General features: G+C 38.5%; 16 protein-coding genes, 1 long non-coding RNA gene and 1 other non-coding gene across 44 annotated transcripts; 9 read left to right on the forward strand and 9 right to left on the reverse strand.

Annotated features, from left to right (window-relative positions):
• Positions 1-33,786: 33,786 nt before the first annotated feature.
• LOC105249930 lies at positions 33,787-38,048 on the reverse strand. Its single transcript, XR_889083.3, has 3 exons — positions 37,214-38,048; positions 36,847-37,106; positions 33,787-36,759 (listed from the first exon to the last, which is right to left on the reverse strand). It is a non-coding gene; the product is annotated as an uncharacterized LOC105249930 (long non-coding RNA).
• An 855-nt stretch (positions 38,049-38,903) lies between these two features.
• Positions 38,904-40,500, reverse strand: LOC105249931 (protein l(2)37Cc). Its single transcript, XM_011255731.3, has 4 exons — positions 40,333-40,500; positions 39,857-39,964; positions 39,355-39,776; positions 38,904-39,241 (listed from the first exon to the last, which is right to left on the reverse strand). The coding sequence occupies exons 2-4, from the start codon at positions 39,945-39,947 to the stop codon at positions 38,933-38,935; spliced, it is 822 nt and encodes a 273-aa protein (XP_011254033.1). The 5' UTR covers positions 39,948-39,964; positions 40,333-40,500; the 3' UTR covers positions 38,904-38,932.
• Positions 40,501-40,816: 316 nt separating this feature from the next.
• Trnan-guu lies at positions 40,817-40,890 on the reverse strand. The gene has a single exon. It is a non-coding gene; the product is annotated as a tRNA-Asn (tRNA).
• A 355-nt stretch (positions 40,891-41,245) lies between these two features.
• Positions 41,246-49,055, reverse strand: LOC105249932. Its single transcript, XM_011255732.3, has 16 exons — positions 48,957-49,055; positions 48,537-48,575; positions 47,553-47,851; positions 47,317-47,457; positions 47,076-47,249; positions 46,844-46,986; positions 46,386-46,763; positions 45,565-45,893; positions 44,881-45,500; positions 43,843-44,735; positions 43,436-43,565; positions 43,157-43,366; positions 42,711-43,064; positions 42,051-42,378; positions 41,633-41,924; positions 41,246-41,552 (listed from the first exon to the last, which is right to left on the reverse strand). Exons 1-16 carry the CDS (start codon positions 48,970-48,972, stop codon positions 41,366-41,368), a joined length of 4,533 nt encoding a protein of 1,510 aa, XP_011254034.1. The 5' UTR covers positions 48,973-49,055; the 3' UTR covers positions 41,246-41,365.
• Positions 49,056-51,062: 2,007 nt separating this feature from the next.
• LOC105249933 (inosine triphosphate pyrophosphatase) lies at positions 51,063-52,732 on the reverse strand. 2 transcript variants are annotated; one of them, XM_011255734.3, is made up of 2 exons: positions 52,486-52,629; positions 51,063-51,713 (listed from the first exon to the last, which is right to left on the reverse strand). In XM_011255734.3, the coding sequence occupies exon 2, from the start codon at positions 51,710-51,712 to the stop codon at positions 51,146-51,148; it is 567 nt and encodes a 188-aa protein (XP_011254036.1). In that variant the 5' UTR covers position 51,713; positions 52,486-52,629; the 3' UTR covers positions 51,063-51,145. The 2 variants fall into 2 exon arrangements, with proteins under 2 accessions (XP_011254036.1, XP_011254035.1); XM_011255733.3 differs by lacking the exon at positions 52,486-52,629 and adding an exon at positions 52,636-52,732 and having other exon boundaries at positions 51,068-51,713.
• Positions 52,733-52,979: 247 nt separating this feature from the next.
• On the forward strand, positions 52,980-54,887 carry LOC105249934 (26S proteasome non-ATPase regulatory subunit 7). Its single transcript, XM_011255735.3, has 5 exons — positions 52,980-53,235; positions 53,372-53,464; positions 53,555-53,733; positions 53,822-54,025; positions 54,279-54,887. The coding sequence occupies exons 1-5, from the start codon at positions 53,025-53,027 to the stop codon at positions 54,588-54,590; spliced, it is 999 nt and encodes a 332-aa protein (XP_011254037.1). The 5' UTR covers positions 52,980-53,024; the 3' UTR covers positions 54,591-54,887.
• A 418-nt stretch (positions 54,888-55,305) lies between these two features.
• LOC105249935 (protein artichoke) lies at positions 55,306-68,648 on the reverse strand. 3 transcript variants are annotated; one of them, XM_025408260.1, is made up of 14 exons: positions 68,504-68,648; positions 68,145-68,435; positions 67,008-67,188; positions 65,327-65,845; positions 63,175-63,381; positions 61,906-63,076; positions 61,027-61,733; positions 59,984-60,308; positions 59,488-59,754; positions 58,947-59,100; positions 58,561-58,773; positions 57,469-58,240; positions 56,382-56,749; positions 55,306-56,064 (listed from the first exon to the last, which is right to left on the reverse strand). In XM_025408260.1, exons 5-14 carry the CDS (start codon positions 63,336-63,338, stop codon positions 55,565-55,567), a joined length of 4,641 nt encoding a protein of 1,546 aa, XP_025264045.1. In that variant the 5' UTR covers positions 63,339-63,381; positions 65,327-65,845; positions 67,008-67,188; positions 68,145-68,435; positions 68,504-68,648; the 3' UTR covers positions 55,306-55,564. The 3 variants fall into 3 exon arrangements, with proteins under 3 accessions (XP_025264045.1, XP_019882701.2, XP_025264044.1); XM_020027142.2 differs by having other exon boundaries at positions 57,469-58,255; XM_025408259.1 differs by lacking the exons at positions 65,327-65,845; positions 67,008-67,188; positions 68,145-68,435; positions 68,504-68,648 and adding an exon at positions 63,721-64,151 and having other exon boundaries at positions 57,469-58,255.
• LOC109609910 (L-threonine 3-dehydrogenase, mitochondrial) lies at positions 67,281-70,379 on the forward strand. The gene is made up of 5 exons (XM_020027143.2): positions 67,281-67,521; positions 67,759-68,022; positions 68,517-68,777; positions 69,840-70,106; positions 70,180-70,379. Exons 1-5 carry the CDS (start codon positions 67,365-67,367, stop codon positions 70,338-70,340), a joined length of 1,110 nt encoding a protein of 369 aa, XP_019882702.1. The 5' UTR covers positions 67,281-67,364; the 3' UTR covers positions 70,341-70,379.
• Positions 70,380-70,612: 233 nt separating this feature from the next.
• Positions 70,613-72,966, reverse strand: LOC105249936 (DNA primase large subunit). Its single transcript, XM_011255738.3, has 7 exons — positions 72,710-72,966; positions 72,290-72,627; positions 71,988-72,215; positions 71,769-71,906; positions 71,304-71,682; positions 71,061-71,228; positions 70,613-70,990 (listed from the first exon to the last, which is right to left on the reverse strand). Exons 1-7 carry the CDS (start codon positions 72,861-72,863, stop codon positions 70,680-70,682), a joined length of 1,716 nt encoding a protein of 571 aa, XP_011254040.2. The 5' UTR covers positions 72,864-72,966; the 3' UTR covers positions 70,613-70,679.
• Positions 72,967-73,325: 359 nt separating this feature from the next.
• Positions 73,326-84,395, forward strand: LOC105249938 (neurexin-4). 5 transcript variants are annotated; one of them, XM_011255741.2, is made up of 12 exons: positions 73,326-73,692; positions 74,290-74,385; positions 76,578-76,774; positions 78,855-78,996; positions 79,073-79,443; positions 79,528-79,866; positions 79,953-80,427; positions 80,504-80,833; positions 80,910-81,215; positions 81,342-81,968; positions 82,050-82,934; positions 83,910-84,395. In XM_011255741.2, exons 1-11 carry the CDS (start codon positions 73,635-73,637, stop codon positions 82,901-82,903), a joined length of 3,795 nt encoding a protein of 1,264 aa, XP_011254043.1. In that variant the 5' UTR covers positions 73,326-73,634; the 3' UTR covers positions 82,904-82,934; positions 83,910-84,395. The 5 variants fall into 5 exon arrangements, with proteins under 5 accessions (XP_011254043.1, XP_011254044.1, XP_011254045.1 ...); XM_011255742.3 differs by lacking the exon at positions 83,910-84,395 and adding an exon at positions 83,063-83,244; XM_011255743.3 differs by lacking the exons at positions 76,578-76,774; positions 83,910-84,395 and adding an exon at positions 77,327-77,523 and having other exon boundaries at positions 82,050-83,189.
• LOC109609909 (L-aminoadipate-semialdehyde dehydrogenase-phosphopantetheinyl transferase) lies at positions 74,290-75,929 on the forward strand. Its single transcript, XM_020027140.2, has 2 exons — positions 74,290-74,385; positions 74,874-75,929. Exon 2 carries the CDS (start codon positions 75,029-75,031, stop codon positions 75,896-75,898), a length of 870 nt encoding a protein of 289 aa, XP_019882699.1. The 5' UTR covers positions 74,290-74,385; positions 74,874-75,028; the 3' UTR covers positions 75,899-75,929.
• An 842-nt stretch (positions 84,396-85,237) lies between the features above and the next one.
• LOC105249939 (protein trachealess) lies at positions 85,238-159,730 on the reverse strand. 13 transcript variants are annotated; one of them, XM_011255744.3, is made up of 14 exons: positions 158,942-159,730; positions 142,771-142,803; positions 133,951-133,998; positions 129,398-129,427; positions 96,997-97,235; positions 94,059-94,135; positions 93,030-93,119; positions 91,864-92,056; positions 91,637-91,758; positions 91,309-91,502; positions 90,367-90,473; positions 88,564-88,711; positions 88,362-88,486; positions 85,238-88,261 (listed from the first exon to the last, which is right to left on the reverse strand). In XM_011255744.3, the coding sequence occupies exons 1-14, from the start codon at positions 159,235-159,237 to the stop codon at positions 86,901-86,903; spliced, it is 3,063 nt and encodes a 1,020-aa protein (XP_011254046.1). In that variant the 5' UTR covers positions 159,238-159,730; the 3' UTR covers positions 85,238-86,900. The 13 variants fall into 13 exon arrangements, with proteins under 13 accessions (XP_011254046.1, XP_025264060.1, XP_025264059.1 ...); XM_025408275.1 differs by lacking the exon at positions 133,951-133,998; XM_025408274.1 differs by lacking the exon at positions 129,398-129,427.
• Positions 159,731-166,890: 7,160 nt separating this feature from the next.
• LOC105249940 lies at positions 166,891-203,944 on the reverse strand. 2 transcript variants are annotated; one of them, XM_025408318.1, is made up of 21 exons: positions 203,840-203,944; positions 202,714-202,840; positions 202,393-202,522; positions 202,138-202,302; positions 201,842-202,043; positions 201,633-201,757; positions 191,066-191,290; positions 189,627-189,893; positions 187,891-188,216; positions 187,126-187,669; positions 186,508-186,914; positions 186,245-186,371; positions 185,627-186,088; positions 185,376-185,546; positions 184,553-184,687; positions 183,639-183,744; positions 179,596-179,774; positions 175,779-175,942; positions 173,848-174,049; positions 169,488-169,867; positions 166,891-167,448 (listed from the first exon to the last, which is right to left on the reverse strand). In XM_025408318.1, exons 2-21 carry the CDS (start codon positions 202,818-202,820, stop codon positions 167,136-167,138), a joined length of 4,737 nt encoding a protein of 1,578 aa, XP_025264103.1. In that variant the 5' UTR covers positions 202,821-202,840; positions 203,840-203,944; the 3' UTR covers positions 166,891-167,135. The 2 variants fall into 2 exon arrangements, with proteins under 2 accessions (XP_025264103.1, XP_025264102.1); XM_025408317.1 differs by having other exon boundaries at positions 203,371-203,912.
• A 206-nt stretch (positions 203,945-204,150) lies between these two features.
• On the forward strand, positions 204,151-208,812 carry LOC105249941 (conserved oligomeric Golgi complex subunit 1). Of its 2 annotated transcripts, none has more exons than XM_011255755.3 (10): positions 204,151-204,431; positions 204,653-204,820; positions 204,908-205,190; positions 205,267-205,468; positions 205,530-205,946; positions 206,262-207,168; positions 207,246-207,525; positions 207,622-207,828; positions 208,302-208,463; positions 208,655-208,812. In XM_011255755.3, the coding sequence occupies exons 1-9, from the start codon at positions 204,295-204,297 to the stop codon at positions 208,419-208,421; spliced, it is 2,721 nt and encodes a 906-aa protein (XP_011254057.1). In that variant the 5' UTR covers positions 204,151-204,294; the 3' UTR covers positions 208,422-208,463; positions 208,655-208,812. The 2 variants fall into 2 exon arrangements, with proteins under 2 accessions (XP_011254057.1, XP_011254058.1); XM_011255756.3 differs by lacking the exon at positions 208,655-208,812 and adding an exon at positions 207,924-207,972 and having other exon boundaries at positions 208,302-208,385.
• A 373-nt stretch (positions 208,813-209,185) lies between these two features.
• LOC105249943 (ras-related protein Rab-32) lies at positions 209,186-223,197 on the forward strand. 4 transcript variants are annotated; one of them, XM_011255757.3, is made up of 6 exons: positions 217,899-218,701; positions 218,985-219,368; positions 219,794-220,356; positions 221,571-221,799; positions 222,100-222,425; positions 222,823-223,197. In XM_011255757.3, exons 1-6 carry the CDS (start codon positions 218,341-218,343, stop codon positions 222,934-222,936), a joined length of 1,977 nt encoding a protein of 658 aa, XP_011254059.1. In that variant the 5' UTR covers positions 217,899-218,340; the 3' UTR covers positions 222,937-223,197. The 4 variants fall into 4 exon arrangements, with proteins under 4 accessions (XP_011254061.1, XP_025264086.1, XP_011254060.1 ...); XM_025408301.1 differs by lacking the exons at positions 217,899-218,701; positions 218,985-219,368 and adding an exon at positions 209,295-209,360 and having other exon boundaries at positions 222,823-223,191; XM_011255759.3 differs by lacking the exons at positions 217,899-218,701; positions 218,985-219,368; positions 219,794-220,356 and adding an exon at positions 209,186-209,360 and having other exon boundaries at positions 222,823-223,186.
• A 2,268-nt stretch (positions 223,198-225,465) lies between these two features.
• Positions 225,466-228,344, forward strand: LOC105249944 (protein scarlet). Its single transcript, XM_025408293.1, has 11 exons — positions 225,466-225,682; positions 225,809-225,857; positions 225,934-226,114; positions 226,325-226,523; positions 226,588-226,780; positions 226,857-227,042; positions 227,134-227,236; positions 227,332-227,553; positions 227,634-227,875; positions 227,958-228,058; positions 228,141-228,344. The coding sequence occupies exons 1-11, from the start codon at positions 225,517-225,519 to the stop codon at positions 228,320-228,322; spliced, it is 1,824 nt and encodes a 607-aa protein (XP_025264078.1). The 5' UTR covers positions 225,466-225,516; the 3' UTR covers positions 228,323-228,344.
• Positions 228,345-229,786: 1,442 nt separating this feature from the next.
• Positions 229,787-231,126, forward strand: LOC105249945. 3 transcript variants are annotated; one of them, XM_020027146.2, is made up of 4 exons: positions 229,787-230,163; positions 230,253-230,460; positions 230,552-230,752; positions 230,825-231,126. In XM_020027146.2, the coding sequence occupies exons 1-4, from the start codon at positions 229,876-229,878 to the stop codon at positions 231,115-231,117; spliced, it is 990 nt and encodes a 329-aa protein (XP_019882705.1). In that variant the 5' UTR covers positions 229,787-229,875; the 3' UTR covers positions 231,118-231,126. The 3 variants fall into 3 exon arrangements, with proteins under 3 accessions (XP_019882705.1, XP_019882706.1, XP_019882704.1); XM_020027147.2 differs by having other exon boundaries at positions 230,831-231,126; XM_020027145.2 differs by having other exon boundaries at positions 230,552-231,126.
• Positions 231,127-231,210: 84 nt separating this feature from the next.
• Positions 231,211-232,407, forward strand: LOC109609911 (ATPase inhibitor mai-2, mitochondrial-like). The gene is made up of 3 exons (XM_020027148.2): positions 231,211-231,393; positions 231,757-231,889; positions 231,973-232,407. The coding sequence occupies exons 1-3, from the start codon at positions 231,347-231,349 to the stop codon at positions 232,105-232,107; spliced, it is 315 nt and encodes a 104-aa protein (XP_019882707.1). The 5' UTR covers positions 231,211-231,346; the 3' UTR covers positions 232,108-232,407.
• The last annotated feature ends 249 nt before the right edge of the window (positions 232,408-232,656 follow it).

Consider the following 232,656-nt stretch of genomic DNA (forward strand, 5'->3'; position numbering starts at 1 on the left):
CGAGTACGTCAAAGATTATTTTTCTCAGGTGTTCGGATTACGTGACTCCCGACGCGAATGTTCGCATTTTCATTTTAATGATGAGGACGATGGCGTATTTCATACACGTCATACGATATGGCATGCGGTCGGCATGCGGTTTAATTAACATTGACGTGTCAATTTAATTGGCTGCGGTTATATCGGATATATTTCGAAACTATCTCCTTATAAACTGATGTAACATGCGTTCAAACAAACATACGCGTATTGTTAGATTAGTGAAAAAAGGGTGGAGAGAAAACGTAAGAGAAATGGAACGAGGTGAACGTGGCCCCGCCGCGATTCGGCCCGTCAATCAGCCCCCTCTCCCTTGCCAAATTACTGTCAAACGCAATTAGAATTGACGTGGAAGGCCAGAGCTAAATCAAAATCGCGAGGTAAACCCCTCGATAACGATTTCAACCCCGTAGGCTATGCTCAGTCGCAATTTTCTCCCGCCGCTAATTAATATACCTCGTATCGTACGTCAATTCGACAGTCTCTTCCCTTCCCTCTCTTCCCTTTTCCACCCTTCGTTCTCAAGTTGATCCGTCCTGATGTATACGACGAAAAAGAGGAGGCTATATTTTTCGGAAGTATTTCGATGCGAGAGCGAATCGATATTCCCGGACATATTTAATGGAGATGAACGCAAATTAGATGTTAAATCATTAATTGGAAAAAAGACGCAATAAAAAAAAACTAGATACACGTCACTCAGACAATAACCTTTTCAGGTGTTAGTAATTTGTTGGATTCCTTCTCTTCCTCCCCACATTAAAGTAAATATATGGAGAGCTCACGTGGGGAAATCTTTATATAATATCTCTTAATCCCTCTAATAAAAATATAATTTTAAAAAATTTATTGTCTTTCGACAAATTCATGTAAATGTATATTTACAGCGATGAGAAAATAATACTCGCAAATTTTCGCTTCCTATTTTTCTTTATTTATTCCGCTTTTCACTCGCAAGAGCTCGCCGGGGAAGAAATTGAAGTTTCGCGAAGGTAAATATCTCGCCGGATTCGTGCCAGAATCTATTATTATTTTTTCCTCTTTTCTCGCTTGCCCCCTCCCCCCTTTTTCCGCCGAAGGAGACGATCCTCTTTAGAGAAAGTAGAATGATATATATTAAAGAGATGCTTTTTGGCAATAAACAATCGGGCAACGAGGGTCGGAGGCAGTTAGATAGGGCATTAGGGTGAATTATTCTGGCCACCCAGCGTAAAAAGACCGATGAATCACGGGAGTAACGGGGTTTTTACTCTTCCGATGATGTTGTATCTTGTTCTACGACCTCTTAAACTCGACGATTTCATCCCACCTCTAAAAACTAATACGCTCGTTCCTACCTCTTATCTGCTTGGTCAATAAATATGCTCCGCGTCTCCCCATAATATTTAACAGGTCTTATCCTTAAGTAAAACAAAATAAAGCGAAGATATTAAAATCCATTGCATATATATTTTTTACGAAACGAAAATAAATATCTATTAGATTGTTGAGTGAAAAAATGAACTGTAGCGATGTACAATCCTTGATTGAAGAGGCGTCCATCTCTTTATTCGACTACAATATTAATAAATTGAAAAATTTCAGGATCTTTTAATTTCTAAGAATTAGAATCTCGGAGCATGCTTTAAATGCGCCATCATTCTCAACGCGACAGCTGCGATTGCAACGATTGCGACCATGTCAAATACGTGCGCGGGAACGTTCATGTAAGCGTACTCGACACACACACATACACACACACGCACACACTCGCTTTCTAGTACCGTATTACCCAGGGTCGGGACTTTTTCATTACGGTAAGAGCCGATTGCATTTTTTTACGTCTCCCAACGACGGGGGTGTCCAATCTGGAGAATCGCGTGGAAGGAGGGCCATCTAATCACGTGTTCCTGGCAATCGTGTCCTGCTCGTCGATCCTCGTTGCCCCTGCTCCTCGAGCTCACTCCTTTCATCCCCCCATCCGCGTCATCCTCATCCTTGGACACAATCCTCTTCTAGGGAGAAAGAAGAGCCTTTTATTCGATGGCCGTAGGGCGACCAGGACGCGGTCTCTCTTTTCCTCTCTCCCTCTTTCTATCTATCTTCACGTGATCTCCTTTTTTTCCTTTTTTTTGCACCACACAGACCGCCCTTTCACCATCCGGGGACGCCTCTTCAATCGGGCTTAGCCGCCCGGCGTAATTAAGCTGCGATTGAAAATTAATCATCGTGGATCGATTTCGTGCGTCGGCGTCGCTTGCAACTCCTCTTCGCGGAAGGAACGATAAAAAGGAGCCTCCTCCTCTCATTCCGGGATATCGGGATGAGCGCCGGGATGAAGGTGAAGGTCCTTTGATCTCGCGGGGCATTTCTCCCTCTGTCCCCATCTCCGCGTAACGCGCAAACTCCTTGCACCAATTATCTCACGCCCGCGAGGATCATTATTTTTGTCGTGTTCCATCGACGGCTGATTCACCTTTCTTCCCCGCGTAAGAGAATTTGCGCTCGTGATCCTGAACGTATCGAAATGTATACGCGACGTGCTCGTACAAAAATAGTCAAGAAGAATTGTTGCGGCAAATTTTTTTTATTTTTCTCACACTTTATAGAATCTTAATAGTTAATGATACGCACACGCGTCTCTTACTTTTATTTCTATAATTTTTTACCAGTCTTTGTAAGAGAATTGACGTGTTTATCGAGCTCGTATCTATATTTGGCCCCAGTTCGTTACCGATTATGGTAAGCCCATGGGGATGGGATTTCAATCAAGAATAGATTGTCATCTTCTGTGTCATCAACGTAATAAGTAGGTCGCGGGGAGATTTTTCGTATCATTATACCGTCGTCCCATTTGCCTGATTTATTTACCCGGCGAGTCTAAAAAAGGAAGTTTAATATACTCGCCGTCCTCGCTCATTTACCTATCCCATATCCGCGAGTAATCGGTCGAATTCGTCTATCCGGAGGAAAAGAGCGGCTGACGACGGAAAGAATTAAAGACTCGTCCTTGTCGGCAGTCCTTTTTTCAGCAGCCCTGGGCTCTCGAACCGATCTCGGGGAGCTCAGACGGTCGAGCGAGCCTCGGTCTTCTCTCTTCTTCCTCATCCTCGCGAAATCCCAATAATCCGCGATGAGACACAGATTGAGTTCATGGACGGTGGAAAAAAGCGTACAGAGAACGAGGGGTGGAGGAAAGATAGAAAGAAAGCTACGCGACGGGAGAAGAAAATTGGAATCCTTCCAGAACGGAGGATGATAAAATTGCGGATGGTCAGGTGTTACCGTAATCCGGATTGAGACGAGCAGCGACCGAGCGCATCTTCCAACTGTAGCGATATATATGTATGTACATGTACTTTACCTAGGTTCTTGTAGCATTTTCTTTCTCCTTCTCCTTTTCTTTCTCTCTTTCGTCTCCAATACTCGACTCGGTTTCAATTTCAGAAAAACAATCGCATTTTTTGTCGGAAAAGTTAAACCTATTAAATTTGACGTTATTTCAAAATTTTACATTCGTGTAAAATTAACGTCATCTCGGGTTTTTAAAACGTTGAGTTTTAATATACGTTCGCATTTCTCGCTGAAAATGAATAAGAATAATAAAAAAAGATAAAAAAAATATGCAAAATGTAAGAGAACAAAAATATGCAATCAAGAAGATTTATATAAAAGAGAATACAGAGTGTGTCACATTTTCCCTGCATTATCTTTATTAATTCAAAGTATCATCGCGGTTGTACGTGCAACTTTAATGGCGAACATATAGATGGACGGTTGCATCGCGGTCTTTGACAAAGTCCACGGAGGGAACTGATCCGTGTAGACCGATTTAAAAAACACGACCGACCGCTAACGGCCCGCGATTATTTTAATTCAGCCAGATAGGGCGAGAGTCGGCACTCGTAATTTGTTTCGAGATCGTATCTTCAAAGTGGGCTCTCGGCAAGGGAGAAAGACGGAGAGAGAGAGAGACAAGGATTATTCTCTCTCTTCGACGTGTACACGACGAGGAATAGGATGTCCTGGGCGTGGGTCGTGAACGCCCGGGAGAGAAGCCCGCATAGAGATCGCCGGCAGAGAAGGACGAAAGGGAGGAGCCCTAAGACCGTCTCAATCTGTCCACTCCTCGTAATCACCGGCGAAACGACCCGGATTGGCGGCTATCCTCTTGTCTACCTCGATGTCCCTCGATTTCTCCTTCTTATCCTAACGCGAATCTGACAGAGTTCTCATAATTAAGATAAAAAGTATGTAATTTGTAAAATATAAAAAACTGTCATTCTTAAAATTCCTTATATAACTTGAAGACAAACTTTCCAGGAAGAGCAGTCCACATTTCTGGGATATCCGGAACAATCTACCATTCTCGATCGCCTCTCCCTCTCGAGTATAAGCCTGCCTGAATCGCATGACGTCCCATTGCTGTACGAGTGATTCTTCTGAAGAATGTTTTCGCGCGTTTTATTCGCGACCGCCGCCGCGACCAGGATCGAGAGAGAGAGAGAGAGAGGAGGACGGGGCGAGGTCAGATCCACCACACGCACGGATTCCCGCGTATCGTATATCGCACGTATCGCTTCGAAGGATCGGTGTAAGCCGGTAGCGCGGCCTGTGTTCCCTCTCCGGTGCGGATGCAGCAGCAGCCGCAGCCACACTCGATGCGCACAATTAATATCGGGCCGTATCTCCGATCTCTCATTATTACCTGGCGTCTGCCGATGTGCGCGCGGGTGTAGTTCTCGCAGGAAACGGGCGTACGTGCGTGTACGCGCGCGTATTGGTACCGGCTACCGTACACCCCGGGACACCAGAGTCGGCCATGCATCACCCTAACGAGCCGGGCATCGCGTGCCGATCTGTATTAAGGATTTATAATCCTCCGGACGCCGAGGGACTCCTAATGTCCCTCGAGCGAGCGAGAGATATTTGCCTATACGCCCGCGATCGCGGCGGATACGGGGGCGGATGGGGAGGCAGCCGCGTCTCCCGTGCTCCTCTCCTCTCTCGGGAACAGGTGGGCACACCCACGACGAATTTTTCTCACGTACGCCTGCCTGAATCGCATTCGGACGTAAATCGTTGGGTAAAACGGTATTTCGAGCCAGTATTAGTGACTCGCATATTTTAAACACTTATACAGCGTTTAATTATATTTTAATGATGATTCCAAAATCTCAGATTTTATTTCAATATTAGTTTCAGCACTTTTCTCTAATCGAGAAGATTTTCATTAAAATGACGAAAGTATTATGTGGTTGATCTTAATCATACCAAGCGCCGAATTTTACATGAAATATTTCATATAGAGAGATATAAGATAACGTTATCAAATAAGATGTCTAGAAGAAATATTAAGTATAATACATTTATCCTTTTTTTAAACATTTTACTTGATAACTCTACTTGATACGATGAAATACTTTATTAATGTATACAAATGCGACGTTCACAAAATATTATACCGTATCTAGATCGTCGTCCGAGGAACGCAATTCCATCTCCCTTCTCCCGGAAAGCCCAGCTACGTGCGTAGCTCCCCAAAGACACGAGCGGCATTCCGGGGCTAAGCACATATTAATTAGGCGGCGTGCCGGGCAGGAAGGCATAACTCCTTCGGGGATGGTTCGAGGCCGTTGCACGACGTTGGTCGTGCCGCGGTTTCCGAGTGTCGTGTTACCCGGACCCCCTCCTTCCCCCTGCGCGCGGGTCCGTAAGACCCGCGGGTGGCCCCTAGTCCCGCTGTACGCCGTCCGGGATCTAAGGCCCGGTACGTGGGCTCTCGCCGTGGAAGAAACCGGGCACGACGCTACCGTCGCATTAATAACACTGGTAGCCACTCATATGTTAAACGTCCACCCTGTTATGCCGCCGCCGCACAGTGGCGGTCGCACCGAGACAGAGACGGAGACAGAGAGAGAGAGAGAGGATACGAACCTACGTACAGTCGGGTGCATTACAAGGTGTCCTTACATTCAAGGATCAAATTTCGCTAAAATATTTATATAGTGTTGTTCCCCCTTTCCGTACGGTTTAATGTTTACTCGCGCAAAGAAATCGCCATCTCTCCCGGTGTCGTCAAGCGCATGTCCTCGTGAACGCGGATGTACCGGATGCACCATTACTGAAACTCGATTGTACAGCTCCGGCTCTGCGGTTCCCGCGCTTGCAATGCAGATCAGGCACGTTTACCTCCGGCCCGCTCTTCCGGTGGCGCATCGTTTACGCTAACGTTGAGGAATATCGGTCCAAGTGACAGAGGAATCGAATCGCGCAAATTTACGCTACGTCAAATTATTAAAAAGCATTTTTAAGATTATTCTTAGAGATTTTCTCCGTATATATTAACTCTGCTACTTTAAAATCTTTTTATTGCAGTTTGCAGACATGTAATTTACTGAAATATTCCTGTTACAGATATCAGTGCCTAGATCAAGGCCTCAAAAAGTTTTTCAAGATCTCGTATTATTGAATGAAAATTAGAATATGTTATGCTTTTACGAAAGAAAAATGGTAATTGTCATTATTGCAGCTTATGTATAAGATTGCATGCGATTATCGTTACTCGGCATCGTTAATTATCATTATCGCACCTGCAGCAAGTGCACAGGCATTTAAATAATTCATGCCGCTCGCTTAAAAGCATTTAAGTGCGCTGTTCTCTTTGCAGATCAGTATGCATAAATAAGAGAAAATTTCTAGAAATACGAGGATTTAGATTCGACTGCGTCCGCCTTTATAAATCATACATGCGCATGTATAAGTTATGATTTGTGAATTTCCTTATTAAACCTAAGCAATTATATGATGTAATTATAAAATAAAATTTCAGGAAAATAGATGTTTATATCGAAACAGAAATAACTTTCGCAATAATCCTTCACACAATTACATGCCTTTTATCTCAATAATTACCTTAATCATTAATAAAAACAAATAATGATATAAAAATGGCAAGAGATATCTTTGAATAATCATTTAATTAATCGGTAGCGGTCTCAAAATTATGGTCTTCCCTGAAAAGACGGGGCGTGTTCGGAGATCTTACCGTCTCCTTGGATCCTGGAACATAAATAACAGAAGAAGACGGAACCGCGGTGGGGTTTCTCGCGCACCCCAGGGGGAGCCTCCAAAATCCAGAGTGCTCTATTGTCGATTAATTATCGTGAATGCCTCCGTGAAACTTCAACTTTTGATCCCCTATCTCGTCGCTGGCGATTTGTCATTACACTTTCTCGAGGTTTATTTTTGGAACACTCAAAGTTGTAGACAAAATATTTTATCCCAACAAAAAGAAACTAGTATGTATCCCGAAATTATGATAAAAGGAACATTCTCTTCGGTAGCTTGGAGATATGATTAAGCAAGTTTGCGGATTATTATGAAAATATTGCGATATTTTCCGAGAAATCGAGTCACGTGGGTAGGCAACTTTGATATTTAAATTTCGATATAGCGATAAAAAGCGGGAGCCACAGAATGATATTTATCGCGCGCGACTCCGATGACTTTATCATATAAACGTGACACAGAAAGGAGTTCCGAGAATTGCCGGAAGTATCGTCCCAATATATCGATAACTCCGAGATGCGTTCTCCGCCGCTGAATGCGGAACGGAAGTCGGGAAATTTATGTTTGGAATTCGTTTACATGTATATGGATCTGGTGTGTCGGGCCGCCTGCAACAGCAGGTAAGGTGGAAAGAAAGGGCGAAAAGAAAGGAGAAACGAGAGACAGAAAGAGAGAGAAAGAGGCGAACGTGGTGGGAGGCGAAACCATCTCGGGATGATATGAAACGATTTTCCCCGTGGTCGAGGAGACGGTGCTATCAGAAATTGAAACGCCAGGAAGGGAATCGTAAACATAAAATGATACAGAATAATATAATATTCTTCGTCGTTTTATCGCTATTTCATTGAAGAATAGTGCGATTTATCGTCGACAATGTATATACGTAATTACGTTATAAAACTTGCTTATTTAATATCCTTCCCCCTCATTTTCGAAGTAATTAAATTACTGTTGTCGGAGTTATTAACGCAAACAATAATTTTCAAATTCTTTTACCGTTTAATGAATAAATTGATTAATTGTACAAGTATTTTGATTATAGATACTTTGTTCATGCTTTACATATATATTATACAGTTAGATATAAAATATATTTAAAAAATTGAGTATTCGTATGTACGATCGATGAACTGTGGAATACCGAGAGCATTTTATAAATTCTCGAGTATGCATTGAAGCTGATCAAAGATGCTTTCTATGACTCTCAGCATTCAGTAGATAATCGTCTAATCGCTCAATTGAACATTGATAAGAATCTTCATAGACTGCGAGGATAGAGAACATTTCGCCATCATTAGGGTTCATCAATAATTCAGCATTTAGGTCTAATGATAAAAATCGTGTTCCGTTATCATCGTCCCCGTCGATTGAGTCAAAGCTTTCCAGCGCTTTCGGAATGCGACGACCACCCCTACGAAGGATAGATTCCGCGTGTTAACGTCGTGTAATGCCACGCGCTTTGATTAAACGACGTGTATATGATAGGAAAACAACATTCCTATTAACATCGAGCCGTTCATTAACATTTACACGTCGCGTGTAAGCGTATCCCCGAGAAACGAGCATGACCCAGCATGCACGCGCGTGTCTTTCGCGCGTTTCGCTCGGCGGAGGTGGCGATAATTGCTTAATTGACGGCGGTCGCCGATAAGCATCGCCGCGTGGCTACGAGATGGTAAGTGTAATATCTTCGTGAGTCTCTTGGCTAGCGGTATGTTGGTATCTCCGGTGAGACAGTCGCGAAGAGAAAGACGAAGAGGCGAGGAAGGAGGAGAGAGAGCGAGAAGACGGGAGATATCGGAGGACTACGATATGTAAAAGCGTATGAAGGTGAGATAGAGATGGATGGAGCTACGGAGAAAGAGACGAAGGAACCTCGTCTCGTATCGATGGCCCCGAAGAGACGAGGTGTGTACGTGGTGTCGGCTGACGTGTCTTTTCTCCTGGCGAACAAGGCCTCGTTGTAGAAAGGTGTCGGGGCAGCGCGAGCAAAGAGCCTCGAGAGAGATCCGCTCCTTCCCCCGTCCCCTCCCCGTCACCTCCCTTCCTTCCCGAATGCCTCTTCTCCTCCCTCGCCCCGATCGTTCCTCTCATCCGTCTTTGTCTACCTCTCGCACGTTGGCGCGAGGAGATATTAGAGATGCGAGATAGCTTTATTAAAGGTGAGAAGAGATGCCAGCGCGCGAGAGACACCACCGAGTCGGTCGCTTTGATCACACGAATTATCGTGACTCCTCGGACGCGACCCGCTCGTCTCTATCCCTCTGTGTTTCTCCTTGTCTCTTTCTTCCTTTCTCGAGTCTCTCGCTTTCGAGAGTTCATATGACACCCTCTCGTGAGCGATCAACGCGAGGAAAGTATGCGCGTTCGGATCGAGCGACTCACTTTGTGTGCTGGATTGTATCTACACAAACTCCGACATTGTACATCATTAGAATTACAATTCCCGAATAAGCATTTAAATTAATAGATGCCGTTCAATTATGTTTAAATATGTTCTTCTTTCTAGTATTTAAATAACGTTTTAATGATCAAACTTCAGCAATGAGGAAAACAGGATTGAACAGTCCATGATACTTTTTCTCAATATGCATACTCTATGATATTAGATTAAGGAAAAAAATATAAAATATAAGAGAAGATATAATAAAGAGGGAAGATGTATATAATTAGCTCTTTCGTTCATCCGTTGCTTGTAGCAATCTTGCAAGCGAATATAATTCTATATTCTAATTTTATAGATACGGCTGACAGTCTAAATCTGTATCTAGACTCTTGGAGACCACTGAAAACGATTACCCGTAATAGCGATGACGTGCGGACAATACGTTCGTAGACATAAATACCACGATCCGATCTTTGGACACGCCTCCGATTAAATTAGGAACGCTCCGCGTAGCAAAAAAACGGTTTAAGGTGTTTAGACGCTCTGATGGACATCGGTTGAGGACATCGCCGGCGAAGTATAAGGAATCAAAAGAATATCTTATAGCCTTGTAACGCGCATCGCACGAGCCAAGGATATAAAGAGAGTAGATTTATAGAGTAGATCATGCATACGAGGTGTCAGAAAGTTATGGCTATTATGTATTCTGACAAAATTATCCCGACGATCTTCGAAATTGTGTAAGGACTTTAAATAATGTTCAGTATCATAAATAATAATATATGAGATAAAAGAGAGAGAGGGAGAAATATAAGCAAAGCTAAAAATACAATATCGAATAGAGCTAATCAAATGAAAAGAGGCGAAATAGAGAGGATCTTCTCTCGCCTGTATCGATCTCCATGCGGCATGGAATCGCGAGGATTCCGAGAAGTTGCGTCCGCTGCGTCCGGTTTGCCTCGGAGATGATGTTCGAGATATTAGAGTCCTTAGGAGGTTCGGCCTCTCCTTCGATCGCGCCGTCTCACTTTTGCTGGATCTCGCTCGCGCTATCTTTTTCTTCGTCTTCTTCGGGCCAGCGATGCCGATCGTTTCGTGGCTCGAATCGTGCCGTCTCGCCTCTCGCGGGATCTGACAGCCGGCACGTCATTACATGATGACTCGGCAATCGTACAACACCCGGGGAGAACGGAAGGGCGGTGACGGGGGATGATCCCGTGGGGATCGGCAAAGAAGAAGAGAAATGTAGAAGTGGGTAAAAAGTACACTCGGATTCAGGATTCCGCGGTACTTCTCCAAAATCTCCAAGAAATCCCCGCGTTGCTTCTTCTTGCTTGCGAGAGTGACTTCGATAAACGAGAGAAACTCGAGATCATATCGTATAGTTAAAGAATTAAAAGATTGGCAAAGAAAGCTGAGAAATTTATTTCGATATATTAAATTAGTCTCGAGAACCCCAAATTTATCAAGATTACAAGATTGGTCGTAAATAATTTCAATTGCCGTTTCTTTAAAAATTATTTGTAAAATACGCAATGATTTTGTTCGTTTTTGACAGAATTGTAGGCAGCGGTGTATTTGTGTTAGATATAAATAGCTTTACGCTTGCTCAACGCATGCTAGACTGCCAGATAAAATCGAGATGGATTTGATCGCACTATCCTGACCGTTAAGAAACCAGCAATTTCCGAATTAGAGCCAGTCACGATACAGTTATAGTTGAGGTTGAACGGTTCGGCCCATGCCAGAGACACGTACAGTCCTCGTTAATAATCGTCAACACATCTCCAGATGGCATTTTATAACGTAATTTTTCTCTCTTGTGACTAAAAAAAAAACGTAGAGAATTATTAATAAATCTTTCCGTAGATGCTTCGTATCAAAAAAGCGAGAAAATCCACGTTATAGCGATTTATTTATCAAAATAATGATTTTCGAGATCGCCGCTGAGACGTTTACGAAAGATACTGTATTTGATTGTACCGTCGAGTCATCGGCTACCTGGTGCGAAGAACTTTGCGATCACGAGGCGCGAAATCCGAGGACTAAGCCAATCGAAACGTTTCATTAAACGGAACTGACTGGAAAGACGAAAAGCGGAGAGATACTCGCCGTCCGGCTTGTAATCAAACGCTTCGAGTACAGTATACACTGGGAATTCATCTCCTTTGTGTGAGTACATAGTTTGATCAGTTTGAAAAGTCGATACTTCCCTAGTGAAGATTAAATGGAGAACGTCACTTCTCTCTCCTGCCGTATCTTTAATATTTATTATTTCAATACGATTTAATATTTATTATATTTTTAATATTTATTATTTCGAACGTGAATATTTAAAAAAAAAATTTCACGAAAATTTATATGGATTTTAAGAAAATATATATGGAAATAAACGAAGGATTCAGATTCTCATTCATACATATATATTCGTGTCTTTAAAAGCTAATTCTTCAAATACTGATTGCTTATTACGCGAAATCTATTTGAAAGCCGTATTTATCCCATAAAAATGATATCGAGAGGGGATTCTTTGGGATCATCTTAATTTATGCGCCTCGGGCAATCTGCTCTTTCTTCCGGCATTAACGGCCGTCCATCACTGGATTTCCCTGGCGCTGCGTTTTTATTAGAAAAGTAATCGGGAGTTACTCGCGAAAGTAAATCGATGTTCGAAGTTCAGCCGCTCTCATCCTTTAAGGGCAGAGGCGCCGAAAGGTCCCGCTGTTCGCGCAAGTTCGCGAACGATAACGAAAAGCGCTGAGATCCGTTAATCGGAGAAATTTGCTAAAAATAAAGAGCGGTGTCGCGCAACTTTCGAGATAAGACGCGCGTTTCCGTAAATTAATCACCGGCCCGACGTACGCTTTGGCGGACATTAATCGTCGTCCCCCTGCCTCCCCCTTCTTTAGCTTGCTCCCCCCCCCCTCACAGTCTCTCTTTTCATAATTCTCTCTCCTAGCGAGCTGGTCCTCCGCACGTCGCTCTTATAATTAACGATTTAAGATCCCGCGAATGAAGCGGCTGTGAATAAAGTGTCCGGATAAATCCATCAAAGTCAACGGTTCGATAAAACGCGGGACGCAAATTAGATACAATTGCGTGTCGCAATCGAAAACGGCAAGAGGCATATAAGCATTCTCCGCGAGCCAAATCGCGATCCCTCTAGGATTCAATTATGAGGAATTCAGCCGAGAGAAAGAGACTCAGAGTGATGTGAGAAAATAAAATGGCGACGCGGGAGAATCGAGGTTGCCAGAGCGAGAGAGAAAGAGATACGAAAAACGAAAGATAAGCAGAGAAAGAAATAGCGAGAGAGAGAGAGAGAGAGAAGAGAGAATGGACGGAAAGTAGCTGCGAGAGCACGAGTTGCAAGGATGGGTGCGGGGGAGGAAAAGGAGAGGAGGGAGCGCATCCACACCCCGGAGGTTCGTATTTTCCCTCTTTCCGCGAGGACTACTAATTAATTACTGTGATTAATCAGAAAAGTTCGTAATTAGAAAGTTTCTTCGCGAAATTAAAATGGCGGGGAGTGACGGAGCGAGTCGGCGAGAGCGGTGGCCTCGTCTAGAGCCTCTCCTCCTCCGGGCCCGGAACATCAGCAGCAGCATCCGCCGCTTATATACATACCCTCATTTCCTCGCTTTTTCTGCCCTCGAGGGGAGGGTGGTTACGCGGCTCCGCCAAGACCAACATCGACTCGCGAGAGTTTCCGATAAACTCATTAATTAAGGTGGATCGCCTCGTAAGAAGAAAGAAGAGGGGGAGGGGGAGTGGAACACGGCGCGTTGGGACCACTCGCAATGGCACTCTCTCGATTTGCTCTCGGCATTTAGCTGCTCTGCATTTCTTCCTCTTCGACAATATACAGCGGTAGCGATCTGCGCTCGACTCGAGGGACTTCTCTCCGATTGGCCCCGATTGACAACTAATTTATTCATTACACAACAATTATAATAGTCTCATACTGCACGAAAGAATCGTAATAATCTTTGATATTTATTATTGAATTTAATGTGCAAGATAAATTAAAATATCTCTCAAATTTTGCAATCCTAAAATGACACGAAAATAACATGAGACCTGTCATGATGTGCGGCAAGTTTTTTATGTAAAAAAATTATAAGTAAAAATAGCTTCGAGATATATGCGTGCGGAACGCATACAGTCGGCGAAAGGACGATTAATGGATTTCTTAGTACGTTATGCAAATAAAAAAAGACAGTTTCACGCGCGTATTATGCGTCGCACAATAGGTTTCAGTAATAATATAAGATTTTCTCGTCTCTTTCTCGTATCTCATTAAACACTCGACGTACGCGCACCGACCGCTCGCTCTTTATTCGCCTATTTGTTTGCTCACGTGTGAAAGGATGGTTAAACAGAAGCGTTCGCGCGACACGCGAGCGTCTCCGCTCCGGTCATTGCTTTCGCGCCGGAGAATTCGGCGGTTAGATGGTCACGCGATTTACAGCCTGTGGCTATCCAATTGGAATTGCTTAGGAAATCGAGTTCGGTTTCATTTGAAATTTTCAAAGCTACGGCGGAATCCGACTCGCACAAGTCTGGCAACTGACTGCGAAATAAAATCTGTACTCCTTGGCATGTCGAAGGCGGATCATCTTTTCATCATATTCTGACATTCGGTAAAATCGATAAACGAAACAAGAACGAAAATTGAAACTTGGAGAAAATTTCAAAGAAAAGAGACAAATTTAAGAAAGAGGAATTTTTTAAAATATATATCCTTTTCCTCCTATAATTTGATAAAAATTGTATCTCTCTAATCGGAAACGCGTATCAATTGATGTAAAAATGAAGGCAAAGATGAGAGAAAAACACACGTGATTATAAAAGTTTTCAGGCAATTATCAACATCTTCTCTGTAATTATTTTTACGAATAAATTCAAAGTTCGGAATGCACGAAAGAGAGGAAATGCAAATTCGGCTTGTCAGCGAGCAACAGGCCGGTTGGCTACCTCCGATAGCTGCTATCATTGCGACCAGTCGGGTTCACTCTTTCCTCCCGAATCCTTACTTTTCTGGGATTTCCATAGTGTATTGTACGCATGCGCTAAATAACTCCAATCGCTAATGAGTTAACAGCACCTAAATATTAAACGAGAAAGCAGAAATATGAAATATCCACTTGATCTATAAAATTACTTAATTTATAAAATTAAGAAATCTCATTCTCTACACAATTTTATACCTCATAAATATAACTAAAATTAGAGAAATTATAGACACACACACATATACAAATTACATCTCTATTTCAGCTTACATACATTTCCTCAGTCTTAGATTATTTCGAGATCGTTGAATTTTAATTATGCAAGATTATGAAGAGTAAAAATATATATTCATTCGCGTGCGGACCGTTTTCATCGTCAGTCGACCGTACGAAATCGATCTCTCCATTAGCTCCTTCGCCCGATGGAGAAAACAATTGGCGCGACTCCTACCGCAAGGATCATTTTTTAACTTGATCTCTGCGGCAAAGGGGCGGCAATGAAATCACGTCGCACCCTAAAGGGGCACGGTACTACCGGGGGTCGTCTCTCTATCCGCCCTTCGTCGACGTCACCCTTCTGACCGCAGATTGAAATTCTTAAGCCTCTCCTCGAATCGAGGGTCGAGAGATCGCCGAATCGAAATTTCGTTATCACACTGCCAGAGATTATTTATCATTCTAGGATTCGCGAATATTGCGACGGTTTGCCTTTCTTCTTGCGAATTCCTCCAGAAAGAGACAAATGATTTCCACAATCGTGATTAAAGAAGGATCAAACCATAATAATAATGTCTAAAAATATATGGAAGTTTAAGAATTATACGTTGAGATGTACACCGATCCGATTCGTATCGCCGACACATAGCGGAAAACATTTCTTCAGCTTCAAGTAACTGATTTACACAAAATATATAGTCACGTAAGCAGACTTAGAGAGAAAGAGATGGTCAGAGGTCGATGCATTGGACAACCTACGCGCAACGCTGCGCAATGCATGTATGTGTGCTGCCTTCCTTTCCTTTCTTCCGTCTTCTTTCTCGTCGAGGCCATTGTTACTTTTATTCGCGGTATACTGTCGCACGAATGATTTGCGAAGCCGGTGGCGCGTTTTAATTTTGGGATATTGGTAGCGTTAAGCCCACGAGGACGGATGGTATTTTCCGTCGTTGTACAGTTCACGTACAGGGTGTGCCTTAAATAATCTTTTCCGCTTCGCCTTTCAAATATTAAACCCTCGTTGATCGCGTAATAATGTCAAGCAACGCATAATAACGACGACTTTATTAGATATTTTATTTTTGATTTATTTGCACGTGGACATGAGAGAAAGATAAATTGAAAAATATATTTTTTTATATATTTGTTTATATCTAATCTGATGCAATATAGATAAAATTGTACATTTCGTACGAAATTTTCATTTTTCCTGTTTTCGTTGTTGTCGTCCTTAAATTTTGTACATCACTCGCGGGCGAAAATTTCGAACACCCTATGCACAGATTATGGTGGATCGTAGTTCGCGAACGTATCTACTACCCCTCGCGCACGATGAGATTTCATTCGAGGCTCGGGCAGAGATCTTTTAATTTGAAGCCAAATTCCTCTCGAGGATGAAACGCGGGGAGCCACCGGAGTGGTCGTATTGCAAGGAGGGTGGCACGTTTGGTAGTTGTTTGCTACCCTCCAACGCCAGCATCACGCAGTATACCTCCCCGCTGCCCGTTCTTACCCGTCGTCGGATTCTAAAACACCCCTGTTTACGTGGGAGGGGAGCTCTTTCCTCCCGTGCAGCTGCTCTCGATCTGGTCCACTTCAAGTGTGACCTCGGGATAAAATCGAATTATGTGCGGTTTAACTTGCGCGAATAATGTTAACGGGGATAAAACGACCACGTTAAAGGAACTTCTGCGCGTTTTCTCGCGTCTTTCGCATTTTATTCGGCGACTCCGAAAACCTGCAGCGCGACGTTTCTTTAACGAGCCATCCGTACGCTCAGTAAAAAGAGATATGGAATGTTGGGTCCGGGGAAAAATTCCAGGGGATACTTATTAAACCACTTCGTTAAACCTCACGGCGACGATCGGGCAAAGTTACACGCGTTGCACGCGCGTGCGTATCCGCGAGTCATTAGCGACTATTATGCCTACTATTCGGAAATATAAAATGCCGCAGTGAAATTTTATCTCGAATAAGCGCGACCGTCTCGCCTAAATAAGTATCGATAAATGTCGCGGTAAAATAGAAAGTAAAACCCCCTTCGACCGCATTCCACAAGACCCGCTGGCGCGTAAAGAAAAATATGGGACGGCGAAGGGAGAGACGAGAGGGTTCTCATAGGTGGCCCCGTAGCCCTCACACTTTACGAAGAGATCGCCTACGACTTCGCAAACTCGCGTGCAGGTGGGTCGAACCACCCATAATATATCGCGAAGAGAGCCTAAATTTAAATATAATGAAGTGTAATGCGTATTTTAGTTTGCGGAAAAACGTTACTCTCTTCACTCTTGAAAGGGAAATCTTCGATTGCATAATCGTCCGAATTACGCAACAAATATACAAAACAAAATGTCAAATAAAAATATAATATATTTGCTGATTAAAACGTTTCTAGTCTTGCGGAAAATAAGACGAGAAATGTACAGTTTTATGAGGAAAATAAAACAATGCGTTGAATCTCGAAATATTTCTTTCCCTAACGAGAAAAAAAAAACATTTTTATTGATAAAATTAAATTAAATTTTTCGCAACCGACTGCGAAAAAGTTTTCTTTTTTTTCGAGATTTGTTGGAGGTCTTTTGCCTAATCATCAAAGTGAAATTTATCGGGCAATATCGTAAGATAATTCACGCCTCACGATAAAATGAAAAAGGATAGCGAAGTATCTTAATTATTTTCCTGCTTAAATAATCGGTAACGCCTCCTTCGAAATATTCCAAAATCAAACGAATCGGTTGCAGCAATTTATTTAAAACATTTTACAAATTAGTCTGTCTTAAAGTTTTTTAATCGGAAAGATTTTCGATCTTAAAATATTTCGAAAGTCCTGCGATTAATCCAAAATTCAATGAATATGCATTTACAGTTGCAACACCTCAAGCACTTTCAGTTTATAAAAATAAACTTTTCTCTTTTCTCCCCTCGCGTTTCGAGTTTATAATTATTTTCGTCAAAGTAATTAGAATATTAATAGCGTCTAAAGAAAACACATTACATGGCAAAATATTAACAATTCAAAATTACGACAATTAATATATGTAAAAATAGTATTTGCGATATAGTTAATATTGAGATTTCATGTATGGTACTATATTATAATTTTCCTCGTATCTTTATTTGCTTAAGTAAATGTAAATCTATCCTATAATGTGTAGAGCTCCTACTCGGAGATTAATCTCACATAAGGAATCAAATGCAAAGTCTCGATCGCATCGGCAAGTGCAGCGCGCTCATGGTGCTTTCGGTATATCCCATACACAGCCCGAGTGGCGTATGGTGAGCATTAAATTTTCTCCCCGCGCGCTAACCAGAATGCATAAGTAAGAAGCTTGTGGATCTCTCGCCCACGCGCCGCCCACCTAAACACATTGAGAAGTCAAACATCGTTTTCTAACGTTACGGGTGTTAAACCGCGGCGTTAAGTGGTCCGTCAATTGGTACCGGATACCGAAGGGCACTTATAGTCTTCCTTCCAAGCAGCAAATAGCGTGTATTTTCGAGTAGTTCGTGCCGTGACGTTACGTTATGCAGTGATAAGCAAAACGGAGTGACACTGACATTAGTTTTCAAACTTCCATGTTTCGCAATTCTTAGATGCGAGAATCACTGAATTAATAAGTCCAAAGATTAATGAAATATAAATCTATGATAAAATATATAGATTGTATAAATTTAATGAAATATAAATTACATTAGATTTCAAATTTACATGTTTCACAATTTTTAGATTCGAGAATCACTGAATTGATATAAATCAAGAGGTTAACGAAATATAAAAATCTATAATAAAATATAATAGATTATAATGAGATATAAATTTAATTAAAGATTAATATTAATCTATAATAAGATGAAACATAAATTGAGAGATTAATAAAATGTGAATTTATTTTTTATACACAGTTAATAAGAAAATACTGATAAATTGTTATTTATATTCGTTGAATAATCATGATTGTAAGAAAATGTATTGCTCTGTCATTATTTATGATTATTAATTCCCATTTGTTTATCAATCCTACGACAAAGGAGGCATCGAATCGAGATGCAACGAAATGAGTGCACGTTTTATCTCTTCCGGACGATTATTTGGAATTGATTTGCTGGGCGAGAGCAATATCGTAAATCCTAATGGAAATGCAAAGATTAATTAAGAATCCCATTCTGTTTTGTCCTCACGCGTGGGCGTCCGCACGCGTGAAGCTCCATCGTCCCCGGGGAAGATCATCGGCTCGTCATTTTCTCTGTCACTGTCTCCCCCTCTCTATTCTCTCATTTTCTATCCCATCTTTATCGCATCGACTCGTTTAGGGCGAGGACATGGAGTCTCTTAAACTAGTCAGGTCCCATAAACCGGCGATGATGAGAAACACGAGATGACGTTTAAATTGATCGAAATTGACTCACAAAGCGGCGCAAAGTTGTATGTTGATTAATCGTAATTGTGATGTTAATAGAAATTTTACGTATATGTAATAATTTATTTATTTAATTTTAATAAGTCGTTTGTATATTAAAAAATTATTTTTTATCATTTCTAGAATATCGAATTAAAATTTGGTGCAAGTCCGCTGAAAACTGAATGAGAAACAAAACTTTGCTAAGAGAGGCTGATTCGCGTAACAAGATTTCTTATCACTATTATCATCACTATTCGTCGCGCATAAAGATATTGAATCCGAGTAAGAAATAAAACGATTTTTTATCATAATGATTAATTCACGATTGTGTGCAGTCGGCAAGTTGTGCCCTGACACTCGAAGTCCCGATGTCGGAGGGTGGTGTCCTAGCGAGATATCGCGATTCGCCACGTAATGAACGGTAACAAGGGGGACGTGACGCGCGCGGTTGGTTACGTGCGTGTGCGTGAACATCGGGCGACACGCGCTTCTCCTCGCCGAAGGAAGCCGGAGGGTGGAGGCGGCTAACGGCGCACAATGCGTGTCTCCTGGGAGACGCTTATCTGAAATTACAACGTTACATCCCAGGCAACCCCCCTGGACCAGCTGCTGGAAATCCGTGCCACCGCCGCCTCCTATCCGCCTCTGTGGGACGGGATTGCGCGTAAAGTTGCGTGCAAAAAGGGAAACACGTCTATATCCGCGTGAAAAATCGTCCGAGTGGATACGTGCCGCTTTAAGTCCAGAGATACCCCCCCGTGTCGGAAGAGACATATCCGTATTTTGGACAAAAGAGAGATCAAATCTCTGTATGTTTTAATTTTAACAGAATCATTAAATTAAAAAACATTAAATCAGAAAAGCGTATCGCATTGCAAAAACAGATACATAATGTTTAGATAGAAATATTATTAATACAGTGATAAAAATTGAGAAAAGAAAATTTTATTTAAAAATAGAGACATGTTATATATACGTTATTTCTCTCTTTATTATCGCTTGTAATTCTATCCGATCGCAAAATGCTTCTTTGGCTAAAACAAATTTCTTCGTCGACTTGGTTCGATCGAGACTTTATTCGGTGTAAAAGCGGCGAGCCTCGCCTCGCGCTTCGGTTATACTTCGATAGTACACGTCCTATACTTCTGTACCGAAATGAACGATCGAAGTCGCGCGGTCGAAGAACGGCGAAGTTACCTCGCGGAAATTGAATTCGCGTTTTTGACGCAGCGTACCGCGTCGAAAATGCGCCGTTTCTTGACGTTTCTGTGACACCGTTTCATAAATTCTCTAGCCGCGACACTTCATCGACTCGTGAAGTGGCACGATCCTCGCAAATTACATTCGCTTCTCGTCTGCGCGAAACTCATTAAACAAGTCCTCTCTTTCCCTCCCCCTCTTCCCTTCTCTCTCTCTCTCTCTCTCTTTTTCCCTCTATTCGTCGTGTATGCGCATTGAAACGTCCTGAATAGCGACAGTCAGCGGCCGCACCATCGTCTTCGAGTCGGGATCCTTCTCGCGCATTTTTCCGCATAATTTGTCACCGGATGCACCGACGCTCAAGTCTGGTGCCCGCCCACTTGGTCTCTTGGAGAATAACGTGGTGGGATGAAAAAAATGGTACGTTTTAAAAAGGTACTTTTCTTCCATAATTATATATATTTTATTCTATTATTAACGAAAGAATATATATATATTTATACCGATAATTATTAAATATATTGAATATCGCATTCCTTGTGTAACTGTGATATATCTATCGTTGATTGTGATTTTATCACAAGTTTCTCTTGTGATAAAATAGAGGATAAGTGATAATCAATGTGATTTTATCACAAGTTTCTCTGTAATCTGGTTGGCCCCGACCTGCGGTCACTCTCGCTATCCTCTATCTTTTCCCGCGAACAGTCATTATGCAAATGAGTTTGCAGTTGATCGAGGAGAGAGTCTCCTTCGCATAGACGCGAAATCGACGTCTCGTGCGCAAGGGGGTAAAAGTCGACGATGAGAGAGGGAAGGGACGGATTTCGTCCGCGTGCGAGAAGGGTTATTTATATTCAGACCGATTTCCAATTATCGGAGGTACGAACGACCGAGAATCGCGGCGGCACCGACAGGAAAGGAGGACCTGCAGAAGGGGGTTAGGAGGCATCCGTGCGTGATCGGGATTCATCTTTGGGCTCGCATGTCTTGTCGCAGTTTACTGTCTCTCCCCGTTCCTTTTTCGCGCCTCTCTCGTCCGGTAGCACGATTTCTTCTCCGCTTCGTCACGCGGTTTTCCCTCCCCCTGCCTCGTCCCGTGGTTCACGTGGTATGGAAACATCACGTCCCCCACGAATATTTTGTGTAAAAATGTGCATGAGGACGCGCCGTCACGTGTGAAGCGTCGGATCCACCTCGATGCCCGGAGGCTCTTCGTGTCGTCTGATTGCGTCTCGTACGCGTCACCGTCTCAAGTCAATTTGGCGATGCCGAATTTAACCGGGAATATATAATTTTTACTGCACTTTTCTCAAATGGGTGCATTAAAGTGTGCATCGCAATCCGATGTCTGGAATTTCTGTGTTATAATATATACGAGATATATGGAGGCTGCGATGCTGAGTTTATCTAAAAGTCGAAATTCAGGAAGAAAGTTCTTCTAGATATATCTCGTCTCTTTTTTTTCCGTTTTTCAAGCAAGTTTGAAAGTATGTACGAAACTTTGCACTTTTATATCTCCTTTCTTCATTTACATATACGACTGTTTATCATTTGAATTTCGTCGAAATTAAATGTGCCGTTTGCGATCGTTGATACATAACGCGTTGCTCGCGGTTCTCGCTTTTCAATCTTCCTCCGAGTTAAGCAGTTTTCGTGGATAAATGAAGCGCGACCCTTGTAAACCTAACACGCCCGCTGTTGCACGGTACGCGGTTTCATACATCGATCGTTTTTATGAAAAGACCACGGTGTTATTGTGCCCCACTCCCTTCCTCTCCTCTTTTTTAATAGGAAACTTTACGTCGTGCGCACGGAAGGGAGATAGGACGGTGAAAGGGGTAAACGATGCTTGCAAGAAAAACGCGACAAAGGGTGGGCGGCTGGTAGCAGGGAAAAGAAAGAAGGAAAGAGAAAGAGAGAGAGAGAGGAAGAAAGAATACAAGCGTTGAAGAACGGCGGAGAAAGCGAAGATTCTCTCTCTCGATTAATGAGCGTGTTTGTTGTTAATTGCTGCCGCCATTAGGTTGGCATCTCCACCCCCGGCCGCCCTCTCTCGATCCTCCCTCCGCTCTATCCATCCCTCGTGCGCCCTGCTTCTTTTCGTCTCCCGCGGCGTGTATATGTATATATGCGCGCGCACACACATACATACATATATACGCGAAATTATGCCGCGGTTCCAAATCTACCCAGCCAGCCGATCCTTCAGCGACTCCTCGAAAGCAGAGCGTGCATGTTAATGATCGCCCGCCGCGGCCTTTATCTTTTCCACCTCATTTGCGCGCCGAGTGGGCACGGGAGCTGCAACGACGACGGGGGAGGCGGCATGTAAAAGGGAGTTTACGAAGAGCGAGGAAGAGACTCCCCCGGCCTTTCTTTACGAAATATTTTGTCTTTCTCGCTATCCCGCGAAATACATACTGCGAATTGCGCGTCTGTGTATTTGCCCGCGAAACGAAGGAGGAAAATGGAGAGAAAGAGAGAAGGGTAAAAGAGAAGGGAAAATGTAAGGGAAGAAAAAAGCGAAGAGTGCGCTTCTAAAGGAGAGAGAGACGAGTCTCGTTTTTCGTGTATTTTCGGCTTCTATCCACCTTCTCTGCATCCGAGCATCTTCAGCGTTGCGTTCACCGAAAAGCAACTCCAACTCGCAAAACTTGCTCCAGGTAGGGCGCACTGAATGTGTCTCTCTGATCTTTAGACGCTATGCACGCGAGGAAGTCGCGTGAGATTTCGACGAATGTATATCGGAAGTTATTTAGGATATATCGATCGATTTCCCTGGATTTTTTTTTACGCAGAAATCTAAAATTTAAAATATGTTCGAAATGTGAGAAAAGAAAAACTCGAATTTTCCCTAATCATGTTGTTGCGAATGTTTAGTCTAGACGATCGTTCATTATCTTTCCCCTAAATGCAAGAGCGGCGCTTCTTGCGAGGGCATAAAAGCCAAAGTTGGGACGTATATCATACGTTGGTCCACGTCCTTTCGCGAATTATTAAAAGCTAAAGGGTTTAATTTATAAGAACTTTACAAAATGCGAGAGGGAATCTTATTAAGAGAGACGCATCTCGAATATATATCATTTTTGCATGTGCACACGGTAAAAGATGCAATAAAACTCTCTTTTTATTCGTACCAGTTACTAATTTTTTCCATTCTCCGAAAGTTAATACATCATTCGAGATATAATTTCGAGAAAAATATCATAATATTGTTTCGTTTAAATAAACCTCGGTATACATACATGTCGCGCGAGTGGACCCTCGGTATATACGTTGTCATCCCGGCACACTTGGTCCAGGAAAAGTCTCGGACGGGTAGGTAGGTAGATAGGTAGCGCCGGTGGGTTCCCGGCCGTCGGGTAAGTATCAGTAAATAATCGCGTTGGACGTTACATTACCCGGCGGAATTTATGATTGGGGCCCGTCCGGTCACGTTTGCCGGAGGGCTTCTCCTCGAAGACGGTCCGGAAGAGCAAAAAGAGCGACGGAACGCGCGACGTAGACCGAAACAGGAACGAGAGAAAGCGAGATGGAGCGATGAAGAAAAAAAAAAGTGAAACTGCGTAAAGGGATGTGTCCTGCACAAGGAGGCTTTTAAACGCTTCGCGAACCAATTTGCCACGGCGTGTCCGCGGGGCGATAAATATTAGGCGAATTCGAGGTAGACCGCTCGTCTATCTCCTCTTAGGATCCTTAAGATCGATACGTGTGACACGATATATGTGAAAATACATTTTGGAGCTTTCGATAGGATTTATAATGAATTTATGATTCATTACATCGTCGCGATCGATGCTGTTTTCTTTAAAAGTAAGTGAGTAAAAGTAAAAGATTAAATTTTTATTACAAATCATTATTTTCATGTCACGTAATATAATATCTTGCATCACATAATAAATAATAATTATTAAATAAAAATTATTAATTTGATTACTTTGAGCTTGTAATAAGAATATATATAAACGATAAAAGAATGAAAAAAACGAGGTAAAGAGAATAATGGAGAATAATAGAACAAAAAGATTGAGAAAAGAGAAAGAGAAAGAAATTCTCGTATATATGGGGGCTCTTAAATGCCTCGCGAACCAATTTGCCACGGCGTGTCTACGAGGTGATAAATACCAGATGGATTCGGATATAAACGCCAGCTTGTACGAGCGCACATTGATACGAGGGCACAAGAGGATCGGTCCTTAACGAGTATCGCCGTCGCGTTCGAAGGACGGGGAAGTAGAAAAGAACGATGTTGAAATCTCATGTGTGAGTGTGGAACCGGTTGCTATTTTAATATTCGTCGATACTTTCGATCGATCAAAATCTCGTTGTTTCGTTTTCATCTCAACAGAGTGTATGTTTCATGTTATTACGCGCACTTATTCATTCGATCGATGTTTAACCGATTTTACCCGCTAATTATTCTTGTATATATATATATATATATAAATTTAAAAAACGGTCCGATTATTCGATTAAATATCACGATATTCGATTATATTGAAAAATTAATTGCACAAACGAGGTGGCACATGTTATGAAAACACATAAAAGCTTTCATGAAATCCTGTAACGCTCCTGTAATCTCTTCACGAAAATACATGTACATACATTTAAAACGTTAGGGAGATAAAAACTGTTTGTGATTGCATTTCGTAATTTTGTTGCTATTTTTTTTTATTCAATTATTTTTTTACCTTTCAATAGAGCATTTTATCGTACAGAGGAAAGCGTATTGCAGGCATGAGGAACAGGTTGTTCGTACGTGTGTAATGCGGTATTAAAATAATCGAGGGCTCGAGGGGCCGTCGATAATAAGGCGGTAATGCGCGAATAAAGCGCACTCGCGGGTGCCCCTTTGCGGCGAACGGCAAAGCGTTTAACGGCACGGATCAGGGTCCGCCGGGGTCTCCGGGGGATTAATTTAATACCTGAGTAAAATCAATCAGCGGGAATTGATGTTGGCCTGGGCGAGTGGGTGCCCGACGACGACCTGCAACCGCCCGACCGGCCGGCCCGAGGGGTGGCGGGGGGAGGAGAGGGGGGGGGGAAACAGCGAGGGGAGGCCGTATTTGCTTTTGCGACGTGGCGGGGCCCCGTAATCAGTGTAAATCAGGGGACGCGTAAATCACACCCGGCGCGGTAACAGCCTCTCTAACGGGTGGTGTAACCCGTACGCGAAAGAATGGACGGTGTTTGGCATGGTGCATTTGCGTTTCCGTTCCTTCGACCCGTGTGCGAGCGTCTCGCGTCACATGAGATCCGAAGAGGTCCAATTAATCATGTTCAATCGCGAATCGCGAATTTATTCGGATAAATTAAGATCATTGAAATCAAAACAAACTCTTACATCGGTTATATTTTTATCAATAATTTTAATATAGTCGATTGAAGAGTATAATGTATATAAGCTACATAATGTACATTATGTAAGCTACATTTTCTCTCACAAACTAATAAAAGGGAGTAGTTAAAAAATAAATCTTGGTATGCTTCCTCGCGAATATTTGAGTACGGTTGAAGGAAATAAACAATCGCACGTATATATCCTCGAACACCCCGTATAAAGTAATTTAATAAGAGTCCTCAAAGACGTGTCTCTCATCCGCACTCTGTGTGGTCGCTGGCACCGCCTTCATCGAGTACCAACCCCCGTACAGGTGGAGAAAAGGAAAGGCGAAAAGCAAAAGAAGAGATTCGCCGATCCGGCACCTAATAATCATATACACGATTGAATTATTAATATTCGGATAATTATATACCGTTTCTCAACGACCGTCCGCGGAAAGTGACTCCAAGAAGGAGTCGGCTTAAAATTCCCTAAGAGGAGTATTTCTTCGCGAGCTATTTTGCAGCAAACATAATATTACTCGGCTATTCTACAATATTAAAATTTAATTGTGCACTTTATAATTTTCATATCTGAGGTACGATCTATGTATGTGTTGAGGAAATGAATGAAAGCTCTTGTTTACCACGCTGAAAACTATTAAACTCGTTCCATGTGTAATTCCTCCCATTCCTTTACCTTATTGTCACCGGAATAATACGTGCCATCGAATTTACAATAAGCACGAGGACATTACAATAAACCATAATAGCACGGTAGCCTTAATTCGATATTCAAGATAAGATTACGCAAAGTACATCGTGTTGGCGTCTCGTTCGTGAGATTTACGCGTATGTAAGAGACATGCGATTCATGTGGCACACGCGTGAACTTGCTAGGGAAGCTATCGATCGAAAATCCATAAATCATCGCCAAGAAGAGGCGTTTACGCGCAAACAAATTAATTGAAAAGGCAAGTCCTGCCTCTCTTCCGTTATCTTCGTCCTGCGTTCGAGAGAGCTTCGTGGAATGCAAAGATAATGGGACACGAATAAGGTATTATTTAACGAGTGGGGATTAATTCGACACAAATCTTGTTGCGAAATTATTATATGATTATTATATAATATATTATTATATAATATATTATACAATAATGATAGATGTAATAATAACTATGGAAAACTATCTTAGATGATTTAAAATAAAACATTATTAAATTTATAGAACATATCGCATATGGCTCATTTAATTCCTTTTATTATGTAACATAATCTGACGGAAAAAAAATATATATATAAAACTTAAAGGGATATCTAATGTTTATTACATCGACATCCTGAAGAATACAGCCTGAAGAAAATGGAAAAGCGATCGAATAGCAAGACAGAAATTTTTGATTAACGCTACCCTGATCCCTCATCTCTTATTCCCGTTCTTACCCCATTATCCGTAAAAATGCCGCTCGCGTATCATGTCAGGGATAACGGCTAGCGGCAGTAGACGTAGAGATGAAAACGGACGCGTTAGAGAAGCGGCAGAGACGGTAAGATGCGGCGAGCAAAGCCGAGTGAAGACCTCAGCCGAGGGATGACCTCCGACCTCCGTGGATGCCGACCGCGTATATAATGCTTCATTGTAATTACAATAAAGGTTATCTCGGATTTCAAGACTCGACCATTCAGTCATTCGCGTTATTGAGATGGTAAGTGAGAGGAGAGCGAGAGCTACGGATGGACAGCGCGCGAGCGAGAGGGGACTGGTGAGGGGTTGAGGAGGTAGGGGAAGGGGAGGCCGGGTTAGCTGAGCACGGGCTCACGTCCGGGCTCTCTCGACGAATATATATGTATATATATATATATGTTATACCTAGACAAGCGGTCCAGAAATCATGTGGGCGCGATAAGGTATCGGGATATTGAGTATCCGATTGATCTGGAAGCTGAAGAAGATGGACACCTTGATATCGGAGCTCTCCCGCGGGGAAAAGGAGAGAGAGAGGCGGCGTAGAAGGATCTTGGATGAGCGAAATGATGTTCCTTTCTTTCATGGCTTGTCAAAAGGGATGAATTTTGCATTTAGGATCATCATTTAGACCTCGAGATTCGAACAATCTATCTTCTACGCTCAATCATATGGAATTATTAATGTTACTATTATCGCATATCTTAATTATTCTAGTTACTTCTGATTTATTTCTGTGAAAATTAAGGCTGTCGTTCGAAATACAAAGAAATTCTTTTTCCTCTAGTTTCATAATTTATTCTCAATTAGCCAAGTTTTATCGCAAATAATACAAATTTCTTTACTGTTACTCGCCGATTTCAGAAAACTTGGATCAAATTCGGGACAGATTCTCCTCTCTATCCGTCCTATCCGCAAGACGAACGGTTAAACCTCGACGGCTACGAAAGTTCGCACGCGAGAGGAGACGAGAGCTTCTCGAATCGGAGCAAAAAGAATCCCGAGCGGATGCAAAATCGAACGCTGGCGCGGCATCAGGCGTACGAATTACCGAAAAATTACACGCCAGTCAATTTTATCGTCGGCAGCGACGAGGACGAAGGAAGCGGGAAGAGGTACGGGCGAAAATTTACATCGAAAGATTTAGCCGAGGTTTCTCCTCTCCCCCTCGGCCTCTCTCACCCTTCCTCTTGATGCGGTCGCAGGCCCGCTGTCCCGAATAGCGTGACACTCAAAGAGCGGCGCGCCACCGAAATTATTCCGGACAATCATCATTACATACAGAGAGGCCCCAGAGAGGCGCAATCTTCTACTCAATATCGTCAGCGGGACGCGACGGTTGCAAGCAGGAGAGACGGAAGATCGCTACGAGAAGAGAAAAAGAAGCGAGAGACAGAGAGGGAGGGAGGGGTCGTGTAAAATTCTCGAGCCGTTTCGTTAAAACATGGGAATCACAAGGGGTCTACGATACGAATACATGCTGCGTCACGGTCGATGAATACCGGTACCGAGCCGAAGTGAGAATCGGCCTGCGCGTACTGATAATAGTGACATATAGCTTGGAATAAATTTTAATTTCAAAGGAGGCAAAACTAAATATCTCGAGAGTAAATCTCTTCATACGATCCAAGAGAATATCAAGTAGGATCGAGATTCTATCCCACAAACTTCCTCAACTTCTTCCGAGTTGTTGGCTACTCTCGCAATTAAGCATCGATCGGCTGATTGATTAGCGTCATTATTTTTGCGGATGTATTCTTCGCAGATTAAGCCCCGCATATTTACAGCAACAGTAGCAACGTTCGCGTTACAACACAACAATACACACGCGTGCATGCGTCGAACGCGCATCCCGAAGATGCAGCGGTGCGATATTATCGTCGAGGAGTGGCCGTATCGCGTTTCATCCCTGGCATCATCTTTATGTATGCGGCCACGGGCCACGCGCGAAGGCCTGCGATAGGCGACATGTTCGTCGGACATGACTTATTGCTTACAAGCGCCACTGTAAATCTCATCGTTACTTTTACGCCGCCGGCCGTGAGACGCGCGAGCGGGGGCGAATGCTGCCTTCACGGATATCAAGGGGTTGCGTCTCTCAAGTGTGCTAATCGACGCGAGATTTATATTTGAACAGAGTATGCGTATTTGCGTTTTACATGCAAAATTTCTGTAGTTTATGATTTTTTTTTACATTTTTCTGAAACTCTAGACACGATCTCTAATCAAATTTTATTAATTGCGAAATATTTACATCAATAGATCGTTAAAGTTGTCTAATTATCATTAATGTTCGATCCAGCTAAACTTGTCAAAATTAATTAAAAGTGAATTAGAATCAATTTTATATCATTAAATTATATGAAAATGGCATCTAATCATGTTAATGATTCATTTATCGTATCTCGTATTTCATCTTCATTTATTATTTTACATAAAACTATGGTAATCTCTTATTATTTTATATAAAACACTGACATTTATAAATATTATAATTTCTTTTAAGAATATCGGGACAAAAACGCAAAGCGTATTTTTTGAGAAAATACGCGGAAGTGGTGCATCATTAAAGGGTAACTCCCTTGCGTCACGGATTTTGGCGAAAGTTCTGTTCAAATTATGTGGAAAATTACAGGTTCAACTTCCGCCGGTAGCGGAAACGATCGAAACCCGGTTCTCAAGCATTAAACTATAATGATTGACAAGTGTAATGCGTGACTTAAATTGGAGTCGATTCTTCGCTTTTCGTGGGTGTACATGAATAGTGGTAAATTTGATTGAATTAGAAGGATTCCGAGGACTCGCGACAGAGATATATATATATATATTTCAAATTGACCTATTATTTAACACATATATACACATGCGATGAAACCTTTCATTTCGAAATATCCTGAAGAATATCCTGAAGAATATCCTCCCTTTCTGTTCGAAAAAATAATATCGTCCACATTCTTTAAGCATAATTTTATGTATAAGTTTCGTAACATGCAGTTTTCTCATTAATATAAAGTATCTCTCGCGCGCGCAAAATGTTACGAGTCTCGCAAAAATAATTTATTTAAAGTAAATTGTTGTTAAATATATTTAAATATTTTAGATTATTCAGCGTTATTTTCGCGATTAACGTGATTCTATCAGATTAGAGGATAATTTTGCAAATTACTCGTTCTTTGCGTCGGGTATCTTTACCTACGCCTGCGATTTCCCGGGGAAAGAAGAGGAAACGCCCGGGCGCCGCGCGATCATTTATCGTCGTATTATCTGCGTGTATATGTGCCCGGCGCTTTTTCCTTTCTAATGAAGATTTATTACGTTATCTCTTCCCCGGCGCTTTTATTTGACGTTGCCGGTTAATCTTGCCGGTATCGTTACGCGGCGGTAAAAAGTGAGCTACGGCAAAATCGTGGATTACGCTCCGCACAAAAACATTGTTAAGGCCGGAAGGGAGGGGGTCGGCGCAGCGGATTGTTCTTCGTTTAAGTTCTCAGGTCGAAGTAGCCGGGCGTCTCGTTTCACCCGTCGCGAGAAATTTAACAACCGTCATGCAAAGCGAAGGCACCAAGTGTGGTAACGCGATAATCGGTTCCCTTTATCCCCAGTCATCCAATATTAAAGTAACAAAACACACCGTTCGCTGATTGTTCGCTGATCCAATATAAATCAATAATGAATGATCGTCACAATAGTTGCTAATATTCCACCATTATACAATAAGCACTTAGCCAAGAAAAATGCTCACGATTAATTTTAATCGAGATTAAGAAATCGTTTCCGCGATAATGATGCAATGTCCAGAGAAATGTTTTTTAATATCGCAAAAAAGTGAGGAAAGAGGGAAGATGTGAAGGAGACGCGAAAATTAATTCCACCCCAAGAGCGGCAATTTTCTCCCCGCGCACCCGTCCTTCCTGCGGATCCCGCATCCGCGGGAATTCATCCTCTCGTGCGAGAGTCACCGTCCGTCAAAATCCACGACAGATAGCCCCACAGAGTCCTGAGAGAAAAAGAAATGGGGAAAAAGAGCTTGGTGAGAGAAGAGGAAAGGACGCGATGCGCGGTCGCGTGACGGAAGCGTCGCACACGCGTATTTTGCATCTTGCACACGCGTGCATGCACGTATGTGTATGTTGCATGTACACGGGTCAGACTAAAAGACGGGGATGGCAGAGGACCCCCTTATTTCGCAAAAATAACCGCGGGTCTTATGATACTAGGCAACGGCTAGAGAATAAATTGGCCATGTCTTTCAAAACAAAATGCTTTTACAAGAGATATATATTATATATGAATTATATATATTTAAACGCGGAAATGACAGGCCGCTGACAGGTCAGACTTGTATGATTCGAAAGGAAAAATAATAGTAACAAGGACAAAATTTGAATCACATGCAATTCCTTTTCTGACAGTGAAACTTTAAAAGCTGCACAAACTGTTTTTGCATCTTATCACGTATATGTAGATATGCACATACTATGTATGCGTTTCTCCATTGAACAGTTGCGATTATTAATTTAGAAACCAACATGTACACGTACAAGAAAAAAACCGCGTATACATTTTCTAAGATTTTCTACTAAGATTTAGCTCTATTTTTCGCAGATGCTGATGAAGCGGCTGATTCACCGCCTCGTAGATTGCTTCATCGAATGCGAGATCGCGCAATGGATTCGATTTTGGCAGCACATGATGATGGTGACGGCCACAATGTAACGCAACGTAACGCGCAACCCGCGCATACACACCACGGCAGCATCTGAGGATGTAGCAATTACGTTCGCCGAGCTCCTTGCCGCAGACGGACGGATGGACGGACGGACCGCAGCCACGAAACGCCCCTCGCGTTACACATATGTTGCCTCTACCGGTCTCCTTCCACATCGGCGATGATCCTCCGACAGGCGATGTGTCCCTCCGGCCTGCGCGACTTCTCCCTCTCACGAATTAACGTCCGTACGAAGACAGCACGGAAGAGCGGCTCCTGTGGGAACCGAGCTGCCCCGCTTTTGTCGTCCTCCGCGACCGCCGATCTTGGAAGCCGCTGGTTGATCACCGGAGGTCACGGCGAACGCCATTTACCTGTCGTCGTGTTCGTCAAGAGGTCGTCGCCGAGACGATTACCGAGACCACCGTGGAAACGGCGGTACCAAATCGAATAATAAAATCCAATGAACGTATTGATAAGCAATCGGAGACGATCGCTAAAGCTCGGAGAATATAAAAATATAAATTAAATTGGATAACATATATCTTTCGTCATTTAATTTATATTTAGAACATTTAGCTAATTTTCATGTAAATTCCTTTTAAATCCTTTTTAAAATATAATTGTGGAAAAAGACCGAGATAAGGGCAAGTTTTGCAGATTCGCGATGATCAACCTCGGAGGAATTATAATCGACCTCAAATGCAAAATCATTTCCTGTCTGAGCAGAGTCGCGTGACATGTCGAAAAGGTGGTCGAAGGCGCAAAAGAAACGAGTCCGCTTCGTACGAGGGAGAAAAGGAAAAAAAAAGGGCATTCCGGCGAACGGGTTATCATGCAGGAGATAAAATGTCGCGCATGCTTCATGAAACACCAGTAAGAAACTCGACCGTTAGCCGAACATCGCGTAAAATGTGTCGATCGTTCTTGTCACGCGAGTACCGTACGTTGTGCGTGTCGTATGCATCGCGAGCGCACATATTACGCACGAAATCTGCAAATTTCCTTATAAATATTTTCTTTATTTTTAAATATAACATAATATAAATATATTTTTAAATATAACTATATTATTTTTAAATATAATTTATAACTTTCTTAGAAAATTAATTTAAAATCATGAAAATGAGAGAAAAAAGAAAAAAATTATATATATTTTTGCAATGATATCGTAGTTTCATCTGATTTTTTCAACAATTTTTTCAAAAATTAAAATCTCGTGATAGAAATAATATAATATTGATTATAAAAAAAAATATATATATATATATATATATATATATATATATATATATAATATTTTAGATAATACATTTTAATATACTTATGCCTTTTTTCCTGTATATTGAATAAATTGTATATTAAAATCATGAGGGATATAATCATAAAGTAGCGATTTATTAAAAACCCTTGATATTTTTATTTCAGTAAATTTTCCCGAGTTTCCGAGCAGTTAACAATTTAGTATCAGAATGATGACTCTGTACGGATTATTGTTCTAGTTTCGAATATACACATCTGACTCGCGCTGCGAGATGATCGCCAACTAACGGTGACATCCAGTGTCATCACCTGACCCTGCATATGCCGCAGCCGTGAACCTTTCTTCTTTATACATTGTCGACAATGGAAATTCGCGATCGTCTCTCATACGGGTCCGCACGCGATGACCTCGGTACTTCCTGAGGATACTCGCGAGGAGGGAGCTTCCTAACGGGAGCGCCATCCTACTTTCCGGCCACAAATTTCCATCTAACTTTAACGATGTACAATTTATATAACCACGAAATAGGATATGTATAAAGAATATTTCACAAATTTTATATTACCAGATAAAACAAAGATAATACATTCGATAAAATATCTATAAAAAATTAGAGAAATAAAATTAAAGAAAAAGCTTTAAAGAAGAGAAAATTAAATCTCGTTATTAATTTTTATTGATTGATATGATTTCTCTTTTCTTTCCTTCTTTCTCTCTCTATGTACATATATTATAGAATTATCAGTTGTTTTCTTAGATCTTCTACTACACCCCATCTTAGAATACGTCGGATCATCTAACAAGATGCATTCCCATCTAATTTGTTCTACCGAGAATCATCGTTCACCGATCTGACGAGAGTCTCGTAAATTTGAGGGACACTAATTCAGTACGCGAGGACTGGTACAAAGGGAATATTCCTTTTGCAGCTCTACCCCCCTCGTCCTAAATTTCGGATACATCCCCAGGGGTTATGTTCGCGTGCGTACCGGCGTGTCAGCGAGATTACAGGGCCTGTGCTCGAGACTTACCTCGATCTAAATCAATCGAACTCAGAGAGAAACGTCATCCCTTTCGATTCTCATCTGTATACTCTCCTTCTCGTCTCGTTAAATCGATGATGAATGACAAAACAATATGTAACTAGTTTTCTTTCGAAATACCCACAATATTTGATTCTAATGATCGTTTTGATGTTAACTAAGTACATACTACCGTACATTGAGTGACTATCTTCGTGGACAAAACAAGGCAACGAAGAAAAATCTATTGGAAGAAAGATCTGTCTGAAATGAGAAGGAGAATCGATCACTTTGCACTGGAAAATTTAAAGGATTTTTTGCTCGAGCATATATATTTCATAAAAGAAAGGAGAAGATTATAAGGATCAAAACTTCTCGCGATTTTTCGCGATATTCAAGATCGTACTGCTTCATAACTCTTCGAGGTCTACAAGTTTTTAAAGCCGGTCCATTCTTATATCTATTCGCTAAAGACAAGAGATGCAACGCGGCGAGATGCACTTATTGAAAATTATTCCTCGCGTGCAAAGTTTCGAATGAAGACAGGAAGGGGAGAGGAAGGGGAAGAAAAAGGAAAAATCTGACTAGGCAGTCTTCTCAAAATTACGACTGCAGGAGGCGAACGGCATTTGCTTTGACGGGTTAAAACACTTTAGAGGGTAATATCTTCACACTCCGGCCATCCGGTGTTTATAACGAAGATTGCCTCAACAGGGGCCTCGCCTCGGGCTGAGGCAAAAGAAATTTTCGGCCCGGGGGAGAATTTTTACACAAGAGTATCTAGAAAAGGCGTACATTTTCTCTGTCTTTCTCTCTCTCTCTCTCTCTCTTTCTTTCCGTTTAATTTTGAATTATTGCGTGCAACTGAACCACTAATGAATAGATGTATTATACGTTTCAATTTAGCAATAACAATTTTTACTATCCTTGACAAATCTAGAGATGCTTGTAGAGAAGGTATTAAATTATTCTACAAAATTTTCAACTTAAAAACATGTCAATCATCGAAATTGGCCAACTTTAGTCATTCGACATAATGATTGTGAACGCAAAATTAAAATGATGATTAAAAACATGTAATTTAAAGGATATCACTTGATCGAAGGTACACGTTCGTCGCTTATCTGATTCTAATTATCTACTCGAGTCTACTCATTATTAACGATAACGATATTTTCCTTTTGCTGCGCTCACCTTTCATCATGGAGCAATTAGCTGTCCGTCGAAACTCGCGCACGTAATTATTAAATATCTGCGAACGTTGATTACTCGAGAATGACAAACGGAGTAGTAATCATACGCACGACTGGTCGGCGGAATAAAGAGAGCTCCGGAGTTCCGAAACACACGGGCGGTGGTCAGTGCGCGTATTTAAAATCGCGATTCATTCAATTTCGTCGTCGACGGACAATAATATAGCAAACAGCGGCACATGAGAGCTCCGCACATGGGTGCTCCGCGAACAGCATCAAGACAAAAAGATTGTTCGTGCCTTAGGCGCAACGCGTGGCACAGGGCGCTTTTCGTTCGCATATATATGTATATATATTTTCCGCCTTAATTAACGAGACCTTCTGTCCGTTTATCTCGCGCTCGTGGTCAGTTCAAAGCGGCCGTTATTACGCTGACTCGTCGTGCGTGAGCGACTTGTCGGCGACTTTCCTCTAAGCGGAGTAACGCGATAAAACGGAATGGTCGAGAGGAAGAGAGAGATGTTAATTACGATTACGAGCTCTCTTATGGCGATAGAGAGAAGGTTGCGCCGTCACGGCGAACCTAATCGATGGAAAATTTTATAGATCGCGTCATTAATATCGATGATTTAGCTCTCTCCTTCTTTCTTTCTCTCTCTCTCTCTCTCTTTCTCTCTCTCCCTTTCCCTAATAAAACTAGTCGTGTCCGATAATGTACATACGCAATAGAGCTTTCTTGCGAGGCTTGAAGTTGTAGACGATTACATTTCGCATTTATACACATTCATAATGAGAATCAATTTCTTTTAATAATGAAATCTGAATGCGATTTTAGATCTAATTGATTCCATAGATCGGGGAATTAATTTCGCGAAATTTTAATTGGTTTCTTCTCTAATCGGTCTATTTCTTTCTTTTTTTTTAATATATAGAACGTAAAATGGTGTATATGAGTGAATAGGATAAAACCTCACCTTTCTGGATTCAGGATCTATGGAAGTTGGAGGGAGGAGCGGAGCCTTAGGCGGTTTGTTTCTGAGGAAGGCCATCGGCATATGCAGCTCGCGTGCATCGACACGACCATAGGATCCGAGTAACAGGTGCAGATGCGGCGGAGGAAGCCTGATCGTTAGCCCGACATCGCCCGCGGTGCATGTGTGCCTATTATGATTTCTTTCGTAATTAGTCTGTCTCTCTCTCTCTCTCTCTCTCTCTTTCTTTCTCTCACTCTTTTCGCATCGTGTTTTTGGGCGTACCTAACATTTGTTTCGTTGCATGGCATGTTCCGTGCATGGTCCCGCCGTAACATGTGCTACCACGTCGTCCTGTAGCTGTCAATGGGTTCTTCGACTTAGCGAGTGGCGGTTGACGATGGCTGCGTCTTATACCTCGAAATGACTCCGTTGGGGTGAGAATATATCGTATGGATAAATTTATGCGAAAGGCAGATTTAATTTCCATTCAGCGTTTGTTCTAAAAATTAAAAAAAAATCATGCGTTAATCAATTAGTATCATCGTACATGATCACCTTGTCTAATTGTTATCATTTATCTAATCACCTTTTAAATTATTTTTTACAACATTTAGATCTCTTGTAGATTTGGCTACAATCTTTCTTTCAAAACATCCTATTCCGAACATCGTATTCTGATTATTTTATCGGCATCCTGAATTTGATCCATCTTGAATAACGCGTCTTCATAACTAGGTGACATCAAGCGTTTCATCCCGAAGTCCCGAAGTGAGTGATCGATCGAGAAACAGATCGATGAAAAATGGATACTCCAAAATGAACTGGATAGTTCTCGATCGCATCTGCCTACACACACACACACACACACACATATATATAGATATGTAAATGCATAGCATGTGTGTGTGTGTATATACACACACACACATGTAAATATGAAGTCAAATGTATACCTGTATGTATACGCAGGAGAAAGCGTCTTGGCGAGGGATTTCGCGGAGGGTTGGCTGTTTGCGCCTCTCGACAAATAAGGGGAAGTCGTTATCCCGTGGATGGGAGGAGTAATTAACTGCTTCTACGTCCTTTCTGTCCGCTCCACCTCCCTCCCTCAGCATCCTCCCTTTCCGGCTTCGGCTTCTACTCCAAGGAACAGACTTAAGGAGGCCCGCTTAGGCTTTCACGGGGTCGTGTCTTCATTATTCACGCTAATCTGCTTTCGCCCGGTACTGCTGCCACCGCGAACCCTCCTTGATGCTTCCTCTCTACGTCTCTTTCTCACTTGCCTCTCTCTCTCAGTTCATAGTATACTTTGTGGAAATTATATTATATTATTATCATGCGCGACACAACACACATACAACCGTGAAGCAAACGGCACTTTGCGACAATACGTATTCAATATAATCGGGTGAAGCAATATCTCTCAATCATTTTGATTAGACATACCAATTTCTTTTTTTATAATTTTAACTATTAACAAAACGCAATTTTAATTTTATTACGAGTATATAACAAATGAGTACCTTTTTTCTCAAAAGAGATTGAAAAATATCTAGAATACATGATGTTATAAAAAGAATAAGTTTGGCTCGCCGATTAATTGCCCTTGTAGGTAGGTATGTAATAAATCTGTCGGGGTCAATACCGGTAACCGAAACACATATAAGTACAACCGACATCGTCGTGTATACTTTACGTTCTTATAGTGGACCACCATGGGTAAAGGCATCCCGCGGTGGCCGCCAAATTATGATGAATTGTTTTCTCTATTAACAGCTTGTGCCGACAGAGGCGAGACGCAAGCACCCCAACCGAGATAATCTTCCACCAATTTCGACTTCCTGATTGATCATGGCGATTCATTGGATGGCTCATCCGAACGAATCGTCCGGAACAAACGAGCCGCATCATCTTTCCGTCCGAAGATTTTTGTTATCGATTTAAAAAGCGTATATCGACACTTTCTGAGTTTGCGACTTAGAAGTTAAATTCGCATTTTTTAAATTCCAATACAGATTGAATGAAAGAATAAATTATGATTACTCACATGTTTCGTATTTTAAAAAAGAAACCAATATTTAAATCAGTAACTAGAAACTTTGTTATACAAGAACAATGATTTATACGAGTGAATAAGTTTATATTGCATCTTGACACATGTGAGCATTACATTATATATTTTTACTTCTTGATTTATTCAATTAATCTGGGCGAGAAATAATCTTATAAGACTCTTTTTATACATGTAATATAAAAGCATTATTGTATTGTTCGTGTTGCATTGTATATACCATATTATTATTAATTGTAGAAATAAATGTAATAGAAAATACTATTAAGAATAATATTTTATGGAAGACTATTTCTCTTAAATATACAATGTCCAAGATATTCCTTTGAATTTTTTGGACATTCTTCAGTAAAAATTAAAAAAAACAAATATTATAACATAAAAACATAACATTGGAGTCCCCATAATTGTACACAAGAGGATTAAGGACATATAAATCTACAAATCTATATCGTCAAAACATAAATATTATGAAATACTATATATTCCTGCTATGCATTTTTATGGAAGTTTTCAATATATATATACTTTTCCTTTTTACATTCTATTACAGCATCAAATCTCTTATGATGTAAATGCACAATTCATGTACCAATTTATTTTACTGTGATAAATTGAGCAGCACATTTAGACCTGTTGGCAAATATGACACTTGACGAGATTTGGACATATTGAAGGCAATATCTTCCGCTGCTTCAATTCTTCTAAGTTCAACCAGACCATCTCCAGCCTCGGCCAGAGATTTTGCTAATAAGCTTGCAGCCTGTGCATCACCCTCAGCACTAATAACAGCTGCCTTTTTCTGTTGTTCAGCCTTTTCTACCAAGAAACGAGCCTTCTCTGCGTCCTGTTGCGCCACTTGCTTCAATTCTACTGCCTGGGTAAACTCTTTACCGAATGTTAAATGTGTCTGAAAGATTTTCAAGGCGAATGAAAATTTGTACATTAAGTGCGAAAAAAAAATACATCTTTTTATAATAATATAAGCACGTATATATAATTGACAAAAGCAAATATACTTACAATGGAAATATCATCCAGGATAAGGCCAAATTGTGAAGCTCTGTCTGTTAAATCATCGCTAACTTTTTGAGACACGAGTTCTCTTTGCGTAATTAATTCACCAGCATCAAATTGTGCGACAACAGCTTTTAATACTTCTGTGGTAATAGATGGCAATACTCTCTCATCATAATCCACACCAAGGATTGTATATATCTTAGGCAAAGAGTCTGGTACTGGTCTGAAGAGAATACGAAGAGTGATATTTACATTCTGCAGATCCTTGCTTCCAGTAATGACTGGAACATTCCTTGGTCGTGAACGGATGTCGAAAATAATCGGCTTTTGTACCCAAGGAATAAAAAAGTGTGTTCCTTCTCCTATCACAGCATTTTTTATACCAGCAAATCTATCAAATATAACTGCACGATGGCCACCATCAACTGAAAAAGAAATTAATACATTAATTTAAAAAAATAATTCTGCTGAGTATTTCACATGAAATAGAAGATATCAAATGTACCATTGTATAGCGCAGAGTTGACGACACCACCTGCCAGAGCTATGCCTAGACCCAACTGACCCAATCGATTAAAAAATTGTATTGTTGTCATGTTTAAGTATACGCTATCTGCAAAACATCAAACAATATATGGATCACATAATATGGATGATGAAATTTGATATATTAACTAGTTAATTTCAAGCGGTTCTAACCTAAAATTTTGAGAAAAGTATATTTGAAATACGCGCACTTAATTGCTCACACGAAAGTAAACAAAAGATAATAGAATAATAAATATATTTTATATCTTAATTATATATGTCCACACATTCAAAGAATTATATATTATCGCATTTCCTAAATGGAGTGGAGCATCGACCGGCTAGACTGATCACGTCGATTCAATATCTCAACGTCCGTCTCTCTTATATCATTAAAATTAAATTAAACTCGACAATAATTGCTTATAAATATATAGAATAGAGCATTCTTACGTAATAAATCGTGACTTTAGGGTTGGAATAATCAATTTTCTTCTCGTGTGGCGTTCGTGAGTTGATAGGAGAAAATGGCCGCTGGCCGCCGGCTGCGATATTAGCGCCACAGTCTGGTGAGTGTATGTACTTGGCAGGCTTCCGCGAATTTTAAATCACACGATTATACCTACAAATGCGAAAAAAATTATAAATATTTCTATATTTCGATAAATACACATATCATAATTTTTTACGATTATTATTTTAATGTAAGTTATACAAAAGTTGAATGAAAACTTTGTAAAATATTAACGTTTTGTAAGATTTTAATTATCATCATTTAGTACTAATTATAATATATAACTACTTATTTTAATGCTAATTATGATTATATACTACTAAAATTATAGACTCGTTTAGAATACATTATTTTAGTTTTATGTATATGTAAATTTATTTAAAAATGAAAAAAATAATATTAATATAAGAATATAAAAAAAAACGCCCCCGGGTGGGCTCGAACCACCAACCTTTCGGTTAACAGCCGAACGCGCTAGCCGATTGCGCCACGGAGGCGACTTGCTATACTTTCCTATTGTAAACCACATATGTGAAATATAAGAAAAAATATTAATTTTTGTAGTTATATAATTATTAATTATCGACAGTGACAATTATTATTTTAATACTTAGTAATAAATGTCATAAAGTATCACCAATGTGGAAAAATATATGAATGAATAGAATTCTTTATATAATTGATAAATGTAAACATATTGAAGATAGATATATTATTGAAGAGATAAGAGATTGATAATATTTTGAAAAATATACAAGAATACTTATAAAAATGAAAAAATGATGAAAAGATGTCCTTTCTTTTGACGTTCTTATATATTTCGCTAGATCGAAGGAAAAGCTATTACACAGATAAACGAAAAATAAAAGTTTATTGTTTCTTCTGTTTCTATTTCTATCTACTACTATCATCCTACTATTTAACTTTTAATGATAAAAGAATATAACGTAGATATGAACGTTATATTATGAATTACAGATGTGGGACAGTGTAAATGTTGGAAAGTGTCCTTTTATGTATGTCCATGTTTCCGCACAGGCCAGTCACACGATGTTGCAAAGAAGTATCCTGCATCAGAGTCACGCTGTTGGGAGTCCACATCATCATTATTGGTACCTGTTGAGATTGGACCACCAGATGTTCGTTGTTCTCGGTGAGTCTACGAAAGAAAATATACTCATTGCAATTGTTTTCAATCTGAGTACAGTGATCGAGCGATCGATCATTCATTGTACTTACTTGATTGCGTAAGACCTCAGCTCGTCCTTCGGCACCACAACACCTTTCTCATGTTGTTCGACCACGTTACCGTCGACAGTAACGACGATATGATTTTCGTTCGGCACGATGTTCATCTCGTGACCGGCAATATATATTTTGACGGCTAACGCGTTATCTTGCACAGCTTTTACGAAAATGGCATACGTCTGGTCGATGTAGTCGCCGGATACAAGAGTCCATTTATCAGACGTCACGAATGGAATCACGTCCTTTCCGGTGATTAAAATTTTAGGATAGATGGTGCAAATTTCTGCAAGAGAAAAACGCTCGACAATAACGTGAAAGTTTTCGAATGATCTATATATACAATCATGTTTAAATATATAAGTAGTAAAAGTGTTAATCGCGCATTGAGCGGAATTCAGCGATGATTTACCGGATTGGCCTTTCATCATTTTGTACAATGATGCTGTGGAGAAACGAGTATTGTCCATGATGACGTCCAGCCATCCTGGCTGCGATACTGGCTTGTTCACAGTCATACCCTCAAATAATTGTTGATGTAAAGGAACTTGAACGTATTCGTATCCACTGACCGGAGTAACGATGGTTGCATTAATATCGTTATGATCGGAGGAGAACTCAATCACGACCTTCGCATTACCGCTCTCAGTACGATTTGTGATGTATTTCACATATGGCCAATACAACACACGGATGGAGTCTTCGATCAGAGCGAGTTGCGAGAGCACAGATACAGGTACCTGAAGATACATTTATTTTCTCATTTCATAAGAGAAATTCATTTTCTCTCTATTTGTTATATATCTGGATTATACACATATACTATTTACTTCTGTTTATAATATAGACAAAATTATGCTTATATTTTTTCCATAAGTAAAGTAAATTAAACAATGTCCAAACGTGGCTAAGAAATTTCTAAAAGATAATAAATAAGTTGAGTAATTTTAAAATATTTGCGCTTCTTACGTATTATTAGATTTTGAAATAATTTCATTATTAATTTCATTATTAATTTGATTATTAAAAGAAATGTATATATGTGTGTTACATGTATATTCTTTCTTCTTACCTTCTTGTATGACGTGTTGACGGTGTATTTCTTCATGGTCGTGTATTGTAAGGTTTCGCGAATGCAATTCATAGTTTTAGGAATATGGCCTTGTGAAGTCTGGAATTGCGGATTTTGAATATCCTTAATACAAAAGCCATGTACGCTGTCGTGTTTCATCTGCTTCTTTTGTTCCTCTGTCATTTCACCCTTAACGGTCATCACGATTAACATTTCGTCACGGACGCATTTATCGTCATCCGTAAATCCTGCAGTAATGGTCATTTTCGTGTTGGTTTCTTCTTTTGTGATGATATCGAGTTTCAAAGGATCTGTCTTAGTAATCGGATAGCTCTTCTGGGCGTCTAAGCAGATCTAAAAATAAAAAGTAATCATATAATTTCTAATCAATAAATTATTTAAATTTGTTAGATCTCTTATTTATTATTTGTAGTTTAATTAATTACCTTCAATTTCTTTTCTCCTGGCGTGTCTCTCGTCATTTGAATCTTGACGTTGTTAATTGTGTGTCCTTGAGACATGTCAATGTTTATGTTCATGTCCCATGTGCGGATTCCCATGGCATTGATAGTACCGCGTACATTAATCTTTTTGTTACTGATAGTATGTATATGCTGATCAACATCATCTACGAAGACTCTTAGAGTCATATCGATCTAGAGAACAAGATAAGAGAATAAGAAATTATTTTCTTTCTTCATAGAATGAGATTTCTGATTACTCACTTGCGACATAGGATAAAGGACACTCGGTTCCATCTTCATGATCTTTCCGCAATTACTCGCTGCCGGTGAGATGTAGTCGTTAAACGCTTTTTGATGGATGCCCATGATGTATTGAACAATTTTCGAATTCCTAACAAATAAATTATATTATTATACAATTTCTTTTCATTAAAAAATTTTTCTGACAATTAAAAAATTATATTTTAATCCAATTTTGTTCTTATTATTTTCTTCTATTCTAATATAAATAGAAAAGAAGATTTGATAGATTGATCGACATTGATACAACTGATGTACAGGTGGAATATAATATAATATAATATAATATTTTATAATATAATTTAATATAATATAATATAATATAATATAATATAATATAATATAATATTTTAGCGTGATATATTTACCAAGTATTCTTATGTTCCGGAGACATCGCACGATGCCATTCTTGAACGTTGATTGCGGGGGTAATCTTGTTCTCGCAATCAAAGACTGACATGCTATACTTGAGACCTATATCTTTGGAATCCACAGCGACGTGATGACTCATTTTCTCGCCAGTGCGTACGACCGTATGATGATGACAGGTAGCGCAGCAAGTCTTAAGAATGTCTTGCTCGTCTTCAGTGATGGTAACCAGATTTTTCGCGTGATATCGTATACCAGTGTACGACAATTTGGTAACCGGTAGTCTCGGCATAGTGATTTTGAGACTCTTCATCTCGTGATTGTAACTGAAGTTCATCTCTATGGGCAAGGCGACGTCCTGAACGATAGCGCGACGAATCGAGTGCCAAACGTCGGCGATGGGATTATAGATCGACATGGCGTATTCGCCATGCCTCCAGATGCGAGTGTCGATCTCGGCCTTCATATTGACAGATAGCTTGCTGATTTCGTTATAAATATTATTGAATTTGAGCGAAAATAAGTAAGGCATCTTAGTGGTGAAAACTCCCTGCAGACCCATATCGATGGGTACTTGCATCTCGTAGAAGGTGTCATATTTGATCTCCTGAAAATTGCCGACCATTATTTGTTTCAACTGGGATATATCGGTGAACATATTCCTGAAGGTATTCTGACCGTAGTGATTGGCGGAAATAACGTGACCGTTGAGCGTGATACAGATATCGATTTGAACAGGTTTCCGTATTTGTTTCTTTACTGGTATGTTATGCTTGGCGCGGATAAAGATTTCCTCTACGTGTTTGTCACTGAAATTTTCCACTGTGCTTCCCATTAATTCTTCTTTGATTATCTTTATGATCTCATCTAGACCATAAGCATTCCAGTAGATCTAAGATAGAGAGAATTAAATAATAAAAATATTTTTAATATATATAAAATTGATATAAAGACTCAAAACATTTTTCCTTCATTTTTGACGGTTACAAGGCAAAATTAATGTTTTATAAATTTTACTCATATTAAATTTTACTTACACCGAATTTCTCGACAGATCTACGAGCGACCGACACGCGATGTTCCATATATCCAGCGTGCGGCAAACCAGTTAATTCATCGAGAACCCAAGCAGTGTTTAAAGATTCACCATGTTCGTACACAGGATCTGTATAGTCAACAAAATGTTTAGACGAAAGTTCAATGGTTTCCGGTCTGATTTTTGTATAGCGCAAGACTTTCCTGGCCATTTCACGAACTGGTCCGAGGCAAGGATCCACGGAATTAGCGAGGCCTTTCAGAGTAGTATAATGATAATTGTACAGATGATTATTCTGTTCGTGGACCATAAACCAATAGATATTCATAAGTCGTTGCATGTTTGGCATCTGGCTCATCAAGATGTCATAAGTAACGATTCTGACAGGCAGTGGTTGAGTGACGTCAACAAGAATAGGCCAGAGCAGGTTGTGAGTATACTCGACTTTATCGGCGATTGCTTTTTTGATGGCCCAGATTGCCTGAACGCGAATATGATGCGGATTCTCGGATACCATAATTTCACCGCGAATAATCGGTTCTAAAAGTTTTTCGATATTGCCTACTTGAACGTTCTTCATCGCCATCAGATACACCATTTTCATCTCGTATGATTGATCGTCTAAAATATTTATAAAAAGGGAATTACGAGATTATACAATTTATAAAATTAATATAATACTTACTCTTAACATGATCAAGAAAACGATTAAGATATCTCTCGAGAAGAGGATTGGCGATTTCGCTTTGCTGATGCATGAATGTTTTACGAATCAAGATCGAGAAGCAAAGAATGCTGGCTTTCTTGACGTTGGATGACACGATATTGTCTAATTTCAACAGCTCTTCCATTTCCAAAAGCAATCTCTCGGATGGTATTTTAACATGCATTGACAATTTTGCTAACATTGCGACGGCGATCGCATCGGTCACTTTGTGTTTGCGGATGACATTTCGCGTGAAGTAGCAGGCGGCGGATGTGCCCACAGTTGGAATCATTCGCAAGAAGATATTTCTTTAAAATTACGATATTAATTATAATACGTTTTTTATTACATTATATATTTATTATAATATATTATATTATATTATATATTATATTATATTATATATTTATTATAATATATTATATAATATTTATTTTTATTATATTATATAAATTATATTATATAAAATGTTACAAATAACATTTCTTCACTGAGAATAATGAGAGAAATGTCCGATGAAAAGGTAATGAACGGATATTATACCGATCACTTTAATCGGATATCTGATCGGAAAATTCCAAATTTTTCACTTTCCGATCAGATATTCGATGGATCAATATTTTCTGATTGGATATTTGATCGGTTTCTTGTTTTTTCGATTAAAGTGATCGGTATAATATCCGTTCGTTACCTTTTCACCGGTTTTTTTTTCTCAGTGTTTACAAGAAATTATTAATTCTTAGCACTTCTAATTTTAATTGATTTTATTATAGCATGAAGAATGACCGTATGCTACTTACTTCATCGTGACTTCTTTCGGTGTTTTTGCATCTTGAATAGTATTGTAAACTTGTTCCAGTGAACCCAGATCCATGTAACTCATGGTATACTGTAGTCTGTTTATTGTTTGTCCATGCTTCCATTCGGGTTCTTCGGCTTCCAGATGATTCTCCTCAAGATAATCAGCGGCCTCGACTAACATTTTCTTAAGTTTGGGGATGAGCACGTCCAATTTGACAATATGTCGACCATGAGTGAGATCTTCGGCGGCATGGAGAGCATAATTTCCTACAGGTTTATTGAAGGTGATGTCGCGAATCATAGGCACATTTTGGAAATTCGTGGTCGACATAGGTGTTTCCATCGTTGGCACCACGGAATGCAAATCTAGAGTAATACTGAAGAAATAAATAAGATTAATATAGCACAATTATTTTTGTGATTAGTATAGCGCGTACAATAATTATCGTATAATTACTTAGTTAAGAGATAATGAGCTTGAGATAGAGCGTTGAAAGGAACATAATTGATGACTGAATGGGCAACCATATGTTTGATGAGAATGTCATTGTTTTGCTGTTCGATCTGGAAAACTCTTCTAGCGGCGGTGGTCATATCATCCTGAAAGGGAAAAATATTAATTATGATTAAGCAAAACTTAAATAAACATTTAATAAATAAAAATAATTCTCAAAAGATAAAAAAATTACCATAGATTCGACGTGACATTTTTCGCATTCAACGTGATCAAAGACACGCTGAACAAAGTGACTGCAGTTTCTCGGGTCGTGCAGTTTTGTGACTACAAAATTGTTAATTTCCGGATTTGCTGAGTTCGCCGAATGAACATCGTAGGCGACTTGGCAGGTACCGTGGATGGTGTTCTAGTGGTAACAACCAAAGAGAACATTAAACCGATTTCGCAGGATGTTCCCATCAGTCGTTACCTACCTCATGCGTGACGAAATTGTGCGGCTGCATCGGGGTTTGCAGTTGGATATGCGTTAAATCCAGTTGCAGCATCGAGGCAATACCCTGCTTAATGTTCTTCGACCAACAGCTCTCGCTTTCCAGTATTTTAATGCCTTGAAACTGAAACCAGAGTATGAAATCATTTAATAGTTTCGGCACAAACGATATAAAATACTTTTCTATTAGAATGTCGCCTTGATAATCTGGACGTTTACTTTGCCATGATCGTCATAGACAATCACGAACGGTTCTTGGATTTGCAGCGTGGCTTCTTCGAGCTCGTGAACCACCTGGACCGGTTCATCATTTATGACCATACCGTTGTGCACGCCATATTTTACATTGTTTAATTTAACATAGTAGGCATTGTTCAAAGTTGGATCACTGATGTCTTTCTTTATATGAAGTTGTCCGACGAGAACGAACTGGGAAGCATAATGCGCTGGTTCGATAATCCCAGTTTTTACATTGGCATGATAATTGTAGATTACAGTTTTCTGAGCAGGAAAGTGCACTAAAATATAATGAAATTTTATCAATGTTGACGTATAAGTCTATGTTTATATTTTTGTATAATATACGATACTCCGGTTTATAATAAAAGTTATTTATTAATTAAAACAAAATACATTTTATCAATTATTCGTAATAATTTGTAATATTTACAATTTAGAAAGAAATATTTCGAATTAATCTTGCACTTAATAGATCATTTTAAAACGTGTATTAAATACAATTACTTATATAACAATCATAAAAAATCGAAATCTACGAAATAGATAATTACAAAGTAGTAATTAGAAAAAAATATGTGGAAATGATTGAGTTTTCCTAAAAAAAAAGATATCAATATTTCCAACCATGTTATTCACAAGTTTCTGAATTAAATTGTTTCGCGAGAAAAAAATATCACAATGCATGACGATAAGATAAATTCATTTTGGATGATGTTGTCGAATTATCTTGCCGGAAAAAGTTTCTTATGCGCAATAAATTAATAATTTTTGTTTAATTAAATATTAACTCTCTTTAGAGAGTTTCTTTAGAAAATTACATGTAGAAATCGAGTATATTTTTTAAGAAATAAAGTAATATAATATTAGTATTTATTAAATGTAAAAAAAAAATTAGTAAGAAATTCATTTATTTATAAGCATCTTATTTCTAAAATATTTATAAAATTAAAATATAAAACTCACCTGGCACTGCACATGCCGCCGTTAGGCACAGCAGCAATACTGTAAGCAAAATTTATATAATATAAATTTATATAATATATATAGTACTATGTATTCTTTTCAAAGAAACGTATTCTCTTAAAGAATTGTAAAATTTCTATTTGCAACATTTTCACTAATTAATTATATTATGTATTTGAGTTCTTTTCCTCAATTCTTTCTTCACGAAATGCAAAGCTCGCAAAATTCACGAAATGGACATCTTTTCGTTTCTTTATCACCGAGAGATACACGCGTATATGTAAATTTTTTAAAAGAATATCGTTATCAATGTCGCGAGAGAAAAGAAGAGAAGACGAATTTCGGATTGGAACGCATCTCTCTCGCAATAAACGATAAACACGAGGATACTTTTCACGTCCTTCGGGGCGAGAGACTTACCGGTAAAGGCATTCATCGTAGTGTGGCCCCTCTTGCGAAACTGCTAGCGTACGCGCGATTCCTCCGCTTTTAAAGACGCGAAGTTTTGCAATTGCCGGTAAAATGCAGAAGCGCACCGATAACCCGGCAACGAGAACGTATTATGCGTACATATGGAGAAAAAGAGAGAAAGAAAAAGGATCATGCCGGTGTAATCAAGGAGATAACCCTTTCGGGCATCGGGCTCTACAGTTGTATATATAAATATTAAAAGATGTTTAATTACGCGCGTTTATGTCAAGAATAATTCGAGTATCGACCACAAGCGTCCGATTGGGATCGATTCCGTCATCGTCTTCCTCAAGTAGATGGAAAATTTATTGTTGATTTTTTTTTTCTCTCGAGAATTAATTATCCAACGATCTTATCTCGATTTGTATGTACGTAATCACCTGTGATTCATATGCAATGAGAAGGAATGATCGTACGCTTCCTCGGTCGGATTTGCTACTACGATTCGAACGATCGGTATATTTTGACTATCATAAGATAATCGTGTAAATACATAAGCTGATCGCGACTACAGAGAGCAATCTTTCGTTAAAAGAAATCGACCTCGCGAAAATAACGAGATATGGATAGCCGAGATGAAAGTGCACAAGAGATTGCAGCCGCTCGGTAGAAATATTTGTTTTTTTTTTCCTTCACATTTGTTGACTTCAAGGCGCGACTCGCTATTAAAGAGTATCATCGCGATTTTACGTAAGATACGCGATATTATTGTCTCTTGTTGGCGTGAAAAAAACAGAAGACAGAGAGGACTAAATTTAGCGTTAAAAAACAATTTACTCATGTTTCTTCGTTTTAATTATCACACGTATCGTCCAATATTTTTTTCAATGCATACTACAGCGAAGCAATTCAATAGCAATTCAATTTAATGAAAAATACATGGCAAAAAAAAAAGAGGATAACTTTGTCAAAGTTATCCTCTTTTTTTTTTGCCATGTATTTTTCATTAAATGATAATGGGATCGTGAGTAATTATGTTCGACAAATTAAACGATTTTTCCATTAATTGAGTAAATTAAATAATTATCATACGATTTGATATATAAAGTGAAGAAAACAAACTACGATTGATTGCGTGTTTACCAGTACTTCTATATGACAACCGAAGTACATTTATCTGCTCGTTTCATTGTGTTATGTATAATATATATTATGTTTATTAATGTGTGAGTCTCGCAACATTGCTGTTCATTTTATTAGACAAATATAACATTTATTAATTTTAATTTAAATATAACATTGTTACATTTTCCTTCATAAAGGCTTCTTAAATTTAAGACTACATTTTTACTTTTCATGCATTCATCTCAAAACTATTTACATATGGCGTGTAAATGGTAATAATTGCGTTATTTATAAATAAATAAAGCAATTAAATAGCGACAATATTTCGTCATCTTTGTACACGCGATAGTTTTAATTATAAGTATTTGTGTACGACGACTTGTGTATCGGTTCATATGATTAACAATATCTTTCTTCGGATGATTACAATATACGTACATATATATATATATATATATATATATATATATATATATATATATATATATATATATACAATACATAGTTATGATTTCATATTTCAATTTGTTGCGTCACATAAAATTTTCAATATGAAAGTCGTCAAATAAGTACATCGCGTGATTTATAAATGACAATTAGATTTTGAGACGCATGGTATCTCATGATAGTTTCAATGTTACCAGCAGGTCATTCCATATGTTTCCGGTGTGATCCGACAACTATCATGGTAATAAGAAATTGTTTTTGGCAAGAAAAATCATCTTTGATAAATGTATATCGAACATTAACATTACAGGTCAGAGCAAGTTATAAAATAAAGACAAAACAACTTACTCTGGTAGAATTAAGATAATTTATAATAAACACTATTTTCTCAATCAAGGTCAATTATCTTGATTATACTGTACCAAATAAATCTTATAAGACGTGAAAATATGTCTTTATAATTAATTTTATAATTATTCCAAGATTGTAACAAAGTAAGGAAAAAATTGTTATTTTCTTATAGAATTATAATAAGTACATTTTCACTACACAGAAGAAACTTGAAAATGAAACGATAATAATCATATGAGAGAAATGGTAATTTGATTATATAAAATCAATAAAAATTAAATTATATTGTTTATAAGAAAATCTTTAAATATCTCCAGCGCCTTATAGCGATGAGAAATTTGATTCTTGACATCGCTTGGTAATTCCGCGTAGGTCTGATCATAGCCTCGTGGTTGAAAGCAGGGATCCCAGCCGAATTCTCGAGGACCTCGTGGACTTACGATGGTACCCTGAGTTCGACCTTGAAATATAAAGACTCTGGCGTCAGTTCCAGAACAATAGGCAAACGTGCAAACCGCTTCTGCGGATTTGTCTTCCCATCCGTCTAACATTTTGTAGAGACCCTCGGGACCGAGTCTTTCGAGGAACCATTTGATGTAAGGTCCTGGAAGACCCTTCATCGCATTAAAGCAGAGAGACGTGTCCTCGATGATTGCTGGACCATTTAACATTTGCGCTGCGGTTTGACATTTCTTTCGACATACCTCATTTATCTCGCCCTGATATTCGGGTAGATAAAGGTTCATGTTCGTTATTCGCTGAGAATACTTCTGTCCTAAAATAGCAGTGAATTCCTCCAGTTTCTTTGGGTTGCTTGTCACAAATACTACAGGTTTTGACATCCTATAACAATTTGGGTACTGTATAGTGTATTATCTCAATGAAAAATTTTTTATCAATGTTACATTATTGAAAAAGTCTAATTTCTAATCTCTTATTTTGCTGACATAATTATACATCACTTTATGTCAAAATTAATAATTATGATCTATCTTTTATAACAACCTAATCCAAATATAATATTTTAGAAATTCTTTGGTCAATGTTACAAAAAAAGTCTATTTGATTAACTCTCAGTTTGCTGATATAAGTGTCACATCACTTTAGATCAAAATTAATAAAATATAATTAGAATTATGATTTATTTTTTTACAAAATGTAAAGCTAATTAATATGAAAGAGCAGAAAAATTTATTCCACTATATCTTGTAAATTATTAAATATTTCCAATGTATTAAATATTCTTGAATGATTGGATTATACATAATTACATTGTTATATACACTTTACGCGCGTATTCATTACAGTTTATTTGTAGATATCTTTATTGTTTATATCTTTCCAATTTCGCGCGCTTTTTATATTCTTCATGATGTTGATATCATGTGCATAAAAGCCAGTTCTACAATGACACACGCAAAACGCAAGCCGCAACGCAAATATGACACATTTCCGATCGTAGATCCACGTAGAAAATGCAGATTCGTAAAAAGATGATCAATTTTATTTTTTTGACGTAGCGTTGTCCGCGACAACTAATCAGACTGAAAGAGTTGTTTTTAGAATCAACAATCTGTGCGTCTTGCGGTTGCGTCCATTATAGAATCGACCTTACCTTGTCTAGTCGAATTATACTGTAGGATTTGACTTGTCGAATCTTTTTATTGATATGAATTAATTACAAGAGAATAGAATGTAAACACGTGTTCCAAACAAATAACTACTTTTGGTAGCTGTATTTCGATACATGACAGAAATGTATTACCTCGTTAATTGAAATATTCTTCGCTAAAACTTGTCGTGACTCCTAATGTGTCGGCAATGCTGACAACGTGTTACTTTCTCGTTCACGCTTTTCAACGTTATTTAAGGCTTACCAACGTTATTTAAATAAAAGACGAGGACTACGGTCGGGGAGACGCTCTGGATGTTTTGAAGCGTTTGCTTAACCAATCAGGTAAAAAAATCTTTATTCCTCTTGTCCTGATTGGTCAATCAAACGCTTCAAAGCATCCAGAGCGTCTCTTCGACCGCAGCCGATGACATGTTTTTTCCTTCAGCCATACATGGCGCTTTTAGTGGAACTTGATAGTACAAACCTACAAACATGCCGCTCTTGTCATCCTCGAATGATAGCGGCTGGTTGATGATTTCATGGTGTGTGCATCGTTTTTAGAGTTGCTCCTAAAAATGCCGAGTCAAGAGGTTGCAACAACTAAAGTTGTGGTTCACCCGCTGGTATTATTAAGCGTGGTGGATCATTTTAATCGTATGGGAAAAATTGGAAATCAAAAGAGAGTAGTTGGTGTACTTTTAGGCTGCTGGAGGGCCAAAGGAATCTTAGACGTATCAAACAGTTTTGCAGGTTAGGGTTGTCACTAATAATCTACAATGTTATATGTACAATAAGATAATCATTTTTTATGTAAAAATGTGTGAAAGATTGGATCGCAAATATTTTTAAAGTTAACAGTATTAACAAATAAATTTTCGTGTTGCAGTTCCTTTTGATGAGGATGACAAAGATAAAAGTGTATGGTTTCTTGATCATGATTATCTAGAAAATATGTATGGAATGTTCAAGAAAGTCAATGGTAAATAATTATGAATAAATTGCAAGTCCTGTGAAAGTTATACAGAATAAGATTTTTTTTTATTACAATTCCATATTTGTTGATGTTTAGCTCGTGAGAAGGTAGTAGGCTGGTACCACACTGGACCTAAGCTACATCAAAATGATGTTGCCATTAATGAATTAATAAGAAGATACTGTGCCAATTCAGTCTTGGTAATTATTGATGCGAAGCCAAAGGATCTCGGACTTCCTACGGAAGCATATCAAGCAGTTGAGGAAGTACACGATGTATGTTTATATATATATATATATATATGTATATTTTTTTTCTAGTTATATATTTTAAAAAGATACGTAACAAAAACCCTGTACACAGGATGGTTCCCCTACTTCTAAAACTTTTGAGCACATCCCAAGTGAAATTGGAGCTGAAGAAGCAGAAGAGGTAGGAGTGGAACATTTATTGCGAGATATTAAAGATACCACAGTTGGTACACTCAGTCAAAGAATCACAAATCAGTTACTTGGCTTGAAAGGTCTTCACGAACAAATTCGGGAAATTAGAGATTATTTGCTTCAGGTATGTGTATATATATATATATATATATATATATATATATATATATATATAGAGAGAGAGAGAGAGAGAGAGAGAGAGAAAGAGAAAGAAAGAGAGATCTTTATTTCCTTCTTGGGTCCCAAATCATTTCCCAAAGTACTGTGGGCGATTTTCTGAACACCTTGTATATTGATCTATAATAGAAAATAATTCAATTAATTATTAATTAATTAGTTAATTATCTGATGTATCCGAAAATAAATTGTTTTTATAGGTTGGCAGTGGAAAATTACCTATAAACCATCAAATTGTTTACCAGCTTCAAGATATCTTCAATTTATTACCAGATATGACTCAAAGTAGCTTTGTTGATTCGTTATATGTAAAGACAAATGATCAAATGTTAGTTGTATATCTGGCAGCTCTGGTTAGGTCTATAGTGGCATTACACAATTTGATCAACAATAAATTGACTAATCGTGATGCTGAGAAAAAAGAAACAGATGGAAAGAAGGATACAAAAAAGGAAGAGAAAAAAGAAGAGGAGAAAAAAGGAGAGGAAAAAACGAAAGCTAAAAATCAGTGATTGAAGCATTGTTCAGTTGCAACATTGAAACTGTTAAAGTTGAGGACGATTATCGATTCTGTGTGTAATAAATAATAAGCAAGTCTGTTTACAATTTGTACAGAATTACATCTCACTTATAAATAATGATGGCAATTTAAATATGTATTATGGCATATTGGGATTTCTAAACTACTCTGGCATAATTCTGTGAGCTACTAAGATATTAGGCACAAAGAAGAATAGAAAACTTAACACTTCCAATTTTGAATGTAATAAATAGTAAATATACCGAAAAATTTAGGATTTAGACATTTTTTTACAGAATATCATTTTAACCATTATATTTTCAATATTTTAATTTATAAACAATAATATTTTGTAAAAAACGAAGCAATTTTCCAAATTAATTACAGGGCAATTTTTTCATCCATTCATTAATTCTAATCATTAGATTCAAATATAATTAATATTAAAGAAGTATTCTTTTAAATTGTCACAGATATGTCTGAGACAATTTAAAGTTTTAGTTAGTAATATTCATGATAAATATAATTAACATATTTCTTAGGAAATGCATAAGTCCCATTAAAAAAGAGAAGAGAATTACATTTTTAATAAAATTATTATTTGCTTAGATTGCTTTATTAATTTATCATAGAAATATATGCTTTATATCTTACTAAAATATATATATATATATATATATATATATATATATATATATATATATAAACGCAAATACACCTATGAGCGTGATCTTTGTACATATAATGGTTCTCGAACAAAATATATATAGATATACATATGTAGTTCAATTGTATACATCGCACATATTCTTACAATATGCTTATGTATGATTTATGATCTGAAAAACACTCGCGCATATTCGTCAAGAGATATTACAATGTATGTTATCTTTTATGAATTCTCTTTAATTTGTTTATTGATAAAAATCATCTATAAATTTCTCTCTACGAATTCCAAATCTCTTTCTAAATTAAGATTCTAAAAGCGAGCAAAAATAAACATGGATACACATCGATTTTCGCGGTATTGCTATAAGCTATACCTATATAAGGTTCCAAATATGTATCATTATAATGTTGGAAGTACCAGCTGAGAGGACTATCGTCTATCACTTTGGCCTTTTCATCAATGACGAACGCTTCGTTTTGAATTTCAGTTGTCGTGTGGTCGACGACCTCGGCGCTTCTCTGAGCAGCAATCGATTTCTGTCTCTCCCGCAATTGTTCGGCATTATGACTAAGATACGGCGAAGCGACCTTGGTTATCGTAGATCTACCGAGTGGACGCAAGTTTCCTACAGGCCCTGAAGACGGTAGTTGTCCTCCCGGGATTAAAAGTGCAGATAAAGCGGACGTGCCTCGGGTAGTCATAGTTGTGGTTTCTCTCGGGCGCGGATTCGATATGGAGAATAACGTCGTGGATAAAGAGAAATGCGGTGCATCTGTTTTTGCCACTTGCGGATTGTCTGCAATAAGGCAAAAGATATTTATTTATTAAAATTCTTTCTTTTTTTCATTCTCGCGATATAATATCCATCGATCGCAAAGTTTTATAAGAATTTAGTGTCGATCTTTTATCAAAATAAATTTTTTTTATGGATTCTTGCCATAGATTTTTTGTTAATTAGGATTAAAAGATCAATAGCAAGATTGTTTCCTTCGTTTGCTAATTTAAAATAGATTTTATATTAGCAGATGATTACAGACTTATTTTCCAAACGATTTAATAATAAAGTGCTGATATTAAGTGTATCAAACATTTTAAATTATTTATTAAAATCACCAGATTCATCGTAAGAGTCAGTCGTAGTATCCAATCGAGTTGAATTCTTTTCATATTCGGATATCTCAATGTCCCAATCTTTCGTGCTATTTTCTTGCGATGGTATCACCTCCATTGCTGCTGTTACAACGTCTTTGATAATTGTTTTTCTCGTTTCGATTGTTATCGTTTTGGGTGTGGTCCAAATTATTCTACTGGCGATTTCCACTTGCGGTTTCTCGATAAATTTATCTTCTTCCGAATCTTCTTCTACCTTTAGACTCTCGTCGTCATAAATCTCAGTGGACACTGACGTTTCAAGAGTTTCCTGTGACGATTCCTCCACGATTATCGATGCACTACTTTTCGTTGCGTTGAATGCGTCAGAGCTAAACGAAGAAAATATTAACGTCCGAAAGGATTAGTCATAACATATGTCAGTTTAAACAATTTAAAATTCAATTTTTAAAATATCAAGATATATAAACGTATTTTTTAAACTAAATTATTAATGAGAGTTCATTTAAAAAATTGTGATTAAATGAACCAGAGAATTTGAAATATCTTTTTTTATCAAATTGTCTGTGTTCGTGAAACGAGCAAGGTGAAGAACGCAAATCCGAATAAAAGAAAAAGCAAGCACACAACTTTTTTTTAAACAATTTCGAAACTATAACAGCGTAAGCGCGATCGAAACTTACAAAAAAGTGCGCTCTATTTTTCTCTTGTTCTATTTTTATTGAGTATGCCCTTTGAGAAAGATCTAAAAATTGCCACAAACAATATGCAAAACAGCACAAAAAATATTATAATATTGGAAAATGATTTGATTGATTTTTTTGAAGAGTCTGAATCTTTTTCGAAAGGCACAATTAATTATTATTTGTTTTCGCGATCTGTCTGTTTTGAACAATAGTGTGATGGATTATTTTACGCGTGTTTAATGGATGACAATAGTTTGATGTATATTATTCATGCGACTAATTTTTTTAAATTATGACTTGCTTATCGCTTTGCGTGCGATACCTTGATCATGAACAGTTAGATTTTGCAAAAAAAATAATTTGAATATTGTAAAAAAAATAAGTAATTTGAATGATTTAATTACTTGATCTTATTGATGTCAGGCAAAATCTTGCGAGAATTGAAGTTACTCGAATCGGTTGATCGATTGAATGTTGGTACAGTGGATAACTCCTCTCGTTCCCGGAGATTCGTCCGAGGTTTCCCAGTCCTGGAAACAATCTTTTCCACCCTAGTGATAGTGCTGTTTGCGCTTTTCCGTGGACGCTCCTCCGACATCTGCATCGGCGTACTGCTTGCGTTCAATGACTTTGAGACATTCTCACGCTTCGTCTCGTGTTTCTCGTACATCAATCTAGGATCGGCAATCGGCACGAATCCACTCTGTGCACGCGGCAACGGCACGAAGCCACCTCTATGAATTTCTGGTTCTGTGGGCGGAAAAGATCTGTAACGTCCTCGGCTGGGCCTATTCGGTGTCATCGAGGACTCTTTCCTCTCGGCTTTTCTCTTTGAATTTCCCCATAAATCAAAACTCATGCTCGGCAGAGGTACACCAAAAAAAGTGAAGCCAGAGCTACTGGGTGACGGTGGCATCATGGGCTTCTTCTTCATTGATGACGTTTCATTCTTCTGAATCTGATGCTTCTGCGTTTGCAATGGTGGATGAATGATATTTACGGTCTGAGTAGGTACGCTGATGGTCTGAGTAGACACGCTGGATGGCGATGTGAATATGTTTGTGTCGTTTTCGTTATCCTGATTGTCCAGATATTCATACATCATGTAGTCAGTATCCTGGGAAACGGAAGGCTTCTGGGTCGAGTCCTTTAGATTCAGCCATAACGGTACTGTCTCTGTAACTCCAAATGCTACCAAGTTTCGATGTAATTTAATAAGTCGCAAAAGATGTGGTAAAATTATTTGCTATAAATTTGTAAATGATGATATCAGAATTAATTAATGATTAATTCTGATATCATCATTTAAATAGTTAAAGTGTATATCATAATTTAAAATAGTTTATATTATAATTCAGTGCATATCATAAAATAGTTAAAGTGTAATCACAAAAAAACATTGTGTAAAAATGCAACATAATTTTTAAATAATAGATAAATGTGATTTAATTTTTTTGAATCATTTTGCGATTAATCGTTTTTATTTCAGTTATTACCAGATGAAGAAACCGAAGGCGTTGCAACGTTAATCATTTCGGATTCGCATGCTGGATGGACCGGTTCAACGTATCTCTCCCGCTGACAATCTTGACGCGATAATCTCAATTCCCTAAAGAGAGAGCCGTCGGCGCATCTAGGACCCTCCGAGGAAGCTTGTTGGAGCCATCCTCGTAGCCAAAGCATGCCGCAAGAACAGGATAATGGATTTCCTTTCTCGGAAATAAGAAAAAGATGTAAATATAAAGATATAGGACAAAATATGCAAAAATATTAAGCGGTGCTTTTTGTCAACGAAAATCGCAAATTAATATATTTCAGTTTAAATAATTAATTTGATTAAATTCTTTTTTTATTTTTGTCGATTTAATTAATGTTGAATTACCGTCGATATCCAGGACAGCAATGTTCGATCTTAATCTCTTGAAAGCGTTTTCGGAAACCGCGGTCATCCGATTGCTTCGTAGGCTCAGCACTCGTAATCTCGGCATATCATCGAAAGGCGATCCGTGCACGGCACAAATCCGATTGTTGTCCATCTGCATACAGAAAGGAAAACGGCCTATGTAAAACGCGGTCTCGGCTATCTCCCCTAATTAACGATGCAAGTATACGAATAATTGCTCTGCCAGCAGAACGGCTCGTCTCGCACCATGGTTCACGCAGAAGTTTCACTCTCGACGAGAAAGTATTCTCTTTTATTAGCAAAGCGCTTCTCTTCGCCCATTTCATTTGTAATTTTTTTATACAGATTACTTCTCGCACAAAATAAATTTTTTCACAAATTGCGCAATCGTTTTATACACCCACAATCCGACACATGTATTTTAAAAGTACGATTTAAAAATTATAGAGCGCAATATATTATGATATATTTTATGTTGATGATATATTTAAAATTTAGAATGTAAAATTTTCTATTATACCTTTAATTCTACTAGCCATTCCATAGATGCCAGACTGTCGCTTGAAACTCTCGATAAACGATTGTAGCTGAGATCGAGGACTTCTAACGAACGTAGACTCTCCAAGCCAATGTACTCCAATCCCGGCAGATTATTATGACTTAGATTAAGGAATAGCAAGTGTGGCACGTTAATGAAGGCATTATTAGCGATTTCCTGAATCCAGTTTTCTTGTAATTCCGTACTTTGTAGTAACGGTAGTTCGGTGAAAGCGCCACTTGGGATAGACTAGAAAATTACGTGTTAGTTACCTCCTTATTTAACTATTTTCAATATTTTTTATATAAAAACTAGACAACATTTTATTTATATATTATGACTCACATGTATAAAGTCTTTTAAGCTTTTTAATCGTATCTAACAAAGTAAGTTATTCAAGGAGATAAAGTTTTATTTCATCAAATAAAAATTATCTTATTGTTAATTTCATTGAATGAGAAACTATACAATTTATTACCTGCAATCGATTCCTGCCGAGTCTGACAGCCTGTAGTTCCGGTAAGGCTCTGATGGCATTCCTTTCGATCACTCTGAGATCATTATCTTCGAGATCGATCAGAGACAGCCGTGGCAACCCGTCGAACGCACCCTCCCGCAATTCTCGTATATGATTTCTGACGAGTTTCAGCTCAAGTAAGGACGAAAGGCTGCTTAATATTTCCGGCGATAGAATGTTTAGTTTGTTAAAGCTCAAGTCGAGGACCCGAAGAACTGTTAAGCCGTGCAGCGATCCGGGTAACTCGGTCAAAGTATTGTGCGAGGCGTATAGTTCACGAAGGTCTCTGTAATTGATAACAGGTTTTGTAATTATCATTGTTATTTTGAATGCGGAATGAACATTAGACAATCTATTTTCTTTTGCAAAAAAATATTCAAAAATGTATAGATGATTAGAATATCTTTCCATTTTTCCTTTCAGCATTATTTGTTACAAATTTTGGCAAAAAAGATTTATTGTAAATTTATCGTAAATAAAATTTAATAAGTACATAGATTGTTATCAAAGTGCTATTTGTCCTATCCGTGTTTTAGATACATCTACATCTAAATTCAATTAAAGTATATTAGATTAAAGTATACTTTTGAAAAAACATGTTTCGATCCGATCAAATTAAACTTGATGAACGAGATTAAACAAAATTACGTATAAAAGTGAACCAAATTAGTCGACACGCCAGGCCGATGCTACACAACGACAAGAAAGAGATATTAGCGTGTGCACGAAGAACTTTCTAGGTACCAATTTAAGAGTGATGCAATCAAGTAACCACGAGTGAAACTGCTTTTCCACTAGAACACGAGGTAACAAAGGAGGGGAAAATTGCCTCCATTGTTAATATACTATTGCTATTGTCATTATATTAAATTTTAAAGATTAAAATAGAAATACAAATTGATATTTTTTTACGTAATATATATATATATATATATATATATATATATATATATATTTTATTATAAATTCTCCATATGAAGATTAAATACAATTAAAATTCTTACCTAGTATTGGCAAAGGTCGCGTGAGGAATTTGAGCGAGATTATTTCTGCTTAGATCAATCCTTTGTAATCTTGTATTCTCTTGAAATATATCCGGTCGTAGAACTTCCATTCGATTGCCTCGAAGATTTACGTCCATCAACGATTTCAAAGGGCGAAAACTTCGTCCATGCAATGTGCGCAGTTGATTATATTTCAAGTCCAGTTGCTCCAATCTCGAGAGTCCATCGAAAACGCCGTCGTCTATAATTCTTAGAGTATTATAGCCTAGACACAATTTTCTCAAGTTCGATAAGTCAACTAATGTGCCGGGCGAAATTGTCTCGATTCCATTCGCGCTTAAATCCAGTGATCGTAGGGCAGGTAGAGCTAGATCTTGAGAGGATATGGCTGGTAGAGTAACGATACGGTTCATGGGCATATGAAGGTGCTCGATGTCCTTCGGTAGACCAGGGACCACTTCCAGCATACGATTCCAGCCGACATCCAGCTCGTACAGATTCGTCAGATGTTGAAAAGTCAAGGGATGAAGAACAGACAGGGCATTTCTGGAGACGTTGATGTGTTCCAACGCCGGGGTGTTGAGAAAGGACTCAGGTTCGATGAGTCCGATGGCGTTACCACTAAGGTCTAGCCGTCTAAGATTCGGCAGATTATCGAACAAACGCGATTCTATGTGACGGAAATAGTTCTCCGATAGATCCAGACCCTAGAATCAGACACATAATTGAAAATAATAAAATATCAATAATACTTCGATCAAAGAGTGATTTCTAAGTGTTCAAATTTTATTTAAAATTATTTATAAAAAATCCAAATAATATGTGTATTCAACTTTTGGTTCCATTATTAATGTTTAGAGAATTCAATAAAATCTTTACTTTTAAAGCTGGCAGATTCCAGAAAGGAGCTTCCAGAAGATTCGACAAGGAATTATTTTTCAGTCTGAGCTCCCTGAGTGCTGGCATCGCCGCGAACGTTTCTCTCTGCAAAACTGCCAGCCTGTTATGATTGAGATGGAGTCTTTCCAAGGTGGGATGGCCTCTTAGAGCACCGAAGGGTATTTCCTCTAGCTGATTGTGACTGACGTCTAAAAATTTCAACCTTGGCAGAGCTTCGAGCACCGATCGTATTTCGGCCACGTGGCTAAGGTCATTGTTAATTAGCCACATCTCTTCTAATACGTTTCCTATTCGATGCGGAAAGAATTCCGGATGAATGCGATGGATTAAATTGTGATTCAGATCTACGGATTTGAGAGCCGGCATACGTTGAAAAGCCCCAGCGAATATCTCCGTAATACCGTTGCGCGACAGATAAATACGCGATAAGACTGGGAGGTCGACGAAGGAGCCCTCGCCGAGACGATTAATGCGATTTCGATCCAAACGTATCACTGACAACGATGGAAGATCCATGCATGCTCGACCGACTATACTTGCGTCGATTATTTCATTTCCGATTAACGATATCTCCCTGAGTTCCGGCAAATCGATCACAGCACGTGGATGAATCCAGTTAATCCCGGAATCAGTGATGTTGATCAATTCTAATCGAGGTAAACCGCGGAGGAGGCCAGCCTCCAGTTTCCTCAGGTTCGGACTGCCGAATACATGCAACTGCTCCAGATTGGGAACATCTTTAAAGTTCCTCGGGGCGAGTTCCACCAAGGCTGGGGAATTGATCTGCAGGTATCTCAACTTCGGCAAACCGGTGAACTTGGGCAATCGCCTCATCACGCGACTCTGCAACGTCACTGCTTCGAGACCCTGCAAATTCTCCAGGCTATCCACAGGCAGAGACCGTAGATCGGGCTCAACGATAAATAGTTCTAATAGGGAATCATGCAGACCGTCTAGCCAGCCGGACGACACCCTCTCGAGTCGATTATTCCGCAGCATGAGGCGTAAAACTCGCAAGGACGCGAACACCTTACCGGGTAGACTAGGTAAATTGTTGTTCTCCAAGATTAGTTCGTCCACTGGTTGGTCCATGTAGTGACTCACCGCCTTCAGACCTCCTAGCACTTTTGGTAACTCGCTATGGCTGCACCTGCACGCAAATTTATTGGTAAATTTATGGCATTTTGTTCAGCATATTGTCTCGATTTAATTCTTTCATCCGGCATTGATATTTTCTCATCGACTTGCCATATCTGAATCTCCATATCGCGCGTCGAGCATCGGCATGGCAATATCCTCTCCTGAGGTGGACATCCGTAATCGGAATCTAACTGGGCACCGACACCAATGGAACGAAGTGCCAGAAGCCAACCGACTATCAGAAGTCCACCGCCTTCCGACGACCTGACCATCGCGCATTTGGACCGTAGTCTACGAGCAACAGTTCCGCATTTTCTGGAACATGCGTTCGCACGCAAACGGATTACGAATTTGGAACAAAGTTGAAGAAATAGAATGAATGCTGAATGAATCAATCTATCGAACCATATGTTTAAAAAAAGTTAAAATAATTAAATCTTACATTTAAAACTTTATTCAATAATTATTTTTTTAATTAAGTAGGATGAAAATATATTCGAATTTTTTTCTAATTGCCTTCAATGCCAAAAGCGAGGTCGCTTTTATACACGTACTTTGCGCATCGAATATAATTTATTGCCAAAAGATCATTAGAAAAATAACAGGAACGCGCATCGTATTTCGACATGTGACACGCGATAAAAATAATTATACCGTTTTCTCGTCTACGAAGAAGTGACGAACTTGCCGAGTTAAATTAGAAATCTTGTTGGCGAGACGAAACGAAAACAACGACCGATGGTTGTTGGATTTTTAGGCGTTAAGAGCCCTTCATGAACGTCACGGTATGCCTCTGTATCCTGGGCGCGACGCCCCAGGTATCTGTATAACGCATGTACACAAGTCACGGTCGTAGACGACAAAATTGATGCCCCGTACCGTAAGCAAAGTTAAAGACCGCTAGGACAATCGTTGTCCGTAATAATTGCCGTCGCGCGAGCGCGTTCTTGATGTGTCTATAGTAACGATGAACGGAGAACCAGAGTACGATTTAAAAATTAAAAATTCGCACCTCGAAGAAAAAGAAAGTCAGGAAGATTATTGCGTGCTTCATAAACACGCAGCGCTTAATGAATTGTTGACGAAATAACATGTCAAATAAAATCTTATAAAATTATACAAAATTATATAAAAAGTAGCAGATTTTTTCTGCTTTCTCTGCTTTGTATATTAACGAATAGTATTTTGAGATATAATATTGAGATATAATATTTAGTATAATCACTATGTAAGGAAAACAAGAATAACGTGACAAAAGATTGCAACTTAGGGTGTGCGTAGAAAGGTAAAGACGTTCACTATGGAGATCTTGTCACGCGGAAACGCGAGGATTTCGTAATGCGTCGGTCTTTAAAAAGAAGTAAAACAATCGGACGGCCTGAAAAGTCATTCGTACGTGAACGTCGATACAGCGATGCATGATAAACAATTCGAGATTATGCATTGTTGCATCAATAGAAAGAGTGATCTCTGACAAATCTACTTCCGCATTTCGAGAGCCTCCGTGAGTATATTGATATCATCATTTAAGTTTCAGGCTCTATGTAATAAAATAAAAATTAATCATATACTAGTTCCAAAGATACTATTTTTCTCAAGATAGGCAGATATTTTGCATTATGAATGGAATTCCTGTTCGTAGAATAGAAAATCTGAATAGAAAGTTGGAATTCTAGCTAAATATTGAAAATCGCTCTCAATAATTCAATTGATATAAAAAACTTTTTTAATATATGATATGGAAAATACTTTTGTGTTGATAACAATGAAATTGCATTTAACAGATTTATGTATACTGGAGTTTACTTTAAAAAAGATTAATTTTCCCGTTCCAACATTATTATTATAAATCTAACTTGTGATCAAACAAGAAGGATACAATAGGATGTAATTTTAGTGAAAGTGATTCTCATTTCCTTGATATTTCGCCGTCACTGACCCTCGAATGTACATCTCATTTTCTGCTATGAATGATAATTTCGAGTCATTATGTAATTGCACGAGGAAGGTTGTACACTTTTATGAAGATGTATCTCAAGCGACCAGTGAATGCAATGTGCGGGTCGTTGACAGTATAAGAATCCTAATCAAATGATGGATCGCTAATTACGTTTTGTAAAAATTTACGTTTAATTATTTCTAAAATCTTTGATTAATATAGAATTTATTTCAAACAAATCTATCATCATAGTATCAAAATTAATTAAAAGTCAAATTTAATATAAAATGTTTTTGCTAAAAGATTCTACAAGATGTTTACCTTCTGTTCGCCAAACTAATGTCTTACTTCTGTAAAATTCTGAAGAATCCTATGTTTTTCTATTAGCAAGAACAAAATTCACGAAAAAAAGTAGTATTCCCACTTAATCTTCTTGATCTTCTATACAAATATTTTCTATTTCGAGGGGTGCGTAACCGACTTATTTTACCACTTCGTTTTTAACACTGTCTCCCGGTCACGAATGCGACTCTTCGTGATCTCGTTACGGGCACACACTAAATGTGCCGAAGAAGCTATTCGCAAAAGCGTGGTGGTCTACACAAACTTGAGGGGAGAAGATGACGATGGCGCGGGTGAAGGGACGCAAAGAGAATTGCGAAGCGCGTGTCCAGCTACCATGAAGACACGCTTCCAGGAAATTCTTCCCTTTCCCCACGAATCTCACCGATCGCCGAATGTAATTCGGCGTCGATGAAAAATCTCCTTCCTTTCATTTTCCTTTTCGTACACCTGATAAAGCAACGAGGATCGAACGCACCCCTGTTGAATAGAAGAAATCTGAAAAAAGGAAAAAATGTTCAACAATTGTACAGCCACCAATTAGTTATGCAACCTATCTTTTCTAAAAATACAATAAACTAATGATTTTAATGCATGTGTGTATATATAGACATATAATACTCATTAAACTAAAAATGGACTAGTAATATTAATATATTTATATTAACTAACATATGTTAATATCATTTATGTTATTAATATATTTATTTAAATGGCTACATCATATTACTTCATCTGCAAATAAAAATTTATAAGAACTTATTCTACATATCAAAAGGTGAGTAAGATATGTTACAAAAGTTCTTTATCAATCTTTAATCTTGATTTTCTTATAGCATTCACGCATGACTTCTTTATATGCTTTATATGCGTTTTGATGTGTAACAGTAATAACCGGTTTAGAATCGTATGAGAAAAAGATCGCTTCGTTATTGGTTTGTATTGCCAAACCTCTGTCCATTGCATAAACACAAATAAACGTCATAGGCAAGTAAATGACGTACATATATATAAATGATATTTTGAATTTAAATTTCAATTTGGTTGATAAGACTAGTACTTGACGACAGATATTTAGAGATCTGTGTCAATTTATCAAGACAACGCAATGAAATTCTCGTATTGTCAATGAAAATTGAGTATAAGTGAGGAAAGTAATGCGAGAAATATCATGATTTTTTTTTAAATTACATATTGAATTGTGTATTTAAGAGAAATGTATAGAGAAATTCATTGAATTATACATATTAAACTATGTTAAGAGAAATTTATAGAGAAATTCGTTTTTATTCCCATATAGCACAGATCCTGAATATTGTACTCAGTATATCACAAACGTAGATTGTGTATATCCCAATAATATTCGATATATGTACTATGATATTTTGAGAACGTATTTATTTTTTATATGAAGAATTTATTTTTTATTCTACGTATAGTTCAACTGTCTTCTATATTTATAAACAATTTATTAATGTAAAAATATGCTTAAGATATTCTAAAAATATACTCATAATATAAGAAATATTTTGAGTATATACTGGGTAAGTTTCTAAGGCAGACATAGGAACATCCTCCGTACGTTCTCAATTCATTAAATATAGCATTAAATATAGCATTAAATATAGCATTTAAAATACAGCAACACAAATATACATACCGATCACGCAGCATCCGTTCTAACTGGTTTTGAAAACAAGTTGTGATATAAGAAATATTGCTCAAGGCACCAGTTGTTTATCAACCACCAGCGAAGAAGTATTAAATTCCTCCTCTTTACTTTTCTTTTTCAATAAAATTACTCGTTCTTAATGTATAGTAGATTTACAATTTGCAATACTCTGAAATGAAATGTGAAATGACATTTTTTTTATGTATCTCTCTCATTTCTTAAAAAAAGATTTGTCGTGGAAAATAGTTTAAAATCATAAAAACTAGAATCAAATCAATATAAATATAATCAATATAATAGTATTGTGATCGCAAGATCTTTTGTGCTGCATTATTTTATAAAATAATGTTGTGTAAAAGTATCACTCGATTCTCGTATTGCTTCACGAAAAACATTTGCAAGAGCTTTCACATATCCGATAATCCTAGTTACAGTAAAAACGAACGCACCAAGTACGTTAATACAAATAATGCAATTAAATCACCGAAGATACTGATAACAGGTAAGCGTGATTAAATATAATATATTTGCTTTTGATGAATTATTCTATAATTTACATAATTCGACAAATTTGTACCTAATTGATGCTATGATTAAAAGATAAAACGCACGCAATTCCCTCTTTATAACTTGAGATCTTATCAAAAAGTGTTACACAAGGACAAATATTACACTTCATTCGCGTTTGTGATATAAGTGCAAAACTTGTCTTCGTCGAACGAATGCGATTTTTATTCAGGGGGCCTTGGACAATTAGGGACAGAGTGCGCAAAGGTACTTCGTCGGAATTATGGTAACGAGAATGTTATACTGTCGGATATTATTAAACCGACGGAGGAAAGTCTGGAGAACGGGCCCTTCATCTTTGCTGATATCCTCGACTTCAAGGGTCTACAGAAAATCGTCGTCGATTATAGGATCGACTGGCTCATCCACTTCAGCGCTCTACTTAGCGCTGTCGGTGAACAAAACGTACCATTAGCTGTCAGAGTCAATATCGAAGGTAAGAAAAGCTAAATAATCCACTTGTCTCTATTCTTCTAGATAGATAGAGAACAGAAGAATCAACAGTAAAATTTATTTGAAGTTTAACAGTACTTGGAATAAAAATAGTTTTTAACATACCAAAGCATAGAAATATGTGTCCTTCCTTGATATCTTATTATTTATAGGAAAATACTTTTTTGTACTTTTTTGCTTCACTTAATAGAAGGCGCAAGTTTTTCGCATGAGATGTTTAGCTTTCTGCGCACTGCGTCCAAGTGAAATGGAATGTTGTGTCGACGAGTGAATTTGTCATTATAATAATTCTAACGCACTCGCGAAGGGAAGAAAGTGTTCGGGAGAGAAAGTGGACAAGCAATTGTTGGAATGCGATAGATGATATCGCGTACTCTCTGTGATTCATAGATATATCTGAAAAAAAATCAAAACTATTTCACAATCGATATTAAATATTTTAAAGATCTATTATTTTTCCTCACCTGTGTGTGACAGGAATGCACAACGTTATCGAGTTAGCGAAACAATACAAGCTGAGGATTTTCATACCATCGACAATCGGTGCGTTCGGTCCAGATTCCCCCAGGAATCCGACTCCAAATATTACAGTGCAACGACCACGTACGATTTACGGTGTCAGCAAAGTCCACGCCGAGCTCCTAGGAGAATATTATCATCATCGATTTGGTCTCGATTTTCGGTGTCTTCGTTTCCCTGGTGTAATTAGTTGCGATCCACCTGGCGGTGGTACCACCGGTGAGGATACTCCTTATTAAGACATTTCACACGATTATCTCTAATGTATAAAGTTAAAAGATAGTTAATCATAAAGATTTTGTTAACTATGTTAACTAAATTATTTTTTAAATATAATTCAATCTAAAATTATCAAAGGCAATCTTAATAAAGGCGTAGCGTGAGTCGTATAGATGGATAATTGAATGAATAACATGCTTTTTATTTTGTCTCAACATTATTAATTACAATTTGTCTTATTAATATATAAATAATAATTTTTTATGCATCAAAAATTAAAGAAAATGAATAAAAATATCTTGTATAGCTTTTTTCCTTTTTCTCTCAGGCAATGTAATTACATGTTTGCATCTTTAAATATTGAGACGATGTTTTTCAACTAAAATTCGTTGTGCGATCCTTGCGTGTTCAAGTTTCCCGATTCGTAGCAAGATAATCGTGTTCATGCTTAAGGAACGCTTAATATCACATACAAGGTTGATAACTGAAAATTGATAGGAGTTTTTACCTTTTTTTGTGAAGAACTAGAGCATCAATCGTGATTAACTTAACTGCATAATGTTAAATTATGTGTATATATCATTTCTCAAGGACAATGCTATTCATAAATAATCGAGTCTGATATCTGCTTTGTGAAATCGTTTTTCCCGTTTTTCTTAATTTCCGATGCATAAAGAATCAGTATTCGCACATTAACATTGAGACAAGATGTGATAAAAACATGTTTTTACATAAATGCATAATTTATTCAATCATCCGTCTTTTTCCTGCAAATCGACAGAAAACAATCATCTCTCATGAACTGTTTTTCTAGAGAAACATTAACCGCGTAGACTGGAATAATAAGAAAAATAAAAATATAAATTCAGAAAGAGGGAGAGCAAAATAAATCATCAGAGCGGCTACAAGTTTTTTAAGAATAGCGACTTAAAATTTCGATATACCTCTGTTTCTTAAAAAATTTTACATTCCTTGTTTTATTCATTTTTCAACAGACAACGCATTTTAAATATTTCAATGCATGTAACAATAATCTTTTCTTCTCTTTTATATCTTTCACAGATTATGCTGTAGCGGTATTCCATGAAGGACTGTTGAACAAGAGGTATGAATGTTACTTGGAACCTCACACTAGATTACCGATGATGTACATTGAAGATTGTCTGTCGGCACTCTTTCAGTTTTTAAATACACCCAACGAATTACTCCGTAGACGAGTTTATAACGTCACAGCCATGAGCTTCACGCCCGAGGAACTGTTCAATGAAATTTTAAAATATATTCCAGATTTAAAAATTACTTATAAGCCAGATAAACGACAATATATCGGTACGTATGTAGCACACATGTATGAAGATATTAAAAATTAAAAATTTCATTATACTTTGATGTGTGATTTTAGCTGAAAATTGGCCACAGGTTTTCGATGATAGCGAAGCACGACATGATTGGGGTTGGCAGCATAAGTACGATCTAGAGAGGCTAGTGAAATCGATGGTGAAAGATGTTAGCAACAATTTTCTACCGAAACATCGTTTAAAAGAAGTCAATAGCTACGTATAATTGTATAAGACTTATATGTTATTTCTTTGAATTGTTGCACACGCTTTGCGAACTTTTGTATCACTCGGCTACTGAAATTTTGATCGAAAAAAATCAGTAATTAATGTCGTTAATTATCAAAAACATGCAAAACACGCACATTTGATGTGTATATCCTCATTACATGTATTGTAAGCACAATATTTATTATGAGGTCGAACAATTATTCATAAAAATATTAATAAATAGGATAAAAAATATATAGTTGGATAAATTCTGTAAAGTAAAACCAAAGAATATGCATAGCAATAAATTTATTCTGTATAATTATACAGAATAAATTTATAGAGCAGTTGTTTGCTAACTTTTTTGATCCATTAAATCTACATCCATAAAATCTGTAAAATCATCATCATTTAGCATTTCCGCAATATTTACTGGAGTCATTTTAGTCTTCTTTGAAGGCGTATAATTTGTTTTCTGAACTTTTCTTAAAGGTGTGTCGATTGTGTCTATATTTCTTGAAGGTGTACTGAATTTGTTGTTTCTCTTTGGTGTACCAGTGAAATCCGAATTTCTAGAAGGCGTAGAATATCTATCGCTTTTTCTTGAAGATAGGCCTCCAGGAGTTCCAATTGCATTTTGAGAGAATTTATCTTTATTGTCGAAATCTGTAAATAAAATGTTATGAGCATTTTTATCACTTTTAAATATATATATTATTTCTCCTAATTTTTTTACCTTTTCCATTACTATCATCTTCAGTTGAAATTGCACGACTTTCGGCAAAGTATGCGTTTGGATGTAGAAGTGGTTTGCTTGCTGGCTTGTTGTGGATAACTTCAAAATATTTGGCACATGCTAAATGATATTGTGCATCCTTGGCAAAGTCCAGTATTTCTGTCATATCTAAAATACATTAATGCAAGTTTTAAATATAAAAAGTTTTTACAATAGAAAGAAAATTAAGATTGTATCTCTTACTAGAGGCAAATACTCCATAACTAGTTAACTTTTGGCACAACGAATCGCGATCCATATGTCTGAAGGGACATCCATGATATTCTCCAGGTCCGACAGAGCTAGATATAATTTTCTGGCAGCCATACGGTGTATAATTTGTCTGTCTTCCTTCTTTACCATAGTAGTGCCTAATAGAGTATGCATATTTTTTGTCAAATGCAGACCCATCTGTTTTTTTCGAAAATGCATCTCTCCAGAAATGTAGAGCATCTTCTAAAGTCACACCTATACCTTTCAGGAATAACCCATATTGCATACGTCCTGAGTTCCTCAGATGGCTGTTGGTGCAAAGTGCTTCATGAAGTGTTCTCATACATAATGGATATGATGTTTTGGATAACTGAAAATTTTACAATATATATACATAAAAAATCAGATAAATTTAAAAAATAAAATTTCTAATTTGAATGCTGATCAGATTCATACATCATGTAGTTTATCAATGGGTGTAGTTGTGGTTGACCACACGACACGTGCCATTCCAGAGAAAGCTGAAGGAAGACCTGTTAAGTATCTGGTCAATCTTTCATCATCAGATATATTATCGTACAGCATCTTTGCATTCTGCAAAATATACAATACAAATTAATTGAATTTAATCTCTTTCTTTCAAATTAAATATATATAAAAATATAAATTTTATACCTCTAATCCTGCAATTAGATTCTCTCTGAAATAACAGATGAATACTGAACTTAAATCCATATGAGTGACATATGCCATCCCTGCTTTAAGATATATTTTACGTCCTCTGACTAAATCAATGACTTTTTCAAAAGGTACTTTATAAATATCCACGATATCTATGTTGGTAACCTTCCCAGATGATAAACTAAGTTCTTCTTTCATTTCCAGTTTTTCATTTTGCGAAATCTTAAGGAATATTAATCACTAAGTTAGAATATATTACATTGTAATCTTATAAGAAAGGCATTAATAAAACATACAGGTAAGCAATCCAAGTTACTAATATTCAATAAATATTCAATCCCCTTCTTTTCTAAGGAACTAAATCTTAACTTGAAGAATTCAACCTCCTGATTAATAAACCATTTAGATTGTTCTATATCGTGACAATATACAAGTCTCAAAATAAAATGCGATATGTGATCTTTCCTCCTGGTTTGTAAATGTTCTTCTGACTGTGGATTAGATCCATCAGCATACAGTAGATTTGCATAGTATTTCAGTCCATCAGATTTTAAAGAATCACATAGAGCTTTCTTGCGATCTTCCAATGTTTTTAGATCACTTCTACAATTTGTTGTCTCAACCAACCGTAATGCTATAACAAAGTTGACAATAATTTAATTTTATTATCTTAACATTTGCATTTGCAAAAGGATCCTAAGATATTAAAAAGTCACCTTTTAATCTGTCAAAGCCCAACTCTTGAAACTCTTCCAATGACATTTCACCCACTGGAGGCACATTGTACATTTGGATATCATGAGGATAATCATTTTCTCGACCATTCGTATCTATGATAGTTGTATGACGTTTGCGTGCCGTATAATCCATTTTAATCACAATTTATCATGCTTTGTATTAGATGCTACTAACAGAAACAATCCCAGAGAGAAATAGCAATTCCCGCCATTTCTAGTGATGTTAATTTAGCGCAACTCAACCATTATGTAACAATCGAACATGATTGGTTTCTACTTTCAGGTCCGACCAATCAGCGTTGAATTATATCGGAAGATCTAGTAATGTCCAACTGTTGAATCCGCTGAATGCGGCCAATGAGAGCTCGTTTTTAGGTAATGCCTTAAGGCCCGATTCCACAACTCGAATTGTGGAAGCGGGCCTAAAAGCGATACGCCCTCTGTCTGACTGGCATTGGCCGCATTCAGCGGACTCAACCGCTAAGTAGCAATCGAATATGATTGGTCTCTACTTTCAGGTCCGACCAATCAGCGTCGAGTTACATCGGAAAATCTAGGAATGTTGCCCAACTGTTGAGTCCGCTGAATGCGGCCATTGACTAGCATCACCGACTGATGCACGCGCTGACGCGCTGTTATCGTGCTCCGAAAATTTCGGAAGCGGATCGCCCTCGCATAGTGGAGTACAAATTTTCTCGACGTATAACCACAGTATAACTTTTCTCGACACACGCGTGTTGGTAATCGACGAGTGTAGAGGTGACGAAGAAATAAATAGAGAACGACTGGTGCGTGAGTGGCATCTTGGCATCTTGTCATTCTCGCCGAATCTACCGACGATCGAGACATCAATTGAGGATTTCCCGGAGAGTAGAGACGTTTCCTAGTGCAAGGCGATGGTACGATGACCGCTCTCAGGTGTCTCGTGTACGCGTTCGCCGTGGTGGCAACCTCATTCGCCTGTAAGTATGGTAGCGTGCATAACCGCTATAGTGCGACTTCCTGGCACAACCCACCCGACCCAGCCCATCTCGATGTAACATGGCGTGCGAGTGATGATGCATAACGCTATTACACACGCTAGATAGTCCTTTCGTAATATTTTGTGCGTCTATTGTTATTCTATTTTGTAATACAGACTATACATGTTGCAAACTTTTATAACTATTATTTTCTACTTTCTATTCATCTATTTGTTATTATAAAAAATCAGGCTCTGCATGCATTAACATATATTATGCAATATATGTTAATGCATGTAGAGTCAATGATTAATATACATATATTTGATTTGATAAAAAAAGCATATCTTTCATTATAAAGTTTAATTATGAAAATATCATATTTTATGTATTTTATTTTATTTCAGTAATAGTTTAGAATAATTTAAACAAGTGTGCAAATAACTTTATAATGTCTTTATATTTGTAGAATAATTTCAAAAATTTTATATTCTAATAGTATATATTTCACTAAGAAAAAATCTTTCTGTATAACAAGATAAACAAAGATTAACAAAATTCAACAAACATTTTAACAAAATTACAATTCTGTCTTAGATGACGACGAATGCTACATTCCTCTTTTGGATAGAGCTCAACTAACAGCAACTTCTTCCTTGCCCGAAAGAGGTCCAAAGAATGCCAGGCTAAATGGTAAGAAAAGACATTCGAGTATTTTAATTTCTATTCTCTTTTCATGCGTCATATTTAATTTAGACGTGAAATATTGTCCAATTGTTTATATATACATATATAGCATAGAATTATGCTACTAGTAGTAGTTTGTTGCTTGCTTTCTATATCTATGAAATCTATTGTTATCTACATTATGCACTATATATTTGCTTCTGTTTGCATTAATAATAGTTACAATGATTCTGCTAATACTATATGATATTTTCCAATAAATTCTGGTAAGAGTTAAAAACCTAATTACTGTCGATAGGCACTGCCTACCATGATAGTTAAGCTCAATTATGAGAATTAAGCAAGCTCATATGTGCCATCTATGACACATTGTTCAATCATTTTATACTCATCTTATCTTTATTACATATACTTTAAAGACAAATACTATAGATGATATAATCTCTTAGATTACAAGCAATAAACACAGTATAATAAATTTATATTTGCTTCAGGTGGATCCTAGCAAGTAGCCTGGAGAGTATCTCAAACGAGATACCTTGCAAAACATTGTTTTTATAATCAGAGATAATTTAAGAAAGTACCAATTGCAGTCATAAAATAGACAAAAAGTACATGGGATGTGCAAACTGTGATTAAATAATCGGTTATGCGTAATACCAATATTTTTAGAATGTCATCAGCTATTCGGTGGGCATTTAATTGGAAAGAGTGGAACCCGAGCGAGCGAGAGTTTGAATATGCAATTTCTTGTGTACAAAACGATGAAAAGACCAGATTAGGAAAATTCGTATTTCGTAAAGATGTTAGAGCTTCCCTTGTAGGTAGATTATTAATGAGAAAATTTGTGAATGAGTACACGGGTCTGCCATATGATAAAATTGTTTTCATTAGAGATGAAAACAACAAACCCATATTAAAAAATAAGTCTACTGTTGTAAGTTTCAATGTTTCTCATCAAGGATCTTATACGGTTTTAGCGGGCGAGATTAGAGATATAAGATTAGGTGTAGATGTTATGGCATTGGAATATACCGGAGGCAAAAGTATCTCCGAATTTTTTCGTATAATGAATAGCAATTTCTCATCAGCGGAGTGGCAAGAGATCAGAGGTTCTGCTTTAGAAAAATCTGAAACAGAACAAATATCTATGTTTTGTAGACATTGGGCATTAAAAGAGAGTTACGTTAAAGCACTTGGTATGGGGATTGTTGTTGATTTAAGGAATATTGACTTTCGAACAAATTCGGACTTAAGCGAAGATTCGATTACAACTGACACAGTCTTATATATTGATGGAATCAAACAAAATTGGTTGTTTGAAGAAACTTTACTCGATTCACAGCACTGTGTTGCCGTCGCGTTGCAGGAGAATGATAATTCATTACAATTACATAATACCTTGTTTGAAATAATAAATTTTGATAAACTTATAGCACATGCAGTTCCACTCTTTCCGTTAGATCCACAATACACGACTCAATATTTCGCTAAATCTGAAAAACCACAACTTTATTGATTATTCATAGAATAATTGAAATACTATATGAAGGATAATATTTCTTAATATATTAATATTAAAAGATGGATATATAATATATTTTGTATATTAGTTTAATCATATAAAATAATAAAGAGTTAAATAATATTTTTCTATCTTTTTACTTACCTTTTGATAAGTTTTGAACAACTTATATATTATTCTTTCTATATTTATATTGCAATAAAAGTTAAGTTGTAAAAAAAGTACATTAATGTATCTTTGTATGTATAAAATAATAAGAGCAAAAAAATCTGACTTGTGTCACATAGATTTAAAAATTATACAATTGTATTATAAGTATTTGTATTGTAGAATGTAATTGTGTTAATGAATTCTTTTGAATTATCTTGAATCCATCTTCTCTAAAATTATTATTTAGTATTTCTGTGCGAGAGAAATTATTATATGAATAAAAAATGAATAAACAATGAATAAAAAATTTTCTGCATCCTACTTTGTACTTTAAAAAGTTTGAATTTGCAGTAACAGTTCTAGTACAATCCAGTTTTTAGTACAATCATATAAATTGATCTCTGAATATAAAAGCAAAATACTTTTAATTCTAATTATTTGGCTATGTTCTGTCCCCCTATTTGTAAGCGCTCTCCCTTAAGTTTACTTTGAGTTGCATGCATGCACAAATGTTGTGGTGTAGGCGGAAACGCATGGACGGCTAGCAGCTCCGATTTCGGTCAGTATTTAATAATCGATCTGGGCCAAGTGATGAACATCACAGCCATAGCGACTCAGGGCAGATCGTTGCAGAATGAATATGTTATGGAATATCGTATTGGCTATGGCACCAACGGCCTCGATTATGTGGATTTCAAGGAAGAAGATGGCCACGCAAAGGTAAACTCGTTCTCGCTGTCGTGTTAATTTTTCTAATCTTCATTTTGCTTCTAATAAGGCATGGCATTATTAATTAATATGCGTGAAATTGCTAACAATGCAAGGCTCACTTATGCACGCTTATGTAAATAGGTATTGTAATAATCTATATATAGAATAAGTGTATGAGTTTTATATATATTTTACAAAACTTCATATCACAAATAAAAGATATATAATCAGGTTTGTTATCGGTAAGTATCTTGATGTGCTTTATATAGACTTATACCACAGAATACTTTGCACCAATTATTTTTTTCTTCTATCTCATTTCGATATTTATTTTTCTTAATATCACATGTAAATACATTCGAATGCAAAATGAGATATATTGAAAAGAATATTTTACAGTATAATTGAGTGCAAAAATTAAAGATATAGTTTTATAATTGAACAGATTAACTAGCACAAAATAAACTAAATTCATTGTCCTTTAACTATTCCTACATCCGTTTGCTTGCTTTGCTTCCTCCTTTCTTCTCTTACACATGGACATGGAGCTGGGCTTTACAGGAGATTCCACGTGGTCACCAGTACTTAGCAGTTACAATCAACATCTTACTATGGAGTTGGGGGACAGATATGAGATACGCAGCATTGCTACGCGAGGGCGGGCTCATACTAATGAATACGTGACAGAATACATTATCCAATATTCTGATGATGGTCAAGCTTGGGCCAGTTATGAAACCCAGGATGGTGAAGATGAGGTATTAACTTCACGGATCGAGTCTAAAATTTCTTCTATTTATATATATAGAGAAATATACTTTTTCAACATTTTTAAATTATATATGAGAAATATGTTATGCAAATATGCAAAATGTAATATGTATTAATATTTGTATATGTGTAGAGATATAAACTATATATATATATTTTTTGATAATATTATTAAATTGTAATATATAAGCTATCTCTTTTTACTTAGTATACTTAAAAATTTTCTTAGACAGATATAATGTACAATTTTTAAGCAAGTATACAAAAAATGTAATTTCTTCTCATTCTTCTATATACTCTAATAACAACGTATTATAAAATTTCTTAATTATTTCTCTTTTTGTAGAAATATTGTACAATATTGCATTAACGAAATGTTTTGCTGTATAAAAATCTTTCATGTTTTGAACGATACTGTTTGGAATCTTCTGTTTTAATCATTGCTATTGGGATTTGAAAATTTAGATATAGTTATAATGTTATTATGATAATCGAGAAGAATAATTCTTTAAAATTTTCGTTAAAATTTATAGATAAAATTTATAAATAAATTTATAAATCTATTTATAAATTTATAGGTAGATTTATAAATAGAACATTTCCTTTGCTTTTGTATCGTTAAAAGAGTCCTTTTGTTTTTCTAAAAATGGGAATATTAGAGAGAATGAATTTTGAACGTATATATTCAATGATAAAGTTATTAATAGTTTTAACATTCAAACAGAAAAATTATAGAAATTAAATTTATCAAATCTATTAAAAGAAATCAAAAAATGTTTTGCTTCTCGACAATTTTAATGATATTATATCTATAGCTTTTAGTATTATTATATATCCATTTTTACGTCTCTTATCACTAACAGTCTAGCTATACTAACATGTTTGTGCAATTAATATTAATTGGGAAGGGGAGGAAGAGATATTTATTGCATTCATTATTCAAGATTGAGGAGATAAGAATTATTCAATAATTATTATTTTGCTTGATGAATGTTTGTGCATGTAATATATAATCAAATAAAGAGGTCATCAAAGCAATTTGATTACTTCTTTAATATATAGGATTTTCAAACTGATCTAAAAATCAAATGGTATTCTTCAATAATGTAAATTTAAGAAATTAATCTTAACAGTTCTTTGTACAGAATTCCTCTTTAGTAGGACCTACTTTTAACTTATAGCATGTATTCAATTTAATAATATTCTGCATTATTGTCGCGGCATTAATTATTGATTGGCACTGAAATAAAACGGAAAATATCAATTTAGTAATAGTAAAGTAGCATCATTTAACATTTAAATTTCATTTTTTCTACAGATGTTTAAAGGTAATGTAGATGGAGACAGAATAAAACTTAATAAATTCGAGGTACCGATAATCGCACAGTGGATAAGAATAAATCCAACACGATGGCGGGACAGGATATCGCTGAGAGTTGAACTCTATGGATGCGACTATGGTATATGAAATAATAATAATCATATTTGTACTTGTTTTTTAAATATGCAATATATCTAAATTATCTGTTATTTCAGTATCTGATGTTGTCTCCTTTAATGGATCGTCTCTTGTACGGCTGGATTTATTAAGGGAGCCTGTCGAGACCGATAGACATTTTATGCGATTCCGTTTTAAAACAAATAATGCCGATGGTGTATTAATGTATTCTCGTGGTACGCAAGGTGATTATATAGCCTTGCAATTGCGGGACAATAGAATGTTGCTTAATATTGATCTCGGATCCGGTATTATGACGAGTCTATCGGTTGGCAGTCTTTTGGATGACAATATGTGGCATGATGTCTTAATTTCACGAAATAGGAAAAGTATTTCCTTCTCTGTTGATAGAGTACTAATCAAAGGTAGAATAAAAGGAGAATTTCATCGATTGGATTTAAACAGAGAAGTGATTAACTTTTTTAATAAATGTAAAATATTTCAAATATTTATATTAGGTGTACGTGGATTAAAACAAATGAATTTTTTTTAGCTTTACATTGGTGGTGTACCCAACAAGCAAGATGGTTTAGTGGTAAACCAGAATTTTACTGGTTGTATAGAAAATTTTTATTTAAACTCGACGAATATAATTCATGAGATGAAGGAAACGGAAATCGCAGATGAGAATCTGAGATACTATAGAATCAATACGCTCTATAGTTGTCCGGAACCTCCGGTGATACCTGTCACGTTTTTAACTCCTGGCTCTTTCGCTAGACTGAAGGGTTATGAAGGTATACCATCTCTGAACGTCTCTCTCGCGTTTCGAACTTACGAAGAGCGAGGAATAATTCTTTACCATCAGTTTACGACTCCGGGCCATGTTAAGGTTGTCTTCATCTTCATTAAAGCAAACCTAAAATCTAAAATAAAATTCTATTAGTAAATACAATTAAATTTATTTTTGTTGAATAGTTATACCTAGAAGAGGGTAAATTGAAGGTCGACATAAAGACAAGGGATAACCCAATTGCAACTCTAGATAACTTTTATGAAAAATTCAACGATGGAAAGTGGCACCAAATAATTTTGACAATTGCCAAAAATTCTCTCATCTTAAATGTCGATGGGCGGCCAATGAAAACTGAGCGTCTCCTCGATATGTTGACTGGATCATTTTATTTGATCGGCGGTATGATCGGCGCCGGGAGCAATCGTGGTTTCGTTGGTTGTATGAGGATGATAAGTGTCGATGGGAATTATAAATTACCGACCGACTGGAAGGAGGAAGAGTATTGCTGTAAGAACGAGATCGTCTTCGACACTTGTCAAATGGTAGATCGTTGTAATCCCAATCCTTGCAAGCACTCTGGTGTTTGTCGTCAAAATTCTGACGAATTCTTTTGCGATTGTGCTAATACTGGATATGCGGGTGCCGTTTGTCACACCTGTAAGTATTCGATCTGTTTCAATAATATGTAATGTAAGATATATTTCTTTAAAGTTAATATTACAATTCTACACAGCATTAAATCCCTTATCGTGCGAGGCATATAAGAATATGAATGCGGTAAATCAACGTGCAGAAATTAAAATTGATGTGGATGGGAGCGGACCTTTGAAACCATTTCCTGTCACTTGCGAATTCTTTACTAATGGCCGCGTAATGACAGTTTTACGTCACAGTAATGAATATTTAACTCCTGTCGATGGATTCGAGGAACCTGGCAGTTTTATACAGGATATTAATTACGATGCTGATCTCGACCAAATAGAAGCTTTATTAAACAGATCTATAAATTGCAGACAAAGAATAAATTATGCATGTAAACATTCCAAGCTATTTAATTCCCCAGGTATTTACATATTTAATTATCTCACGTGTTGTACTTTCATTTGTATTTGTATTAACTTTTGAAATTACATTTTCAGTTCCTCAAGGTATTCAGTTTAATCCGAACTCATGGTGGGTGAGTCGGAATAATCAAAAGATGGATTACTGGGGCGGTGCGTTGCCCGGATCGCGAAAATGCGAGTGTGGTATACTTGGGAACTGTGCGGATCCTACCAAGTGGTGTAACTGCGATGCTGGATTGGAAGGATGGTTGGAAGACGGTGGCGATATTACGGAGAAAGAATATCTTCCTGTCAAACAATTACGTTTTGGCGATACGGGTACACCACTTGACGAAAAAGAGGGTCGTTATACGTTAGGTCCGCTTATTTGTGAGGGTGACGGTAAGTTTACCAACTATTTTTTTCCATTTCACAATAGATATAGAGAATATCGATAAAATTCATTATTAAATTAATTTTTGATGGCATAAATAAAATATACATCATCGCTGTTATTTTACATTGCAGACTTATTTAAAAATGTAGTCACATTCCGCATTGTGGATGCTACTATCAATCTTCCGACATTTGATATTGGGCACAGTGGTGACATTTACTTCGAGTTCAAAACTACTGTCGAAGATGCTGTGATAATTCACAGTAGAGGACCTACTGATTACATTAAGGTTTCCATAAATACTGGAAACCAGATAAATTTTCAGTACGTGGCTGGCGGCGGGCCGCTTACTGTGAGTGTGCAAACGTCTTATAAGCTGGCGGATAATAGATGGCATTCCGTGTCGGTGGAAAGAAATCGTAAAGAAGCTCGAATTGTTATTGACGGAGCATTGAAGAACGAAGTACGAGAACCACCAGGTCCTGTGCGAGCGCTTCATCTCACCTCGGATCTCGTGGTGGGGGCCGCTGCCGATTACAGGGATGGATTCGTTGGTTGCATAAGAGCGCTGCTTCTCAATGGTCAATTGCAGGATTTAAGAAGTTATGCCCGGCGTGGATTATATGGCGTTACCGAAGGTTGTACGGGCAGATGCGAAAGTAGTCCTTGCCTCAATAATGGTACATGCCATGAAAAGTATGATGGATATTGGTGCGACTGTCGATGGACGGCATTTAAAGGACCCATCTGTGCAGACGGTAAGTATAGAAGATACTTGAATATAGAATGCGATCTATATTAAATCTATTAATTTTGGTTAATGCGCTGATTATTTTCAGAGATTGGTGTAAACATGCGACCGAGTTCGATGATAAAATATGACTTCATGGGCAGTTGGCGTTCCACTATCGCTGAGAACATACGCGTTGGTTTCACGACGACAAATCCAAAAGGATTTTTACTTGGTCTCTTCTCCAATATCTCGGGAGAGTATATGACTATAATGGTCTCAAATAGCGGACATTTACGCGTAGTATTTGACTTTGGTTTCGAGCGACAAGAAGTCATATTTCCGGACAAGCATTTCGGTTTAGGGCAGTATCACGACGTCCGGATCGGCCGGAAAAATTCAGGCGCGACTTTGATAATGCAAATTGACAATTACGAACCGAGAGAATTCGATTTTAATATAAAAAATTCCGCGGATGCACAATTTAACAATATCCAATACATGTATATCGGCAAGAACGAATCTATGCCGGAGGGATTCGCGGGTTGTTTATCGAGAGTCGAGTTTGATGATATATATCCGTTAAAACTACTCTTTCAAGAAAATGGACCCGACAATGTACGTTCGCTCGGTACTCCATTAACTGAAGACTTTTGTGGAGTCGAACCGATCACGCATCCGCCGGATATCGTCGAAACGCGACCACCACCACAAGTGGACGAAGAAAAAGTGAGAGCTGCGTACAACGAGACTGACACAGCCATTTTAGGGAGCGTAATAGCGGTTCTTCTAATTGCACTCGTGATTGTGATAATCCTCATAGGTAGATATCTGTCTAGGCATAAAGGTGAATACTTGACACAAGAGGACAAAGGTGCTGAGATAGCTTTAGATCCGGATTCAGCAGTTGTACATTCTACCACAGGCCATCAAGTTCAGAAGAAAAAAGAATGGTTCATCTGAAATGTGTTGAAATGTATCACACATTAAAAATGTAAGTATTGGAGAAAGGAGTACACATTAACTTAATCTAAAATATTATATATAAACATTTCTCAATAAGGATAATGTCTCTTTTGCTCCGTTCAATTATTATTTTTACATTTTATAATTTTGTATCAGAGACACACTCGATATGTGTATCATAACCAGAGACAGAAACCAAAAGAGAGCTGACCAATTAGAAAACTAAACGTTGGTGAATTCCATTATAAAATTCGTAATAGCTTTATTTTAATTATAATTTTGATAAATTGTATAATTAATATATTAATTATTAATATATTATTAATTGCAGTATTTGTATTTTACTCTCTTTGATATTTCTATTTTAAATAAATTGATAAAGAATTCGGCTCTATGTAATTAATAATACGATACTTAAGAAACGAGCGGATAAGAACCAAACGCGGATGGTAGTGCGTAAATTTCTTAAACATTAATTGTTCGCGAAAAATTTTTAACGTGCACAATAGGCATATATACAAATATTTTACTTGATGTATAAACCAAGATATGAATTCTCATTTTTGAGAATTCTATATCTATATAAAACCCTCTTTACCCTGAAGAGATGTAGACAAGAAAAATATCGGGGCGAAGTCGATGAATCGGGAAACGAACCTGAGTCTTTCGCTTGCCGGGCGACTGCTCTTACCACTGAGCAAATTTTTCGCGAACAATTAATGTTTAAGAATTTTACGCACTACCATCCGTGTTTGGCTCTTATTCGCTCGTTTTTATTTTAAATTTAGACCTATCTAAAGATTAGTTTTATATTTGATGCCCTTCTGTAAGACAGCAGAACTGTTTATCTCATAAAGGATTTAATGGAAAGCTAAAGAAAAATTTGCTGTTATCTTCCATAATTTTTGTAATAATTAAGATAATTTGTGTTATGCTACTTTGTATACTTTTAGATACAATAGAAAAAATAATTTAATATTAAAATTAAAATTAAATTTCACAGAATGGAAATTGAATTTTGGTCAACCAGGATTCTGTCTCATGCGGCGTTCATTCCATATTATTTCTTTATGCATTACTCGCAATTCTTCACAATGTAATATGACTGCCGAAATCTCATCAATTTCTGTTGTTAATTATCTTTTAAAGAATGAATATGGATAGGAAACGAATGTTTTTTCTTGCGTTATATGCCAATGAGAAAAAGAGAGAAATCAATTAACTCTATGATATATAATTTCACTGGAGTATGTATCTTACATGTTCCAATTTATATACATCTTTACGATCGGGCATAAAAGAGAGTTCTATGTAATATAAGTAAATTCTACATGTACAAAGCTATCTCTATTCTACAAAGATAGATTATTTACATTTATATATAAATATATATTTTGTTCTTTCTTTTTTTCTCATTCAACAATTTACAGTATTAGTTGTAATGTCTACCGTCCAAAGTGCGTTTAACACTTTTTTTTATTTTATTTTTTTCACTCGTTTATATGATTATATTTTACAGATGTTTACTTTTTTTATCAATAGATCTGCAAAAATTCATGTAATAATTTAATATTAATATAGCATTAAGGAGATAGTAATGTAATAGTTAAATAATAAAAACAAAAATAATAATAATAATATAATAATAGTAATTATATGCTAAGCATTGCTAATGTAATACACAATGAAAATGTATATAAGTCATTTTTATACAAAACAGCATACTCGTATTACTTTTTGCTATTAAAAATCGATATCTCTTGTACAACGACGCTAAACAGGCACGAAATCAACAAAGATGTATTCAACACACTTCTGTACGAACATATCGCAATATATATGATACTCAGGCTTAAAAAAAATAATCTCAATAATACAATATATCTTTTTTTTATACGAGAGTATAAAAGAAAATGAAATCGATTTAAATAAATCATCTGAAGTTTTGTATGTTCTTTGTGTTTTTTAAATATATTTTTAAATGCGCATTCAAGAAAATTTATAAATTTTATACAGAAATGAGAGAGATATCGATAATTTACTCTGAATGATTCTCAAACTGTATAAGAATATTCGGCTTTGATATTACTTACCGACATTGAACATTATTTATTAATTACTTACGCAAATTTATATCCGGATTCGTCTCGTCGCTGCTGCATCTAAATAGAATGTGAAACATATAATAAGTTTTTGTCATTTGTATGCTGTAAAAATTCTCGCGAATAATCTTACGAATATATTTTGTATGAAATTCTAAATTGGCGAAAGCCTATAGAATGAAAATTGAGTAAAATAATGATGGGCGAATGAACTTTTAGGCACGTAAGCTGTATTTACACGTGTACTTGTCAAAAACAACTGGTCGAAATGTTAAACATTAAAATACAATAACCTTCGTAAAAGAATTCGCTACCTCTAGAGCGCAATGTTGACTCATCTCGCGTTTACACGATACGTGTCTCTCGATATCTAACATTTTTGTCTAATCTATACCTAGAAAAAGTAATATAGTTAAGAGCAATCTCTCTATAAATATACATACAAATATCTCTTGTCCTTAATAAGTAAAGAATCTCAGTACGTATTTTAATAAAAAGTGTCTATTTTTAATATCACTCGTGTTCCAAATTGCTCTGTTGTGTGCTTCCAACATCATGATTATAACACAACTATATGTAAATATCGTGTTTTATTCTTTCACGTATGTGCCAGTCTTTCATCTGACTGATATTTGCCAGTTTTCTATCCCACGATCGATAAAACTGGATATAATTAAACTTGCGAGCCGTGCAATAATTCGTACAAAAAATCTCTAATATAAAGTTCGAAAAGTTGATCCGAAAAATCGTTGGTAACTTTTTCGTAAATTGTATAAAATTTAAAACAAGAAACGTATAACAACAAATTGTCTGGAGTAGATCAGTCGGACTTGGAATAAAAAATTTAAGTAACAAATTAAATATTCATTTAAGTAACAAATTAAATATTGATTTGAAAACAGTTCGCGCACATCGATAGAGATAGCGATTTCTCTCAAGTACATACATCGTGCTATTTCTCCAACACGCCTCATACTATACCGAGATAAATTTCGTCAATATTTTTTTTCACTGAATTGAATGAACTTTAGAGCGTGTAAGGATTTTGTACCGATTCACCTTCGATGAAGAGAATCATCCGCGCAAAGAAATATTACGATACAACATATTCCAAGCACCGCGCTCGAGCGGCGATTAATTGCGCTCGATTAATAATACCTAACGCGATGCGAAAAGACGAAGTTATTTTCTCGTTGTCTAACAATATACAGATTGTTCCATACATTTCAAATGACGAATATCTTTGAAAATATTGATAATATTAAAAATGTTTCAAACAAAAGTTGGGTGGAAATGATATGAAGATAAACTTTGTTTTTTTTCCTTTTTTTTAATGGAATCCCTTTTGTATTAATCATATATGTTTTTATATTTATTTGAAACATTTTTCGATATTATCAATAATTTTGACGATATTCGTGTGCATCATTTAAAATAGGACATTCTGTATATCATATATAATAAATCGCGAATCTTAGACATATTGCGATCTCCTTGAGCGTCGCGTTAAATCACTTCGAACACGCACGGTGAACACGCATGAGTTTCGGTTGGCTTCATGCTTTATATATGCAGATACCTCCGAGAGAAGTCAACATATATATAATAATTTATTCATTATATTACAATAAATCGTTCTACACATAATGGAGAAGAGAGCGATTGTTACAGCGCGGTCGACGCATCAGGACGCGCGGCGCAGAGTCGAGAGAGAGGATCGGCGAGAAATTGAACCTTCTCCCGGTCCCGAACGACGAAACGAGGATCGCTGGCCGACGATCGCGATAGCGACGAGATAGCGTATCACTGATATGCACTGAGGGAGAGGACTTTGGATTTAATTACAGTTGCTTAAGTACACGCGTTCCGCGTACAATCTACGAGTGGGGCCACTAGGACGCCGAGGTGTACCAGCCGTTTGTCGTCGATTTGTTGCCCGGATGGTAGATATGGAAGCCGGCGCTACCAGCCGGATGATGATAGAATTGTGGCTGCTCCGTCAGGCCCGCCGAGGCATACGCCGCTGCGGCATCTAAGGCACTCGGATGAACAGTGGCCGAGTACACTTGAGGTTTCAAAGGTAACGGCTGGGCTGGTTCGTATTGATGACGGAGAACTGGATCCGTATACGCTGACGAGTTCTCGTAGCTATTTATTACGTTCACGGAATGCAGCTGTTGTTGTTGTTGTTGCTGCTGCTGTTGCTGTTGCTGCTGCTGTTGTTGTTTGTCCCGTGGCGATACCGACGACGGCGGCGTCATCGCCGAATGATAGTCTACCGGGTAGCCAGCCGCAGTGGCGGACGTATACGACGAAACGAGACTGGTGAAAGCATCGGCACAGCTGGTACCGTTGGATCCTTTTTGATTGTGCGCGGCGAGCACGAATTGATGTTCACCGTACGTACTGGAGCCTTCGGAACCTGGCGGTGTGGGCAGCGGTCCGTTAGGAGCTGTCTCGCCAGGGTAATAGATACCAGTCGATGCGGGTGTCCGCGTACCGCTGCTTGACGTGATCCCGTGCACGTTGGCGCGTATCACGCTCTCCCGGTTGGCCGCGTAAAGCTGCCTGAGGAGCGCGGAGGCGGGTAAGGGCGCGGCCGCCGCCGCCGCCGCGGATTGCTGGGGACTCAGATGACCCAGATGATGATGCGCACCGATCCACTGTATCGTGCTACGTTGCTGTTGCTGCTTCAGCAATGCATCCGTACTAAAGTCCGTCGGTTGGTGATGGAGGGTTGCCGGGGAATTGGACTTGTTCAACGAACTACCTGGCAAATGCTTCGACATAGCCTGCTCCAAATCCTTGACCGAGGTTCCCGAGGTACTCTCGGCCCCGTTATCCATCCTGCCGCTATCGGTGCGACGGGATTTTGGGCTAGTCGAGCAGAGAGTCTGTTCAGTCGTCGAGATCGAGTGCGTGGACGTCGCGCTGGGGCTGAGGGTCCGAGTCGCTCTCTCGCTGTTCGACTCCTTAACCGCCGTCGCTTCCTCCTCGTCCTCCTCCTCCTCGTTAGAACTGCTGTCATCGTCCTGGATTTTCCGCTTATGACCGCGTAGTCTCACCACGAGTGTGCTAATATTCCCGACGGCCGTCTGCGATGACTCCTGCTGCTGCAACTGGGCTATATTGTCGTGATGCCGGCTACCACGCTTCTCGCTTTCCGACGCGTGGCTCTCCTCTCGCTCCTCGGGTGGCGACCGATGCGATTGCTCCTGATGCTGATTCGTAGGGCCGCCTCGACTACGACCCTCTGAAATCGAAAGTCGCAACGAATATCGCTTCAAGATGAGTACCGGGATGCACGATCGGTGAAATTGTAACTTTTCGCTAAGTCAAAGAATGTTTTGTACCTCCTCTGTCAGCGTCCGGCGATCCGTTCTCCGGATCATTTCCGGCTGTATCTTCCCTCTTGACGCCGGTGACGCCGTCCTCCAACTGACAGCAGTCCATAATTAAGTTTTCGTATTCTCGACCGCTACCGGAAAGACAGGTGTGATAAAATTTGACATTAAAACGAGTCCATCGTTTCTGACTGATTTATTTCTAACTCACCTTATGACATAATTGACGCAAATGATATTTTGCTCCTCGGCATTTTTCGAATTACACACAACGGTAGCGCAAGTCTGCAACCACGTGTATCCACCGCTCTTGTTCATCAGTCGATAGTAATGCGTTAGTACTTGTCCTTTATGGATCACTAAAATCAATCATAACTAAATGTTTTCTAAAGATTTCGCGATCTATCATACTGAAATATATTGATCAAAGAGACACGATATTGTGAAATACATAAATTTTCTTATTTGTCTAAGTTTTTTTTATATTCCTTCGAAAGTACCAGTGTCGAAGCTACCGTTTGTACGACGAGAAATAGTATTTTATAAGCATTTTGTGAATCGCGAATACTGATTAATTGTTCGTTTATATTCGGGGATATATGCTCGATTCCATTTCTGTATAATGCTCTTAAAAGTGTGCGGCGTCTATAGCTTTTATCTCGCAAGAGATAAATCGTTCGTTGTTAAGAAGATATTTTTCTTGTTTAGCTGATTGGGACACAAGATGATTATCCGTATAATTGTCTTTGACAATGCGCTCGTTTCTACCTCGAGAAATATCTTGTTGTTGTTCAAAGGATCGAAATGACAAAGTCATGTTGGAATACGTCGCGATATTTTTTTCATGAGAGAAATCTAATATTCCCGTATTTAAAAAATCTCACAACTGTCTCATTATCGTGAAGATTAGGAAGATGATATCAATTAACGAGACAGCGATATGTGACATGTGACAAAAATCACGCAGTAGTTATTACGCGAGATCGAATAATTAATGAGAAACATTATCCCCGCCTACGCAGCTAATAATCTCTGATTTGAAACGTTCAAATACAAACAGATACGTACTTACTAAATCTGCAAGCGGTCGCGCGCAGTCGAAAAGACCAACGTATTAATACTTTCGTGCTTTTCTCTCTTCCCGGACAGCTTTGACACCCATCGCGCTCTTTCATCGAAGTATTTTCCTAGAACAATAGGAGCAAGAAATTCTGCGGCAGATCTATCGACTTTGTTTGTTGAAAACGTATGTATGAATAACGCGGCTTTAGTTTCGTTAATCATTTTCCGGGTACAGATTGCGTAGGAAAAAAAAATAAAATTGAATTTATTCCGAGAGAAAACAGCTATTTTATTACGGTTATTTGAAACAATTTAATTTTTATTTGCTCAATTCATTTAGCGTCCCGACATTTTTACGTTTGTTATAGTCAAAGAGATTTCTCGATTTTTGCGCGACGGAATTTTAATTTACGTTCTCGATCCTTTGTGTATCTTTGTTACGATGCTTTGTCCGATTCTGTTGTTATTTCTTGCAAATTTTGCAGTTTATTTTGCAGCTATTCTTTCTTTCTTTTACATGTCTCTTGTTTAATCTTTATACTTTGCTTCATTTATTATTTATCGAATCCTTGTTCTTCCTTTCTTTCAAAATTTTCATTCGAGCGTACTATTTTAATTTTATTCAGATTAATTGGCTGTTAAGAGGCGCATCATCAAACGTGTTGGGGAAACCGGCGAAAAAGTTACGTTCAATGATCATTACAATATCAGATGATATAATAATTGGTACTCATTGGTGCACGCAATTATTATTTGAAGGGTGAATTATTCGGAATTCACGTACACACGCGCGTGGTGCGTTCTTTCGAACATTACACAGAAAACATTAGGGAGCGCGAATAAAGACCCCCTCGTGTGATTTTACGCGATCGTGCAAACGGTACTTAGCGACTTTATTACGAGCGAGATTGATAACGACGATATATAATTCATGACGATTACATATACTCACGATCTACGTGAGACCTTCGCAGACGATTCGCGTCCTCGCCGTGGCACAGCGCGTAGAGATTCTTCCCCGTTAATTCATCAGCCGTGTAGTCCAACAAATCGGAAACCCTGAGGACATGAATTGCAAATTCCTATTATAAAGCGACTTCGTTATTTATAATCTTATCTATTCTATTTTTCCTCTTTTTCCCTTTTTATACATAAGGAAAGAAAATGTGTAGAATGATATTTTAAATATTTGTTTAAAAAAAATAAGAGAGGAAAAGATTCGCATCGAGTATTTCGCATCTAGGGTTGCACAAGACTTAAGACAATATTCTTAAAAATATTGTATCGGTATTGAAAATGTTCGAAAATTTAAATTCTGTCTTGATATTAAGTGAATTTTCGCAGTAAAATTTCGTCTTGTATTGTATTTTATCTCGATTTTATTAATTTTTATCTAACACTGAACAATTGTTTAAAATAATATTTAACTCTTTATGATATATAACAATCTAAGATAATTAGTATTGTCATTATATTTATTAATATATTCATGTCATAATAAGAGAATCGTGTACCTCTATTGTATTTAAAGTTTGATATAATTATATAACATTATATACAATTTTATATCGTTTATTTTATTTATTATATTAATTACTTTTAAATTTATTAATATAAATGTGTTTATATCTGTTAAGTAAAATTTTTTAAACGTATAATAGTGATTTTTTCCATTTAATTTATAAATACATATAGATTTTAGTTTTTTTTAAAAAAAACCAATAATCTTGTCGATTTTAATCTTGATATTATCTTGTTAATTAATTAAAAATCTTATCTTGATCTTGTTTCGAATTTCGAGACAAGACAAGACAATATTATCAAAATTAGTCTTGATATCTCGCGCAACCCTATTCGCATCTATATCTAAATTACATGTAAGAACAATACTCACTTTGGTTCGCAGTGCGCTATCCGAAAGTCGAAATTGATTCGTGTGACAAACATGTCGGTCTCGAGGCGAATTTCGTGTACACTTGGCGGTGGAAGCGCAATGGCAAGCCCGATCATGCCCATCAAGGGTGGCGCGGACTTTCTCGTATGGCTAAATACAAACTGTGGCCTCAAACGACACAGCAACAATACAACCTGTATATATACGCGGGTATAAAAATATATTTTAGTAACTGCATATCGTCATATAAATGAAGCCGCTGAAATTAAGCATATGTGTGAAAACGATCGAATATTAGAATTATCACGCGCGAATATTTTGCACTCACCCGATAACCCGACGATTTGAAATGACATCCCCTCTTCGTCAGAGTGGATTTCATCCTGACGCAAAACGCTCGATCGTATCCCTTGTAGAGTCCGGTCGGCGTTAGCGCCATTACCGAGGCCACTGAGAATACAAAAGAGAATTGAACCTTCACTCGAAATAATCGCGAATATCTATTTGTATCGTGTGTTTACTGATAAAATGCGCGCATATGACGCGGAGAATTACCGTCGGGATTTGCGGTAGAGGACGAACCATGGTCTTCCGACGCGCCGCTACTCGGCGAGGCTAGACCCGAGTTCGATGAATGCGGTCCCGAGGTGTTCGTCGACGTCGCGAGTAACAGGCCAAGCTGCTCGGCGACCTCGGCGTGATCTTGCTGATGGACGTAATCGAAAACACTCGACCCCGTCATTTCTACCTGAAATTAAGCAACCGTCTTCTTCTCATCGTGATGGGATTTTTTTTTTCGATTTTTCGACACGATCGGGAATAAATGCTCCGTCGGAGACAAGATTACGTCGTGCCCCGGCCAGACAGCTCTTATAAATGTTTCGGCATCGCCCGAGACAGAGGGGGTACACGGGGGGTGCCTCTCGCGAAGAAGCGCGGGGAAGCCGACCGCGGCCGCGGCAGCCATGTTTGTGCCAACGTCGGCTTTCCGTCGGTTTTCCGAATCCCCGAAACACCCTATTGATTGCCCCACGAGCTTCGCAGGAACCCGAGAGCTAGTACACCGGTCACCTCCCGTACCACCTCGCTCGCTTTACCCCGCGCCGCTTCTACTCCCTTTCCTCCCCCCGTCTACCTTCTCGCTCGCGGCATTAGGAATGGCGAACACGCCGCCGTGCAGAGGCTACGTGAGCCGCATGCGACCACCTCTTCCACCCGCCGCCATCCACCCATCCCCTTTTCCCCGTCTATGTCATGCTCGTCGTCGTGCCAGCCAGTATGGCCGCCAACTCGTACAACCTTCTCCTCTTTTCCTCCCTTGACCTCTCCTCCTTATTCTTCTCTACAACGCTATCAACTTTTCCTCCTCCTCCTCCTCCTCCTCCTCTTTCGCTACCTCTGCCAGCATCGCTACCACCACCCGCCACCACCAACCAGCATCACCACTACTACGTTTCAACGTTTCAACCTCCTTCTCTTCCGTCAACTTTTTCCCTCTCCCCCTCCATATATACCTTTATACCTTTCTACTATCTCTGGCCTTCCGGCTGATGCTACACGTTGCATTCGTATACGCTGGCGCGCCCGCGTTGCTTTTTATTCGCTTTCGCTTTCTCGTTATCGTTATCACTTTTCTCCCACGCACCTCTAACCCGTGCGCGTCCACCCGTCTCTTCACCACCCGGCTTCATCGATATTTCGCTACAACGAGCCACGCTTACCTGTGAGAGCCCAAGATATATCGAAACGGTCTCGGATATGTACAGGAATCTGCCATCAGCAGCGACAGCCATCGCGAAGCCGTCCAGGGACTAGTGACAGAAAATATGAGACACTTGAGGAACTTCGGATCGAATATTCTCGGATACGAAAGCTTTTCGGATATTTATATAGTCTCCCGAATATCGATAATCTTACGTTTCCGAATTATCTTTTGTATATTTTTAATATATCTATGCATATTTATATTCGTATCCGATAAATATTTAATAATTTTGATTAAAAAATTTGATGGAGAAAAGATATACTTAGTTCTAACCTTTGACTTAAAAGTCTTAAATAAGAATTTATATCCATACAGTTTTATTGGAGATTACTCCCTTAAATTATATTAGAGATTTGATAATATCGCTTCAAATCATTTTTAAATAAATAGCTTTTTTAAAATTGAACGATTAATATTTGAAATATTTCTTATAATTGATATGCTTGTTGAAAACTATAGAAATATGATAAAAACTTGAATAAAAGTATTTTTAAATAGAAATGCAACAGATTTAAAAACACACGTAAAATATAACGTAATTGTCAACAAAAAAGATGCTATTCTATTACCACTATTCAGAGTATACAATTCATTAAAGAAACAAAAAATTGTGAACTTTAATAATTCTCGACAATCTAACTCAGCATATAAACGAGAATGCTGCGTCTTCTATTTACAAGATTTTCTGATATATAAACTAATTTTGTGGAAGAAAATTCACATCAGTTTTGATAAAGTACAATATTTAATTGTAGAGAAATAAAAGTATATCGATTTTAGAAAATCTTTATATCGGCCCTGATATCATTTTTCTACATTTCACATATATTTGCTCGATTGATTTGTACAATTTTGATTGGAGAATTTACAAAAAGCTCGCGACGTAATGATATTTAAAAATAATATATTATAATTTTAGAGAATATTTAATTCATGGAATGCATTATCATTTATTATCTGTGACATGACAAGAAAATGAGCTTACCTGTAATATGTGTGTACCTTGATGAATTTCGAAATGATCTATTGCTGCATTTGACGATGCTCTGACTCGATTAGCACCTGTGAATGAAAATGTTATTAATACACAACACAGGACGTCTAAGATATAGAGATACGAATAGTGTCTTTTTATCATTTTTAATTAAAATGTGAATGTCTCATAATAACGTTTCAGACTGTGTAGTAAAATTTGTATTTGGATATTTAAATTTGGATATTTAATCGATACAATTTGATTCGTCGACTATTATTTACGTCGCTCGGAGATCAGAAATTTCTTTGGACAAGTATCACGTGACGCAATGTTGGACAGTTACGACGAACTGGCATACGCTTATTCAGAAAGGTATCCTCGATTGATCAATGATACGTGACTCACACGCGATATATATGCCGCGCCGAATTCGACCCCTTTTGCGCCTTCTTTTCTCCCCTCGTTTAACAAACAAGACGCAGGCTACTTCTTACCGTAATAATAATCCTACGCTCCCCAGCTGCCCCGTAATGAAAGACTTAGAAGACTCGATCAAACTTGGCGCGCGAACCGCTTAATCTCGTAAGTCCATCGGGATGAGAGACGGAATGGCTCGACTCGTCGGACTGACCCTAGCAGTTCGGGTTTTCGGTCAACAAGGTAATGCCGATATTTTCTACCGTATATATAAGACCGGACTCTGGGTCTAATCTAACTGGATTTCGTCTCGACGAATGTCTTTGTTCTTCTAATCATAATATCCCTTTCGCCAACGCGTCTACGAATTCTCGCGTACTCAAGAGTCCAACATCTATTCTAGCAGTATGAAAAAAGTATTCTTAGGATTTTTTGAAAGAATATTAGAAGAATATTGATCTTTTAGCATCTTACACCTTTTTATCGATATTTAAACAGTACGTCAATATTTTTTAATCTTTTATCGAAGCGTTCCATCTTTCGGTCGAAGATGGATTTAGCACCTCGACCAACCCTCGCGTCCGTTGCTCCGCCATTTATCACAATATTTTGATAAATATAACTTGACCGCGCGTATTTGCTTTTAGGCAGTTAGAAAAATATCCGTACGCGCGATATTTCTGGACAAATATCACGTAATTGGCCCGTCGATCGATTATTCTAGCCGAATACTTCGCGAATCAACCGTTCTCGAAATCTCAAATCATTTTACTCAGTTAAGTCGAGAAGTCCTCGTACCGGGAGAGCTGGCCCTGACATGCGGCGCACTGAATAGAAGAGGGGCGGCACTGGATTTAGTTTGACGAGGAGTTGCGGCAGCGATGCGCGGCACCTAACTCAATTTCGTTAGTTTAGTTACATTGGCGGTTGGTAACGCGAGGCCTTGCGCGCGTATAGGGGTTGTCGTGATTAGATTTTCATGCGGATAGTGGCAGACGAGAGAGAGACGCATCTATACCTAAGCCTTTATACGTACCCGCGTACGTGCGGAACCTCTCTCTAACGTTTTTCGCGACCCTCCCGCACTGTAAATATTAACTCAACCAGCACCCCACCCTTGCGCACTCCGAAAATATGCGGCGGCTACGAGCGACTAAGGTTTCCCGACAATGCTGTCCTTACGATTTCTCTTCGTGGAGAAGGGATTTTTCTCCCATCGAGTAGACGGGTTGTATTTATTCTTCGCGATCTCCGATCAATAATAAAAGTCTGTTTCTCCTTCGAAAATCCACTTGACCCGTATATAAAGCTCGCGAAATACATAAAGCTACGATGGAGCGAACGTAACGGTATATCCACATTAATGAAGAAAAAGATTGCGAGAGAGCGACGAAGCGAAAGTGCACTAAAATAAGCCAGTAGCTCTACCCCCTTTTCGCTAAATGAAGCACGAAAATGAAAGAGGCCCGCGGCGATCTTATCGCTCGATGATTGCCGACAATTCTCTATTACTATGTATCTCTAGAAATCTCTCGCCGGCTGCATGGTCACTGGAATTATAAAGGATATCTGAAAGCTCGATCTATCGCCGACGAGCCTGCGTCTTCCTCAAGGAAGCGACTGTCCAATCTCTTCGATATAATCCTAACGTGTCCCCGATAATTTTCGTTTCGTGTTACAAAAAGTATTTTATATAGTTGCCAAAGACGCGATATAAAGACGAAAAATTCTTCTCGTCCGAGGCACATTGTTACAAATCGAATTATGTTACACAAGTGTCGCGAGGCAAAACGCATCGATTCTGTCTGACAATAAAAGAGACACGTGTCTATCAAGGAGACATCCGACAGGTCGGATATTCGCTGACTTTGACGCGATTATAACGCGGTTGCTTCCCTCATTTTTACCTTTACTCTATTATTTCTTCTCCAATTTATATATATTTAATTTGTGAAATATATTAAATTATTAATACCGGTATATATGTGGAAAATATCAAGTATACATGTATTACACGTGCGATGAAATATTGCATGACGATACATTTCGCGCGTGTCTGCCGCAATACCAATCTACTCCACTGCAGACGACGCGAGCGTAAAGGAATTATAACGCGGCTGACTTCCTCTCTTATTCTTATCCCTGGAGAGAAAGTTAGGTTCACGGAATATGGGTCCTGATCCCCCCTATTAACAGTCTGGATGACTCCCTCTTTCCGGAGGTTAAACGCTGATCCATCAAGAGACATCATCGGCAGATATATCTTCATTCGGCCGACTACTCGGATTACGTGTCTATCGTAATAAATTAAAACAAAATGTTTCGCTCGAAACATTTGCGATATTCTATCGCCCTTGACAGATGGACGACACAAGTAAGAGTAAGTGGAGAATCTCTCGCGTTATATTCGTTAATTATACATGTAAAATAAAAATAATTTGCAAGATAGGGATCAGAATCCATGATTTTCCCGTCGATAAATGAAGGAATGTGAGCGAGAGAGAATCGCGAGACTCGTGTTTTATCTTACCTTTGACAGATTTGCTGGGCGGTGGACCGTCGCGGGACCACGGCGGATCGCCGTGACTGGAGAAATCGCGGAGTTTGAGATACGAGATCGTTAGTCTTATTATGGAGGCTTTATCCAGCTGGGAGGTAATGGCCGCCGGTAGAGGAAGCATTTTCGCGAGCTCGTAGAACTCAAAGTTCTCTTTACCCCGTCGCGACCTCGCCGCGTCCCGGCTCTTCTCCTTGCGCAACTCCAAGATGCTGTAATTCAAACACACACGCACAGCGGTTACAGCGGCGAAACAATGCATTTCTTCGACGGATTACAAGTAAACGTTATTATACATGTGGATGGCAGTTTGCTTGAGAGTATACAGAGTAATCCCCAGAGAAATAATTCCGAATACAAACGAATATACTCGATCCTCGATTAGAATTGCGAGCACGAGAGCGTTACGAGCTCGGCTGTTTTTATTCGACTCGGGATTATCGGTTCAAGCGTTAACGGTTCGATAAATATCCCGACGCTTATGGATTCGGGGTGATAAGTTGGTCATAGAGAGAAAGACGGCGATCGGCCCGCAAATTCGTTCCATGCTTCCTGTGTGTGGCGCGTTCCTTTTAAGGGAGCCTTGCGCACGTGTCGTATCGCGACGTGTCTCTCTTAATGGCAAAGTTACATCGGGGGTGGGAGTTATTTCGCGCAAATGCGCGCAGCGTGCGATACATACGGCGGCGAAGCTGAAATTATGCGGTCGCGCAAATAGGTATAAAGGTGAAGAGGCGTGGCGATAGTGTGTGTATGTGTGTGTGTGTGTGTGTGTGTGTGTGTGTGCGTGGTGTGCTACCGGCATACATTATTCAAAAGCGCTATGAAGCCCGTGTTTACTGACAAGCCGGCGAATGTATCCGCGAGAGAACATCGACGTAACGTAACCACGCCCCAGTGGACCGGCCCTTCGGTACCGGTTTTACATTTAAAACTGTAAACCACCGGCCAATGAAACGGCGGATACGTTTGCACGAAATTTATGCGCACCTCTTGATAGCGCTTGGTCATTAACCTCTGGTACGAATCGTTTTTATCCGCCGCGCGAGTGAGTCGCGATAAACGCTTCTCCCCAGAATATACGTAAAGATTTTATTAGATTGCGATAAAAACATTTTTCCTTTTTCAATGTCATTCGTGTTTCGCGAATGCGAGATTCAAGATGCGTTTTGCTTCTCCCATCTCGAACGGCGATTAACTCTTTTTGTTCGAAAAATGTGGGCAACTGCGCGCGCGAAATCTGTCCCCAGGAAGGCATCAGGGTTAAGAGTTTAGCCCATTAACCAACTTCCGTCGTTCTCCGATGGGGACCGGGGGCTTGGCGGAAGCGTCTGTCGCGGTCTGGAGCCGAAATGATTCGAAACGCGATGGGATTTTTATTCGTTCGCTATTGCGCTTAACGACTGTAAAACACCGGTATACTTTCTCTACCTATCTACCCGAGTTTGTCTCTCCCTCGCGCGAGATATGCCAACACGATGGTAACCCATTGTGACCATTTTCGGCTGCGAACAGGGATCGGAAGTCGTAAAAACGGAAGAAAAGGGAGGAGAGAGAGCATCCCTCCCCTTGATAGTATAAGCTGCCACTGTGTCGGAATCTTGTTTCGGTATTTCACAGACATTCCGCGACACTCGATCCCTCTGTCCTCAGTAAAGTTTCGTTTACAGGCAGACTTTCGTCTTCGTCCCAAAGGGATAATGACAGATTCTTCCCTTGGCCACCTTCTCAACGAATGATAGACTATTGTATTCGAGTTTACATTTGAGTTTGTTTCTACTTTTGGTACCTCGATTACTTGTTTCGGCTATATGAAACACACATCACACTCTCAATATTAATATAATATATACTTGAGAGAAAAAAATATTATTTCTGATACAAAAATACCGCTGTCCGTCACGAAAGCGCTAGCCAAATCGACGAGACGATTAAAAGCCGTCTCTCCGATGATTGGCAAAGATAAAGAATACAAGGAGCGAAGGGGCAGTTTCCTTTGACCGAATCTATCCCCCAAGAGGAACGGAACTTGGAAAAGCTAGACCTAAGCGCACGGCCGCCCTCGTCCGTTCGGTCAGGTTCGCGTGGTGAAGCGTCTGCAGACGTGTGAAAATAAAATTACGCCCAACTTTCGGTCAAATTGGTTGGAATTGGGCGGCGGCGGCGGTGGCGGCGAGGGCTCGCGAGTCCCGAAAGTCCCGTGGGACCGGAGATAGTGGTCCCTTCCGACGCAACCATCGCCGGTATATCCTTGGCGATCCTCGAGAAAGGCGCGCCGCTAACGTAGCGTCCTTTCGCCTTCTCTCAAAGTGCTGCCCATCAATAATTCAGCAGAGAGCTATGACGAGCTCTCGCCCCCTCGGATATCCGCGACCCTCCGTTTCTTCCTTTTTCGCGGATTCGAATCGTCGAGTCGCCACTGCTCCAGAGATACGAGAGAAATGGCAGCTGCGCGTAATAATCGGCCAGATTACCGTGCGGATAACATCGTTTCCCTATGTCGATGGAATTCGTGACTATGGAAAACTCTCGCGAACTCGATACATACGCGCCAGATTTCTCAAATTATTTCTTTTTTATAATATATCTCTTTAATATTACACGTCTTCTCAAATCTTGTAAAAAATGTCCTGAAAATTCCGAGCAAGTTACCTTAAAAAATGTCTATAATATATTAATTTACTATATTTTTACTATGCAGTTAATAAAACAAAATAAAAAAAAATATATAAAACAAAATAAGAAAAGAAAATGAAACAAAATAAGAAAAACTAGTTAGTTTTTTCACAAGATTGAATATTTATTGGCTACCAAGATTGTGTCACTCGGCATAAAATTTTCATCTTTATCGTTATAAAAAAATTGCGCGATACGTAATCCCGTATACCCGGCAAAGTTCCCCGGTAACGACGGTGTCTCCGAATATGATTTCTCGACAAGAGCGACAAGGGAAGCGAGGACGGTATTGGCAACCGTAGAAATTATAATGCGCGTCGTAACGCGGGCTCATCGACTAATTCAATTAAACGATTCATTTGCCGGTCCCAAGCACCACCTGAGGGTACGTCCCGTTCCGTCTGTATTTCCGCGTCTGTGTGTCTTGCGTCTCCGTGTATGCGCGCGCGAGGAGGAGAGAACGTGAGTCGGAAAAGGACCTTCCAACCTACTCCCCGGAGAGCCGTAGCCTCGCGCAACAATACAATGCTCCTAATGTTACGGCTCCAGTTTCGACATAATTTTCTTTCGCGGCCCTGCCGAGGGTGGCTATCGGATGCCCGGGCTTTTGTAGCGTTTCGACGAAAAATGTCATTTCCGCTGACCGTCCGATAACGAGGAGCGAGGAATAAGTTTTACGCGAATCGCGCGCGGCGATTAGATTTCGAGACCGGCGTCTCGTAAACTTCTTGGACAAGGTAAGCGGAGGACTCTTTCACCAGCGATAGCGAACGCTTTATTTCGCAACCTTTCAAATTCACCCGATATATAGCCAGTTTCGAAGAAATCGCGCCGATGACGATAGAATCGGCGCGATTTCGCAAAAGCTGCTGAAAAAGTATTGCTATCGCTTGTCTTTCGCCGCTTATGTTTTTATTCGATGTCATGAATTATTCACGATACATCCCTCGCTTCTAGTGGACCATAGTCCGCGATTTCATTCATGATGCAACGCTTGAATCATGCCGAGTTTTATAAGCGAGTGCGAAGGAGATAATGTCGCGTGTGTAAATTCGCAGCGTGTTGCGCAATTACGAATACAAGGTTTAGAGAGGACACTTTGCCGTTTGAATGCAATAAAATGAAAAAAAGAAACAATTGCGTTTAAACAATATTTACAGTTTGTACCGCAATTTTCGAATTTTGCGCGCGAGTCTTTCGATATAAATATCATTTTATTGAGCGAGATTAATTTAATATTACAACATTTTTATATAAGTTACTCCGTGTGTATCCTTCGTATTCTAATATTCATCGACATACGATAGACAACGTGAGATACAAGTGAAGTGCTTTCCACAGAACAGGGCGGGATCTGAATGAAAGCGGATGAAACAAAAAAAACAAAAAAAAAGAATAACGCCGGGAGCACTATAAAGCATCCCGCTACATCCGCGGACGTAAATCACGACGCATGCATACATGCTTGCATACACATCTACAATAAAACCACGAGGAGGGAGGGAAAAGAAAGAGAGGGTAAAAAATGAAAAGAGTCGCGATGTGCGCGACAACGAAAGGACGAGGGGGAGAGGAAGGGAGGGAAAGAGAAGGAGACAGAAATTGAGGGAACGAGAGGGACGGAGACAGCGGGTAGATAGAGAGACGGAGGGAAGTTGGCTCCTGATGACGCGCAGATAAGGGAGGGCTTAAAGTCTACGTGATGAGCTTCCCGATGCGGAGGAGCGGAGGTCGAGCCTGAGAACTTTCGGTAAATGCACTTGTAAGAGCTGTTTCTTCTTTCCTTAACATTTTGGACGCGAACTCTCCCCAATATCAAGTCTGGGTTCACAGCGCGAATTGTGCGGTTTGGCTCTTCATGTTTGCACTGCACCTTTCTATTATATTAATATCCAGGTAAGATTCACCGAAGAGATCACTTTCTAATTATCATTACAATTGAAAGACTCGGAGAGATTGGAAAGAATATTATAACGCGTTTTTTACGAATATTTTAAATGTTATCGATGGAGATAAAATATATAGATGAATTAATTATGTATAAATAGAAATAATATCTATGTATTAATAATATTATTATATTCTTTAAGCAATAATTTCGTCAATCTAATAATACGATACTTAAACAATCACTAATATAAAATTATAAAAAGTTACAAGGAAAAAGAATCAATTTATTTCATCACATGATTGAAGAAAATTAAAAATAATATGCGAATTTAGAAAAATAATGCCAACGAGAATAAAAAATGTATATAGAAAAACTATATATGCCAATAATACCATAAATTTTTTTAAAGACATTTAATAATATTATGTAATAATTATATAATAATTAATTCATTGTGTAATAAAATTATGCAAAAAAATGCTACGTACAAAAAAAGAAGTTCAATCTATAAAAATAATATAACATGTATGATATCATAAGAGGATCGAATTGGCAGAGGCATGGACATCCACTGAAAAGTTAAGTAGTCAGCTAACAGAGAAAGCAAGGGGTTTCGAAAGGCCTCACGTCCGTGGCTCGCATCCGGATGCGCTTGGTGTCTTAACTTCCGGGAACGTGAGCCCATGGCGCGACACGGTCTCGTCGCCAAAGTCAGATACGAATCCGCGGTCACTGATCTCCGGGTCAAAGTTAATTATGATTTTTTGACGTTCTCACTATTATATTTTTCAATCTGAATAATTAATCGTTCGCGATATCACATTGTTGAGTAAAGCAAAATTGTTTACGAAATTTTATTATCGCACGGAACTCTTGTTGAAGAAAATTATGAAATTTCGCGTGTCCCATTGATTAATTAAACGTGCAATAAATTACAAAAATTCTAGCCAAAAATAAAAATAATAAAATAATTTTATCAAATATAAAAAAATAATAAAAATAATTTCATCAAATATAAAAAAAATGATAAAAAATACGCGAGGAGAGAAAATTTTTTCGCAAATAATTTTATCAAATATAAAAAAGTGATAAAAAATACGCGAGGAGAGAAAATTTTTTCGCAAGGATGCAACGTGCACGATTAAGGACCAAAGGACCAAGTCGAGTCGCATCAGCGCGATTGGTTCGTTACCGGTACGATGTCGGAAAATCAAAATAGAGGTATATTGGAAAGGAGATAAGGGCGACAAGCCAAAGGTAACATTTGACGGCTCCCCCGGTTGCCCCGTCAGCATCAGCGTTCCTCCGATATCGCATCGGGTTTACGGCCGCGGCGTGACGTACTCGTCTACCCCCATTGGTTTACCACCCTCGCGCCTTATACCTACCTACCTACCGCCACCCATCACCATTCCCATTATCCACTCACTGTGACAGAGCTCTCTTGGGACCGTACCCTGTACTACGGCCGGCCCTTCCATCCGATTTCGAAGGGCCGCGGAAATTCTCGATGTCAACCGCTCCTCGTACCTACGTAATTTGTCGAACGGGACATGATTACGTCAAGAGAGGCATAAATAATAAATGACGCACTGGGATTAAGAGTATCTCTTAAACGTTCTCGCGCGCGTTCTCGGGGGGTAGGTTGTAAAATTAAATCCCGCCATGTAAAGTGTTTCTTCAAATTATCTTTCAAATACACCTGGATCGTTGCTAGATATTTGCACGATCGATTTCGTCTCTCATCTCGAGACGTAGCTCTATTTTTACTCGTTCTTTAAGAAAGGTTTAGAATCAAAGAAAGATCAATGTGATCTCAATGTATATCAATTTTACCTTTCGAGCAGGTCGAAATTTATTTTTGGAGATCCAGGTGTGTCATTTTTGAGGATTACAACCACAATTTGAACAATAAGATTACCTTTCGTAATTACGTAAGAAAATAAAAGAGATTTATAGGAATCTAATGATCGATCGATAGATCCATACATGATGGTTTAATCTCGAGACGAGAATTGTCGCGCTGGATCGCCGGGTCGATCGCCGTCCAAGATGCAGCGACGTCGTTAACGATAAATATATAAGCGTACGTAATTAGAGAAATAAGTATAAGAGAAACAACATGCCCTGGCTCGAGGAGAGGACCCTGACTCTGTTTGTACGGGACACAGAGGTCCGCCGGTACGAACCAGGAGTGCGTGAACGCGGGGTTGATGTTGAGCGCCCCAGCGGCCCCCTGATGGGGTCCGCCGACACCGACACCGACACCGACCCCGACCGGGCTTTGACGTTGAAAGCCCCCGTAATCCATGGCCACCTGATACGGCAACATTTTCTTCAGACTCAGTGTCACTTATATTGGCACTTATCAAAAGACAAAAGTCTATCAATCGGCGCGCACTCTTCACCCGCGTGCCACGCGATACACAAACCGGCACTCGAATCGGCACCCGTGTACGGAAACCGAAACGACCATTCTCGTCATCGCCGTCGGCGTTGCTTCGAATCGCCCGCGACGCGTCAGTCAAATCCCGGAGGGGGTGTGGGTGCGTGATCGAGAGGGTGACGGAAGCGCGACGAGCTTCGAACCAACGACCGTCCCGGGCCGTTCGTGACCGTGCGAGCGACTAGATGGGACTGTACCGTCCACGAGACGTCGCCGGCGCACAGAGAGGACGCGGAGGAACGAAGGAGAGTTGGGAGAGTACGTGAATAACGGGAGCGTGCGCCGAATAACGGGCGGAGTTATCCCGCCCATGAAACGCCCTGCCCGACGAACGATACTGCTGGATACTGACTTCCTGGGGAGACGCGCATCCGCCCACCATCCTGTCTTATTTCGTCGACGTCGTCGTCGTCGTCGTCTTCGTCTTCGTCGTCCTCGTTGTCGTTGTCGTCGTCGTCGTCGTCGTCGTCGTCGTCATCTTTGGTTTCGTCGTCGTCGTCTTCGGTTTCGTCGTCGTCATCTTTGACTTTGTCGTCGTCGTCGCGATCGTGGTGTTTCACTTCGCTCCGAGAGCCGACGTTGTTCTCTCTCTTTCTCCCTCTCTTTCGTGCTATGCGACGCGATGCAACCTCGTTCCTCTTCATCGAGTATGCTCCGACAAGATTCCTCGTGCGATTTTCATTTCTGTACTTTTCCCCCCCGTCGAGACCATGATTGCTAATATATACATAGTATTATATTTACGTCGTTAATAACAGGTATGTTCGCAGTGATACATTATTTCTTAAATGTGTGTGTGTATATGTATGGATAAAAATAACTTTAATCTCTTCAGAGATAAATTTAAGTCGGAAAGAATTATTTCATCTATCTCTTCAATTTTTTCTTGAAAATATATTTATAGTTCAATATTAAATAAAATTAAAAAATTGAAGAATGTTTGAAATTTCCGAAAAATGCACTCATTGTGCGTTAAAATTTACTATTCATCAAAGGATTTTATACACATAATGTACACATATGTGTTGATATCCTTGAAGGGACTAAAAACTTATGTATAAACTAAGTGTGCGTGCGGCCAATATTATTCGCCATGATGTCGGTATTATCGAGAATGTCGAACAAGCCTTTCGTGCTTATGGAAGCCAAGAATTTTCAGTTTCTGATCGATGTATCAATTTGTTAGGTACATGTGATTCTGCGTAGCCTGTTTACTACAAAGAAATACTTAATATTTATCTTGTAATTGTACAAAACTCACAGACGAAATTAAAAATATCGTCGATTATTTAAAAACAATCTTTTATTTTTCCACATTTTTTAAAATTTAATTCTTGCAACGAAAAAAATTTCGAGCGATTAACACGCCGTCGAAATTTTCAAAGAGATTTGAGATTAAATTAACTTACGAGAGAACGCTAATATTAATGATAGAGAGGGTGTACCCGAGCAGTTAATTACGCGAACAAACTCCAAGAACAATCTCTGTAGTTCGATGCATCTATTGATCGCAGATACGGTCTCCCATATACGTGTAATCTTAACGCGAATCAGGTCTACAAGCTATTCCATGCCTAGGAATTAGTCTTAGCATCCTATCAAATAAATTTTCCGTCTTTATACCCAACTACGTTTGGTTATTTATTTGTTACTTAAATTCGGAATTATATTACCAAGTTACTTTGAATAATATTCGAATATCCAGATATTAAAATTCGAATATTTTGATCTTTGAAATAACTGATATATAATTGCATTTTATATTCTATATTATATATTTTTCATTAAAAGAAAGCACTTTGTAATTAATGAGCATTATGAAACATCCCCTGTGATTTTGAAGAGATTTATATATATATAAATTTTAATATATCATTGGATTTTATAATCACATTTATTGTGTGAGATGATAAGTAGAATCAGTTAATCAAAAATTCAATTTAATTTCACTTGGATAGTATTTTATGCGGTTTTTCAATATTCACGATTATTTAATTATAAAAAAGAAAAATAAATACGCGTTTTAAATCGAATAATCGAAATAACCGGCTAGCAGGAAAATACTTGACATACTAAATGAGATAATGGTATATCTTTTGTAATAATTTTTTACACATGATTTTAATGGTAAAACTACAAAATTAACGTAAAAAATGGTGAAACTTTCAAGTCATCTCCGGAGAGCTTTTCACCTCCCTCTTTAACGTTCTAGGATTAAAGCGACTCTAATTACGTATACGAGAGACACGCAGAGAAGGAGCTTTGAGGAGTACATTTTTTGCGCATTTTTTTGTAACGGAGATCGTTTATATGCGGTAAAAATGTAGGCGGTTGTTCGCATTTCTAGAGTCGGGCGACGAGAATCTAGCCTGCTACAAGACGATCGAAGCCTAGCACGGGAAACGACGCATCGGCATTGCTAGATACGCGACGAGCTCGCGCGCTGCGTGTATACTTAGCATGCATCCCCGATACGAAGGATTCCTTATTGTATCGTTGCACGTGAGCGTAATGCACAAATATGAACTTGGCTGCGGGCTCGTTTCTACCGAGAGAGCGCCTCGCGGTGATAACTCCGTTCTCATAATCATACATATGGATGTCCCGTGCTACTGGTTGTGCGTCTTTTCGATGACTAATATATTTATTGCAAATTATTTTTACATATATATACACGCGTCATGTTACCTTTTTCCCTAAACGCGAAATTAAACACAATATTTTTTAATTTCGTCTAATTTGTTTCGATTGACACTCGATTAATTAATATTCCGCGGAAAAACAATAGACGTATCACGAAGGTGCGTATATATCGAACGAGGAAGCGATTCCCTCGGATTACGTCAAACTATGGCTAGTTGGTTTTCTAAATATATCACAGCCAACGATCACGTTCGCGCAATCGTTATCGGATCGCGCAAACTCCAGGTACAGGTGGAGAGCTACATAGCTCTCTCCGTCGCATTAACTCGCTGGTTAATCGCCTGCTTCTTCAATCGGATAATATCGCCTCTATACGTATATAACGATCCGTATCTAACCCTTTTCCGGGACAATGTATCAGTGCGGACATAAACGTCGGCCGTCGGGTAAAGAAGGGCCCCATAAAAGCCACCCCGGCCCTCGCTAACCGCGGACGCGATAAGAGCTATCTCCATTCTCTAATTGAAAGTTAATTGGTCCACCGTTAGTTAGTCGTACGAAAACCCAGGCTCTTCCACTCCCGGGTTAGTCTACCGCTCTCGGCTCGGGGCGGCAATTTAGGAACGCTGTACCGACAATAATGAGACCCTATCTTATGGCGTTACCGCCGAACACTGCCACTGCTTCGGGTACACGTATTACCTACGGTGTTACGTGCGCGCCAAGTCCTCCCACGTGTCCGTAATAAACTGGTCCGGCGCCTCTCTCCGTGTCGTAATCGACAATTTCCGACAAACACGTACCCGAACGCACGTATATCTGCGACAGAAAGATTACGATCGAGGCCTTCCAAGAGCGAGGAGCGCCGCTTGCCGACTGCACGTACCCCTTGCAACTAGTTACGCGTGTTATGCTACTTATTGTTAGTTGTGGATACCGATTACTCGTAGATCGGAAGGATAATATCGCGACGTAAAGCGATATCGTTTTGGGATACATCGACAAGTGGGATAAATTCCAATTATATCATTGGAGACACAAGAAGGTGTAAAGATACAAAAATTAAAAGCTTGAAAAAAGATTCCCTTCTTCTCTCGATCGATGTCGATTTCGAATGGAGGAGAGAGAGAGATATCGAGCAGAAACGTCTCGGCATCGCGAAAAGGCAAGCATATTTGCCCACGGGGCACGAGATATCCATGGGGTACGAGGGTTAACGTACATAAGCGTATGCGGCTCCTGTAATTTTTCAAATTGCACCGCTGTCATTCAACCCTCCGACCTTCGGCGACTCACAAGCGGAAACGCATCGTTCTTTCTCCGTCTTTCTCTTCCTTTCTCCCGCCGCTGTCATCCCTCCCGTCTTTCCCCGACCCACCCTCTGTCCGCCTCCTCTCTCGCGCGCGTCTTCGCCTCTCGTGCCAAATTCTCCCTCCGCTTTCCACACGGCATAAGGGGAGCCTGGCTACTAACGAGAAACGAAGTTATTTGAGGGTGCTACAGAAAGGAGTCGGACAATCATAATAATCAAGTGCGATTCGCGTTTATTGTTGGCGATTATTGCTCGCCAACCCTCTTGGAAAAGCTCGCGCGCGCGACACGGTGGTAATAAATAATAACAACCGAATGAATCTTCGCACCGCGGCGCGAAATAAATAGAGTTAAAAAGTTCACTGATAGCGAGGACAGTTTCGCTCTCTGTCTCCCGCGAGATAAGTCCTCGTGAAATATTTCGTGACGGCTCTTCCGACCGCGCCGCTTCCGTCGCCTCGTAATGGCTGAGCTCATTTCACCATAGGTTTTCGCTTAATGAGAATATCGTTCTGTTTCTTCTTTCATAAATTCTCTCTTTACATATACCCGAAAGATCTTTGACAGAAATATGGATTCCGTACAATTCATAATAATCTTCAATATTAACGCAATTTGCGATATTTTGTCCACGTCAATTTTCAAACGACAAGATAACAAAGCAAAAATTTTTCACGCTCCGATCGTTTATCAAAATTACGCCACGTATCGAACATATTGAAATAAGAGAGGCGAGACATTAGCGTGTATAAAGACCATCCCCTTGTTCCGCGACTCATAATTGCGTCGGGGTTTCAATTACGTCTGTCGTCGAGAGAAAGAGAGAGAGAGAAAGATTAGCGAAACAAATTGCTTTCGCCGGCCCGGCACGCACATATTAGCGTAATTTTTTTAACATTAAAGGAAAAAAACTACTCCTCTCTTCGCCCCAGGACCTTCGAAAAAAAGCGCTCGTAGTTACGCCACCCTGGCACCCTCCCTGTCGCGCTACTTAATTATGCCTCGCCATCTTCGCTCGCAGGCCGGAGTAATCTCCTCGTTCGCCGCCGCTCCTTCCACGACGCGAGCTGCGTGCACATTCTTGTCGGGATATTACCTTTTTTTCTCCTCTTTTTTTGACACGACTCTGTCAGCTTACGATTCTGTCAGCTACTACGCGCATTTCGCCGACGCTAATGTGAGCGCTTTTCTAGCGCTACCCGAAATTATTTCGCGCACCCAATGTCTGAGGAATCGTCAAATGAAATGGAATTCGTCAAAGGCTGCATTTTCACGGAAAATCTGACCGACCGGCCGCAACTGGAGTTGATTAGATTCTATTTACTGGACGCGAGTTTAGTAGCCCGATCACCCTTCGCTTCCGCCTATTTCATTCCCCTTGTAGCAAATCAACCGGGGCCGCGATCCTACAGACCTTTCCTAGTCCGTCGTTAATTTAGAGGAAGGAGCGAACACGCCGTACATCGATCCAGCGATTCTTTCGCGAGAGTGCGATTTTTTGCACAAATAGTATAAGCGAGATATTTCTTAAAAGTTTACATCGAAAAAGGTCTGCCGAAAATTTATTTATCAACATTTACTATCGCGAGATGCGTTTTTTTAGTTTCACCGTCTTTTTTTGCGACGACGAATGACACGGAAAGCTTTCGATCGGTCTCGAGCGAGGAAAATAATCATGTTTCCGCCTCCTGCATTCTTGCGCACGCAGCGAGAGAGAACGCAGCAATTTTTGGACTTTCAAGCGTGCCGTGTCGTAGATTGACAAGCGGGGCAAGCGCGGACTAGCGGTAGAGAAAATGGGGATCGGGGGAAGGAAATAACAGGGTTCGGGACCCTATATCGGCGAGCGAGGCAATCACATCCCCCTTCAAGAACACACTGGCATTCACTGAACTTTAAAATCAAATAATGCCTATTAAAATAACAATACGCGCATCTCCGGCGAGAGCAGGTTAAACATTCTCTCGTTCAACGCTAACCCGCTCGCCTACGAATTACCATACGGGATCGGGTTACGACAATTACGTTAGATATCGTCGTCGCTATACATACCGATTCGAATTAAGAGGGGGAGAGAGGGCGTCTCTCTCTCTCTCTCTCTCTCTCTCTCTCTCTCTCTCTCTCTCTCTCTCCGCACACCCTCTAATATCTTAATCAAACCTCGAAGACGGTTTGTTTTCGCATATCCGTGATTTATATCCCTCGTACTTATCCAACGCGTATCGCTCTGATAACTTATTTCGTGAAACGATCCGTTAACGACCCGTTATAATGGCTGCGTGTAAATAGTCGCGCTTAAGACAAACCTCTCGCGAAGACTATTTTCCGAGATCCTCCACCTGTGCGAGTGAAACACGGAGATCGTTATCGCGAATTGTCGCCGCCCAAGATTGGATACAACGGAAACGGTGACAGGATCGTAACCCAAGATCGTTATCGCGTTGCGCGATGGTTATCGCGTCGTAATATATTACATAAATGGTGTTACAAAGCCGCTTGTATTTTTCAGCGCGACAAACACTACTTTGGCTATTATACATCGATCGCATTAAAAAAAAATTCAAAAGCAAATATATATTTCTCGTCTTTATCGCGTACATGTATGTCTATCGCGATTTTCCGTATTGATCGCATCGCGCGATCGACGTGTAACAACATGGTAGGTTTCGTCAGGGAGTGTTCAACCAGGGGTGTCGATATTTACGATAAAACTGCTCTTCGGAAAAATTCCCCCAAGACGAGGGAAATTGCACGCGATGATTTAGACGATTATTGGATAGTCGTTCGACGCGTCCGTCTATTAAATCAATCGTATCGATCAATTTGTATCATTTTATACTCTTGTCGATGCAGATAAGATCGCGTGATAAAATTACATTATGCTGCCGTGTGCGTACAAAAGTTGCAGAAATGATTTTAATCGCTCGGCGCGAATTTATCCCCTGTCTCGAAGTAAAAAACGGTAATGAAAAATTAATAAGCATTTTACATGCGATTATTAAGAAGAAATAAAATAACAATGAGAATGAAAGAGATTAATATTTACACATATGTACGGGCGAATCAAAGACAGCTGAATTCGTAACGGACGGTTATTTAGGTCGGAGGAGCAATTTCTTGGCCATTCGCGATTTCCATGCGGGACAAAAGGGGAGAGACGTCGCTCCCCGGGCTCGAGAGAGCTAAAGTTAGAAATGGAAAGGTGAGTTTCCAAGCGGCTATCAACCGCCGTGGCGCCAGTCATCTAACGACTCGCGCTGACAACCGGATGCGAGAGAGGAGAGGCCGATACTCGCCTCTCGCACCGAGCTCCCGCATCGGTCATTAGCATGCGACTCGCGGACGTACATATTTTGGGGAGTCCTCGCGAAGAATACCAATATTCCGCTTTGACATTCCAATAAAACGCGGTCGTTTTGTTTATGAGCTTGTACGCGATGCGTGCGTGAGCGTGCGCGCGCAGCCACGTCGTCCACGTCGTCACCGTCGAGGTGGTTACATCAAAACGCATGAATGGTATTGGAGATTGAAATGGGAACGAAGAGACAGGGAGTATACGACCGCACCCACACCAATCGGTGCCAGACTGCTGGAAATGCGTTAACGAACGTCGTGCCACCCTCTTTAGCCGCTTCTCATCGAGTACACGAGTAAAAGGGACCTCGTATTCTCTCTTCGGCGGCTCTCCTACTGCTCTCCTACCGCTAATTCTTTTCCCTAACTTTATCGTTTTTATTACGGTATTTTTTTTTCACGCCATTCGCCTCGCTTCTCGAAAGGTATCGCCGCAATTTAATCGTCTACACGTACATGATTTATCAAGCGCTGTCGCCAACATTTTACGTCTGTATCTCTTATGCGGAAAATAAATGGACAAGCTCGACAGGCGGCACGGTGGAGATAATTATTAAATTATTATTTTCGCGAGGGTGCACCCGAGTCATAACTAATGCAGCGTCGGAGCAAGATGGTAAGAGGGAAGGGAGAAGATACAGAATCAATTTTCCATATTCTTCCGCAAAGAAGCCTCAAGTGCCGGACGGCAAGATATACACGAAAGTCCAATCGTGGATATGTGCGCGAAAGAGAGGAAGAGAATTCGATCTCGAGAATCGAAATCTTTCCAATTCAACTTAATATCTCTCGAAAAGGATTTCGCATACGTCGCAATATTCCGCGAAACGAGCCCTTATGCAGACGCGTGTACGACTTCCGTCCGCGGTCTCGTTACTCGTACGATCCCGATGATGATCCCTAAGTGCTCCGTCGACCTTATCGTTGCGCGCGCGATTCGTCTCGTACGAGTTAAGGAAATCATCGTGCCGTGGAGGCAGAAGGAATGGCCGAGAGAAGATAAGTGGTGGAATGGATAGCGAAGGTGTCATCGATGCGCGCGCGTATTATGGCAATGATTGGTATGCCCGGCCGATCGATCTACGATCCCCGGTCCCCGCGACGATCGATCCACGATTCCCTCCTTCCCCCTTCTGTCGCTTCTTCTCCCCTTTCCCCCTTCGAGCGGGTTTCCCCGGCAGGATATCGAGAATTACCGGACACAATGGCATATACATGGTCTCGCATCGCGATCCGTTCTTCGCTCGCTCACATATACATATATCTGTGTATACATCGAGTATACGCGCATAATACACATTAGACTTGTTGGTATGTAGTTGAAAATTGCACCATTTCCTTGTTACGTCGCGCATCGGACCGTCCAGCCGCAAACCGCACGGTGGTGCTTTGTACTTTGCGGCCACCAACTCTGCTATATATTAAAATTATTGCTACCGCGCGCGGCGGAGTATCTTCGCTTTTATCAGGCCGGGCTTGTATCTCGTTGGGAAATCGCTGAAATGTGAATCGGAATAATATAGAAAATCTGAAATGTTACGGAAATTCAGAGAGCGTTACTGCGCGTCCTCCCCGGCCGGTGTGAGATGATGCGGAGATATATACGTTACTGACGTTTCGTTACGTTACGCCGCTTCTGTGGCGTGTGCAACCGACGTTTCATCTGATCCACGCGCCGGGACAGTGTCGTAAAATAGCTTAGCCGAGGCGATGCGACGATAGAGGAATCCGTTACAGCATCGAAGCTTTCCTTTTTTTCTTTCTTTTCCTTCATCTCTGCGCTGCCATCTCCTCATTTTTACGAGCGCGCAGGCACCCGTTTCGGAACAGAGTAACGGCGCGAGAGCAACGCGTCCGGTAATATATTATTATATCTCTATACCTGCGACTCCCACAAGTTCCTTACAACTCTGTTTAGGCGTCCGAGATCGGAACAGAGATCAGATTCTTCTCGAGGCAACAGTATCGGGGGTGTCGTAACGGTACTCTGTGTCACCCTGTTACGGATACGTATATGTATATGTGCGTGATGCCGGAATAACAATAAGCACTCTGAAATATAATGCACACGCGTGTATTAATTATGCAAAAAAAATCCAATGCTCTCAGCTGATTGCTCGTATTGTTTGAACTTTGACGATCCGTGATTCGCGACAAAAGTCGAAATAGGAAACGGTTTTGAAAAAAAGTTTTCTTCCGAAATGCCCGTCAGAATACTCGAATACATTAATCTGCACCTCAACATTGTAAACAGAAATCTGCGTTGAATTTGGTGTAATTTGTAAAATAAATTTTATTACATTTTTCTATATCGATTGTTATAAAGGTAATGTAAAATTAATATAAAATGTAAACTTTAAATGTATATGATACAAACAGTCACGTCGATGCGACACGGTTTCTACACGCGAGGCAATATGTACGCCGAGAGTAGTATATTTATCATGTAAGCGAGCAATTTAAGGAAGATCATTTTTCACAGGGTGCGACGACTTTGGATTCCGGGGTGTGTGACTCGGTAAGGGTGAATGGGGTGTTATTGGCCGGCGGGCGAACACCAGACGGACACCTCACCCTCGACCGGAGATCTTCGACCTGACTGATGATTTTTGCTTTCCAGTACCGTATCTTATCGATACACGCCACGTATATTCGCAATTCTCTCGTTCGATCATCCATCGTTTTTTATTATATTCACGATGCAACGCATGGATGCATCGATGATTTTCTAGCCTTATTTTTCAAGAGAAAATCAGGATAAATGTTTATTGCTTTACCGCACAATACGAGATACGACATCGTGGCAATCCTTTACGGCGGAGTAAACACGCATTACATTCGGACTTTGTACCGCGATCGAAACGCAATTTCGCTAATTAGTCCCATTCCGAGGAAGGCGCGGGGTACACGTCGATTGAGAGGGGAGAGGATTCTCCCGCGGGTATACAGATAAAAGAGCGTCGAGAAACGAAGCACGGAGAAGTAACGGCCTGTTAAAGATAAGGAAATGAGGTGTCGCACCCTGCGATCTCGGAAAGGCCGGAAGGGTCTTTTCTTCCGCGCCCGGTGTGTCGTACCGGAGCACCCCTTGGAGGATTTTCCTCCCTCGGTACGTTTCGGAGCTGGCTGTTGAGCTTCGAATACCTTTACGCTCGGACGCTCGGACCCGGTCAGCTGACCCTTCCTTCCTTCGATAAAATGCACCGTAATGCCGTCCACTTTTCATCGATCGAGCGCTCCGTCCCTTCCAGATGCGTGTCTCGTATTTTCGAGTGCGTTTCGGAAAAACGCGTCCGGCATATCTCGTGGAAAATAACGTCAGACAGAATATGCATTTCTTGTGCAGCAGAGAGAGTATATACTCTTGTTTAGCATTATCTGTAATAATATGTAGGATCCGCGCGCGATTTTGTCCTTCGACTGCGCTTATAAGTCAGCGCAAATTCGATGTTAGCCAGAGAATTCTTATCTTAATGTAGCAAATAACTGGAGGGAGCGAGGTAGATAACAGTACCTACCGATCTAATCTCGCGGCTGATTTAACTCGCTTCATAATTCTTCAACCTAATCTGAATCCGTATAAGCATTAGGTCTCCCTTATGGGCTTCATAAGCGCATCTCTCTCTCCCGTATTCAATTTAATATATTTCTGTTTCCTCTGCACTAGCCAGTCACTCCGGTTTCTATTGATATCAATAAAAAAATGTTTCGAAAATTATTCATTTTTTCTGCATTTTCTTTAAATGCTTGTCGTACTAGACATCCAAACTGAAATGCGAATGCATCCTGTCAACGCGAAATAGTCGAGCCATCTTTATTCGCGTATTAGCATTAAATGCATTTCACCAAAAATTTTTTTAAAAATAATTTTATTAGAAAAGTTGGGAAAAAACTTGTGTCCTAACTTGGAAATTTACAAGCAATTTACGAGTAATAACATTCCTGCTGTATCGGGTTGACAATATATGCATGACTGCAAAAAAATAAACTGTGGCCAATCCTACGACAGTTGGCGTTGACAGTCGATTCCGCGAGGTATCTTTGCGGTGTAACGAGGACTCTTGGCATATCCAATGATTTTTAGGGTGCGACACTGCGGGGGGATGCGCGAGCCCTTAAAACGTCTGACAAGTCGTGCGTCTGTCTACCCCGTCCCTAGTCCTCTTCCCCCTGGTGTCTCTTAAAATCGCGAGATTTTCAAAACAGATGCACCCTGCCGCCCCCGTGAAATAGCTTTTTAAACTCCTCGACCGATGTTACGCGTTATAAGAGAGTCGGGCGAACAACTCCCCATCTGCTCCCGAATATTCTGATCCTGGCAGTAACAGTCTTAAAGGGCCATTTCATATTTTCCGAGCGATATCCTTACTCTCGGGCGTTTCTCTCCACCACAGTCTCCTTGCTGTAAAGTAGCGAATATTTATGAGGAGCTTCTATAAATGACGCATACCTCTATACATTGGCCGTTATTTCATTCGCTATTGTTCACAAATATATGTGTATAATATATTATGCAATTAAAAGCCAATATTTTCCAATCTAGCAGTACGCTTTACAATTATTACAACAATTGTCGCCATTGTATTAAATTGTAGTTTAAATCTTTGAATTTTGTCCAGCAAAATACCTGTCATTTTTCGCTTTCACGCTGCGACTCTGTGCACCTGACAGATGGCAACCCGCGTAAACAAATTTTTTCTACGTGTAAATGAGAGAGAAGGCTATCCTCTTTATATTATGTAAATAAATTAATTCATTTTACTCACATTTGTACAACATGAGTTCACATATATTAATAATTATCATTATTATGTCGCGCGAATCGTATATAGAACATATTGTACGTACATGATAGGATATGTCATCTACAAATTGCTTACCATGTGTCTCGCTATATCATCAAGACATCGACCTCTAATACCGAGGACCCCAAATAAATATAGCACATATTACGCGTTAGGTATTAGACCCTAATGGGATTTACGCGAGTCTTAATCAGACGTTTCAGGCGCGATATAAGGGATACGTATTATGATATTTCTTTCTTCCCCCTTCTCTTTGCTCATACGCTCCTACTACTCCTCTATATGAAATAAAGAATAAAATTTGTTGAATGATCAAAATTGTCCTTTAAAATGTGCATGTTAAAATTATAGATATAAGAAATATACATGAATAAATTGATGTATCATAAAAAGTTAATGTTTTTAATTCCTTTTCTTATTTTAACCTTTTACGAAAAATTAATCATCAAATGTGGAAAAATACTTGTAATATAAATACACGTATAAACTTACTGTTTATCTACCCATTCTCTGTCTATAAATAATGCAAAATTGTTAGATATAATAAGATTCTTACGATATAATAAATGATGCTAATATTTAAAAATTCTATAATATTTAAAAATAAGTCCACTCTCTCTCTTTCTCTTTGTCCAATCTATAATCGTTTAAAAGACGTATATTTCGTTTCAATATGGTTTCTCTCCAATACACCATCTGTTCATCTGTCATGTCATATAAATGAAATCTGTTGTACCGACAAAGGAGAGAGCAAGCAAGTTACTAGTACAACTTACTGCTGTAGGAGGGCAGGCAAGACTGGAGAAGGATTTTGCCATGATCTTTTTCCCAGTTTATATCAAATTTATATCGAAAAGGAGAAAATTATAACTCAAATCTCTCGAATTAAAATTATGCTAAAATTTTACCAATTTCTCTCCCAATTAATTTGTATTCTCTCCGATGAAATCTTGCTTCTTTTAAAAAGAGATACTATATTTTAAATAATAATATAATTTATAGGAAAAAATAATATAAAATAGTTGCTTTACTAATTATGCTCGCAATTATTAATTTGATTACGCATAATCAAACTAGATGAGTAAAATTAATAACAATTCAATACCTCTCCTATTGCACGGTCACGAGATGCGATATCTTAAACGAATGATAACAAAGAGATTGAGATTCTCTAGGCTGTCGAAAATACTTTGTTGATGAAAAATGATCGTGAAAATAATCGGCCACTAATAGAGATGCCTTTACGACGCTTTATAACGCTCAATCTCGGAAACGGTTCGTGCTTTGGCACCGCGTGTCACGCAATTACACCCCAGCCTTTCGCGCGGTGGTGTCGCAGCGGGATATTCCGGACGATGAAAGGAGGGAACGTGTAATCACGCTAATTGAGTGTAGATAGGCCTCGTTGACGACTCCTTCATTACACCGCAAGAAGGGTCCTAACCGCACAATTACCCACTAAGTTCAGCGCTGTCATCTTTCTGTGCCGCGGCACCGAAGAGGCTCAACGTTTCCGATATCCGCGACAAGCATCGGAAGTGAGACCGCGAGCGACCGACCGATTCGGTCCGACGCTATTTTTCATCCAAGGGATATATATTTCCTACCGACAAGCCGTAGCCTCTCGTTCCTACTTTAATTAATTTTCCTCGAGAGCGAATCGTCAAAAAAAAAGAAATAATATTTTCGGCGATTATTCGTTCGTTGGAGTTGACTCGTCGTAAATTTCCCGCGCGACGCGACGTGAATCGCAAAATCGTCATTTATTAGAAAAATGGCACGACAAAAATGGTCCGATTCTCGAAGGCTTTCCTTATTAAGTTCACACTTTTCGTAAGGTTCCTCGCAGGGGCGGGCACCGCGCGGGAATACCAATGAGTTACCGGTATCCGCGGGATGTCAGTCCGCGAGATGGCAAACGAGAGGGTGTAGGGCACGGTCGATCCAGGCAAGGAGGGTGTTGTCGGAGCTTAAGAGTCGAATCGTGCCTTTGTACGGTACAAGCAGGCAGGGATGTTTCGGCATCCGCGTGTTCCCGCAGCGTGATTGATCACCGAGTCTATCGTCACTTTTGTCAATTTTCTCCTTTTCGGTCTCCATGAATCCTTGATGCTTCCAATTTCGCTTTCAACGAATATCGATGAATATATATACATTTCGTGTTTGACGAGAAAGGCTAATTGCGAGAGAGCGCTTCTTCGCACGTTTTCCGATATTTGTATCGAGGAAACTGTCGTCCGCCCGTGGCAATAGTTACAACTGGCGAGGGACATAAATTCTCCGACGCTTACTTTGGCGGGTACAGCGTTCGAAATTTGAGCGAAAACAGAAGTCGAGGAAATAGCGGCGATATGGAGGCAAGTAGGGAGAGAAGCAGCTGGCTCTGTCTTGTCGGAGGCATTAATCATCGAAGTATCTAAATGACGGGATTCCGATGTATTACCATATAAATGACATCATATTTCTGGTCAGGTTTCCCCAGTTTGTCGGGTCGCTCCGACGTGATGTATGGACGACGGCATATTGGCGGGGCCACCCACCCGCTACGTCACCCCTATCGGCTCGGACTCTTACGTTATCGTTCCGCCTATCGTCCTGGTTTCCTCGTTTGATTCCGTTCGCCAACGACGGTTAGTAGATCTCGGAGTCCTGTCGCAATTAACGAACCGATTTTATCCATAAAGTCTCTTCATGAGAAACGCGTCCCTCTCCTTCTCGCGTTTTGTCCCCGGCGCGCGGGCGAAATCGAAATTAGTTTTCGACTTGATGGCGATGCGCAATTATGCATCACAACCCTACATAGCGTACGCATGCACCGCAAACTGGCCCGGCCGAGCGCGCGCGGTCCGTCGGGTACATTTCAATTATTAGAGGGAATTACTACGAGCGTCCATCATCTTCTATACTTATTTTCTGCTCACGACCACCACGACCACCGCGGCACAAGACTAAACTCGGCTCTATGCTCACCATGGAGATGATCCTATGAGGTTATATGCGAGGTAGGCATCATCAGAGCGCATCATCAGAGCGGTGAGAAAATAGCCTTCAATTGTGATTACAGGGGCGGCTCGGGTTCGCCTCGGCTTCGCTCACTGACTGAATCCGTCCGTCCATCCGTCCGTTCGTTCGCTCGTCCATCCGTCTATCCATTCTTTCGTTTCGTACCTTTGCAGTTACGTTGCACGCATCCACGTGTGGGAAGATGCCGCGATTTAAGTAATACATCGCTCGATACGTCCCGCCTGCCGCCGACGTCTCGTCCCGAGATAAGACTCGCCTCGATAAATGAATAAATAATATTATAGAAAGAGCGCGTGCGTGGGAGTAGATTTGAAATTCCTCTTGCATATCAAAGAGAGAGAGCAATGTCGCGTGCTCCTCTCGAAAACACTCGGAACGAGTCGACGGAAAAAGGTGCGGAATAATACGGCAAGAAAGTTACAAGTATGACTAAGCAACAAGGTAAGGAAGATGTGACACGATGACTCCCATCGGAGTGATACCGTAATGAAGCTCCTACCGCGGTCCGTGCCTGGACCGCCGCCGTTCCCTCCGTCCCTAGGCGTACCGCATTACTAGATTAGACGGAGAGACCCTTAGTAAGTGCACTATTCCCTTAATCCCAACGATACTTCCGAAAGTGCGTCTTATATAATAAACAAAGGTGACTCCGTTCGAGGCCACCTACAACCGCGGTAACAAGTTGGCGTCTGCAACAATCTGACGCATCAGACATGTACATCTTGTATACAGAGCGTCTCGCGTCTGCAAATATGCCACAATCTGCTGATTTAAGGAAATATTTATACCCAGTATACGATTCGTTCCGCGAAGTAATTCGCGAGTAATCTTTCATGTATTATATAATCGAGCGTACATCATACGCATATGTAATCGCAAGACGCTTAGAAATTGTTGGCGAGGGTAACTTTTGCGCGGAGTTAAGTTTTCTCTAATGCCTCTTGTTCTCGCGGGCCTAATGCGCTGTTTAAGCCGAGGGATTTTAAGATAATACTCCGCGCTCGGATTTGCGCGAGCGACTTTCATAAGCTCTGGCGAGAACGCGCAACTTTGTCGCGTAAAAATATTACTTTCTCGAGATTCCCGCGTGCGCTTCGCCTTACGCGAGAGATTCGTTCCTTCGTCGGCAAATTTATTGTTTCCAAGCTAGTTGGGCAACATCTCGAAAATATCGTTTAAATCGTTAAAATATCATTTAAGCGTAAACCGAGGGTCGAAGCTTAAGAGCGGGTTAGTACGCGTCATCTCGTACGTCAAGAAGAGCTGATCAGCGGTTTGTATTTCGCTCGCACTTTTGCCGGGCTCGTTCGATCGAGTGAAAGGAGACGGACAGAAACACGCGCGGGTTAAATTAATTACAGGGGCGAGGGAAGGCGAGCAAAACGCGATCATAAACAAGTGGGATGACCGGCCGATCATTAGCTCCGATAATCTTGATAATAACGCGCGATGCACGTGCACGCTCTCGACGAGCGCGCTCTCTCGCAAATCCGTAGATTGCCCCCTTTTCAAACGTGATCGTTCGTAAACGCGGTAATGTGTTACGAGCGACCTGCACTAAGAATCGATACGTTGCAAATTAATAATGTTGAAAGTGATTCAAAGCTACGCTCGTTCTCGGCTTAAACGGAACCGTCGCGGCGAGTCGTCGTGATATCAATTCTCTTCCTAGGACTAGGAGAAAATTCGGCAGATAGGACGCGGATAAGAGCCGGGGATCCGGTTTGTTTGTGATGAAACGCAGCTCTTAACGACCCGGAGGTAACATACGGAGGTAACTCGAGACGGCGACGGATGGTATCGTCTCTGACATCTATGTCAGCGACTCGAGAACAACAGCTCGTTCAGGTTCTCCTCGTGTACCGGGTGACGAAACAAGATTCCGTCGGGTTACACGGGAGGACGCGAAATATCACAATCGTTTTATCGCCAAACTTTATCATTTTATTCGCGAAAACGCGCCCATGATTTTTGAGCCTTCAATGATACCACGAGACTTTTGCGTCGCAAACGTATACACGCCCCTCTAGATTCGCAATCGTCCTCGGAAGATTAATGTCCATTTGTGCGGATAACGTATATACGACGCAAACGTAAATATATTGAAAATTTCGTTATAAGACGCGGATCTAAAGAAGACGTACTAAAGTAATATGACGCGCGGAGATGTGGCAAGTTGGTACGCGTTATATGTAATAAAAGAATAAACTCGTTGTGTATATAAAGGATCATAAAGTTGCGGCTGGCTTATGCGTGCGAGTTTGTAACGTAGTTTCTTACCCTCCTTAAAACCTGGCGAATACGCAATATCGTTTCTATTTTAGTGTCAGCTTCATTTTGTATATTCGTCACTTCTAACGTAAGACGGGGATATTTTGCAAAGTTGCACATTTTCCTTGGACAAATCAAGCTCGGAGACAGCTAAACAAAGTAGGCGCAACGTAAATATACAATAGTTTCTTGCCGGCCAATTTTTCAAAAACGCCTTTAATTATTTTTTAAACGATTACGAGAAAGCAGCCGGCGCGTACGAGTAAAATTTTAATTACATCTCGTAGAAGAAAAAAGAATGCCTTTTATGTGCAAACTCGGCTCGACTCTCGCTACTCGCGAGAAGGGGGAACGCGCACGAGGTTCCCTCAGGGAGAAATAAAACGCACAAAATATGAGTGTGACAAAGGAACGAAGAAAAGAAACGATAAAAAGGCGAATCTACCGGCGTTCCGGCCGCGGTAATACTCGCTTTACTCGAGTACTCGAGAGAGCCTCGGACTGGTAATTTTCAAAAAGAGAAAAAAAAAGAAGGAGAAAAAGGAAAAAAGAAATCTCGTCGCGGTCGGGCATCTCGCTCGTCTCGTCAACGTCCAGTCCGCTGGCGAGAGACGCGCGAGAACCGCGAACGGAGAGACCGGTGCGGTTCTCCGGCTGTCTGTCATCGTTTCTCGGAAACGCGGCAGAAGTGTCTGTTCGTACCTTGAAAAATCTGCACGAGGACGACAACGGACGAAACCCGTTGCGCCTTTGCGGCTACCGTTTTCCGAGAATACTTTTAGTTACTTTTAGTTTTACTTGGCGCGCGCAGACGTCATCCCCAGGTCGGTCCGTCTTCGCGAGTTATTTTTCGGAGCGACGAACGTCGTCGGGGCACCACGATCTTACCTACTTGTCCGCGATCTCATTTTCCGCCGCGAAAGGCAAATCGCGGGCGAGAGAGGTAACAGACCGGAGACTTTTCGATCGAGTAAACAGATCGACCTCCGTCGAACGAACGCCGCTAAATCAACACCGGCCGGTTGATCCGACTTGTCGGAGCGTAGCCGGTCAATTATTTGCTCCGAGATTTATGAGTTTGCGCGAAGCCGACAGCGCGGGCTTCTTCGTACAGGCCGGCCTGTGGGATGATCGGCTTGACTTTCCTTCCTCTCCGAGATCGGCCGTCTGCGTCGAGTTCATTTATCTCGAACGGCGCGTCCAAGAATCACTTTTCGCGTTATTAATTGTACGTTCCCGTACAATTTCTCAATAACTCACGTACGTAATTACCTATTCCGAGTGTCAGCCGCGTTACCCTCCCGACCTTTTACTTGTGCACAAGCGGGAAGGATCGTCTTGATTCATCACGCGGTTTTCTCAGGCCCTCGACAGTCGAGAAAAAATGTATTTGCAACGAAAAATATAGGACAGACAATTTGTATTCCGGAGTTAAATCGTTCGCGCTTATAAAATATAATCTAATTTTTTTTAAATCATACATTTTTTATGCGAGAGAGAGAGAGAGAGAGAGAGAGAAACCAAATATACAAGTTGATAACTTTGAATATACCGCTTGCGCGCGTCAAGATCCGAGAAAAACGGGAGCCGAGGCTCGAATTATGAGGCAGGAAGTTTTTATAGTGTTTTTATGTCGTATATGCCAAGTTTCGGGGCATCTAAGTCTGCGTAAGGGAGAATGTATTCCCTTTACTTTCGTCCTATCCGCGACTTGAACAAATTAAAGCGTTGTGCCCCGGGTTGTTTTATGAGCATCTGCCGTATATATAATACAAGTCGTCGTGAATCTTTGATATAATAATATCCCCTAAATTTTGTAAATGTGCATGTATACATTAGAGCGAATATTTTTGATGGGTATTCGATCAACTCTGCGTCCAGATGAGCAAACGCTTCGTTCTTTGGTAATTATGACATGATTCTGCTGGAGGATCATTTGGGTTCCGAAATGGGATCTCCGAAGAGGCACGGGGAAGGGCTGGTACCCCGGTGCGCGATACGAGACCTTCGGGGCCGTAGTTTTAGGGGCGAGCCCGGTCGCTTATTGCTCCCCGAGTGGCCGCAAAACGAAGTTTGATCAAATTCTACTGCGCCGGCATAAAACTGACCAGCCGGCCAGCCGATACGTTGGATGTTATAGACTCGATAAATGATTCATCCACGTCTTACGGATACGACTTTGCGATATATACACACGAAATGCACCGATCTCCTCAAAGTCCGCTCGTCCGCAAGGCTGAATAACGCTCCAGCGAGGGACCAAGAAGGAAAGAAAGAGACAAGAGGAGAATGATCCTCCATAAGTGACACCGTAGCGGCTCTTTTACGACCGTATACGCCTTAAGTTAAGTCGGAAAGCTTCGAGACCAAAGATAATGCGCGAATGCTCGATAGTACAGTTCAATGTCCGCTTTATGCGCGTAAAATCTTTGCGTATTTATTCACTTTTGAAACATCCGCTTCCAAATTGAACGCCCACCAGGCTCACCCGCTACGTTGCTTGTATCGCGGTCCAGACGGCGACCTTGCTTGATGTACGACGTTCTTTTCAATAAAGCCAAACATCCATCAGACTTTGATGCGCGACTGGCTCTGGCCCGTCCATTATTCGCGGACAATCTTGCAGAAACAATTCCGCAAGATGTCCGGAATGCGACAACCTCCGTGGCCATTGGGATCCCGGGATTACCGAACTGACCATCTCCTTTGCATAATGACGCCTCGACCCTTCACCCCCACGGCCCTGCGGAGTCTCGTTCGTTCGCTCACCCCGAAAGCGCGCATCCCCCGCTCGCACACACACACCACACCACCTACGACCACCCGCGTTTCAAGAAGTGCAATAACAATAATATCTATATGTGATGGCTGACCGGCAGCTCGCACCGATATTTTCCGTCCGCGTTGCACGTGAATTTCATACATAAGAATGTCCGCTCAGCTACGCGGATCAACATTCAATTGTATCGAAATTACGGGGAGAGTTCTTCTCCTTCTGCGCGTCGCGTTTCAAAATCCAGACTGAATTTGATGCAAGCTTCGAGGTATCTTCAGCGCGATCCAAAGTTTTACCGGAAGCGCGGAATTTTTGAAATAATGAGAAAATGTAAAAGCGAATGACAAAATGACGTATCGTCCTCATACATGTATATATGTCTCTCGTTTTAGATTCTTTCTTGGAACGATGGAAATGTAAATGACGAATTATGCTCGGTTAGTTGACGTCCTTCGGAAATTATAGGCAGCGCCGCAACTTTACGCGATCTGTTATATTCTTTCCCCTAATTTAAATGTCAAAGAAACTTGTTTGATTATTTGCTATGCAAATGGAATTGTTTAAGATGAGACTGACTTAAACCGATGCGGTGGGATTGAGGGGTTAACGGCAAGGAAGCTCGGATAATTCGGACGCGATAATTGGATCAAGAAGTCGGATCGAGGAGCGATCTTCTCTTTCTCCTACGGGAATATTCCGCGGGGGACACCGACTCCGCTTTAATTATGCTTCTCGAATTTAGATCGCGCGCCTCTGATAATCGCGATCCGCAACAGTCTCCCGATATAACTCGCTATCTTGTAATTATTTTTTACTTATTTTGTCTCCCGCTCTTGCTTCATTCGCGTGTAATTATCGCGGGTAAAAAAAATGGGAAGAATCTCATATCTTTACTTTTGAAAATATTAATTGAAAAATTAGCGTAAATTAATAAATTTAATTTAAATTTGGTTTGCTGTCTGAAATATCGTAAACCGATAGGTATAATTGTAAGACTCGCTATCGATCATTTACGTTCTCTTGTCCCCATTGTTGAAACTCCGTTTGTCGCGAAGAAGAACTTCTCGAGGGTAAGTAGGTACGGGCGACAGTCACCCTTTCGACCGCTTTCTCGACTACCGTCATTTCTCTCACTCGAGAGCACTCGGCGCAATCTGCTGCGCGGAATTTGCATACATAAGCTATTAAGCAGCTCTTTTCATTTCCTCCCGTTTATGACAGTTTAGTTGGAATAATGTTTTACAAGATTGCCGCGCGAACAACGTTTCTCATAATGACATTTCTCTATTTGATTAATACTCCGACATCAACGTGTCATTCAACATTTTTACGTGAATCAAAATGAAATTTACATTTCGTAAAATCTCACACATTTGACTTGCGCGGAAAATATCAATCGAAATCCTTGAGCTAACATGAGACACACAAGCAGTATCGTGGCGATACAAAATATACGAATTCGCGTTAACCTGATATTTATTGATATTTTCAATAATTCAGTGATGTAACACTGTATTCTATAATTTACGGTCCGTTGCTTATGAATAACTGTTCCTCCTCCTGTAGCGCATATGTATCCCGACCCTAAGTAAGATTTATATCACCGTCGCTTGTTCCAGGATATATGTGTCTTTCTTTTTTTTCAAGAGAGAAACGAAAAGCGATAACTTTATAAAGTTATCTATCTTTGATTTTACTTTAATTCTCATAAACACATTCGCAAAATTTCGACCGTTCGAGTATCAAAAGTTAGCGCAAACGACAAATATTTCAAATTAATACATCAATAACGATTAATTGTAAAATTTAAAATGGAGATACAATATGTAATCGACTGGTAGAAAAAAAGATATAAATATTAGTCACGGACAATATATACAAATTATTGCGAATTAAAGAATCCTTTTCCTTTTATTGCAACATTTTTAATTATCGTGAAACGACTGGAAATTTTTTCCCTCTCTCTAAGACTATCACGTGCACATCGGCCGATTCTTTCCCTTTTATGAGCTGCGAAAAAAACGCAGGGTGCTAATTAAACGAAATGTTTGGAATGCCTGTGAGCACATTGGATCAGATAAAAGAGGGTTGTTTTCGCTCGAACACTTTTCTAGTTTTTTTTATCGAAATAGCATTCTTTTATTCAAAAGGCGAGAGACAAAAATATCATCTCTCTGCATATTTTTGATGAGTAAATACAGAACAAAAATGCAATCTCTCTCTCTCTCTTTCTCTTTCTCTCTTTCTATCGCAACTAAGACGTTTGAAAGCATCCACGACGCATCTCGTTCTCGCGTCTTAAATACGTAATTTAAACGGCGAGTTCTTTCTCTTCTTGTCGCACTATTCAAAAGCTCGAGAAAGCATTTCCATATATTTACAATTCTATAGTATACTTTTATACCGTCAAGACTCTCGAGAGTATCTACTATCATACTGACTATAATTACATCTGTGATGCCTTATTGCCGAGTAGTTGTTTGATATTTGAAGAAAAAAAATATAAAAGTGGTTATTTATTTTTTCTATTTCATTTTTTGCGCTCTTAACTCAGCGATGACAGATTTACATTCTCGCGATGATTAGTTTAATATGATGACAGATATAAACTAGCAAATTCGTTTCCGGTGATAAAAATTGCTAGGAAGAGATATATACCTTTGCCTATTGTTATGCTCGAGTTGTTCGGGGAACGCTTTCCAATTAAACCGGCGTAATATATGCATCGAGTTTGTATCTTGCGGTAAAAGGAGACGCTATAAGACACGATGGTCGAGGGTTTGATTCAAGATGAGACGTCAAATGTTGCCACTTCGAAGGGCGGGAAGAAAATTCTCGGTGTCAATTCTCAGAGCAATCTGCCGATGCAGATTAGGGATGCCGCCGGTCTTAGTTGATCCCGTATAAGATCCCGTCTCGCTTCCTCCCTCGCACGTCGGAATTAATTGGGGTGAATTGTCCTGCCGCGCCCATTAATATCACGAGTTTAATCCAGAGGTAAGAATCTTGCAACGGGCCAACTCTTCGCAGGCTTTATTTTCCTCGGTCGATTCACATAATTTCGCGATAAGTCTTTTTTACTCGATGAATATCAAATGACGGAAACACATTTTCTTTCGCGTTACACAAATTTCCCTCAACTTTTTAAAAATAATAGAAAAACAATGCGGAAAACATGTGTATATTAAAAGTATTCTCGCGTGCGAAAGCGTGCCACCATAAACGCCACGCAAACGTGTATCTATGAAAATGAGGCGCAAACTCAAAGGTCAATATCTGTCGCCTCTTCACCGCAACGTATCGCCTTTTCTATAACATCAAATTGCTCCAATGTCCTTAAAGTCGTTTTACCTTCGCCTCAATCGTTTCGCCAATTTTTTCCATTAGATATTCCGGAAGAAGGAAATCGAAACATCGACAACGAACGATTTAATTCTTCGATATCGATCGATTTCACGACGGATAGATTTAATTGTTATTTATTAGCCGCGAGAATTGCGACTGCGAAATTCAACGGACGCGTCAGCAAACAACGGCTATTTGGCACGGGATTCGGGAGATGGGGGTGGCTTGAAGGGGGGAGAAAAAGAGAAGGAGCGTGGAGGTTTTTTGTGGGGTGCGAGAGCCGTTATGGTCAGGATTACTGCGGCGGAGCTTGGGGTTCACTCCCTTTGACCGACACACTTAGAACAACAATAACTCACTAATCCACGCGGGCCTGCACTGCGAGCGCCGATGAAAAATGTAAAAATCCGAAAAACCACTGCTCCGTGACAGTTCAATACATTTTAAATGCGTTCCGGCGCATTTGCGGGATACGATAAGCGGGATCCGGGGCCACGCGAACGCCCCCCCAATATGTCGGTTATTTATCGTCAGATTTATGGAATAAATGAGTAGGAGAGCCCACACTTGTCGCATGGCAATCCTCAAATATAGTGTGTTCTCTCGTTTCTATTATTAAAGTTTCGCGGGATATACACGATTTGATGGAATCGCAAATTTCCAAGAAGGCGAACGTTTGCGCGGAGGAATCGGAGGGCGAAAGGTGTAAATTACATCACTGATGAAGAGAAACTAATATATAAATCACTCGGGAAAAAAAACCAATAATGCGCTCTACGAAGAGGCGCAGTGAATCGGACGAGAAAAAAATGCTCAAACGGGATAGATCGATGCGCCGAACGTTGATGAGAAAAGAAAAAAGAAAGGTAGGGGGGAGGGTTGGCGGAATGCCTTTATACGCCGCATCTCTATGGGATTCTTTCACGACACGGCGATTTAAAACGCCTTTTAAGACGGTCGTAGGGCGTCGGTGGAATTGTGCCGAGCTGAACCGAGCATTGAACTCTATATATATCGCTCGTACCCTCCTGACGCTCCATAAGTTGCATTCCTATTTTCTGTAATAAGGAAGCTCGCCGCGTCAATAAAACGCCATCGACCGTGTCGATCCGGGATGATTAAAAGGAGCGATATGTAAAGAAGTCAAACGTATCGACGGGAAAGAAAGAAAAAAAAGACGAGCAAAGTTCGCGACGAGTCCTCCTCGAGTCTCGAAGACGCGAATGATCCTCGACTCGCCCTTTCAGCTGCGCGATAAACGCTTCGAGTTTAAAGGCTCCACGCCAAAGGATCCACATAAGGCGAGAACGAGGCGCTCGGTAATCATACGGGAAACAAAAGCACACGGTCGGGCCCGGTATTGCATTTATAATGCAACGAGCGCTAGAGAGACCGCGCGTTCGACAGCCCGAAACTGCTGCTTTGCAATTCGGCGCCGCGCTCGGTATAGCTTTTACATAATCGCATGTGTTTCGTCACATTCGAATAACATTTATTCAATCATTTGCCCGCCACGGGAAAGTGTCGTTATTATAGGGCGCATACGCGATAATAACACGTATGTATTATGTATAACTGCGAAAGAATCGCGCGCGTCGATTACGCTTACATTTCGCGTTAGCGTTTTGCGTTTTCAAGCGACAGTTCCGTCTCGAAAGAGGACTTCGTACATGCGCGCGAGAATCTTCGCACGTAATCATTCGACTCCACTTATCGTCGAGCATCTTGCCTTCTTTTCGGCGTGAAACGGATTCTTTCACGTAAGAAATAAGACCAACCAACAACGAGAAAGAAAAGCGGCATGCATTTTGAGTAAAGAATTGAGAGCGTACCTTTCGAAAGCGTAGTGCCTCTCCTCAAATCTGTAACACATAAACAAGCTTCATCACTATACACCGTAGGTATCGTACAACTATACGCGGCGGAGAGGTCATTGGTTCCCGAACCCGTTGCATAAACTAGTTTCGACAAGCTCATCGGACGGGGAAGGGGTGAGGGGGGGGGCGGGGGAGGGCGACGAAGGCAGGACCGCGAGGATCATTTCGGACGGTAGACGGGCGATTCTTTTTTTGGCGCACGCGTAGGTAGTTATACCTATAAGTAGACATAATCATCACCATTGTAGGAGAGATAGGCGGACGGGTAAGGCTAATTTCCAAGACCCCGTATTATATAGTCCCCCGAATCAACTTTTCCATAGTATAATAAGCTATTTTATATGACGTGCGCGCTCGCAATTATATTGAGATTAGATAAGACAACCGCCGCGCGCTTACTTTGCGAGCGAGCTTCAGAATCATGTTTAAGGCGAAGGTTTCGCCCTTTCTCGTTTCCGACGAAATTCCGGGATACGCGACAACTCGGCCACATTCGGCCGAGAGTATATTCACGATGCTATTTATTTTTAAGCCGGGGGGGGGGGGGGTTCTTCCGACATTGAAGATCGAAGAGTCGGCTTTGCCAGCGTTTTTCCGATGCCGTTCGACGAAGCGACTACGCGGTCCGGAATGCGGAGCGCGATGCGATAAAAAGCGAATCGAATATCTACCGTTGGACCGAACCATTCGACTAATGAAAATACCTATTGTTACTCCCCCAGGTTTTGCGTTGTGAAATTTTTCGTCGCGCGGCATTTCGTCCCGCTCTCGTTACGCGAAAAAGTAACGATCGATTTCGGTGAATCGCGAATCATCAAAATAACTTTACAAGATGCGATAAATATGCGTACGCGATAAAAAAAAATGAAAAAAAAACTGTAAATCGATAAAGGATAAAAATTCAGAGAGATTTGGCGCGTATAAAGTTCCGACAGTCGGAAATGTGTTTTCGTCGCCTCGACAGCATCCCAGTCGGATGGGTTCAGCCGCTCGAGGTGGATAGGTGCTCCGACTAAGTGAATTGGACAGCGACGAAGGCGGCGAGTGAAGAGAGGCAGGCGGCGCGACAACGAAAAACAATCGAAATCGAGCAAACGTGAGCGCTGGTTCGAAATCCGCGCGGCGTCGCGCGGCGTCGCAAGTTCCTGATTCGCATTTAAGTTAGCCTCACGTCCCGCCGCTGCACGTGATCCAGCTGCTCGAGAGGAATCCCACGTATCCGTGACGTCGCTCCATCTCCACGACCGCGAGCAACCCGCATGCGAATACGCGAGTACCTCTGTGTCTAGCCGCTGCTGACTTATTAGGGATTCCGCGCGGGCAGCGCGCAGAAATTTCGACGTTGCGGCACAGGCGCCACGTGTACGTCGCCGGACGCACGTTCTTCTAATTTGCGATACGTCTTCGGACTGCTTAAAACTCGACCAACCTGTTTCTGTTCCCTGCCCGCCGCTCGTTCGATCGTTCCCCGGAAGAACCGGAAGAATACCGAGTGGGACCGTTCCGGATCACGCGCGCGCGCTTACATGTTTACGTTCTTGTAATTATAACGTCGCGTCTGTCACTTCTCGAGCACATGGATCGAAATACGCGAAATACTTCGTATGTTTGCATATATCGCGTATACGTAACGTGTGCAGGCTTTTCTGGGAGAAGGAAGGGAGAGAACCTGTTCGACCATTAAATCATGTAGCTTTTAGCAACTTTCCGACGACGTAATAATTCACCATGATAGATATCAGATCCGAATATCCGCGTGATCCTCTCTTTGTATCGGCTGATGGGGAGAAAAGGATTTGCGAGAAAGAGCAGGCGTCCTGTGGCTATACTTATGACTCCCGGGTGTATCTCTCTTCGAAATCTCGCTCCTCCGTGCACCACATTCGCTCGAGAAATATCGCTCGCTTGTGTTTACATTTTCGAAATAAATAATTAGAATCTGTCAAATCCGACTTTTCGTCCCGACAAGTTTCTTTACGCGCGATACGTGAGAGATGCACGCTTAAAACTCCCCGCGTCATCGATAAAATCGCGTATTTAATTAATAGAAACGAGCATCAAAGTGAATGCTTGCTTCATAATTTGTGCCTTCTTGTAAGTGAAATTAGCAAACGTAGAAAATATAAACAGCGGGAAATAACTTTCTCTCACATCGGAGATCGAGATAATGGTTCCTTTACAGCGGCAGTGGCGAAACAAGAGCGGCAAATTCCGGCGTTAAGGTTGGATCGAGTGGCGGCAAGAGACGTAGAAACACGCATTGTCGACGCGGTTTCGTAAGATGGAAGGAAATCGTGCGACAATGCGACAATGCGACCTTCTCTCTCTCTCTCTCTCTCTCTCTCTCTCTCTCTCTCTCTCTCTCTCTCTCTCTTTCTCTCGGAAAAGAAGACTCGAGAAAGAAAAGTTTCTTCTCTCTACGACCAAAGAGGAAAAATGCTCGTTGTTTCGCTCTTTCCTCCTTTGAATTTTATTTATCGGTCGACGTGAATATTCAGCTCCCTCCATAGAGCGGACAAAACTCCGTTCCGTTCCGGCTGCGGTTTGTCCGGTCGTACGGAGAAGAGAGACACGAGCGTAGAGAGTGTCACTTACAGAAACGCGAGAGCGATATTGTTGGACGCCGTCGTCGACGCGAGTACAATACGCCGAGAACGCGGCGGAATGCATTAATATTAATGGTGGTACAGAAGGAGTCTCTCTCTCCTCTCTCCTGGCAACGCGACAGGCTCGACCGCTCATCGAACTCTTCCCGAAAGACGAAATCGCAAACATCCGCAAAATTTCATTCCTTATTTTACAGACTTGCGCGGTTTAAAGGAAAAGAGCGTAAGTTATGTAAAATGTGAATGACAAGGTTCAAGACAGAATTCTATATGTTTTAAATATTGCATATTTTAATGTACATGTATATTGCACATTTTATTTATATTTGTCATCTCTCCAAATGTATGTTTTTCTGCATTATATGTAAAAAATTATAAATGGAATTTTAGCATGAAATATAGATTTTAGTCTGAACCCTTAGCAATATACGAATATTGAGAGTATTTATACAGAAATTATTTTCACGCATTCAATAAATTGCACATGTTTTTGCTCTCGCGAAAATTTCGCACTCATCGGATGCAAGGCTGCACGGTGGCTGGAGAGAATGTATCACGACTGAAACATTGTCGCCCGAAGCATCGGTTATTTTAGTGACATGCACCTTGTAACGCCTACCATCCTTTAGCATCGCGTTTTCGTCTTGGCGATGATTCGCTCTTTTATTACCCTCCATCTTATACGCGAGAAAGAAACTACCATCATATTTATATTTTATATTTTAACTCATCTTGTAGAAGAAGAAGAGGAAGATGAGAAGAATAGTAAGAGAGAAAGACAGCTCGCGCAAAGTTGAGTTGAAAAAATTTTTATGCTAAAATTCTGGCATTTATCTCGAAAGCGGCATCTCTATAACCCGGTTAAAGACTTTGATGGCCTTGCAGTTTAACTTCCAAGGTATATCACGAGATGGAGAGCAAGATACGAAATGGTAGATTCTTCACGCGACATAGGTGGGTGGTGTGTGAGTCATGGTTATACATATTAAATACGTCGGATCGTCGGCTAACAAAACCGCGGTGTTGATTACATCTCGTCGCCACTTATCTCGATGACACAGCTTTATTTTTCTCCTCTCTAGTCTTAAAACGGTATATTCAATTTTTGTTTCTTTCCTTTTGCACCTCTCTTCGTTTAGCGGATTCGACTGTTTTGCGTTAAGAAATCGCGAGGATAAACAAAAACGGACCATGAAAACGCGTAGGACTACTCGAGAAGACGCGGAGTGCTCGGGGGAAAAATAACGCAGGTCGTGGAATGGCTTAGGAGAGCCGATCTGAAGTTGGATGGGAGAAGGTCTCGAGGTTTCGCTGGTCGGTTGACCTCGTCGGGTAATAAGAATAAATGTGATTCTATTACGGGTTCAATTGTTACGGCGGCAGATAGGCTGCTCTCGATCGAGAGGACGAAGGGTAGATCGTAGTCGATAAGATTTAGCCGGGAAGGTTTTACCTACGAAATCGCTCCGCCACTTTGGACATTCCGAGTGTCGGGTATTAACTAACGTTACGAGCGCTTGTAACATCGTCAAAATGTAATCGTCCGATAATAATGATAATAATGCCGAAGGAACATCATCATGATGCTCGATGCGAAGCTTTTTCGCTGCGTTCGTAATATGCCTTTATATTATGGGAGGCGCCTCTAATGACCGCTAAATCAATCTGACATACATGTTGAATAACGTAATTATTATTAAAAATGCAAACACGTGCAATGTCTAGGATATTCAGCCCAGTTCCGTTCATTTCCGCCTCAAAATATCGAAGACATTACACATTATCGCATGTGTTTACATTTTTATAATTACGTTATTTAAAAAAAAAAAAAAAACATACGGAAGATAAAAGATCGGCACGCGAATTCGTAAAGCGCGAATCGGGGACTAAGAATGTACTCACCGTGCGTTGACGGAGGTAGGATTTCCGACGTCGTCCATGGACGGTTTCCTAGAATGAAACCACGAATGAAATTCGTTACTATTCATCCGCAGCTGCATAAACGCGGGATGGTTATACGAGGCGCATAGGTCGGTCGATTGCCACATTTTGCGTACACTAATGAATCTCTGAGGCTTTTTCAAATCTAACTTTCTGTCGAGTTTTACCGAAAGTAAACTTAATCTCTTTTCCTGCTACGAGTCACTTTTGCAATTTCGTGATATGCATATGAGTATTTTCCTAAATCCTTATATACGTCGATCGCTTTCATCACATTCATATATTAAAAATAATAATGTTTATAAATAGATGAGATCCTCCTTTAAACACAACGTGTCACCAATTCACTAGAAGTTCTTTGAACGACGATGCTCAACGATCCGTGCAATGCGTAACTAAAAAGGGTTCTATGCTCGTCGCGCGATTTGCGAAACAACTCCGAAATGATGACCAACACGCATAGCGAAAGTGGCGAAGAAACGCCCGCGCGGCGGCCGGTCTTGAGAACGTGTGCGTAAGTGTCATCGGCGCGTGTTGGCCTCGTGCTCGCTTCGAGGGTTCCACCCCCGTCAACCCCGAAACATCATCCCCACCAGCTCGTGATCTTCGCTGCGCGTGCCTTTCTCGCCAATGTAATGCTACGCGCTTTGCAGGGCGAATATGTGGATTAACAGCCTTCTTTTTTATTTATCGACAAGAGTACTCTCTCACGAACGAAATTACTTGTGGGAAGGGAAATGGTAAAGTCGATAGAGCAAAAACAGGGCGAACAGAAATCGTACTTTTAATTATTTGTACGGTTGATTGGTTATTTTTTTAAGGATATTTAGCATTGTAAAAGAGATTAAATATAACGAGTGATATAATAATCCCGATAAAAAGATGATTCTTCGTGAAAAAATAAGTCGAGAGACTGAAATAAAACAAGTTGAGAGAAGTCACTTTAACGATAAATAAATTTAATCAATTACAAAATGCTCTTATAATTGTTGAATGTAATGATATATTTTTTCATCAAATTATCCAGCTTTCACAATAAATATAATAACTGAGGTAATTAACAAGAGCTCGATTTTAGCGATATTTCTTCGAAGAATCATCCCAAAGGTGTTGTACTATGCTCTATATAAATGAGTTTTCTAGAGTAAATATATTTATATGTACAAAATGCAATCTATATGGGACAGTTGAGACTTTACATCGCCAGACTGAAGCGGAACGCTCTGTCTTCATTTGACCGATTGTGAGATTTGGAACCCCGCGACGCCAATAAAACGCCGTATCTCCGCGGTAGCTTGCGTATCTATTTTCACCGCCGCAACCTTATCCCTCGACCCTAGCCAACGTTGCGTTGAACAGTGGAGGGGATCATCGATTAAAGCCTAATGGGATTATACCCTTACGACGCTTTCTCCATTTTGCGCGAATAGAAACAAACGTACGAGAGATTTCAATCTTAAAAATTTAAATTTCAAACATTTTTCGTTCCATCTTGTGTCAAAACTACGAGAGAATCATGATGTCAAGTATTTTACAATAATGTACGGATATTAACATTATTATAGTGTTATTATTAATATTATATTCGTTGGGAGAATATTAATATTAATTATCTTGTGCCTCGTAATGAAAAGAGCAAAAATGAAGATTTTTGCCGCATCGGAGGTCAAGAGCGGATTCAGGCAGAGGGAAGGATACGCTTCCGAGTTTTGCTTATCGATTCAAATCGCGTTCCTCGCGTATGAATGAACGAACGAGTGAGCGAGTCGAGCCACCGGTTGAATGAGAGCCTCACGGGTGACCACAAAGTACATGCGTACGTAACGATGAACGTTCGCCTCTCTTCGCACATCGGCTGTTCTGTTTTCATTCCTTCTCTATCATTCATCTACTGCGGATCGCAGTTTTTATTCCAATTAAGATATTTTAATATACAGGGTATTTTTAAACATGTGCGAAAGAAAAGTTTATAACAATGCCTTTAATTAAATTTTGTTTCTGTCAAAATATAGTCTTTTCATTTTTTTTTAAATCTTTAACATACTTTTGAATTTAAAAACTGTCACTTGAGATATTGATATGTATAAATCTTTCTTCAAGAAATTACCCAAGGAATGACCTCTCGAATATTTTCGCACGCATTTAGAAACATCCTGTATATCTCTCATTACAATCGTTATTATGATGTGTATTAATGACAAATGTTGCCTCTCTTCGCATATCGGCTGTTTTGTTTTCATTCCTTCTCTATCATTCATCTATGGATCGCAGTATAATGGATCATTTTTATTCCAATTAAGGCATCTTAATATACAGAGTATTTCTAAACATGTGCGAACAAAAAAGTTTATAACAATGTGTTTAATTTTGTTTCTGTCAAAGTATATTCTTCTCATTTTTTTTCAAATCTTTAATATCTTTTTGAATTTGAAAACTGTCACTTTATTGATGTGTATAAATCTCTCTTCAAGAAATTATCCAAGAAATGACCTCTCAAATATTTTCGCACGCATTTAAAAACATCCTGTATCATTAAAATCGTTATTACGACGTGTATTATCAAAATCGTTACAGTTTCAAAGCTTCTCGCCGCGAATTATCACGAGCGCACGAATCAACTACATCGCTACCGGTGATGTAATTCGATGTGTCGGACGCGTAGCTAGGTATGCGGCGCGACTAACGCGGAGCGTTTTGTACCGTTGGCGCTAAAAATGCGTGGCGAATCGGCGGGAAGGATCGTCCTGACTAGGCAACTTCGAAGCAGATCCGTTTTCTACGATCTTAATAGGTATCGGATCCGCTCAAAGCATTCCGCTTTAGCGCGCCAAGACTATACTAGAACGCTAGGTGTGTATACCTTGTCGTTCGCCCGATGCCGTGTAAATCCGCCGTGTTTTGTCACGCGTTTAGTTTAGCCGCGACATTAGAATCACGGACCATCGCGCACCATCGCCGTTTTTTCGGCCCGCTGTCGCGCCGTTGATTCCAAAGTTCGCGCGCGCTATTAAACGATGTCTCGGATTTTTGTCGGGCTATCTGCCGCATTGTGCGCAATTATACACGCTTTTTGTCGGCTAAGTCGGTGTAAAATGCGGTTTTCCGAAAATGGCAGTGGAACGAAGACTGGTCTCTACGAGGCGGTACGCGAGATGCTATCGTTTAATTTGGCATAAAACATCAATCTCATCTACTCCGAGAGGACCTGTCTCGTTCACCGCTTCATCTCTCTCCCCGTGTAACAGACTTCCCTCTCGTACCTCGTTAAAGTTCGGAGCATTTTCGAAGCGGAAATTTAAAATTTGCCAATAGTCGAAAATATTTCCATATATGTACAATTAAAAATATTTGGCGATCTCACTCTTTATATATGTTTTATATCAAAAGATGCAATCGTCATTAGGGAAAAATAATTTTAAATACCACGACATAAAATTTGAAATCTTTTACACATGCGTTTCATTATGAAAGCACTTAAAATTATTGGAGCGGAGATGAGCGAAATGAGTTATTATAATTTTACAAGCAAGCAATAATAAATATCTTATAAACTGCACATGTCCTCACCTTGCAGTTGCATCGCCATTGTCCAACGCCTCTCCAAGTCTCCTTTGAAAGGGAGTCTCTTCACCCTTTTGCTTTTTCATCCATCACTCGCAAAAACCCGATTAATTACGATCAGCAGAATATCGCGCGACACTTTGAACGACACTCCCGACATTAATCACGCGCGACGCGCACTTTATTAAACAGCGAAAACTACGACTTACTAAAACTACGCGATATTTCGCGAATCGAGTTAATTAAAATGCAATAGACTGACGGAAAAACACGATGGAATTTCTATATTATAAACACGTTCAATATGTTAATCTTACAAAGTAAACAGTCAATATTATCACTTATAGTTATCGTCATGATACGTTAACTGTACGAACTGATAATTATTAATCGTAATTTTTAAAGAGAATTTTAAATCACATTTCGATATACGGATCATCTCGCGTCACAACCTTCTCACTTCAAATCGCGCCGATGAATGAGAGATCACGGTCAAGGTAGATAGGTACGTACGTATATAACACACGTGTGGTTATATAAACAATAGCGTGCCGTACGTTGTAAAATCGACCTGCGTCGAATTCCATAACCATGATAACATTTCTTATAATTATTATATTTTATTTTATTTTTATAATTATTTTATTTTATTTCTTTATCATTGACGATTATTAATCCACACAATGATTAATTTCTGCGCGATAAACGATATATTTTTTATATACTCTTTATCGTGTGATGAGGCTATTGATCTAATTGTAAAAAGTGAGAAAGTTTCCTATTATTCTGATTGTGAAAAGGAAAGAGAAAAAGAAACGCGATCACAAAAAATGATAAATGATGTTTAACGATACTTGAATAGTAAATACATCTCGTAAGAAAATTAAAATTTTTCCTCGATTTACATGTAATTTAATGTTATAATTTTCGAGTTGAAACTTTGCAATAATACAAATCGAGTATTTCAAGTAACGAGAAATAGTGAAATATAAACACAATAATTTATTATTTAGAAATTCAAGAAACAGAATATTTCACCCTCACTCACTTTACAACGCGTCAAATATGTGATAACGCCGAATCAACTATAACACGACGAACGACGTTCGTATTGTGCGACACACAGCGCGCTATTGCTTACACGCGGTCACCTTGCGATCATTCGTGCGGCGAAAGTCGAACGAAGAGGTAGCGACGCGAGCTACTTGTGACGTAATATTACGTCTCGACACGTTATTACTCCTCATAATTATTACGATTAACGATAGTTAGCCCATCCAATTTATTAATTCTTACGATAAATATGATGTATCGCGGTAATGGCTATTTGATGCAACTAATGAAAAGACGCGATATATCGATTAATAATACGTACTTATTTGCGACTAATATATCGCGTCTATATTAATAATACGTATATTTCGTCGAATGTATATATTAGAAATTATTATATTTGCAATATATGATTTCGATTGTGTACTTTCTGTTGCTTTATCGCGTTTTAATTAGTCTTTAATTTGATTCGCGCAATATCGAAACAAAGGCAATGTTATTTGTACACTTTCCTGTGATTAATAAAATGTAGATGCAATTTAAATTAAACGACACGCTTAATTAAAAAATATAATCGTATTTCGCGTATAGACGCATATTTTTCGTAAGGTTTTAAATAATCGTAATAAAATGCGCGTCACATGTGTGCGTACGTCATTAATGTCGGGAGTGTCACGCAAAGTGTCGCGTGATATTATTGTACTAATCGTAATTAATTCAGTTTTCGCGAGTGACTGTGTAAATGCCATGAGGGAGCAACAACGACTAAATAAGAGAGGAAGAGAAGACTTGGGGAGGCGTCAGGCAACGACGGAGTAACCCTGGGTAAGTAAAGATTTATACAATTATTTATTATTAATTTCTCGTAAAATTAATTGCTCGTTTATCTTTATAATAGTGACTCATTTTTAATTATCGTGTATATATAATGTAATGCATATAAAATATATACTTCAGATCTTACATTAAATCATGTAAAGTATTTATAATAAAATATCTATATAATAAAATATTTATGTCAATAAATATCTTATTATATAGATATTTTATTATAGACACTTTACATGATTCAATATAATGCAATTTATTTCAATATTTTCACTATTATTTAGAATTTTTAAAAATTAGATTTTTATTCAAGAATTTTTCTTTCCAACAAATTATGCAATGTGTTTTATTTAATATCTCTAGATCGAAATACTTGCGTACATATGCGTATATTAGAGCTTAAAAATTTTTCGCAACTGTTTTATTTTATGCTAGAAAACATAAAATATAAAAACATTTTAGTTCTTTTAGGTTCTCACAAAAATCTATTCATTTAAAGTTTGTTACCGTTACTTTACACGCATATGTAACCATTTCTGTGACTCGTTTAGAGAATTTAAAATTTTTGCCCCAAAAACGTTTCAAATGTCAATAAACTCTCCTCGTCATTTCGCGAGTTCAAGTTTTACGAAAGTTACTTTACCATATTTCATTGCGACATGCGTTAAAATGGAAATTATTTTCAAGGTTTATTGAAAGCGTAAAAATTGGAAGGAAATTTTTGTATTAACATAGATACTGATTTTTCTTCAAACGAGAAATCTCGAGTCGATTGAATAAGAAACGTTTTTGCGTAAGTTGACGGTATCAAGTGTAGCAAGACTAAAGACGGCGATGTCTTCCAGTCAGTCAAGTTACTACTTAAGGCGATGCAAAACACTTTTACTTTTTATATCCTTTAGTTTAATAGTGCTACGTTATTACAACTATGCGCTAAATAAGTGCAACTATATCGTTTTTCGTGAATATTTGGTGGCTTAATAGAATTTGATACGATCGATGATGACGAAAAGGAGCTGTCCATTGATTTTCCAAAATACAAGATCGCGACATTCCCATTAACACTGCTCCGATCGGGAGAATTAAAAAGAAAGAATCAATCTCGCAAGAAAGGTACAATTTGATGCGCGTGTATCTGGATGTAGACGAACGTCCCGGTCGACAGTGGCGAGATCAAATAGCGAGGGAGCCAAGCGAGCGAAGAATAGCGGGCTGAAACGGTGGAGAAAGGTGAACGGGGGGACGAATGCGGGGGGGAGGGAAGGGAGATCTCACGAGAAGGGACCAAGTAGGGGGCATGGAGGGCGACCGGTCGACCGGTCCTCCGGATAGACGGACGGAAAGACAGACAGGACTGGAGACCGCTCATTACGGGCGGCGCATGCGCGTGGAATGCGGCGGCTCTGGTCTCCTCGATACAATAAATATAGGATCGGCGGATCGGATCGGCGAACGGGCAATGTTGTGCGAAGGATGCGGCAAGGAGAGGAGGGAGGGCGAATCTCCGCGGTTGGAAGTAAGGGGGTAAACCGATCAACGAAACGGGGACCGCGACAACAATGCCCGACAACGTAGTAACGACATCCAGTTAAATCGCGGCTGTCGGCAAAAAAATGCACGGACCGCGATTCTTTAAGGGTATCGTGAACTCGCGCCAGCCATCGACGTTGCGCGATGTCGTGAAGCGACGAGTGCGAATTTGAGCGGACGTGGAAATCGAACTTCGCGAACCAATGAAGCTTTTCATCCGCGAAATTTCGATGAGATCATCCGTTGTTATTACGATAATTTTTCGATCGCGTATCAATTATACTGTACGGTTGATATAGAAAAAAAGCACCTTGATAATCTTAGCGATTATGAATAATATAATTAACATTTCGTTCTTTTAACGGCGCTCTTAGTAGGCACGAAAACGGGCATATTACGTCTTAAGAGCCCGCGATGGACATTCGGGTAGGATGGGGCACCAGGTTTAAAATTGTAGGGAACCGACGAGGTGGATGTACCCACGATATAAATGCTGATCAATCAAGGCGAACGGAGCATTTAATCGATACTTCAATAATTATCAACCTGCTTCGGACGAGTTTCTCAGATAACCCTTATGCATTTTTTATCATAGTGCTTCTTTTCTTTATTGATCAATCGCCCCTGCTTAATAATCGTCGATTTTAAATATAATTTATATCGCGAAGAGAAGACGCGTTTTTTTAAATCATCGTCGAACGTTTAGTTGATATAATTATTTCTACAAATTTCTCTCGATATCATTCAACATTCACCTAAATGTATCTTCCGCGGTATTAATTTATACTCGTAATGACGCATAATGCGCCAAAGATGTCTCATTAATTTCGTCGTTCAATGATGGCGCGAGATTTTTCATACGGGACGATTACGAGTGACGTCTCTTGGAGATTCGCGAGAGACAGAGAAGGAGAATACACAGACGCGATGGCAGGAGAGCGATAACGTGTTATTAATCGGCGGTTATGTTGTTTGCAATTAGTGTGAAATCGCTTAGAGTTAATTACAGCGATATCGCGCGTTCGGCTCTAGCGTCGCCATCATTAATTATACTTTTCTTCGCGCAACGTGATTACGCATAAGAGTTTGAATACTCACAGATCGCGATAAACACTGTCGTAACCAACTAACATCTTCTCGTTGTTTACATCAAATATTTTTCTTTTCAATTTTAAATGGATTTTTAAAATAGTAGAAAATATTTTTCTTTTCAATTTTGAAGGGAATTTTTAAAATAATAGAACCGATTTTAAAATGGAATTTTTAAAATAGAATTTCTCTTGAAAGAGAACGTAAATTTAAAGCGAGTAGCTTACACAAAGTGTATTTCGTTTAAAAGTCGCCGTTTTCGTACAGTTTCGGTCCAGTATGCGTGTGCACGTATACGTGTGTGGGTGTGTATATATGTATGGTGGTCCACGGAACGGCTTCGTGTGCCGGCTGTGTTCGTTCGTCACTCGAGAGTTGATTTATATCGTTAGGTAAGAACCTCGATGCCTCGCTCGTTGCTTCTGCGTGCGCTCGCTTTGAACAATGGAATTGCGTCGCGACGTCGATCTCTCTGTATCAATCACCTCACCGGAGCGAGATCTTTTATATCCTTAGCCTCCGTTTATCGAAAGAAATCCGTTTCTTTCCGTGTAATTTTGCCTTGTATTATTAGTATCGCTAGATTCGCGTAACACATGCCATCCGCTTATCAATAAATAAAAATTCCAAGCTTTCGCTCATTAATTTACATCGAGCGAAACAACAAATCACACGCATACACAAATATATACATAATACGATTGTAATAAAATTTCTTACCTCTCTGTCCAGCAGAGCGCGTCATCTCGATATCTAAAAGCAGAAAAAAAAATTTCCTTAGTTTATTTCAACATTATACTAACAGTTAAATTCAATTAATTTTCTTTTTGAAATAATTTATTTTTAAACTTTAATTCGTTTCCTATTAGAATTTTTTAGTCAGATGCGCGTCTATCGCTTTTCGTGATACATATAATATTTTTGCGACATCGTTTCTCTAGCCTATCCAGTTGATACTTGTACAAGTATTACTAATTCGTCGCGGTGCGCGATCGGCATTGCCCCTCTTATGCTTTACCCCGGAATCCAAATCCCGTGTCGCAGCTTACAGGAAAAAGCTTTTATATGAAAGCTCGGCTAGGAATAAGATCTTAGCCGTCGTAAATTGCGCGCGAACCTAATCTTGCGGTTGAATGGTGCCACGTTCCAGCTCCGGGCTCCTTTTTATTCTTCTTTCTTGAATGCCATAAATTTGTCCAAAAAAATAAGAAATAAAATAAAATAAAATAAAATAAGACTCGTAAACTTTATCCACCAAGATGGACCGATCGGTCGCATATTGAATGAGACGAGAGTTTCAAATTAGATTATCGCGATGAAACTTTGAAGCGCCGCGATATCTCGTGGCATCGCGTTAAAAAGTCACGAACCCCAACGGACGTCGACCGAGGATCGAGGGACCGAGTTTCTCGCGGCTAGCGAGATCTGATGAATCAGAAGGAAAAGGACGCGCGCAAAAGTGGGGCCTGTCAACGCGACATGATTTAAAGCCAAATATTACGACAGAACGCGCATTCCGGCGATGTCTCCCCGGGCCAAGCGGGCGAGTCGAGGGTCGTGAGCGACACCGGAGGGATGAGCCCGTAAGTCGTGCAGATATGTCGGCCAGGGTTTATTACCGGGATGGCGGTATGGTCGGCCGGTCGGGGGTGGAGGAACATTGATTTAATGCGGGAGTAATTGGGCGACCGGACGTCTCTATGAGCGCCGCCACCTTCCACCGCTAATGCGTTCCCGCCCTTCTAACCTTTCTAACCACCGTGCGAGCGAGCCAGCGAGCGTGCTACGGTTTCTCTCTGCCTTCCCTCTCTCTCTTGCCACCCTAGCTCCTCTTCCTCCACCCGCGTGCTGGAACGTGAGAAAGACGAACGCTTTATTACTGCTTTTATTGCTCGACGAGTTTTAGCCGCGCGTACCGCAGGTTGGATCGGCTTATGGGTGCTTATTAAACTTTGATGTCACCAAATCGCTCTTTCACTCTCGTCTGCCTTTACGTTATCGTCGTGGCACGTGGAAAAGCGGAGGGAGGAAGAGAATACGATGTTAATTTTATTAGAATTCAAATTTTATCACGACATATTTATCAATAAAATTGGCAAACTACAAATCAAATACATATTCTGCTTGTACAAAAGGCAATAAATAGTCTCTTTACATATAATCAGTTCCTTCTACATAATTATGATGAATGAAATAATCAGCTAGATAAATAGCGCCATAAATTTCTATCGCTTAGTCGTACTAATTTTTAATTTTTCAATCATATAGCGGTAAAAAGAAATTGAATTAGAACCACGCACTGCGTTGCCGCAAAGTATCGACTCGCCCTGTCATAATTAGCCGTGTTACTTAAGCACACACATAACATTGGAGCGCGCGTGTACTTAAAACCACCTAGCAGTAAGTTAACGGTCATTATAGTCAATCCCGTTTATCCTCGTCATCGCGTGCAGGAAATTAAAGGGTGCGTCTCGAGATTTGTGCGTGTAATGTAGCCAATGAAACCTGCCAGGTGTTGAGATTTTATTAACGCGAACCCGCTCTAAACGATCGTGCAGGCGGAATGCAAATGTAACTCGGATATCGTGACGCGAGATATTACCGCTTCGAGTCTTTTCGCGAATATTTTTCCGCCGCGAAAAGTATAGGATAGGAGACATTTCGAGCGGGAAATACAATCGGGGGGGACTTTTTCTCCGTCTGCCACAAATCTTCCCGGATACGATATTAGAGAGGAAATTTCTCACGCGGGGTGTTTCCCGCATTTCGCGAGATAGGACGAACGAGTTGGAAAGATTCTGAGGCGAGTCGGGGCCTCTCATCCGCCTTCGTCGCGCCATGTGTCGCTAAGGTCGCCAAGAAGCGCGCGGGGAAGCTTCCTCCGGTTCGTTCGCACAACGAGGGACCGCAAACGTGCTCTACAAGTAGTCATAATACGTGGACCGGGGGCAGGCTCACACACATGGTGCGATCACGTCGAACGGCCGCTCCCTCTCTCCCCTCGGTGTAAAGTTAAACTTTGGATACACCGGCTGTGCGAAATGTCTATCCCGGGCATTGCGATGGTCTTTCGCTTTCTGATCCGCGCGCTGGTTTTCGGCAACACTGATAAAGAACGCTCCTTGGCCTACGAAACGATCGCTAACTAGCTTTTTCTTTAGACTATCTGTTGTACACGTTTTAAATTTTGAAAATATAATTGATAGGTAATGTTGTGTTTGCGTCTAATTATAATTTTTCAATGCTGTCCAACTTGTGTACAAAATATAATCAGAATTTAAATTAAACAAAGTGTAAAATATTTCATTGATATAAAGAGAAGGTTGAAAAGAGACATTTGTCATTTTGCGAAGTTGATGTTTTTATTCTCATAAAGCATTTCTCGTTTTAAATTCTCGTTGCGCCAAGTTTGAGAAGCAGCGTTCGCAGCGAGTCAAGTGAGTAAGGAAGCGAACGTTAACAAGCACCATTTTCGCGTTAGCGAACGGAAGTCGAATATAGCGAAAAGTTTTTTATAGAGGAGACGCTAGTGCCGTTTCGTAAGTCATACTCGATGGAACTTTAATTCGGATCACGAGTGAAAAGCTTCCGAATCCAGTAAGTCGTGAAATATTACGTTAAACCGATGGTGAGCGCGTTGAAAGTGCCGTTTGAATTACAATCGCGGGCAACGGAATCTACATAACGCGATTCGCATAATTTTCGCATCGACGAAAATTCTCAACACGTCGCGCCTTTTATCGTTCAAATCTATGAGATTCACTCCGGCTGCGAATCTAGACAATAATTTCTGTCTCGGAGGGACAAATGAAAGTTTGGGTCGGCGAAGGGTATACTTCGCCGATGAACAAATCGAGCGATTCGATGGTTACGTATCCTCCTCCGAGTCGTTGTCGGGAAAAAAGTTTGAGTCCCTCGCGGGATAGCACCCTGGTGCGGCGCGGAGCGGAGCGAAGCGAAGCGAAGCACCGGCGGGTCAGTGCACCATCGTCATCATCGTCGTCATCGTCGTCGTCGTCGTCGTCGTCGTCTTCGTCGTCCCGACTCGTTTCGGTATACCTATATGCAGGCACGACCTACGTTCCAGCGGAACGGCGAGCGGGTAGCATAGCTGGCGCATTATCACATACGTTAAGTTTTTCTCCCTCTATTGGCCCAGAGCGGGGACACGAAAAACGACTGATTAATCGAACCAACACGGGAACATTCTTGCCCTGGGATATACAAAAAGAGAGAGAGCAGGAGAGAGAAAGAGAGAGGAACGAAGGAGAGAGAGAGAAGGAGAGAACCAGTGGAATAGTGGCGGGGCGACAGCCCGACCACCACACCCTACATTCGCGCATCTGCGTCCGCGGACGCAGAGAGAAGGAGCGGAACGAGAGAAAAAGTCCTTGCCGGTATACCATCGCGGGGAGTTCCACCGATCTCTTTCGTCTTGGACGAAAACCGGAATGCGCGTTTCTTAGCGCGGTCGAGATATGTTCCGAACTTACAATTAACGCGGTGCAATAGCGTACGACGCGAGGCAAAAAACGCGCCTTGTAATGCGCGCGTACGTTAGCTACATTACGTCGCCCCTTGTATAACGCCTAATTTGGGAGGGATATCTCGCGCGACTCTTTTTCATCTTACGATAATTGCCAAGATATCACGATCGAGATGCAATCTCGTTAGTTTGACTCGTTAGAATTACTTTTCCTCGTGTTTTTCGCGCGAGCGTAAGTTGAACCGCTCATCCTTCCATTGTGATCGTTTGTTTACATATTTGCGAGAGGATCAAGAAAGGATCATAATGAAGCGAATATTCTTCATACATTTGTAGTGTATAATGATTATATATTATATATACGCTGCTCGTGTATTTAAAATGAGCGGCTTTACGCGACAAGATTTATATCTTGTTAACGATTCGCGCGTTTATTATCGGGTTGTAAAGGGGAATGAGTGTTTGGACAAGCCAAAAGAATCACGAAGGTTAAAGGTTGCTTTACTTCAAAGGCTGCACGGAAACAACGACATGTAAAAAGGAATCGGGCAATAAAGAGAGTGTAAGAGGAGAGAGGATATTATGTCTTACATGCTACCGTTCCTCCATGGATAATTCCGACGAAAGCTAAATCGTTGAGTTATGTTGTCGAGTTGTAAAATTCAACCTGTTACTCGTGATTGATTCTCTCACAGCCACGGCCATATATTACAAGTTTTAATTTTAAATTCCAAACGTCATATGTAATAGTTTCTTAGCCTCGCTTTTGCTGCTTCGTTACATTTTTTTATTCAAATTTCGTCATGAATCTTTCTATCAAATTTATTTTTAAGCCTGATTTTATTTGTATACGAAAGAAAAGAATTTTTAATAGAAGTGACACATGTAAAAAAAATATTGAAACGCAATGCACAAGTACAGGATAATTTGAGTAGATTTAATATTTCAACATAATGATATGGTCTGAATATTTTCACAATTTATTGTAAAAGCCAGGATCTAAAAAACCTGCCAACTATTGTAAAATTTAATATGACAATATAAAAAACTTGAAAGCGATGTTGTGAAAAATGCCAAAAGTAATTCTATAAAAATTGTGAAAATTTCCGTATAAAAAAATAATGAGTGATTGTATTTAGATAATTTTATTTATTCATATTTGATGTAGATTTTTGTAGAAAAATTGATTGTGTTTATACAGAATTTAAATGTTCCGATTGAGTTACAGGGAGTCTGCGGTAAAATAAAATAAAAATTCTAATATTTATCACATTTTAACATATAAAATATTATATCAGCTAAAAATTTAAAATTATTATCTTTGTGTTGAAATTGTGTTGAACGTCGAGATGTGTCTAAATTGTTTTAGCCTTGGAAAAGTTTGTTTACGAGCTATACACTTTTGCGAAACTGGTGACTCAGAATATCAGTGATAGATAAAGACGAGACGCATAAATCGGAAATTGGTCAGGAAGAAGAAGAGGAGGCAGGCGCAAAAGATGCCGTAGCATCTCGTCCGTAACGCGGTGATATCGGCGAGAGGTGTCTGGGTTTAAATAGCAGCTTCGGGAGTCGCGCGACTGACAAAAAAGGCGTTTGGAAAAACACGAGATTTCAATTAAAGCGACAAGCTTAGTAATGAGACACTCTGGATTTATTGGTTCGAAAATCGTGGCGCCTAAGTGTCTGCGTGTGGTGTTCGCTCGCTCGGGAGCACGCGCGTATTAAGCGTATGCGTACGTGCGTGCGTGCGTGCGTGAGTGCACGCGCGCGTGGCCGAGGCTTAGGGGGATCCCCCCGCCCCCCGTCGCGGATCTACGATACGCTCGCAGAACCGGCTCATTTGCATCGGATCGAAATTCGTTACTCTTTCGCGAGATAATCGTATCGTCTTGAAACCGTTTGCGAAAACGCTGTCTCCCGAGTCAGTTCCGACATGTTTGCCACTGACACGGATTTGAAATTTGCTTGAAATAGATCGATTAGTCTCGAGAAGTATATTTTATTCAGAGATAAACTTTTCATTCTTTTTCCACGCCAAGTTCGGAAAGCTAATAATATGTACGATTTGTAAAACTTATTAACAATGAATACGTAACAATCTGATGCCTGGCAAAGAAAAAAAGGGTTGTGATATTAACGCGAAACATTCAAGTGCGAAAGAAGCCACGAGGTGCGATTAATCGTTTATAACGTTGTCTCGTGAATATAACTCACGGTAGGCTATTCTACCGTACATAAAAGCATTCGTAGCACATAATCGGAGAAATTACGTATGTTGTCGTCCTTACCGTCTTTACATTCACGTGGCGTTTTCATCCGGAGTCCCGCTTATTCCTTCACGGTGCATCGATTAACAAGCTTCTTATCTCGTTTAAGGATTTTTATGGCAAAAGTTATTGCTCGAGTATCGCTGTCAGTGAAAGAGGACGAAGGGAGGGAAAAGGAGAAAGAGCGAGGGGAGGAAGGGAGGGATGGATGTATCGTCGGCAAACGCGTCTTAAAGACACCGATCCCGGAGTAATCGTCTTTCGTTGCCCGGGCCCCGATAAAAACGCCACGATACCAATCGGCGCGGCGGTTCACCGGCGATTAGCTTCGGGCTACGAATCTCTCGTCCCACATTATATCATGTAATTTTTATCGAATCTCCAATATGATCTCAGTACCTATATCGTGGAAATTATGCACAAAACTTATCATCATTTATATCCCTCCTGAGCTTATCGATTGCCGGGCTCAACGATGACCATTTCGCGAAAACACTGGCGTCCGCATGGTTTTTCTGCTCCGAACGAGTATCGTACTCGAGAGTAAATTGAAACGCAATCTCGTGAACTTCCGAGTTTTTTTTTTTCACGTCGTTATTATCTCATTATACGCCAATTGGACGCGCGTGTATTTATTTTTAATTATGCGGCTAGAAAGCGCGCACATGTAACAACTAATCGCGAGTCCATATCTAGCGATTTATCGCCTTTTTCGCTGCGGATGACGCAGCTCTCATCCGAATTGTCGCAAACGTCAGCATCCCAAAGAGCAGCGACTACCCGCTGTGGGCCCGTCGCAGCTCGTTCCGTTACGCACCGATGTGATACTGCGTATGGGCAGCCTTTCTTTTACGAAAGAACGAGTCTTCGTTCCCCGAAGGATCGGTGATTCGCCGATTAAATTGAAAACGGCAAAGCTAATTGCGCTGCGTCTGTATTATTCATCGGATCCACCATCCGTGTTGGCTTTGGTATTTTATCAATGCCATGATTTGATATCCAACGAAATCAAGACGGAGAGAGAACCATGTAAGAATTTAGGATGTATAATTTAATAAAATTGTTGAAACTATTAGATACATATATTTAAATCTCTCTCTCTCTTTTTCCGAATTGTCAATCTTTATAGATATATTATATCCTTGTTTTAAAATACGCACGTCAAAGATTTTTACATCGCAATTAAATCGGCTTTACGTTTGCACCCGTACAATTATGTACGCGTACGTACCGACGATAATAGATGGTATGTCCCGTCGACGTGTAGTGCCGCCCACGTGGTCACTTGACCTCCCTACGCCTCCGTATCTCTTAGTTAACCTTATCAACTCGATTCAACTCGATTCTAACCGGTGCCGACTCAGAGTTTGCTAGTGCGTAACTGACATATAGGCGACACACGAATGTACGTGTATTTTTTTCCTTCTACTTATTCTCACTCTACAGCATTATTAATTTCGAATACGTTGGATGATACATCGTGGGCAATTATCAATTTGATATTCCAAGAGATTCTTTAGAATCTTCGCTCTCTACTTATTGTTCGTCAATTTTGTTTACGTGCGTTTAAATACGAATTTATATGGATCTTTTTGGATGCCATGGCTTAAATAACGATATTGAACCCAACAATTTATTCGAGAAGAAATATTCGATTATAATTTACCTTAAGATATAAAAGTATATCGCGGCGGACAATCTAGATAACGTAGAGATACAAGATCGGCGAGGATCTCACTCGCATGCACCCACCCTTTGTACAGAGGTCGAGGGGTCGTATATCGATCTAATAGTAACGAGCTCGAGATGCCGGTGTGTCGGAAGATTTTGAAATATACATTATGCGGGGATTATGGTTATGCATGCGGGAAGGCGCTGAGAGTATTTTTCTTTTGATATACCCTTCTCGCGCTCGCGGAGCATCTTCGCAGCGGCGACGGATGAGATTTGAATAAAAGTATCCGGCACGGCATCGTCCCGCTCCTCTCCTCTCCTCTCCTCTCCTCCTCGCGAGTCGCCCCAACGGGGCTTGATTCGCTAGCTACTTTTTACAACTGCGCGGTCTCATTAAATATGTATAGATTCGCGCCCCGCGCACGTTCCCCCAATTTCTCCTGCCCCACCTTCGATGATATAACCGCATCAGCGATTACTAGAAACATATGTTTCAAAGATTACGCGCAACCAAATACTGCTTTACTTGTATTACTTCTTCGATGAATTTTGAGATTAATTTGGTCATTTTCATAAAAAAAAAGGATTAAATATGAGGAGCCTCAAGGATGTAGTTTTTTTTTTAATTTCTTGAATAAGAACGATAGAGAGGTCTTATTGACTATGCGAAGCGCAAATAGCGTCAAAGGATAACGACTCCTGATCTACGTACTCTAATCCTAGTCCATCCCCTCGGGTCCGCGTGACCCGGATTAAACTATAGGCTCGTATCGACGTCGGTTTCTCTGAAGAAGGCTACTGGTGTTCGAATACCGGTTAATCGCGGCAAGTGGTCTAGCGTAACCATTGATATTTTCACACTGCCCGCGGCTGATCGTAGACCCGACATTAGTCGCATAGTCGATTTTAACGCGTTATCCAGGTAGCGGAGCTGCAATTTCGCATAACTGGCTCAGGCTTAAGTAAAGATACCATTAACTGATAAATCACCTTGTCCCACCTCTCTTCTCTCTTTCCGTTGGATGTGAAGATGTTACGAAATAATTGCGACAACTGTCATGTTTTATTGAAAATGATTTTTATCGGAGATAGAGATAACGCGCGCGGAGTTGTAATCGCGAACATGTACAAATTAAGGAGCAATATCGGCGGTGGTTTCATTTCTTCGCGAAACAAATGACCCGCAAGTTATCACCCCGAGAGTTGGACCCTTCCATTTAAAAAATGTAAATTCGTTAATGCAAGTAATGGGGGCGTGAAAATTTGTTCGCTCTCTCCCTGCCAATCTCTTGCCGTTTCTTTCTCTCTTTTTCTCCTCGATTCTGCGCGCCGCACCCTATTACCTGAGACTATTATCCAATACAAAAAATCAAATAAAGTATGCTAAGTTACGCTTCGAAGACTTTGGGGAGCTCGAAACTGCCGAGGGGTCGTAGAAACATTTTTTTTACTCCGTTCCCCCACGTACAGCATCGACACCCGCGCATTCGGCTTCTAGTCGCGCCGTTTCCTCGTCGCCTATTAACTTCCAACAGGCTGTAACAATGAGACGTCGCTGAAACTTTTCTCGCGATTTATCGTCGCGTCGCCGACGCTCGCTTCCAAGTCGAGAAGAAATTCTACAGTCTTCTACTGTCTCGCGACGTGGATGCATTTTTTTAAAATTTCCAAAGAGATGCATATCATTCTACATATTTTTATCTCTTTATCTCATTATTGAAAAGACGACTGTTTTTAATAAGATTCCATTCCGGAGAGAGAAGGGTCAGGAAGAGAGATCGTATACTGGTATATTTCCGTGATTTAATGACCGTACGTACCGTAAAACGTACGGTAAGCCCGCGTTAAAGCCCCGAGGTTCGTGATGTTGCAAATTGCATAAGATCGAGCGTAAGCTGAACGTATACCGTTTGTGGCTCGTCCGACGAGCAGAACCGACGCAGTGGTGGCGGCGGCGGCGGCGGTATCAGTAGCCTGTTCTTATCCGCTGATCCGCATCTACATTATTAAACTTGATTGGAGGCCAGGCCAATTCCCGCGCGAAAACGACTTATTGCAGCGTGGCGTAGTGTGTCTGGACGTTAGACCATTATACAGGAAAGTGCTGTTTAACGATTCGAAAAAATTCAAGTTAAAGCTCGATAATGGAGGAACGTCGCCTATTTTCGAACATCCAAGTAATTATTATTATTAATTTTTTTTTGTAACTGCGAGATATTTTCGTCAAACATTTTATTATCGATAAGAGAACGCGGCCGTCTTTCGTGAGATGATTTTTATTAGAGATACGTGTAAATATTATAGGTAGATACTAAGGTAAATAAAGCGTTACCGCACTTGCTAAAAATAGTATACATAAATATAGTGTACACGATACGCGGTTTCAGGCGCGAGAATCAGGCGTTAGATATCTATCCTGGCATTAGTTGCATAAGAGAGTGTAATAAATTTCACGTAACGCGGACGCAAAAAGATATCACGAGTCGACGCCTGGGAAACACAACGCAAGAGGGAATCTGAAAAAGCGTCGTTTTACGCTTCAGGTAATATCGAATATAATGGAATCGATCGATGGCTGTACAGTCAGTTTGCGCGGGATGGATAAAAATCTCAATCGTTGTGCAAGAAAATCGAGATCAATCCAATCTCTCCGTCTCTCTCTCTCTCTCTCTTTCTCCTTTATACATACACACACGTACATTGTTTTAATGACGACGAACGAAAAAGTTGGAACAAATCGTCGCGTTGCGTTGAAGCGGACGAACGTAATAAATCGTTGAATGAAAATACGCGGCGCGGACGCGTTTACGAAAAAATCGATGGGAAAGAATAGGAAATGATTTTTCGAATAAGCCGCGTAATTGCTTTCGAGTCGGACGCGCGTCCGCCAGCATTAAATGAAGTTCTCATAAAGAACTCGCGCGCGCGATATCGCCCATGCTAAATTCCGTACCGCGTGGCGGCCTTGATACACCGAATGCATTGAAATAAAACGTCTCAAAGTAGCGTGCAAGATGTCGGGCTATCCCTCCCCCTCCCCGCTCCGCTCTCCGTTTTTTTCAATGGGCGTTTTTCAAACTAATTAAAGTGGATATTAAATCACTTCTGCGCCACACACAAAACGCACACACCTTTAAGATTCACTGATGTACGACCTATTAATTAACGTTTCCGATGCTATAGAATATCGCGTGATATCTCTGAAATATCTCCTCTCGATTGTAAATCGTCGTGCGAATTTGGCTTACGAGAGACGCGAAAATTGCTAGAGCAATACTTGTAGAGTAAAACTTACAAAATGGATATTATAACGAGGGAAGAGGGAGGGTCATACCTTCCGAGTGTGTTTTACTCGTTCCGGCGAAATATTTGACGCATAGTATCATCATCGGAGAGAACACGTATTAAGTCTATAAACGTGCTTATAACTAATAATCGCTCCAGGATTGGCAAGATAATATAAGCTGATGGGGCAAAAAAACGAGCAAAGAAACGTCTAACGCCGGTGGAATTCGCTAGCTAAAGAAGGCTGAAAAGGATTAAAAGAACAAAGCTTGTCCTCGTGTGCTTTTTACGTCGCGCAAACGGGTTGCGTACGATCGACGCGCGACCCAATCATTACCGCGAGCGTATTATATAAAAATCTTTCTCGTGAAGAGGAGATTATCGTTTCTCTCGTCGCGTTTTTCTCTACAATTCTGGCGATGATACGTGCTCGCTAAAAGTATCGCGATTAATTTCCCCAAATTATTATTAAAGTCTACCTCTATTATATATATATATATATATATATATATATATATATATATACCATTTATATATGTACGTGTATATGTTTACGCGTAGAGCCTCACAGAGCGGTCGTTTTGCGCTCGCACGAGCGAGCGAGCGCATCGGGTGACGTCGCGCACGAGACGAACGACGGCGCGCGGTTATAGCGAGCGAGGAAGAGGCGAGAGAGGAGAGAGAGAGCGAGGAAGGAACGAGGGCCTCGGGCGAGTTGTATAATATGAACGCGCCGCGCCGGAGTTTCGGCAGGCTATAATCAATTCTGATTGCAGTCCAGCGGATCGCAGCGCGATCCACTGGCCGATAGCCGAGAAAAAAGTCAGCGCTTCCAACTACCGGGCTGCCACGGTGGTATAGCCGAAGAAGCAAGGGAGGACGCGAAGGGACAGAGATAAAGTAAGGAATAAGGAGAGAGAGACGGCGCGCGAAAGAGACACGGAGCGGTATCGGAGAATAAAAAAGGGGGGAGAGGATAAAAGCGAGGGAGAAACCGAGAGGGGGACGAGGAAGAGGTACGGTGGGTGGTTGGAGGAGAGAAAATGCGGACGAGAAACGAGTTTTCGGCGCGAGTTTGGGGGTGCGAGTTCATCCGTGTTGCAATCGTCTATGAAATTCGTCTACGAGTCGAGCGGACGACGCCTGGAAAAATCGCGGGCGGATAAAAACGCGTACCGTCGAGTTATTTATCGACGGGTCCACGGCCCGATTCCGAGACGAGCATCACGACGCATCGACCAAAGGGATCCCAAACAGTCGTACTGATTGTCGTGGCTTTCTTTTACGTTCAAGCTCCATCTTTTTGCGCAATCCGCAGCTTTTATGCCGCGGATTACTTTGTACGTACAAAGAACTCGCGAGAGCAACGATATCGTACTCGAATTAAGTGCTCTAGAGAGTCTCGCATGCGTAAGGGTTCCGTAAGGGCAAAGACCTCGCGCTAAACTATGCATGCCTCTGGCCTCGGATCCAATCAGAGTTAGGGGCAACGTTGTTCAGTCGAGAAAGAAAGAGAGAGAAAAAGACAAGTTTGAGATATTTAAACTTCCGTACTGGGAAAAAGCTGTTAAAAATGAAAGATACCGTAACAGAAAATTATCGTTCGTCAAATTTCGTCGATGGCTTCTAATCGACGATATTAAGTACTTGTCGAAATTGTCCAACTTATGAAAAACGCTCGAGAGAAATGACGCTTGAAGAGACGGCGCTGTCGCTTTAGGGAAATAAAATTTCTGGCGGTGAGAGAGGAAAAAAGCCAGGAGTCCACATCGGTGGCGGATATGTAATGTGCGAGTAACTCCGGCAACAACCTTGACTCGCCGCAAGCCATACTCGCGCGCGCTTCTTATAATCCCTTGTGTTCGCGCGCGTCCGGCCCCATTAGTACTTGGCTGACCCATCATTCAATAACGCTCTCAATGTCTGTGCGACCGTGTCTCTCCGTGTCTTGGGACACACGCGTATGCGTGACACGGCGATAATTAGACCGAGTTTCCGCGCGGGAATAAATGCGGAAAGACGTCCTTCGCTTCCGTGACATTTTTTTAAGTACTTGTAACACGCGGCTTTTAAATTACTTTTTTAAATTACTTGTAATAGCTCGGAAGATTTGTCTCTCGATATCTACAATTAATAATAAAGTTAACGAGAGCATTGAGATTTTATAAGAGATCTCGAAAAGGTACTTTGTGTTATCTTGGCCGGCGAGCGAAATTTTGATACAAAGTTACGTCATGGAATAACAGTGTGCGAATGTCATGTATTCTAGGGGAGTCTGTCAATGTTAAGATGAGTGTCATTGAGATGTTGCGTATATACGATTTAATCCAAGTGTTATGTCTACGTATGAATAATGCGTGTCAGAATTATATGCATCGAGAGATTACGATATTAAATATTATGATTGAAAAGAAACATAACGTGCACATGCTAGCACATTTTATGATAATGGATTCTTTATTATTAAATCTTCTCAGATAACTTTTTTGATGAAGTCATAAGGCACGCACACTTTATTTGTATTAATTTTTATATAAATAATATTTTATATGCTATAAAGATAACATGTCACTGCATTACATATATCCCGTATCAGGCAGGCAGATAACGGATGCGCGTTTATTCAATTTCGAATTAATGAGCAACATTGACCGAGAGACGCTCGTTTTTTGTCGCGAAAAAAAGATTTGAAGCAAGTAAAGAGTTTCTAAAGAATCAATGCAAATACTACGCTCTTTCGTAACAAATGATTCGGAACGGCCGCTAACGTTCGACTCGACAGGCAAACGCTATTTCTTATTCATATCGAAACCAATCGGCGTCAAATGCTATACGAGTTTATGTTAAATTATCATCTTTGTGGTACTACCGACTACCGTTTTACCGGAATTCCTGGAACTGACGAACGCAAAATAAGAAGGCAATTTCCATAGACGAATCCTTTGAGAATCCATCGCGAGAAGCTAGAGCATTCTACGCTGTAACGAATAATTTTCATTCTAAATATGTACGCGTACATCTTTTCGACGTGTGTGTATATTCGTCCAGAAATATACAATTCGCCAAGATCAATTTCATAGCGCGTCATCGCGATAACACGCGACAGGTCGCGTGGTACGATGTGAATCACTCGTGACATAATCGGTCAATGAATCGTGCTGGAATAGTCACCTGACCATTAATTTCGCTGCTCGAGGATGAAATCAAATGACAGAGTTCAAAATCAAAACACGCTTTGAGAGATACGTCATTCTGCGCTCATCACCGCATTATGTATCAAGTGTCAGAATGAAATTAAGATCCAAAATCGCGAAAAGATTTTTCTTATACATGTCAGTGTGTGTGAAAAAAATTATGTTTCAACATTATAACATAAATATCTATCACATCTACATCTAATTATTATTTATAAATATATATTTATTTAAAGTAATTAAAAAAAGAGTTTATATTCCGAGATCTAAGGGAAAGACTAGTATTATAACATAAACGTATAAGAAAGGTATTTTGTCTGTATACATATAAATATATGAGAAATCGCGTAATTTTATTCAAGTACTGTATACATCACGGATTTCGGGGCATCTTTTACAAGCTTTCTTCGTTACTTTCTTCATTGACAGTTGTGATTATACGTTTGATAGATACAGAACGATAGACGTTCCTACTAGTTGCTCCGACATCGAAAGCACGACAGACAGGATAATTGATAGCGGAATGCTAATAACTCGTACGAGGCAGGCATTATAATAAGTTTTTTGCCCGGCGTGTGCCCTGCATCTACCGTATTCTCGCTCCCCTCGCGATATGTCACGAGTGTTCTTTCCGATGCTTATTAGCACGTAATTTGCTTACTTTAATACCGACTTTGTCGATAAAGATTAATCGACGCGACATTTCTTACTCGTATCATTTCTTCCTTAGTTAAAATGATACTTCCGTTTATCGATAAAAAATAAGTGTATGCATTTGTTGTAAAATTAATAGCTACGTATATTAACACTTTTGTACGTTGTACGGATTAAAGCTAATATTTTTTGCCCAAGATTAATTATCGTTATTTAATCGCTGTCAATATTCGAGATTGTAAGAGTATTAGATCTTTTATAAAAATATAAGACTGTATATTATATGTGTGATTAGCAGAAAAATACATTTTTAGTTAAATACAAGGAATAAATACGATCAAAGAATGAAATTTAGCTGAACGTATACGAACGCGAGTTTTGCGCGCGCATTTTCCCCGGATAGATTAGTAATTACATGTGTTATGGAGTGAAAAAATCTTAATACAATTTGCCAGGGTATTAAGCGCACGAAGAGTGTAATTACAAGATACTGTTCTTACGCGTTGCTTTCCTCCGAGTGATTATATATCGCGGCATGCGGGTATGGAGAGTGTTAATAATTGCGGTGGACGATGGAAAGCGTATGTATCCGTATTAAGAAGGAATGACATTACCGTATTTTGAAATGAGAGACTTCGATATCATTAATCTCGTCGCGTTAGATTGGCATTTTTAATTTTTATAGACGTGCATGTATCACATAAATTTTTACGTAAAGCAATTTTGTAAGATTTTCATCGACAAATTATCTTGCATCAAATTATTTAAATTTTGTAAATTATAATCACATGGAATAAAATATGCGTAAATTTGTAGACGTCTCAAGGAGGAGATATTAACAGAATACTCTACATATGTAGATTAAAAAAATATCTAGTACTTTTCCAAGTATTTGCTTAAAGTGGGTAAACATGGGAGTACTTGCCCAGCGAAGAAATATTTACTAGGCAAATATCTGAGGCTAAGACAAGCGACCTCTTCATTTGCCGGTGCATCTAGACAGTAGATGCAACGGCATCAGGCTTCTTGACTGTAATAAAGTTTTTGTCATACTTTTCAGTCTACGAAGGCTACTCTCGACTGCATCAAAGTGCAAATGCAATGTCACATATTTAAAGGAAATATAGATCGCTTCTTTTTTATCAAATTCATTGGAATTTGACTCGCGCAAAAAATTTGCAAATATATTTAAAAGTAGCGAAAAAAAAACTTGTCGTTATCGTGTAAATTTTAGCCTCATATACATTCCATACTGTTAAATTCACCGAGATGACAAAGATTAAGAAGACGAAGAGGGCAAGGGAGGCACTCTTTCCTTTGGTACTAACCTGGTAGGGAAATAGGGGAATCCTTGATGAACGTGCAAGTCCATGGGCATCGCGGGATGAGCGGGTCCGTGATGCGCCGCGGCGGGCACGTACTCGCCTCCCGCCGACATGGGGGGCTGCATCATACCCGCGGCGGCGGCCGCATGGTGACCCGCGAGCATGGCCCCCCAATGGAAACCAGGTGCGCCCGGCATCGCCGACGGATGCTCCAACTCGAGGGCACGGTGATTTCCGCCGGCACCACCGACGATACCACCCCCGGCTGCGCCTCCGGCACTTCCGCCTCCGCGGTGCATCCGCCACCCTTCCACCACGAATGTCGATGGTATCTCCGTCGTCTCGGTCGATCGCGCACTTTTTTCCCTCCCTCGCTCTCCTCGATATAATTCACTCAAACGTTACTACCCACTTGTACACTGCGTGCGTGCCGCGTGTCACCCTCGCACCCTCACCACCCTCGCCCGTACCCGGGACAGGCCGCCGGCGGCCTTTTCCCGTCGACGAACGGGAGGGCTCTTCGATTCGCCGCGGATCTCTCGACCGCCGCACCATCGACCACCGGTCCTTTAATCGCGCGTTACGCGGTACTGTCGTGCACGCTGCATGAGCACCATGCGGCGAGTCGCGGCGTGACAGCTGGTGACTTTGAGAACGCGACGATGACGGTGACAGCGGCGGTGACGGCGACGGTGACGGCGGCGGCGGCGCGACGGCGGATGCTGCGGGGGAGACAGGTGTCCGCGCCGTAGTAGCGTATCCTCTGGCGAGCCGCTGCAGCCGGACGGACCCGAACAGTGGCGCAGCCTTTAGCTCGGCCATGAATGACGCGCCGTATTCCGAGTTACTTGACGGAGGCGGAGCCTCGGCCTACTCGCGCCCACGTGACACCTCCCGCCTCCATTCCCTCTCCTCTCCGTACCCTCTTTCCTCCCCTCTCGTCACCCTACCGACGACCGCTTCACCCTCTCGCGACCACGTGCGCGCGCGCCTGAGTACGTTATCTCCTCTCTTTCGGAGAGGTTGTTGTTTCCTTCCTACATCCCTCTCCATCGAGATTCTCGCTCCGCGTTGCTATCACCGAGAGCAGTCCATGTTTTCTCACGTTTCCATCTAATCTGGATGATTTAAATATTCATAGGTGGCAGGTTAGCGAGTGATTAAGTTAGGTAGATAGATAAGTTGATCGGGGATTGCGTTAGCAAATTGCGTGTGCATATCATCTGTTTGGATTTTTTAGGCGAGATGTTTAGTGAAAACGAAAGTCGAGCTGGAGAAGGTGGGGGGACATGAGGGAAATTATTATCGAAAATTAATATCCGATTCTCTCTCACGTTACCTTCCTCACGCATGAGAGAAACGTTGACCACGCGCGGGATCGACGAAGCCGTAGAGACGCACGCTCGTTTTGGCGTAACACTTGTTGAGTCACTTCGCCCCCTCGCAGCCGACTAAACGCGTCCCTTAGTGGACGTTTCATAAACGACGGCGAGGGGGGTTTTCAAAGCGAACTTTACTATTCTCATTCGCACGATCGGTCGAAGACTTTATCTCGTCTTTATGGATCACTTCATTGTACTTTTGTGGAAAAATCACACTGACAAATTTTTATCCTGTCAAATAATAAAGAAATAATAATAAACATGTAATATAAGGGCAACACTTAATAATCATTTGATACATTGTCAGCGTAATAATTGATTACACAAAAGAATTTAATCCATTTTCTGTCGCCGTTTTTTTTAATTCTCAACCGACAAATTATGGCACGATAAATGTGTTACTTCTTTCTAGAGGTTCTCGAAATTATTACTTCTAATCAGGGATTCGCCGCGCGAATGGTAAATAAAAGCGACGCCTGTAACGTATACATTAAATCAACCGGAGTTACGTCAGCCCCTCGAGTTGTAACCGGTCTACTACCATAAAAAATTTAATCAAAATGCCCTCTTGGTAATTTACAGCTCGCCCAGCATCTCAACCCTTGCCAGCCAAGGTGACTCCAGCCGGAGGAGGAGAGGCTTGCTTAAGTAAGTCGGGTTGTAGTAAGGGCTCGGTGTGCAAGACGATAGAGAGAAAACAAACGAAAGTAAGAGAAGGGAAGGATAAACCCCGTAGGAGTCATAGAACGGCAGTACGATGCGGCCCATTTGCTCTTTTCCGTAAAAAATAATTCAGTCCTCGCTCGGTTTGTCGTTAGGGTTCGTGAAATGGTTAAAGCTACAACTCGAATTTGCCAATTAAACAATATTCGCATCAATATTGAGAATTATTGTTCGCGTAGAGCGCAATAATAATGTCCAAAATATTTCCTTTTATCAAAAATATAATCTTTTCTTATTTCTACGAAAAATTTGGTCTAAAAAATAACACAATTAATAATATTTTACAAAGTATATAACGCCATAATAATTTACATTATTTTCCACGACTTTACTTGGTATTATTTAAGACCGTCAATAAATCGAATATTCGCGCGCGACAATAATAATTTATTTACAACTTTGACTTTTTTTATTATTATTGCGAAGAGAAAACGAAGAGTGAACGTCGTCATGCCATTAAGTAGATTCTCTTAAGCAGAAAAATTGTTTCGCGCTGGCCTACCTGTGGGTACAGGTGTGAGTCGTAATAACATAGCGAGTGTGCCCTTTAACCCCTAATATCCCTACCTTCGCGCTGACTTCACTAAGGCCGCCGCAAACGGACGTAGGAACACGGCAATCATCGTACCTCTGTATCAATTGCAGGCGCATTATTATTGCGGATATACTTGGCGTTGCGTCGTATCATTGAACTTTCGGCAATACGCCGCAATATCGCAAATTGTTGTCAGGACTGGCGACATGTATTATTTTCGAACATTCGCGCAAAATGCGCCTCTTATTATATATAAATGCGTAATAACAGTTTCTCTCTCTTGCGTTTCTGCGTACGATTAAGGGTGTGGAATATAAGAAATAGACACGCATCTCTGAACAAAAATCCAAAATTTATTCGAAGTGTCTAACGTATGTAGTATATAATACTTGAAATCTTGAAATATATATTATCAGTAATGTGTCTTCGGATACTACTTGGCATAATACTTTACAATCGTACAGTGATTCGTTGATATCATAAATTGTAACAAAAGCATAATAGAAACCTGAAAGTAGGTGAGTGCTCCGCAGGATAGTGCACGGTAAGCTGAGCAAAACAATTTTATGATTATATCGAGATCTATATAAATGTAGCAGTTTATGCTGAAGTGAAAATGATTTTAATTTTCGATAATTGTAAAGTAACGCCACTTACGCGTTCCACTTTTGTGTGAATAACATTTGAGAATATCAACAATATTAAATAAAAATCTTTATAAAAGGAAAAAATAGAAAATATTATTTTCATATTGATAAAATTTTGTTAATGTTTAATAAAATCTTGAAAAGTAAAATTGTTAATTTTAATTGTTGGTCATTGAAAACAAATTAATACAATCCTTTAAAAAAAGAAATTAGTAAACTAATTATGAAATATTGAAACATTAATTATTATCTTATATAATAAATTTGTATTCATCGCTTCTATTTGAGCTTTAAACACGAGAAAGAGAGATATCTAAATACTATGTTAAATTCTCTTGTTTTTTCTATATACCCTGTTCTTTTAATTCTAGTTGAAAAGGTCATTAAAAATTATGTCTCACTCATGTCTCAAGTAGAAGCGCTGCTACACATATACATCTATTTTATTAAGTAGTATATTATCGCTAATATTATTGTTACTCTTAGCGGTTTTCAAGACCGTCGTTTAATCTCTTAGAGAAAACTCATGATATGCAACTACTAAAATTTTATCATGTATAATAATTTTAATTAATTTATAAAAATAGTTTCTAATAATTTCTCGTTGTCATTTTGATTAATGTGTAAAAGATTTTAAAATAAATTCAAATAAAAGATTAAAATATTTTAAAAATATATTATCATTAATTAACAGTATCACGGTGACCTCCGTAAGTTAAACGATGGTCGTCGAAAATACTGAATATCGTAATACATTGTTTTCGCACTTATCGAACTGAATTTTTTTTTATCTTTCTTTTTTTCATGGAGCATCGCAATAACTATATGCGGCTCCCTTTGATAATAATAAAAAAGGCACATGCAAATTACATCTAACATAACTCATATAATATAGATGAATATTGCGTATTCAATGATAAGCGTGATACGATCGTTACAATATTATCGAGTATTCCTTCAACCGCGTGCATGTAAAATAACATAGAATAGGTAATAATATAAGTAACGTTTTGATTTTTCAGGTACTTTATACATATTATTATGTTTTTCGCGTGTATACGGCAGATAAAATCTTGTCGCGTTCGCGATACGAAAAAATACGTTTGAAATATGTTCTTATCTAAACAGTTACAATCAAAACTGCTTTAATTTTAATGTTTTCTTGCGCTCTGTTTTGAAAAGAAATATTTTCTAATAATACTATTTAATTTTCTTTATAAATGTTTGCACAATGCGAAAGACACTGCAATAGCACTTTAAATAATACATATTGTAAAAGAAAAAAATGTGCGATATTCCATTACATTATAATACTACAGTCGTATAAATATTATGTAAGTCTTCATATTAAATCGCAATACTTTTAAAGTGCAAACCTATACGTAATTATCGAGTCTTATTTTTCTCAAATCGGAGTCTTTGTTTTTCTCGAGCAATTTCGTTGTGAAAACGGGAAACGACTGTATTGTTATATTAATATATCTTATAAAATCATTCGATGCCATTAAGCAGTCGTTAATCTCTTCTAACAAGCAACTAATAATCGTCCTTTCTTACGACGAATCTCTCATATATAAGTACGCATGTGTACTTTATTATTGAATAATTATAATTATCCAATAAATCCTTATACCCGATAGCGATTTTTTCGTATACACCAAGTTCCAAGTTGATTTTATTGCTAAAAGAGAAGAATTATTTTTTACGTGGACTACGTTTAAGTCTGAAAAAATAATCAGACGATCCCACATCAATCGAAAAGTCAGTTATGCTCTCACGCCGTTAAATTATTAATCAAGATTAATAATCAGGAAATAGCGGAACTAAGATATATTCCTGCAAATTAGGCCACAGGAACTACTATGCAGATTGCTGATGTCTAACTAGACTTTCGACTTTAGTGAAGAATGAAAGAAAAACTTTGTTTAATACAGTTTTGTTAGAACATCATAAAACTGTATTTGTGTTAAATTATGGTCTTGATAAAAATCAGCGTTCATTAAAGTGAAGACGATAATCAAGATAGAAAGACTATAATCGAAAGAAGGCTACATCTCCACTTTCATTACAATTAAAAAAATCATGATTTTCTCTTGTGAATTTACCTTACACGCGTCGACGATTGAAAACAAAAGCAACAGATATTTGAATCGACATATTTTCCTTTTCGCGTATTTAACTTCTCTCACACTTCGCGATTCATCTAACACTCGTTATTCGAGATAATCGCTGTTATTTGCGATTTATTGCGACACGACAGAAGAAATGTACGAAAGTACTGTTCTTATTTATTCTGCCAACTCCGTTTTTCTACGTCTCTCAAGGAAACGTTATACTTTGAAATAAAGTATGTAAAACTTCTGCTATATCATTGATGCGATGTTTATAGTGCATCGAGAGAATGTGAAAAACACACTTTATATAATATTGTGTGAATTTCTCGTCGAAGAGATATTGAATAATACAATATCTCTAGTTAATGCGACTCTCTATCAAATCAAGTCTAAGCATAATGACTGTGAATACCTCGATTTCACTGACAATCATGATAAAACTCTGCTCAAAGAATATTCGCAGCACATGGGTATTCATGTAAGAAAAGTTATTGGCGACCGCAATACCGTTCGTATAGATCGGTATGCTAGATTTTTCTTTTTGTCGACAATAACAACCCGCAAAGTATCTAGCTAGCAAAGTAATGGTGATTTGATATTTGGCAAGTGTATGCATGTATGTGTTTATAATTGTTTATAGGAAAAAAAATACAAGTTTGGAATATTATTTCTGTTATATCTCGATATTATTTAAAAAAAGTTTCAACTGCAATCAATATCAATTCACTATTACTTTACGTAGTTTTATTTTACATCGATCATTCGCTATCTCTATATAGTCCGCAAAATATCAAGATGGACTTACCGAAGGTAATCGCCTCTCTTACGAGGATCTTAAGATCTGCATAGGCATAGATCGGGATCGTTACATAATACGCTTACATAGTAAGCATCGTGCAAATTGTAAGCTTGCAATAAAATTGGCCATAAGGCATTTCTCGTTATTTTGCATCACGTATGTGTGTAAATTCAGAATGGTTATTTTCGGCATAGATATGTCTAAACCGAACCATTCGCTTTTACATTCCTCCTCTTAAAAAGACTTTACAAAATAGATCTCCACAAATTACATCCTCATACACATCATTTTATATCAAAAATTCTCTTTATATCTTTTGAACAATTTTTGTAAAAATTATTTCTCTTTTCGCGGAAAAATAACTTCTTTACCTCTTAGCACACAAATCGTTTCTCTTTAATCTATTTACATTAGACACCATTTTACTTATGATCCAAGTGCCTTCAAATATCAAAGACACACTCGTGAAAGAAAATCGATAATTTTTTTTTACAATTACGAACTTTTGCTAATCTTGCGTTACTAAATCATTCATAATCTTAACGAATATATATCTCTCTTGTAAAAAGCCCATATACGAGAATATGATTAAAGTATATAAAATATATCATTATCTAAAATTTTCGATCATGTCAAAACAAAATATGTGAACATATTATCTGATTATATGTATATGACATTAAATAAAATAATAGGCGAGAGATGCAAAATATCTCAGGAATGCTACAAACGCATGCAATAGATGTTAAACTGTACATACTATATGTACACGCATCCAAATTATTAATGTGCTAAGTCATATTTATTATTCACATGCACGAAATAGCCAGTCGAAATAGAAATCCTGTTGCTATATAATTAAATACAGCATTTTCATCTGAAATCAGTATTCATCAATTATCACGCACGTGTTCCAAGAGAAATTTGCATGCACAAGCTGTTTGCGGAGATTAATAGTATCTAATATAGCATTCTCTTTCAAGCATTAGATATCTCGTATAGTTCTTGTGATATGTATCGAATAAAAAAGATGTTAAAATTCGTTGTCACACAAACAGAAACCACTAGAAGCAGTAATACAGGGGAATGCTTGGAACAAATAGGAAGCTTAATCTGGAATCCAAGTATCATTCCCCAGTAAAATGTAAATGAACTTCCTTTTAAAACTGTCGAAGTCCATATACACTATCGATATTATCTTTTTTTCTTCAACAAGAAAATTAAACATCATCTCCTTCGAAGAATAATATATAATGAATAAAATATATATAATATATGATCTGTATATATATACATATATAAATAAATATTTATACTTCAACAATAATACAAGCTGCTGACTCGCGTAATTCAAAAAAATTGCATTTATATGTCATATCGTTCTTGTACAGACTAAAATTTTTTGAAACAGCATATCTGGATATGAATATTTTCATTTATAATGTTTGAGAGATTCGTAGCCACATTATCTTGGTGCAAATTTAATCAATTGCTTAAACGCGAAACAAATTAACATTTCTTCTATGTGTAAAAATAACATTGACTCGTACTCATATGAAATTTACTTTTCATTTTCCTATATTACGTAGTTTGATCGAATATTTTTAATAACCTGTATATGTTATATAACTTGTGGTCAGAAGTTATGATTTTTTTGTAAAAAATTTTTTGGTAAAAAATTTCAGATATATAATTGGAAAAGATAAAAGGCAGTGGAGTAATCAGTCATTGAGCATGCTGACAAATGCATCGTCTCTCAATGCATCGCTGATTCAGACATTTAAAATTAAAACAACCTAATAATATATCGATAGTGCTCGCGGAAAAAATCGCGAGCAACTTTACACCGCGGACTTAATCGCTCTAATTAACGATGCCGCGTGTGTATCGAAATGAATATTGCATTATCCATTTTCACCAAAAATTCATTGATTCTTGGCGTCGATATTTTTTTCGATTGCGCGTTTATTACGCGCGTATACCTGCCGTATATTTGCTCACACGGGCGGTGGTCCTTTTGGATTGCGGGACCAAGTCGGTAATAATAGCGTGGATAACGTAGATAACATAGTCTCGCAACAATTTGGCTTCAAGAAGTATTCGACACAGACAAGGACGACCTGCAGGCAGATAAGGACAAAACAGCAGCACTGTGAACACTTGCGGATTCGCCAGACCCAACTTCGAGAAATCGGCTCGTTGTCGGGATTGTCGCTGTTAGCGACATCAGCATTGCTCTTTGCGATCGGCACCAATTCCGTGTCGCTCTTGGATGAATCGGCATCATGATCGGATGCTTTCTTGCGCTTGCTAGAAAATAAGGAAATAAGAAAACAAATATTTGAATGATCGAAAGGATAACGATTTATACCTTTAATGCCGCAAAGTACGTGATAATGATACATTTATTATTATCTTGCTTTTATTTGAATTATTATTTTTGGATTATTTTAGATTATTAATTAATTATTTTATTATTTATACCATAACGTACTTTCCTACACTTTTATATATGTATATATTATAATAATTACATATAATATATTATAAATTTTTTTTTCATAACTTACTTGTCGCGCACGCGTGTATTTTCCTTTCATTAATTTTATCTTGCGATCCTATTATTATTGTAATAGTTCAAATTACTATTTTTATTTATCATTTTATTATTTCATTTATAGTATAAGGCATGTTTACGTGTTTTTATATATTATAACATATATATCATAACTTACTTGTTACCTTCCATTTTTGAAGTTTTCAATCTCGAATCGTAATTTTATTTAATACGTATGACACTTTGTTGTAAATCTTGTTTCGTTGAATAATATGTAATCTGGTAGTCAGACGTATAGTCGACTATTTTAGAGGAGAAACTTGAACGAGTTTGCTCGCAACTGCGAGAAATTAATTTATGCCGTCCCACGGGTCATGATAATACGAGTAAACCGGTAATAGCAAAGTTGGCCGGAAAATCAATTTGGAGATGCACGTAACTTGGAAGTTGCGAGATTGCGCTTGCAATTATATAGCTAGTGTTATCCTGTTTCTCCATTAAGATTATACATAAGTGCACGATTATTTAACTTTTCTGCAAATATTCGCTCCATCTGCGCTTTAATTTGCAGACGTAAGGCTCGAAACATTTCGTTGCCGTTAAAATCTGTTTACATTTTATGGTATGGAGGGAAATGAAAAAGAAGAAACAAAACGCGGTGGCAACCATCGATTGTGGAAAATGGCGCAAGGTTTTTATACCGTTTTTTTACGACTCGATGTGGCAGATGCTTCACGCCCGTGAAAACTAAACCTATTATCGCCACCACTGAGCGGTGATTGAACGTAGCTATAAAAACATCTTTAAAACAAAGTTAAATAAGATACGCTGTGGTGATAATTGGAATCTCAAGTAATTGAGTCGACAAACAACGGCATAAGATTGTATTATATGTAGAAGACAGACGAATGAGAAGACAGATAAAAAAAACTTCATGTTCTCTACTGATTGCACAGCGTGCAATACGTTATTTAATTTCTTTCGAATTCACTTTCGAATCATTCGAATAATAATTATTATCATTTTTTTAATCAACATTAACGGTAGCTATGAGATAACGTGTATTTTTCCAGTATAATAATATTGCAAAGTGTTTGGAGTCTGAAAAAATGCAAAAAATTACGCAGAAAAATGGCGCAGCTTATGAAGAGACCTGCAATTCACTTTATCGTCTAAATTTTCTTTTATGTTTTAAGACGTGCATAATCATAAGAGACGAGATGCACAGTCGTCTCTTGCCTGGCAAAGTTCTTATATTCAAATGAGTAGCCGCCTAATGCCTGGCGCTATGGACCAACGACCTCGCGCGTCCCCACATCTAAATAGTCGCCTTCATTCTTCACTTCCCATTTCGACGTTATGCAAATGGAATGCGAGCGAGAAGACGGCGTTTCTTAATCCCACGAACCAAGTCTCACTCTCAAATACTTCAATAATTTGGGCGATAATTTACTCGATTCGATTCGATTATCATCTCATTCAAACAAACGTCATTGTATATAGTACAATATTAATTATTTAATCTTTACAACAATATCATTTACGTTTCACGTGTAATCTTTGCATTCTCAGATAAGAGTAAAAAACCTTGAGACATGATATCGGATCATTATAAGAGAGATCTAAATATCTGACCGACATTTGTCAACGTTTAAAATTTAAGAGACAGTTGTTGCAAGGTAAACAAGTTCATTGTGGCTCGTCGTAAAGGAAAACAACCGAGCACTTTTCTTATAAAGGTCCAACATTGCGACGAGATGTGATAAAAATGAACGATAATGATCATACTCACTCCGCAGGATAATGAATCTGGTTGGTTGCCGTTCGTTTGATGGCACGCGCGTCCATACTAGCCGCCGCAGTGCGCACGATGAGTTCCCTGCACTGCCTTTGCAAATCGCGTAGCTCGTTCTCGGCGTCCTCGATCATCTTCCTCAATTCAATCAGGGTCTTATTGCCCGGTGCGAGTTGGGCTTCCAAACTACGCGTTATTCTGCGAAGATTCGCCAACCTGTGCTCGCGCTTGCTCAGCTCCTGCTCGCTTCCGCTTCCGTCGGAGATCCCGCTATCGGAGAGGGATCCGCCCTCCTGCGTAAGATTGCTCGCGGAAGTAGCGGTGAATTTTACGCAGTGCACCTCCTCTGTCGTCGTGTCATTCAGCACCGTGTCATTCTGAAACATGACAAGTACGGATAGTTAGCGGTTGTTGCTCGACAAATAAAAAATAGCGTGATACAATAAGAAAATATTATTCAATCTTTATTAATGGTAAACTTGATGCGATTAATATATTAAAAGTGCAGCTAACAATTAACGTAATATTTGGTGTCGATTATGAAAGTAGCTCAAAGAAGGAATCTTACAGACGGACTCTGCAATGAAACGACAACGTGCGACGAATCGCGAGATCTTGATAAGTGCGGGTATACCCGGGAGAGGACACGATATCGAATATTGTATAATCCACTCTTGCGCATCACCGGAGGGCATCGAAAAGCGTATAAGACGATTATATAGAGTACGGAAAGAGGAGAGAGAGGGAGAAGGTAAAAAAGACGAGGGCGTAAGGTGGAAAGGCGAGAATAACGTAGAAGCGTTAGATGCTAAATTGATCGCGATACGTCAACCAACGTTTCGGGAAGATTTGCATACGATTTTCGCGATAACCGCTGCGAACTTATGGATTCAGAGATCTGTTTGAATTTTTTATCGACATGATTCCTACTCTCTTTCATTCCCGCATATAAATGAATAAAGAATAAATTACTCTATATACTTTCGCGAGAAAAATATGTGTCTTGGATCAGATACGTTTGTACTATGAAAGAGCGACAGCATGGCGCGAATACTAGCGAGAATTCCAGTAGTAGCGGTCGAATAGTAGACAGACAGCCGAGAGAACGAGAGAAAGAGAGAGAGAGAGAGAGAGAGAGAGAGAGAGAGAGAGAGAGAGAGAGAGAGAGAGAGAGAGAGAGAGAGAGAGAGAGAGAGAGAGAGAGAGAGAGAGAGAGAGAGAGAGAGAGAGAGAGAGAGAGAGAGAGAGAGAGAGAGGAAGGGTGGCTGCGTGGAAGAAAGGGTAGGTTTAGGCTGTTTGCAACGGTGGAGAGACGGAGGGAACGAGCCTCCGGTAATGAAAAGCGCGATCCGCATACCAAGTAGCAACCTTCAACCTAACCTATATATAAGTCGGTATATTTCTCTCTCTCTCTCTTGTATAACAGATAGTAGGTACGAAGTGAGTCGAGACGGAATCCACGTCGGTCCGAAAGACCAATCACGCGCGAGAAAACTGCAAGGAACTTCTTATTTCCGGTTACATTCGCGAAACATACATATATGTACACATACATATATACACACCATACATGTGTTGCACAATAAAATATAAATACCTCGTATAGAGCCGCAAACATCGACTTATTTATCTGCTAACATCATTATCGTTATCGTCTTCATTAATGTTATTAATATCATTGGGCGTTTTTCAGCGAGTGACAGAGAAAACATTGTATCACTTCATCCTTGTTGGTTGCCGAATGTAAGGATGAAATGATCGTGATCATTGTGTTACACTGTGTCCTCTGCGTCGTTTGTTGAAAAACACCCATTATCATAACATTTATCTAAAATCTGACCTGATGGTCGACAACAAGAATGAAAAAATATGAAATATTTGCACGGATATATGTTGGAGCAATGGAAAAAATGCAAGAAAAATCTCATTCGAGAGGGAAAGTATTTTTCTTGAAATAGTATATATTATATATCTACTGTTGTACAGAGGATCGCGATTGATGAACTTGTTCGCGCAGCAAAAGAGAGTTTTTAGCGACACGGACTACAAGCGCAGATCGGACAACCTCTCATTCCACCCCCGCAACCAACGGGTGATATTAAATTTGTATTTTTACGCTGATTCCACGGGCCATTCCCGTACGTGACGCGAAAGGGAATCGTTCGGGCGATTAACGATCGGAGTTCCCTAGGGAGCTGCTGGCTCTGAGATGGCCAACACCCTCGACAGCAACTCGGACTCGCTATATCTCGGCGCCGAAACTTATCTCCTCCGCTTCCTACGTAGCATCGGCTAATATTTTATTTACTATTTATCAAAACTTATGGTTTTTTTGGCGGCTTGTAAACTGTCGGCCCGGACTCGTCACGCGCCTCTATTAGCTGCGGTAATTTGAGGTAATGCAAAAATATATGCGCACAAATTTCTATAAAATATGTTTAAAATTTAATTTTATAATTTTATAAGTTTAATTTCATAATTTTTGTAATTTATCATCGCGCCGCTGTCTCGCGGATAAAAGCGCAAGGAAATAAAGAATTGTAACGTTACAAGAAAAAGAAAGACTGTAATGTCGAGCGCTTTATCGTAGTCTTCCCTCTTCTTCGGATCTCAGAAGCAGGGATGCTTGGAGAGAGAGGGGGGGAGGAAAGGGGGAAGAGGGATAGGTGAAGTCGAGACGACTGTCGTAAGACAAAGATGGAAAAAGAGTGGGACAAAGAGAGAAAGAAAAAAGGAGAAGCGTAATGTCAAGTGCATGAAATTATTCCCTCGAGTGCTGTAGATCGGCAAGACTAAGAACTTTCCGGATTATACCGCCTTGACGGGAGTTTGAATACGTTAAAATATAGACGCGATACACATGGAAAGGAGAAGAAACGAGACGAAAGGAAAGGCTCCTTATTGGTGAGAGAGCATTGTGTCGCGAGTCGTACGTCTTCTTGACAGGCGAAATGAGCATGGGGACAATTGGAAATTGTTATGAAGCACCTACAACCGATACGTCGGCGTCGAGAGTCGGATACAAGCTGTCAAAAGTATCCTCGGCGTATAGACAAAACAATATTATATTACACGTAATATCTTACACCAATAATTGAATACTATTGTCCACGTCATCGTTGTATAATAAATTACTAATTAAAATTCTCGTAATATTGATAATGTTACATACTTAATTATAAACATTCGGACGGTGCATATAATGACGACATTCGATATTACGCGAATAGCTTCTGTTAGATCTCCGAGGAACCGAGCAGTATGTCTTCCCGACAAGGTAAACGATCGAGCCGATCGAAAATCGTGGTCGCGAACCTATCACCTCTCGCTGCACCTTCAACTATTCTCCTTTACGTCCATAAAGCAAAGAACCCAACGTAAAACGGGCTTGCCGAGAGATTTACTTTATATGCAAATTAAAGACGGATATGGTGGGAATAGGGGGATGTGATGGCGTTTAACGGAGACGCGATATCGACAAGTATCATCTGTCAAACGTACCCTTCCGACCTGGCCCTCTTCTTTTCCTCCTTCGAGCAACTTTGAGCGTGTTCAGGCTAGTTGAAGATTTATCTTTTGACGCGCGCCATATGTGTATATACTCTCGTGTATGTGTAATATTTACTTTCTGAATGATTTTAACACAAAGACAACTCTGGACAAATATACTCTTATTATCTTCGAACGAGAAAACAAGAGATTTGCATGAGACTTTTTTTAAAGCATTATCGGAATAATAAATTGGATAGCACGATATGATTCGAGTAAGATATGATTACATTGCTTAATAGCACATGTGCTAATCGAAAAAAGGAGAAGGTCGATACGGTATCTCCGGCAAATCTATACCGCGCAATCCGAGGAACGCAATTTGCGAAGCGATTTAGCGTGACGTATCGGAAATACGGGATATACAATCCGCATTATAATCTTGCTTTCCTTTAGGTAAGTTACATCCCCGGGACCCGCGATTCTCCCAATCTATGCGGGGAAATGGTTTTATGCACACAAGTGATACCTTTGGGAACCGTTACCCCATCCACCCTGCCTTGAATAATTGCTAACAGCCATCTAACCGATTGAAAATCAAGAACGCGATGGGGATATCTGACAAACGATTCGGAAAAGATTCTGTAATTTGTTAACTTTAATCTTATTAAAAAATATCGTATAAGCTATTTAAGGTATTCGATAAAAAGAACGCGCACCAATTTAAAGGCGGGATATAAATCAAATTGTTGCAACTTTGAAAGATTCTTGTAACTTGAAATACTATATTGTAAACGAAATTCTACTATTATTGTTCAATCAAATGGTCGATTAAAGGAGATTAGATTTTTCATTGCAGGAATAATACCTGACAATTGATGTCTTGTCTCTCGGACAGAAGTCGAGCGAAGTGACTGACGGAGGAAGCGATTCTTGGAGTGGCTCCCGCTTGCAAGGCTACCTCCAAAACCGCCAAAGATTCTTTGTCCCTCTGCAGAGCGGATTGGAGTTCGGCCAAGCATGTACCGAACTGTTGTACGTCTTGCAAGGCGCGCAACTGCTGATTACATCTGAAAAAAGGCGGAGGTGCACATTTATAAACTGCGTTGCATTGCAAAAGCTATTATAATGATTATGCAAATTTCTTTGTGTGTGCGTCAGAGAGAGATATATAAAATATCAATTTAATATGCACAATATAATATTTTAGAAAATATTAATACTTTGAAAAAGAGAGAGAAAAAAATCTCTTTCTTTTTATTTCGTTTATTTCATATGAATTATTCATTTCTTCTCGAAAGGGTGAATAAAGAACGCGAAGCAAATTTGTGCAGAAAAATCATGCAAGTCAATACAATAAAAAACGAAAGAGGGTAAAGCCGTTGCGTAAACATTAAGACGTCAAATTATTAGTAGGCCCTCCCTCCGGCACTATCGGCAAATAAAAACACTTTATTTCAGGTCAATCTGAACGTCCCTAGCGAATGCAGGAATGAATCGAGGAAGGCTGGTTGTGCCTCTTTTCCGCATTGGCGTATCCGTCAGAAAGGCGAAAAGTCGATACGTTTATTAGATACAGATATTTTTATATCGACCAAGATTTTATAGCATTTTCTTCCTTTACGAATAGATCGCCTTCATTAATTATGAATGGTTCGAAAGGATCGATAACTATTCTTTGAGAAATCATCTCCAGCCACAGAAATAAAAGTGTCTCTCTATACCAAATGTAGAGATAGGATTGACCTCTGCAAACCCCAATGGGTCAGTGGTAAACCCCTTTGAATGGCCTAAACCCCTATCAAAGAGGGGATTCGAGTGCTCATATGGAAATTAAAAGGGGATTGTAATGATTGCGCTAACTATTCTTTGCTCGTTGGAAGTATCGTTGCAAAAATATAGTTTGTATTATTTTCCAAGACAATTAATAATTGGTATGACTAAATAATCGTATAGATTGTTATGAAATTTGTTATAATTAAATTAATTTCGATAATAAGTATTTTAATGTAAAAACCACTAATTTAAACACAATTTAAAATTACTTATATTCTGAAAAATTAAAATTAAAATTAATTATTTAATATAGATTAAAATAGGAATTTATAATTTAAAAAAAGTAATTTATAAAGAAAAAAAGATGTATACTTTATATATTTTATATATTTCATACTGATGAAAATATCAATAAGATTGAAGCAAAAAAAAAATATTGCAAAAAATCGAATATTGCATTGACCCTTTGAATTTCGATCCGTTTGCCTTTCTGTCGGAGCCATCACGTAGAAAAGGTCCGTGATTAAACGCGATCTCCGTTAAAGCTAGTAATCCTGCGACACGGGTCAAAATCCCAACGAGAAGAGCCCTTACTGGCGGTACCAATGCCGCTCTCGGTTTCCGCTGTTTGCTTTGGTGGCTTCATTACCTCTCAAAATATTTGCCTAACGTCACACGTCGGCCGGCAAACGGCTAGCCGATGATCCAGTACCAACTATTCTACAGGAGATATACCGTTGAACCCCGCAATCGAGATACTCCAAATTAATCAAGGAAACTATTTCTCGTATTAATGTAGCGTGATTTCCCCAAGATCTATACTTCATCATGTATTAACAGGTTTTATTCACGGAAGTAAATTTCTAATTTGTAACTGACGATTTGTACGTTTATAAAAAAACAATTAAAACAAAGCGATATAAACTTTATATTTTTTATTTACATATACAAGTTCTTTCGTTTTACTCCCAAAGATTGATTAAAAAAACAAGTAATGTGTAACATGCGAAAACGATTACTCACTTTTGTAAAGTCTCGTCATATATCCTATAAAGATCTGCCACGCCGTCCTTGAGGGCTGTGCAGATTAAGGGTGCGGAGGCACCGAGATCGGTAATCAGTCGATGCGCGGAGACATTCAACGCGAGCATCGCAGTCTTGTGGTCATTCAGAACAGCTATGTCGGCCTGCGAACATAAAATATACATTTTTAGTAGCTGGCTGGCTCGCCTAACTCAAACGAATTACCCGCGTGGTGCAAGGGCAAACGCGCAGGGGTCGCTCGAGGGTGAAGTTGATGTATAAAGTGGCCACGGACTAAGCACTCCTGTTAAGAATAGATACACGTGGTATCTAAGTGAGATATTTTTTTATGTATTGAACTTATACGTATATCAATCGATAACATTTCGTTCACTTATTCTCATGTCTCCTATCTAAATTGATTTTTAATATGAAAATGTATAGGAGTCAACATTTCGTGCTTGATAGGCGCAGGATCGACGAAGATGTAGCACGTGAATATAGCAAACGTTCGGTAGTCTTCTGGTGGAAGAGAAGGAAATTACTTTTAAAGAACGGAAGAGACGAGGCAGAGGATATAAGACGCGCGAGATGACCGCAAGGACGAGCTTTACGAGTTTCCCTGAGGTCTCCTCCTCGTCACGCGATGAGCGAGAGAAATGGAACGGGAAGAGAAGAGAAACGCGCGGGGCTCTCGTTTTCGTTCTCTTACGTCGCCCTACGTCGCCGTCGTAAACCTGGGTTTATTTATGCGATCCTCGTCCCGCGGTAGGACGACGGGGATGTGACAACGTGACGTGGTTACTGCATAGTACGCGTGTTTCTACAACCCTTATATTTAGCTATGCGCCGTCGCTGATAAATACTCGTTTGCAACATTTTAAACGGCAGCTCCAATACTGGACAGGACTCAACTGGAGTGCATTATCTTTTTTCTGAAAAATTTTAAATTTTAAATTATAAATTTTTTTTTTATTTTATTAAAATATACGACGTTTCCTCATCCCCGTCATCATAAGCAGCTGGCAGTTAGCCGTCTGGTTTTGTTTGTGTCGTCAAGCGGGGCAAATCGCGCGATGAAAAGGAGAGTAGTCCCCAACGCGGGTGGTTTTGCGAAGTGCGCGGCGTGGATTTGCTCGCTGTCCGGCGAAAAGTGGTTGTCATTGATATTCCAAACGCATAGCAAAGGCAGAAGCGACCGCGCCGCTTTTCCCCTCTTTTCGTAACCGCCCTGCTGCTGCTACGCTTCTCCTCGTCGCCGCCGCCATCAGCATCAACGACGCATAACCAGCAGCAGCCACCACCATTCTACCCTTGCTCGTCCGCCGAGGCCCTCGCAACGCAGACACGCACATTCCGATCTAATTCAATTTCCAATCAACAGCCAATCAATTGATTCGAATTCGGTATACAGAGCGGTCGCTCTGCGCGTTCGGGACCTGCATGCCTATGAGGCCGCTCCCCCGTCCCGGTCATATCGCCGAGCACGTACCCCGTAAAAGTAGAGAATTAGCTTTTTACTTCTCGTAATTTTACGATACTAAGTGGAACGGAGATCCACTGCCAGTATTTTAATTGTGCCATGCGTAATCCCCTCGTAGTATCGCGCTCCGCAAATTTTCTTTCGCTATGATACGTAAGGATTCTTTGCAAAAATAATGCCAGAGGGGAGGTGGAGAGAGAGAGAGAGAGAGATGATCAATTAAAAAAAATTTTCAAATTTTCTATCGCAATAAAAACATTAAATTTTGCTATGATAAAGCGATGTCATAAATATAATAATAATTTTTAATTTAATTCGAGAAATTGCATTACTTGCAATTTATTTTAATGTTAATTTCATCGATTCTTCATATCTGAAACTGGCAAAATTATCGCGTAAAGTTAATTTACGCGAATAAAGCGCAAAGCTCCATCGACGAGCGTAACGGTAAATGTTTGTCCGGATATGACGCAATAGCATAATCAGCAGGTGACGAGCCTTGATCGAATCGCGTCGAATGTACGTGCCACGGAAAGCACACGTACAGTCTCAATAGTGTGCCGCTTAGCGATGCATAATACATAACGAAACGTTCAATCCTGTCTCGCGCGCGTCAATCTGTATTCGCTCGCGCAGTTGCGCTTTTCGGTGTCGCGCGACCTGCATTCCAATCGCCAAACCCTACACGTGCGTCGCAGCGGACAATCATCCACGATATGTAATCAGCTTGTTGACGGCCTCCTCCCGTGCGAGCACGCACGCACGGCTACATTGACGCTCGTGTGTGTATTTCGTGGGCGAATCGCGTAATATTAATGTATTCTACGAGACACGACTCTTTGGCTAGAAATTGTCTGTAGGATCAAGCTATAGTTTCCGCAAACGAGTACGCGAGTCTTATGACCGCGTCGAAGAAACTGTCGTGCTATCGGAGACTTTGACGACCTTAAGCACGAGACCGTAAACGAGACATGTAAAACAAGAACGCGGCTTTCGTTCGGGTCCGGCGCGGATCGGCGCGAGCTACACACATACATCTCGTGCATAATGTAGCAGAGCGACGAGTTCACCCGGCAAATGTTGGACGCTAATACATCTTGATGATAGATAGGGAGCATGTGTTTGGTCTTCGCAATGAGGCTGGAGAGGGTGTGGAGGATATTGCGGGGGTGCGGCGGGGAGAGGGGAGACCGCTTCCACGGAGGGCTTCCACGGTAGGGCTGGTAGATGTGCCGGGAGGATCGGGGGATGACTTTCGGAGGGAGTGGAACTCCACCGAGGGGGTTGGCTAGGTTCGCCGGCGTTCGCTCTTGGCGCGAGTTGCGATTCCGAGCACGTCGCCGTCAGACGAGCGTACGTGCGACACGACTACGCTTTTACGCCACTACCTCTGCCTCCTCTACTTGGTTCCTGACTGCTCTCTCCCGCTCTCTTTTCTCTATCTCTCCGTCTCCACCATCGCCTCCTCCGCTCATCCCTCAGTCCGCCACCCTCGCCCGCTTTCATTTTGTTCCTCCTCCCCGATCGCGAGCTTTCTGCCTGTAAGCTTCTGACTTTTCTGTCTTACCCGCCGCGTACGGGAGACATTTCCAATAACGCGCTCCCTTATTCCGATTCGATTTCCGAAGAACTTGCAGAAATTCGTTAGTAAGCCACGTGCGTTCGAAACTGAAATATTTTTTTCCAGATCATCAATTACTCAAATATCATTTTTGTTAGGATCATCAACTCAAATATGTCTAATAATATCATCATACATCAAGATCCACTAATACATATTTTAGGGTTGAATGTCAGTAAAGAATTTTTAATACAATGATATATTGTTAGCAATGTATATATAAATTATCTTTTAACATTTTTCATCTAATAAAGGAATGTTTTTATTCAATCAATATTAAATCAATATCAATTAATGTATTATTTTAAATAATTGTGTCATTTAAATAAATATTAAATAAAAAATGATAAAGAATGTTAAAAAATGAGAAAGATTGAGAAGAGATTAATAGGATCTTTGCTCGTCAATATCAATCGAATCGGAATAGAAGATTTCTCCCACAGCAGAAGAGGATACTCTACTGGTATATTTACCGACAGTGCATGTACTGTATCGTACAGTATGCTTACTGTTGGTAAGAACTATCTCAATATTATCATCAAAAATAAAATTGCATCTAAAACAAAACGTAAACATATGTATCTAGATGTTATTTACAATTCAATAACATCCAACTATAAATTATAAATGACCTTTTTCTTAGCAATCACTCTCAAACCAACATACATATATGCGTAAAATAAAATATATATAACGTTAAAAGATCAACTTACAACGATTCTATTAATACGATCATCGAGCAAATGCGGCTCCAGGACGACTTCATAATCAAAAAGTCGATCGTGTATGGCTTTGAATCTTGTTCGCATGGCAGCCAGCGAACGATGAAGAGAACCGGCCATTTGCGCCTGCTCGACTCGCGATGCCAAAGTCTCCCATTTCTCAATCATACCTAAGCAAAATTGCAATATAATTTAGTATAACATTAATAACATAATATTTTTTAAAATAGATAACAATGCCTTACATTATATTATATATTATTATATTAATTACATTATATCAATTTTTTTTACAATTTTTATTTATTCAGATAGTCAAGCAGATGTTTTGAATATTAAAAATATTTTATTTAAATGTCAGTTATTTATAGAAAATTACTAAAAATTCAATTATCTTTTTTCTTTTCAAAATGATTTAAAAGAAATACATATATATATATATATATATATATATATATATATATATATAGTTTTTAGTGTGTAAAATATAATGCTATCATTACTTAATGTCAATATTAATTTAATATTATATTAATTTAGCATGCGAAGCTTTATATTTCCTCATATCATGAAAAATGGCGATAAGTTAACATTCCTGACGCTTAATGCGCGCATTCGTGCGATTAACTGTTTTCTTTTCTTCTTTCTTTAGTAAATTCCCAGGAAGCAGGTGAAAGGAAGGAAGCTGGCAATTATTATCCTATATGTTTTTTCGTTTCTGAACTTCTTGAGCTATACTGTTATTCCTAATAACGGTGTTTTCTGTAACGATTTATAGGCTTCACATCGACCGGTTATGTAAAACGATTGTGGACAAAAAAAAATCTCAAAGGTCAAGAGGCTTTATATCTGTACCGACTTTCGTGACCTCTTTTCTGTTCTTCGCTTTCTTTATAGGGACCACTTTTTTCAGACTAAAACTGCATGTTCACATGTGCAAGTGATATAAATATAGTCGATGAAAAGCAAACAGCGATTGAATGAACATTGTTAATAATCTCTCCAGATATATCGTTTGTGCATCTGAGAAAAAAAACGCATACGGAAATGTTAGAGGAAAAATTCGACATGTATAGAAAGTATCACATGTGTTTTGACCTACAGGATATGACGAAGCGTACAGAGCACAGCATGAATGTAATAGCGCATCTAGTAAAACTCACATGTGATGTATACGAGATACATATATGTACCGTGCGATCGTATGCTTCGTCGCATATGATCGCCAGAGCGTAAATTGGCATCGAGTGCAGTCCGCCCATGCGTTTTTAAACGACGCAACCCACGACGCCCCTTTTACGGAAACGACATATGCTTGTGAATTAACGGCAAATTCAAAACGTACAATGAATACAATAAACAATTATTATCCACAAGACGCAAAGTGAAAAAGTTTCAAGTTTCGCGTTAAACGCAATCATCTTAAACGCGATATAGATATAAATTTTATTCCAGCTTCGTGTTTTTAGAAATGTTTGGCATAGATAAGGACGATAACTTTCCCGAAACTAATCGCAATTTCGTTCCGGAAAAGTGGAGCGACAATTACGGGCATGATTGTCGAGAACCACTGCGCAGTCGTGACGTTGGAGACAACGATATCACGAGAGAAAGGATGATTGATGGATTTGGCAAGTAACGGATTTGGCGTTACACGGGCATTTATATCATTGTTCCCAACAATGCAAAGTTCCGAGGAGATAAACGGTTAATATAACTGTTGACCTAATATATTTGTAACATTTCAATCGTACAAATAACGTTTTAAATTCAAAAATATGAGAAAGACAAGGGGAAGGAGAGGAACGCAAAATTTGAAATTCGCGCCGTTTTTTAAGATTTCGATTCTTATATCATCTCAACTTTCTAATTTTCTTCTTTAATTTTTTCACATATATATTTCCGTTGTTTTTGAATACGAGTCATTTGTAATTTCAGCATTTATGGTCAATGATATAAATTCTTCAATGTCATAACAAGATAATCAAAAAAAAATTTTCGTACGAAAGTCACTCAAAACTTAGGTTTAGAAATCGTTCGTTTCTTCCTTTCCTTTTACACAAACATGGCGGCAATTATACTAACAAAAAAAAAAGAAACTTAAATACGTCGCTCAGGAGGAACGTTCACCATAAGTGATATGACAGTAATATGATGCAAGAGACATACTTTAAATACCGATTAAGTAAGAATTATTGTTCGTGATTAACGCGATTAATATAAAACCGACTTCCGCGAGCGCACATTAATAATGTAACAATCGTGACGAAAGCAGCAGATACGTACGTAAGTCGCTTGAGGCTATTTTCTCCCTTTGCGCGAGCATTGCAGCGAGGAGTGTTGCCGGAGCGAAAAAGTAACGTCGAGGTAACGAGCTCTCTCGGATACGTCGATAGTTCGGAACGCGACGTGGTACCTCTTTTTTCGGGAATCGCGACGCGAGTTAGATAACACACTGGGACCAGCGGACACACGGTGACACGTCCGAGCCGATCAGAGTGCGTCGAAACACTGCAACATTCGCGAGCCGCGAACACTGCGATCCCACGTGATACCTGAAGTTAACCGCGATATACGCGAGCGAATGAACGGCGAGATGCGCTCGCGAACCGGTAGCGCGGGACCGACGTTTTTCTACACTATCTAGCATAGGGGAGAGAGTCGTTAGTTTATATAAGGCGAGAAAGAACGATCGCGAGAATGCCTGTCCACCTACGCGCACCTTGACACCCGCGTACGCATGCTGTCGGAAACTTAATTAGATTTACGATCGAAATAAATTTGTCATTAATCTCTTCGAATTAACACTGGCCATTAAAGCTCCGACAGATAATCGAAAGTTTTTAGTGAATGAGTTACTATGAACGACGATCTGTCTATAATAGGCAATACTACGAGGCAATTTATTTATAAGGCGAATGTGACGTTGAAAGTAAAGATATTTTCTACTTTCTCTTATCTCCGGATATCCTTACATTCGAACTACGTTGATTAGAAAGTATATAGTGTCGTTTCTTTTTAGTGTAATTAAAGTTCAATCTAAGTTTTTCTTTATAAAAGCGCGTTACACAATCTATTTTATTTATGATAAATATTTTGCATCAGTTTTATTAATAGATAATATTGTATAAACACGCATTTTTATAAAAGGATAATATTTAATTCTTATAGGTACCTCATTGTCTCGCACATTTTTTAATGCAATTTTTTCAGCTTTCTATTTTATGATTTTGATAATACTTCTTTCACTTTTGTTTAAAACAAGTATATGTAAATCTGCAAAATTATTAAAATTCCGAAAATACCGTATTTATTGTTATATATAATAATAATTACAATCGTTGCACAAAGCGCATTAAAATAATATAGAAGATATTACACATGCTATTATTTTGTAATACATGCTAATAAACAAATTTATTTAAAGATATTTGTTACATAAATGATAAAAGAAATATTTGTGGTAAAATATAAAATAAATATTGTATATAAAATAATATTAAATATTAAAAAATTCTCATGTTTTTTTTTCAAGTTTTCTTTCCTTTAAATCTTTTCTAATTAAATATTTAAATCAAATAGATCACGAACAATAAAATGATTGAATTGGAGTGACGGTTTCGCAAATGACAATAGATTACGGATAATCAGCGCAAAAAATACAGTTATTTTTTCAGATTTTTCAGATGTAGATAAAAACAAAATTATAAAATTTTTACACAATAAAATTGCGCACACTTAAATTTTCATTATCTGTCTATTCGAAAACATAAAAACAATTATGTAAGATAAAAAACAGATATGATGAAATAATGCGATCGTATGTTTCACACTTTTTTGTAGAAAAAAATAGCTTTTTTATTGTATATATATATTAACATGCAATAATATAAAAATTGCAGAAGATAATTTTCATCGCAATTTTTTCTATCAGAAAAAATAAGCAACAGAGCAAGTCTTAGGCCAAAATAACAAGTACAAAGCAATGATTATACAGAGAAATAGTATAAAATTAATTAACTGATCGTACTCACCGCGAATTTGTTTCGAATATTTTTCATTTCGCAAATATCCGTTCTGCGAGTCCAATACAGTTTTCAAGCACCCTAAGTTTTCTTTACATGAAGACTCCACTTCGGCCTATTAGAGATAGAAAGGTAAATACGATTAGCTACATTGTCTGAATTGTCATAACATATCATGACAAGTTGAACATAAAATAATGCAATAATTAACGAAATAATTTTTATTAATAAATTTATTACATTATTTTATTATTGTAGCTAGTATATTATTGTAGCTAGTATATTAATAAAAAAATAACGCGTTTTGGCCTCTTACTACAATTAGATGATCACGACTATTTATTCGAAAAAATAATGTATTAATTATATGATACCAAATAAAATCTTTATAATAAAAGAAAAAGAGAAGATAATAAAAAATAATGAAGAAATAGTTTTGACAATTTTTAGGAGAAAGATAATTATTATTATAACCCCAATTTTTTTTTAAAGATAAAGCATCGATAAAAATGCAAATCTTAATATATAAATTAAAGAATTCAAATATATAGATATACACATAAATCTTATTTATCAGAAAAACACAAGATTTTCTGTTTCAATATAATTGATAAAAACGAAGAACAAAAAAATAGTTTGAAGTCTAATTCAACAGCATATGATACACGTTATTAATAATATAGGAATTATAATAGAGGAAATAAACTTAAATTATGTTTTATATTAAATTATGTTTATATATATATTCACATATATGCATAATAATAGTTATGATACAACCAACTTAATAATTACTACTGATATGACGAAATAAAATAACGAATAAAATGAGTAAGAGATAAAGCAAAAATCGTATTCCAAAACCATCTATAACTTGGTCCAGAGGGACACTCTATTGCAAACATTAGTAACAAAATACGTACGAATTCTGCAGGAATCACGCCATTGGATCTTACAAAAGCATTTTCAGCAAGTATAAGCTGTGATTGTGAATTCTCTACAACTTTTCGTAAATCTTCTTCATCACTATCACTTTCTTCCGTACTATCGCCAATTTCCTAAAACACGATTAGAGTTTGCGTGAGTATTGTTGATTACATAATGTACATGCTGTTTCCTCTTTCTCTCGTAAAATAATCATAAAATATTATAATATAGATACAATATATACTGTACAAATGTACAAATTTTAATATATCGACGTCATGCAAATATTTTATTTCTCTTTCTTTTTTTCTAATGTCAATTCTTGATTATTTATCGATATAATATTTCTATTGTCATTATGTCTCTTCATTTTTAAGATTTACATTTAACAATGTTATAATCAGGTATTATTATGACTAGCAACTTTGTGAGAGGAATCGATTAATGTGTCATAAAGTTAATATACTAGTATTATTACAATATAATCTTATATCATATTACATCATAATTAGATGATACACCTCAAAATTTGCACGCAATTAGTAATCATGAAAAAAATAAAACACTTCGGTATTGCTTGAAAAGTTTATTTGTCGTGACTAATTCGTGACTAATCTAAGCAATAATGATTTAAAATATTTTATATTTCTATTAATAAACATAATAGAAAATGGCACAATATTCGAATATCGTATGAGTACATAAAAATTATTAATGTATTATTATTTAATTATTTATGTAATTTTTTTCTTTGCAACATTAATCTTTTTATAGAAGGAATATGGATATTTGATCGAGAAAGAATAATAGGGGACCTACATGATACGTGCGAATCTTAGGCAATGGCGAACTAGCAGGAATTGCGCTTATACTGGATGCGCATTCTGACTGACTATCGAGGAAATTTCGATAGTCATCTCCAAAATCTAATAATCGTCGAGCCATCTCTACATCTAATGGTTCGCTGTAAGCTTCACTCATATACTTCTCCTGTGAATCAACAAATTTATAAATATAAAAAAACGCTTTATAAACATTTGTTAAAAATGTTATGCAATTTTTTGTATCACCTGGTAATTATCCCAAGCCTGTTCGTATAACGAATTGTTACCAAGACTGTTCATCTCTACATCACTATCTACATTTAACTGCTGACTTGTTAGTTCTTTGCTATTCACCGCGTTATTCAACATATTATTATCGTAAGCGAGATGTCCTTGAGCACAATTATGATCTTCGCCTTCAATCTCTGATGTAGAAGTAATTGACTTGCAACAAAGTAGTCTGAGCGGCGTAGAAGTATTAGCAAGCGCCTTTTCTGCGTGTAATTGTTGATAGACGGTACAGCCCGAGAAAGATCCGGATTTGACGAGATTCGTCGAACGACTATGGCAGTTTTCCTTCGGAACTGTATACATTGTGCGATTTAGATTCATTTTACGAGACAAGCGTTGTTGGTTGGAGCTGCCATCACTACCCGCTGAATGATGATTGGCATGCACGCTTTCCGAACTAGATTCGCTCTTACGACCCTAATTGGATGAGTTAATTTATTATATATTTGACATGAATTTAATCTTTAAAATATTTCTATAAAAACAAATCTATTAAAATAACTAAAAGAAAAGGACACGTTTAACGAACGTGATTTGATAAATAAATATATAGTAATATAACATTTCCCTTACCAAAGTCTTTTTACGCAATCTATTTTTCTTTCTACGAAATGAAATATTTCTAACTACGCGATCATCGGGACATATAAGAGACTCTTCTAATAAAGTAGATGTAGAATTAAATGATTTCCGTGTTCCTCTGCAATATAAATATATTCGATGATAAATATTTTACTACACAGAAAATTAATCATTAATTAACATAGGATAAAACTTGATAAAAAAAAATAAGAAAAACGAAAACAAAGATTATTATTAAAAGACAATGTACTTACGTAGCATCCAAAGATACGGATTTGGTAGGTGGAGTTGCGACTAACTGATGGAGCGCAGTCTCAGATATAGAGAATGCTAAAATAGGATCATTTATTTGAGCCAAATTAGGATTATTTCCGATTTGAGAGATACAAGAAACGCTCCACGGTCTCGATCCTTTTGCTTTTTGTTTTGAGCGCATTACAACTTTGGGCATATTCTCATCGGGGGGTACTTCATTAACAGGCGTTTTCTGAAAATTATACAGTATCTCTTGCGAAGGAGACTGCGATATACATCCGAGAGTCCCTTCGAATCGGCGATAAGTCGCAACACTGCTCTGTAAATCGTCAGACGATATCGATTGTCTTTCTCCATCGGATTCCTCTGTTGTATATTCCCCGCTGGCATCACAACTATCTAATGGCTGTAATATATTATAATTATAAATGTATCATATATTCTATTATTTGGTGTATCCTTGCATGTAAAGTTAGCGCAATAATTTTTTTATACAAATATCAATACTTTTAATTAAATAATATCAATCTTTAATTGATATTATTAGATTCGATCTAAGAAAACATTGTTCATTGTTTTTCGTTTTTCTAAGAGTTTATCGATCTAATTTAATTTACCTGTGATCTGCCCTCATAACTTCTCGAAGCGTTCAACTTTAACCATTCCTTTACGCGCGCATACTTGGCTCGATGATTTGTTATATTTTTCTCCTCGAATACTAACTGTGAGAAACTTCTCGAGACTGTGTGTCGCTCTTCACCAATCAAGTTTTCAACTTCTTTAATTAATTTCTGAATACTTGACTTATCATTCTTTCTTTCATCATCGCTATCCTTTTGTTGAGCATCATGATTGTGCATATGTTCTGCAGACATTTCTCTCTCGTTGCCTGCATTCTTCGCCTGTGTAAAATGCATTTTTTCTGATATAGCTACTCGCGGGCTTTCATCAAAATCTAGACGAACTACAACATTCGTCTTGTGCTGCTCCGAAACGGTAAACGAATTATTTTGACAAGCAGGAGTATAAGTCCACTCCTCCTCGGAGGAATCATCCACTGTATTTGAGGATTCCTGAATTGGTTGACTACAATCCGCTTCGGAATCGGTATCCAAATGTTTAAAATAAAAAGTAGCACAGTTTTTTGATTTTCTATCAGACCTAAACATTAGAAAACAATCTATCATGAATCTATAGAATATATGTATAGCTGACTTTTAGCAGTTTTATAAAAACATCGCGAATATAATCATAGAACTTATACACTACGTTGACAAAAATGAATGTTTAAAGAACTGACAGGCAATCAATTTTGGAATGATTACAATTTTATTGTTTAAGGTTGCGAAACAAACAGCAGAAGGATAAATAATGCGACTTACATGTTGAACGAAGCAACTTCTGTTGTTCCACAACGTTTTACAAGTTCGGTCTTCGTCCGCAGATCATTATTGGATTTTTCTGTACTTTTAATTTGCACGGTACCAACTGCATCGATTTCGTCGCATGTCTCTTGTATTGCTGCCGTCGATGTTGTTATCGGTACAGTATCTGGTGTAGGCGGCATATCGTTGACACTTATTCCGTTATCCTCGACGTCACCTTCCTCTCCTCGATCTTCCACACTAGATGTAATGGAACTGGTGGCGTCTCGTTTTGCCGATTCGTCGGACCTTGCGTCCATCACACACAGCTGACATAATTCATCCTACAAAATCGTAAAAAAGAACATAATCAATATTATTGATATGTTGCTAATGCGAACTTCGCATACTATCGTGCATTGTATATTTGCACATTTGATCATTAGAAAATTCTCGCGCGTTAAGTAAGACATCGAGTAAGATATTCATAATCAACATGTTTTTTTTTAAACTGTTGATTTGCATAATTTTATTGAATAACTTACAAAAATTGACAACAATTTGAACTTTGAACGCACAATATCGAGGTATAAGGTGTATCGGAGTGAAATATATAACTCTCTTGAGCGTGCATCAAAATATCTATGATTTAAGAGGTACTGCTCTTTCACAAGATCTCGGTCGCCCGACGCGGATACCGTGGTTTTTGTCATACAGTCGACCGCTATTTTTTGTCAAGATCACCGTCTACCGTGATGCACAGCCTTCTTACTGTATATGCGTGGCCGATTCGTTTTGCAGAAGCCGTTCTTCACCAGCCTTTTACACGAGGCTTTGTCCACTTAACACATTCGGATAATGCGCTCTACTCTAGCCTACACAATGTGAAGTGGTAGTAACATGAAGCGCTCTTATCTTTCGTTAAGGCTAAAGCGACGCTTAATTTAACTCGTGCAATTGCGAGATTTCGAAAGGAAGAAGAGTAATTTGCGATTCTCTTACTCATTTGACAAGGATGCGCTCATCGAGATTGATTAAGCGCTAACGCAAGTTCCCGTCTATCATAGCAATGTATAACGGTAAGAATTAATTAGAGCAAGCTGCGCCCATCGTCGAAAGAATGTCTCAGCAGGGAGTAGAGTTAACATCTCGACGCATAAATCGAGATTCGCATAGCGTTCGAGAATCGGGTCAATGACTGTAATAGTCGTGTTTCGCGACAGCAATATGGAGAACAATAGCAGTTGCCGATTCTTGGAACAACTACTACAAGCTGTTTCCTGTCTTTAACAATTTTTTGCAAGAAATGCAAATGCGAAAGGTTTTGACACACGATATTTTGCAATGAGTACTACGAAAGCTTGGATGAGACTTGGTTGATTTAAATTCGTATCCAAACATGTCGATAATTTATATCGACATGTTTGGATACGAATTTAAATCAACGTTGCGTGATTAAGTCAATCTTATCTTTCTCAGATTATTTTACATCTAATCGGAGCACAAATATAACTGCCGTTACTTGCGTGATTCACTCGCCGCATAATCCTTATTTATATTTCTACAACGATACGGGTATCCTCGCTATGCGGTCACGACAACAGACTTTGACAATAATAGGGAGCCTTTCCAATTCGCGAATAATGGATCTCGTGCAAAGTTGGCGGGATGCTCGATTCGATCGACGTCGCGAAAGGTCGACGAATCAAAGCAAACTCTCGAGATGTTCCGTCTGTGCTCGATGAACGACGTACCTCGAAATACGATCCTTCGCCGACGGATCGGTTCTCGGAAGAGGCGTCGCTGTCGGACGGATCGGTCCTCGCTCCGGAGATTGAATGATGCTCGAGGTACTCGGATCCAGAGCCCTGTCCGGCGACGCGCTTGGCGCGTTCCGTACGCCTCGAGCGGGCTGACTGTCCCGGCGATTCCGTTCCGGAGCCGCGTGATCGTCCGCGACTGAGACGAGGCTGTTTCGTGACTGGTTCCTCGTCGCTATCGCTACTGCAAGGCGCGGCGTTCTGAAACAAACAATCCAATCTCTTTTATTCGATGATAAGTGACAATGTAATATAACAGATGCCTTGCGATTCCCTGCATAAATTTGTTATCGATCCAATATTTATAATTCACCATCGTTTTCGAAAACGTTGAATGTATGTACGTTGCTAGGTACTTATCTTGTCTTAATACACTTATCGCTCACTATCAGTGTTGCTGTGTCATACGACGTAATTGGAATTGATGAGAGAGAGAGAGAGAGAGAGAAAGAGAGCTATGGTTGCCTAACGTTTTACTTTGAAATACTTTGTTCAAATTTCTATATCCACTTTCGATGAGAGATAACGAAATAGGGCTGGAGAAAACTTCTCGATAAAATTTTATCTGACTATTACAAATTCGAAATTATTTACAAATTCAATCTCACGTTAAAATTTGTATTCCTGTGAAATCTTAAAGTAAATAATTTTTTTTACTTTAAAGTTTTGGTTAAATATAAGATAATAATTTTATTTCGACGTATAAACTATTAAATTCCATAAAATAAAGATTATTCATGCATAAAAGAATGTCTACTTCCACAGTAAAATGCATTTAGTTTTGCTTAAGACTTTCTTTCTTTTCGAGCATTGAATTAAACGAAACCGTATAGAAGCGACACTCAATATACTATTCTTAATAGTCGTCAATTGTGAGGCATCTTCGTCAATTGCACAATCACTAGTAAGTTACTGCTTGCCCACACTTTACTTCTCGTCTATTCGTTCATCCTCGTCAATCGATCTTGCCCGACATAGTTTCTCACAAGTTTGAGTTTAATTACTGCTGCCAGCACAGCAGTCGAGATTAACATCCGAGGAGTAGAACACTGACAAAATTTAATTTAAACTGATAGAACGAAGATAGTAATCTATATTTTAATTGGGTAAAAGCGCACTTTCACGTTTATTAAATATCGCTTTTTATGATATGATATTGCTACTTCGATTGCAATCTGGAATAAATTAAAATCATAATTATCATATTTTAAAATTTGTCATGTTTTTTCAAGTACGAAATAATAAAAAATTATTTTTGAAAAAAGATTTAATATTTTCATTCATATATAAGAATATCGTTTAATCACTTCAATTCTTTATGTTCATAGATGGGATACATCTTTTGTGAAAGATAGAAAATACAGATAACTTACCTTATTTCTTATACGAGATACAAGGGTTTCAATGTGATACTGCCATTCCAAGGAGAGCAGAAACAGTTGATGCCAACGGCGTTCTAACGATCTTACTATCTGCAAAGGCTGCGAAAATTGATGTTGCTGCTTTTGCTCCTCCTGTTGTTGCGTGAAAACTTTATCTCCTAATTTGACAACCGAACTGACGATACGTCCGTGCGCCTTAATGTCTCGTTGGAGTACCTGAAACAGAAATTTGACACGCGTCTGTTACTATCTTTAGATTAAGAAAGAGGAAAAATTGACAGATTGTGATCGGTGTAAATTTTTATCTCCATATCTTATCTTGTCTATTGTATAGATTCTACAGATCCAGATATAGATATATACTACTACATGTAAGTATGTGGAAAATGTAAGCTAGATAAATGTGAAACAAGTATCGCGAAATGTATCTCAGCACGGCATCGACATATTTGAATGTAGTTGTTCAACGACACTGATGACGATTAATAACGTAGGGAGTTCATGATACCCCAAGTAAGATCGAGTCGGAAGAAAGTAAGCGTAGCTTAGGAGCGTATATCGCGTAGGACGTCAATAGACACTTTGTATGTGTGTGTGATGGTGTACGCTAGAACATAAAGGTTAAACGTGCTCATAGAAAAGAAAAACGTTTAAACTTCTTTATTGCTTCCGCCAAGCCACGCTAGTTAGTAAGTAGGCTCTTCCTATTTCTCTCTTTGTTTCTCTTTTGTAACGCACATGTTCGCGTTTTCTCAAATCGAGCCTCTAAATTTCCGCGAGAAACAAAGGTGTTAGATATCACTCAACGCAGCTCGTATTAGCCCACTTTCTCTGATAAATTGCATATGATTATGTGTGATTGTTCTACTTATCTCGACGCGATTGCCGCGTCGTTCGGCGAGCAACAACGTGCGGTTCGCTTTCACGCGCCTTCTTGTACGGTTCTCGTCGACTGAAATCTTTTTCTCTCTTCTTGCATAGCCCCTTCATTGTCAATCGCTCATTCGAACGAAAGGATTAATCCTCGCTACGCCAGCGAGGAACCAGTCGTTACGAAAGCGTAAATATTTCTCCGACAGAAACGTGGGTATCGAGCTAGTTAGAGAACTTGTGAATAACTTTATTACTATTAATCCAGCGTTCCTCGCTGATCAGTCTCCGTCAGATAATGAATAGACTGGGATTTGGAATTACGATGGTTATAAATGGTGAAATGCTACATATTTTCCTATAGTAGCTTATGCACACAGTTATATAATACTCTTGATGACATAAAACGTATATTTTCATTAAAAAATATATTTCGAAAAAAAGGACACATATCTCAACAGAGATTGATATGTTTATAACTTTCGATCTGTATTCCGAGTACCAGTTTCACACATAAACACGGGGTGCACTATATAATATATAGTTGCACGCACAGAATCTGATAACGAACAAGTAGGATGCCCGTGATAAAATGTATGCTAAGGAAAACGTAAAGGAATAAAATAAAATATCTATCATGCGTTGCGCAGTAATCTCAACGCGCTTTCATGAGAAAGTTCAGCGACAGAAATTAAAGAATCGTGAGGAGCGAATTGCCATGTATACGTTCAAGAGAAACACGATCACTGGGTAAGGTATGTAATTTACGATTTGAATTCATGATGTCAAATCGCCACGTGGAACGCGAAACGCGAGACGAATTGCCGGAGAGATGCTGCGTCGGTGGCAATCCGCGCATGCCGTCGACGTGTTATTGACATTCATTGATAGTCTCAACGTGCTTTCACACCGCGGAAATCATGCATCCGATTTGTTATCGATTTCAGAACTGCCTTTCTCTCTCTATTTATCTATCGTTTTATTAATTAGAGTTAGATAAATATTCATAAATACATATTTATATTCTATAATTTTAGATTTAAAAAAATAATAAATGTTTAAGAAAATAAAAAAATTTCACGAGTGATGATTGACTGAGAAAATCGATTAGTAAAACTGGAACCTATAGATAGAGAAAGAAAAAAATTGATGCATGAAGAGAGAGAACTACTTTCGTGATTACATATGAAAACAATTCGGAGAAGCTATTCTTTGCCGAGGTGAAAAGTATTATGAAAGCTCGGCCAGTATTTCCAGCTCTTCGCTTTCCACCTCTTCAACTGGTTTCTATCGCGCTTGTCAGAATGTCGTTGGCACATCCCAAGTTGAAGGCCTCGACGGTGACGTTAGGGCAATAACCTCTCGATATGTTGCAATAACAGCAGATACAGACTGCAAAAAATCGAGTGGCATGGAAAGATCGATGCGTAGGTCAATCGAAACGCTTTTCCTTTCGCGAGTTTTCATGGTAGTAGACTATCGGTACATGTCGTATGGCGGTGTCTTCATGCGTGACAATGACATCGTGGAAAATATTACGTGATACAGCACAGGAAGTGAGTCGCGCGGGAATGTAATGTATGACGATAACGTAATGTCATACGAGATGCGGGTCCCCGAAGACACGCAAGGCGTGTCTCACAGAGACGCCTATAATTCTATCATGTGGCAATGATAATGTGTCCTTATGTCGATCGATCGACAACCGCGACGATGACGACGACGATGACAACGAGTGAAATGGCACGTCGAATCACGCGAGAACTTGCGGCGATAGTAAAAGTAGATATATTTAGAACGCGATGTTGTATGTCGCATTGAATAATTCATTCAATAGACTTGATTATCTCATGTTACGAAATTAACAGTTATTATGGAGTGACATGTGAAATCTCTGATTAAATGGAAAATAAGATTCCACCAAGAGATTCGACAAATTAAACTTCTATACGCATAATGAAACGGGAAGATTAACTTTCGCGCTGAGGTAGCGATTTGACAAGCCGCAAGAGCGCAAAGTAGACTCTACGTTTTAATCCGCTGCTGATATCTCTTGAATTGAAGAAGTAAGAGTTTCCATTAAATTATATTGAGAGTGGCATAGCAGATATGTTTCATTATCTAATACACGCGCTATACATTGCCAGAGGAGCCCAGTGTTTATCAAAATATTGCCAGCTCATAACGTTAGAATCTTATATAAGTGCATATTTCGCTTTTTAGAGCATGACCATCGGTAAACCGTTCGCATTTTGAACGTATCGGTTTAGATCGTTGGAAAATGCGTAACAACGTGGTATCATCATGACTGGTAAAGAAAAATCAGAATAGAGATTAATCAGAGAAGAACGATAACTTGCTGGGTGCGGCTGTACCTCCGAGCGATTTCAAGACCAACATCGGTTGTTGGATCGCTCAAATTGTTTCGAAGAATGTATCATCTCACGGAAGGTTTCCTACAAGGTGTCTCGAATAAATGAGGACATTTAAACACGCGCGTTGTTTGTCGATTGACATTGAAAATGTATGACTGTTAACATATTATGTATATATTGAAATATATTTCGCGATAGTTAAAAGCTAGACTCGTGCTTTTTGACAAAAAAAGCGCAGTAATAAAAAAATTATTATATATGTATAAATATTTTGAGGATTTCCTTAGAAGATATTATTGTCTGACATTTTATATTTTTTATATGGAAATTGAAAGAGGGATTCGATTAAAAAGGTTCTTTTGTCGAGAACACCCTATGCATATTCCAACGACATCGCAGAAGAGCACTATTATTACTATGCCGCTTCTTTCAATCCAGGTTGAATGTTCTATCGAGAAATCTCTTTTGGCATACAATCTAATCATGATTTATCGACACGCTCCGTAGGATGAGTAAGACTGTCTACTTGCCACTAACACGGAGAAAGTTAATTTATCATTACTGTGTCATTATGTTTCGCCATGTATATAAAATTTTGATGTAACTCTGCATAATTTTTTCCTTCCTTCTTTCATTTTTCTTGCTAATGTCCTTGAGTAAATATTTTCTAGTAGACTATCATTCAATCACAGTTGCTTTACACGCGCGATATGCCTTCATAGACACGAGCAAACCGCAACATTGATTAAAACAGTTAATATCCTGTAAAAAAAGGACTCTTTGTACAATCTCTTTCAATTTATGGGATAAGATCGAATTTCTTTGTGTGGAGAAGAGAAAGTATATATCCCCCACCCCGATGCTAATTTCTTCATCTTTGATATAGAGAGTCTTGCGTTTATTTTTAAAAAATGATGTCAGGATACGCCGCACTATGTTATTTGAGGTCGCACTGGTAAATGTGGAAGGTTAAATCGCAGGCAAAACGCGTGGTAATCGGTTGCGACGCTAAAACCACCAGCACTTAGTGCATTCACTAAGCAATTTTTACTTCCGCGAAGACCAGCGAGACATGCTAACGCTATCTCACAGAATTCAAGATACCAAGGGTAATTGCGTACAGTCGTTACAACAGTAGTTTCGCGAATCCTAGCGGTAAATCTTCCATACATGGCATATTTTATACTACAAAGATGTGTGTATTAATCATGTGAAATTATTGTCACGAATTTACAATCATATCGTTTGAGTAACGAGAGATATATTTATCACAATGCTTAGAACATCTCGATAAAATCTTGTATTCTTCTCACGTAATCATCTTTTTATTTAATTTACACATATATATATATATATATATATATATATATATATCTATATCTTGTATTTTATCATAAATATAAATTACTTATCAATTTATTGTTACTTATTAATTTCATTACTTTTCTATTTTTAATTTTACAAAAATTCTTATAGAGAAAAAACTCAAAAATAAACTAAAAACTAAATGATCACACATCATATAATTGCATTGTGTAACAAAAACTAAGCAATTTAATTGCCTTAAAATTTTCATTATCCTTAAAAAAGATTTGTGTGTCCCGAAATACAACAGTTTCTCTCTTCCACTTAAGGGAAGTATTTTTGAAAATAAATGAATTATAAATAAATTATTATTATTACGATGTATTTGGAATAAATCAATTTACAATTATAATTTAAATTTATGATACATGGAGATATATTTATAAAATCTAATTTAAGCCATGCAAATATTGAAACGTTTTTCTTGTACATGTCTTAACGATAAGAAATGTCGTTTGGTAGCTTGAAGGAGTCCTTGCAAGTCCCATCGGACTCGGAAATGGTGGTCGTATCAATGTTCCCAGTTAACAAGTGACGCCATGTGAGTGAGTCAGCGCATGCATACACGAGAAGACAAAATGACTCTATGATATAACAGCTATAGTGCAAAAAAGAAATAAAAATACTTTCCGGCAACTTAATAATATTAACACATCGATTATAGCCACTTCGATAGTCTACGTTGAAAGGTGATTCCTTCGACGGGATATCTGCATGAACGATCTAATTCAAGTCAGGCCTTTCACGATTGTATCGACACGTTGCGTATAATAAAATTTGCTGTCACAGCTTCTCCATTCATCGTGATTTTTGTACAAATTTTTTCAGTACCTTCCTGGGTGGAAATTTTATATAGGCTATAACCGGGCCCTATAAAGGTTTCCTAACTTTATTTGAGGCCCGAGTTAGGACGCCCATCTTGGTCTAATCTCGAGATGTCACGCTCTTTTATCTAGGGCCCTTATTGCTTTCCAAACTTCAATATAAAAATTATTTATTAAACCTCCTATATCTAATATGTCATTTGCAATTCCTTTCAGCGCGAAACAATCATCGTTATAAGACTTCCTTTTTTTTATGCGGCCGTCAAGCTACATTATTTCGCACAGATGTACTCCGATACGTTATAAGGTTTCCTGTGACATCATTAGCTAAAAAATTCTTTCTCAAATTTAAGTAGTTCGATAATAAAGTCTTCGATAAAAAAATTCCTATGCAGAGTAGAACGCAAATTACGCGGAAGAGTAATGATTTTTCACGTTAAGCAATCTCTGATTCGGAGCAGCAAGTCCGCGACAATCAAACGGAGTACATGTATGCATGTGTACGTGTACAAACTCCGCGCAATGCGTTATGCACCGCGTAATCGCAAATCTCGTATTTGCGGGGGGATTGTAAAAAAAATACTGGCTAAAAAATTTTCTATTCCCTTTCACTTACAGTACTGCTGCGCGCGTGATGGTGACGCAAGAACGACAGCACCGCGAGTTTCCATCGCGAGTATCCTCGTGCATCGCGTGAGCGATGCATATTTCAGAGATGATTATATAGTCTCCATATAAAGGAAGATATATAGTCTTATAGAGAAAAACCGCCTCAACATTTTCACTTTTTGTCTGACGATGATACTTAAAATTAGCGCGAATTATAATTTAATCCAACTTGGATCCAGCATCGCTTAAAGATTGAATTTTAACGCGAGATTGAAATTGCGGATGTGATCCTTGATTTGCGTGCGAACACGCACGAATAAATTCACGTCCGAGACCTTCCGCTCGCAGCTGCTAACCGAGTTATCCAGGTCGTCCTCGCCTCATTTCTCGTCGCCGCGTTCTTATTGAAACTGTCCCACTGTACCCCACGGTAGAATAACTTTGGTTTTGTCGACGGTCGGATTTGCGGTTTCGCGAGCATCTCGTAAATCTTGCGAGCGGAAATAACGACGTATCGCGAGAGTACCCCCTTACAAAGTGGCCAAATTACGTATCGTCGATAAGGTTCGTAAAAGTGTCCCTCGTTATCGTGCACGTAGTCATTTAAAGTTTGAATTAAATTGACATTATTTTTATCCTCGAACCCCTTATCGTAAACGTTAATAATGTTTACGACGTGTCGTTAGAAGATAACGAGCAATAACAAATTGAATAAAATGAATTGAATTTTTACAACGCGTTGTTAAGAAAACTACAGGTAAAATTATGCAGAGTTATAAATTGGGCAGCGTATAAAATGTTGACAAAAATATTTATCCATCATAAATATATTTGAGAAATAAAAGTTTTAGCAAAGTGTAACGAAAAATTATATTTTCGCTAAATATCGCGACAATATTTAATTATCCGCGACATAAACATTATTAGTCAGACATTATCGCGGCGACTCGGATCGTTTAACCGTACGGTTGTCATATCAATTAGAGATAGCTAATAGATAAAATTAACAGCGTGATATTATACGGAATAGAGAAGGTGAATAGAGACCGTTGCCGCCGCGACTCAGACTTTTCTCTCGCCTCGATCTATTTAAAATTCGCTACGGCCGCGAAAAGTCTACCCACCTCACGAGATCGTTTTTCTTTCGGAAGGAGGGCAATCGCGTTCTAATGTCGCGCGAGCGTCGAGTTCCGCGGAGTGACGAGCGGCCGTGCGCTTCCAAAAATACTCTGGTTCAAAAGCCGAGTGGCTACTGTCCGGTGGCTGCTTTACGGCATATTTCCTCTCTCCGACTATCTATCTCATCGCCGAATAATTTCAAATACTAATTAACACAGAAATTGGATAAACAAACTGGATAGCGGAATCGACTTTGATATTCCTCGACTTTCTCTTTTAAGCGAACATACGAGTCGAGTAAACTGGCAAATGAGATTCGGCAGCGCATTGACACGTAAAAAATAAATGTATCGTATACATCCGAATATATATAGAAAGTTGAAGAGAGAGAGAGTGAGAGAGAGAGAGAGAGAGAGAGAGAGAGAGAGAGAGAGAAATGGGAGGATACGATTCCTGTTCTTTCTCGTGATAGGCAATTAAATTAAAACTTGGAATTCAATGACCAACGAGCCGGTAATCAACGTGATTACCGGACAACCGAGCGCATATAAAAAATTCCGCAAGGATCTACTTTCTCTTTATACGGACAATTCCACGTGAACTCGCTTGACCTCGAACGACCGACTTCAACATCCACGAATGTCGTTCAACGGAGCATCCCGCCGTGATGCGATGCGGAGTGTCGATGACCAAATGCAACGGAAAATAATATGTGGACCGGAGCTCGAGCCTTAGCAAAATCGGGACACGGATCGACACGTATGATCGCGGTATATACGGTTAATACCAAGAGTATAATCGATCGAAACTTGCACGACTTCCCGTTTCCTGCATCGTCTTATCTCGCCGATAACACCAATCTACCTTTAAGCGCGGTTAAAAATCGAAATATCGACAACAAAACATCAACATATGTAATCTTCCGAATGACAATTTATCTCTTTATCTTTCACCAATCGACACATAATGATGTAATCGTCGTCCGAAGGACAAAACGCGATGTCGTATCAATCGCTCAGATAGCTCGACAGCATCCACCGTAACCGCTTCATTGTTTCATCGTGCTCTTTGTTGCAACAATAACGGGACAAATATCACGGAATTAATCTGAACCGCAGAGGAACCATGCCTGCTTGAATAGATGCGTTATCTCGAGTAGAAAAGAAATTCTAAAGAGATTAAACGCGCGAGAGCGAGTCCAATTTCGGTTAACAACGATGCCTTTAAGACATTCAGATGAATGCAGCAAGTTAGCCATAAGCAGGAAATGTATATAGCGTCTCTCTCCGGATCGGAACTCGGAACGCCGACTTTCACGTTCTAAATTCCTTTATCTCGCCGCGTACTTTTATAACATACACGCACGAGCCTCGGAACAATGCCGCTGCGAGCAACAGTCGGAGTCGACGACGAGCGAAGCGATTCGTTCGATATCTGAGCTAGATCTCTCCCTACAAAAAGACCCTCAAGATTACACTTACATCTAGATATGAAATTTTTCTATCTTCTTGATAATCTTACCTAAATGCATATCCACCACGTCGAGGGGAAAAAACGGCGCACTGTCGTACGTCAGCGTAAAAACGAGATGTAGGCGGACGCTATCGAGATAGCACGCGTGTATCCCGCAAGAAGAGGAGACGAAGCGATCGAGCGTCGCAGCATCGTCAACGCCACTACGAACACTTGCGAACTTGGATGACGAAGCGCATCTTCTTTTTCTTTCCCTTTTTTTCTCTCACAGCCGGCACAGACACGGACCAGTTACGAGACTATACGTTGCGTTGCTTCTCTCGAATTTTCTCGCTTCCGCGCGGCACTCGTTTCGTCGCACTCACGACGCATGAATGACTCCTTCGCCACGCTGTGCGCTGTGCCGCGGGGTCATGCGAGGGCGGCTGTTCGACGGCGGTTAAACCACGCCGAATGGACCGCGCGAAGAGTTGCCGAGCTCCGAGCGTTGCCGAGGTATGTCTCGGTTAGACGAGGACAGACGGACGAACGGACGGACGAACGGACGGACGAACGGACGGATGGACGGACGAATGGGGAAACGAGTAGGAGGCTAAGAAAGAAAGAAGGGAGAGGGACCGAGAGGGGCGGCCGGTTAGGCCCGAAAGGGAGAAAAGGTTGCAAAAGGAGACCTGTCTGGCTGATCCGACCGTACTCCGATTCGATTGCGATCCCTCCTCACTGTTTTTAGAAGAGAACGACGCTGTGAGATGCCGGTTCTAAAAGCCTAGGCACACGTTGCACGTATCGGCGATTGTTCTATTTGCTTCTTAACGTTACACCGAGTTACGTGAGGGATGTCACAAATCGAACACAAAAGATACGGCGCACCATTTGCGTTTAAATATAGATGTATTCTAAGAAAAAAGGAAAATGAGATGGACAAATGGAAAGAGAAAGAGAGAGAGAGAAATAGATGCGAAGAAAAGCAAGAGATAAACGTAGGGTGAGGATAAAAGAAGAGAAAAGGAGGAGGAGGAAGGGAACCTTGGATCAACGTGCTCGCTGTAACGTGCTCGTCCACCGGCGACGACCGTGGAACGGCGAACTCTGTCGGCTCGTGCAGCCGGCAATAGGCAGCTGGTCTCCCTAGCGTTCAACGAAGCGCATCGTTTGCGTCCGAACGCGGGCCTTCGGCAAAGATCGGAGCTTGGAATAAAACAACAAACGTAGCTCCGCCGCGCCGGCTGTTCGCTCCCCACTCTTAGCTTCCTACGCCGTCACGTCCGTTGTTTTTAAACGTTGCGTTGGTCGGTCGTTGGCGAGGTAGCATAAATTCAGGCTGATACACACGTGCTCGACCAACGCACTTTATTCTTAGCACGTATCCTACCGAATCGTGCTGCTCGCCAGCCTTCTCGTTTTGGAATTAACAATTAAACCGATTAATTAAGGAGACGTTGAAGCTGATTTATTCATACATTTATGCCCTTTCCGCCTTCTGAATTTAACGCTGTTCACTGTTTATTTATTTAAAAGTAAAAAAAGAACAAGAACATAACGCAAATATAATATTATTCAAAGAAATCTATAAAAAGTGTTTGTCTTCTTTTATAAAATATATTTTATATCTTTGATATAATTCTTTCTCTTATACTACCTTCAAATATTATTCATTTTTTATTCATTTAATGAAAATAAATGTATTGGAGCAATATAAATTGTTTATGTTTCTATATATCTTCTGTTTTATAGGAGAAACAACAAAATGGAAAAAAAAAACAAAAGGAAGATACAAAATAACATTTGGCACATTATCAGTAAACATGTATTTATATATATAATGAAATTTGGTCGAGAAATAAAAAAGTAGGAAGGCTTGCCAACTATATGGAAACCTCGTTATTAAATAAATAAAATAATAGAAAATGACATGTTACTTACCATATGCTCTATTGCTTTTTCTTCTAATTCAGGTAGAGTCCAATTGATGTGAAAGCTCAAAGGTTGAAGACGCGATTCCATTCCTCGTAACCATTTCCTTAGACATTTTACTTCACGTTCAAAATCTATTAATATACAAATTGAGATTACATATACATTAAAAATAAGCTAGCAAGAAATAGGTTTTTCAAAGATTAATAATTTATTACCTGCTGATATATCTTGTTGACTAGATATAGGTCGGTCTATGGGCGCCATAATTTGTTCTACTAATTCCCATTTTGCATTCAAATGATCTACACGCCATGCCACTTCGTCTTTTAAAGCAGGGGCGCGAGAAATTAATTTTTCCGCTTGCTCATTGAACAATTTGCGTCTGTATGCCTTGCGTCGTAGCTCCTCCATATGAGCCTAGCGTTAAGAAAATAATGAGCTTGTTTAATTTAAAGAATTATATTCTAACAAATTTTATATACATTTTGAATAAAACAAAATTGATACATACCGCACGCAGGCTTTTGTCTAAGAGATTTTCTTCCTTAGAATAAACCATTTCTTGAAGAATTCTTAACCATGAGTAAAGCTCTAGAAATTGGCTACTGACTTCTTTTAAATTCCAAGATTGTGTCGACACATCTGTTTCATCCCATGTTAATTCGCCATTTGCTTCCTAAGATACCAAAATAAGTTTTTTTTTGTATATTATCCAAAATTTATATTTTTATACTGTACATGCGCACAAAAATTTGAGATACTTTACCTTGCAAGTGTCGATTAAATTAGTATCCATAATATAATCATAATTGGATCTTATAGCAGCCCAAAAGTCATCTTTGCAATCTTCATAGTTTATCCACATTCTTTGAATACTTGTTTGCTTTGGATCTTTTCTGAAAATATGAATTAAAAATTATATCAATTTTAATCTATCAAAATTTAAATAAGAAATCATATATATATATATATATATATATATATATATATATATATATATTACATACGACTAAATCATAATTATCATACTAATACTAGTGACTAATACCAGTGACTAATACTAATACTAATATTAATAACAACATACCTCTTCTTGGTAAGACTATTATAAAGTCTTTCCGTTGTTGTCTTGACATGTTTTTGCCTTTCCAAGCTTTGACTATTTGGTTGAAGTGACGTTAAAGAAGTACTCATCTTTTTTGCCTTATAGTAATCTGCAAACATCAGAACACATAATCAGAAAACATTAAACATTATATAACAAAATTATCTTTCTCATATATCAATTTGATAAAATAATATAAATTTTTTTATGTAATATTTTTTAAAAACACAGTAAGTTCAAACACTATAAATATATACTGTATGAATTATTATGAGACATGTATACATATTCTCTTTGCATAATTTACTGTGTAATGTTATAACAGTTTCTTTTAAAATATGCACATATATATTACTAAAAAAAGAACGAAGGACTTCAAGAGTTAAGTCATAGATAATTTATCACTCGAATATAACCTTATCTGTAAGATTTCGCTCTTGATCAAATATTCCAAGTTTTCTACGCACAACACTTTGCTGAAATAGCAACGCGACATGAATTCTTGCGCAAATGTGCTAATTTCAGAAAAAAAAAGCAGCGAATCGACTTTGCCATTTGCGATGTCTCCATCGAGACGGAACTCGCACGAGAAATCCTTCGTTTCTCTCAAGTTAGCAGAAATAAAGGGGAGATACCTACTCGTATCGTCAACAGTCATCGGGTCCCCGGGATTAGATTGTTTTCAGTTCGTAGCGCCCATTTACACGTTTCGCCGACGAAACCGCGACCGATGAAACCGGAGACCGCGAGGAACTCACGCGGAGCTGGTGGGGCGGTGCACACATTCGAACGAAGACACACCTGTCCGTAATCGCTCCCTCTCCCTCTCTCTCTCTCTCTCTCTCTTTCTCTTGCTAGGAGAATGTCACCGGACAATTAAAAATTTCATTGCTTACGGTCACTGCTCGCTACAATTCTCCGCCCACGAAGGAACGCCGAGAAGCGAGTTGCGTCTACGAGGAGGCGCCGCGAATCAATCGCGTTTGGCTGACGCTAAAAACGGCATAACCTTTCCGTTCCGCGCGAGGCTCGAGGCGCGTAGCGACGTAAAACAAATCCACCGCAGGATTTTTTCTTTTTTTTTGTAATAAAGAACCGCCGTGCATACCATAGTGCACCACCGTCGACCTGCTCCGTGTTGTCTCGCGCGTGCGTTCTCGTCTTTCGTCCTCGCGGCAATTCGATGATCGGTTATATCAGCGCTCTCCGTTACCCCGTTATATTATCTCACGTGTTAGTCCGCGACTGCCAGCGACTGCCAGTCCTGGACGGTATCGTCGACGTCGTATCACGTTCCCCTGATAAGCATTTTCGGAATGTACATTCCAAAAAAAAAGATATATAAGATGCGCTGCAGCGCTTCCAACTGCGGGACATTTTTTTAGTCAACGGAACCGTTATTCACGCGTGATAAAGCAGGTGACAGTTATCGACTTATTGTTTTATCATATGACGATAACTCATTATAATTTATGCGGTTCAACAATCTAACCTCTGTAATGTAGCCTACGTAGGAGCTTTCGAATTCCAAAGGAAAATCAAAGGATACGGATTGTCAAAAACATGACAACAACAAATTATTTGGATTTGGATATAAATAAGTTATTCCAGGAGCATACCATTAAGGAGATCGAAGAAATTCAGAAAAAAATTCAATTGGAAAGTGAAAGAAAGAAGATAGAATTACGAACGTTAGTCGGGTAAGACTTCGTGTAATACTTTATCTAATACTTTAATCACAAAATCTATTTCAAATCATTAGCTAAAATATATACTGTATATTATTAAAATGCATATCAATTTGTATGTACGTGTCTTTTGTCATTTTAAAATTAGAGTATATTTTTTGAAACTGAAAAAAAAAAAAACTAAAAGTTGTCAAAATTTCAAAAATCTTGTAATTTATATTAATGACTTTTAGAGAAAGATATCGGGATCTAATATTAGCTGCTGACACGATTGCAAAAATGAAGATAACATCGGAACAAGTTACTGCAAGAATCGCTAATGTAGAAGATAAATTTAGGGAACTGCAAAAGAAATATTTAATTGGTTTTAAAACAGAACCAATTGGAGATAAGCTAGACAGGTGCCCTTTTTTAATATATATCATTACATCTGCATATATTATTTGCATGAAAATAAAATTGATATCGATATCAAATCTAAATTGTAGGGGTGGATATGTCTCGGATTCCATTATTATCCAAATCAAAATTCTAATGGATATTCCACAGTATATTTGGACGAGTATCGAAGATCAGAATTTACTACTTGCTACACAATTGTATATAATAGCGCAACATATAAATTATAGTTTAATGTTTGAAGTAGGCAGTATAGAACTGGCACGTAAATATCCAATTGTTTCGAAGCAATGGGATGTTATTTCTCAATTAAAGAATATTATATCTAATGAGTGTAACAACAGATTGCAGTCATTAGATGTTTCAACTATTGTTAGTATTCAAATTATAAAAAATAACTGTAATATTTAAATATTAATTATATTAATGATATATTTGTTTTACACAGAATGCTGCAAATTGTTTAGCATCTCTTGTATTTTTAAACGAATCTTCGTTTGTGGATCTTTTAGAAAAATTAATATCCACGAGAAGTCGCGCGATTGAATCTATTATTAAAGAAGAGAGTCATGATAGTGTCAAGAATAAGCTAAAGTTATGTATGAAGATACTTATACAAACTGTCCACTTGATTTATTCATGTTTTATATGTAAGTATTTTAGATTCACAAATTTTGAAATATTTTATATTATAATTATATCTAATTATAGATGCAGATAATGCACCAGGAGGTTTAGTCTTACAATTTATAACAGACATAAAAGATAAAGAAGCATATTGCTTGCTATCGCAACTTGATTTAAATCAAGATTTACTTGAGGAATTTTTGCCATCTGTTACCAAAAATCATAAACCATTTGTTCAGGATGTACCAAATAACTTTCCCTTATCAATCCTTCAAGACAGAGTTAAGTCTTGGTTGGAATGGGTTAATGAATTTTCTAATCTTGAAGTCACTAAATTATTAGATTTAATAGTTTCTATCAAAGGCCTATATAATGTCCGGGAAGAAGCTATCAGTGTGAATCTACCTGAAAATTGGAATTCCATATGGGAAGAGCTCTCTTTACCCAGAATAAGTTTCTGGATGGAATTCTTCCAGCCTATCATAACTAAACGAGTAAAATGTAATCGCACATTTCTCCATATACAAGGTGTCCGGAAAATCGCCCGCAGTATTTCGGAAAGTGATACGGGACTCAAAAAAAGTTAAAATTGAAATTTTTGAATTTAAAAATTTAAATTTTAAATTTAAAAAAAATTTTTAAAGTGCCAAGCGGACTATAAATTACGATTTTTTAAACATAAAAGTAGCTAAAACTTAAAAATGACTTATTTTATATAGCTTTTTTCCTTCTTTTTGAGTCTAGAAGGGATTTTCTGGATACCCTGTATACAAAATAAAGATTTTACATTGATAATTAATGGTAATCTATTAACAGGTATTATAATGGATAAGTGGGCAGATGCGCTAACCGATTTAAAATCCGGTATAATAGAATTACTGGAAAAAGTAGCGCATGACAAATTTGAATTTCCGGAACACGATTTACGATGGTTTGTATGGAAAGATTCCCCTACTGATATTCCACAGAAACTAACAAAAAATGGAGGATTAGATAACAAGAGATCCTTGCTAATGAAAGCTAAAGGATATTCCCCAAATGTAATCAAATTATGTGAAGGATTGGACGAAAATCTATATACGTTACTGTCTGATCTTGAGCATTATTTATATGAGACTGAACGAATAGTAACGCTTAAAGATAATTTACTTTCGACAAATATATCTTTAATTGCAAATTCATTTTGTGATCGTAATGAAGTACAAGAACATTTGCAAGTAATCAGCACAGAAAATATTGAAAATCTTGTACAGTTTATAAAGAATACATGTGTTAACGAAAAACCTGAACACGGTCAACGTGATATAAATTCTATTGTATTGGCAAGATTTCTCTTTGCGTTAACTACTTTATGTCCAAATTTAAATAAGTGTTTCACATCATCAAAACTATCTGGACTTATCATCACTAACGTTAAATGGCAAACTATTTGTGAAAACCTCAAGGAAGAAAGTACTTGCGTGTGGTCCATTTGGGCTGACATATATAAAATTAAAATAGCGGAATATATAAAAAAATATATATCAAGAGAGCCAATTGACGGATTGCGCGTTCATTGGATTGTATCCGAATGGGAAAAAGTTACCATCGAGGAAGAATCTGGGGAAGGAAAGCAAATAAAATCTGAAATTTTGATACCTTATCAACCATCGATACCTTTGCAAAAATTCTTAACAGTTATCTGCAAAGATTTAAATAAGATTATTCCTCATACGTTTCCAAGGTATGTAAGTGATGTAACATTAACAGGCAGCGAGACTTTATTTACCATGGTATATTCTATTCTTTTTTTAATTTTAGGAGAGTACTACAGCAAATTATAGAAAGAATAATTACAGAATTGTTTAATTATTATCTTAACTTATTGAAAGATGTAGATCTTAGGCAAAAACAAGCATTTCAAGTATTATATGATATAAAATATTGTACATTGCTTATGGTGCCACGTGAAAACAAAATTCTCAATGAATTATCAAATAAAACTTGTGAAGCAGTACTTACAAAGATAGATCCGTTCGACTATGATGTTTTTAATCCATTTATTCATACTAATATCAGAAAATCCGTTCAAAGATCTTTGGTTAGTATATCATATTGTGATATATGAAAAAGATATTTTTATTACTTTCAGAACTTGCAGTAATAACAAGTTTTTATTTTATCTATTTTTTTTTAGTTGATATTTGGCAATTTAGTATCTCATTTAGAGCAATTACATTCAATTTTGGGTGCACGCAATGAACATGTAAATAGTGATGGAAAAAATGAATTGCCTGCAATACTTGCAGTATGTACGGGGGCACCATGGTTCCCGCCGCTAACAGTAACTGCTCCTACAAGAAATTTGCCAGTTATATCGGTAACGATGCCGGACAAAGCACAGGTAACAAATATCCTTATCAGATTATATAATTAATATTGTCAAACTGGTGAAACAACATACTTAAGCATTTTCTACAAATATACCTACTCTCCTAGATTGCGTATGCCCTTTAAATGAGATAAAGATATCGCAAATGTAAACTTGGTAAGCTGGCGAATCTTGCATGTCGTGATTATTATGAATTAACGCTAATTGATTTTGGATTATCACAGCTCTATAATAATATTATTTATTCTTTATATCACTGGTTAAGAGATTATTTTTATTTGAAAATGATTTAATATGAAACTCATATTATCAAAAGACTAGAAATGGAATAAGTAGAATGCCATTCTGTACTAGATTGATTCCTAATAAGATTGAATGAATGTTTCTATAAATTGACGGATGATATTAATACATTTGTGTGAGGATGTGCAATGAGTAAATTTTTTAATTAATATATATTTATATTAATATATATTTATTTACAGCGCAAGAAAGTAACAACAAAAGAGAATACAAAAAGTGATTCGACCAGTGCAACGATAAAATCTGGTGCGGCCGCGTTTTTCGGTGCAATGGGATCAGATTGGTTCGGGAGTAGTAGTTAACTAATTTGTTAACTAATTCTCCTCGCATGTTTTATAAAGAATGTAAATATTAAACATTGTGTAAATAATATGTTAATAGAAAATATCTCTTTTTATTATATTATATCTATTTTATACCAGTTAAAATAAGAAATCTGTAAATGTGTAACATATACATCACAAAAAATCGATGTAACAAATATTTCATCTCGGATCGAGTCACACGTAATGAAATTATTGATGATTTATTAAAGGATTATTAAGGGCGACAAAGTATCTTAATCTCCCACGCGTGCTATCATAAAATTGGATTAAAAATTCGGAGGAAAAATACAAGATAGAGGAAATACTTGCTCCAGTGACTTTAAATCGACTGCAAACTAAAATACAGGAAGTACCACTAGTTTCCTCAAAGATGTCTATATATGTAAATATAATAAATATATAAAAATTAATAAAAACTTCAAAGTTTGAAAATATTAGCGCGCGAAATTGTTATTTAAATCAAGATAGGCATGTAGCATTCTATCTCGCATATATCACCGTCCAGTGGCGTCCCCCGTGAGTATGATACGAATTTCAATCTAAATTTACCGATCGATAATCCTTTCGCGACGAGATGCCTTCACGAGATATGACGAGGAAGACAAAGAGAGAAAATGAGAAAGAGTAAAAGAGACGACTAGCTCCAAGAGTACAAATGTGAAAAGAGGGGAGCGCACGTTACGCAACCGCTGACAGTGACTGCGAGGGAGGGGGAGGAGCGGGAACGAATGGCGAAATACGCCCGCGCACTGTAGTACACATTTCGATATACGGCAAGATGGCCGGATGGGCCCAGCTGTAGTGATATCGGTCGTAAGACGTTCCCGTTCGCATCTGAAGAAGAAGCTGCGATACGAATCTGTTAAGCTGCAAGAGTATCGGGGAATCCGGCAGAATCTTCCCGCCCGTCAAATGGTGAGTGTCATCATTTATTCATTCTTTTCTTTTCGATTTCGCACGTCGAAATGTCGCGCGTAATACCGGCACGTGCTGTCTGCTTGGCGCGCCGATTTTGAAAAATCGAATGGCGGCGACCGATTTGCGGAACGCGCCTGTCGATGCGCTATAAGGGCGCTTTTTTTTACAATTTGGGCGATCGAGGGAATCCAGATTCCTCTTGTCTTTATATCGACGATCAAATCCGCGATACGCTAAACTCGGCGCGCGATTGCCGCTATCTGACCTTATATATGACGCACAGGGTAAATATCTGCAGGACACAAGTTTTAAATCATTTACTGACGCATTTGTTGAATGAAATTTTTCTCTTGGTTTTCCTTTAGATTAGATAGAAACCGTGTCAACGACAGGAAAGCTCACAAGACGAATGATTGATCGCTTCCTCGATTTAAATAGAATTATCGGTTCGCGTCGTATGAAAATAAGCGGTAATCAGCAAAGTGAAGCTCGAGCGAAAAAGTTGTCGTGTTTTATTTTTTTCTATCGCAAAAATATGTTACACTTGGATTTTCTATCGATATATTATTTTCAAAATGTATCATAGCTTTTAGTTATCGATTACCTGAGATATAAAGTTTACGAGATATAAATCCCGATAATTCAACGTTGCGTCAATATTTTTGATAGGGATATGTATATACATGCGACGTGTAATAATTTAAGCATATGCTTTCTTCAATCGATAATTTTTGCCGGGTGTTTATTAAAATTTCAATCACTTATCGGTATAAGCAATTATATTTTTTTCCAGGTGGCACTGAAGGTAGAAATAAAGCTTTGTTGATCATCGATATTGCTCGTTATCTCACGATTGCGATTGTTGATGGAATATTTTGCTTGTTCAATCATTTTTCGTTAGATCTTCTTGAAAGGTACAATGAAAATGCTCACTCTCAGTTTTGTAATTATCGCGGAAAAATTTATCGTAGCAATACGAGTAGCTCCGATAATCTTCTCTAAAAGTTCAGTTTATCTAATCTGCTCGAGATTGCTGCCAAATTGTTGAGAGAATGCCATACGAAGATCTCTTACAATCTCTACGCATACAGGAAATCAAAATTGAACTCACAAATTTCTTTTTTAAGATGTAGTAAAAATCAACAATTGTTGGCATAGTTTATCGTTTCATTCTTATATTTATCGTTTTTAGTTTATCCTTTGCAAACATTACGTTAAACGATTGATTACAGAGAGATACGACAGATTGATTACAGAGAGATACGAACAGATGTATCTTATAAAACATATGTACATTTTATAATTTAATATTAATATTTTTCTTTTTTTCACGATCATTAGGATTCGATAATTCATTTTCTCTATCATCAAACTTTTGTAGTATAGATAAATAACCGCGGTCTCAACACCTACACTTGAATCGGATTCTCTCTTTCGTTATCCTATTTCACCGCATACATTTTTTTCTACACGATTCTCAGGATTAAACTTCGCCATCCTTCGCCACGATTGAGTTTCATTCTATGATATTATGATATAATATTGGATCAGATTCGTGATTATTTCAATGCGGTAAAGATGCATTTGATCGAATTCTAAAAATATGCTATGTAATTACAACATGCAATCCTTCGAAGACGCAGCTCATCGATTTATCACGCGTAAAATATTAACTGTCTTTTCATCGTTTGTGTCGTCAATGTATTATTTTCCAAACAAACTTACTTTTTATAAAAATTACCAATCACATAACATAATTTTATATATCGCTGATTAAGTTTCTTTATATACGAAATGTATACACGAGATTTAATTATCTAATCTATATTATTGTTGTACTTCATAAATTTTTATTATATTTTTAGAGAAAATATATAGTTTTTTGTTAAAACATTGTATAAAATGTAACATTTTATCACGATAAAGAGATAAAACACGTAGATAACGAAAAACTATTTCATATATTGATAGAACTGACCACATGCCCGCAAAATGCGGGGATCGGTCGTAAAACTTCACATGTAAAATGTAAGATAGTTTCTACAAACTGTGAACCAGGTCTGTGCAACTCCATTTTTGGCGACCGCCTTCAGCATTGATCTGTACTCGTTCGATTTTTAGAAAACGAAAATAACATTGACTTCACAATTACTTTTTTTATTAAAGTTTTACGAGCGATCGGATAAAAGTGCTATATATTTACTAAAATTAATTACATAAGAATTATTAGTTGCATTTTATCGCAGTACTTTAATAATTTTAAATTAAATGCCGCACAAAGCGAGCCCTGAATGAATCATTGATCATACCTATTGAAAAAGTAAGAATAACAAATATTGTGACTATATATAATTGCTTATCGTTATCATTTCTTTAGTATTGAACTCATCATTGCACGTCACTACAGTATCATTGTCTCATGATCCCGTGATTCATGCGTAATGTTGTGTCGTTTAAGATTGTGTCTATCGTTTTATAAAATTGCGAACTTAATGCAATCACTCAGACATTTCGCATATATCTTACCTTTATTTATTTTTAATTTATAAACGATATTTTTTGATCGAACGTATCAAATATTTTTTTATTATCATCTTGTCGAATAATTTATTTTGATAATAAGTTATTATATTTTATTTAATATTCTTTCTTTTTTCTAAATTATTTTTTTGAAAGCGTTATTTAATGTTGAATATATTTTAATTTTTAACTAAAAATATTTTTTATCGTAACAATATTATACGTTTTTATTTAAAAATATCTGTGTTAATTAATAATTACTTTTATGCCATTTGTTTTTTTGATAAGCTTGGTTTAAATGCTTTACATCACGATGCATATATTGTTTCTGAAAATAAATCGCTTATTGTAATCCATTGGTAATCTGGCATAAAGCGCATTTAGCAATTGTCACCGCAAATATAAATAATGTAACATTTAATTGAATCGAATATTTTGTCATAAATTTTTATAATTAAAAAGGAAATATCTTCTTCTCTTTAAAATATTGTTTACAAAATAATTGATTATAATTAATCGCGACAGAAATTTATGACTTTCTGATTATTGTTTTTTTTTTCATGTGAACTTTACGTTTCTTTATATTTTCTCATTATTTTATCAACCTTTCAACCTTAGATTATATATTTTTGATACATAATGATGAGGATTTGATGATTTCTTTCTGTCAAAACAAGTTTTTATCGAGTAATTAGCCGAATGGAACAAGTGACGACAATTTTTATCTGTATCACATTGGTACGAAACGATTTACGTTAAACGATAGAAAAAGGTCACATTGAATTCTTGAAATTAATGCCGAAATGCTTGAAACATGAAAATAAAAAAATTAAAAATTAAAAAATTTTGTTATATGAGATAAAGTCTATAACTTAAATAACATATTTATTTATTAGAGGAGATATTTTTGATTTTAAGAGGTAAAAAATTGATTATCTATCGATGAATATAAAAATTATAATTTTTAAAATGTGTATAGAGAATTTATTTTTAAATATTTATTTTAAAATATGATACAATTATATAAATATTTATTGGGTTTATATTATCAAAATAAAAAATGTAGAAAATTAAATTTAGATATTTTACTATACACGTTTCATTTTTATTAATAATTATTATTTTAATAGGTAGGGTGCTGCAGTTGCATATATATTGCTGCATCATGTAAATGTAAAGTTTGTCTTTCTGGTAGATATCGTGTTGCTTTTCTATATCGACCGTAATAAAGATAAATATATCAGTGGTCAATATAAGTCAATAATTTAATCATGTTAGATTAAACCCTTCAATTCTATTTTAAGTTTACGTCGAATAATTTTGAATTTATTTCGAATATGATGATTAAATTAAATTTATTTAAATTATTTAAACTCTTATAAGAGAGTTTTTCTTTTTGTTAAGGAAAAATTTATAAATTGTAGATTATTTGCATTCTTTTAAAATTACTATAGAGAAGATAGTATTTTTGTCTCATCAAAATTATATACTTACAATTATATATCAAAATTATTCTGATAGATTGATTCCATTAAGTAATGTTCATGCATGAATAAAGTGATAATCATAAATCTCTGAATCAAAACAATTTCTTGGCGCCAGTTAGCGAACGTGAAATATTGTATAACATTTATCTCATTCTTATAACCATTCTTATCATTACATTCATTTGTACATATCTAAATAATAATGTTTCTAATTCTGGCTGATGTAACGTAATGTACGGTTTTCCATCTCATTTCGAATGTAGATATCGCATGACATCGTTTCTCTTTTTTTCCCGATGTCTTTCATGTTCATTTATAGCAATAATATCGATTTGGTTCATCTCTGGTCACGTATTAGAGTGCGATTATCGAACTGTATCGTAAATTAACATATAGTTTTTTGTTGTAATATATAACATATGTATATTTAATTAAATTGTTGCTCGCGATACGCAATATATGTGGCATTCAATATCACTGCATATACTTTGTCGTATTAATGTATTATATTTCTCTCTTGAAATGGCTACCGAAGGATAATATATCTATCGATGCGTATACGTAACCGTGTCACAAGATCGGTGTAACTCGATTACGAGGATTTACAGGGAAAGAGTATCGATGATAAAACCGCGGAACCCACGGCTTGTTTCTCATCGAATGTAAACAGGTTGAACTACGTAGGTTCAGCGTAACGTTGTTATTCTCGTCATACAAGATCGCCCCTTGCGCTTTCCTTCTGTGAAACGAGAAAGCTGCAGCGAAAATAATCCTATTGACGCACTTTCGATGTTTCTAGAGAGTAAAGTGGCGAAACTTTATGTATAATCGGCGATAATATTCTAGTCGACGAGCGATAACGCGACGATAATTTTTTTCATTTTACGTATTGAATCGTTCATCGATGGAGTTTCTTATTCTAAACGCGCAATCTTTACCTGACTAATGCACGACGAAGGAGCGATCGATATCGCGTGCATCACAGAAATGCAATTTTTTTTCTTCTTTTCTGCATAATTTGGGTTATAAATTCGTTATTGAAACATTAAAATAATTAATGCATAAGCATATAGTATTAATGTTGCAAATCTGGCGATAATTATATTGATAACGGGAATAAAAATTTCAGATGAATTGAAGCTCCAAGAAAACTCCACCGTTTCTAGAAAAATGCACATCGTCTAGAACTTTTGGAGGTCATTGACTCTCCGTAAATCGTGGTCCTAGTCGCGTGCGCGGATTTCCCTCTTCATCGCAATCTTCTTCTCCTTCCTTTATTCCGTATACGCATTGGAATACGATTGTGTCTGCAAGGCGCCCAACATTTTTTTATAGGCGCCTCGCTCGCGCCGATAACATGGTAGACGATAACGTCCAGGCTAATCCGAACCAATAAATGCTGGGACTCTGCATTCATCCGGCACACGTTACTATCGTTCTCTTACGGCCGGTTCACGAATCCCTCCCTAATCGTCGCATCATCGTCGGAATTTTAAAAAATTCTCTTCTCGGCTTTGCTTAAACGTTCAATAAAACAGCTGATAAATTGCGCCTCTCTTCGAACTGATCGCGATTACAAGTTGGGACGCTATAATATCTGATGTGTCGCGAGAAAACGAAGAATGTTTCTTTCAACACTTGATCTTGTCTTTCGTTGCTTTTTATAAAGTTTTAATCTCATGACAAATATATCGTACTGCACCCTTAACTCTTATATAGTGTTAGACCTGTAGTGCAGTGTTACGAAAAATCTGACATTGGACATTAAAAATTAAGAAAGCAATTTTTCAAGTCAAGTCTTCGATTGATTCTCAATCGAATTAAATATGCTGGACCGAAATGTGGTGCTCGTACTACGTACGCGACAAGAGAGAACCGAGAGGCGTTTAAGACACAAAAAAGAAGCCAATCCACCACCTATGGAACCGCCCGCATTACTCTTGAACAACAATCATTTATACATCGATCTTAATATGAATTTCAGCAAAAATTGCAAACAAGAGACAGTTAGAGCCACGAAAAAGGTGGGTACATGCATGCTTGATCGCGTTTTAAAATTTGAATAAAAGACTCGGATTTTAAATAAAATGCTCGATTTTTTTGCTCGATTGTGCGAGCACGTGACGCATCTTGATACGTTTTCTCACGAAAACGTTGCCCTCGCAGCGGATATATTTTTCCAGCGCACGTTGGTATAATTATCGAGAAGAGATACTTTCTCTGACTTACTTAGCTATATTATCGCAACGAAAAGATCTCCCTTGACTACGAGACGTTACAATTAGATTAGATGTATAATTCATTACTCTAACTACCGGAACGTCGATCTTGCCCGTGACGTAAAATGTTACGTCATATAAGAAGTGCATAATAAGAAAAGCATCTTTCTATTATTCCCATAGATGTTACAAGAAAAATTTTATTTTCTTTTTTTAACAATCTTGTTAAAAGATTTATTTATGTCTTTCAATTGGCTTAATTAATCTGTCTTACTTTCAAATTTAGATCGAAAATTTGTAATCGTAATGTATATTTTGCTATAAAAGAAAAAATTGTTCTATTATCACACGTCACGAGTACAACAACATCATGAATACTTAAAATTGTTGTTAACAAGATATTCTATCATTCTATATCAATGATTTGTTAATTTCGATGGTTTTCCCAACCATGTTTCAGCATTTTTTAAATAAATTATATATATATATTTTTTTTATTTATTTATTATATATATATATATATATATATATATATACATATATATTTTATATTTTATTATAGAAAGAAGTTTCTCGTTCATTGTGTAAATGTGTATGCGGGTGTATGTGTGTATGTGCACGATACATTAACAAATAAAATGATAACCTATCCTAGAAGACTATCATCAATAATGATCATCGATCTAGGAATCACGCTTGATGATTTTCACTGTATGATTGTTTGAAGTCATTACACTGCGAAGGCATGTATGACTCATTTCACGCACATTAACTACAAACGATATTCTTATTATTTAATTGCAGATAAGGAGATAGGAATAAAAATCTTATTACAATTCTGTTGCAAATAATTATTAATTATATTATTTATACTTTAAGTATATAACTTGCCTGAAAATATATTTTATATTCTGATATTTTCTGATTAAAATAAAACGAATCGAAATTCGATTGTCATGCTTTCATTATTTTATAACCAAGATTGTTTAAATTTAAATATAATAATATAATAATTTGAAAAATATAGAGATATATTCCGTAGGATTTAAAAGAAGAACTAATAATATACTAAAATAATCCACGCGTAATCGCCAATTAAGATTAAGCTGAAAAGTTCTCTCGATCTAATCTTCTAATTAATTGCATATTATTGCATTATTTCTTCAACGGTTTAATTCATCACATACTCGGCTAATTAAAATAACGATGCAAAGGGACGCAGCTTAATTAGAAGATCAAATCTATGAAGGACGCATAAATTCTATCGAATGCTTTATAATTATTCGACGCGCAATAAATTTCGAAATTAGAATTGAAAAGCGGTCAACTCTCTGTGACTTTTCTGTCGAAACAATATATCAAGCTATTCAACCTTATTTGCGCGTGTGATTGGAGGATTTAAATGCGAACGGGTACCATTTAGAAATTTTTCATATATGCGTGCAAAATTATTTCCGAAGGATAAATTAATGATGAAACTTGCAAGCGCTATTTTATCACGCAATGCATTACATATTTTTTCGCATATACAGTATATTTCAATCAATTCTCTCATATTTGCAGTATTTACGCTTATCATTGCACTATCGTATAGCGGATTTTATGTAATATGCCTATTGTGCGCGGTAGTGCAGTCTAACGTCTAAAAGAAAACTTGTGGCAAGCCACGTACTTATACATATGAGCGGAATCCATCTGAAACGGATACTATTGTATGAGATACACGTACGGGATCCACATGCATGTTTAAAGACAGATTACATACGTGCAAAGTACATATAGATACCCAGTTTACATATGTATACACATGTATGTACATGTACACGCACATTTTTTCATACGCAAAGAAGGCGAGACACCGGGTACGCACTCGTACGTTACTTGTCTGGTAGGGGATACTTGAATGCCCCACCCCCTTTGGCTTCTTATATTTTTATATCAACATTTAGTGCGGTTCAGGACACCGTTGGGCTTGCAGTTTCTTTGATCACTTGCATAGCTCTTTCTATTAATATATATATCAATGTTATTTTAATTCGTTATATTATAAATAATTAATAATATTATAAATAATAAAAATCTATCAGTATGTTTCATGAAATTCAATATTTTAATCAGTGTTTTACAGAGTGTTTGTGTTAATGTAGTGCAAGAGAAAAACGAAGATGTATTCAGAAGCTGCAAAATAATCCTAATATATCATGAAAAGTTTTTTGAAAATTATCTAAAGTTTCTTAAATTTTTATATCATTGTTTTTAAATTATTCGAAATGCCTATTCCATATTTTAGAAATGTGAATAAAGGAAATTAGAGAAGTTTAATTTCCTGAAACTTTTATATCTATGAATGGAATATATCACATTTCTCATCTCGACATTCCAATAATTAATTCAAATAATTTGACAATTACGAGATTGGAAATTTCATGCGAAATTTTTCAAACTTCTCCGATTCTCTCCATGATTTTACTCGCAACGAAAGAATCTCTAAAGAGACGAGAAGAAAAAAAAACAAGGTGGATTATCCGTTCACGACCGATCGAAACCGGTGCGTTATTCTAAGGTTTCCAGAAGCGGCTAAGGAAGCCAAGCAATAGTCGATGAAGTGAGACGGAAGAAACGGGAAAACGGCGAAGCGAAGAGACAGTCCTTTGATCTATCATCCCTTTCTTTCATCGCCTATTCATCGGCCCTCACACACGCAAATTCTCTCCTCCCGTCCTCTATTTTTTTTTTTTTCGCGACGCGATTATGGCTCACAAAGAGAGCGAAGGTGGCAGCTCGCCCGACACGGTAATCGCGCGCTTCTCGTCGGACGAGGAGAAGCAGAAGCCAACTACGGCTACTTCCGGCGAATATGTCACCGCGGGTGACAGTAATTCCAGTCTCGATACTCTGACCAGCAGCAGCGGTGGCGTTGCGACCCTCTTTTCCAACATTAGCACGGATGATCGCAAAAAAGGCAAATTCGGTGCATTCAAGAGCAGCTTTCGCGAGAGTGGTATATTCAAAATCAAGAAGAAATCCCGCGAGACCGATCCATCTTATGAAGCGAACACGGAACAGGATGAAAAAGCTTCCTTGAGGAAGCTCGAAATAGGGGATGACAAAGGTTAATCCCGGCATACTCGATGAAAACTTTACGCTTTGTGTTATGCACACATGTGAGATACTTAAACGATATGCGATGAAGAATAGATGCACAGTTTATGAAAATATTTATGATATTTTTTTTCTGAATTTTTTAATTTTTGATCTCTCTTAATTTAAAAAAATTATCTTAAAAAGATTCAAATAAAACGTTAGAAAGATTTCTTCCTTTATTTATATTCGAGAATAATAATTTTCGAGAAACTGGATTATTTTGCTTGATTCGCGATTCTCTTTCGCTTTAGAGATATCTTGGCAGCAATCGCAGCAGCTCCAGGAACCGAAATCGGCATCCTCGATCTTGAAGAAGAAGAAAAAGAAGAAGTCGCATTCGTTGGTGCGTAAATTGAGCTTCAACAAATTTCGTCAGTCCTCGGAACAGCAAGAAACGCGACATACTCCAGAAGGTGATAGTAGTCGATCGCAGACTCAGTCCCCGCAAGAATCGCCTGTTCATCCGAACGAGCCGATCAAGAAGCAAGGACAAGAGGACAACAACAGTCCGGAGAAAGGAAAAGGAACGAAGGGGGAGCCTAAGAAACCAGAAAAGCTACTCGAAACACCGAAGACTGTCACTGTAGTGCAACATACAACGCCATTGGTAACCATCAAGAGCTTTGTTCAACAGGGTGAGCCTTGTACAGATACTATGGGGATTACGGATAAAATGTGCAAATTGAAACTGAAGAATTGAATTCTGCAGTATTCAATTTTTAACGATCGATTTCTTTATTATGTTATTTTCATAAATAACAAAAATTTTCATAAATAAATTTTCATAAATCTTCATTATAGTTTAATAAACTCTGATATATTTCTCCAGGTTTTTATTTTTATTTCTTTTATATGCTTTTAGCGCGTCGCTCTTATCTTTTATCTTTTTTACCCTGTTTTATATTTAACTTTTTCATTTAAAATGCCTTACAATTATTTGCAATAGTAATAAAACATTGTAGCAATATTGCTGAGAACTATTTAAGATTGAAAAGTTGACACACGATAATCGTTTTCTCAATGACAATCGCAAATTCCTCTCAAATTCGCTCTTGCACAGACACCGCGCAACGTCCGCAGCAAGAGAAGCAAGACACAGTCTCGCGTTCCGACGTGCAATGCTATTCGACGCTTCCTTACGCATTGTCGAACTGGTCGAGAGATAGCGAGACGAAGCCCGCAGAGGATGCTGCGGTCAGAACAGGTAAAACAAGGGCCGATTCGGATTCTTGGGATTTACGAATGACATCGAAATCGTCGCCCGTCGAGGTACGCCGCAAATTATCGTTGCTGGAGGAGAAAAGAGCGATATTTCAACGACGTTTCTTCGATTCTTCGTCCAAGGATTCTCATTCGAAAGACTCGGTGATCGCGATTAGCAGTTTGACAATCGACGACGAGCCACCAAGCACCGCCGACGTGTTTTTTGAGCGAGAAGAAGAACGAAAGAAGACAAGAGCCCGGCAGATCAGCGTGAAAACTTTCGACGCGTTTTCTACTTTCGACGAGGAAACGGCACTGGGTTACCTGGGTAGCATCGAGGAAAATTATACAGAAAGCTATAATAATATGGACAATCTCAGCAAATCTCATGCCGCCATGGTGGGAGCTGTTGCTGACCAGGTGAGGTCTATCGCGTAGAACGCGAACGACGTCACCGGTAGAGATGTTTTAAAGATGTTAAGACTATATCTTCATTTTGCGAAGCATTACAAGTAATATATCGAATTACGAAACATGATGAAAGGAATACTATGCCAGTATATGATGCAGCTTCGTCGTGTTGGAAATGCGATAATGTGAATCATTCCATATTTGCAATCCCAATCTGATAAGTTAAAATTTACCTGATATTTTAAAATTTTTTCAAGAAATTCTGAAACGAAAAATGTTGAATTTTTACCACGTTTATATGCATATATATGTACATATATATTTTCATTCATCAAAAGATTTTATATAGTTTAATGCAGTAGATATTCTATTACTAACTCTATAATGTAAACAGATGTGATACCTTTCTGATACTGATCCGCTTTCTAAACCTTTGAATCTTGTATGTTAGGGGTTTCAAATTACGTGGCTTGGCATCGTGTATCATAAAACTATGCATATATTTAAAATTATGAGTAATGGAAAAAATATACGCAAATTGGCGCACAAAATATGAAATTGGAAATGAAGAAAATTACAAATATAAATGATCAGTTTATTTTTCAAAGAATCGTCATTATAAACAAAATGGAATTTACAAATTGATTATTTAATTTATTGATACAATTATTAAGAGCAGAAGGCTTATTATTATATTTATAGCTTTTACAGTTCCCCAGATGCGGTTCGCATACTCGGGGATAATTTTCTCACACGTGAATCGCTCGGTCCATTTCGCTCGCGTGAGCTATACCAGTAAAATCATTCGCGTAAGAGCATTCATTATCTTCATTTCTCAGCGCATTTCTAGCGTCCAGAAAGTCGCGTAAATATGAATGCGGAATTAAAAATTTGGCGAAATTTAAATACGTTCAATCTCAGCAAGTGGAAAGCACAATCAAAAGAATGGAAATGGAATGTACGTGTATCTCAAGTATTTGCGCTCATAATATTAAAAATTTTTATAAGATTTATCTTTAATGTACGTGTATCTCCGGTCTCTTCATGACTAATAAAATAATAAAATTTAATTAAAACCTACCATTGAATTAATGTACTATATACAAAAATGGAAAATGAAAGAATGATGTATGATTCGAGATTCTTAAGAAGAGATATCGGTCTTTGAAAAAAAAAAAATTTTTGCTTTCCAATATTTACTATATTTTGCTTTATTGTTTCAGTCGTCATCGAGTAATGCATCGAATCTTGGAGTCGACGAGAAACGGGAGCACTTGTACAAAATACTAGTAATCGGCGAGCTTGGAGCAGGAAAAACATCTATCATCAAGCGATACGTTCATCAATTCTTCTCGCAACATTATCGCGCGACGATTGGAGTCGACTTTGCTCTCAAAGTGCTAAACTGGGATCCACATACTATTATTAGACTGCAGTTATGGGATATCGCAGGTCGGTAATAATTTACAATGTTATTTTTTTTGTTAGCTTCAATGTAATGAAACATGATACTCGTGTCTGACAGATAGATTAACATTTTAATATTCTGCGCGCGTCACATGCCTGTAACTTCTTGTTTTCTGATGCTTGTTTTCCGATACTATTGTCCAATATCTTGAATACATTTTTCTCTAAACTTGTATAATGTTGATAGCTTAATAAATTATACTCGGGTTATTATCGCATCTTACGTCAATTTATTATTTGATAAATTTAACTAACTTGTACGTGTAATGCTTTTGTTTGATGTAGGTCAAGAGAGATTCGGAAATATGACCAGAGTTTACTACAAGGAAGCCGTAGGTGCTTTCATAGTGTTCGATGTGACGAGAAGCGCAACGTTGGATGCGGTAGTGAAATGGAAACAAGATTTGGATTCAAAGGTACAACTTCCTGACGGATCGCCAATACCGTGCGTTTTGTTGGCCAATAAATGCGACCAGCAGAAGGAAGGTCTGGTTAACTCGCCCGCTAAGATGGACGAATATTGTAAAGAAAAGAACTTTTCTGGCTGGTTCGAAACCTCGGCGAAGGAAAATATTAATATCGAGGAAGCAGCCAAATTTCTCGTCAACAAAGTAAGTGATATATTTCTCGAGTTAAAACGCATAAGAAATTTAGAAAAAGATCCAAAAGCGAATATGCGATTATGAATAATTTATTATTTGATAATAAATCAAACTCGAAAATAAAATTAAATATAGTAAAGAATCTTTATGCGTCTATATAATATCGTTTCCCTTCGTGCGTGACGCACGACAGATTAATCATTGACGTCTTTCGTGTTAGAGATGATTATGACTTATGACGCATAATTAATTAATCAACATGAAATCAATTAGCATGTACATTAAATTCGCGATTAAACGGTCACTTATTATCTCGTTGCATTTCTTTTTATTGTATCTATTTTACAATAATGTAATTGTAAAATAGTGATTCGTATAATGTGATTGTAAAATTTGTTTACTTTAGATACTTCAGAACGATCAAGTTATGAAAGGCAATGGCTCTCAAGACCAGACGGATGGCGAGCGGTTCGCGTTAAGTCAATCGCCGACAAGCTCCAAAAAATCTTGCGGCTGCTGACAAATAGGTAAATTGTCGAGCTCAAGTTCGAAATCTCGGTCGCGATTTTCCATTCATCAACCTCAATGTGTCTTCATGAATGTCGTGAATATCATAACGTCTTACGTATTGCTATTCTTCTAATAGGAAGCATTTGCTTGTCGAATTCTCGTTTTCGAGGGAGAAATTATCCGATAATGCTCTCTAAAAGTGACTCAGTGTATTATCATTGAAAAACAGTAAATAGTCACTGATTAGCAATTATAAGTACAGCATTGTAAATCAGTGATATTTTATTGAAAAAATTAATTAATAATATTGACTATTTCAATCAGTAATATTAAATTACAATTCATCTTTCTATCTACGTTATATAAAATTAAAAATTTTATTTATACATGCACATTGAACTTGTTATTTTAAATAGACAACGAACAAATAATTTTCATTAAGTCACCAGATATTTATTTGTCCGACTTATAAAATCTATTTAATAACTGAAGTCTCTCTATTGAGATTGTATCAGAAATTAAATCAAAGTAATGTTTCTAATTTTATCTGTCGCTCTTTGCAAATTTTATATAATTCTTATGACAAAAAACTTAAATACGAAAGAGATAGCGATAAATGAACGAACTATCAATTATTGATTTTACAGTAAATTTTACTTTAACTGACCATAATCAGTGAGATATAAGATAAAAAAATCAAAAATAAGTGTTTCCACTGAAGATTAATAAAATATTCACTGATTCTCAGTAAAATCTATTTTACTGTTTAAATTAGAAGTGATATTTTCACCGATTCACTTTTAGAGAATGTACTCTCGATAATTATTTACCTATCAATTCGACTCGTTTGATGAGCGACATTTCAAATAACTTTATAGATGTACAGAATGCATAAAAAAGCGATAATTTAATATATTTACATATATAAAAAAATTACAATAAGTATAGATGTGTATACATTTTTTTAAATATTCCTTATATGATATAAGTAATGCTTAAACTGCGTGATAATAAAATAATGACTTTGATATTCTTCCCAATACATTCCTTTTTAATAAATCGATACGCTATTGCAAATCGTAGATTAATAACAATCATGAAATTGTATTTAGATTCAGCCTGCAATTATCGCAATACCATATATATATATATGCATTATACATTTTATACTGTGTTATATACCATTATACTTATATTATACTTATTAAAATCTCGAAACATTTGTTAAGCATATGAAACGAAGTTTTACCTTTTCAGATATTATAAACTTTCTTATGCAATACTTGTTTTAATTATAATATTATATAGTATGTGTATATGCAAGTATTGAACAAATTATGAGTAGATTATACAACAATGCTTAAATTCCGCCCAAAATCAAATCAATTACTACTATTTATAGGATCGCTTTTAGCATCATTAGAACCAAGAAGTAAAAATTTTATATATTGTTGTAGTAAAAAGAATAGTACTATTACTTCAGTCAATCGATACATTATTACGTGAATTTGTTAAAATAATATTATGTATTTTTAATTGTTTTTTTTTTTTTCGTTAGATTGACAATAATACATTTCCTATTTGTAATTTTATCAATCATACATTTTGCAATTTATCTCATTGAGTTTAAATTGATTTGTCGACAACATTGTGCCTTCGTTCGCATAATCACAACTAATTATTCGAAGTAGCTGATTGCAATTAGTGCGTCATGTCGCAACTAATGATCATTTTACACAGTAGACAATGCGTTTAAATGAATTTCCGGGAACGTCGCAATTGTCTAAACTGAAATTCAAGGCGAAAATAAAAGTTGGAATTTTAATGATGGTATCTCGTTTCTCAATTCCAAGATACGAGAAAAAATGCAGATATATAATATTCTTGATAGAAATTTATGAAATATAGATTAGCGTAGATATATACATAATCGATGTGTGTCAAGTTACATATGCATGCATACATTATTGTAAATAATTCAGATTTTACATTAATGATCTTTTTCACTTTTCGAGCAATATTTCGCATTTTTATATAGTACGACTTGTAACACAGCGCGTATCGTGTTATCGCAGAGAAAATTGTAGATATATACATATATGTGTTATTTGCGAAAAAACTATATACGTATAAGTCTATTGTCATTGAATAATAATATTCCTATTTTTATTTTAAAGCTTTTGTATAGATACAACAATATAGGTATAAAAAAGGATACAACAATATAGGTATAAAAAATATTTAACTGTATTAAATTTATTTATATCAGAAAGTGCGTAATATGTTGGTTCTCTTCCTTGGTTTTTTTTCTTATACATTTACGTATCATCCTATCTTTTCTTATCATCCAGCCTTCCTTTTTCACTATATTTATCTAAAATTATATAGTGATAAATATCTGTCTGTAATTTAAAATTAAGTAAGGTCTGGTACATTAATCTCTCTCACAAGCATCTATATGACTTTAGATAACGATGATAAGAAATGTTAAGAAACAGAGAAATAGAGATAGCATTTTTGTAGTTTCAAGATGCTCTGACAAATATTAAGCAGAGAAGCTTTTTAGAACGTTTAGAAATGAATAGTTACAATGATACAATTAACAGATTCAATCAAGATGACTTCTCAACTTTCTCAACTGTTCTGGGAAAATTTAACCGTTAGTGTGTCTGTTAAAGATGATGCGTGTTCGGGAAAAGTGTGGTGCAAATTCTCGAGTAAAAAATGCGTGTCAACGTTTACTATACTGAAAGGAGGTAATATTTTATCGATATTAAAATAGCAGCGAAAAACGAATCTATTAAGATCTAGATTAAATTAAATATCTGTTGTTCAATAATTTATCGATAAATAATATTTATCAATATCGATACTTTTTTTAGTATCCGGATACGCAGAAACTAGTAACATGTTTGCTATATTAGGACCGAGGTACGCAAAACATTAGCATATCTAATCGTGATAATTTTACGATAAATTCACATCAAAGATAGACTTATTTCTTTAGCGGCGCCGGCAAAACCACATTTCTTGCTGCTCTGGCAAGAAGGCTTAAATTAACTTCGGGCACAGTGAAGATCAATGGGCACGACATTTCCAAAGAAACGATGGCAGAAATATCGAGTTATATGCCGCAATTTGACGCTCTGCCATCTGCACTCACACCAAGAGAATATATGTCATTTGTGGTATTGAAGAGATATATTTAATAACGATTTCGCTTATTTCTCTTTGCTCTTTCTATTCACGAATTGCTATTGGGAACGAATTTAAATTTAATTAAATTTAATTAAATATAATTTTGAGAGCGAATTTAAATTTTACAATATAATTTTTTTGCAATAAGGAGAAATTGTATTATATACATATTAGAGAGTTGATATCAAGCATTTCTTTAGTGTGCTCTGAAAATGGAAAGTAATTGTAGCGCATTAGGAAGAAAATCCTTGGCCGAACAACTTTTGCGAGACCTTGCATTAAACGAATGTATCGATACTCTTATATCGAAACTATCGGGTGGTGAAAAAAAGCGTTTGTCGTTAGCCACGGAATTAGTGACGCAGCCAAAAATATTTTTTCTAGATGAGCCAACTACAGGTGAGAATGTCAAAGTTATCGCTGCGCGGGAAAGAAATTTGATTATGTCCATTATTAAATATAGGTCTGGATACTTTTGCCGCAACATGCGTCGTGCAATCGTTAAAACTGATTGCTTCGAGAGGCACGATAATTTTTTGTACGATTCATCAACCGGGTATGACAATATACAATGCGTTCAGTCACGTGTTATTAATGGCTGATGGAAGATCGATATACTTTGGAACGTTGGAAAATGCTACAGATTTTTTTAAAAGGTAAACATGACATTTTGATTAATAGCACTTGCATTAAATCGCGACGAGTAATAATGACAAAACATTGTTTGCATAGCCAGGATTATCACTGTCCTATAAACTACGATGAGTCTGAATATTATGTAAACATTCTATCACGCCGAAACAGATCGGAGACAACAGATCGCAATATTGAATTATATCGAGCTTTCTGGCAATCATCACTATCAAAAATTCCTACGGTTGAAAATACCAAGACAATTTTTCGCATTGTTCCACGAAAGTACTAAAATAAAAAATGACGAAAAAGAATCTCTTTTAAAAGAATATCTGTAGATCTAATTTATTATTATATGTATATATCTTTGTTATAGAAAATCTGGATGGTTTGTACAATTTTATTGGTTGCTCTGGAGAATATTTTTGCAAGATATAAGGACAGTTTCCGACAATTGGATCGCATGGTTTTCTTTCTCGGTAATAAATAAATAAAATAAAAAACAAAAAATTTTGATATTTTCAAACGTGAATAATTTTTAATGTAAAAGAAAAACTATTATATAATCTTGCAGCTATCCGCAATCTTTGTCGGTATTTTTTATATCGGCGCTAATTCATCGACGCAAGAGGGAATACAAAGTGTTCGAGGTGCGTTATATTTGATGATATCTGAAATTATATTTACAGTCGCCTATTCGGTCATTTACGAAATACCTGGCGGACTTGTTCTTTATCTTCGTGAGAGTACCGTATATGCGCCAGGACCCTATTACGTCGCCACTATTTTGGGCTTGGTAATTATTTAACACACTGTGAAAAAGAAATGAATCGAAACGAATCGATTAATATATAATTATGATATAAAATTCTTCAGATACCCAAGGCAATATTTAAAGCACTTTTGTTCACGATCGTGATATATTTCCTATTACACTTGGAATTTCGGCTGATCGACCTTTGCTTTTATTGTTTCTGTACGATGACGACAGCGATTTGCGGTATCGCATACGGCATGATGACTTCCAGTTGGATCACCAATGTCGATATTGTTACCGCGATAATGGTACCGCTCGATTTGCTGCTCCTTTTGATGGCGGGTGTATTTTACAATCTCCGGTAAAGCATTATATCGATATTATATATATATTGTATAATGAATTGATTAATATAGTATATCAAATATTCCTTATTTTTATAGAACTCTGCCGATCTACTTGACATACTTTAAATATATGTCGATGTTCTATTACTCTACCGAAGCTCTATCAATAATACACTGGTCGAAAATAAAGAACATTGGTAATGTAATATCAATTAAAGAATATCAGTTGTCAATTATAGATGAACGAACATATTTACTAATATTCTGATATTTTTTTAGATTGTCCAATCAATCGTGATCTGCCTTGTTTATCGAATGGAACGGAAGTTTTAACAGAGTATGGATATAACGAAGGAAATTTTTGGTGGGACATGGTCGGATTGCTGCTTCTGATAATTCTGATGAATGTTGTTGGATACTTTGGCACCAAGAGAAGAAGAGAATCAAGATCAATTATTTAGTCGGCGACCGAAAGAGGCAGTCGTGAAGCGTGTTTATAAAAATATCAATAAGCTTTAAAAATGTTCGAAATAAACAGATTTCGATTTAGCAATCTTGTTCGATAAACTCGAGATTACGCGACAAGTATTTTGTCGTGCTATAACTTTGCGTTGTCAGCATTTTTTGTTTTGCTCGAGGAATTAAAAACTTTCTTTTCGCGGGCGTTTAATTTTCGCGTATGCAACTAACTTATCTGATGTGTTATATAAACCGATCATAAAACCCAAGAACGTATAAAGAACAAGAATGAGAGAGATTGCAAATAGTGTGATTACGATTGCGTGGTAAAGTGGAACTGTTTCTGTTAACTTTTGTGATAGATTATGAAAAGATAGAAACAAAAAAAAAATAACGCTATCAATTTTTTAAATGTGATCGGTGTGTGAATTTCCAGAACTGATTTAATAGAACGAAAATAGCGAGTAAGCAATTAAAAATAGAATTATATGTGTGTGTGCAAAAATTTTACACTTATCTCTATTTATTATTCTTTGCTTATTTGGAAGTCTAATCTAAGAATTTTTCTTATCACAAAGGTGCCAAGATAATCTATCGATGACAATTGATTGTCGAGGTATTCGTAGGGACAGATAACATAGAGAAAAACGCGGACGCGACGACGCTCGACGAGAGAGGTGGGGATCAGCTGGAATCGCAATAAAACGATGGAAATATTGGAATCGGCGCAATATGATTCCGCGACGGGTCGCGAAATGAAACGAAACAATGTTTGCGTTGCGCGGAACGTCGGATATCCCTCTCTCTTCCCGTCCTCATCTCGTCCTCTCTCCTCTCCCGTCCCGCGAACCGAGATTTGTTAATATCGAGCGCGTTCTAGCTAGTACTGTGCCAAAATGGCCGACGTTTAGTCGTCCTTTAGTTCGGGTTTAAGTCGCTCGTTTATCACTCGGCTGTTTACACTACCGAGCTTCAACATTATCTTCTCCTCTTTGGATTTCGCTCTGAACGCTCGTGTTTCATCCAATGCGTCCTTCGCGTTCCGTCTATAATACAATTCAATTTAATATTGTTTAGCAAATTTTATATAAGAAGCAAAAATATAGTGTCTCGTAAAGATATATACATATTATTATATATTGAAAATTTTATTGCAGACACACGTATTAATCGTAAATGAAACGTCACGTCACGCTTTTCGAATTAATCACGGAAACAAAAATCGATGCTGCATATTGATAAAATAATAATTTATAAAGTATAAAGAGAGAGATTTTAAAAAATGTAATCTAATCAAAGTAGACGATTTAATCGCGGCGACTTTCGAGTTTCGAGAGACACTCGGTAGACACATCGACGACGTCGGTAGCAACTAAACAGCTGACTGTTCTAAAACCGCGCTTAAACAAGCAAACGAAGCCGCGAAACAGCGGTGGATCAATGCGCGTGTAGGGGACATCGTTTGTATCCGCGAATCGGCTTGGATTAACTTCAAATTAGACAAAAGTCGGTGCTTCCTTTGAGCAAAGCCGTTAACGGCGCTCCGTAAAGGAGCATGTCCGCGGAAGCGACCACGGTGCTGCTGAAGAAGAGGGAGAGGACGCAGAATTGGATCCCCGAGGAGAAGAGCGCCTTGTTTACCCTGATCAAGCACCATGTGAACGCGATCGAGAACAAGAAGATTGACGCGGCCGCGTCCGCGATGAAGTCCCTCGCCTGGCAACAGATCTATTGCGCATTTCGCGGCAGATTCTCCGCAGACCGGGACATTACCAGGATCAGGGAACAATGGCGACGGATGAAGGCGCAGGCGAGGATGGAGATGTATACGTATGCCGAAAAGGTGCGGTCGTTTAAGATTGTTTAAGATTCGAGGCGCGTTTTTTTAAACATAAATTGTTCTCTTTCTTACGGTGCGTCTCGTTCGCGCAGGTGCGAACTTTGGGACCGGAAGCGGCCGCCAAGTCCCACCCGTCGAATCTTTCGATCGAGGTATGGCGACTGATGGAGAGCGTGCGCAAGAACGATTGCGAGGCCGATCGTTCGGACGACAGTAGTCAGGATAATGAAAATCCGACAAATCGGACGGCGTTACACGTCATCCTGGATAAATTGACGTTACCTACGCCGGAGACGTCAGGTTGGGCTTTCGGACGCGGTTTTCGAGCGACTCCTCGCTACTTTCGAAATTATCCTTGTATTCAAAATTCAAAATCGGGACAATTATTTAGGGCCAGGACACGAGATTAAGCTCGAGGTCAACAGCGATACGGAGGACGAGAACAGTCGCGGCGAGCTGTCGCAAAAATTGTCGAATGACAGCTTTTTGCCGCAGAAGCGTTCCAGGATCGCGACGGAGGACGAGCCCGTAGATCTTGTCGAACAAAAAACTACTTGCTCCGACAGCGTATCGACATCCCGTATTGACGATGGTACACGGATGTTTCTTTTTTGTCTAAATTCTACGCGCGAAATACAGCAAACGAGTTTGTTCTTCTTTCAAGCTACAGAACGCAACGACGTGAGAAACGAGTTATCCTCCGCTTCCGTGGGTTGGAACGATCCGGTCTCGTCCGACAAGGACAAATCGGTGCAGAGAGCCACGTGGATCTTCAAGTCCACGCAACGCGAGCACGAGATCAAGTTGCGGATGTTGCACATCGAGCTGGAACGTGCGGAGTTGCAAAAACAGACAGCCATTAACGAATTGAAAACATCCGAGATCAAGAAGCAGTTGATGGAAGATCAAGCCGCCGAATATTATAGGTCGATTCGTTTGGCTCAACATTCTTATTGATGTATTGTCGATTATAATTTAGTCCGAATGCTCGAGGAAAGAATGCTCGACATTTGAAATCGCGGGAGTTCGTGATATTCGCGGCGCCAGCATCGCCGGGCGCGACTGACTATGAGATTTACGTTCTAAGAATAAGCGTTTATGACAAGAGACCGCTCCAGGTCGTTCTTGTCGGTCTGCCAAATCCTCGCCTACCGTCTGATATCGAGTGATTAGTGATCGAGAAAAAATGCAACGAGCAATTACGACGTTTTCGCGGAATATCTCTGCGTTAAGGTACCGCAACGATACTTTCGAAAACGCGATAATTTATGCGAATATATACCTTTCATTCATGCTTCTTACCCGGTATTTTCCTCCATCACGGATAAATTTTAGTCTTTTTATTTATTCCGCACTTGCTTATCTTCTTTTCCGAATCTACAGAAATGAGCTTATTTTTTCGCTAAATGCAAAATTGGCTCTCTTTAATGTATTATAGATTTGTGACATGACCCAAATGATTATCATAACATTATGTAATGCTTTAGTAGATAGTAGTAGGCATAACCCCTTTCAATAATATCCTATTTTCTTTTTAAATAAAGGATTTTTATTTTTAAATATTTTGTTATATTTTAAATATATTGTGTATTATAGTCAGATAAGAATGTCTGGAGAACGTGGTTCTGGTGCTGGAAAAGGAGGTGGTAGTGGTGGTGCCATTCGTGATGCTGGTGGTTCTTTCGGAAAGATGGAAGCTGCCCATGAAGATCAATACTTTTATAATCTGGTTAGTATTTTTTCCCTTTTTTTAACGTTCTTTGCATTACAATTTCATTTGCTTATTATATAAGTTTAAAAATTTTATTTCAGCAAAAAGAACAATTACAAAAGATGAAAGAGAGCCTTCACGATGAAATCTCATTCCACGAGGAGCAAATTAAGCGTCATCAGGAAGCTATAAATCGTCACAAAAAACGGATTACAGATATGGATAAGAAAGAGTGAATGCGTCAAGTCTTATTAGCGTAATATTTCTGATTTTGGCGATACCATTAATTTCAATATAAAAAGATTGGAAATAGTAGAAATAATAGAATATTGCAGCAATTTTTTTCTTATGTACAAAATGTTACATAGATATTAAAGGCAGTGTTCTTAATTTAATTATGACTTTAAGCATGAACTCGAATATTATATAGAGTGATTATCTTTTTGGGGAGACTGTCGTAAGAAGTCTTTGTACTTTAAATGTCTGAAAGACAGTTATATACTTGAGAATAAAACGTGTTTTTCATTCTTGTTTAACCTCGTCTTAACGTTAAATTATTTTAAGACGATTAATAAGGCGCGCCAATTTTGATCTTTCAAAACTCGGATGCGAGTTTGTTTTATCCGGCCTTGTATAACCTTTCAAAAATATTTTTTATTTAATTAGTGAATCATAAAATTTACACATTAAATATCTATATCGCATAGTAAATTTTTTATTTAGTAATTATACGTACGCGCAATGTTTCGATATGTTTATAGAAAAATGCATGTGCCCAGGTATTT

This window comes from Camponotus floridanus, unplaced genomic scaffold, assembly GCF_003227725.1.
Source record: "Camponotus floridanus strain SB8 unplaced genomic scaffold, Cflo_v7.5 scaffold20, whole genome shotgun sequence".
In the NCBI taxonomy this organism is placed as follows: Eukaryota; Metazoa; Arthropoda; class Insecta; order Hymenoptera; family Formicidae; genus Camponotus; species Camponotus floridanus.

Coding starts and splice junctions, on each gene's coding strand:
- LOC105249941 (XM_011255755.3), top strand. CDS start 204,295: ATGACAACAACAAATTATTTGGATTTGGATATAAATAAGTTATTCCAG. Junction 204,821..204,907: donor ATTGGAGATAAGCTAGACAG/GTGCCCTTTTTT, acceptor TCTAAATTGTAG/GGGTGGATATGTCTCGGATT. Junction 207,526..207,621: donor AATCCGTTCAAAGATCTTTG/GTTAGTATATCA, acceptor ATTTTTTTTTAG/TTGATATTTGGCAATTTAGT.
- LOC105249936 (XM_011255738.3), bottom strand. CDS start 72,863: ATGGATTATACGGCACGCAAACGTCATACAACTATCATAGATACGAAT. Junction 71,683..71,768: donor CCATTGATAAACTACATGAT/GTATGAATCTGA, acceptor TAAAATTTTCAG/TTATCCAAAACATCATATCC. Junction 70,991..71,060: donor AGATGATAGTAATGGAAAAG/GTAAAAAAATTA, acceptor TTTTATTTACAG/ATTTCGACAATAAAGATAAA.
- LOC105249931 (XM_011255731.3), bottom strand. CDS start 39,947: ATGACAACAATACAATTTTTTAATCGATTGGGTCAGTTGGGTCTAGGC. Junction 39,777..39,856: donor CAACTCTGCGCTATACAATG/GTACATTTGATA, acceptor TTTCTTTTTCAG/TTGATGGTGGCCATCGTGCA. Junction 39,242..39,354: donor TCCTGGATGATATTTCCATT/GTAAGTATATTT, acceptor AAAATCTTTCAG/ACACATTTAACATTCGGTAA.
- LOC109609911 (XM_020027148.2), top strand. CDS start 231,347: ATGCAACGAGCAATTACGACGTTTTCGCGGAATATCTCTGCGTTAAG. Junction 231,394..231,756: donor CGGAATATCTCTGCGTTAAG/GTACCGCAACGA, acceptor TGTGTATTATAG/TCAGATAAGAATGTCTGGAG. Junction 231,890..231,972: donor ATCAATACTTTTATAATCTG/GTTAGTATTTTT, acceptor ATTTTATTTCAG/CAAAAAGAACAATTACAAAA.
- LOC105249939 (XM_011255744.3), bottom strand. CDS start 159,237: ATGCACCGCGGAGGCGGAAGTGCCGGAGGCGCAGCCGGGGGTGGTATC. Junction 91,759..91,863: donor CTCTACCGCAAATCCCGACG/GTAATTCTCCGC, acceptor TTGTATTCTCAG/TGGCCTCGGTAATGGCGCTA. Junction 88,712..90,366: donor GCGAAGGTCTCACGTAGATC/GTGAGTATATGT, acceptor GATTGATTTTAG/TGATCCATAAAGGACAAGTA.
- LOC105249945 (XM_020027145.2), top strand. CDS start 229,876: ATGTCCGCGGAAGCGACCACGGTGCTGCTGAAGAAGAGGGAGAGGACG. Junction 230,164..230,252: donor TGTATACGTATGCCGAAAAG/GTGCGGTCGTTT, acceptor TCGTTCGCGCAG/GTGCGAACTTTGGGACCGGA. Junction 230,461..230,551: donor ACCTACGCCGGAGACGTCAG/GTTGGGCTTTCG, acceptor ACAATTATTTAG/GGCCAGGACACGAGATTAAG.
- LOC105249932 (XM_011255732.3), bottom strand. Junction 47,458..47,552: donor TCTATGACGATCATGGCAAA/GTAAACGTCCAG, acceptor CTCTGGTTTCAG/TTTCAAGGCATTAAAATACT. Junction 43,566..43,842: donor CCGGAACATAAGAATACTTG/GTAAATATATCA, acceptor TTTATTTGTTAG/GAATTCGAAAATTGTTCAAT.
- LOC105249938 (XM_011255741.2), top strand. CDS start 73,635: ATGACCGCTCTCAGGTGTCTCGTGTACGCGTTCGCCGTGGTGGCAACC. Junction 79,444..79,527: donor GATTGGATTTAAACAGAGAA/GTGATTAACTTT, acceptor AATTTTTTTTAG/CTTTACATTGGTGGTGTACC. Junction 80,428..80,503: donor GGGTGCCGTTTGTCACACCT/GTAAGTATTCGA, acceptor AATTCTACACAG/CATTAAATCCCTTATCGTGC.
- LOC109609909 (XM_020027140.2), top strand. CDS start 75,029: ATGCGTAATACCAATATTTTTAGAATGTCATCAGCTATTCGGTGGGCA.
- LOC105249944 (XM_025408293.1), top strand. CDS start 225,517: ATGATACAATTAACAGATTCAATCAAGATGACTTCTCAACTTTCTCAA. Junction 225,858..225,933: donor TTTGCTATATTAGGACCGAG/GTACGCAAAACA, acceptor TTATTTCTTTAG/CGGCGCCGGCAAAACCACAT. Junction 227,554..227,633: donor TCGCCACTATTTTGGGCTTG/GTAATTATTTAA, acceptor AAAATTCTTCAG/ATACCCAAGGCAATATTTAA.
- LOC105249935 (XM_020027142.2), bottom strand. CDS start 63,338: ATGGTCAGGTCGTCGGAAGGCGGTGGACTTCTGATAGTCGGTTGGCTT. Junction 63,077..63,174: donor GATATGGAGATTCAGATATG/GCAAGTCGATGA, acceptor ATTTGCGTGCAG/GTGCAGCCATAGCGAGTTAC. Junction 61,734..61,905: donor GGAATCTGCCAGCTTTAAAA/GTAAAGATTTTA, acceptor GTCTGATTCTAG/GGTCTGGATCTATCGGAGAA.
- LOC105249933 (XM_011255734.3), bottom strand. CDS start 51,712: ATGTCAAAACCTGTAGTATTTGTGACAAGCAACCCAAAGAAACTGGAG.
- LOC105249934 (XM_011255735.3), top strand. CDS start 53,025: ATGGTGTGTGCATCGTTTTTAGAGTTGCTCCTAAAAATGCCGAGTCAA. Junction 53,734..53,821: donor CAGTTGAGGAAGTACACGAT/GTATGTTTATAT, acceptor CCCTGTACACAG/GATGGTTCCCCTACTTCTAA. Junction 54,026..54,278: donor TTAGAGATTATTTGCTTCAG/GTATGTGTATAT, acceptor TTGTTTTTATAG/GTTGGCAGTGGAAAATTACC.
- LOC105249943 (XM_011255757.3), top strand. CDS start 218,341: ATGGCTCACAAAGAGAGCGAAGGTGGCAGCTCGCCCGACACGGTAATC. Junction 219,369..219,793: donor CAAGAGCTTTGTTCAACAGG/GTGAGCCTTGTA, acceptor GCTCTTGCACAG/ACACCGCGCAACGTCCGCAG. Junction 221,800..222,099: donor GCAGTTATGGGATATCGCAG/GTCGGTAATAAT, acceptor TGTTTGATGTAG/GTCAAGAGAGATTCGGAAAT.
- LOC105249940 (XM_025408317.1), bottom strand. Junction 188,217..189,626: donor GCGAAGGATCGTATTTCGAG/GTACGTCGTTCA, acceptor ACGATTTTGTAG/GATGAATTATGTCAGCTGTG. Junction 187,670..187,890: donor GAAGTTGCTTCGTTCAACAT/GTAAGTCGCATT, acceptor TCTAATGTTTAG/GTCTGATAGAAAATCAAAAA.
- LOC109609910 (XM_020027143.2), top strand. CDS start 67,365: ATGTTGTGTAAAAGTATCACTCGATTCTCGTATTGCTTCACGAAAAAC. Junction 68,023..68,516: donor TGTCAGAGTCAATATCGAAG/GTAAGAAAAGCT, acceptor TGTGTGTGACAG/GAATGCACAACGTTATCGAG. Junction 70,107..70,179: donor AGATAAACGACAATATATCG/GTACGTATGTAG, acceptor GTGTGATTTTAG/CTGAAAATTGGCCACAGGTT.